Source organism: Oncorhynchus kisutch, linkage group LG18 (assembly GCF_002021735.2).
Source record: "Oncorhynchus kisutch isolate 150728-3 linkage group LG18, Okis_V2, whole genome shotgun sequence".
Lineage (NCBI taxonomy): Eukaryota > Metazoa > Chordata > Actinopteri > Salmoniformes > Salmonidae > Oncorhynchus > Oncorhynchus kisutch.
In genome coordinates this window covers 41,592,095-41,880,452 of record NC_034191.2, presented here as the reverse complement: position 1 = coordinate 41,880,452, position 288,358 = coordinate 41,592,095, and the positions used below count along the sequence as shown (strand labels likewise).

Here is a 288,358-nt window from a genome sequence, read left to right as displayed (position 1 = left end):
GCATCATGCTGTGCGGATGTTTTTCAGCGGCAGGGACTGGGAAACTAGTCTGGATCGAGGGAAAGATGAATTGAGCAAAGTACAGAGAGATCCTTGATGAAAACCTGCTCCAGAGCGCTCAGGAACTCAGACTGAGGCGAAGGTTCACCTTTCAACAGGACAACGACCCTAAGCCCACAGCCACATTCTTTCAAAACTTTATTGAGTGTAATGTTTACACATTTTTCCCTTGTTTATTTCCCTTTAGTTTATTGTCTATGCCATTTGCTTGGGAAATTTAAATATATGTTTCCCATGACAATAAAGCCCTTTGAATTGAATTGAGAGAGAGAGAGAGAGAGAGAGAGAGAGAGAGAGAAAGAGAGAATGCTGACAAGGGATATGTTTGCTCTTTGCAGTGCACATGTTTATTTAGTAAGGTGATGTACTATCATTTATATATTACAAACAATCACACCAATAATCAATGCAATAAAGTTGATTTATTTTAATATCCTGAAATCATCGCAGTATACCACCTCATGAATACACCCTTTGGTGAATGCAACCGCTTGTCTGTTCAGGATGTTTAATTGCTTATCTGCAACTCCCAAACGATCCTTTGTTCCCCTCCCATAATCTGTCTCGGGCCTACATGTCATCTTTCATCGCACCGCCTTTGTCACGTTCTTTTTTGTGTCTCTATTTTGGTTTGGTCAGGGCGTGAGTTGGGGTGGGCATTCTATGGTTTTCTTTCTATGTTTTGTTCTGAGTGTCGTATTTCTATGTGTTTGGCCTGGTGTGGTTCCCAATCAGAGGCAGCTGTTTATCGTTGTCTCTGATTGAGAACCATACTTAGGTAGCCTGTTCCCACCTGGGTTTGTGGGTAGTTGTTTTCTGTTTTCTGTTGCTGCACCTTACAGGACTGCTTTGGTTTCCGCTCGTTGTTATTTTGTTTAGTGTTTCTGTTCTAATAAAAATAACATGAACACTAACCATGCTGCACCTTGGTCCTCACCTTCTTCAACCCACGACGATGGTTACAGCCTTCCTTCTCCCTCTACTCTCCTTTCCTCCTCTCATCTCCTCTCAAGCTCTCTATGCAATTCTCTTTCTCGTCGAATCACTCACTCTCTCGCCCTTTGTGCTGTCAAAACCTTTCACTGTGCAAGTCATGCGTCTCACTCCATCCGTCTCCAACCCTCTCTCTCTCTCTCTCTACACCCTACCTCCCCTTCTCGCACTCTCTCCTCTGGTTCCATGTGCTATATTTCTGCTTAACTCCTCTAAACTGTCCCCCTCTGATTCACTCACTGCTCTCATCTTCTCTCTCTCTGTAAATCTCTCCCTTCCTTCCTCCTTGTCTTGCTCACTCTGACTGTACTTGTTCAGTGCCATCCATTCCCGTGGTGTCAGGCTCACCATCGTAAAGGCTAAATATTGTGCACGCACAGTACACAGGGGCTTATAGGATTGCTGAGAGGCACAGTCAAGGGATTATTTAGCATTTTATTGATACAATGAGTTCACCTCTACTCTGTGGTGGAGTACTTTTGGAAAGTGTCTGCATCGGATTATACTCCGATTTTTTTTCAGGTTTATTGGGAACATGAACTGCTTGCTGCTGTTGGCTTTCAGAGACTCACAGATTTATTTTAGAATATTGCAGCAATCTGCACTCTTGCAACGACTGTTAGTAACGACAGCTGCGCAAACGGTAACATCCCTTGCCCGTACACTATGGTAAACTATCTGTAAAACCTCCAAGTGAACCCTGGATTATGATAGGATTGTAAAAGAAAAGCCATTCATATACAGTGGGGAGAACAAGTATTTGATACACTGCCGATTTTGCAGGTTTTCTTAATTACAAAGCATCTACGGATCTGTCATTTTTATCATAGGTACACTTCAACTGTAAGAGACGGAATCTAAAACAAAAATCCAGAAAATCACATTGTATGATTTTTAAGTAATGAATTAGCATTTTATTGCATGACACAAGTATTTGATACATCAGAAAAGCAGAACTTGGTACAGAAACCTTTGTTTGCAATTACAGAGATCATACATTTCCTGTAGTTCTTGGCAAGGTTTCCACACACTGCAGCAGGGATTTTGGCCCACTCCTCCATACAGACCTTCTCCAGATCCTTCAGGTTTCGGGGCTATCGCTGGGCAATACTGATTTTCAGCTCCCTCCAAAGATTTTCGATTGGGTTCAGGTCTGGAGACTGGCTAGGCCACTCCAGTACCTTGAGATTTTTCTTACGGAGCCACTCCTTAGTTGCCCTGGCTGTGTGTTTTGGGTCGTTGTCATGCTGGAAGACCCAGCCACGACCCATCTTCAATGCTCTTACTGAGGGAAGGAGATTGTTGGCCAAGATCTCGCTATACATGTCCCCATCCGTCCTCCCCTCAATACGGTGCAGTCGTCCTGTCCCCTTTGCAGAAAAGCATCCCCAAAGAATGATGTTTCCACCTCCATGCATCATGGTTGGGATGGTGTTCTTGGGGTTTGCCTCATCCTTCTTCTTCCTCCAAACGTCTGGAGTTTAGACCAAAAAGCTCTATTTTTGTCTCATCAGACCACATGACCTTCTCCCATTCCTCCTCTGGATCATCCAGATGGTCATTGGCAAACTTCAGATGGGCCTGGACATGCGCTGGCTTGAGCAGGGGGACCTTGCGTGTGCTGCAGGATTTTCATCCATGATGGTGTAGTGTGTTACTAATGGTTTTCTTTGAGACTGTGGTCCAAGCTCTCTTCAGGTCATTGACGTGTAGTTCTGGGCTGATCCCTCACCTTCCTCATGATCATTGATGCCCCACGAGGTGATGTCTTTCATGGAGCCCCAGACCGAGGGTGATTGATCGTCATCTTGAACTTCTTCCATTTTCTAATAATTGCGCCAACAGTTGCTGCCTTCTCACCAAACTGCTTGCCTATTGTCCTGTAGCCCATCCCAGCCTTGTGCAGGTCTACAATTTTATCCCTGATGTCCTTACACAGCTCTGGTCTTGGCCATTGTGGAGAGGTTGGAGTCTGTTTGATTGAGTGTGTGGACATGTGTCTTTTATACAGGTAACGAGTTCAAACAGGTGCAGTTAATACAGGTAATGAGTAGAGAACAGGAGGGCTTCTTAAAGAAAAAAGGGTTGGCTTCCTGGTCTGTGAGAGCCCGAATTCTTACTGGTTGGTAGGTGATCAAATACTTATGTCATGCAATAAAAATGCAAATTATTTACTTAAAAATCATACAATGTGATTTTCTGGATTTTTGTTTTAGATTCCATCTCTCACAGTTGAAGTGTACCTATGATAAAAAATTACAGACCTCTACATGCTTTGTAAGTAGGAAAACCTGCAAAATCGGCAGTGTATCAAATACTTGTTCTCCCCACTGTACATGGTAAAATCACCACTGGTTGGGTTTCCAGGCGAAGACATGGTCGGCTATAAGATAGCTTGCCCATAGCGCCAAAGCTCTTTGAAAGTTTCATCCTCAGATTTGTCGCCTTAACAGGATTTCTAAAGTCTTACGGAGGACTTGAAGACAGACACCTTGCAAATTGCAAAGAAAAAATAACTGCAGTGCTTTGATCCAATCGGTTAAACTAGACAAGGAAGTGGAAGGAAATCCCACAATCCCTTGCTCTATCTCCCTCTGCGCTGAACACCCACAACCTGCTCTCATACATCAAACAGATACAGTATCAGTGGTCCTCCTCTGAGGCCTTTTCAAGGTGCAGTGGAGGTCTTACGCCATGTGCCAATCCATCCTGTCCCTCAGCACAGGGTCAACCAGTGCACCCACCCACCACAATGAGGTAGGAGGGTCCCTCTTCTCACCCTTTCAGTCGCTGCAAATACATGGCTGCCTCATTTTCAACCAATATAGCACATGGGACCTGAGATCTCAAGCTGTTAGGAATTTTATGAACAATGACTAAACAATGTGTACATTTAAATAGAACTATAACTAATTCAACTCTACCTTGTTTTACAATATCTGAAAGAGGTTATATAGCATGGACAAGGGGTAATTGGAAATTATAACCATTGTGGAAGAAGGAATGCATGTGTGTGTGTCTAAAGTAAGCAAAGAGGATCATTAACCTATGTTTGAACTGACCCGGCTATAACTCTGTGGACATAAAATAAGACAGCGAGAGACCCTCCAGGTTTTCCGTATCTGGGGGGGACTGGAACAGTCAGCTAAGTGGTAATAAACTGTGGTGAGACTTCGGGAGATAATCCAGATATATTGTGTGTCATGTATGTGCGCTAGTGAGTTGGAATTAACTTTTGAAGCTGAGTAGAACTTTGGACCGTCCTCTCGCACATACCCGGGCGCGAACCAGGGACCCTCTGCACACATCAACAGCAGTCACCCACGAAGCATCGTTACCCATCGCTCCACAAAAGCCCTTGCAGGGCAAGGGGAACCACTACTTCAAGGTCTCAGAACAAGTGACGTCACCGATTGAAACGCTATTTAACGCTAACTAACTAGCTAGCCATTTCACATCCGTTACACTTACCCCCCTTTTGACCTCCTCCTTTTCTGCAGCAACCAGTGATCCGGGTCAACAGCATCAATTAACTTTCAACAATGCACACCTATTCATTGAAATGCATTCCATCTCATGATGTTGGTTGAGAGAATGCCAAGAGTGTGCAAAGCTGTCATCAAGGCAAAGGGTGGCTACTTTGAAGAATCTCAAATATATAATATAACACTTTTTTGGTTACTACATGATTCTACGTGTGTTATTTAATTGTTTGGATGTTTTCACTATTGTTCTACAGTGTAGACAATAGTAAAAATAAAGAACAATCCTTAAATGAGCAGGTGTTCTAAAACGTTTGACCGGTATTGTGTGTATAAATATATATATATATATTTTGGATGTAGTAACTTCAGCTTGCCCCTTTAAGTCTATAAAAAGTGTACGGGTTTGAGCATGTGTCCACTAGGCCTATGGATTTATTTATTTTATCAGAATGATTTAGATTGAGCAATAAAAGCCTCACTTTTATTCCATAGGCTGGGATTCAAACTCTTGTCCCTGGCTGTCCACTGGTTTCAAAAACAGTTATTAATAGGCAGCTTAAGCTTCTTGAATTCAACCATTATAGAGTTCTAATACACATTTAGATTTGTGAACAACAACCACAATCTGTAAGGCGCAAATAGCTAAATGAGAGAGCAGCAATGTGATTCACTTCAACACGCTTTGTAGATGTTAACAATAAGTGATATCCGTATCGCTGTAGACTACACTAAATCTGACATCCTTACCTCCAAGCGTTTATTCATGTTAAATAATCTTTGGATGCCAACAGCAGTCACATCATTGGAAGACATAGCTTGGACTGTCATCTACGAAAGCCTATTCTTGCTCTTTTCCCAAGATTGATCATAGTGGTCTCTGACTTCTGGTCAGACTCGCTCAGGTGGAACAAACTCAAACTTGCTCCTTTTTTCAACGCTGATTTGAATGTCATTGAGAAAACAGAGAAGTGTCACAGATTTTCTTTTCCCCGCAAAAAGCCTTTCTGAATTAAAAAGTAATCCAAGAGGTAACCATCTAGTTATTCAAAAGTATCTGTAATCTGATATTTTTGTTGGTACCTTAACGGATAACAGTTACCGTTTTTTTGTAATCCCTTACATATAACGGATTACATGTAATCCGTTACTCCACAACCCTGAAATTAATTAATTACATTAACTGGTCAAAACTTACCAGGCAGTGACAGAAAAACAACAGGATCCAAAGGACTGGACACATCATAGAAACAACACTGTAAAGAAAAGGTAACTCTGAATCATGAGCCATCAATAAAAGCATAATGAGGAAGGGTATTGATAAGGTTGTCAAAGGGACTGTATCTGTCCATCACAGTATATTCATTCGCTTTGTGGAGGTGTAGGACTGATTTAATTCCACTAGATGTCAGTACGGTATTATATCAAATGCCTCTGCGAGGGATAAACTACCATAAGAGCTTGACCATATGTGTCGGCAATTTGTTAATAATTTATCAAGGATTAATACACCTTCCTCTAATCACGTCATGAATATTGAGACCACGCACAATCATAAAATCTGAGATTGGCCACAGTTGGGAGAACCTGTAAATCGGTCCCATCCCACTTTATAAATGTACCCATAATCCCTCTCCTGACTACATGTCTCTAAGTATAGCCTCAGGGTAAGGTTTGATCCTGGCTTGTCATGGGCACAATGTTGGCATCAAGGATACAGATCACACTGTCAGCTTTAAAAAAATAAATATTATCTCCTCCGACCTTCCATGGTACAGAGGGCAGAGAGAGCTGGTAGTCCCATCCACCACACTACCAGGTGTGAAACAGGGAAGGGACTCAGGGGCTATGCTAATTTGTTAAAGAGCAGACCTAACTCACTAGAAATTGAAAAAGGAAATGATCTCAAAAGAGAAAAATGTCCTCCTGTGTGCTACCTATATCCCCCCCACTAGAATCCCCATACTTTAATGAAGACAGCTTCTCCATCCTTAAGTGGGAAATCAATCATTTCCAGGCCCAGAGACACGTACTAGTCTGTGGCGACCTAAATGCCAGAACTGGACAAGAACCTGACACACTCAGCACACAGGGGAACAAAAACCTACCTGGGAGATGACAGCATTTCCTCCCCCACACTTAATACAACATAACCAAGAGAAACGGTTTACAACTCCTGCAGCTCTGTCGCACGGTATGTACATAGTCAATGTTAGGCTTCGAGGGGACTCCTATGGTAGTTACACGCATAGCTAATCTGGCAGTAGTACTGTAGATGACTTTGTTACTGACCTCAACCCAGAGTCTCTCAGAGCACTCACAGTGAACCCACTGACAACCCAATCAGATCACAGCAAAATCCCAGTCTATTTGAACTGAGCAATACTCAATCATGAGGCGTCAAATCCAAAGGACCTGAAAAATGTTAAGAAATGCTATAGATGGAAGGAAAGTCGTTTGGAAACCTACCAAAAAACAATTAGGCAACAACAAATTCAACCCCTTTTAGACAACTTCCTGTACAAAACATTGCAGTAGGAAACCTAAACAGTGTATTTGATCTCTCAGCTTCCCTATCAAATATAACAATATCAACAACAATACCAAATGGTTTGATGAAGAATGCTAAAAACCTTAGAAAGAAATTGAGAATCCTATCCAACCAAAAACATAGAGACCCACAAAACCTGAGCCTACGACTTCACTATGGTGAATCACTAAAACAATACAGAAATACACCACAGAAAAAGAAGGAACAGCACGTCAGCTCAATGTATTTGAAGAATCCATAGACTCTAACCACTTCTGGGAAAATTGAAAAACACTAAACAAACAACAAAACGAAGAGTTATCTATCCAAAACAGAGACGTATGGGTAAACCCCTTCTCCAATCTTTTTGGCCCTATACAGTGCCTTGCAAAATAATGACTCTCCTTTGGCGTTTTTCCTATTTTGTTGCATTACAACCTGTAATTTGAATCGATTTTTATTTGGATTTCATATGATGGACATACATAAAATAGTCCAAATTGGTGAAGTAAAATGAAAAAAAAAGTATTTGTTTAAAAAAATTATAATAAATAATAAACGGAAAAGTGGTGCATGTATATCAAATCAAATTTCAAATCAAATCAAATTTATTTATATAGCCCTTCGTACATCAGCAGATATCTCAAAGTGCTGTACAGAAACCCAGCCTAAAACTCCAAACAGTAAGCAATGCAGGTGTAGAAGCACGGTGGCTAGGAAAAACTCCCTAGAAAGGCCAAAACCTAGGAAGAAACCTAGAGAGGAACCAGGCTATGTGGGGTGGCCAGTCCTCTTCTGGCTGTGCCGGGTGGAGATTATAACAGAACATGGCCAAGATGTTCAAATGTTCATAAATGACCAGCATGGTCGTATAATAATAAAGCAGAACAGTTGAAACTGGAGCAGCAGCACGGTCAGATGGACTGGGGACAACAAGGAGTCATCATGTCAGGTAGTCCTGGGGCATGGTCCTAGGACTCAGGTCCTCCGAGAGAGAGAAAAAAGAGAGAATTAGAGAGAGCATATGTGGGGTGGCCAGTCCTCTTCTGGCTGTGCCGGGTGGAGATTATAACAGAACATGGCCAAGATGTTCAAATGTTCATAAATGATCAGCATGTTCGAATAATAAGAAGGCAGAACAGTTGAAACTGGAGCAGCAGCACGGCCAGGTGGACTGGGGACAGCAAGGAGTCATCATGTCAGGTAATCCTGGGGCAGGGTCCTAGGGCTCAGGTCCTCCGAGAGAGAGAAGGAGAGAATTAGAGAACGCACACTTAGATTCACACAGGACACCGAATAGGACAGGAGAAGTACTCCAGATATAACAAACTGACCCCAGCCCCCCGACACATAAACTACTGCAGCATAAATACTGGAGGCTGAGACAGGAGGGGTCAGGAGACACTGTGGACCCATCCGAGGACACCCCCGGACAGGGCCAAACAGGAAGGATATATATGTATTCACCCCCTTTGCTATGAAGCCCCTAAATAAGATCTGGTGCAACCAATTACCTTCAGAAGTCACATGATTAGTTAAAGAACATCCACCTGTGTGCAATCTAAGTGTCACATGATCTGTCACATAATCTCAGTGTCGGTTCTGAAAGGTCCCAGGGTCTGCAACTCCACCAAGCAAAATAAATATTCCAAACTATGAACATCCCACGGAGCACCGTTAAATCCACTATTTAAAAAAAGAAAGAATATGGCACCACAACAAACCTGCCAAGAGAATGCCGCCCACCAAAACTCACAGACCTGGCAAGGAGGGCATTAATCAGAGAGGCAACAAAGAGACCAAAAATAACCCTGAAGGAGCTGCAAAGCTCCACAGTGGAGATTGGAGCATCTGTCGATAGGACCACTTTAAGCTGTGCACTCCACAGAGCTGGGCTTTACAGAAGAGTGGCCAGAAAAATAGCCATTGCTCAAAGAAAGAAATAAGCATTTCTTCAAGACAAAAATAGGCAACCACATTTGGTGTTCACCAAAAGGCATATGGGAGACTCTCCAAACATATGGAAGAAGGTACTCTGGTCAGATGAGACTAAAATGTAGCTTTTTGGCCATCAAGGAAAACATTCTGTCTGGCGCAAACCCAACACCTCTCATCACCCCAAGAATATCATCCCCATAGTGAAGCATGGTGGTGGCAGCAACATGCTGTGGGGATGTTTTACATCGGCAGGGACTGGGAAACTGGTCAGAATTGAAGGAATGATGGATGGGGCTAAATACAGGGAAATTCTTGAGAGAAACCTGTTTCAGAGAAACAGAAACAGATGATCACTTTCCAGCAGGACAATGTTCCTAAGCATACTACTAAAGCAACACTTGAGTGGTTTAAGGGGAAACATTTAAATGTCTTGGAATGGCCTAGTCAAAGCCCAGACCTCAATCCAATTGAGAATCTGTGGTATGACTTAAAGAGTGCTGTACACCAACGGAACCCATCCACCTTGAAGGAGCTGGAGCAGTTTTGCCTTGAAGAATGGACAAAAATCCCAGTGCCTAGATGTGCCAAGCGTATAGAGACATACCCCAAGAGAGTTGCAGCTGTAATTGCTGCAAAAGGTGGCTCTACAGAGTATTGACTTTGGGGGGAGGGTGAATAGTTATGCACGCTCAAGTTCTGTTTATTAGTCTTATTTCTTGGTTGTTTCACAAGGAAAAATATTTTGCATGTTGTGTAAATCAAATGATACAAACCCCCCGAAAATCATTACAATCTTAAATCCAGCGGGGTGCATACCAATAGCGTGACAATCGGGGTGACGTCACTCGCTCTGAAACCTTGAAGTAGTTGTTCCCCTTGCTCTGCAAGCGCCATGGCTTTTGTGGAGCGATGGGTAACGATGCTTTGAGGTTGGCTGTTATCGATGTATGCAGAGGGTCCCTGGTTCTAACCCAGGTAGGGGTGAGGAGAGGGACGGAAGCTATACTGTTACAAAGGCAACGAAATAGGAAAAATGCCAAGGGGGCTGAATACTTTCGCAAGCCACTGTAACAAAGAGCAAACAGCAAAAACATATACATGATCAAATACAAATCTTAGAATCAACTATTAAAGATTACCAGAACCCACTGGATAGACCAATTACATTAAATGAACTACAGGACAAAATACAAACCCTCCAACCCAAAAAGGCTTGTGATGTTGATTGTATCCTCAGTGAAATGAGGATACACATCTTCTGCTCTCCTTCTCTCCTCTCATCTCCTCTCATGCTCTCTATGCAAATCTATTCCTCATCGAATCACTCACTCTCCCGCCCCCTGTGCAGAGAAAAATCATTCACTGTGCAAGTCATGCCTCTCACTCCATCCATCTCCAGCCCTCTCTCTCTACTCCCTACCTCCCATTCTCGCACTCTCTTCTTTTTCCATTGGTTCCATGTGCTATATTTCTGCTTAACTCCTCTAAACTGTCCTCCTCTGATTCACTCACTGCTCTCATCTTCTCTCTCTGCAAATCTCTCCCTTCCTTCCTCCTTATCTTGCTTACTCTGACTGTACTTGTTCAGTGCCATCCATTTCCGTAGTTTCAGGCTCATCATCGTTCTGTACATGCACAGAACACCGGGGCTTATAGGCTTGCGGAAAGGCCCAGGGATTATTTAGCAGTTTTTTGATACAATGAGTCCTTCTCTACTATGTAGTGGAATACTTTTGGACAGTTTCTGCACTAACGCTGATTGTCAGATCTGCATTGGATTATACTCCGACATTTCATGCTTATTGGCACCAGAGGATGCTGGTGGGAGGAGCTATAGGAGGAGAGGCCCAATGTAATGGCTGGAATGGAATGAATGGAATGGTATCAAACACATCAAACATATGGAAACCACGTTAACAACTGTAACCAAACACCTCATCTACAAAACGAGAATGTGATGGTCAAACGTGAGGGAGGAACATCCTTTATAAACAGCTTCCTGGATGGGCAGCAAACAGTTGTCACCTGGTCCGGCTGGATGCCGGTGTGAGCCGTCTCTCCCTGAGAAATGGGGGCCGAGTAGTTTTTCTGAGCAGGGAAAGGGAATGTTGTTGTTTGTGTCGTCTTGGTCTTTGACATCAACACTAGCATCCGCACCATTTCCTCTTTTCCATCAAAATAAATCAGAATCACCTTCATCATCGTCATTGTTACACTGTCATCATCCAGCAACATCATCCTCACCGTTATTTAAATCTGGTTGCCACTGCCTATTCGCAGGGAATTAATTTCAAATAATCTTCCACTCTCAGCATAACCTTACTCTACCCATACATCATGTGAAATGCTAAAGTTTTAGCACTAAGACAGAGTTTCAAACTAATTCTTTAACTACCGTCTATCCAGGGATTTAGTTATGGTGCCAATCAAGTCGTCCATAAATCTCTTATTCCCTTCATCTGTCTCTATGTGCATGTGACGCAATGGCACGTCTATTGTTCTGTTACAAGAGTATACTGTTACAAGAGTATACTGACGCCATTCATTTTTTCCCCCAAGTTCCAATGCCACGTTCACTTGGTATTCGGAACGAGGAAACTAGAAAATCTCAGACTTGTTAACTGGCTGTCGTTATACACGTGCCATGTTTAACCAGTTAGCAAGTCAAACATTTCATAGTTCCGACTACCAACGTGACGTGGCACAAGTTGTCTTGTAAGCACCATTAGAGGGTTCCTGACTAGGGTGACAGGATGTGACAAGTGACAGGCATAGACGTAGACAGACATTGCATTGTATCTTTCCCTTTTGGCATCTGTGAGAACATGGGCAGCACAATTGGGACCATCTCCATTTTGAAGTAGTTCATTTTCAGTTGGCAAAGTTGGCAAACAAACTGAAACTTGGAGTGTGTTGTTTGAACAGGTATAAAGCCAAGGTTGGTTATGGAATGTTTGCTCACAAGCATAATTTATTGACTGATCCCTCCTGATGACCTGGATGGAATCATGTGATCCTTCCTTAACCTATAGGAAGTCCCACCCAGTTGACTACTTCACAATGATGAATGTCCTCAATTGCTCTGCCCATGCTAAATTTAGCTTTTTGGCACTAGAGTCCTCTGTCTATACTGAACAAAAAATACAAACACACCAGCTTCTACAATTTTACTGTGTTACAGTTCATATAAGGAAATGAGTCAATTTAAAAACATTCATTAGACTCTAATCTCTGGATTTCACATGACAGGGCAGGGGCGCAGCCATGGGTGTAGGCCCATCCACTTGGGAGCCAGCACGCCCAGTGGGGAGCAAGACCAGGCCAATCAGAATGAGTTTTTCCCAACAAAATGGATTTATTACAGACCTAAATACTCCTCAGTCTCAGACGATCCTGCAGGTGAAGAAGCCAGATGTAGAGGTCCTGGGCTGGAGTGGTTACATGAGGTCTGAGGTTGTGAGGCCTGTTGGACGTACTGCCAAATTCTCTAAAACGACTTTGGAGGCAGCTTATGGTGGAGAAATTAACTTTAAATCATTGTGCAATATTCCTGCAGTCAGCATGTCAACTGCATGCTCCCTCAAAACTTAAGACATCTGTGGCATTGTGTTGTGTGACAAAACTGCACATTTTAGAGTGGCCTTTTATTGTCCCCAGTACAAGGTGCACCTGTGTAATGATCATGCTGTTTAATCAGATTCTTGATATGCCACACCTGTCAGGTGGATGGATTAACTTGGCCAAGGAGAAATGCTCACTAACAGGGATGTAAATACATTTGTGCACGCTTTTTGTGCGTACGGAACATGGGACCAACACTTTACATGTTGCGCTTATATTTTTGTTCAGTATATATTCGATGGTGACAGGTGACATTTATGGTCCTGACAGATGACCAGGGAGATGCCTGAACTCATGGTGGGGGTCAGAAAGGACATATGCTGTTCATAATGGGCGGGCACATTGAGTCACTCATTATTTAACGAATAAAACAGAGCATGTATGTGTTCAAGCAATTCAAAATTATAATGGCGTTGCTGGCAGTTGCGGTTTGTTTTGTAGATCAATTGCAAGCCTCAACATATTTTCATTACCTTTCTGCAGATTAGGATCTGATGGTAAAGGCAGAATACTTCCATTGATGAGTAGTAGCGGAAATTTGAAATCTACTAATGTAGGCAGTTATTGCCGGTTGTGATCTTGTTGAACACGGCGAAAAGCAATCTCAACGAGCCGACTATCTGACTCAACTCTTCAACACCCAGTGTCTCTCTCTGCACAGCGGACGAGAGGCTATCAGATGCAAATAACATTCACATTTAATCCTGACGACAGCACAACTTTTGTCCACATATTTAATCTTGGGAGTTTTCCCCCACTCTTTCCGGAGGCGAAAAGATGCTCTACTTATGAAGAAATATGACTAGCTTCTGACTTGTCTGACGGTGTTTGAACTGACTGAGAAGTTATGTTCATTTGCATATGAGAACGTCTTTGATGGAAGTGAGAGACAAGCTCCTGAGAGTTCCAAAGGCCATCTTAATTTTATGACAAAGAACCATTCTGTTTTTTTTTCTGCTCTTTCAATTATCTTCCTGTGTTATTTGAAGTTTATTGAATGTCTGTTGAACTTCATGTGCTGTATAATAATGATACTGGTAAGTATTACTGTTGCGATTAAACCAAAGACAGGACATTTTGTTTTATGATTCATCTAAAAACAGGTTTCTTCTACACATTGCTACAGATACCAGTACTTTGAATGTCAAGACTTGCTTCAAATATGTAACCTTAATGTGACCTATATGTCAATGCGGAGGCTCTCAATTTCTCTCGCCCCAGGATGGTCTGGAAAAGGGGGATGGATGTTCTAATGTAAAATCCGGCAATTGCAAGCCTGTGATATACTCCTCCACTGCAGCTAGCTAGCCTTCAAAGCACTAACTGCGAGCCACACCAGCCTACTACAGACTCCTCAGTTATCTATCTACATTGCTCCGTGATTAGGATGTGATGTAAGTACCAAAGTAGGTTTGGTTTCTTAAGCTTTGTAACCTGTCCAACTCAATCGCAAAGCATTCCAGTGGAAACTGGAGTTGAAAACATTGTTTCAATGTAACTGGCCCCAAATGATAACAGCAGCAATAGCGTAGTAATTAATGAGAGCCCAGAGAGCCCTCCAGACACTGTTGTCCTGTGGGACATGGACCTACTGTACCATCCCTGAACAACTCAGCTAGCTGTGACTCTAAGTCACTCTGGGCCGTGGCATTGTTCTGGTTTTGAATAATCAGTCCTGCGAGAACAACAGAAAAGCCTCAGGCACTTGCCTCTGACCAAGATTAGTAATTTATTGAATGGATACTAAATCATCCTTATCCTTAGTGATGAGCAAAGTGATACGATTGGTGGAGGCACCAGGACAAGAGAGCACTGTCGTGTTAACACCTAAAATCACTAAAGACTTCTTGTAAATGAACCCAAATCTCATCTGGAGGACACAAATCCGGTCTCAGAGGAAGAATAGATTTTCTTACTTTGACTGCTCAGCTTGCAAGAGTAACATCAACAGTTTTCTCCTAAGTAACTGGTCCTTTTCCTCAGGGTATTAGAGATAGGTCAAGATGCCCTCCAGTCAGGACAGTGCGCACACCGGCAATGGGCGCTGGGCGACGCCATGTAAACGGGCACTAACGAGGTGGCAATGGCAGCTCTCCGTTTCCAGACGTCCCAGTTCGTTAGGAATGCACAGGTTGGTGACCCGCATTTTGGAACACCGTCCGAGAGCGTTCAAATGTTAATGAGTCTTGGATAAGGTCGAGGAGAGGAATCAATTCATTTTGAGACAACCCAGAGAGAGGAGGGATGATAATGTGAAGGAAGTCTGTAGAGCGCTGGCGTGGATCTAATGACAACTGCCGTGGGTGTCTGGAAGACATTGCTTTTTAAATCAAAACAGGTAGTCTAATTATGCAGTGTTGTGTTTTGGAGTTCCTGTTATGTTGGATGGGTATATGTGGAGGAGCAGTATTTGAGGGAATTTCATCATACTTATTTTAAATGGAAAGTTTCTTTTGAACCCATTCACACCCACTGCGGTCTTTCTCAGATGTAATGTACACCTTCATGGTTCCACTTTGGAGTAGTTATCACAGTCTCTTCATCTGTCTCTATTTCATAGCTTTTCTTCAATAAATGGAGGTCTGAGGTGACAATATAAAATGTGCTATGAAATCCTGAAACGTTAAGAAATCTATCCTGAAGTTTTACGATTCATTTGTGATTACACGGCTCTGACTGAAAATGTTAGATTTATTAAATAAGTACAGGTAACTGCCAATATAAAGTAAACACCAACATAAAATGTCTTAATGGGGCTTTAGGCCACCGTGGGTCGCCAGAACAGCTTCAATGCGCCTTGGCATAGATTCTACAAGTGTCTGGAACTATATTAGAGTCTGGAAGTGGAACTCAATTATTAACTCATTCTTCCACCATTTGGTGTTTTGTTGATGGTGGCGCTCCAGAATCTTCCATAAGTCATCAATTAGGTTGAGATCTGGTGACTTGCACACACACGCACGCACGCACGCACGCACGCACGCACGCACGCACGCACGCACGCACGCACGCACGCACGCACGCACGCACGCACGCACGCACGCACGCACGCACGCACGCACGCACGCACGCACGCACGCACGCACACACACACACACACACACACACACACACACACACACACACACACACACACACACACACACACACACACACACACACACACACACACACACACACACACACACACACACACACACACACAGTAGCTTTAAACCCCCTATGCTCTTTTGAGACCCATCTTTCAAAGTCAATGAGATCTCTTCTTCTAACCATGGTAAACAAAATAGTGGGCAACTGGGCATTTTTATACATGACCCTAAGCATGACGACGGGATGTTAATTGCTTAATTAACTCAGGAACCCCACCTGTGTGGAAGCACCTCCTTTCAACATACTTTGTGTTGTTTATAAAATGCAAGTATTTTCTTTATTTTGGCAATGACCTGTAGTTCTAAATATGAACGTAATGCAACACAAATGACAAGGGACTAATGCCCTTGACTTAACCAGGTGAAATCCATGCAGGACTGCAGCTCCATTAAACATATGCACTGCCCTCTCACAGTCCATGTTAAACACATCTCACGCAGCCTGATAGGAAACAAGCCATCATTGTCCAATAAGATCTCAACTCAGGAACAGATATTTGCATTAGTGTTGTGGCGGGCCGGACGAGGCTTGGTGTTTGTGCCTGGCCCAGACGTGAGCCTGTGTAATGATTTCTGGCTTCTGCCACCGTGCCTCAGCCTCGCCGCCAGAAAGATAAGAGAGGCGATGATAGTGTCCTCTGAAGGGCCAGCCATCCATCATCACCCACGGTCCTCCTCTGCTCTCACGCTCGCGTGACTTACGGCAGAGCTGTGTACCGCCTTAAAGCTTGTAAGCTTTGTGTCAATTACAGCCCTGAGCGTAGATGGTTACGTGTAGATAAACCACACATAAGCTGATTAATTGAATAATGACCCTAGTGAAGAGACACTGTATGTTAAACACTAAGGATACTTGTGTGTGTGTGTGTATGTATATTTGTGTGCGCGTGTAATATGCGTGCCTGCACGCGCATTGCTAACCACTCAAACCCTTTTGTCGTGTGATAACTGTCAAGTGAGATTGAGAGGAGGAAAAAGAGAGACACCTCATTGATGGTTCATCAATAATTATCACGTGGTCTAAGATTCAAAGGTTAGCTTGAAATAAATGGGGTTAGTGAGGGTGATGAGAGATACTTGAAGATGTAAATAGGTTGGACATGGCTGATACAGATGTTTGGGGATGGAAGACGAGACAAATATGCACTGAATATTGACCCACCACTTCAAACAGAATAAGGTGAAATGCATCCGCGCTGTAACTGTCCGTCATCGGCACCAATCCTTTTAAAAGCCAATGGCTTTTCACTTGAGATGTTGAATCCATAGGTCCACGGGGTTAATGTAATGCATCTGTTCACCTAGCGTATGGTTCCCCTGCGTGGAGGCGTGTGTGGAGTCTGCAAGGCTGGCGGAAGGAAAAGGAAACCGGGGGATGTAAATAAAGGAGAGGGAATGAATCACACGGCATAATGGAAAATGTCAGGGCAGCCTTCTTCCCTTCTACTTTCCTATTGCTAAACACTGATTCTCATCCTATTTCCTCATGCTCTCTCTCTAGATATCTCCCCACCACATTATTCAGCAGAATATGCATGGGAAACAAACAAAAAAAGTGGATGTAAATCACATGAACACTTTGAGGTGGACGTGAATGAAAACGTTGCCCTTGTCTGAATTACCAGGCCGCGTTCAAATAGTATTAATTTTGACTAATTCAAAAGTCATAATAGGTTAACATTAAGCGGTTGTCTGGCAAATTATTGCACATTGTTCAGCGGATGTCTGGACAAATTTAAGAGCGTGTCTGTATCCATGAAGTATGGGTAGGGGATGGTAGAACACGGAGGGAAGGGTGTGTGTGTGTGTGTGTGTGTGTGTGTGTGTGTGTGTATGTGTGTGTGTGTGTGTGTGTGCGTGTGTGTGTGTATATCTGTATGAGAAGAGTGCTGCTGACTTTGTATGTCATTCCCAGACATAAGCCAAGGAAATGGAAAGAAATTAATATAGGAGAATGAAGGAGCGATTGGAAATAGCCATCAAGTAATATAATTTCATCAAAGCTGCTAGACTTTCAATCAAATCTCATGGCCTTCAAAGAAATGGTCAATTATTCAAACGCTTCACTGATAATGAATCAGGTGGGCGGTTACACAATAGATTAGTTTAGTTCTCCCCTACTGTACATGATGAAGTACTGTACTTTGAGCACTTTGAAGAACGAAGCAATAGTATAGTGTAGGTATAGCTGTAGTGTGGTTGTGTATAATTTTCTCATACTAGCCCCCCCCCCCCCCCCCCCCCGCTCTGACTCTACTGATAGCTATGTTACTGAGGAAAAAGGTGATTTCTATGCCTGTGATATGTGGTTGTCCCACCTAGCTATCTTTAACTTCTACGGGATCGGTGTCCCTATACCGGGCCAGTTGAGCTGACGTGCGCTAATGTGATTAGCATGACAGTTGTAAGTGCGGCAGGTATCCTAGTGGTTAGAGCGTTGGACTCGTAACTGAAAGGTTGCAAGATCGAATCCTCAAGCTGACAAGGTAAAAAAATCTGTCGTTCTGCCCCTGAACAAGGCAGTTAACCCACTGTTCCTAGGCGGTAATTGAAAATAAGAATTTGTTCTTAACCGACTTGCCTAGTAAAATATATAAAAGTAACGGCAAACTTTCCAGGACATAGACATGTCTTATATGGGCAGAAAGCCCAATCTAACCGCACTGTCCAATTTACAGTAGCTATTACAGTGAAAAAATACCATGTTATTGTTTGAGGAGAGTGCACAACTACAAAAAACTTTTACATTCACCTCTGAAGATAAATAATGTACTTACATTCAGTGACCTTGCTCTGATTTGTCATCCTGAGGGTCCAGAGATAAAATGTAGCATAGTTTTGTTTTAAAATGTAGGAACTGGGTTCTGCAGTTTGAACCCCTGCTGTCTCTGGCTCCACACCCACCCTGCCCAGTCATGTAGATGTGTGAAAGTTAGTGTATAAGCTAATGATCCATCATGTATGACATTCCTGGAAGTGTGTAAACTTGCATTTTGTATTACCATATCATTTTTGTATGTTCTCTATAGTTATGTACTTGAAAATGTATCAATTGACCAATTCGGCACATTTAGGCAGACTTGACACAAAATATTGTCCAGCATTGCAATGCTTCATTGGAACAATCTGAATAGTTGCACACACACTGCTGCCATCTAGTTGCCAAAACTAAATTGCGCCTAAACCACAATATTATACTATGGCCTTTCTCTTGCATTTAAAAAAAATTGAAAACTTGTGTTTTTTTGTTTGTATTATCTTTTACCAGATCTAAGGTGTTATATTCTCCAACATTAATTTCACAAATTCAAAGTGTTTCCTATCAAATGGTATTAAGAATATGCATACTCTTGCTTCAGGTCCTGTGCTACAGGCAGTTCAATTTGGTTATTTTATGGTGATAAATTGAAAAAAATTGTCAGGTCCTTAAGTTAAGATGAACGCACTAACTGTAAGTTGCTCTTGATAAGAGCGTCTGCTAAATTACTTAAATGTCAATGTAAATGTTAATCTGTTTGATGCCTTAACATATACAGGAAACAAGCAATGGAAGTATAGCTAAGGTTAATAGTATGAGGTGTCATGAGTATTCATCTGAAAAGGTTCAATTGTACCCCATGTGGTCAGCTAGACATATGAAACATTGATTCGTCATTTAAATTCCACTGTACCAAAAACGGACGAAATGAGATAAGATCAATGGCATAGATTTTTCTTCTATCTCTCTGTGAGAGACATATTGAAGCTGCTCGGAGGGAGGTGCTGAGGAAGGAGTTGGCTCAAGGTTGGGACTGTAAGCAATCAAGGAGTCAAACAGTGCAATGTCAATACTTTTAATCGGGCAAAAGGACTCTCAGTCACTCAGAGAGTCAAAACGTCACAGAGTGTCTAGCCAGCAGTAGGACACCCTCCAATATCGATCCATCCCCCTACTGGGTCTTAGTTTGGGCCCATTGACCATCCCTCACTTCTCTCGGGTAAAGCAGACTGCAGTACAAAAACAGAACTTTAGGTCAGCGACTTAAATGTACAAACTGAGTTACCCATGAAAATGTGTGAAATGAAACCCACATACTTTCAATTGTAGGAGGGTGGTTCCAACATGTCCATTGATAACACATCAAAGACGCATTTTTACATTCCCAACCCCTTACATTTGATGCAACATTCTAATTTCACCTCCATCTTCCTTCTCTATAATTCATGACTACATAATACTCAATATGGATGAAGCCTCTCACTGAGCATCCAACCAGATCAATAAATCGATCAATCAAATATATTAATAAAGCCCTATTTACATCAGCAGATGTCACAAATTGCTATACAGAAACACAGCCTAAAACCCCAAATTGCAAGCAATGCAGGTGTAGAAGCACGGTGGCTAGGAAAAACTCCCTAAAAAGGCAGGAAACTAGGAAGAAACCTAGAGATGAACCAGGCTCTGAGGGGTGGCCATTTAAGGCCAGATTGTTCTTCAAGATGTTTAAACGTTCATAGATTACCAGCAGGGTCAGTACCTCAGGGGTAAATGTCAGTTGGCTTTTCATCGTTGAGTAGTCAGAGGTCGAGACAGCAGGTGCAGTAAACAGAGAGAGAGAGTCGAACACAGCAGATCACAGCAGGTAGCACGTCTGGTGAACAGGTCAGGGTTCCCTAGCCGCAGGCAGAACAGTTGAAACTGGAGCAGCAGCACGACCAGGTGGACTGGGGACAGCCAGCAGTCATCAGGCCAGGTAGTCCTGAGGCATGATCCTAGGGCTCAGGTCCTCTGGGAGGGAGAGAGGGAGAGAGAGATCCTTAGTGGGAGCGTACTTAAATTCACACAGGACACCAGATAAGACAGGATAATTACACCAGACATAACAGACTGACCCTAGCCCCCTGCACATATACTATTGCAGCATAGATACTGGAGACTGAGACAGGGGTGGGTTGGGGGACACTGTGGCCCCGTCCAATGATACCCCCGGACAGGGCCAACCAGGCAGGATATAACCCCATCTACTTTGCCAAAGCACAGCCCCCACACCACTAGAGGGATATCAACAGACCACCAACTTAATACCCTGAGACAAGGTTGAGTATAGCCCACGAAGATCTCCTCCACCGCACAGGCATGAGGGGGCAAAACCGGACAGGAAGATCACGTCTGTGACTCAACCCGCTCAAGTGACGCACCCCTCCTAGGGATGCCATGGAAGAGCACTAGTAAGCCAGTGACTCAGCCCCTGTAATAAGGTCAGAGGCAGAGAATACCAGTGAAGAGAGTGGAGCCGGCCAGGCAGAGACAGCAAGGGAAGTTCGTCACTCCAGTGCCTTGCCCTTCACCTTCGCACCACTGGGCCAGACTACACTCAATCATAAGACCTACTGAAGAGATACGTCTATAGTAAAGACTTAAAGGTTGAGACCAAGTCTGCATCTCTGACATAGATAGGCAGATAATTCAATAAAAAATAGCTCTATAGGAGGAAGCCCTGCCTCCAGCTGTTTGCTTAGAAATTCTAGGGACAATAAGGAGGCCTTCGTCTTGTGACCGTAGTGTAGCAGGACGTATGTACGGCAGGACAAATCAGAGAGATAGATAGGAGCAAGCCCATGAAATGCTTTGTAGGTTAGCAGTAAAACCTTGAAATCGGCCCCAGGAAGCCAATGTAGAGAGGCTAGCACTGGAGTAAAATCATCACATTTTTTGGTTCTAGTCAAGATTCTAGAACCCCGAGTGGAGCATTAGTCTAATCTCGAAGTGACAAAAGCATGGATTAACTTTCCTGCATCATTTTAGGACAGATATTTTCTGATTTTTGCAATGTTACGAAGATGGAAAAAAGCTGTCCTTGAAATATTCTTGATATTTTCATCAAAAGAGAGATCAGGGTCCAGAGTAACGCCGAGGTGCTTCACAGTTTTATTTGAGACGACTGTACAACCATCAAGATGAATTGTCAGATCCAACAGAAGATCTGTTTGTTTTGCCGCCATCCACTTCCTTATGTCTGAAACACAGGCTTCCAGGGAGGGCAATGTTGGGGCTTCATCATGTTTCATTGAAATGTAAAGCTGCGTGTCATCCGCATAGCAGTGAAAGTTGACATTGTGTTTCCGAATAACATAACCAAGAGGTGGAATATTTAGTGAAAACAATAGTGGTCCTAAAACGGAACCTTGAGGAACCCTGAAACTTCAAATTGATTTGTCAGAGGACAAACCATCAACAGAGACGAACTGATATATTTCCAACAGATAAAATCTAAACCAGGCCAAGGCTTGTCTGTGTTGACCAATTATGGTTTGTAATATCTCCAAAAGAATGTGGAGATCGACGGTGTCATAAGCAGCACTTAGGTTTAGGAGCACGAGGGTAGATGCAGAGCCTTGGTCTGGCACAAATAAAAGGTCATTTACCACCATCACGAGTGCAGTCTCAGTGCTATGATGGGGTCTAAAACCAGACTGGGGCATTTGATATACAACATTATTCGTCTTCAGGAAGGCAGTGAACTGCGCAGCAGCTTTTTCAAAAAATGTTGAGAGGAATGGAAGATTCGATAGAGGCCGATAGTTTTTTATATTTTCCTTGTCAAGGCTTTTTTAAGAGAGGCTTTATTACTGCCACTTTTAGTGAGTTTATTACACATCCGGTGAATAGGAGCATTTTATTATGTTCAACATAGGAGGGCCAAGCACAGGAAGTAGCTCTTTCAGTTGTTTAGTTGGAATAGTGTCCAGAATGCAGCTTGACGGTTTAGAAGCCATGACTATTTTCATGAATGTGTCAAGAGATATAGGATTAAACAACTTGAGTGTCTCCATTGATCTCAGGTCCTGGCAGTTCTGTGCAGACTCAGGACAACTGAGCTTTGGAGAAATACGCAGATTCAAAATGGAGTCAGTAATTTTCTTTCTAATGATCATGATCTTTTTATTGAAGAAGTTCATGAACGTGTCACTGTTGAAGTGAAAGCTATCCTCTCTTGTTGAGTGCTGTTTTTTAGTTAGCTTTGCAAGACTATCAAAAATACATTTTGGATTGTTCTTATTCAACTCAATTAGGTTGGAAAAAGGGAATGATTGAGCAGCAGTGAGGGGCTATTCGATAGTACATGGTACTGTCTTTCCAAACTAGTTGGAAGACTTCCAGTTTGGTGGATGCTATTTCCGTTCCAATTTTCTAGACTTGCTTCAGGGCTCAGGTATTTTCTATAGAGCAGGAAGTACATTTCTTGTGACATATGTTTTTTGATTTTATGGGTGCGACTGCATTTATATTAAAGCAAACCAGACACTTTTCTTGTTTATTAAATTTATGGATAGCCAAGTGCGCGCTCCAACACTCAGACATGATTTAATAACTAAGCATTTTTTGTTAATCCGCCAGAGCAGGTAGTAGGGCTGACCAAGGTTGTTCTCTTGATAAGTGCGTAAATTGGAACATTATACTGTCCTGCTAAGCACTTTGAGGTGTCAGGAAAATGTAGGGGGTAAAAAGTACATTATTTTCTTTAGGAATGTATTGAAGTAAAAGTAAAAGTTGTCCAAATTAAAAAATAGTAACGTACATATAGCAAAAAAAACGACTTAAGTAGTACTTTAAAGTATTTTTAGTTAAGTACTTTACACCACAGACAATCTCTTTCAATAATGACAGTAATGGAGGAGGTCTTTATTCCAGTGAGATTTATAATGCGAACACTACCATGTTTTGTTTTTCTCAACCTAGGTTGAAGCACAGACACAGTCTCAATGGGGATAGCTGAGCTGACTACACTAACTGTGCTAGTGGCAGATTCCACTAAGCTGGCAGGCTGGCTAACAGCCTGCTGCCTGGCCTGCACCCTTCAGTTGAAGTCGAAAGTTTACATACACCTTAGCCAAGTACATTTAAACTCAGTTTTTCACAATTCCTGACATTTAATCCTAATAACAATTCCCTGTCTTAGGTCAGTTAGGATCAACACTTTATTTTAAGAATGTGAAATGTCAGAATAATAGTAGAGAAAATTGTTTATTTCATTTTTGATTTCTTTCATCACATTCCCAGTCAGTCAGAAGTTTACATACACTCAATTAGTATTTGGTAGCATTGCCTTTCTATAGTTTAGCTTGGGTCAAACGTTTCAGATAGCCTTCCACCAGCTTCCCACCATTAGTTGGGGGAATTTTGGTCCATTCCTCCTGACAGAGCTGGTGTAACTGAGTCAGGATTGTTGGCCTCCTTGCTCGCTCACACTTTTTCAGTTCTGCCCACACACTTTCTATAGGATTGAGGTCAGGGCTTTGTGATGGCCACTCCAATACCTTGACTTTGTTGTCCTTAAGCCATTTTGCCACAACTTTGGAAGCATGCTTGGGGTCATTGTCCATTTGGAAGACCCATTTGCGACCCAGCTTTAACTTCCTGACTGATATCTTGAGATGTTGCTTCAATATATCCACATCATTCCCCCCCTAATGATGCCATCTATTTTCTGAAGTGCACCAGTCCCTCCTGGAGCAAAGCACCCCCACAACATGATGCTGCCACCCCCGTGCTTCACGGTTGGGATGCTGTTCTTCGGCTTGCAAGCCTCCCCCTTTTTCCTCCAAACATAACAATGGTCATTATGGGCAAACAGTTCTATTTGTGTTTCATCAGACCAGAGGACATTTTTCCACAAAGTACGATCTTTATCCCCATGTGCAGTTGCAAACCGTAGTCTGGCTTTTTTATGGCGGTTTTGGAGCAGTGGCTTTTTCCTTGCTAAGCCTACTTTCAGGTTATATCAACATAGGACTTGTTTTACTGTGGATATAGATACTTTTGTACCTGTTGCCTCCAGCATCTCACAAGGTCCTTTGCTGCTGTTCTGGGATTGTTTTGCACTTTTCGCACCAAAGTATGTTCATCTCTTGGAGACAGAACGCGTCTCATTCCTGAGCGGTATGACGGCTGCGTGGTCCCATGGTGTTTATACCTGCGTACTATTGTTTGTACAGATTAACCTGGTACCTTCAGGCGTTGGAAATTGCTCTGAAGGATGAACCAGACTTGTGGAGGTCTACAATTTTTTTTCTGAGGTCGTTGCTGATTTCCTTTGATTTTCCCATGATGTCAAGCGAAGAGGCACTGAGTTTGAAGGTAGGCTTTGAAATACACCCACAGGTACACCTCCCATTGACTCAAATGATGTCAATTAGGCTATCAGAATCTTCTAAAGCCATGACATCATTTTATGGAATTTTCCAAGCTGTTTAAAGGCACAGTCAACTTAGTGTATGTTAATTTCTGACCCACTGGAATTGTGATACGGTGAATTATAAGTGAAATAATAAAGTAGATGTCCTAACCGACTTGCCAAATCTATAGTTTGTGAACAAGAAATTTGTGGTGTGGTAGATAAACAAGTTTTAATGACTCCAACCTAAGTGTATGCAAACTTCAGACTTCAGCTATATCTCATTGTGGAGCTAGAGGAGTTAGAGCCCTGTCTGTGTTCATAGATAAGATGAGAGCACCCCTCCAGCCAGGATGGAGTTCTTCACTCCTTAGCAGGCCAGGCTTGGTCCTGTTTGTGGGTGAGTCCCAGAAAGAGGGCCAATTATCTACAGATTCTATATTTTGGGAGGGGCAGAAAACAGTTTTCAATCAGCGATTGAGTTGTGAGACTCTGCTGTAGAGCAGAGACAATTATTCGATGCCAGTGGTACTTAAGTAAAAATACTTTAAAGTACTAGTTTTTTGTGGTATCTGTACATTACTATTTATATTTTTTACAACTTTTACATTCCTCAAGAAAATATTGTATTTTTTACTCCGTACCTAAAATTACTTGTTACATTTTGAATGCTTAGCAGGACAGGAAAATGGTATATTCACGCGCTTATCAAGAGAACATCCCTGGTCATCCATACTGTCTCTGATCTGACGGACTCACTAAACACACATGCTTCATTTGTGTTGGAGTGTGCCCCTTGCTATCCGTAAATAAAAAAAATAAGACAATGGTGCCTTCAGGTTTGCTTAATATAGGGAATGTGAAATGACTTCTACTTTTACTTCTACTTTTTAAACTTAAGTATGTTTAAAACCAAATATATTTTTTTACTTTTACTCTACTGAGATATCTTTACTTTTACTCAAGTATGACAATTGGGTACATTTTCCACCACTTCTCGATCCCGACACATCTTTCTGGCTGATTTACAAAATGAAGCTATGTTCAGGGATGCAAACTGTTGAGGGCCCAAAAAGGTGACACTTTTTTTTGGCACTGAAACATGCAAAAAATCCCTGCTAGGGGGGAAATGCAGGTTTTAACTAATTAAACAAAAAAATAGATCCACATGATCAGTCTCTGTGTGTAAAATAAAAAGTGGTTGATGTGATCCTAACTCACAGCAAAAAAAAAAAAAAGAAAGTAATCCAATGTTATCTGTTGCCTTGACTTCACTGCAAATAACACTCAAGTCTTGAGAAAAAACAATACACTAATATTGCAGTTAGCCATGACAGCCTTTATAATAGAACGCTTGTGACCACAAATACATCTAAATATTGCACTTGGGAAAAAAACATCTTCAAGTCGAAATTGAATGAAACAAACAGGCATTCTATTTGTGTTATTTTATAGTGGCCACTATAGTAGACATTGACCAAGTGCACAAGGCTAAATGTGTGCAAAAATAACGTTCACTGAGTCAAAAATGTAATAATCCCCCCTCCCTCACACACAAGTGTTACTGTCAAGTTCAACACAACAAAAGCAAATTTCACAACAAAATATCAAAAAACAACACAACAAAATATCAATATCAACATTATTACATTGTTAACTTTCTGCCTGTGGATATATGTTCTTCAATGTGCCAGCAGAGCATGAGACCCTTTGTTGGCATAATTGATCTCTATCAGGCAGAGTACACCTGGCATAGCCCATTTATCCACTGGATAAAGAGGGAAAGTGCGTGGTGTTCCTTCCACATCTATAGTGGCATCTAGCTTAAGCCAGGCCCAGCTCCAGCTACACTTGATCCCTGAATCCACTTGTCTAACAAGCAACACCTCATTGTCACCTAATTCTCTCATTCTGAAAATGAACCATAGTCTGTAGAGGGAAAACATTAGTTCACAGACAGTAGTTAGTTCGTTAGCTAGTCAACATTTCACACAGATTGCCAGGGTCCAGTAAGCAACTAGCGGCAAGGAGTCGTATACCGGTAAATATTACAGCGAATTGATTAGGTTACTAATGTTAGCTCATCTGATGTTGTAACATCAGCTAGCTACTGTTAGCTGCCTGTCTTTATTAGCCAGCTAAATTTAACACTATAAACTCAATTATTTGATCAGTTAAGTTGGCTAATGTTGCTCAACATTTCTCTTGCTAGCTAACGGAGAATTCGATCCAGCTAGCAAGATACTTAACAATGGTAATACTTCCACCATACTTTCTCCCTCACCTCAAACTTTCCAAATGCCCGTTGTTTTTCGGTTACAGCTCATGAAGTAAGCTTCATCACCTTCTCACCCATGTCTCTCTTCTCTCTTCAGTTGTGTGCTGCATTCTGTTATTATGTGAACGATTGGCTGAGCCTTGGATACAGCCAGTATTGCTCCAAACGCGCATCACTCGTTCGCTTACAGCCAGTAGTGTGATCTAAACAACCCCCCCCCCCCCCCCCCCCCAAACGTTTCTCTTCGGATCTACACGAATCACGTAGGTCACCTATTTTGGATTCAAAACACATGAATTTCGACGAAAGGTGACTAGTTTGAATCCCTGTATGTTGCGCTTGGTGACCTCTGACTGTTTCATCCTAACATCGTTGGTGCCGACGTGGATACCAATATCCCTATACTCTTTGCACTCGCCAGTTTTAGCCTTAGCCAGCACCATCTTCAGATTGGTGCTGGTAGCCCTGCCCCCTGGTAAACAGTGTATGATCACTGGATGATTCTTTTAAAGTCTAATATTGTGGATAATGGATTCGCCAATGACTAGAGTTTTCAATCGTTCTCACACTGGTGAGAGTGTTCGGCCTCAGACCCCGTAACAGGTGGAGGAGAGACCTGAGAAGGCTCGGCCTCTGACTCCAACTCGCTGCTTATTGGGGAGAACCGGTTGAAAGTTTCTGTCGGCTGAGTGAGCGACACAGGTTGAGCATGCCGACAGCATTTCTTTCCAGTAGCCTTGAGAAAATTGTCCTGCTGCGGGGACTGTGCGGGGGGATTTATACTACTATCTGTACTTACTGGAGGCACAGACACTGTTTCAATCTTTCCTACACTTAAATTACCCTTGCCTAACGATTGCCTCTGAAGTTGTCCTTGCAAAACGGCTGTTCTCAACATAAGGCGATAATTCTCCTGTATTTTACGAGTGCAGCGACTACAATTAGATGGCATAATGTTAATGTTACTACTTAGCTTTTTTGGCAGGAAGAGGTCCTGTAGATCCATGTCCAGATTAAACGTCCCGGGTGAAAAAAAATTAAGACGTTGGTAAATGTATTAAAAGTAAGAACTGAAAAGTTTAACAGATAGGCAAGTAGCAACAAAGAGCACAACAGCACGGAGACATGTTTGGAAGTTGAGGGCGGAGCGATTGATTGATTTGTTCTCCTCCTACGTAGTGATGTTGTACAGGTTCTGATGTCTAACCTACTGTTCTCCATACCTGCAGGAATGGCAGGTGGCAGCAGCCTATAGCACCTCTGGAAGAGAATACCTCTCTCTCTTTTCCTCAATGCACATCTCCTCTCCTCTTTTGCATAGAATAATTCAAATGTGTTTGTGGCCTATCTCTGATCCTTGCCCACTGGGCACAGATGTCAATTCAACATCTAATCCACGTTGGCTCAACATCATTTCATTGAAATGACGTGGAAACAACATTGTTTCAACCAGTGGGTGCCTAGTGGGCTCTGTCTAAAGCCATTCTATTTTGAGCACTGTCTCCTTGTGTTTTACGATCTAATCTTGGCCATCTTCGCCCTGATCATGCTCAACCATCGTGGAGTATTCTGGTTCTCCCTGCATATGTACTTTATACTTCAATTTATTTACCTACTTTTCTGCCACTGCACGGTCTCAGGAATCCTCCTTCTCCTCATCCAGAGTGCACAACATTCCTCCCAGCCAGCAAGTTGTACTTCTTGCAAGGCCAGCCTCTTTTTATGCCTTAATCTCTGAACACAAGTGTGTGTCATTGAAATATTTGTGTGGCTCAGTTTTAAAATCCGTGGATATACTGTGCTGTACTGTACATGCAAATCTACTCCAAAGGACCGGGTTGGAGGGAGACATAGTTTGAAGATAGAACTTGATGTCAAAACGATTTAATTAGTTAGCTGAAGTGGACGAATTGTTAAAGAATGTAGTCAAAGCAAAAAGTAATTGGATAGCTCTCAGGGATTTCTTTCTTAGCTTGGAAAAAGAGAATTAATGTTCTCCTATCTCTTTTCTCGATTCTTCTGCTCTTTTCCTGTGTGCATTATGCATACAGACATCTGCCTATTTGATTTGGAGAAAGGGAGAGTTGATGTAAGGGATATAGTGCAGCCAAGAGTGTCTTACAAGATTAAATGTGTTTGGCATTTCTCTGAGTCATTGCGTGACTAGAAAGAGGCCTATGCCACCCTTACTATGCAGGAGCGTTGAGGATGATCAGGCCGTCTAACCCTACCCCATCCCATATCCGTGCAACCCCTCTGCTGTTTGCTGGTTGGCTAGTTAGAGTTGGGCTTGGGATGCAGGGAAAACCAGCCATGCTCCTGATATGAGCTTTGCAAATCACAGAATGTTTCACTTTTTTGTTAGTGCAACAGAGAGGATCTCTGAGCTCTGGCGACATGCCCTGACCAGCCTGATTGCCTCTCATTATATCTGCCCCAAGACAAATCCCTGATGTCCCCCTATTGTGGGATTATAGCTCTGTCACAGCCTCCCAGTTCAATCTGATCAAATGTGAAAGTTTGTACACAGTCTGTGTCCTTCAGTGGAGATGGAGTTTATAACGGAGGAAATATACTTAAGCAAAGATTTGAGCTTTTTTTTGGAAATGAACATTTTAATTTATGGCGTTTAAAAGAAAAATGTATGCGGTCTGAGTGATTTGAATCAAAGCCATGACATTGAGAAATACATGTTTATCTTAATTTCACTCCCTTCACACTTACTGTACATGCAGTATTTCTATTTGATGTGACTAACACGAGGCTCTGCAATCTGAGAGTGACATGGGAAGGTGGGAACGCTGAGCTGACGAAAATACGTCACTCAAGACCCACCGACTGACATGCTGCCTGAGATTAGCTGTTTTTAGCTCTGACCATATTTTGTGTGTTTGTGTTTGTGTGTGTGTGTGTGTGTATGTGTATGTGGAGGGGGGGGGGGGGGAATCTGCGTGTGAGTGTCATACTCGTATGTTTACATAGTGCATGTTCTAGTTACACGCTCTAGATGTGTTGTGTGTTGTTCACGTCACATTTGCATTTCAAAGACCTGCACAGTTTTCTGTCCGCTCCGCTCGCTGACATGTCCTAGCATGAATGCTAACAGTGTAACCCTGAGCCTGCCCTGCCATGCTTCAGTGAACTAGCAGCAGAGACAGCCAGCAGAGAGAGGCTCAGGAGGGGTCCTGTTCTAGTGCTGGATTGGAGTGTGTGTCCTGTCTCGGACCGCTCTCCTACCTGCTCGCATGCTCGCTTGTGTGAAAGGATGCAGCCATCTTTGACGGTGTCTGTAATGGAAATGTATTACTGTGAGGGGTAGACTACTTCTGTATCTAGATAGCGTCACCAGTCCATTCACATGCACCTACACACCAGCCTACACACTTACACATGTACGCACACACACACACTCACACACACACCATCTGCCCAGGAGAGGGGGGGCACATCACATCACATCAGTGACGCTTTCCGTGAGGATGCCAGAACCCATCACTGGCCCTGACCATGCTAGTACATGGGCTGAGAGGCATGTCTCCAGGTATTACACTGCATGGGGGAGCCGGACCACCGTGAATATGCAGGGGTCAAAGAGAGGACAAGTACCACACAAGCAAAAATAAAACATGCTTTGTGATAAACACCTTAAACCCCAGATAAACACCTTAAACCCCAGATAAACACCTTAAACCCCAGATAAACACCTTAAACCCCAGATAAACACCTTAAACCCCAGATAAACACCTTAAACCCCAGATAAACACCTTAAACCCCAGATAAACACCTTAAACCCCAGATAAACACCTTAAACCCCAGAGTCGGTTGATGCACACACACACAAAGAAAAGTTTTTTTTTGCATTGGTGCGTCTCAATCTACTGCGTCCACCAATGTCGCACTTCCGCATTTGCGGTGAAAGGTGGCAGAGCTAGAGCGGTATTTGTCATGAGACATGGCGACAATTGGTCTTCTCACAAAGACGTCTGAACGGTTTGACCTACAAAAACTATTACCACTCTATGGAAAGTGGACAATCTCAAAAAACACGATTTGCTCTACGACCACCACCAGTGTCAGGAGACTCGTCTGAAGTCAGTATAATCGACGTGCCAACTTCTGTTTGATAGTGTCTGAACAGTTTGGGCTACAAAACAAATGATTCTCACGAACACGAAGGTGTTCTCTGTTTTGCACTACGACCCCCACAAGTGTCATGGGACTCGTCTGAATTTAACCTGTACTGTTTTTTTTAACTAGTGGAAGTAGAAAGGTAATTTTGAGCAAACCCCCCAAAATAGGTTAAAAAACATATTTACTGTACTGTACAAAATCTGCTTGTAAATGAGACAAAGATAATCCCATTCTCAGAAAGATTAACAACTAATTGTTGTATGTGATTCTCAACTCCTTTTTAAATGAGAATTGATTCATTCATTACTCAAATGATGATTAATTGGACATGAGTACGCAATATACATATACACCCCCAAAATTGCCTCCCGATGCATGACTTGTGAGCCTTCTTGTTTTATGAACAAATTGAAGGGCAATCTGCAGTTGCATCATTCATTTTTTGACTTCTGAATGAATTAAATGTACCCATTGATTCTTGAAGTATGAATATAACTTATAAATGCCTCGTGAGCTTAGTTCAACTGTTGTGCCCCGTCAGAACCCAATGTATAAGCTTGTTCCATTCCAGTGTTTGAAAAGAAAGCAAATAAAAACAGACCTTATATAGCATCAGAACATGGTTAAAAACTATAAGGTTGATATCCTGGATGGCCAATCCTTCCATCCGTAGCTTTGTCAATGAATATGAGAGTGTTTACATTTCTCCAGCCATATGCCTCAGCTAACCCTAACCCCCTGTTGGTGAGGGTAGGCAACAACACATCCAGTAGTGTGGTGCCTGGACAACCTCTCCGTGAACGTCAGCAAGACAAAGGAGCTGATCGTGGGCCACATTGATAGGGCTGGAAAGGGTCAAGAGCTTCAAGTTCCGCTGTGTCCACATCCCCACTGATCTATCATGGTCCACACACACAAACACAGTCGTGAAGAGGGCACGACAATAAGTCTTCCCTTTAAGGAAACTGAAAAAATGTGGCATGGGCCCTCAAGGTCCTCAAAAAGTTCTACAGCTACACCATCGTGAGCATCTTGAGTGGTATGGCAACTGCTGAGCATCCACCGCAAGGCGCTACAGAGGGTAGTGTGTACGGCCCAGTACAATCTGTCAGACTTCAAACCCACTTATTGATTGCCTCCCATTACATCTACACACACTTTCAACCACACACACACACACACAATTGATTGAACACTTGAATGCAGTGGTGTAAAAATACTTTAAAGTACTACTTAAGTCATTTTTTGGGGTATCTGTACTTTACTTTAGTCTTTCAATTTTTGGCAACTTTTACTTTTACTTCATTACATTCCTAAAGAAAATAATGTACTTTTTAATGAATACATTTTCCCTGACACCCAAAAGTACTTTTGACAGGAAAATGGTCCAAATCACACACTTGTCAAGAGCGTACTGTAGGTCAACCCTACTGCCTCTGATCTGGGGGACTCACTTAACGCAAATGCTTCATGTGTAAATTATGTCTGAGTGTTGGAGTGTGCCCTTGGCTATCTGTCAATAAAATATACAAATCAATTGGCCCGTCTGGTTTGCTTAATATTAGGAAGTTGATATGATTTATTCTTCTACTTTTACTTTTGTTACTTCAGTACATTTTAGCAATTCCATTTACCTTTGATACTTTAAGTATATTTAAAAACATGTACTTTTAGACTTTTACTCAAGTTATATTTCCTTGGGTGACTTTCACTTTTACTTGAGTCATTTTCTACTAAGGTATCTTTACTTTTACTCAAGTATGACAATTGACTACTTTTTCCACCTCTAACTCTCTCTCTCACACACACACACACACACACACACACACACACACACACACACACACACACACACACACACACACACACACACACACACACACACACACACACACACACACACAGATATCAGAGAGGCAGTAACTCACCAGCATTATGACCAGGAATTCGACTTTCCCGAATTGGATCCTTTGATCGTACCCCTCAGCGCAATTTAATTTATCCCAGAGGTTGCTCCAAGATGCCGTCGGCAGAGAAGAGGTATTCGGAGTGGACTTCTAGTCAGACTCAGGAGGCGCGCACACCATCCATCGCTTCTGAGTATATTACTCGCTAATGTTCAGTGTCTGGACAATAAAGTAGACGAGCTCAGGCTGAGGATCTCCTTCCAGAGAGACATCAGGGACTGTAACATACTCTCTTTCTTTCACGGAATCATGGCTCTCTCCGGATATACTGTCCCCGTCCATACAGCCAACTGGGTTCTCAGTAAGTTACGCAGACAGGAATAAAGAACTTTCCGGGAAGAAGAAAGTTGGTGGTGTATGTTTCATGATTAACTACTCATGGTGTGATTGTGGTAAGATACAGAAACTCAAGGCCTTTTTTTCATCTGACATAGAATACCTCACAATCAAATGCCGACCGTATTACCTTCCAACAGAATTATCTTCGATTGATAATCACAGCCATGTATATTCCCACATATCCTGAGGCCGCATTTATTGTAGCTGGGGATTTTAACAAGGTAAATTTGAAGAAAATGCTATCGAAGTTCTATCAACACACTGACTGCACTGCTAAAATGCTCGGCCACTGTTACTCCCTCATCCGGAATGCCTATAAGGCCATCACCCGCCCTCCCTTTGGCAAATCAGATCGCGTTCTGCATTTTGCTTCTCCCTTCCTATAGGCAGAAACTCAAACAGGAAGTAAGGTCTATTCGACGCAGGTCTATTCAATCCTGGTATATTCAACGCTGGTCTATTCAACCCTGGTATATTCAACGCTGGTCTATTCAATGCTGGTCTGACCAATCGGAATCCATGATTCAAGATAGTTTTGATCACGCAGACTGGGATATGTTCAGGGTAGCCTCTGAAAAGAACATTGACACATACACATGGTGGTGACTGAGTTCATCATGAAGTGTATAGGGGATAATGTTCCCAACTGTGGCTATAAATAACTACCCAAACCAGAAACTGTGAATAGATGGCAGCATTCGTGCAAAGCTGAAAGCGTGAATCATCGCATTTAACCTTGGCAAGGTGACTGGGAATATGGTTGAATACAAAACAGTGTAGTTATTCCCTCTGTAAGGTAATCAAACGGGCAAAATGTCAGTACAGAGACAAAATGGAGTCGCATTTCAACAGCTTAAACACGTGACGTATGTGGCAGGGTCTACAGACAATCACGGATGACAAAGAGAAAACCAGCAACATCGCAGACACCAACGTCTTGCTCCCGGACAAGCTAAACACCTTGACATACTGCTTTACTAATTTCATATGTATATACTATATTGTATTCTACTGTATTTTAGTCATTGCCACACATTGCTCAAACGAATATGTATTTCTTAATGTGTGTGACCAATAACTTATAAAAATAATTTGATTTGATGTACACACACACACACACACACACACACACACACACACACACACACACACACACACACACACACACACACACACACACACAAGGGCTTTATAAATACATTTGAATGCTAACATATTTCTGATTTAAACAGAACAAAAATATAAACACAAAGTTTTGGTCCCATTTTCTAAATATCCCAGCAATTTTCCATATGCACAAAAATCTTCTTTCTCTCATATTCTGTGCACAAATTTGATTACATACCTGTTAGTGAGCATTTCTCCTTTGCCAAGATAATCCATCCACCTGACAGTTGTGGCATATCAAGAAACTGATTAAACAGCATGATCATTACACAGGTGCTGGGGACAACGAAAAGGCCACTCTAAAAGGTGCAGTTTTGTCACATAACACAATGCCACAGATGCCTCAGGTTTTGAGGGAGTGTGCAATTGGCATGATGACTGCAGGAATGTCCACCATAGGATTGAATGTTACTTTCTCTACCAAACGCTCTACCAAGCGTTTTAGAAAATTTGGCAGTATGTCTAACCGGCCTCACAACCGCAGGTCACATGTAACCACGCCAGCCCAGGATCTCCACATACGGCTTCTTCATCTGCGGGATTGTCTGAGACCAGCCACCCGGGAAGCTGATGAAACTGTGGGTTTGCACAACCGAAGAATTTCTCCACAAACTGTCAGAAACCTGTCTCAGGGAAGCTCATCTGCTCCCTGCTGAGATGAAACAATACATTACTTGAAAGGTATATGCCTTCTATCTTTACAGTATCTTATAGCCACCCAAGATTTGTCTGGCTACTGTATGTCTCTTTCTCTCTCTTACTCTCTCTTATTCTCTCTCTCTCTTTTTTGCTCTCTTAATCTACTCTCATCCGTGTACTGGTGTATTCACACCTTCAGTAGTCACATGTTGAGTGGGCGTCTGTGTTTGACCTGGGGGGGTTGTTATACGTTGTTGTTGTCTATCTCTGAGCACACATATCTCTGGCTTCCTCCTGTTGCAATGAAAAAGAGATGAAAAGAAAAGATGAAGAATCCACAAAAGGGAGAAGCTGATGAAAAAAGGACAGTGTTAAGAGAAAATTGTGTGTTTTTAGAAGGGTCTCTCTATTCAGAGAATAAATTAATGTTTCTTAGTGGGAAGGCAGTATAAAAGCTGGTCAAGATGGGCTCCGGCGATAGAGAATGGATTGTGGCTGAATTGAGAAAAAAAGCTGCCATGATAAAAAAAAAAACAATGCTTCCTTCTGTTTTGCTCCTCTTCCTGCTCCCTAAGCTTCTTCTCCCTGGTTGATAGACTGGATTAGAGTTCCCTCTGCAGTCAGGGAAGCCTTGTACCTTTACAGGTGGCTGAAAGCTGCTAGCTCGTCAGAGAGCCAATACCAAAGAGCGCAGAGTGATCCAACCTTCTAGTGGTTCAAGCTTAAATGAAAAAAGGGCATTATGAACTGAAGGGCTCAATCAAAGGGGAAACCGGAGAATGAAAGGGTGAACCTGAGCTCTGCAGACCTCAAGGTTGAACTCTTTATTGAATGAAGAGAGAGAGAGTTTTCCCATAGGGTCTTTTCACCCTGTCAAGAGGTGTTTGCCATGTTAAAGCCACAGGGCACTGAAGGGGTTAATGATGTAATCATGCCATGGATTAATTGATATTCCGAGTCACAGGGACATCGCAAAGGTTATTGTCTATTTGCCCTTTTGTTCCAAACCTCTCAAAATGTATTTATTCAAACTTTTACAGCCAGGGTTTATTTTCCTGGAGTGGCTTCTAAAGAGTAGGCAGAGAGAAGAAGATTAAAACTAGTCACTAGTGTCATACATTTTCTCCTTTTTACCTCTCTGTTATATAATCAAAGCCCAACAGGCAGGCTATCTCCGGTCGGGACAACCTTAACACGACAATTTAATGAGAAGGCATCATATCCCATCATCCTATGACTCAGGAGACTAGCAGTCGGGGATCGGGGGACTGGTGCATGGGGCTGGTAGATGGGGCTGGTGAATGGGGCTGGTGGGGGAATGGAATATGGGGTTGGTGGGGGATACTGGTGGAGCTGCAGCGACATTGGAGGAGAGAAAGAGCAGATGGATGACCCCAGGGCTCACACTTTGGCAAAGCAATCGCACTTCTCATGTCTCAGCCCACACCTGGGTGCCTGCTGGCACATATTGGACGAGGTAAATGTGAGGATTGCAATAACCAGCTCTGTATGAGATAGGACTCACTTATCTCCCCTTGTAGTCCCTTTCACGCGTGCGTGCGTGCGTGTGTGTGTGAGTGTGTGTGTGTGTATGTGTGCGTGCTTGCGTGTGTGTGTGCGTGAACGTGTGAATGTGTGCGCGAACATGTGTGTGTGTGAGCGAGCGTGTGTGAACCCGCTTCTGTACCTATAATTCTTTATACAAGACAGAATCCCGAATCCCATTAGAGCAAACCTGAATACAGCACCTGTAATATATTGCAGAGTAGGGTGATGTGAGGATGTTTGAAAATCTTAAAAACAGTGGAAGTCTTATTGTGTACTTGGTTAGGTGTGTGTGTGGCTGGCATCAACTGTGCAGGTTAGACAGAGGTAGGATGATGTTCAGAACCACCTTTGCAGGAGGGAGATGATGGCGAAAGCCTCCTTTCCTCCAGCACTTTCTCCTAATGAGATGATCAGTGCTATTAATTACTCAGACTCAGTGGATGGAAATGGCCGTGATTGAATTCGACGAACGAGCTAAACGTGTTCATTCAATTACTTGACTTTCTTTAGATATTAGCAGATTTGAATTTGGTGTGGGTTATTCCCCACTTTAACCAACGGTCGGGATGTGAGATGAAAACCAAAACACACAATCTCCCTTCCATAGAGTGTCTTCTGTGTGCAGAATAAGCGGAATACTTTTTCATATAAAAACAAAGAATTATGTGAAATAGAATAGACTGTGGAGTCTTTCCAGGAAGGGTGATCGATGATAACCAGGCATAAATGTCAGTGAAAAGTGAAAGCAACATGCCACAGAATTTTTTGACGTTTTGCACTACGGTATACCACAAACACACCTTGGTCTGCTTGGTGAATCCACCTGAACTTTGTTCCAAGGTGAGTTGAGTAGAGCCTGCTCCGAGGCCATGACTATATTTCACATGCTAACGACGTTCGACAAGAGACCATCAGGAATGTCACTTCCACTACCGTTAGGAAAATCAGACATCAAGTAATTCAATTAGTGCCCTCGTCAAGTACACAGCACGGAGTGTGTGCCGGGATCACGTCGCTGTGCCGAGCCCTCTCATTAACGTCACCTTCTATTAGGCCCGCTCTTTACAGGAAGCTACGAACATAGAGTAGACTTGTTCAATGCGTGGGAAGGAGTTATTAGTTATTTGAATGGGATGGGATAGTGTGTGTGAGTGGGGGGGGGTTGATCACAGGGGAGCGTTGATCAGGTGAAGCAGAACTCTCAATAGCGGCACAGACAGGATAGTAGTCGGCGTTTCCATGACAACGCTGCCTTGAAACACCTGTACAAAGGAGTCCTCAGGCAAACAACATGGAGAGGTCGCTGGAAGGTTTTCATACAGTCACTGTCGGACAAGGTTCCTCCCTATGCAAAATATGGATGGCTGGAAGGAAGAGTTAAATGTAAGTAATTTGCCAGAAGATGACATAGACTTGTTGATATTAACATATGTGACTTGTTGTTGGACGCTCAGTTCTGTGCACACTACAGGACAAAAGCAAATATCTTGTGAATGTTGGTTGAGCGCAGAGCAACAGTATATCAGCCCACATGGCGTAAGTAGATTCAATACATTTAATTTGTAAATGTATAAAAGTGAAAATTCTTCTCTCTTTGTGCTCTCTAACCATGGTTGATGGCTTCTCTCTTTGGGCCCATTGTCTTCTTTTGCACACTACGTTCCCACTGCAGCTCAAGGACATTCATAGAGAGAGAGAGAGAGAGAGAGAGAGAGGGACAGCAGCCAACCCCCTTTACCTTCCTCTTTTCCTCTCCTCCGCCTTCCTCTTTCTCTCCTTGCATGGCTATGCCAAGGCCCCTCCATCTCTCAGCGATGTCTCTAATTGTCCAATGCGATCCAGTGACCTTGCAGAGTGAAAGAGGCTGGCTTGACAGAGATGGGGCTGTCACAGAGTGGCCTCCAGTGCATTCTCCTTTCGCCCCCGTCCTCACCTAAGTGCTAGGGCTTTCCTATTCATTGGTTGGAATATCTATTCACATTTTACCTTAACCGTATGTGTATGTAAGCCATTCATTTGATACATATTCATAATGTTGAGTATATTTGAACACATAGAGAATGTGGTGTTACAAGGCAAAAGCTGCTGTGTACAGTCTGATGCAGTGAATACGCGAACTCTGGGTGCTTCCTCAGTATGTTGTGCTTTCTTTCATGATTCTCTATTTGTTGTACATTTTACTGCATATTCCTACAGTCTGTTCTATGAATCATCTGTAATGAGTGTTTGACGCATAAAGTGAGATTAGTAACCGTGCACCAACTGGGAGTGAATGAATTATTCTCAATCAATAGACACATAAACTTCTCATTTCAAAAGGGAATGGATTTCCAAGTAAGCAGAAATCACCTGGTCGTAAAGGAGATCCATTCTGCCTGTAAATGTCACGCCGGTCTGATTGGTTCCTTTTCTTTGCATTCACTATTATTATTTATAAGGGATTTATGTTGATGGCAGGTTCACTTATTTCTGAGATGCAGGCAAAACTATTTTGGGCACACACTATATTTATTAAATACACACAAGCACAAATATGCACGCACGCACGCACATATGTACACACACACACACATTCTATTCTAGGAAAATACAGGTGGAGCTAGGTCTATCAATTCCTTCAACACAATATATGAGTTCTCGGGATTTGAATTGAGCGGTCTTACTCTTCCCCTGAATCCATCACTGTGCTGTTAATTTCTTCCCAAAGTGGTACTTAGAGTCGGGACTTATGGGATCTGGAGAGCAGCCGAAATGTTAATATGTAGCATCTGTTTAATCCTTGATTTCTTGGAAGCGGATTGTCTTGTTACTACATAACCTCTAGCAACAAAAAAAACATTGTCATAAAAAGTCAATATGCTTCGTATTCTTAAGCTTTGGGGGTGTCACGCCCTCACATTAGAGAGCCGTTTTATTTTATTTCGATATTTTTATATTTATATATATACATATGTTTCATATTTATTTATTTATAGTTATATATGTCTCTATTTGGTTAGGTCAGGGTGTGATGTGGGGTGGGCATTCTATGTTATGTTTCTTTATTTCTATGTTTTGGCCGGGTATGGTTCTCAATCAGGGAGAGCTGTCTATCGTTGTCTCTGATTGGGAGTCATACTTAGTTAGCCCTTTTGCCCTCCTTCAGTGTGGGTAGTTCCATGATCCGAAACCTCCAGTGATGATCCATGGCACGAAGCCTCCAGTGATGATCCATGGCAAGAAGCCTCCAGTGATGATCCATGGCACGAAGCCTCCAGTGAGGAGTCATGGCACGGAGCCTCTAGTGAAGGCCTCCAGTCCTGAGCCTCCAGTGACGGTCTCCAGTCCGGAGCCTCCAGCGACGGTCTCCAGTCCGTAGCCTCCAGCGAGGGTGCCCAGTCCGGGGCCCGCAACGAGTGTGCCCAGTCTGGGGCCCGCAGCAAGGGTCCCCAGTCCGGGGCCCGCACCGAGGGTCCCCAGTCCGGGGCCCGCACCGAGGGTCCCCAGTCCTGGGCCCGCAATGAGGGTCCCCAGTCCGGGGCCCGCAGAGAGGATCCCCACACCAGAGGCACTACTGAAGTGGGGTGAGCCAGAGGTGGAGCGGGGTCTACGTCCCGCACCAGAGCCTTCTGTTGTACTGTACACCTATGCCAGTTGTAAACACAATGACTGAATACACTCAAATCTACAGCCTCATGCTGGAAAATATGTGGATCCATTGAAACCAGTGATTACGGCAATCAATCGCAAATTGAGCAGCTGTTGATAATTCACTTTTTTTTACAAGCACTTACCGGGTACAAATATGGTAATGAGCTGGAATTGGCCGCTGTAGATTTAATTTAATTTCTATTGGAATGCATTCATTTCGTTTAACATCTTCTTTTTTTAAAGTTTGGGTTTTTAAGTTCTTACAATATAGTATATGTACCCAAGGGAACTCTCAATTATGTACTGATGCACTGTGATGATGCATCTATTGAAATTCACAGTATGGGTTCACAGCACATACTGCATGTGTTTTTTAAAAACAAGTATTTTCCCAATAAACAAAGCATATCATACATGTAAATTACACCTTTCAAATAACTATTTTATACATGCTTTGTGCATGTTTCTGCTCCCTGAGTATATGATTTTCAAGCTTTGGCTGAGAAAATTCACTTGTGCAGTGTTTTCGAGCTTTTATGTAATCAGACGATACATAAAAGCATTGCTCAAGAGAGTGGCTTTTACAGGCACAGAGGTGAGCTTCTTCAGTCACTGTTAATAAAGGCTCTGCTATTCCCTACAGCTGGCTTGTCCCTCGCCCCATCTGGACAGGATAGACACCTCAGAATCCACATTGCCTCAAACCATCGCCCCATCTGGACCAGCCCAGCCAGGTAGGGGGGCGACAGCACTTCCAGACGGGTCATCAATGTTGCATGGCATCAGCAGCCGGAACATTAACTCATTCCACATGGATGTACATAGTTTGTCCAGGAGGATGATCAAATGTGAATATTGAAAGCAGCAGGATTTGCTGAGGTAAAATGACTTGTGTATAAAATGTTTATTGATGGCGCCGGAAGAGATGGCTCTTAACTAATTGTTCTATTGTGTGTGTGTTTTTTTTGTGCTATTTGTAACCTATTTATTTCTGCCACCGTCTCTTATGACTGAAAAGAGCTTCTGGATATCAGGAGAGCGATCACTCATACCGGAAAAATATTTTTTCTTTAACGAGTCAGACACCTGACAAAGCCCAAATCCCTGTCATTCGCATGAAAAAGAAACGGAGATATCGGGGACGTAGGTCGGCGTCGAGACATGACCTTGACTAATGTAATGACTGTTATTTATCGAATCAACTAACTATGTTTATTTGTTACTCGATTAAATAAATCATGTAACAATTAACTCATTAGGAATTTGGGGCGCCACGGAAGAAGTTGTTTAACTTCTTTATGGCTGCCATCCTGTTAACGGGATAATTGTTAACGGGACATTCAAATAACATTACTAAAAATATTTATATTCATGAAATCACAAGTGCAATATAGCAAAACACAGCTTAGTCTTTTGTTAATCCACCTGTCATGTCAGATTTTGAAAATATGCTTTACAGCGAAAGCAATCCAAGCGTTTGTGTAAGTTTATTGATCAGCTGTATCACAATCCAGGCTGTATCACAACCAGCCATGATTGGGAGTCCCATAGGGAAGAGCACAATTGGCCCAGTGTCGTTAGTGTTTGGCTGGGATTTGGCCGCCATTGTAAGTAAGACTTTGTTCTTATCTGACTTGCCTAGTTAAATCAAATTTTAAAAAGGTGTACAGCTGTTGTTTTCGGCGCATGTGAAAAATAATATGATCCGAGTATGAGTAGTGAGTATTAAGTATGAGTAGTGAGTATTGTGGGCAACTAATTTAGGAATGTCAGCGATAGGCAACAGTTTGATTTTGCAAAACGTTTGATTTTGAAGTTCACAGTGTTCTACGTTGCAATAGGACTACTTTAATACAGTATATGCGTTTATTTAACTTGGGGACTCAAAACTCCAACTCAAAATGTTTTTTGGGGCTATTTGATTCATTAGTCAATTGTTGATATAGCTCCAGAATGTTTTGCATGTCAGCAATCAAGTTTCCAAGCGTATATAACTTTCAAAATATAGAAATGCAGCCGGTTTGATGCATTTTACATCATAGGATGCGGCGTTTTGTATCCTATGATGCAAAATGCTTCATAGCGGCTCTAAAGGCAATTCGTAATCCAATTCAAAACTTGCCTTGAGGCCACAGCTATGTGATGCCATAACGCACTTCCAGACAACAGTAGAGGGAATCCACAGCTCCAATAGTGTACACAAACGTTTATTTTACAAACAAAAGTACATTTTCCATCAAAGTCAAAGTGATAAGATTTAAACTGTAAACCAAAGAGATAGACTGGTAGCACCATTCTTAGTAGCGTAGCGTAGCGGTAAAAAAAAAACGGTAAGGTACCGACATACTTGAGGCCTAGTAAACCCATACTGCAACAAAGCCTAGATAGGTAAAGGGAAGGAGAACATGGGAAAAAAGGTGTGTGTCCAGGATAGGCTTTTAAATACTGCTTTTAAATACCCATGATAACTCCATAATTCATAATGCAATATTTATACATATATTCAATAATACCCTTTTTCTAAATTGACCAAAACAATAAATATAGCACAAATAAAGACAATGGGTGTAAGGGATTTCCTTCTCTTCTTCCGAAGAGGAGAGGCGAAACGGATCAGAGGACCAATATGCGGCGTGGTAAGTGTCCATGGTTCTTTTAATATGTAAATTTACTCATGAACAACTGATACAACAAAACAAGAAAACGTGTGAAAACCCTCAACAGCCCTATCTGGTGCAAAACACAAAGACAGGAACAATCACCCACAAACACACAGTGACACCCAGGCTACCTAAGTATGATTCTCAATCAGAGACAACTAATGACACCTGCCTCTGATTGAGAACCATACTAGGCCGAAACATAGAAAACCCCAAATCATAGAAAATCAAACATAGACTACCCACCCAACTCACGCCCTGACCATACTAACTAAATACAAAACACAGGAAATAAAGGTCAGAACGTGACAATGGGAATTTGGCTCCAACGCGGCTGTATTTCTGTACTTTGAAAGTTCTATATCTTGAAAACTTGATTGCTGAATTGCAAAATGTGTTGGGACTATGCCAACAATGGACTAATGAAACAAATGTACTCTCTCCAAGGATAAAAGTTAACCAGTTATATAACCTGTTATTTAAAAAAACATTTTATGTCCCAGTTTTCCTTTAAGACGCATTTGCATGTCCTCTTTTCCCACTCCCCTCTATGTTCTTTCATTTGAAACATGGGACATACTGTATACAGTTATGCCAGCAGCAGAGACGTCAGGGGCTTTGAATAGTTGATGCAGCAACAGTCTCCTTTTCTTGTACCGTTATAGAAATCTCCCCATTATGCATGTACAGACATGGGCATCCCCATGGCAATTCTCTAGCTTTAAAGGGGAGGTCACCATGTCTAGACTTCCCCTGTAGCCATCATTTGCTGCCAAAGGGAAAGATCCATCACACTGATGGTTGGGCTTCTGGCATATGTATTCTGCTTGATGAGATGAAGCAGAGACTTCCTGCCTCATTCTTGTTAGAGATAAATATTTTTTTTTCATCTTCAGTTAGGATGTATGTAGATAAGATAAAGCCAGTTCGACCTCGTTGCGAACCAAACCTTAGTTTAAAATCCACCATATCAGAAATAGTTCTGAAAATCAATGCCATTTATAGAGTAAAACGTCAAATAGAGTAATCAGTAAGAGCCAAGTGTACTGTATGTCTGTATCAAATGAAGGGCACAAAATTAACAGGAGGGAATGATGTGTCACGCAGCCACTAAGAGGCATAACATCAGCAGTTAAAGGCATCCCTTTGAAGCAAAGTGCATGTGACTGGGACTGGGAGTCAGTGTTGACATGTTCCACGAGCGTCTCCCTGTAGGGTTGGCAGGGTCATGGAAATGAACAACCTAATGGATCACTGCAGACTCTGACAAGTTGCGAGAAACAAGATACTCTGTATATGACAATAAGTTATAAACAGACCATTTTTTGGCAAGGAAATCCACGTGACTACATGTTAACCTGGTTAATGTAAACAGGTTAGGACTTGGTTTATAAACCTATATAATTAATTTTACTATAAGGCATTTCAATTTTAACTGCAGGCATGTTCCATCATCTATCCAAACATGGCCCTCATTGTGTCACTCATTTGTAGTCATTCAAAATGCCATAAATAGTTCATCACAAGTTAGCATCCCAATGAGTTAGGATCCAGGCTGAATAACTTAGCGTATTTTACAAATTCCACTCTGCTTTAGTTTCAGGTACAGTATTCGTGGAGTCCGTGCGTAATATACTGTACACACGGCAGATGTGGCAGCAGGCATCACACGTTCGAAGCAGAAATCTCCCAGGACTATTGCTTGGAACAATAGCAGATGTTTGTTTACCTGCTTCCAGGGGGCTTTTATTTTTCTGTCAAACCTGTTCCCCGACACTTGTGCATTGTAAAATAATGAACGACTCATTGAATACATATCCGTCCGCTTTGATTGGGCAGGTATTTCCACAGATGACAACAACACAAAAAACACAACACAAACACATGCATCAGTTCCAGAGGGGAAAAAAACTTTTAGCAGTCATAAAGCAGTCATAAAGCATCTCCCGGTCTGCCATTGGAAATCAGTTAGAGATTTTCTGATGCTTTATGCATGCTCTTGCATGACTAAGGAGTTCCCTAAAAACACCATGGCCATGTTGACTGTCGCATAAATGACTGCCGTTGACAGTTTCCCCCAGTGACCGCAGCTCTGCTCCTCTGCTATCTCACTGGCACAGCTTTACTGTCTATCATCACATGACGTGCGGCGGTGTCCCATCACTGCAGTCTTCAAAGGTAGGGTCCTTTTTTGTATATCAACAGACAAAGCTTGTGAATTATGTGCTAATCATTTCATTACAGCTATACGGGACATTATGCTGGGTTATTGTGAATTGCTACCATTAACTGGTTTATTAGGAAAATAATACTACTGTTTTAAAGGATGATTTATACCTATGATATTGCAAGAAACACTCAAGTGTAATGATCATCACCTTAGGTTAATAGGCTGGGATTCATTCAATTTGTTTGGGGCAGAAAGCATTGAGCCTCCATTTAGAAAACCATTTATTTAGATGGAGATGCTTTACTGTCTATGATTGCTTTTCCAAAAGCAAATACAAAGTAGAAACCGCAAAATAGTTGAACGTTTTTTAGCAACTGCATGTACAAACTTCACAACGTAGGAGCCAAACATGTTTTTGACAGACAAGGTGATGTGTCATGTGTGAGTTGTGGACCTGCCCAACCGTCTTTTCCCCCACAACCTTCACATCCACCACATCCAGATCAAGCAAAGCAACACAGTTCCATCCAAACGACTGAAGGTCAAAAACGGTTTAATTGAAAACCTCCACAGCTGAAATCCGACTGTGTGATAAAGCTTTTCGGGAACTCCAACTGTCCTCAGAACACCCCTTTGTCTTAATGAACACAGTTTGTTCTGTCATTATTGAACCAAGGACCTTGAGTGTACCATTCTCCCCTAACACTGAACAGCCCATAGACTACACACTGGGAATGAGCAAACATAGTCATTTTGCCTCTTGCCTGGTTGGCGCTGGCTCAGGCTCACTTAAATCATCCATTATGATCCAGTGGGGGCTTCTCATCCCGCCCTAGACTCCCACAGCCGACCTTTGGTGCAGCCTATCCCAGCTTAGGCACGTACACTGACCCACTGCCCGTGAAATGTGCATGAGGCCAAGACAATCCAATGGAACTAGGGTGGGATGGTGGGATGGTGGGAAGGAGGAGAGGGCTGTGGTTGCAGATGTGGGACTAAGTGTCCTGTCAGGGATTCATTATTCCACCAGTGATTATACTGGTGCACCCAATGCCCTTGCAATGCGTCAGGCTAGTGCTTTTTGTTTTGTAAAGTCACACAAGATGGAGAGCCAAAAGGTTGCCACATTGTTAGCTTTCGAATTTAACCAGAACAAACTGGCTAGACATCTTCTCAATGACTTGGCCCTTCCACACAAAACAAAAAAAAGGTCCTTGGTATTATTATTTTTTTTTACAGTAAATTTAAAAGGAAATAAAAATATATTCAGGCCTTCCGATTATAGTTCCATCTACAATTCTTTATGCTGGAGACGTGCAGCACATATGATTAAACTTCAGCGCACGGATAGTATAATCTTGGGCCGGTGCAGTCTGGCCAGGAGAGTGGATCCTGACACAGGTAAACACATGCAGATCAATTTCAAAGAGGCCTCCAATTGCTACTTCACACAAGACACTTGTGAGACACAGACCGATTTTTGTTTGATTCCGTATTCAATGAGACACATTTCAATTACGGTCACATGTTACAAATCCATTTACGTCAACTTTGACATTCACTCTACATCCAAGGGGCCTATGTTCAATTGCTCGAAGAGATCAAATGCCAAAAAAGTGCCTTGATATATTTAGCCATCACAAAGGAAATTTTTCAAAGCCCTTCCTGTGTTTTTTTTATGTCCTTGTGGAAACCACTGAAGCAGTAGATACAGATTAGATTTGACAAGGACAAGGCCTTGTGCCAATCTAACAACTCATGGTTCACACTACTATCATACAAAGGCATACACACAAGATTATCAGAAGCAACAGGTACTGTATCCACACGTCTGCAATAACTAGTCCCTGGGCTTCTCTCTTGCATTTTGACAGTTTTTTGCTGGTCATGGAAATAATGGAAGCATGCAATTTCCCTGTATGACGGATCAGGCTCGAAATCATAATCCCTTACATCACCCTAACAGGCTAATCAGCTCTCATTAATGGGGATATGTAGGAGTGATGTAACACTGCTCCTGTTTGGCTAAAGAGATCACGGAAACCATAGCAGCCATGGCTGCCCTTATATCCCTGCATGGTTTGGGATCAAAAAGGGATTTCTCAACTGTAGCGAATAGTATAAAAGGGAGAATATTCTGCCCACTTCCCTTGAGTATAAAAGCCTTCGGTTATAGGCCTTCACATCTTATCTCTCTCATTACTCTCATGTGAGGAAACATTCCTTTCTCCTCACGATCAGATTTTGTTCACTGATGACTTATCTGAATTGCTGTGAGCATGCGTGTGTGTGTGTGTGTGTGTGTGTGTGTGTGTGTGTGTGTGTGTGTGTGTGTGTGTATCACTGACCTCTTCAGTAGAGGTCTCCGAGATAGCAAACACACTGTACTTCAGTAATCTTGGCTTTGGAGTGAATGAAACACTGCTGGCACTGAGAGGTATATTGTGCACCTCGCCTGTCAAGTTTTTTTTGGTTCTTCCCTTCCCTTTTCCTCCATCTAAATATACCATAGGTCAATATTTGACCTTGCCAGCTCGGGGATTCAATCCACCAACCTTTCGGTTACTGGCCCAACACTCTAACCTGCCGCTGAGGCAGAGGAAGGGCCGAAATGGTTCATGATGATCGTCCACGAGGAGCATGGAGCGGAGAGGGATTAACACACTCCTTATCGGGGACCTGTAGCTACACATGCAGCACACACAAACAAATAAGTCAGCTGAGATGTGTAAACATGACCTGCTTGAAGTGTTCGCATCTTATGAGCTCTGTGAAAGTTCTGGCAACACTTAACTTAAATCCGGGCAGGTTATAATGCTTCGTAACTTATTACAGGCGTCTACAGTATGAACTTTCTAATGTCTTTTAAGACAGATGTTAATATGTTTTGCTCAGCGCATGTAACCCCACACATATTAGGCCACGATTGATAGTAAATCAATGTCTTACCTGTCAGTGTTGGACCAAAGAGCCCCGGGTCAAAAGGCAAGTATAGGCCTAAGCAGGATTGGGACTATGGTGTCCCAGCCTCCAGTATTTATGCTGCAGTAGTTTATGTGTCGGGGGGCTGGGGTCAGTTTGTTATATCTGGAGTACTTCTCCTGTCCTATTCGGTGTCCTGTGTGAATCTAAGTGTGCGTTCTCTAATTCTCTCCTTCTCTCTTTCTTTCTCTCTCTCGGAGGACCTGAGCCCTAGGACCATGCCCCAGGACTACCTGACATGATGACTCCTTGCTGTCCCCAGTCCACCTGGCCATGCTGCTGCTCCAGTTTCAACTTCCACCTGACTGTGCTGCTGCTCTAGTTTCAACTGTTCTGCCTTATTATTATTCGACCATGCTGGTCATTTATGAACATTTTAACATCTTGGCCATGTTCTGTTATAATCTCCACCCGGCACAGCCAGAAGAGGACTGGCCACCCCACATAGCCTGGTTCCTCTCTAGGTTTCTTCCTAGGTATTGGCCTTTCTAGGGAGTTTTTCCTAGCCACCGTGCTTCTACACCTGCATTGCTTGCTGTTTGGGGTTTTAGGCTGGGTTTCTGTACAGCACTTTGAGATATCAGCTGATGTACGAAGGGCTATATAAATAGATTTGATTTGATTTGATTTGTTAGCTTGACGTTCGATAATTTGAAAGTCAAACAAATAACGAGCTTCGAGCTAACCTCACAGTCACAAGTTGTGATTATCTGAAGAATGCTCCCTGAAATATTGCATTTCTGTTTGTCTAATAGTAATCATGTTTACCACCTATATTAAACATATCACTCAGGCATTCAAAGTGATCAAACTCATATATTATTAAACCAAATATGAGAGGAGTTCCAGTTTGTGATAAATATTTTGTTAATTCAGATTGGTAAATATTTTATGAATTCAGGTGGCAGATTTGTTTTGGATTTGAGTGTGTCAAGTGTACATGTTTGCTGAGGACTAAACACTAGCACACTCACCTTGGAGTATTTGGTTCCAATAACAGGCTTGCTTTTTTCTCTGTTTCTCACTCTCTCCTTCACTTCCCTTCCACCCTTTCTCTCTGTCTGGTTTTCTCTTTTTTTTGTTTTACCCTCAATATAACACCCCACTTCTCTCTATGTCACTCTCTCCCTACACTATCCATTATTACTCTCATATTCTTTCTTTTCCTGTCCTCCCATGTGTTTGTTGTCCACTAGCCTTCTTCTTCCACCCTCTCTCTTCTGTCTAGCCCGCTCTCCTTCTCTCCATCTCGTTTACACAGCACTCTGTAATTCATAGCTATTTGTGCTGCCTGCCAAAAGGTTGCCTGCCTCTCCAGCAATCAATCAAAGCTCATTTTCCTGTGCGTGAGAGGAATGAACAGCGGCCCTCTGCAGGAGAAGGAGAGAGACTCTGCTTCTGTCTCACAATCCCACAGCTCATACCAACACCTGTTTCTCTTTCTCGTTGATATTCCCTCTATATATGGTTACTTTTCATTCAACCTTCCCACAACTTTCTGGGATTGGTGCAGGATAGTGGCTTGGCTTTGGAACATTCTCAGCACCTTTAAGGAATTTAACCAAAAAAATCTACATTTTCTTGGTATTTCATTACTCTAACAGAACATTTCCTAAAAGTTCAAACATGGTTGCATTTCATTTAAATTAGGTAATGTTTTAGGAATGTTCTTCAACTGGTTGGACATTGGAAATGTTGTCAAATAGTTCAGAGAACCTTAAGAAACAACGTTCTTCTGTGGGAATATCAGTACTTCAGCATACAATTTCCTAGATGTTCCATTTAATGTCATGTTCTCAAATTTATGCAGAGGACAGTAAGAAAACATACCATAAAAAAACCCAAGACAACGTTAGTAACGTTCAGAGCAGGTTCTAAGAATGTTATTTAAAAACATACATTCCGTTCTCAGAACGTGAAGAACGTCAGAGATTTTCTGAGACGACGATGTGAAAAATCTGTCGATATGCCCTTGAGCAAGGCACTTTAAGTCTTGTTGCTCCTGTAAGTCGCTCTAGATAAGAATGTCTGCTAAATGACTAAAGTGCATTCCATGAAAAAATCAAGAAAACTTTAGTATCTTTCAGAGAACATTCTAAGAATGTTATTTAAAAACATATATTTCTGTTCTCTTCATCAACATAACACATCTCTTTCCTCTATCTTCTAGGTAAGTATGTTTCGGGAGTGTTGGCCACGCCCACTAACTGGCCACACCTGATCTTAATGAGTGCTTGTTTCCTTTGACATGGGGCCTGGTTACGTAGGCTAAAATGAACCGCTTGTATTTGTCCAAAAAAAAAAACATTGAAAGAGACAGATGATTATAGGCTTGAATCTCACTTATGCTTAAGCCTGTCAAAAAAAAAAGTAGGTGTTTGCATGATTATAAATGTTAATTCCTCCGTTTTGGGGACTTTGAGTGGTACTGGACCGATTCGGACTGACATTTAGGTGTCTAAAGCGCCCTGTGAATGCGGTAGTGTACTGTGCCTTATAGTGCCAAGCAGCCCCATCTGTCTGCTCTCTGTTTCCACTCTCTCAGCAGTGCTGACTTGAAATGTCAGGTTTCAGACCCCACATTTGCATTGGAAGGACGGGTCACATGTTCTGGTCTATCCAGACAAAAAAATCGATTCTCTCTTCCTCTGAACGGCTGAGGCCAGCCTGTGTTATGGCATATGAATGAGTCCGGCTATTGTGGTTTCATCTCACTGTGATGATATTCTTAGCCGGATTTAGAGCTCTCAACATGGCAAAATATGAAATAGAGCCAATATTGCATCGTCACTAAGTATGATCATATTTATTTGTTGGAATAAATATGAACTCTTATATAGTCAGTCGCTTATAATGTCATTTTCCAGAGTTTCATATTTTCAGAATAATTGTACTATGTGCTTGAGCTTGTGTCCTCAAAAGTGAATCTCTGCAACAGCACCAGTTATTGTTTGGCCGTCTCATGAAAAGAAAACATATATGGTGGAAATCAAAATTTTGCCCTATCGTTCAAGTGGTTTCAATTTAAAAACTTTCAAGTGTTAAATATTCTCAGAACCACGCAACCTGAAGGAAAAAAAAAACGTTCCCAGAACAGCCGAAAGGTTCACTTCTGTTCTCAGAACATTAAAAAAAATGTTTATTTTAACCGGTCAGGAAACATGTCTTTGTTCCTACAATCAATGTGAAACCAAAAAATATACATTCCCACAACTTCTAAGTGACCAAATGTGCTACCAGGGTATAGAGATGACTGCATTTTTCATGACTTCTGCCCACTTGGGAGTGCCCCCCAAAAAGGGTATGCTCCAGTGGAGGCTGGTAGGATGAGCTATAGGAGGACGGGCTCATTGTAATGGCTGGAATGGAATAAATGGAACGGCGTCTGACATTTGGTTTCCATATGCTAGAGGTGTTTGACACTGAGCCTTTTTCTAAAATGTTTGACGAGACTGGAGAACGTACGGTGCATTCTGAAAGTATTCAGACACCTTGACTTTTTTCCCACGTTTTATTACATTACAGCCTTATTCTAAAGTGTATTAAATACATTTGTTTCCTCATCAATCTACACACAATAACCCATAACGACAAAGCAAAAACAGGATTTGAGATTTTTTTGTAAATGTAAAAACAAAATACAGAAACACCTTATTTACATAAATATTCAGACCCTTTGCCAAGAGACTCGAAATGGAGCTGTTTCTACACCTTGATGGGAGTCAACCTGTGGTAAATTCAATTCATTAGTCATGATTTGGAAAGGCACACACCTGTCTATATAAGGTCTCACAGTTGACAGTGCATGTCAGAGCAGAAACCAAGCCACGATGTCGAAGGAGTTGTCCGCAGAGCTCCGAGACAGGATTGTGTCAAGGTACAGATCTGGGGAAGGGCACCAAAACATTTCTGCCACATTGAAGGTCCCCAAGAACACAGTGATCTCCAAATGGAAGAAGTTTGGAACCACCAAGACTCTTTCTGGAGCTGGCCGCTCAGCCAAACTGAGCAATTGGGGGAGAAGAGTTCCTCTGTGGAGATGGGAGAACCTTCCAGAAGGACAACCATCTCGGCAGCACTCCACCAATCAGACCTTTATGGTAGACTGGCCAGACGGAAGCCACTCCTCAGTAAAAGGCACATGACAGCCCACTTGGAGTTTGCCAAAAGGCATCTAAAGGACTCCCAGACCATGAGAAACCAGATTATCTGGTCTGATGAAACCAAGATTGAACTCTTTGGCCTGAATTCCAAGCGCCACGTCTGAAGGAAACCTGATACCATCCCTACGGTGAAGCATGGTGGTGGCAGCCTCATGCTGTGGGGATGTTTTTCAGCGGCAGGGAGTGGGAGACTACTCAGGATCGAGGGAAAGATGATCGGAGCAAAGTACAGAAAGATCCTTGATGAAAACCTGCTTCAGAGCGCTCAGGACCTCAGACTGGGGTGAAGGTTCAATTTTCAACAGGATACCGACCCTAAGCACACAGCCAAGACAACGCAGGACAAGTCTCTGAATGTCCTTGAGTGGTCCAGTAAGAGCCCAGACTTGAACCCGATCAAACATCTCTGGAGAGATCTAAAAATAGCTGTGCAGCAACGGCCCCCATCCAACCTGACAGAGCTTGAGAGGATCTGCAGAGAAGAATGGGAGAACCTACCCAAATGCAGGTATGCCAAACTTGTAGCGTCATACCCAAGAAGTCACGGCTGTACTCTCTGCCAAAGGTGCTTCAACAAAGTACTGAGTAAAGGGTCTGAATATTTATATAAATGTGATATTTCAGTTTTTATTTTTTATAAATTTGCTGACATTTCTTGCTTTAACTGGTGTAGAGAGTCAGGCGCAGGACAGCAGATATAAGTAATCAACGTACTTTACTCAGAGTTGCAAAAATACAATGCGACAGAGCGAGTTCACAAAATACGGACCGATGTACAAAGAACAATCACTCACAAAACAAACATGGGGAACCGAGGGTTAAATAATAAACAAGTAATTAGGTAAGTGAAGCCAGGTGTGTAAGACACAGACAGAACAAATGGAAAATTAAAGTGGATCGGCGGCGGCTAGAAGGCCGGTGATGTCGACCGCCGAACACCGCCCGAACAAGGAGAGGGACCGACTTCGGCGGAAGTCGTAACATATTGTGTGTAGCTTGATGAGGATATTTTTTTTTTAAATCAGTTTTAGAATAAGGCTGTAACGTAACAAAATGTGGAAAAAGTCAAGGAGTCAAGTCAATACTTTCCGAATGCACTGTAATGGGAGGAATCTTAGACCATTCCAGAATCTTTCCAGATCCTTGATATCCTTCGTCTGTGTTCATGGACTACCCTCTTCAATTCACACCGCAGGTTTTCAATGGGTTTCAAGTCCAGATATGGCCATTGCAAAACCTTGATTTTGTGGTCAATTAACCATTCCATCATTTATTTAAGAAATGTTATAACTCAGTATTTGGATAATTTATTTCATACAGTCTTTTTTGCTCGTCTTTATCAAGGGATCCAATAATTCCGGAACCCACTGTAAAGACAGAGTGATAGAGGTATTGGCAGAGTGTCCAGACTGACTGTCCCCCAGCCTGCTCTGGCTCAACCCCTGACAGAGTGATTTGCTCTCAACTCAACTCGGCTGGTCACTTAGGACTTATGAGAGGCAGTTCATTTCCAATGTGAAGACAGACACAGCTTTTTCTGTTAGTTTATTTACTGGCATAAGGCTTGTGTGATATAAAACAATATACTACTGGGGGGGGGGGGTTGTAGTGATCCACCAATATCTACCATTATCTACCAATATCCACCAAACCAACTGAAAGATTTATTTATCTACATAGCAGCCATTTTGTGCCAAAATGAACATCAGCACATATATATCTCACACTGGAGGGGAAATGATTGAGCTTGCTAAAGACTGAATAGATAGAAGCCTAGTGTGCTGGGATTAAATCTCTTTGTAATTATCTGGGTTTCATGAGATATTCAGTGACCACTTGGAGTCCAGGGAAGTAGCACATAAATCAAACTGATTTATCTGATAGCTATCTGACCATGTTAATCTTTTAGCAACTGCCAGTTACAAAAACCCATATTTACCAGACACTTTTATCCAGAGCAACTAGGGAAACTAGGGAAAAGTAGGGAAAAGAGTCAACACTCTTAACCGCTACGCTTACATGCCACGATATGAGGACGATTGGACATATTTGGAAATATCCTCATTTTCGTTTTGTGAAACCGGCAGAATAAACAAGGTGTTTCAGGGTTGTTCAAAGAAAAAAGGCTACATATGACAACTGTGAAAATTGTTCAAATGACAACATCAAATGCACACGATCCACTTTTAATTTTCCATTTGTTTTGTCTTCATCGTACAAACCTGGTTTCCATTCCCATAATTATGTTCCTTATTTAACCCTCTGGTTCCCCCCATTGTTTTGTGAGTGTTTGTTCTGTGTTAAGCGGTCGCTTATATTTGTGAGCTGGTATATTTTCCCTGCGTGGAATATTTTGTTGTTTTGTGGAGTAAAGTCCGTTCTTACTCATTCACTGTGTCCTGCGCCTGACTCCGTCCCACCTGCTGCACATTGACTCTTAACACAGTGTATATATTTTTTCCCCTTATATTGGGTCACATATAATGTAGGGAGAGTGGAGTATGTTGAGCCACTCTTGTTTCTATAAAACCATACACAAGATGAATAATTTGACCAAATATTTAGGAAGAGGTCATCGTTTCATGGAGTGTGTGAAGGGAGAAGCCACGTGGAAAAAGTGGTAAGTAAGTTAGGGCTGAAGGGCTGCCATTTAGAACTGAAGAGGCTCCAACCAATTTGCATCACATCACCTGCTCTTCAAAGACCCCCCTTCAAAATGCACCAGTGCACGCTTCACTTTGAACTTGTTGCCAGGTTAATACTTAACGAGCCTCCCATTTGATCTTTTGCTGTGTAAAGGGCACTGGCCTCAGTAGACTTGTTAGCAGAGATGCTCTCCACCAAAACCCCTCCACGTTTGTATGTGTTTGCGGGCAAATCAGCAGTCGCAACCCATTCAGGCTTTCATTTGCGTAATTGTGCGCCCTGTATTAAAAACCTATGTTTAGCCGTCGTCCCGTAAAAGCCAAATAAATATCTTGGAGCATTTGTAGATGTTTAATGTTGGGGACGGCGTGGTGTGGGCCTCATGCAATGTTTCCGTAGGATAAGCTTTGTGAATGAAATATTCAGTAGGGTGGAATAAACCCCTCTTTTAATGATTTGTTCATGTGCTCTGTTTGGGTTTGGGGGTTTGGCAATAATTGTATTCTTCAAGCTAAACGACATGTCAGGGAGAAAATAAACTGCATTAAAAAAGTGTCTCTCTCTCTCTCTCTTCCTTCGTCCCCCTTTTCTAGTTATGTATGATTGCATGTGCAGGTGCCTCTCACCCTGCGTATGTATGTTAACGCTTGTTGTTCTGTTAATTGAACTGGAGTTTGTGTGTGTACTTCTGAGCCCATCCTTGTCTGCTTCTGCCAGTCATTTTTTTATATGTGTGTGTGTGTGTGTGCGCCTTTTTGAGCATTTGTGTGTGTTATGCATGTGAAAAAACGAGGCATGTAGAATTTTATGAAGAATTGCCCACACACTTTGGTAAACAATGATGCTTTACTCTGGAATGGATGAGTGATTCCTGGAAATGTTTCTTCACAGTGACTTTGTAGCCTACTGTGCTCTACCACAGCAATTGGAATAGTACTATAGTACTGTAATATCTAAGCTTTGTCTATGATTCATTTATTACTAATTTATGACTGTTTCATTTGGACTGATTGTAATGTCGCAAACACTTTATTGAAATAATTTAAGCATTGAAGGGTTATTCCCCCTTTTGAAACAAACGTTGTCGTACGTCGTACACCACCGCCTTTATTCCATACATTCACGTGTCGTCTTATTTCCCAGAAGGAATGGGGAAACTAAACAAATGAAACAATGTGCTGCAATGTATCGGCACCCAACTTTTCAGATATGTGTATTTTCACAGTATGCAATGAGACGGTTCAGTCAGAAGTCAAGCAAAATGGTTCAGAGTAATGACCTGACCAGGAGGAGATAAAACATCCATTCCAATCAAACAGAGGAATCCATTCACTATTCAATTAGGCCTGTTGAGCTGTTGTGCAAGCCAAACGTGGACTGTCTCCAGCTATTCTTAAATGCACCAGACAACTTGACTTGGCTGCAAGGTAATCTGTTATTGGTGAGTAGCCTCGAGGATTTCTTAACGGGTATTCGCCTGAGTTAACAAGCTTTATAAACATTGATGAATCTAATAGTACATGATTAGAGAAGAGCCGCTTGTGATTTTCACTCTTCCATCAAACAGTACAATCTTATCAATGCACGCGTGGGTGTACACACACACACACACACACACACACACACACACACACACACACACTAGTCTGAATCAATCATGGATATTTAATCAAAGCTGTGACCGCGGGGCCACGCCTCTGCAGTACAGAAGATATATTATCGCAACGGAGTCATCAGGAAGTGTAGGCATCCAAATCTTGGAATGAGAATGTGGGGGTTTGGAATGAGATGCTCTCTTCTCTTCCCTCCACCATCACTCTCTTCTCTTTATAGCCCAAAAGTGGACACAGCAAACACAGACACATAGCTCATATGATAAAGTGCAGCCCGGTGGAAGTGATATACTGGGAGCTATATGGGGTCTAAGTAATTGAAATAGAGAGAGTGAAACAGTCCAAGACTAAAATAAGTGCATTTGAACATCCAGTAATGTCAAAGATAGAGAAACGTATCATTCAAAGAACTTAAACCATTTCCACTGTATGAAATCTCATTCCGGTAGCTATGTAACTATAATTATCACCGGACCTACACTCTTGGAAAAAAGGGTTACAAAAATGAGCATTCTTCTAAAAACACTTCTTATAATGAAATGGGATAGGGTTCAACCTAGATAGGGTTCAACCTAGATAGGGTTCAACCTAGATAGGGTTCAACCTAGAATATTTTTCATCCTAAGAACCGATATGTCCCAATATTGGCCAACATCAATTGTATATTTGAGTGATAAATAAAAGTGAACTATACCTGACAAGTACACGTGGTTTAGGTTAATTTACCATCTTTTGTTGGCTCTGCCTGTCAAGCAGCTGAAGGGCGCATTTGCGGTGGTACTGTTAGCTGACAATGTTTACTTTGCAAGCTACTGGTAGAAACTTTGCACAGTTGACTGTGTAAGGACCGACGCTGGACGACAAGCAGGTACGGGGAGTCAAACATTTAATGAGGAACAGACAAGGTGTCACGCCCTGACCTTAGAGATCCTTTTTATGTCTCTACTTGGTTTGGTCAGGGTGTGATTTGAAGTGGGTATTCTATGTTCTATTATTTGTGTTTCTATGTTTTGGCCGGGTAGGGTTCTGTCTATCGTTGTCTCTGATTGAGAACCATACTTAGGTAGCCCTTTTCCCACCTGTCTTTGTGGGAAGTTTATGGCACATAACAACCGTGAAGCTACAGGCTCTCTCGTTTGTTGTTTTGTCATTTTTTATAATAAAAAAAAATGTACGCTCACCACGCTGCGCCTTGGTCCACTTCCTTCAACAGTCTTCACACAAGGAACAAGACAGGAACAGCATCAGCACCCGGGTAACGTTAATACGAACGTTAATGCGGAAGCGGGGAACAGAGTAAGGGGACAGACAGATATAGGGAAGGAATTTCCTATAGGGAAGGAAATAATGCAGGTGCTTGAGTCCAGGTGAGTCCAAATGATCGCTGATGCGAGTGACGAGGGAATCAGGTGTGCTCCAGTGCCAGGGGGGTATGAGTGGGAGCAGGCATGACAGCAACCCCCCTATAGGGGCGCCACCCGGGGTCCCACCTGGGCGAGCTTGAGGGGCCAGTCGATGCACGGACGCTGGACAAGCCGGCTGGGCATAAAATCCCGACGAAACGGCAGAGGCGTGGGAGCCTGCTGATCCCGTCGGAACATGGGAGCCGATCCTTCTGAAGCATGGACACCTGGCTGAGGCGTAAAACCGTGGTGATCTGGCTGAGGCCTGACGTGGGATGGGTGCCTGCCGGGCCAACTGGTGCAAGGAAACCTCTCGAGATAGCTAGCGCGTAGAAGGCTTAGGCACCCCCGGTTCTATCGACGGCGGCACCCGGACCCAACATCACCACCAACCGAAACGCCAGCACTCCCCAATGTTTTGTTTGATGGCTTCCTGTTATGGGATTTTTATGAAATGACTAAATTATGTACACATTTAGCTTAGAATTATAGCTAAACAGAATACTACTCTGTTACTGTATGAATCTTATTATAATCATAATACTGAATATAAGGTGTGTAGTTTTAGTCAAGAATTTCTATCAGTATCCTACAAATCCTGATATAGCAGACTGAGTAATTTAATTTAATTGTTTAAAGAACACGAGACCTTAATTCTCCTAACACTTGGTCCTTCGAAGCCGGAACTCAATATCTGTCTCTGCCGGCCAAAGGTACCACGCCGTAATACCGTGCACGGGCGGGTCATTGACCCGTAAATGAAAGACCTGTCCTCTGACATTGGGGTTCCATAACAGGCCGGTATATACCTAAGGTCGACAGAGACGGTGACGGGATCCAACCTACATTGCTTTTCCCAGTCTACAAGACAGGTCAGTAAATCTTAATTTATGAATTTGGGGAGAATGATTTAAGATATCACCAAGCGTCACTTTTGTGTACGTCGATAGTCAACTAATTGTGCAGGTCCGCAATGACCTGAGGTACATGTGCACTACCATGAAATACCATGAAATAAAACTAGCTTAATAGATCTGGCCACCTTTTTGACGGCCTGCAAGGTTTGTCAAAAACCTGTTGTGAGATAGGACGGGGATTTTTGTACAAATAGGATAACTTAAGTAGTTAATTAACATGTAGTATTAGCCATAGATCAAATTCAAAAGAAATACCTAAATAAAGGCCTCATGAAAACTGGTTGATATACAGCGAGTAGATAAACTGGGTTTTGCCTTTGTGAAATAGACGGTAATTCTACGCGAACAGGATAACCAAACCAATTCAATATCCAATACTGAAATAGATTCTAGAAATTGAAGGGAAGCCTAATATAGCGGAGTATAAATGCACCTCTATAGATAAGGATTCCAGAAAGGAGAAACGCACATCGAGATAGCAAAATACCCATAGATTGTGAGCATAAGAGATTAACGAGACACACACATAGTCAGGCAGGAGAGCAACTATAGTATTTAGGTAACGGAAAAAGAGCACATACATAGATCATAGAAATATATACACCTAGATTGTGAGAATATACTGTTGAACATAACTATAGTAATTGGATAGCGGTAGAAAAGAACACACACATAGAAGGCAAAAAGCACATACACATAGAAGAAGATGAGACAGAAAAAGGATTGGGCGGCTGTAAAAGGAAAAGGGGAACCCCAGGACAGGGGGCAGCGGTGGTTTTACAGTGGGCTGTAGATAGAGAGCAAAGAGAGAGAGAAGACAGACAGGAATCAAATAATTATTGCTACTCTAGGGAAAGTCACGAAAGATTTAACCGAACTAGGACAGGATTTAGCAAACTTATTGAGAAAGGGAATAGAGGTAGAGAAAGAGAGAAAGTCGAGAGAAGTGTATAGAGACAGTCAAAAGAAAGGTGTAGATAGTCAAGGGAAACAGCAGGTCAAGGGTTATATACCGGGCTGAATCCCGGAAAAGAAGGTTACAAGATAAGGGGACATACAGAGAAAACGAGAGAGAGAGTAAGGAGAATCCTCACTGGGGAAAAGCTTGGACCTTTAAATTAGGGATATTTTCTGGGAATTGTCTCGGTGCCGGAGTTTTGCGACTACAGATAATTATAATAATAGGGTTGTTGGCGGGGAAGCTCTTTCCTTCCAATGGTGATGGTGGTTCAGTGGTTAAATAGCTGCCTTCCAAGCTTGAGTTCCTGGTAAATGCTCTGACTAAAATCTGAGTTTTTGATTGTAATTAAACGATTTGTATATTTTGCCTGGAAAGATGCAGTCGCTAATGTTTGTCTAAGATATAAACTGAAAGTTTTAATAGCTTGTTTGGTTCAAATTGATAGAAGGGATACATAGAACTTTCTTAATAGATTGTTTAGGTTAAATTGAGAGAATAATTCATTCAAAATAATAGCGAAGCGAAATTTGATGCAAGACGGTGTCTGTTGCCTAAATGATCTGCTGGAATAACGTATTGGGGATGGAGTCGTATTTAAAATGCCGACTCATAGAAGAGACCGTTACCTAAATCTAATGAATTCTAAATTATAATGAAGGGACAATTACGATAGCGTTGTGCCCATCGAAATGTTCTTATAAATTTAGTGAAGTACATGGTACGTTTACATTTTGGAGAAGAGAATGTTGGAGAGTTTGATTTTACTTTTACGATAGAATTCAAGCAGAACTCAATCTGAGTAGGGGGTATATCTTTGCCTAGAGGTAGGTTGAATTGTTGCGTGATAATGTAAAACTGTGTCGTTTACGTTGAATACACAATAACATTACTCAAATTGATTTGACCTTTGTTCAGCTACACTCCTTTCTGTACTTCTGGCAGTACAATTTTGATTGAGAGATGTTGATTGATGTTGTAAGTTCTATTCAAGATCCAACATTTGTGATTAATTGGGTTTGGCTTGTCGAAACCATACTACTGCTGCCACAGTCAGCCAACAATGATTTGTAATTCGCTGAAGTTGCTGCGGCCTGGGCCTGGGCTGAGCGCCTGCTGCTGATGTCACTCACAAGGCACTTTTGCAGCTAGGCAATGATGTTGTGACTGAGGGTGTGACAGAGAAAATTGTTTGTGTGATTTAGAGGGAAAATGTGTGCATTATAGCTTTGAGTCACTTTTCAAAAAAGTTGTTAAAAGTTCCACAAATTTTTTGAAATAGCTAAATTTGTCAGGGTAGTCTGAAAAGATGCTAAAACTAGCAACAAAATTGCTTGGTGGGCATCACTGGTTGGTGGCGCTCACTGGGCTATATTTGGCTATAAGAGAGGGAGGTCTGAATAGTTGAATCGTAAAAGTTTTGTGATAGCTCTTTATTGATTTTTTGTTAGATTTTTTTAGGTAATACCAGTGAAACTTAACAGGAAGTTAACGTATACTAACATTATAATCTGTTTCCATTATGTGGAACCATGACACGTCCACAAAGGGGATTGCAGGTTGAGTTGATTTTATTTTAAAGGGACAGTGCACGTTTATCACAGTTGTGTGTGTCTAATGGCAGGGTATTCCTATCAAGCATTTTGGGGAAACTATTTGAAGAGAGACTGAATGGGTTTTAGATATAACCATTGAGGAAATGTAAAATTAATTATCATTATTATTAGGTTTTGTTTGTAGTAAACGTTTGGGATTAGGGAGATTTCCATTTTCCTAGAGACACGATATCTTAAAGGGGTACACACATATAGAATATTAGATATTTTGGTTTTAATTAAACATGTGAATTCTTTAGATAAAGGGTTCTTTAATATGTCTAATATAGTATGGAACACAACTGTAAAAGGGTGGTATAACCTTTGACCTCTATCATGGCTTTCCCTTGTGGTCTGATCAGCCTCAGGGGAGGGCCATTTGGATAATGAATTTGTGGTCATTTGTGATACTGATTTCAAGGTAAATTAATTTTGATGGAGTTTATAGCTCTTGGACATAATTGTAGTTTGAACCACAGAGGAGAAAGTGGAATTGAGACAGGACAAATGATGGGGAGCGGGGGGAATAGACTCTAGTGAGGATAAGAAAGAGGTTCAGGATTCTGTTGTAAACATTGACTGCGAAGGTTTCGAATTGGATACTATTGATTTGGTATTACAACAGGAACAGAAATCCTACTTATCATCGATAATAAATAGGGGAAGATATGGTCCTTTGAGGTTTGGACAGGACATATTTTAAGCAAATAGGGCAGGAAAATACATTGAGATAGAAAAATTGTGATTTTATAAGCATTAAAATTATTTATGAAACTAAGTTTCAGTTCTTAGGGATGGCAAAATACTATAGATAAAGTATCCCACACTATGCAACATACAGTGCCTTGCGAAAGTATTCGGCCCCCTTGAACTTGCGACCTTTTGCCACATTTCAGGCTTCAAACATAAAGATATAAAACTGTATTTTTTTGTGAAGAATCAACAACAAGTGGGACACAATCATGAAGTGGAACAACATTTATTGGATATTTCAAACTTTTTTAACAAATCAAAAACGGAAAAATTGGGCGTGCAAAATTATTCAGCCCCTTTACTTTCAGTGCAGCAAACTCTCTCCAGAAGTTCAGTGAGAATCTCTGAATGATCCAATGTTGACCTAAATGACTAATGATGATAAATACAATCCACCTGTGTGTAATCAAGTCTCCGTATAAATGCACCTGCACTGTGATAGTCTCAGAGGTCCGTTAAAAGCGCAGAGAGCATCATGAAGAACAAGGAACACACCAGGCAGGTCCGAGATACTGTTGTGAAGAAGTTTAAAGCCAATCTTTTTGGATACAAAAAGATTTCCCAAGCTTTAAACATCCCAAGGAGCACTGTGCAAGCGATAATATTGAAATGGAAGGAGTATCAGACCACTGCAAATCTACCAAGACCTGGCCGTCCCTCTAAACTTTCAGCTCATACAAGGAGAAGACTGATCAGAGATGCAGCCAAGAGGCCCATGATCACTCTGGATGAACTGCAGAGATCTACAGCTGAGGTGGGAGACTCTGTCCATAGGACAACAATCAGTCATATATTGCACAAATCTGGCCTTTATGGAAGAGTGGCAAGAAGAAAGCCATTTCTTAAAGATATCCATAAAAAGTGTTGTTTAAAGTTTGCCACAAACCACCTGGGAGACACACCAAACATGTGGAAGAAGGTGCTCTGGTCAGATGAAACCAAAATTGAACTTTTTGGCAACAATGCAAAACGTTATGTTTGGCATAAAAGCAACACAGCTCATCACCCTGAACACACCATCCCCACTGTCAAACATGGTGGTGGCAGCATCATGGTTTGGGCCTGTTTTTCTTCAGCAGGGACAGGGAAGATGGTTAAAATTGATGGGAAGATGGATGGAGCCAAATACAGGACCATTCTGGAAGAAAACCTGATGGAGTCTGCAAAAGACCTGAGACTGGGACGGAGATTTGTCTTCCAACAAGACAATGATCCAAAACATAAAGCAAAATCTACAATGGAATGGTTCAAAAATAAACATATCCAGGTGTTAGAATGGCCAAGTCAAAGTCCAGACCTGAATCCAATCGAGAATCTGTGGAAAGAACTGAAAACTGCTGTTCACAAATGGTCTCCATCCAACCTCACTGAGCTCGAGAAGTTTTGCAAGGAGGAATGGGAAAAAATGTCAGTCTCTCGATGTGCAAAACTGAGAGACATACCCCAAGCGACTTACAGCTGTAATCGCAGCAAAAGGTGGCGCTACAAAGTATTAACTTAAGGGGGCTGAATAATTTTGCCCGCCCAATTTTTCAGTTTTTGATTTGTTAAAAAAGTTTGAAATATCCAATAAATGTCGTTCCACTTCATGATTGTGTCCCACTTGTTGTTGATTCTTCACAAAAAAATACAGTTTTATATCTTTATGTTTGAAGCCTGAAATGTGGCAAAAGGTCGCAAAGTTCAAGGGGGCCGAATACTTTCGCAAGGCACTGTATATTAAATAATTGATGAGACCGATTTTAAGGTTAACCCATGTTATTGTTAGATCAAATACAGTGGACTCCTGAAGGAGAGATTTCATTAGCACAGAAAGTGCTATATAAAGTGGACAGGGATATGACATCTGTGGTGATTCAGGATTATTGATAGGATCGAGAACCTTAATTAACCTATGTGAGGACTTTAGAAATTGCCATCATAGACATGTTTTTTAAATTTTTATCCATGAGTTCAGATAAAGCCAAACAGTGAGACACTTAGTTAATGTTTGGAAACAACACATAGTTGTTACGGACAGTTATGAGAAAGAGCTACAGACAGATAGGGGAAAGGACAGACAGAGGAGCCCTCTTTGCACTGCTGAGACCTTGAAGGTTTGAGAGCAGAGAGGAGAAGGTTTAGAAGGGGGGCCAGGACATGAGCAAGATAGGAGTGACACCGAAATAGTAGCATTGACTGTGTCTGTGAAATAAGAAAGGAGAGAAAGGCAGAGCCAGGTATCAAAGGGGGGATGGGTAAGTTGTGGTCTAGGATAGGACTGGGCCTAGGATAGCACACGGTGGCCTATTGGATAATAAACAAAAAATCTATAAAAAATTCTAGCTAACAAGTTGGCATAGAAGTTGAAGATGGAACAAATGAGAAACTGTTTGTTAACAGTACCTGTATGTCCAAGATTTTATGCACTACAGGTGAATTACAGGAGAAAGTGATTCACTCAATCCAGTCCCTGAGGAGAATAGACGGGAAGCAGCCCCGTTGGGAGGTGCCATACCAAGTACTCCTGGTGACAGCATTCGTGGTGAGAATAGCTGAAGGAGCTACCTGGGTTCATATCACATACTGCAAAAGGGTAAGACACCCTGACACTGTTGAACAATCACAGTGTTAGAGAGGAGAACCGAAACCAACAGGGTTCGGGGGTCATCTCTCTAATGAAGATTCCCTGATCCAGTCTTGTCATCCCTGTGGGCTTTCATAGAAGGCAAAGTGTGGGCTGGCCTCTAGCTGAGGATATGTACTCTGGGAAAGGGTGGAGCTTTACAGGAGTGCTGATTGGACTGAGCTGTCTTATTGTGGGAGCAATATTCCTAAATACACCAGAACCCATCCGAGAATTCAGAAGGTGGTAACTTGATCTATAGTTAGACGATGAGGATTGTGTATTAACCAAGCATAAAAGATCACTTGATCTGGATAAACAGGGAGTGCAGTGAAGGTAAAGGTTTCGGTTGACACCCTAGTGCCATTCCGGGTAGAAGAAGTTAGGGCAGATGATAGCTCTATAGTCAGCCAGAATACAAGCAGAGCCCCTGACAAAGCAGATACTGACCGCGGAGTCGTCCAGAGCCAAGGGCCGGTGAGGATAGTGCAGACAAAAGTAATTAAGGAAGTGATTGAGGTTGAAACGGGTTATGGGGATTCTAACCTATGGTTAGAATGGATTCAGTATAAAGCCAGATCAGTAGCGAAAGAAGAATGCTAGGCCTGCGCCACAGCAAAACCTCAGTTGACAACCATTCCCTTTCCATTTGATGGAATTGATGCACCCAGGGTAATGGCCTGTATGGTAAAGCTGTTCATGAGGGCAGGGAAGCCAGACATTGACAGTTGCATTGATCTGCATTATCTATATCCCCATGTGCCCATTACATCCAGACTTCCCCCTTTCACAGTTACAGAAGGACATTATTATTGTATGGCTCGATACATCACACACGGATGGGAGTTAGGGGAAGTAAGAACATGCAATAGGACAGAGAATGTTACAACCGACAAGACAATGAGGGACTTGACTGACAGATGAAAAGGCCTGGAGTTGATGTCTGGTGATTTGTGGGGGTGTGAGACTGTGGCCTAACCTGCCTACCAATTGGACCGGTAGTTGTGCACTAGTGCAGCTAGGCATGCTCTTTACCCTTACCCAGAGCCAGGTAGAAGAGAGAAAAGGAGGGCTCCGTCAGGATCTTTTGACAATAGAGTTTATATTGATAGCATTGGAGTTCCACGGGGGTTACCTGATGAGTTGTGGATTGGAATCAAGCATCTTATGGTGATGACGGCTGCAACTAGGTTGATGGGATGTCAGGATAGAATAGCCTTGGATATGTTACTGGCTAAAAAGGGTGGGGGGCATATGAGGTATCATCCCAGAATAACACAGCTCCAGATGGATCAGTGACCAAGGCCCTGGCAGAGAACTCTGGGGTAGATCATTCTCTAACAAATTGGTTTGATAGTGTGTTTGGGAAATGAATAAACGTCATGATCACTGTGTTTTGGACAACTTTCACCTGTGTGACTGTGTTAGTTTTGTGCGGATGATTCCGCTGTGAAAGGTTCTCATTTCCAGGACTCTGGAGAAATCAATGATGCAACAGATGGTGAGACACGGACCGATTCCGAGGCTCTGACTAGTGGAATGATGAATACATGACTCCAGATCTAGTAGATGGACCCGGCTACTTCAATCATGAGGAGCCTATGTTACATGAGACCATTTCCAATGTTTAGGATTTTTCTTGTTTTGATGTTTAGACTGTTTCTTTGATGAAGATTATAAAGAAAATCCTGATAAGCAGAGTTATGATTCTGATATAGGCTTAGAACAGTCAATGTAAATACATATATTGGTATTTGTTAGGTTGTATTTGGATAACCAGAAATAGTTTTAATAAAAATAGATGTGTGCTTTTTAACATTGTAATACAAATAGAGGTGTGATTGGATGTATAATATTTAGTCATAGGGTGGATATGTTATGGGATTTTTATGAATAATTACTAAATGATGTATACATTTAGCTTAGAATTATAGCTAAACAGAATACTACTCTGTTACTGTATGAATCTTATTATAATCATAATACTGAATATAAGGTGTGTCACGGCTTCTAGGAGTAGTGGGTGGAGGAGTCAGGTGCAGAGAACAGGGTAGTTCAGAATGTGGATCTTTATTCCAAGAACAGAGTAACGGTCACGCCACACACGTGCGCATCATTACCCAGTCTAACAAACAGGACGAAACTGTCTGGAAAAACGGTATCCACAATAATCCACACACCATGAACAGAAAAATAAACCCGCACAAAAGCCGGCAGGCCTACCGGGTTTAAATAGCCCAAAACAAAACCCAAACAAGAAACAGGTGAAACTAATCAGACAAAACTAACAAACAGAAAAGGGGATCGGTGGCAGCTAGTAGGCCGGCAACGACGACCGCCGAGTGCTGCCCGAGCAGGAAGAGGCACCATCTTAGGCGGGATTCATGACAAGTTGTGTAGTTTTAGTCAAGAATTAGAACAAGGACTTTCTGTTCCTTGTTAGAAACGAATGGAGCCATCGTCAGACCGGCTGGAATACTGTGTTCCTTACAGGACATTCTGTCCCCACCCAGGGAGGGGAGAGACCTTGGGTTTGTAGTAGATTGTTTAACAGGTGGCAGACAATGTGAGAAAGCTTGTGAACTATATTGCCATTTTATCTGAGAGGAGGAGGGACATTTATGATGAAATGTGAGGTATATAGAACAATGTACAGGAAATGATAGGTAGAACGTTCCCGTGAATAAACATTTGACTATTGTAGACTGGGTCTCTGTCTGTTTTTATTTCTATCAGTATCCTACAAATCGTGATATAACAGACTGAGTAATTTAATTGAATAGGTTGAAGAACATGAGAACTTAATTCTCCTAACACTTCCACATTTTGGGAGGATTCAACACTGGAGTCGCGAAGCAGGTACAGGGAGTCAAACATTTAATGAGCAACAAACAAGAAACAAGTCAGAAAAAGCTCCAGCACACAGGTAACAAAACAACATAATGTGGAAGCAAGGAACAGAGCTGGGGGACATACAGATATAGGGAAGGAAATAACACAGGTGATTGAGTCCAGGTCCAAATGATCGCAGATGCGCGTGACGAGGGAAGCAGGTGTGCGTTCGGGGGAGAATTGCTTTGGCCAGGGAGGTGACCAAGAACCCGTTGGTCACTCTGACAGAGCTCAAGAGTTCCACTGTGGAGATGGGACAACCATCTCTGCAGCACCCCACCAATCAGGCCTTTATGGTAGAGTGGCCAGACGGAAGCCAATCCTCAGTAAAAGGCACATGACAGCCACTTGGAGTTTGCCAAAATGCACCTGAAGGACTCTGAAGACCATGAGAAACAAGATTCTCTGGTCTGTTGAAACCAAGATTGAACTCTTTGGCCTGAATGTGTTCAGCGTCACATCTGAAATATCACAAGGATGATCAATGGAAATAGGATGTACCTGAGCTCAATTTCTCATAACAAAGGGCCTGAATACTTATTAAATGTGGTAATTATGTTTTTATTTCTAAAAACCTATTATTGCTTTTTCATTATGGGGTATTGTGTGTAGATTGATGAGGATTTCTTTTAGTTTAATCAGTTTCAGAATAAGGCTGTAACATAACAAAATGTGGGTCTGAATACTTTCCGAATGCACTGTACATTGGTAGTAGAATGGCATTACTGAAGAGCTCAGTGACATTCAGCATGGCACCATCATAGGATGCCAGCTTTCCAACAAGTCAGTTCTTCAAATTTCTACCATGTTAGACCTGCCCCGGTCCTCTGTAAGTGTTGTTATTGTGAAGTGTAAATGTCTAGGAGCAACAATGGCTCAGCCATTAATCAACCTTCCATACACAAGCTGACAGAACGGAACCACAGAGTAAAAATTGTTTGTCCTCAGTTGCAACACTCATTACCGAGTTCCAAACTGCCTCTGAAAGCAACATCAACACAATAACTGTTAGTCAGGAGCTTCATGAAATGGGTTTCCATGCGCGAGCAGCCGCACACAAGCCTAAGATCACCATGCGCAATGCTAAACATCGTCAGGAGTGGTGTAAAGCTTGCAACCTTTGGACTCTTGAGCAGTGGAAACACGTTCTGTCGATTGATGAATCACGCTTCCCCATCTGGCAGTCCAAGGGACGAATCTGGTTTTGGCGGATGCCTGGAGAATGCTGCCTGCCCCAATGATTAGTGCCAAATGTAAAGTTTGGTGGAGGAAAAACAATGTTCTGGGGCTGGTTTTCATGGTTCGGACTAGGCTCCTTCGTTTCAGTGAAGGGAAAACTTAATGCTACAGCAAACATTGACATTCTAGACAATTCTAGAACTTGACTGGCCAACACAGAGCCCTAACCTCAACCCCATCCAACACCTTTGGGGTGAATTGGAACGCCGACTGAGAGCCAGGCCTAATCCTCCTCATCAGTGCCCAACCTCACTAATGCTCGTGGCTAAATTGAAGCAAGTCTCCGCAGCAATGTTCCACTATCTAGTTGAAAGCCTTCCCAGAGAGTGGATGCTGTTATAGTAGCTAAGGGGGACCAACATCATATTAATTCCATGATTTTGGAATGAGATGTTCGACGAGCAGGTGTTCACAAACGTTTGGTCATGTAGTGTATTTTCTGTGTTTGTTTTTTTGCATTGAGTAGGAGAGTAGAAGAGAGTATTAACCAGCAGTGTATTATATACAGTAAACACCAAATTGGCCAGTTTTACCTAGTGTTGATTTTCCAGTGTTTCATTTGTAGTGTTGAATCAGGAATTAAATTAACTTAATTTGGTGGTGTAAAAGAACCTTAATGTTGTTGTTGTGTTGTTGTTAATAACCAGGGTTGCGTGTTTACTCTGTTTTGTGTAAAACACTCAAAACCATATCCATCATTATCATATTTCCCAGCATACTCTATTGCAGGTTGCTTTTCAGAATTGTTTCAAAATCTGTGTTTTTGGATGTATAGGCTGGTTTATTAATCTTATGCTACCCAAAGATAAATAACATATTATAGACAAATCCAATTTGTTATTAGTTAGACTTACTGCATCCATTACTGAAATAATTGTTCAAAGTTAGATGATTTAGGTCGTCCCATTAATCAACCTGCTCTACCCTGGCAGTCATTCTGCATTCAGATTGTGGGTGATTTAAAGGGCCAATTGCTGGATATCCACACTCTGGCTTGATTCCAATAGGAATTACACTTCACTTTGCAAGCCAGCATAATGCCATTTGCAGGCCTGTTGTGACCTGTAAACCAGGAGTTTCCTAACATCCCCATGTTAGGTTATAACTAGGCACTCACAGATAACCCTTAATATGTGTCTATTCTCAGAAAGAGTTACATTCTAAAGACTAATAAGGCTGGTGGAACTGTTCATAGAGGGTTCCAGGAAGAACCCTTCATAAAGGGTTTTAGGTATAACCATTTACAGGGGGTTCTATGAAAAACTCTAGATAGAGGGTTCTAGGTAGAACTCTCTACAAATGGTTCTAGATAGCAACAGAAAGGGTTCTCCTATAGGACAAAAATGAATAACCCTACATGATTCTACTATATGATTCTAAGTGTACTTTTGAATGTGTACATCTTAAATAGTTAAGACAAAACTGCTTGAAATTGAATTGGCAGAAAATGCTGCAGTTTGTAGTTATCATTCCATGGCCTTGGAGGATTAAAGTATGTGAGCACAGCTATTTCCCAGTTTGGATATTTTCATATTCATAACACGGCTGTCTTGGCCTTGTTCATTTGGGCTGCATCCTCATCCTGCTGCAGATCCTTTCCCAGGTTCCTCGGCAAGTGGCAGGGTCATTTTTTCCCCTCCCTTTTTACTGGTGTCCTGTGAATTCACTTTACACAAGAAAACTGCTGATAGGAGCCAAAATCTTGAGGCTGCCGGAAAATGGCAGCAGTAGAACTGCAAGTACCAGCAACTACCATCTTTAAAATGAGAAACTAATTGCTATTTTCTAATGGTTCCTTAAGGACTCCTAGGCCTCACCTTCACATAAATTCCAGAGGCTATGATATTTCCAAATGATAGCCCTAATTGAAGCACGCAGGTCTTTTGCTGACATGCAGATTCAAAGGATTTGACTGAGGTGAGGTACATATGCTAATACGCACTCATAATTCACACTTTGGAATTGTTGTGCACAGCATCGGCTAAGCTGTGCAATTATGCATGTCATTTGGACAAACAGGTTGTTTGTCTGGAGGCTTATTATCATAAAAAAAAATCAAGAGTACAGTGTGCTGACACGGGGCTATCATTACCCTATGCAGTGATCCTAAATGCCTAGCTTCCTGAGTATTAGCATTAGCTCCAAAATGCCAAATCCCCTTCTTTATTGAGCTACTTTTCCACTCCATCTCGCTCCTCTCCGGCGGTGGGATAATAGAGGCTTCATTAAGCAAGCAGCTTGCTGAGCTTCTTCTGTTTCCTGCATCACCACTGCTTATATGGGTCATGTTATATTTTTCCTAGGGGGGAGCAGGGTGTGATGCAGCCGTCCACGTGTGGGTCCTGTCGAGCAGCCGAGCGCACATTCTCATGCATTTTCTCCTTAAATGGGCAAATTATGAAAACTTTGAGATGGAAATGATCCATTTTGGACTTGGGAAGCAACGCTGGTGATGAATGATTTAATGAAATGAGAGGCACATGCAGTTTCTACAACTCTACCCAAGTAAGAGAAATATTATATTTTTCTCCCTCGACCCTGCAGTCAGTCTAAATCAGAGTGTACAACCGAAGCCCAGAGCGGCTGCACATGATTCTTAAAAAAAAATAAAAAATCTGTGCTCTCTTAAATGTCACAGTTTTTACCATCCACTCGGTGCTCAATACATACATGAATTTAACCTGATGACTGTCCAACCAAATGCACACAGTAAGTCAAAAGACACGGGCGTGTGTCCTCTCACGCTGCTTCATGTCAGCGGTATCACTTAAAGTCAGTGTCACAACGGTTGCAGTGTGATACCTTTTTTTTTGTGTGTGTGTCATTTTAGCCAATCACACTGAACAACATGGAACACCACAATGTGATACAAGTTAGATGACAAATGACGTCCGGTTCACAACCGCAAAATGTAAAGATATTATTTGACCTTTTTTTTTATGTCTTGTTGATGGTGAATGAAGTTTAGCTGAAGCCATGAAGTGGCCAGGATGATAGAGAGTATATCTGTGGTGTATACATTGTATGTGTACAGTGTGTGTCATCTTCACAGCATTTCTTAGAAAAGTGTTTGGAGCTCTGCCGAAACTTTTGCGTCTGACTGTTCCCTATAAAATGTGGTTTGATTTGATTTGATAAGAGAACACGGTTACATACAGTAGATCATAGTTCTCTCTCTCTCTCTCTCTCTCCCTCTTTCTCTGACGACCTAGATTTCACAAAGCCGCAATGAGTCCGCTGCAGTCCCGTCCTCCTCCCTGAGAGCAGTCGCAGGCACACGTTGTATACTCTAGTATGGTTTATTTATCACATACTTAATTGATGGACTGTATCACCATCAGGAGTTACAGTACACACAGGGAGTTTGGTCAAATGACTCTGTTCTCTCTGTCAGGTCTCTGCATTTTTTAAAATTCTCTTGTACAGCATCATTATCTGTTAGAATAGACCAAATAGAAGCAAATAGAACGAACCAAAATTTTATACCTAGTAGGCAATAGTCTTTATGTTTGTCGTGCCTTTTTTCTAATAGCTTATTTGGGGTGCAAAACAGTATTTGGGAAACTCTGGATAGGATAGCCAGCATCTACAGGATATCAAGTGGCGCAGCGGTCTAAGGCACTGTATCTCAGTGCTTGAGGTGTCACTACAGACACCCTGGTTAGAATCCAGGCTGTATCACATCCGCCTGTGATTGGAAGTACCAAAGGGCGGCACACAATTGGCCCAGCGTCGTCTGGGTTTGGCCTAGGTAAGCCGTCGTTGTAAATAAGAATTTGTTCTTCAATGACTTGCCTGGTAAAATAAATCAAAGTTTACATTTGGCAATATTTTACTTTGCCTCTATGTGTGACAAAGCGATGACAAAGGTGTCTGAAATGTCTCCAAGGCTCTGGTGAACTCAGCACCATTAAGTTTAATGCACCCATGGCTAGGTGCTCAAATTCAGACATAGTATTCATCTCCAAAGTTAATTAATCAGCATTTTGAACAATTAGGGTCAAAGTGTCCAGAGCTTTGGGTTTAACAGTTCAATCCAGCCTTGTCAGGGAATAATGTTGATTAATGCATGCTTTTGCTTGGCCACTCATACCATGCCTGAGGCCAATGCATATGACAGCACTTACAGATGAATGTGCCACATAGGGCTTGTGAAGAAGGAACAAATCAAAATATATTTTATATTTGAGATTCTTCAATGTAGCCTCCCTTTGCCTGACAGCTTTGCACACGATTGGCATTCTCTCAACCATGAAAATGAGGTAGTCACCTGGAATTTCAATTAACAGGTTTTGCCTTGTTAAAGGTTCATTTGTGGAATTTGTTATTGCTATCTTCTTAATTTTGTGACTAGGGGGCAATATTTTCATTTTTGGAAAAATAACGTCCCCGTAGTAAACGGGATATTTTGTCAGGACAAGATGCTATAATATGCATATACAGTGCCTTGCGAAAGTATTCGGCCCCCTTGAACTTTGAGACCTTTTGCCACATTTCTGGCTTCAAACATAAAGATATAAAACTGTATTTTTTTGTGAAGAATCAACAACAAGTGGGACACAATCATGAGTGTGTCAAGTCGGAGGGTCTGCTGTCCGGACCTCTGGCACTCTATGGGGGTGCCACAGGGTTCAATTCTTGGACCGACTCTCTTCTCTGTATACATCAATGAGGTCGCTCTTGCTGCTGGTGAGTCCCTGATCCACCTCTACGCAGACGACACCATTATGTATACTTCCGGCCCTTCTTTGGACACTGTGTTAACAACCCTCCAGGCAAGCTTCAATGCCATACAACTCTCCTTCCGTGGCCTCCAATTGCTCTTAAATACAAGTAAAACTAAATGCATGCTCTTCAACCGATCGCTACCTGCACCTACCCGCCTGTCCAACATCACTACTCTGGACGGCTCTGACTTAGAATACGTGGACAACTACAAATACTTAGGTGTCTGGTTAGACTGTAAACTCTCCTTCCAGACCCATATCAAACATCTCCAATCCAAAGTTAAATCTAGAATTGGCTTCCTATTTCGCAACAAAGCATCCTTCACTCATGCTGCCAAACATACCCTTGTAAAACTGACCATCCTACCAATCCTCGACTTTGGCGATGTCATTTACAAAATAGCCTCCAATACCCTACTCAACAAATTGGATGCAGTCTATCACAGTGCAATCCGTTTTATCACCAAAGCCCCATATACTACCCACCATTGCGACCTGTACGCTCTCGTTGGCTGGCCCTCGCTTCATACTCGTCGCCAAACCCACTGGCTCCATGTCATCTACAAGACCCTGCTAGGTAAAGTCCCCCCTTATCTCAGCTCGCTGGTCACCATAGCATCTCCCACCTGTAGCACACGCTCCAGCAGGTATATCTCTCTAGTCACCCCCAAGACCAATTCTTTCTTTGGCCGCCTCTCCTTCCAGTTCTCTGCTGCCAATGACTGGAACGAACTACAAAAATCTCTGAAACTGGAAACACTTATCTCCCTCACTAGCTTTAAGCACCAACTGTCAGAGCAGCTCACAGATTACTGCACCTGTACATAGCCCACCTATAATTTAGCCCAAACAACTACCTCTTTCCCAACTGTATTTAATTTTTATTTATTTATTTATTTTTGCTCCTTTGCACCCCATTATTTTTTTATTTCTACTTTGCACATTCTTCCATTGCAAAACTACCATTCCAGTATTTTACTTGCTATATTGTATTTACTTTGCCATCATGGCCTTTTTTTGCCTTTACCTCCCTTCTCACCTCATTTGCTCACATTGTATATAGACTTGTTTATACTGCATTATTGACTGTATGTTTGTTTTTACTCCATGTGTAACTCTGTGTCGTTTTATCTGTCGAACTGCTTTGCTTTATCTTGGCCAGGTCGCAATTGTAAATGAGAACTTGTTCTCAACTTGCCTACCTGGTTAAATAAAGGTAAAATAAAAATAAATAAAAAAATGAAGTGGAACGACATTTATTGGATATTTCAAACTTTTTTAACAAATCAAAAACTGAAATTGACAGCTTAGGATAGAAAACACTCTAAAGTTTCCAAAACTGTAAAAATATTGTCTGTGAGTATAACAGAACAGATATTGCAGGCGAAAGCCTGAGAAAATCCAATCCGGAAGTGCCTCATCTTTTGAAAGCGTCGCGTTCCAATGGGTCCCAATTGAGCAGTGAATGGGCTATCAACCAGATTACTTTTTCTCCGTATTCCCCAAGGTCTCTATAGCATTGTGACGTAGTTTTACGCATTTATGTTGAAGAATACCTGTAAGCGGCTACATTGCGCAACTGGTCACCTGATGGCTCCCAGAGTGATTCTCTCGTAAAATACAGAGGTAGCCATTATTCCAATCAGTCCTACTGAAAAACCAATTGTCCCGGTGGATATATTATTGAATAGATATTTGAAAAACACCTTGAGGATTGATTATAAACAACGTTTGCCATGTTTCTGTCGATATTATGGAGCTAATTTGGAATATTGTTCGGAGATTTCGTGACTGCAATTTCCGGGCGATTTCTCAGCCAAACGTGAAGAACAAACGGAGCTATTTCGCCAAAAAAAAGGAACATTGGCTATCTAACTGGAAGTCTCGTGAGTGAAAACATCCGAAGCTCATCAAAGGTAAACGTGCTTTTCTGATTTCCGTGACCAAGTTACCTGCTGCTAGCTGGACAAAATGCTATGCTAGGCTATCGATAAACTTACACAAATGCTTGTCTAGCTTTGGCTGTAAAGCATATTTTGAAAATCTGAGATGACTAGGTGATTTACAAAAGGATAAGCTGTGTCTCAATATATTTCACTTGTGATTTTCATGAATAGGAATATTTTCTAGGAATATTTATGTCCGTTGCGTTATGCTAATTAGTGTCAGTCGATGATTACGCTCCCTCATGCGGGATGGGGAGTCACTAGAGGTTAATGCATTTGAGCATTCTTAATGCAGTTGTTTTGTGACAAGGTAGGGGTGGCATACAGACGATAGCCATATTTGGTAAAATACCATGTCTATATTATGGCAAAAACAGCTCAAATAAGCAAAGAGAAATGACAGTCCATCATTATTTGAAGACATGAAGGTCAATGCGGAAAATTTCAAAAACGTTCAAGCGCTGATGAAGAAACTGGCTCTCATGAGGACCGCCACAGGAAAGGAAGACCCAGAGTTATATCTCACTATATTGTATCACTCCAATATATTGGCGGAGGGATACATCCGAGGTGCGGATTTACAGATTTACTCTCGTGTACACCTGTGTCACAGCTGGGGTCCGCCCCTATATATAGACCCCGTGGCCGCGACACACGTTCTCTTTCATTTTCTCACCAGAGGTCTGTATGTTTTGAGGTACAAACTTTCTGATGTTCACTTGGTAAGTCACTGGTAAGTGTAATATCTTCCATGGAAGTATACTCACTGGCTGTTTGCAGCATGGAGCAGCTGCCCACATGGCCAGCCCCTCCTCTTGAGTGCTCCACTCGCTGCGTGCGATTGATCTGTATCTTCCGCCTGTGGTTTGTCGTACTCGTGTTTTGTTAGCGTTACACTACGTTTGCGTTACACTACGACTCCGTGTGCATCCATTAGTATGGTGGCTCTTGCTGCCACAAACTGTTATTTACCTTACACAACTTGCCGACTGGCTTGTTCTGTGTGTGTGTTGTGAATAGCTTTAACATGCTGCTCCCCGTGCCGTAGACGGGTTCTCTGTTAAAACCTCTTAAGGTATAGGGGGCAGAATTTTCACTTTTGGATAAATAGCGTGCCCAATTTCAACTTCCTGCTACTCATGCCAGGAATATAAGATATGCATATTATTAGTAGGTGTGGATAGAAAACACAGTGAAGTTTCTAAAACTGTTTGAATCATGTCTGTGAGTATAACAGAACTTATGTAGCAGGCAAAACCCCGAGGACTAACTGTTCAGAATTATTATTATTTTTTGCCTCTGACTGTTCACTGAGATGTCTTTGCCAAGGGATATTTCATAGGAACCTGTTTTCAGTTCCTACCGCTTCCCCTGGATGTCACCAGTCTTTGGAATTTGGTTGAGGTTATTCATTTGTGCAACGAAGAAGAAGCACATCCTGGAACAACGTTACACTATTGAGAGTTGCACAAGACATAAAAAGGAGCATGGTTTGTTTACTTGCTGTAATTGAACACAGATAGCCCCATCTACAATTCGATTATTAACGTTTAAAAATACCTAAAGTTGTATTACAAAAGTAATTTGAAATATTTTGGCAAAGTTTATAGGCAACTTTTGAAATGTTTTGTAGTGACGTTGCGTTTATTGGCAGCTGTTTTTTTCTGTATCAAATGCGTCAACTAAATGGACATTTGGATATATATGGACAGAATTAATCGAACAAAGGACCACATCTTACATGTGTGATTTAATGAATGTTTGATTTTTATATCATTATTTGAATTTGCCGCGCTGCATTTTCCCAGTTTTTTTCCCAAGTGGGAAGCAAGCGTCCCCTATGCCATAAGAAGTTATTAATTACCCTGCAGGTTTTTTTTCTGGTTCTTTCCCCTGCAGAGTGTAAGTGTATCGGGGTGGCCTTTCCACTACGTTGAGACATTAACTTTGGAGTTCCTTGCCGGAGTTACTCCATCATATGGTGCTGTTTTTACTGCTTGGATATTAAACCAGTAGGTAATATTGCAGTTGGCGAAAAACAAAAAAACAAGTCAATCAAATCCATTACAGGGTTGCTGTTTTTTTTTGTCTGCCTGCTTTTCCCACACGTGTCTTCCCCATTTTTTGCAGAGGTAATTTATCCCTCTCCGGGTTCCTATTCCTCCAAGCGGGTCACGACATTAGCTCTCCTGTGGTGTCGGACCCCTGCTCCGTGGCCTTGTTGGCTGAGCTTATGGCTTCCCTTTGTAACAGGTGTGATGGTGACGACATCTTCATACCTCGTATGCACTGCCTGGGTCTGAGCCACGCGCAGAGGGTGGTGGAGCATCCTACTGGAAAGCTGCATGCCCTGCGTCAGGAGGTTGATAGCTTCGATGGTGACGACAGCTGTTCCCTGTTGACCAGTGATAGGCTGTTCCTGGGGGACGATGCTGGCACTGTTCACCAGCGTGAGCGAGGCTACCACTGCACTGGACATCAAACTGGTGGATAGTGATGACTCTCCATCTGTCCTCATCTCTGCTGAGTTCCTCGAGGTTCCGGGAGTACCCAACCATGGATACCATGATAGCTGCCATGGTCCTCCCGGACCCCCTAGAGTCCTTGATGTGGACTTGAAAGCCACATATGGGTCCTTCTGCTCTCTTGGCCTTATCAACGTGGCCATGCTGCTGCAGGCCTACCTGCACAGAGGAGCTCCTCCGGGATGCAATTGTGGTGTCTCGCCTGCTTACTCTGCTCCAGAGGGATGTGGCCCGAGCCAACGGACGGGCCATGGCACAGGTGGTTACCTCCCAGCTTCATCTCTGGCTGGCCCAATCCCATCTGCTCTCCAGAGCACATTTGCCACTCTCCTCATCACCCCAGGGTTGAAGTTCGGCCCAGGGTTTGATGGCGGTCGTAGGGACCGGGAGACACTGATAACACCTACTCAGGCCCCAGGTCAAAGGCAGATGGACCGTCACCTGCACCCGAACGACGGTGGGGTCCCTCTCCACCCCCATCGCCTCATGCTGAGGGACAACAGGGGGGGCACAGCGTGCAATGGAGCAGCAACCTGTCATCCATCACTGCCATAGGGACGGTGAGCACCTGGGAGACCCAGGCGCTCAGGGCGCCAGGGGAGAGGCGGGCCCCAACAGGACCGCTGACGCCATCTTCCCCGGGCTCGGCGGCTTCTCCCGGCCTCAAAGGGCAAGGTGGGAGGAGGGTGTGGAGTGCCCCTGGGTGTTCACAATGTTCTCGAGGGGTACCGACTCCAATTCCGGAAGAAAACCCTGCAGCTGGAGATCTCCTCACTAGATAGATGGCTAGATGGGTTCTACTCCACTTATTTTGTGGTACCTTTGCTAGGTACTATCGGGTAGATGTGGCACCTCCCTCTGCATTTGGTTCAGCGGTCCTGGGTATAACCTCCCTTCCCCCTTCCACTTTGATGGCCCCTTTTCTCCCATTTTCACCTGAAATGATTTACATCTAACTGCCTGTAGCTCAGGACCTGAAGCAAGGATATGCATACTAACTACCACGGCCTGACGGTGACGTCTACCTGAAAACGTACATAGTCAACCCCTCCGGATATTTCATCTACAGCCCTTGGCTTCATCTGGTCCATTCTCATTTCCCCAATGAATCCTCATTCTCACATTCACTCCATTTCCTCAATAAATATTCTAAACCCATTTGAATGTCCGGTCCTTAAACTTGTGAATAGAAATAGGGAATTAAAAGTGCATGAGTGCCAATATATTTTGCTGCAACTGTACATTGAAGTGCTTCCAGAGAGCCAGTCTGGCTGAAGTCTATATAGGCTTCTCAGCTCCGCCACAATGACTTCCTAGAGATACAGTGAAAATATGACATCCTTTGTGACTTATTCATTCTTCAAATAAACAATATGCCTGCTCTCTTATTCAGTGATGATATTGGAAAAACACTTTTTGGTGACGTTTAATTACAAATAGGTATGCTTTTTCTGGTATGGATATAGGCCTGTCAGATAAAGGACATAATCATCCATGGCATCCGTGAAGACCCGTCACTCAGGGCGGAGCCTGAGGCCCACCTGTTTCGCTGAAAAAATATGTATATACAGTACCAGTCAAACGTTTGGACACACCTACTCATTCCAGGGTTTTTCTTTATTTTTACTATTTTCTACATTGTAGAATAATAGTGAAGACATCAAAACTATGAAATAACACATCATGTAGTAACCAAAACAAGTATTAAACAGATCAAAATATATTTGAGATTTGAGATTCTTCTCAAATAGCCACCCTTTGCCTTCATGACAGCTTTGCACAAACTTGGCATTCTCTCAAGCAGTTTTACCTGGAATGCTTTTCCAACAGACTTGAAGGAGTTCCCACACTTGTTGGCTGCTTTTCTTTCACTCTGCAGTCCAACTCATCCCAAACCATCTCAATTGGGTTGAGGTCGGGTGATTGTGGAAGCCAGGTCATCTGAATTCCAAGTCGGGAACTCTGGCCGTCTTTCTAGAGCTCTAACCTGAAGATCACTGATGTCATGATTCAACCTTGTTTGTCTCCATGTTCCCAGATGTCGTGAAAGCACCATAAATCCAGAGAATGCCAGACTTAGATGACAAAGTTTGATGACAAAATTTCCCCAAAAGGACCACCGCGCAACTTCCTGTTCAAATGAGCACAGCACAACAAGTTGAGTCCAAAAATGTCTTGTATGCTGCTGCATACATTATGTCATATGCCAGGGAGATACTGTATGTATACTAGCTAAGAAAGTAATACAAAGTGTATGTTGTGTTGTAAGCTGTTAGTATCTCATGTTCCTCACTCTAAACATTTGGTCCCTTTCCCTTTCATAACTTAGCCTACTGTTCTGACTTGGTGGTGCACATGTAGCCTATAGCATGTTTTAGAGAAATTAAATTGTAAGAGCACTCTCTAATTATCTCAAGTTTCTGACTTGGTGTACAGGGAGAATACTGTAAGAACGGCCCATGTCCTGAATTCTATCGCTGTACATTTCAAAGTGCTGAACAAATAGTTAGATTGACTAGGTCCATCCTAGCTTGCGGACACTGATGTCTTGCTCCAAGACAAGCTAAGCACCTTCTTCGCAAGCTTTGGGGATAAGACAGTGCCACCATCGCGGCCCGCTCCCAAGGACTGTGGGCCCTTGTTCTCAGTGGCCGACGTAAGACATTTAAGCGTGTTAACCCTCACAAGGCTGCCGGCACTGACCTCAGGGCATGCACAGACCAGCTGGCTGGAGTGTTTACGGATATAATAAATCCCTCCTTATCCCAGTCTACTATCCCCGCTTGCTTCAAGATATCCACCATTGTTCCTGTACCCAAGAAGGCAAAGGTAACTGGACTAAATGACAATCGCCCTTAGCACTCACTCATGTCATCATGTGCTTTGAGATGCTATCATATCACCTCCAACTTACCTGACAACCTAGACCCACTTCAATTTGCTTACTGCCTCAATAGATCCACAGACGATGCAATCGCCATCGCACTGCACACTGCCCTATCCCATCTGGACAAGAGGAATACCTGAGTCAGAATGCTGTTCATTGGCTATAGCTCAGCATTCAACACCATAGTACCCTCCAAGCTCATCATTAAGCTCAGGGCCCTGGGTCTGAACCCCGCCCTGTGCAACTGGATCCTGGACCTCCTGACGGGACGTCCCCAGGTGGTGAAGGTAGGAAACAACACCTCCACTTTGCTGATCCTCAACACAGAGGCCACACAAGGGTGCGTGCTCAGCCCCCTCCTGTGCTCCCTGTTCACCCATGACTGCATGGCCACGCACTCCTTCAACTCAATCACCAAGATTGCAGTAGTAGGCCTGATTACCAATCAGTAGTACGCCTGATTACCAACAATGACAAGACAGCCTACAGGGAGGAGGTGAGGGCCCTGGCAGAGTGGGGTCAGGAAAATAACCTCTCTCAACGTCAACAAAACAAAGGAGCTGATCATGGACTTCAGGATACAGCAGAGGGTGCAGCCCCCTATCCACATTGACGGGACCACAGTGGAAGAGGTGGAAAGCTTCAAGTTCCTCGGCGTACATATTACTGACAATCTGAAATGGTCCACCCAGACAGTCAGTGTGGTGAAAGCGCAACGTCGCCTCTTAAACCTCAGGAGGCTGAAGAAATTTGGCTTGGCCTCTAAGACCCTCAGAAACATTTACAGATGCACAACTGACAGCATCCTGTTGGGCTGTATCATCGCCTGGCAACTGCACCGCCAGCAACCGCAGGTCTCTCCAGTGGGTGGTACGGTCTGCCCCACGCATAACCGGGGGCACACTGCCTGCCTGCCCTCTGTGACACACCCGATGCCACAGGAAGGCCAAAAAGATCATGAAGGACATCAACCACCCGAGCCACGTCCTGTTCACCTCGCTATCACCCAGAAGGCGAGGTCAGTACAGGTGCATCAAAGCTGGGACAGAGAGACTGGAAAACAGCTTCTATCTCAAGGCCATCAGACTGTTAAACAGCCGTCACTCGGCAGATACCACTCGGCTACTCTACCCTGCACCTTAGAGACTGCTGCCCTATATACATAGACATGGAATCATTGGCCACTTTGATAATGTGTACATACTGCTTTTCCCAACTCAAATGTATATACTGTATTCTATTCTACTGAATTTAGTCAATGCCACTCTGACATTGCTCATCCTAATATTTATATATTGCTTAATTCCATTATTTTACTTTTAGATTTGTGTATTGTTAGATACTACTGCACTGTTGGAGCTAGGAACACAAGCATTTCACCTCACCCCCAATTACATCTGCTAAATATGTGTATGTGACCAATACAATTTGATTTGATTCATGTCTTAATTGAAATTACGGATTGCCTCTTATCAGCTCGTCGTCACCTTATGCAATAGTTTGTACATCTCAATTGTCAGTAGAAGCTACATTTGCAGTGTCAGCCATGTCAGCAATGATTTATTTAAAGGCAGTAAATGAGGATGAATGAACTGTTTCACTGCCAGACAAGGCTCCGCTGATTTCCAGGTGTAGCGGTGGTAAGGATTCACTCCATGGTGCTGAAAAGAAAGCTCTGGTGTTGGGACAGCTTTATGTAGGCCCTAACAGTTTTATGGGCACCGTTTGTCACTGTTACAGTGCAATTAATGCATTGTTAAGTGTTGTGTTGTGTAGTGGCTTTGCTGGCATGCATCTACATGCTAAAATGCTGCTCATAATTATCAGAACACACCTTTACAGCTTTTCAAATGACTTCACAAGCTGTCACATAAAGGTTAATGACTCAGACTGTCAGAACATCTCTTTCCTGTAGTCTGAGGGAGGAATCTTGCTAGGGTACTGAAGGAAACAGGAAATGTGCAGTTGAGAAAACTGATCCACTAAAAGCCCCTGCCCCAGCAAACCCTAGGTGAAAAATTCCTCTCAGAAGTGCAAAATGAGTGAAGCATCAGCGGGGGAGAGCCTCTGTGGCTGAAAGCAGGGTGCCTGACCAACCATATCATACCAGCGGGATTACTCGGAGTGGGTTCCCTGGGGGGAACAGAAAGTATGTCTGCTGCCACAGAGGAGGCAATGCTATGCCTGCACAGGCACATGTGATACAGGTTTTTGTCGACATCTGATGTTTTCACACAAACACCGCTTGGGTAAATCCTGTCATGTGTCTGCAGTCACAGCCAAAGCCGTCATTACATGAGTCTGCAGGTGTCCTCTAAAGCCTCTGTCTTCTAGGCCACAGAAAAGATCAGCGGAGACAGGTGACCAACAGTGACCAAAGCTAACAAGCTAACAAAGAAAATAAAACCAGAAGGGACAAAAAAAGAGTGCACAGTTTTACTGTCAAAGGACACAACGGATACTGGGGATGTAGTGACAGTATATTTTAAAGCTGAATTGTGTAATTGCGATGTACATATCTGCAGTACAGTATGTGAAGTGAAGAAACAGAGGCATTTTAGAGCTCATTTTCAACTGAAGTTGGATTTCACTACTTTTCAATTAACATTTCAATAACTTAAACTTCTACATCCCCCTCCAGCATGAGACTTACACTGGAAATGTTAACAAAAACAATGATCTTATATCAGCCTTTCTGCATTAGACAAATGGGATTAAACTCAGTCATATACAGTATCAAGAGAAGATAATCTTACATTAAAAATCATTTCAAAACTAAGTTGAGGATTTGAACCCTTTTTATAAGTGATTACAAATTGCTGCCAACCGGAGTTGGGGGCAGATTGACACAGACCGTGTGCTCAATGTTATCTCTATATTCAATAAAACAGAAAATAATTTCAAATGGCAGAACATTGTTTGGTTGCAAATTGGAGATTCTATTTATGACCATTTGATATGGTTGCAGTGTTATGTTAGTTGGATGACAAGTCCCAGCTGGTTGGTATCTACTGTGACAAAAAGGGAACACTGGATAATATGCTAATCAGCCCTCATGGCTACAATACCCAATAACATAGCTGCCACTAATCAAATCAAATCAAATGTTATTAGTCACAAGCGCCGAATACAGTGAAATGCTTACTTAGGAGCCCCTAACAAACAATGCAGTTTAAAATAAAATATGGATAAGAATAAGAGATAAAAGTAACAAGTAATTAAAGAGCAGCAGTAAAATAACAATAGCGAGACCATATACAAGGGGGGGGTACCGATACATAGCAAATGTGGTGGGGCACCGGTTAGTGTGGTAGTATGTACATGTAGGTAGAGTTATTAAAGAGACTATGCATTATAACAGAGAGTAGTAGCAGTGTAAAGGGGGGGGGGGCAGTGCAAATAGTCTGGGTAGCCATTTGATTAGATGTTCAGGAGTCTTATGGCTTGGGGATAGAAGCTGTTTAGAAGCCTCTTGTGGACCTGACTTGGCGCTCTGGTACCGCTTGCCATTCGGTAGCAGAGAGCACAGTCTATGACTAGGGAGGCTGGAGTCCTTGACAATTTTTCAGGCCTTCCTCTGACACCGCCTGGTATAGAGGTACTGGATGGCAGAAATCTTGGCCCCAGTGATGAACTGGGCCATTCGCACTACCCTCTGTAGTGCCTTGAGGTCAGAGGCTGAGCAGTTGCCATACCAGGCTGTGATGCAACCAGATGCTCTCGATGGTTCAGCTGTAGAACCTTTTGAGGATGAGGACCCATGCCAAATCTTTTCAGTCTCCTGAGGGGGAATAGGTTTTGTCGTGCCCGATTCATGACTGTCTTGATGTGCTTGGACCATGTTAGTTTGTTGGTGATGTGGACACCAAGGAACTTGAAGCTCTCAACTTGCTCCACTGCAGCCCCTTCGAGGAGAATGGGGGCGTGCTCGGTCCTCTTTTTCTTGTAGTCCACAATCATCTCCTTTGTCTTGATCACGTTGAGGGAGAGGTTCTTGTCCTGGCACCACACGGCCAGGTCTCTGACCTCCTCCTTATAGGTTGTCTCGTTGTTGTTGGTGATCACTGTTGTGTCATCGGCAAACTTAATGACAGTGTTGGAGATGTGCCTGGCCATGCAGTCGTGACTGAACAGGGAGTACAGGGGGACTGAGCCCTGACCACTGAGGGGCCCCTGTGTTGAGGATCAGCGTGGCAGATATGTTGTTACCCTTACCACCTGGGGGCGGCCCGTCAGGAAGTCCAGCATCCAGTTGCAGAGGAAGGTGTTTAGTCCCAGGGTCCTTAGCTTATTGATGAGCTTTGAGGGCTCTATAGAAGTAGTTTAGCAGAATGGAGAGAATTGATGGTTTATTCGATCACCTACAAATTCTCAGAAGGTCAGCCCTCCCTTTTGCCCCTCTTTCTCCGCCTCCTCTTCGCACAGATCACGGGGATCGGGTACTGTTCCTGAGAATGCAGTATATCTTCAGAGTCGTGAAAGGAAAAAAAACGATTCTGCTAGTCAGTGGTGAGTAATCGAAGTCCGGATGTCTAGAAGAGACGGTAGAGGCAACATTATGTACAAAATACGTCAAAGAAATAAGTTACAAACAATGCAAATGAACAAACCAAAAAACACAATGAGTTGGGGGCGTGTAAAACGACTGCCTTCTTCTCCAGGGCCATTTTATATGTATGTATTATTATTCCCCTTGTCAGTATGACCACAAACTGCTGCCCCAGCACTCAATTTTAATTAGCTGACCTTATTGGGTTGCTGTGCATTCATGAAATGATTGAACTAAATACTATGAAAACTAAAAACCTGCATGGACTGTCGTTGAATAAAACACACAGAGAGCAGGTTAGAGTTATTTCCGGTGACACTATGCAAAGTCTGTGCATAATTGCTTCACACATGGCCCACTTCTGACACCTTTTCCGTATACAGTGTATTTAGAGGGTATTCAGACCCCTTGAATTTTTTCCACATTTTGTTAGTCTTATTCTAAAATTGATTCAATTGTTTTGTTTCCTCATCAGTTTACAAACGGAACCCCATAATGACATTGCAAAAATAGGTTTTTAGAAAAAAAACGGCAAGTATTCAGACCCTTTACGCAGTACTTTGGGCGGCCAGCTCTAGGGAGAGTCTTGGTGGTTCCAAACCTTTTCAATTTAAGAATGATGGAGGCCACTGTGTTCTTGGGGACATTCAATGATGCAAATATGTTTTCATAACCTTCCCCAGATCTGTACATCGACAAAATTCTCGGAGCTACAAGGACAGTTTCTTCGACCTCATGGCTTTGTTTTTGCTCTGACATGCACTGTCAACTGTGGGACCTAATATAGACAGGTGTGTGCCTTTCCAAATCATGTCCAGTCAATTGAATTTACCACTGGTGGACTCCAATCAAGTTGTAGAAATATGATCAAGTTGATCAGGATGCACATGAGCTCAATTTTGAGTATCATAGTAAAGGGTCTGAATACTTATGTAAAAAAGTTTTCAGTTTTTTTTTAAATATATATTTTTTTAAATGGGGGATATTGTGTGTAGATTGACGAGGGGAAAAATTATTTCATCCATTTCAGAATAAGCCTGTGATGTAACAAAATGTGGAACAAGTCAAGGTGTCTGAATACTGGTCTCAGACGATCCCACAGGTGAAGAAACCGGAGGTGGAGGTCCTGGGCTGGCGTGGTTACACGTGGTCCGTGGTTGTGAGGCCGGTTGGACGTACTGCCAAATTCACTAAAACGACATTGGAGGTGGCTTATGGTAGAGAATTGAACATTAAATTATCTTGTAACAGCACTTTTTGACATTTTTGCAATCAGCATGCCAAAGGCACGTTCTCTCAAAACTTGAGACATCTGTGGCATTGTGTTGTGTTACAAAACTGCACATTTTAGAGTGGCCTTTTAATTGTCCACAGCACAAAGTGCACTTGTTTATTTTTTATTTATTTAACCTTTATTTAACCAGGTAGGCTAGTTGAGAACACGTTCTCATTTGCAACTGCAACCTGCAAAGCAGTGCAACACAAACAACACAGAGTTACACATGGAGTAAATAAACAGTATATAATACAATAGAAAAAGTCTATATACAGTGTGTGCAAATGAGGTAGGATAACGGAGGTAAGGCAATAAATAGGCCATAGTTGCAAAATAATTACAATATAGCGATAGATGTGCAGAAGATGAATGTGCAAGTAGAGATACTGGGGTGCAAAGGAGTAAAATAAATAAAATAGATAACAGTATGGGGATGAGGTAGTTGGATGGGCTAATTACAGGTGGGCTATGTAAAGGTGCAGAGAATTGAACCCTGTGGAACCCCCATAGATACTGCCAGAGGTCCAGACAACAGGCCCTCCGATGTGACACACTGAACTCTGTCTGAGAAGGTGTTGGTGAAACAGCCGAGGCAGTCATTTGAGAAACCAAGGCTGTTGAGTCTGCCGAATTTGGTGATTGACAGAGTCGAAAGCCTTGGTCAGGTCGATGAATACAGCTGCACAGCATTGTCTCTTATCGATGACTTGTGTCATGATCATGCTGTTTAATCAGCTTCGTGATATGCCACACCTGTCAGGTGGATGGATTATCTTGGCAAAGGAGAAATGCTCACTAATAGGGGTGTAAACAAATTTGTGCACCAAATTTGCCAAAAAATACACTTTTTGTGCGCAAGGAACATTTCTGGAATCTTTTATTTCAGCTCATGAAACTTTGGGACCAACACTTTACATGTTGTGTTTATATTTTTGTTCAGCACAGGGAATGGTGCACATCCATGCTGCTCTGCACTCTATAGTATGAGACAGACTTCAGTTTGCCTTTTTCTTTCACCCAAAATCTCAGATAACACTTAGAACATCCAAATGAGTAAATCAACTGGATGAGATCCTGGTAGGGTGTAAGTACAGTGGATATTGCAGCTTGTACAATCACTCTGTCATAAATCATTTCCTTGATTACTCTGAAGGTGTTGCATGATAATGCTGCACAGAAGGTCTAACCAGTCAGTCATTTCTTTGAATTCTTTTGACAGTCAACTGACTTGTTGATTAGCCAGTCTGTTGTATTGCAGTATTGCTGCTACCGTTGTTGTTGTTGTGGAGGAGAATTAGGCCATGTTTTACAGTTTCCTAACGGCTCCCACTCACTCCCCCTGCCATGTTCATTATTAAGTCTTGGCTGACAAAGGCAACAATACCAGCATTAAACAAAGTTTAGCTTGCTAGAGGTGATGTGGAATGTACAGTCCCTCCAAAATGTAGCCTACTAGGCATAAACGCTGCACTATAGAGATGTCTTGATAGGCCACACGTGCTTTCGAAATGGGTTTGCATATGTTCTGTGATGGCTACCGCTCATGGGACTATCTCAGACAACCCTGAGGCTACGGCTGACGACAGGAACAAGTACAAGAAGTCCCGCTACGACCTCCGCAGAGTCATCAAACGAGCAAAAGGTGGAATCATATTAGACAGACCTCTGTCTATCACAGTAGACAGGCTTCGATGCCCGGATTTCAAAGGAAGACCCAGCCGTGATCTTCCCAACGGTGCCTCTCTTCAATACGAACTCTCTGCATTTTATGTATACTTCGACAATAACAACACAGTACTGTGCTTGTGGGCCCCCACCAACCCAGAGGACTGTGGGATCTCGCTCTCCGAGCCTGACGGGAGTAATTTCTTTAATCAGTTCAACACTCGCAAGGACGGACGATATTCTAGCGTGTGTACTCAGAGCATGCTCAGATCAGCTGGCAAGTATATTCACTGAAATTTTCAACCTATCCTTGTCCCAGTCTGTATGTTTAAAGATGACTACAATCATCCGTTTCCAAAAACTCTAAGGCTTCATGACACAATGACTACGGCCCTGTAGCACTCACGTCTGTAATCATGAATTGCTTTGAAAGCCTGGCTATGGCACTTATCAATTCAATCCTCCCAGACACCCTAAACCCACTCCAATTCCATACCGCCCCAACATATCCATAGAAGACTCCACACTGCCCTCGCCCACTTAGATAAGAGAAATACCTATGTGAGAATGCTGTTCATTGACTACAGCTCAGCGATCAGCACCATTGTTCCCTCCAAGCTCGTCGCCAAGCTTAAGACTGGATCCGGGACTTCCTGACGTACCAACCCCAGGTGGTGAGGGTAGGCAATATCACCTCTGCCATTCTGAATTTCTCACACAGGGGCCTCACAGGGTTGTGTGCTTTGTCACCTCATGCACTCCATGTTCACCCACAACTGCGTGGCCACACACACGACTCCAACACCATCAAGTTTGCTGACGACACAACGGTGATAGGCCTGGGCAGGCCGGCTACCCAAGCCATGGAATGTTCTCTCTGCTTCCAACCGGCAAGCAGTACCGGTGCATGAAGTCTGACACAACAGGTTCCTGAACAGCTTCTATCCCCAAGCCAAAAGACTGGTAAATAGCTAACAAAATGGCTACATGGACTATTTGAATTGATCCTTATATTTTATTACTATGTTGTACTGTCTCTATGCACACTCACAGGACTCTACACACACACACTGACACACCTGAACACATAACATGCACACACGTTTGTATTGACTCTACACACAAGCACATACACTCACATACAATCTTAATTTACGCCGCTGCTACTCTGTTTATCATACATCCTGATGCCTAGTCACTTTACGCCTATGCATACAGTATCTACCTCTCACTTCAGTGTCCCTGCCCATTGTAAATATGGTATTGGAACTGACCCTGTACATAACTTCTCACTTTCTCCTGTTCTTCTTATTTCCTGTGTGTTTTTGTTCAACCTTATGTTCTTTTTTAAATCCACATTGATATTGGTTACTGCATTGTTGGGTTTAGACCTCGCAGGAAAGGTATTTTACTGTACTTGAGGCACGTGACATGACAACTTGAAACTTGACGGGCAATGCAGACACTTTCGCCTTCAGAACGCTTTGCTCTCGGAATTTGACAGAACATCGGTTCTGCTCGCACATACACTGGGGTGTAAGTCAAGAGCAAGAGGCGAACTGTCAGGCTCAGTAAACTATCTCATGCAGAGATGCCGTAGCAGTTCATTCATCCTCTCCACCTCCGTTCTCTAATCCGCTCCATCTCCTGTCCACCCCACTGTTTTCTTTCATTCAGCGTGGAATGTAGATTCTGTTTTCACCTGAGTGCAAAGCAAATGGACGCTCCCTAAAATTGGGTTGGTTAATCATTCAAAGTTTATGCGAAGAAGAAGGAAACCTGAATGTTCATGTTCGCAAAGACAGTTTCAAGGTGGGCATGTGTACTGAATTGTTTTTGTATTTACAGGGTAGATTTGTAGGGTGAGCATTACGGTGTAATTAACTGCATTGGGACTGCTATGAACTCATGCCCTGAATTAGTTCACCGTATTCAACGAGAAGAAAATGAGACTGATGCAGACAAACAGTGGAGCAGCACAGTAAACTACCGTATTTTTACACATTCGGACAAATTGTACCCGGTTTCCCTAGTGGTACCAATCAAAAACTACACATTCTAGAAAACTCTAATCCTATATTCTGAATCAAAAGGGGTTAGAATCAGGTCAACAAATTGAGAGAGAAAAAATCTGACCGTTGTATATGTAGATGTTGTAAAACAGCCTCAGAGAAATCAATACCTTGTCAGCAACCTGGGTTCAAAGATCAAATTAAGCTGGGAAATGTCATATTTTCAGTCGGGAAGCAGGCGTTTTCGCTGTCGAACAAGGCTTTGGGGAAAGGGAAGAGCTGGAAATATCAGATCTGGAAATATCAGATCATAGCTATCGGTACTGTAGATGATCTTCCAAACCCCTGTTGCCATTGCTGGTAGCTTTAGGTATTAGATGCCTAGCTAGAAGAGGGTAGTGTCGGTTGTATCAGGGTCAACGTCATAGTTCGTTCACTCACTGCTGCCCTATGCTAAAAACAGCCACCATATACATAAAGACGGCTGGATCAACAGCCTCAGGATGAAGATGTATGCACTGCCTTTTCTGTCAAGACTTCAACTCAACAGACCTGCTATCTGTTATGCCTCATCCATCCCCTGACAGCAGCCATACTGTACCGCACAGGATCAAGCTTTTCATCAAACTTTGGGAAGACAAAACTAGCATTCATAAAACATTTGTCGACATGGCAGCAGGTGAGCAATTCTCCTTTTCCTCGTGCAACACAAAACATAAATGGAAAACGTCAAACGTGGCGCCAAAAAGAACATGCAGGAGACATTTCCACATATCCAGAACATTGGGCATCAATTCCTGGACAGGTTAAGGCGAGCTCTAACCACTGGAAGGAAGCACTGGTTGATGTACCTCTCAGGGGAGGGACAGTCACCTACTCTATCTATTTCCAGATCCCTTTAAATTGTAAATGCTTTACTGTACAATGCACTATCCATCCATTCTATACTGCTCCCTGTGTTTGCTCTGGTTCTGTGCAATAAAACAGTGGGTGTGGATGATGCTGGAATGGATTCAAAATGGATTCAATTGCACGAATCATGTCTCACTGTGTATGATTGTTACCCAAAGGGAATAGGAAATATAGGTGAGGTGGATAACCCGAGGTGTCTCCAGGGGATGCCTGGAAAATGTCCTGTTGTTATTCCCGCCTGAATTCAGGATACAGAAAACTCTGGGGTTTTTAAGAGATCCTTACTCACTCAAAGCCAAACCCCGCTTCTGCTTTAGAGTCTACAAAGCGAGGGGAGCAACAACAAAAAAATCAGTACATTGTACATTTCAAGACGGTACATTTCTAGATCTTGATTCCTCATCTGAGCGAGGCGGACCGTCTGGCAGCACCGCACCAGTTCTCCCTGATAAGTGGTCCGGCAGATACGATCAGTACATGAACAAGCCCTACAGCTTGAATTAATCATGAGCTGAAATGTAACCTCCTGTTGGCATCAGAGCTGTGAAAGGAGCACCACTCTCCCTAGTCAACGAGGTCCCTTGTCAACACCATAGAAAGGAGACCGAACATGGGGTGCGCTTCAAACTGCTCGCTTGCAACACAACTTTTTTTGGAGACCATTTTCACAATAATGGAAGAAGGAGTCGGTAATGGACGTGGGGGGGTTATTGACAAGGGCCCGGGATCCCAAAATAATCTTAAGGTTAAGATCATCGTTAGAACTTAGCCTTAAGATGCTTTTGAGGACCCGGCCCCAGTCAATATTAGCCTCCAGGTCATGCTACATGGACTTTAAGGCACATTCTGCTGACTACTTCCATCCACTAACCACCATCCCCACCCTCTACACTTTGCATTCAAGGCTCACCTTAGAATGCAATCACTTTACAAGATATTGGTCTTTACCCCATAGTCAATCCATGCTTCCTTAGTATATACAGAATCTCAGCATAAATCACATTCATTACCATACTAATGTTTTTCAGTTTGAAAATATATATATTTTTCATTCATTTGTATTTATGTGCATGAGGCAAGTCTGTACCCAATGCCAGTGGTTTGATTTGATTGTATACAGGGTGCAAGAGGACACGATCTAATTATTATTCAAGAAGAATGTTTCTGCCATGTATAGTATTTTTCAAGCTTTTCATTGTCAGATCCCTTATGAAAAGAGTTGGAGTGTACAATGGATATCGGTCACAAACACACGTCTGAGACACAGGCCGCTCTGGGACCATTCATGCTGGGAACATTCTGCAGCTAAGGCCTTGGCAAAACAAACACAGTCAGAAGAAGAAGAGTATTTGTACAGTTTGCAGTTGTATAATAACAGAACCCACCACATGATGTACAGCGTTATAAATACTCCCTGGCAGTAGCCTTGCATCATGGCCCAGTGTTTCCCTTCAACCCACTCAGCTTTGTTCAGCCCAAATATCTACCTCTTTCTCTGTGCCTCGGCACAGAAAGCCCTGGCAGGCTGGCAGCTCTCCCTGCTTTCTGTCCCCCCCCCCTTGTTTTTGGAATGTCGCCCAAGGGGCCTCTATGGACTGGAGGCTCCTAACCTTTTGTCTTCTGTGGATCTGCAACAAATGTCCCTCTCTGAGTTGATCTGTCAGGGCGAGAGTTCCTAAAAATTGTCAAACGACAACATATTAGTAATTGAATCATTCTTAAATTATGTTTTAGAGGTCAACAATCATTTTACCACGTCGTAATTTCCCATTTGATACACAATTAGTACAAACAATGTGTTGGTAAATGAGGTTTGGTTTTGCTCAAGCTCTCTTCCTGGTCTTCAACCATCTTTGAATGTGTGTTTTAAAAAAAATATGGGAGTCCGGTAATGAAAAACACATGATGATTTTACTACATGGCATTGGTTGAGGTGATAAAACATGCCAAACAAAATGTATGTTTAATTTCATTTAAAATTTGAAGTCAAAATTACCTCACCCCCAAGGTTGCATGTTAAATGGTTATAGTCCTGCTGTAACGGTTTTCCTCCTCTTCTGAGGAGGAGTAGGAAAGATCGGACCAATGCGCAGCGTGGTAAGTCTCCATATTTTAATGAAATAACCGAACACTGAAGAACAGGAGAAATAAATGAAAACCGAAACCATTCTGTATGGCAAAACACAGACACAGAAAACAACTACCCACACCCCATAGTGGGAAAACAGGCAGCCTAAGTATGGTTCTCAATCAGAGACAACGATCGACAGCTGCCTCTGATTGGGAACCATACCAGGCCAAACACAGAAACACAAAACCTAGAATACACAACATAGAATGCCCACCCCAACTCACACCCTGACCAAACTAAAACAGAGACATAAAAAAAGGAACTAAGGTCAGGAGGTGACACCTGCACTGAAAACATAATAATTGTCTCTGTTAAACTCATATTGATAAAGTCACTATATTGCGGTGCTTCAGTCCACCAAATGTTCTTCCTATATACCCATGTAAGGGGTATTGGAGAAAGGAAACTGTATCTTAAAGAGAGAATAATGATGCAAATGATGTGCATACATTACCTCAGTGAAAGGGCTTATCTAACATGTTAGATAATGCGAGTGAATGAGCACCATGTATCTAGCCTTCCGGTGAGTTCTGCCATGCATTTCCAAGACTGTAATGAAACAATATATCACCTCCTGCAGCCCACATATCGGGCTTCAGGAAGCGCTTGCTCACACTTCAACTTTCATCTTGAAAACACGGGTGAGAGTATATATAGAGTGCAAATGCTGCTCGTCGTCATATCTACTGTGAAACCAACCTGAGAGGCGGAGGAAAGCTAAAACCAGTCCGTAGAGGGTTCACACACACCAACCAAGAGCATACAGTTGCCTAGAGAAGTGATTGTCAAGCCAATACATTCCTCGGAGAGCAATTCTTTCAACTGTAATAATGAATCATGCTAAGAATATCTGTGGGCCCTCGTCTTTTTAACTTGGTGTTTCTCTGTCATTGCCTTGCTTGCAGATCAGGTGTTAGGTTCAGAGGGTGAGTGGGAATCTTGCAAAAAATAATAAAATAACTAAATGATAAGATATGCTGATAAGGCATGACAGGCAAGCCAAGGTGTTGGTTGACCCTGCAATCTCAAAGGATAAGTAGACCCATGAAGATATTTATCTTGACAGAAAACATATTTTATTAACGAGTTGGCAGCTTTTATTTATACCTTTGCCATTTGGTTATGGCCCAAAGGGAAAACGTCATGTCCTGTGACGATGAGTGCCAGTAATAACGGGTGCAGGGGGTGAGTCCTCAGTTTATAGCTTACAGTGCAGATCTAAAAAACAGCTGTCTTTAATTAAAGCTCAGTTCCTTGTGTTTGCTGGTCTTTTAAACCACAGCCAAGGAAAGCTAAGTGAAGACCTAGCTTAACAGGCTTTGGGGTACAGAGGCCAATGCAAGTCAGTTGATCTGGTGGTAAAAGCGTTGGGTCAGTGTTTCTATTCTTGTCTCACCTGTGAGCGCTCACCTGTAGACCATTTGTCATAGGTAGAGGGATGGATGATTGTGCCTCCAGCCATACTAGGCTACCACCCACATACATCATGTAAAAAGGTACATAAAAAACAATTTAAAAAAAAACATGAATACGCATGTATTTAAATATGACGATAAGATGCAGCGGCACACACAGACCCGCACGCACGCATGGCACACTCACAGCCCTGATTTGTCCAGCACTTTTAGACTTTACCCAAATTCCTAATTGCCATAGTTTTTTTTATTGTGGTGATTCAATGACTCTCTTTAAAAACCTTTTGTATCCAGAGGGTATGAACAGAAATAAGGTGTGTAGTATTATCTATTATGTTTAACGCTGTCTGTGCATAATTGGCTTTGACCGCAACACAAACAGCTTCATCACAATTAGCATATAAGCAATAGGAATGAAGGCCAGCTGGGGGGAAAACAAACAAGTAGACACTTTATTTGTCTCGTACGCCATATAACTTTTCAACTGGAGTTTGCTATGAAATAATGTAGTAAGAGGTTCGCAATCTGCCTGGAATCTTTCACTGTGTATTAATTGGCTCGAATCTGCATGGAAGTGAATGCAGATATTTTGCGACTGAGCTGATTCACCAATTGTTTTGCTGTATTTAAAAAAAGGTTTGAATTTCTTCTATCAGCCATGAATTGAGCCTCAGTCGCCGCTCAATTAGGGACTTGGATTAAAAAGACAGAGGTTAGTTTAGTCGCTCAAATCAGCAGAAGTTCTTCTCTATGGTACATTCTTTGTAGAATTAGAGGATTTGGGTTGCAATTATGCTCTAGATGACAGCGAGTGTTTGTTATTCGGGAGGAGCTCAAGTAATCTTATTTCGACTGAACTGCAGAGAAGCACTTGTGACCTTGACTGTGATGAGAGGTTGTAAACAGCTATCTCAGAGGTCATTGATGGGTTTCACTTTTAGCTGGGGGGGGGGGGGGGGGGGGGTTAATAACAAGAAAATAACTTGCATTGTATGTAACTGACAGATGAGTGGTTGAAAGAAGAGGCTGAGTTGCTAGGGCTCGGAGCTGTCCGCGCTTCTACGCCTGCACTGCTTGCTGTTTGGCGTTTTAGGCTGCGTTTCTGTACAGCACTTTGTGACATCAGCCAATGTAAGAAGGGCTTTATAAATAGATTTGATTGATTGATTGATGGTTGCTGCAATAAGGCATAGGGTCACAGGTGGTGCTGAGTGTGCAGCAACACTGTGTGGCTGTTCTGTGCGCTGCTGTCTGTGGACCTGAAATGTCCATTTAAAGGGTAAGTCTCAACCCCAATATCTGTCTTTGATCAACCCCTTAACATTTTCATAAAATGCATTCAGGAAAGAAGTTGTGGGTGGCAGGAATTACTCGTAAATATTCATTTTGGGGCTGGGAAAACAGTTGTACTTGATCCCAACACTTTCTCACCAAAGCATACTTATTAGAAGTCACACACTCTGGTAATAAAATGATGAGCATCGCAAACAAATGGCTCTGGACAGTTAGCTCTCAGTGGAAAGGCACCAAGTTCCTGACATCTGCTGGCACTTGCAGTCTAAGTTCAAGTCCCACATGGGGTGCAAATAAAATCTCACTTATTGTGTTGGAAGGAAAGTGCAATCATCACCTTGAAAAGTAAGATTTGGGGTTCAAGCCAACCCGCGTTGTAGTGTTTACGCAATAACTCTATAACCAATGGATAAAATATCTCAAAGATTGGTCTTGGGTACCGTATAAAAACATACTACCAGGTATGCTTTCACTTTCAGAATTAGAATTGTGTGGGCACAGGAGGAATATTGCAAATAAAAGATTTGTGAATGTTTTTTTTTTAAATAGATACCTGCTCCTCGTGGGATTATAACTCCAAATTATTAAAGTATGAGGCAACTGTCTTCGCCAAACAGTGACAGCAGTTAGTCAAAACTTCAACAACTTGACCTGACCACCATTGTCATCTATTGCTTGTTACAATGGATGTAGTTACAAGTATAAATGTATAATCCTCATAGCCTACATGTTGTGTTCTCCATTAAAGCACATACTTAGATGTGTATGAAACACTAAGCAAAAACGTTGAAATTGGTCATATGCGGAAATGTTGTGTTATTCCTTTTATGTTTGGACTCATCAGACCAAAGGACAGATTTCCACCGGCCTAACATCTATTGCTTGTGTTTCTTGGTCCAAGCAAGTCTCTTCTTATCAAATATAAATTACATTTTGATTTGTTTTACAATTTTTTTGGTTACTACATGATTCCACACAGTATGTGTTATTTCATAGTTTTGATGTCTTCACTAATATTCTACAATGTAGAAAATAGTCAAAAATACAGAAAAACCCTGGAATGAGTAGGTGTGTCCAAACTTTTGACTGGTACTGTACATTGTGCTGTCTGTATGCCACCTTGAGGTGGTACCGCACAGCACATCTAGAGGGGAATGTATTTCATACCGAACCCCTCTGTTGAGATGAGGGATCGGCACCTTCTCAAGCAGTTGGAGGCTGGTGGGCGGAGCTATAGAATGATGGGCTAATTGTAATGGCTGGAATGGAATGAATTGAACGGTATCAAACGCATCAAACATATGGAAGCCACATATTTGACGCTGTTCTACTGATGCCATTCCAGCCTCTCCTGCTATACTACCTCCACTGTTCTCAAGGTGCTTCTGCATCATGATTTCTATTGTAAAGTTGAAATGCTAGAGGCCCCCCAAAAAAGCTAGATTTACTCCTGAAAGACCAAAATAAACATAGAAAAAAAAGAAATATCCCTTTTTCAGGACCCTGTGTTTCAAAGATCATTTGTAAAAATCCAACTTCACAGATCTTCATTGTGAAGGGTTTAAACACCGTTTCCCATGCTTGTTCAATGACCCATAAACAATTAATGAACATGCACCTGTGGAACGGTCATAAAGACACTAACAGCTTACAGACGGTAGGCAATTAAGGTTACAGCTATGAAGGCTCAGGACACTACAGAGGCCTTTCTACTGACTCTGAAAAACACCAAAAGAAAGATGCCCAGGGTCCCTGCTCATCTACGTGAACATGCCTTAGGCATGCTGCAAGGAGGCATGAGTACTGCAGGTGTGGCCAGGGCAATAAATTGCAATGTCCGTACTGTGAGACGCCTAAGACAGCGCTACAGGGAGACAGGACGGACAGCTGACCGTCCTCGTAGTGGCAGACCACGTGTAACAACACCTGCACAGGATCGGTACATCCGAACATCACACCTGCGGGACAGGTACGGGACGGCAACAACAACAGCCCGAGTTACACCAGGAACGCACAATCCCTCCATCAGAGGCTTGTAGACCTCTTGTAGGGCAGGTCCTCACCAGACATCACCGGCAACAACGTCGCCTATGGGCACAAACCCACCTTCGCTGGACCAGACAGGACTGGCAAAAAGTGCTCTTTACTGACGAGTTGAGGTTTTGTCTCACCAGGGGTGATGGTCGGATTCGCGTTTATTGTCGAAGGAATGAGTGTTACACAGAGGCCTGTACTCTGGAGCGGGATCGCTTTGGAGGTGGAGGCATCATCGGACTGAGCTTGTCGTCATTGAAGGCAATCTCAACTCTGTACATTACAGGAAGACATCCTCATTCCTAATCTGGTACCCTTCCTGCAGGCTCATCCTGACATGATCCTCCAGCATGACAATGCCACCAGCCATACTGCTCAGTGTTTGGCCAGCGAAGAGCCCCGATCTCAAATCCCATTTTTTGATTTTGAAGTTTGCTGAAAATAAGCGCAGTTGACAGTGAGAGGACATTTCTTTTTTTTGCTGAGTTTATATCACTTTTTGCAATGAACTGTCAAAATGAAGACCGGAATTGACGTGTTTCTTTATAACTAAGCCTAAAACATCTGGTTTTCAATTATTTCATTTTATTTGTGTAATTTTTACTATTTAACACATTCTTCGTGATGCTGATTCTTTCTTCAGCACCATGTCAATGTATGTATTATTCACTTGAGACAACTAATTAACTGAAGAACAAACAAAAAAACACCCTATCCTTTAGACTTGGCCTTGAACAACATTAAAAGAGAGCTCATAAATATGCTGGCGGACGATTCAAGACCAGGCATGGTCTTCCATGCCAGAACAGAAATATGCAGCTGTTGGACCAATTCAGAAAAATGCTTTGTGGTGTTGTTCCCTTGTTTTTTTCACTGTGATCAGCACATTTTTAAGCCTGCGGCTGTCTTTATTGTACAAAGACAACAGTGACATGAAAAACTATGGGTTGGTTCCCAAAAACATCTGTTTTCTATTATTTTGCCCTGAACAGTTGCGCCGTGACGATCACTTCCAAAAATCCTGTTTGGTTCCGGCAGCTTCAGCCAACAAATAAGAGGATATTTCACTGAGACATGGACCATCAGAAATCCTTCTCACAACCACAAACCACCTTTGGGATACTTAAACAAGTGCTATTGGTTGGCACAAGTTCACTGAACACATAGCATGTATTCCAGCGTCCATATAGTACTATGGATGCAAGTGGACAGATGAATGTCCTACTTTATGTACTTCATGTCAGTTCAATGTCAACAGACAACATGGGAGCATCATTTGGTGTGACTGTTAAAGGCTTACCAAAGGACAAGGTGTTACAGATGAGGGCAAGGTGTATCAGGTAATAGGATTCTACCTTATCTAACTCTAATTTAGTGGCTCCTTCCTCTGGGACCATGGCTAACAGTCTCCAAGGCAGTCAGACAGCAATGTTGTCCCTGAAAACCACCCTCAAGCTCGTCGGTGGAGTGACTTCCCATTCGTCAGTCTGACAACAGCTATCGGAGACACACAGGGGCATAAAGCCAGCACACTGCCACTCTGCTGGCCTCATTGTAATTTAGTTTGTATTATGCTTGGGTGGTATATTGTATACTTTTAAGTAAATACCTGCAGTCAAGTTGTGCAATACATTAGGGGATTAAAAAAATTGCGTCACAAATTCACCTGTCACAATTTTTTATTATGAAGTTTTCTGGAAGTCCACGGTCACGTGGTGTTTGTTTACAAGCACACAATAATGAGAGACCGTAACCCTAACCCTAACCCTAGCCTTGTGAGTCACTCAGTGCTGTGCAGCCAAGTGATATAGGTGATCTAGTTAAACGTTTGTCAGCTCGATATCTCATAACGATTAAATACTGTAAACTGTCTAACATGTGCTAAATGCTCTGCAGTTTTGCATTTGGTTTGCTATCTAGCTACATGATTAGTGTCTTCCAAAACTAATTTTCGCTTGGTAACAACAGAGAATCCCCTCCTGGATCAAGAGCCTTGCTGTCTAATATTTGTTCTGTGTGTGCAGCAAACTATGATTAGCATTTTTGACTTACTTGTATAACTTTATGAGCTGGGAAGTCTGTCCTGCAAATACTTTAGGTCGGAGACCGTATATAATGTTTGCAATGCACTTATTAGCATTTAGTTAGCATTCTCTATGGGATTTGACATGTACTTGATAACATTGCTAACCTTAGGATTACAATAGCGCCCCCTGTGCTCTGTGTCGGTATTACCGAATATCCCGGTATGGCCCAAGGTGTGACAATCTGGATACCGCCCAAGCCTAGTCTGGACTAGTAATTAATGCAATTTCAGGTCACATTTCAAAACCCATTAAGGTAATGGTTTCCATTACCTTTGATGTTGAGTGCATCTAATGAATATAGTCTAAATAAAAAAGATAAGGAATGTTTTGCCTATTCAAACATATCGGTGATATGATGTGCTTGATGCATGATTTGTTACATTGTTACATTGTTTACATAAATACATCCTGTACTGTGCGTGCGCTATTATGTGCTCTTAAGTATCCCCAGAGAAGATGGCATACTTAGCATGTTAACATATATCTTTGTACTCTGGCTTTTTGTAGTAGTAATTTATTTAGAACGATGTATTCTCATGACTGTATCTGGGAGAGTCAGTGCAGAAGCCTGGCTTAATGTCAGCACTTAAACTCCAAGTGATGAAGCCACCATCCACTTGTGAGAAATTACAAATATGAACTTATCGTAACTGTACTGCACTGCAGTTATCTTGGAGACAGGGATATGATTTATAGTGTCTGAGCTTGTGTGTCAGGATCCAAAGCTTGAAACACGTCAGTACTTCCCCCTCAATACTTTAAAGTGACAGGGAATGTTTTACAAAATGGCTTTGAGGAGGGTGAAGTGGTCTGGGTAACACAGAACCCAGGAAAAAAAGAGAACATTCCATTATTCATGGGATGTCCCTGAAAGATGGAGTCTGTGGTTGAGCTATGATTGTTTGAGTATATTGTGGCAGGGTAGTGGCTTCTCCACACACCCCCTTATCAGGGAAGTTAAGACTTCAGCACAAGGCATGTCAGTCTGCCTGACAAAATGTTCCATCCCTTCTCCTTTGGGACTCGGCGAGATGTCACCCATCAATTATATACAGTATTTCAGCAAACCACTTTGTTTGTCATTTGGAATTCATATCAGCGGGCAATGAAGTTGTATATTGTGTGGGATGGGCATGTCACGAAGCTCTCCCTTACTCTTTCTTTTTTGAGAAAGCACAAATAGTCCTTGCCATATTTATTCAAATAAACTATCCCATGACATCATTAGAAGTTTAAATCCCATTACTATGTATTCATGTGGATTCTCATTGGTCAAACACACCAGATCCAGTGACACGTTAGTTTATCAAAGCCATCTAATGTGGTCGGTGAAGTTGAAGTTGGGTGAGAACCGTCCACAAAGTGAGTAACAGCATTTTCAATTATTTTATACCATTAATGGGTTTTCCGTTAGTGCCTGTGTCTCGTGGAGTGTGGGACAGAGTTAGAGAGAGAGAGAGAGAGAGAAAGAGGCTCCATAATTATGTCTGAAGTACCACGTTTCAAACTCCTTTCATTTGTCTGGTTGTCAAAAACAAGGTGCAGAGGTACACATTCCCAAAATGCTCATATCTTAATGACATTTACACACTTAATACACAAAGCAAGAGGTGGTCCTCTGTCTCTCCTTGGTGAATATCATTATCCTGCACTCAGACTGGTAGAATCTGAGTAACATTAGTGACCTCAGATTGGAAAATCTTTCTCTCTCTGATCACTGGTAGAAGGCCGCTCATCTCAGATCTGAGACATAAGACTAAATGGCAAAAGGAGATTTTAGCATTTTCTTAACTCCTCTTGTGTGTGTGTGTGTGCTAATGTGTCTGGCGTAACCTCAGTCCCTTGATGACACTTTGAAAATCACAGAAAAAAAATCCAGATAACATTTAAGTAAGAAAAAATGTATTCAATATTTTGTGTCCAGAAAATTGTGATTCATGTTTACTCCTGAACGAGTCTGCAGAGTGCTGTGTTAATCTACTCTAGCATGCTAAAACCGTGTGTCCCTGCCAGGTACTTGGGCTCCACTATCTACATCAGTTTTCTGGATCAGTGCATCTCAGCTAAGGTCCAGTGGCCTGGTACTGTATGGGCTTGGGCTCAGGGGCTTGTGCATGCATTGTTAACCATATAATGTCTGACCTATATCATTGTCACGCCCTGACCATAGAAAGCCTGTATTTTCTATAGTAGAGTAGGTCAGGCGGTAACTAGGGGTTTTAGACTAGTTTATTATTTCTATGTTGGTGTTTGTGTACAATTCCTCATTAGAGGCAGCTGGTTATCGTTGTCTCTAATTGGGGATCATACTTAAGTTGCATTCTTTCCACCTGTGGGTTATGGGATATTGATTACGTTTAGTTGCCTGTTAGCACTGTATTGTCGTCACAGTTAGTTGATTCCTTATGGTTTTGTCTTTGCTAAAGTTTCACTTCTTTAATAAATGATGTGGAACTCAAAGTACGCTGCGCCTTGGTCCGACATTCATTATAGAGAACGTAACAATCATGAAATACTCCAATCTTCAAATAAGTAGCTTGGTACAGAGGTAAGGTACACGACAGGATACACGTATATGTATAAAATAAATATATATTTTTTTTAATGTAAAAGCCTTTGCCCTCTGAAATACTGCTGAATATCACTACTAGACGGTTTACATATTTGTCTTTTTCCGCAATATTACTGTCGAGATGATCCACTTTAAAACTAGAGTCAGCTGAAATGTAAAAGCAATCTCTAAATTAGCCAAACATGAACCCCAATGGCTACTTTGCATCTGGCGTAGGCTGGAAGTCTGTTATTCTGTTCCAGTGAGTGTCCTCTCTCTTAATTGAGTTACAGTCATTTACATGTCATTTCATAAATGAGACGAGAGCAGAATAAAGGCACCCGCGGATAAGGCATTAATCATGCGTTTGACCATATGAAAGCTTCGCCGTCGCTTTCGACAAACACTCAGCTTATCGGCGGGCCCATCGCTTGTGTAGATAGCTGGTTAAATCACTCAATTTGAAGCTTGACTGCACTGTGAAATGAGTGTGGGTGAGGGTCAGCCACATCAGCCTATTTGGCTCCAATTAAGGGGGCCCTCACGGGAGTAGGGGTGTAAGGGGCGATGGCAGTATTGTCACAGCTGCAGCTGGGTCGTGGTATTTATAGGTAAAAAGCCTTGTACTGTATGTCCTAACATATTCATGACCAGAACATACCTCTCTGGATGGCTCTGGGGAGGAGTAAAAAAGGCAGTGAAAGAACAGCCGACCCTCCACCGACCTCATCCGTTGCTGTTGGCAACACATGTGCTATACATTCCCACAGTCACGTTAGTAGAGAGAGTGTCTGATAATGTTAAATGTTGAATGTTGACACATAGCTGTCACTGGGTTGTTTGACGTTGTGGAAGGTTGAGTTCCCCAGTCTTTTTGCACTGCCAGTGGGATTATGGGATATTGTTTATGTTTAGTTGCCTATTGTGTTTTTCTACCCGCAGTCGATGCCTCCGCAATACACGTGCCTGCTGCCATTGTCTGTGATACTGCAGTATTGTTGTGTGGTCTCCAGAGGTATCGTTGTTCCCACCTGTGGACTACAGGGAGATATATCCACTAATCACCTGGATTTGAGGGAGCTGCTCCAAAGATGCAGCTGATCCCGATCCAGGAAGGTCCCTGGAGACAAACATGATGATGACATGTACAGATGTAGGATCTCAATTTGAGCCAGTTTGCTACAGCAGGAAAATAATCCAGCAGCAACAGGAAATGTGAATTATTATGTGTATTATAATGAATGGACATTTTTTTGTAGTTCAAATCAAGTCTGACATTTTAAAGTGGAAATTACAAACTTTAGAAGCCTTTTTAAATCTTGAATGCACTGCAAGTTTGCATTTCCTGCCATGCAGGACAATTCTCAGCAACAAAAGAGTGGTCAAATTAAGATCCTACATCTGTAGTTGAAACTAGATAGAGGGCTCCACAACGGCAATCAATGATTTATTTTATTTTTTTCCTCAGATGTTTTTTCCCTCTTTCCCGTAGGAAGAATCATGCTGAAAATTCAAACCCTGTAAAGTGCACAAACTCATGCCTGGGTGCTGAAAAAAAGGGAGGAAAAATGTAATGAGTGTGAGCATTTCTTACCTCAAGGTGAAAGTATTCGAATAGCAGTATGTAGACTTTAGTATGTATTCACGCACTACCAAGGCTAAACTGTCACTAAAGGTAGCATATTTCAAGAAAAATGTAATTTTGCAAAAGACATTACAAGAACTGAGTCCTAAAAGATTTATTAAGCAATACTTTGTGTGGCTAATATATGGGCTAATTCCTATGATCAAGGTACCCTTCTTTTTAACGGTTTCCAATAACTAATTCTGCAAATGCATATTATTGTAGTATTTAATGTCATGTTCAAAGTATTGTTGCATAACTCAGAAAGATGAAGACATTTCCTACGACGATGATACATTATACAACTATGGGTTAAAGAGTGTGAAATGTAGAAATGTGTTTCTTTCTGAGAAGGGTGAAGGTCACAGGAAACATAGGATCCAACCAGGCAACGTGGCACAGAACAGTGATTTTCTGACCATGTCCTGTTCATATTGTTTTGCAGTACAGCAGACCTTTTTTTCATCATCAATCTGTCTAAGTCTTGCAAAAAATGTACTGTACTGTACACAACATTGACCGTGTCTACTCTTCAATTAGAGAGAGACAGAAGAGGGTGGGGTTATTGTGTGGTTGGCTCTGTGTACCCCATCCACTTCACCGCCCAATCTCCCTTACCCTACAGTAGACTGGATTCTCTATGCCACTTCTGCCCCATGTGTGCCTCTAGCCTCAATACTCACCACAAACTCACATCAGTTGATGCTCACCCTCAAAAACAGCTTCATTCAGCAGCTCTGACAACCTTGAAGATGCAATTGGCAACACATAATCTCAAAGAAAGGTTGCATTTGAAATGATTCACTTCACTTCAGGACCAAATGGAATAATCAAATGGTAGTCATTGACACAGTGTTAAACAGTCCTGCCTTGCTCTCCCCTCATTTCATGGCTATTGAGTTGATTATGATCATGATGTTATGTCTACTGTCTGGCATGTATGAGCGGTACTCTGGAACAGTTGAATGCAGCATGTGGTGAAGAACAGCGTGAGACTGCGATTCGTCACCTAAGCCACAACAGCTGGTATTATTACTATGAATCTATGCACCTTGTGGCAAGCTATCTTTACCTTCCTGTCAATGAGGTGCAACTTCATTTACAACTGTGGATGAAATCAATTTCAAGTGACAGGCGATAGATGTGCAACAGTGTGAGCAAACACACACATTGGGCAACAAACACGCAAGCTTGTCAACTTAGATTACTGTTTGCAAATTGCATCGTATTGCACAGAGTTGACAAGGACATTGTAGCATAAAATGCTATACCCACACACCTACAGTAATTGTCCCAAGATGATTCCCATGGAGTCCCATAGTAGCTAACCTCTCCATAAATACCTCCTCAAGTGCAGATTAGTGTTCTCTCCTTATTCATGTGTCTGTCATCAATTACACAGACAGAGGTTTTATGACATTGGGAGACAGTTAGGTACCGGGGGAAAAAGAAGGGGAGAAAGAAGAAGGAAGCCCAAAAATAAAATCCTAGATGATCCCATTTAAACGTTAATCTCAGCACAAAAACAGAGATGCAAGAAAATAACGTGATTAAGAGGCACTTTGATTCAAATTGGCAGCCGGCGAATTACTTTCAACTCGCTCTACACCTCTCAAGGAGGACTGTATTTGAAGCTAAATAGCATCCAATTACTAAACAAGTAGTCTGCAGACCATACGAAAAAGATCCACACACAATTAGTGAGGACACCGAATACGGTACGTAATACAACGACAAGACTTACAATTATCTGTGGTCTGGAAATATACGACAACTAGGCCAGTTAGTTGAACGGTAAGAATACTGGATATTTGAATAATTGTGAGTGATTGCTAATGCTGAACGCTCTGAGCTGTGTCCCACTACTACGCGCCTCAATCATCATCACCACACTCTGCTAGAAATGGCCAGCGAATCTAGGCCTATGGCATTACAGCAAAACAAATAGGAAAGGAGTATTAGGGCATAGCCGTCGTGACATTGACCTTCTGTCAGCTCCCGTGTTATTTGTAGCCATCCACAGTGGGTGTTCTTCCTCAGATAAAGGGGGCTGTTCTTAGAGCGTAAAGAACAGTGATTGCATTGTGGGGAATAATTGATATCTGATAGTTTGGGATTTACATTGTTGACTTAGGAATTCTGGTGTGTACCTAGTAACCAAAGGCTTGATTTGGACACCTGAAGGCTTTAAAGAGAGATAGTAATTTGGGGGTATGATCTGTGCTTGGATCAAAAGTGTAATTGGGCAACCTGCTTTGGAGGCTTCATCTTATATGTGCACGGCATGCAACTGGGTTGATGCGGCAGCGTTATATTGGAACAGAGTGAGCCGCTCGTAATGCGTTTGAATAAAACATACAGACCTTACATCAATGCTGTGAATGTGCTGACACCCGTGTTCCCCTCTAGGCGGTAGACAGATGGGTTAATACTAGTCATAATTGCCCACCCCTCCCCTAGTGTCAACATGGGCTTTTTTTTTGTTCGCCTGGCAGCCATTTCTAAAAAGCAGTCCCACACACACTATTTTTCCATCACAGCTTTTCCTCTTTCCTTCCCTTTCTAAAGCGACTGGCATGAAAATATCGGCCACCTTTCCATTACCTTAATAACCTGACTTTAACATCAGCAATTAACATGACGCATTTCTTTCCGTTGTCAGCTTGTGGAAAATGGCCCATTTGAAGGAATTTGTTCAGGGCTGCGGCGGAGCAGTGCTCTCAGCCCATGTCCACACATTTGAAAAGAGGGTGTGTGGCGTAACCGAATCAAACGAGGCAGAGGGTGAGGAAGATTGAATGTTCTCATATCAAACGCGGTGTAACTTCAAAGGGAGTTCACACCAGTCACTCAGTCTCTCAAACAATAATGTATGTGCAGAGCGCTCTATTTGACTCACCAAACCACTTCATTAATGAAGACGTAATATGAATATGAAGTCGAATAGTGTAAAGAAAAGGGTTCGTTACTTTCCATCCGTTAAGAATGTCTGAAAAAAAGGGGCATTTGGCAAAGATGAGCTTAAAAACATTACCGTGTCTATTTTGTGTTGTTTGACCCTCTGTTAACAACCAAACTCCTAGAGTAAATGTCTCTGTGGGGAGAAAAATACATTGATACCACTATCTCAGTGGAACACGAATACTCTCTCAATAGTCCGTCGTTGTTTGGGAGGAAGAGCCACACAAAATCAGCCTGCGAATGCACCAAACAGATAGTTGACAGCATGGTCATCCACCCACTCCACAGAAACCACGGGAGGTAGTCTTCCCCTGTCTGTCACTCCGCCAATTAGACTCCTACACCAGGCAAGCCGGCAACTCAGATACAATGGCAATTAATGGAACGGAAACACACCCTCTTTTCATGTAAAGAGCTGGCCAAGCTAAACAACAAGGAAACATCCCTCTCTAGGTACTCAGCCCCCTCCTTCAGGTAATATATTTATGCCGCAGCTCACCTGGGTCAAGGTGTTACATTAGAGGCGATCTCCTATGATGACATGCTGATGAGATAATGTACCACGTCGGCCATTTTATTTACTCAAAACAAGCTCAGCGTCTGTTACCGGGCTGCTGAATGCTTAAATCAATGGTTTTACAAGACGCTCTCCACAATTAAAACGCATTGTCCCTGAGCCAGGTTGCTCTTTCATTATTAATTGCTCTGGATATCAAAGGCAACGAAGCACCTCACAAATGTCCGTCTTTACTGAGCTTCATTGGTGTTTCACCAAACAGGTCAGAAGCTAATCTCTGGCAGTGGGAGTTTCGGTCCTCCTAACAACAAATGGAGCCAACTTTACAACATACTGTAGGCTACAGTAAATCACAGGCTCACAAGCGCATGGAGTGTGAAAAGATCTGCAGTGCATGACATTATAATTTGTCCCATTTTTCAATCTTCCTCCCACTACAAATTCTGCACTGTTGTGGCCCGAGACTAACATTTCCGATAACGGTCCTCAGACCAAGATTTGCCCTATTGTATCTTGTCAGGGTAATCTTGTTTTCCTACTTATTCCGTGTTGTTTCACAGGTTCGACACCACACACCTTTTCTCACGCCAATCTGTTTAATCTAAATCGCCCAAAGAATTCCCTAAAACGGCTTTGGCTAAAACAGAAGCAAAAAAAGATAAATGTTTTCTTGCTCTCTGAAAAATCACTGCCCACCAGCTAATCCAATCTGGGTGAGAAATACCCAGTCTGCGCCACAATGATTACAGTGAATAGCATTAGCCTAATCACGTGGGAGAATGGAGAGCTGCAAAGGCTAACGCCCGAGGCCATGTTTTTATTCACACAGGAGACAGCTGTGGCAGTGGAGGAGAATCCATGTCTCCTGGTTCCATGGTTGGAAGCCATGATAGAGATATGATGACCTTGCATCACAATGTCCATTCCACAAAGGTAGTAGTAGCTAGCCTGCAGCGGTGGACCAGTGCCAGGAATGGCCCTCCAAGGTAATTGAGGCCAATTTGCAGATATAGCAAATCATCCATTTTGGTTGCGTTTATTTTCTTAGCCATTTAGGCGAAATCAAACACGAATAAATATTACATTTTGTTTCTAAGTCTGTTTTTTTGGAGTCAAGTAAATGTAATGAAACGAGGTCAATGTAAATGTATTCCTATTGGACGATGATCTCCAGCAGATCAAGCTTCCACAGATCAAACATCACGTCTCCCTAAATCACCGATTGGAAAATGATTGCTCTTATATTCAAATTAAAGATTTGCAACGAAGCGATACAGAGAACTGAGAATGAGGGCAGGAGAGGAGGAGAGGCAAGGCTCCACCAGAGTTTAGCCGAAGTTAAACTCCATCTCAGGAGTTATGACTTTATGGAATCCGACCCTGGTTTATCACCCAGGAGATGCCTATCTATGGAGACAGATTATTTGAGGACGACCATGACAGTGTACTTTGATTGAGATGTGAGTGCCTGTGGCCAGAGCTGTCCCAGACACTTGTCTCTTATCAGTTATTGGATAGATGGCTGGATGTCTATATGTGCTGCTGTGCCAGCTCTATCCCTACACTTCACATCAATCACACTCTTCAATTCAATCTGAAAACACTATACTTTTTCACATTTCTAATTTTATCTTCATGGCTTTGTAAGTCTTTCTTGGATTAATCTAAAATGGAATCCATCTCATCAATAGATGGTTGGGGTAATACCTAAACAGTACTCAGGTTCATGATTCATGTAGAAGGGAATAGTTACACAAGTTATATCTGATCATAAAACCTACATCGATAAAATTCAAAGACGACCGTAGCCTGAGGTTCAATGTGAATTCGAAGCAGAACCTTCACTAAAGGTTTTTGGCTAAAACGGAATAATCACATTTGAAATCTTCATTTCACTTTATATACTCCAAACTGAGTTTAAGTGTTTCTATGGACGGTTTATTATTCACATCAGATTTCAGGAGTCTTGACTCCTGTCTGACTCAGTTTAGCATCACAATTGGCTCAGTTTGTGATTTGACAGACTGACACCAGCATTCATGGTCATGCTATCATTGATGCTTGTCTGATTTCAGAATGCATCATCTTAAAGTAGGTCCATGTGTGGTAGGAGCTACTGAGAATGCCAGTCTCAGGAAGTGCTCGTTATGCCATGGTGAAGAGCAACACGCAGACACCCCTCAAATCACTGTTTATAATGAAGCCAACAGCAAATTCAGCGATCAATTTACAATTGAATATATTAAAAGGTGCACTGTTCAGATAAGCCAGGCACCAACCCACATCCACTCTGTAGATACAAATAATATGAGGGGAACTATAACAACCCCCCCTGTCCAGATGTTATCCTATTGCACGCGTGCTATACCATTGTCCATACTGTCAATCATGTGCATGGAACTTAATATTATGAAAGAACTGCGTTCAAAACTACAATGGCTCTAGAAGACATCGCACGCGTCAATCACAATCATTTGAGGGTTAAAACGTTTTGGAGGTTGATGACAGATAAATTCCTTTGTGCCAAATTTGACGTGCAGTCTGATTAAAAACGCCCTCGCTTTCATTCACTTTAGAATAAGGGAAGGTTCCACCAAGCCTTTCAGAGAATCTCCCAGAGCATAGCGTACACAGTTATGGACAGAATGCCCAAAGGGAAATGAGACAATACACTATTGTTGTGAGTATCACACCTTCAAGAAGTGATCCAAACTCATACTCCTACTCCCACACAGAGCCTCAATAGAATTAGAAACTGGAAGTCACATACTGTTGCAGTCAGAGCACTCAATGAACTCTCTTAGAATCCTCGTTGATGATTGACTGATAACTTTGTCATATTATGTGAACAGAAAGGCCCGGGTAGATCCAGCATTGTCGTCTATAGTCTCCCTCTGCATATATCCTTATTAAGTGAGAAGGTATTTCATTGAGCTACACAAAAAGGGCAGCTTTCTCTTGATGCTTGGTTAAACTACATCCTTTCTCCTCTCTGCTTCGTGTCATCTGGTAAATAATTTTTTCCATCAGTCTTACCTAACAGACGTGCCCACTCCATAACTCCTTACTCCTCTCCGACTCCTTCACGGCAATTTTTTGTTCCTCAATTCAAAATAATCTGTCTAATTGTAACAAGGCACAGGGTACAACTGATATAAAGTCTCCTTATTGTTGCAAGGTTACCTTTCCTACCTTAATGATGCTGCAGAAACAGCGGGGTAACCATCTGTAGTGCCTTTCACGATTCAATGCATTTTCCTCCAAAAAATTATTATAACTTTCTCAGTTTTAAACATTCTGTAAAACTCAAGAAGAACCTTGAATTATGATGAAAGGAACATCGTTACATATTTAGCAGATTGTGTGCCATTTTTGCAGTGATACGTTAAGTGTACAAGAACTACTTGATAAACTTAAATTGTTTGTTTTTCTGCTTCTGTTTGTAATGAAGTTATGAAAATTACAGGCCTCTCATCTTTTTAAGTGGGAGAACTTGCACAATTGGTGGCTGACTAAATACTTTTTTGCCCCACTGTATCTACATCCCCATCACTTTGGTAAGCATAGCGTAGTCTTCAAATTGGCTACATGATGACATAAAACATCAACTTATTCTCTGGACAGAGATCCCCAGGGGACGTTTGGGGCTCTGAAATGGAGTCCTCAAGCCCGGATTGAAGTCCAGAGGAGTTGGGTGCTCACAATGAGGTGGCGGTAGATCTAGTGTTGCGACAGCGGTGTTGGCGTGTTCACCTCTAATCATAGGGATAAACCTGTCAGAAAATGATAGCCATGGTCCACAGGGACTCCTGTTCCAACCCAGCTCTCCTGTTTTTCTCTGAACCAATTGTTGGCATGGCAACCGATGTGCAGGTTTTGGGCTGACCTTTTTCCAGTATGCTTTTATTTTGTCCATGGTGTGTGTGTGTCTGTCCATGGATGTGCGTGTAGTGTATTATGCTTTTACGGGGAAAATATGTCTCTGCTCATTAGGCAACTTCCCTTTCAGATGTTTTAGTGTCTGACACATGCACCTCCTTATTATGATCATTATTGTCCTATTCATCTCCATTATCAGGTAAGGAGCTAATGCATGTGGCTAATGTACAGCATTTCAAATCATGAGCAGTTTCTTGTTTGAAACAAGACAGATACAAGCCAAACATGTGGCTGTTGATGTGTAGCATAATATGCTTATGCGTGAGAAACCTCTTTTTATGCACACCATTTTCCGGATCACGCAACATGAGAGATTTTTCGGAAATTTTAGAAATCTACTTAGCAACACATGAAAACACAGAGTGCAGTTCGCAAATCAGGCCGAGATGGTCTGATGGGATCCAGGGAAGTGATGGAAATCAGGTGCAGGGGGTTGAGAGGGATCGGAATACACAGATAAAGCTTTGTCAAAATGGAACCATCCCATCTTTTGTACTTCCGGAATTGTAAGCATTTATTTTATTATAGAGACTCTCTCTCTCTCTCTCTCTCTCTCTCTCTCTCTCTCTCTCTCTCTCTCTCTCTCTCTCTCTCTCTCTCTCTCTCTCTCTCTCTCTCTCTCTCTCTCTCTCTCTCTCTCTCTCTCTCTCTCTCTCTCTCTCTCTCTCTCTCTCTCTCTCTCTCTCTCTCTCTCTCTCTCTCTCTCTCTCTCTCTCTCTCTATATATATATATATATATATATATATAACAACCATGCGGTAACAGCCATATATGTATTCTAGCACTACTCATAGTAGATGCTGAAAGACTGGCAAGTGAGGCCATCTTTATAAGTGCTCTTTACAAGGTCCCATCTCATTGGTCTTACTGTAGATTTCAACCTGATTCTACAAGCCTCCTCTCAGCTGGAGGATGTTGGGGCATCCATCTGCCTGTGTTGTTTGTGCTTCGCCCTTGATGCCTCAGTAAGCCGCGCTGCCTGCCTCCACTTGGGGATGTTTACATAATCACAGACGCACAATGAACTCCCAGAACAATCTGCTCCTATCTCAGCACCCGGATTAGCTCCTCCGGCCCCGCCCTTATCTGAGACTCAAACCAGACTGAGAGATATAGTCTCCGGTGGTGGGTCTTTGTGATGCACCAATCATGAAGGTTACCATGTCTCTGTTAAGGGACATAATGACCTCCTTCCCCTCACTCGCAACAGATAATGCTGTAATTTGTCTGTCTACACAGGGGGCCTCATAACCCTTTCCTTCATGGTCATTTTTTTGTGTGTGTGTGTGTGTGTGTGTGTGGTGAGTGTGTGTGGAGTGAGTGAGTGAGTGTGTCCGGAAGACATATGGTCCCCTCTGACAGAACACCTCTGAAAAAAACAAAATAATATTTAAAGTTTGAGAACAGGTGGATTTGTCTTTAATAAAAGCACTGGAAGACATTGTGCTTGTATGATCTGAACCTCACACACTCCTACTGCATCGATTCATATCAAATTGATGCAGGACAGATTATGTACATAACTACAAAAATCTGCCAAGCATTAAACTGCTTTTAGTATCATAAATTACAGCTATTACATTCCATATGCACAAGAGCCTTCCATTATGTGCAATGAAAAAGACAATTCACAAAAAAGTGAGATGTGATGATATTATTGTGTCTGAGAGGTCACATTTACTGTAACTCGGAATGGGTCTGCTTTCATTCATTTGGCTCATCCATTAGAAGCTAATGAGATCCCATTCATCCAGTACGCTCCTTTTAACAGCCATCGAGTGAGCAGCTAGTATAGCCAAACCTCAGAGTAGACGCAATTAACTTGGCATAACCCTGTATGTGGGCTATCGATTTCGTAATGCAGGACCCAAGGTTGCGGTGCATTAGCCTGCCAGTCTATACCCGCAACCAACTCGATGGCAGCCTTCCCGCGTGTGTAATAAAGGAAGTGCTTCTTACATTAACAGCTTTGTTCAGGGATCCGTTCACGGATGATTCATATTCTATTGACGTACAGTGTGGTCCTGGGTTTGTTTGGTAATGGCACCAAGTGAAATGGAGCAGCATCTTTGATGGAGTGACTGTGGGGCACGTATCACAGTGAGGCTAACAGGACCTGTCTCTTGTCCTTTAAATGCAGTCCCCAAAGGCAGAGAGAGAGAGAGAGAAGGTCACCAGTCGGTGGGTTGGTAGACTGACGGGTGCCGATTTAACAGACATCAAGTGTGTTTCCGCATGCTGGCACGTTATCTCTCACACACACATGCACGCACGCACATGCATACAATCACTGTCAAGTACAGGCAAGTAAACACTCTCATCGTCGCACGCTACACACATGTCCAGGTCATTTTTTCATACCACTGTCATTTCGATCCCTTGAGTCACTGATGCATGAGACAGGTTCAGTTTCTCATGAGATGTCTTAACAGTGAGGAAAATGTTGCTTATAAAAGGTGCCTTTGTTTCAAATTCAAGACCATATTTGAAATCTAGCTTCTTTAATCTACAAACTGATGCTATTGGGCCATTGTTTTGAATGCTAGCTTCTATAGCTTTTATCCAGCTAAATTACTGTAATATATTACCACATTATTGTGCAGGGGAAAAGCACAAATGAATTCATCTTACTTTGAAGAGTCAGATGCTCTTTGAAGAGGGGAGCTCTACATCTCATTTAGGGGGCAGACGGCAATGAGGCCTAAGCCTGTTCAGAGCCTGGGCCCAAATTTACAGACATAAGAGGAGACCCATTTTTTACAATCTATAGGGACCATAGCATTTATGACTACATAAACTACTGAGTCTATAGACACTGAGAAACTATAGATACGCAAGACTATAGAGAGAAAAGATACTGTAGAGACTACAGCGACTGTTGAGACTGTAGAGGAACCGCGGCAGTGATACGTATGACAGAGAAGACTAGAGCGAGTGTAACTGCAGATCTGCTCTTCGTCTGAAGAGGAGTAAGGATCGGACCAAGATGCAGCGTGGTAAGTGTCCATAATGTTTTTAATACAGACAAATGAACACTCGAACAAAAACAATAAACGATACTGTGAAATCTACAACAACCGCAACAGTACCGTGTGGCGACAAACACACACATGGAAACAAACACCCACAAACCAACAGTGAAACCCAGGCTACCTAAGTATGATTCTCAATCAGAGACAACTAACGACACCTGCCTCTGATTGAGAACCATACTAGGCCGAAACGGAAACCAAACATAGAAAAACAAACAGACTGCCCACCCCAAACTAAATAAAGACAAAACAAAGGAAATAAAAGGTCAGAACGTGACAGCGAGGGCAAGTAACGGTACCATGCCCCACTGACAGCTGTCTGTAGTTATTTATAAAGAGAAGTGTCTACGTGGTCTGCAGCCACTGAGAATAGCACAAGGTGCTATTCTAAATGTATAGAAATATACATATGGTGCATAGGAAGTAACGACAGAGAATAATTGAAGATGCACATGGGGTAGTAAGGGAGATCAACGAGTGAGTTTGGGAATAGTACTAAGTGAATGTGGATGTCAAAGTTGTGTATGGCTGTGTGAGTGTGGAAAGGACGTGTTAAGTTGATTGAAATTTGGAAACTAAGGTGATTGATTGAAATGTGGGTGTAAAGCTGATCAGAATTTGGATAACAAGATTGAAATGTGGGTATTAAGCTGATTGAAATGTCGATAATAAGATGATTGATGGAAATTTGGATAATAGGTTGATTGAAATTTGGATAATAAGAGATTGAAATTTAGCTATATCGTACTGAGTGAATGAGAGCTGTCATGGGACTAGCTCCAGTGTGAATTTGAAGTGATTGTGTGCTGAGTTTTCCAGGTCTGTGTGAGAGATATTTTCAATCTATATCGTTATCTAGGAGTTCCCATCCACCACCGCCCATCATAGTGTGGGCTTACTAGCACAAGAGCTGTTGAGCACGGGGTGTTGTTTTATATGTATAGGAAGTAGAGGTCAATAGGCATTTCTGGGAATTGTCTATGTGGTCTGGGAACACTGTACCATAGGCTCTGGGAGAATAGAGAACCATTGAAGATACATATAGTGCATAGGATGCACATGGAGTGCTGTGGATGTGAATACCTAAGCATAGTTACAGTTGAAGTCGGAAGTTTACATACACTTAGGTTGGAGTCATTAAAAATCATTTTTCAATCATTCCACAAATTTTAACAAACCATAGTTTTGGCAAGTCGGTTAGGACATCTACTTTCTGCATGACACAAGTCATTTTTCCAACAATTGTTTACAGACAGATTATTTCACTTATAATTCCCTGTATCACAATTCTAGTGGGTCAGAAGTTTACATACACGAAGTTGACTGTGCCTTTAAACAGCTTGGAAAATTCCAGAAAAGTATGTCATGGCTTTAGGAGCTTCTGAAAGGCCAATTTACATAATTTGAGTCAATTGGAGGTGTACATGTGGATGTATTTCAAGGCCTACCTTCAAACTCAGTGTCTCTTTGTTTGACATCATGGAAAAATCAGAAGAAATCAGCCAAGACCTCAGAAAGAAAATGGTAGACCTACACAAGGTCTACAATTTCCAATGCCTGAAGGTACCACCTAAACCAACGCATGAAGGTACCACGTTTATCTGTACAAACAATAGTACGCAAGTATAAACACCATGGGACCACGCAGTCATCATACCACTCAGGATGGAGAAGTGTTCAGTCTCCTAGAGATGAACGTACTTTGGTGCAAAAAGTGCAAATCACTCCCAGAACAACAGCAAAGGACCCTGTGACGATGCTGGAGGAAACAGGTAGAAAAGTATCTATATCCACAGTAAAACGAGTCCTATATTGACATAACCTGTTAATATAGGTCGCTCAGCAAGGAAACTGCCATAAAAAAGCCTGACTACGGTTTGCAACTGTACATGGGGACACAGATCGTACTTTTTGGAGAAATGTCTTCTGGTCTGATTAAACAAAAATAGAAATGTTTGGCCATAACGACCATTGTTCTGTTTGGAGGAAAAAGGTGGAGGATTGCATGCCGAAGAACACCATCCCAACCGTGAAGCACGGGGTTGGTAGCATCATGTTGTAGGGGTGCTTTGCTGCAGGGGGGACTGGTGCACTTTACAAAGTAGATGGCATCATGAGGTTGGAAAATTATGTGGATATATTGAAGCCACATCTCAAGACATCAGTTAAAGCTTTGTCGCAAATCGGTCTTCCAAATGGACAATGACCCCAAGCATACTTCCAAAGTTGTGGCAAAATGGCTTAAGAACAACAAAGTCAATGTATTGGAGTGGCCATCACAAAGCCCTGACCTCAATCCCATAGAACATTTGTGGGCAGAACTGAAAAAGAGTGTGCAAGCAAGGAGGTCTACAAACCTGACTCGGTTACACCAGCTCTGTCAGGAGGAATAGGCGAAATGGGCCAATATTCACCCAATTTATTGTGGGAAGCTTGTGGAAGGCTACCCAAAATGTTTGACCCAAGTTAAACAATTTAAAGGCAATGCTACCAAATATTAATTGAGTGTATGTAAACTTCTGAGCCACTGGGAATGTGATGAAATAAATAATTCTCTCTGCTATTATTCTGACATTTCACATTCTTGAAATAAAGTGGTGATCCTAACTGACCTTACTTAAGACAGGGAATTTTTACTAGGATTAAATGTCAGGAATTGTGAAAAACTGAGTTTAAATGTGTTCGGCTAAGCTGTATGTAAACTTCCGACTTCAACTATTATTATGAAAATGAATGAAGACCCCAACCAGTTCTGTGTGAGCTGAGTTTTTAGATCTATGACGTTATCTAGGGGTTCTGTCCACCACCGCCCATTGATCTACAGGTAGTGAATGCTGAAAGGAGAAGCCAATGAAAAATTTGAGAGGGTAACAGCCCCCGGACACTAATTTCCTCGATAACATGATATGTGTACTCTACCTCTCGTGCTGCTGCGCTGTGATCGTTGCTGCTGGTGTGGGCGTGAATAACTAAAAATTGACAACTTTATACAGGGATTATGTATGGAGATATGAAAGAAGAGAGTATTATTTCCAAACATAATGTTAAATAGAAAACTAGAGTGAATATTTAAACCCCTGTATGAATAGAACACTGGTGCAGAGGGATTAGTGATGTAACACAAATGTATAATGGGATACTAGAGATTAAGTAACATAATATTGAGTATAATGGCTTACTAGAGTTCTGATGAAGTAACAATAGAACACAATTGGACACACCTTCTCATTCCAGGGTTTTTCTTTATTTTGACTATTTTCTATATTGTAGAATAATAGTGAAGACATCAAAACAATGAAATAACACAATGTAGTAACCAAAAAGGTGTTAAACAAATCAAAATATATTTTACATCTGAGATTGGTTTATCTAGCTAGCTTTGTTTGACCCCCGATCGGTGCTTATTTGACAAAGTTAGAGTCGATCAAGTGAAGACCTTCCATGTCATCGGCGTGCCATGAAGGCGTCGCTCTTTGACCAAATTTAGTGTCCTATAGGATATACTACACCCCTAATGATATGGTGAAGTCTGATTACAGTCTAGGATCTCTGAGGAATACATACGAATGTGATTTGACTGGTTGAAACAACGTTTAGGGTTACATTTTCAGATTCCTTTCTTTGCAAATTGAACGCATGGATATACAAAAATCGATCATGCATGCTATATGGACCTTTTAAGGACATGAACATGTATTTAATCTAACAAAACGACACTTCATGTTATCTCTGGGACCCCTTGGATGATAAATCCCCCCCCCCCCCCAAAAAAAAGTACACATTTCACCTTCAGAGGTGAATTGATCAAACCTATCTCGGTAAAAAAAGTGTTTTGTTGTTAGGAGCTCTCCTCAAACAATATTTTTTTTAAATATTTTTTTGCTGTAATAGCTACTGTAAATTGGACAGTGCTGTTATATTAACAAGAATTTAATCTTTCAGCCGGCACTTATATGTACCGACATTTATTGTTTCTCTAAAATCTGCGATCGTGACACAGGGCGCTGCCTAAGTTTTAACCATTTTCTTAATGAAGTGTGCTTTTCTAATACCAATTTCTGTGTTCATGCAGGTGACTGATTGAACAAACCCTCACTATCAGTATCTGCAATTTGGCTATACGCCCAGACCTTTGTTTTGAAAAGCAGACAGCAGAAAGAGAGGGGGAATTAGAACCTCTGACAAACTATTATTTTGCCTGGTCACCTGTCTGTGCACATCTCTTTCAAGGTCAGCATTTCTCAGTGGGGAAAGATGTCTTCTATTACATGAATGGGCCTCCACAGGGTGCCTATTGGAAAAGAAAGAGAGAATAAAAACCTATTTTCCCTGATTCACCATGGTGTAGCAGATCTCCTACCTCTCTGTTGTTTCTTCTCTCCTTCCTTCACACTCTCCCTTCCCCTTTTTGACTCTCTCTCATCTCAAATTTCTCCTCTGTAATTCTCCCTTTTCCTTTCGCATTCCTCTTCATCATTTCTTACTATGTCACCTCTCTCCTCATTTTCACTCTCTCTTCCCTCACTCTTTCATTTGGTGGTGAATATTCAGGAGGGAGTTGGCCTGATAAACATACCCTCCATTTGCTTTTCTCTGCTGGCTTGAGTGGAACAACAAGAGAAATCCAGCCAAAGGCTGATGAAGCGCTCTGCTCCTCCAGTTTTGTCTCCCAGGATGGTTCTCTAAATCCCCCCCATCCCTCTGCTGCTGCCTCCAGCACGGCTCTCCAATGGCATGCTCCTTGGCGTCAGCTCAGCCAATCAGCATGTGGGGTTTGTTGACTTTGATGGCTATTTTGCTTGGCCCTGTCCCACTGGCCCTTGGCACGGAGGAGAAGAGAGTGAGAGGCTCAGCCTCTCTCCCTCACTCTGTCCTTCCCTCCTCCCTGTCGTCCTCGGATGTCTACCAGGTTGCTTCACACAGGTGGGAGTCCATGGGGTGGAAGGTGGTGTAGGTCGGCTACATATACACTCTTTGTCTTTAGAAAGAGGTCAGACAGAGTGCTCACTGTGCAGTGAATTAAAAATCAATCAATTGAAACGGCTCGCATTAGGCCTGCTTTATCGCTACCCTGTGAATTCCTCCTCCTCCTTCATGAGCAGTATTTGTATTTGTATTTATTATAGATCCCCATAATAGTAGGGGTCCGGCAAAATGAAGGCAGTTATACAATTCTAAAAAGCAAGGTAACCAGCCTAAATGACTACCGACCCGTAGCACTCACGTCTGTAGCCATGAAGTGCTTTGAAAGACTGGTCATGGCTCACATCAACACCATCATTCCAGAAACAGTTGATCCACTCCAATTTGCGTACCACCCCAACAGATCCACGGATGGCGCAATCTCTAATGCATTTAACACGGCCCTTTCCCACCTCGACAAAAGGAACACCTATGTGAGAATGCTGTTAATTGACTACAGCTCAGCGTTCAACACCATAGCGCCCTCAAAGCTCATCACTAAGTTAAGGACTCTGGGACTTAAACACCTTCCCCTGCGTGAAGTCTAGAACCAAAAGGCTCTTTAACTTCTTGCGTCGAACCATCCCGGATCGGATTGTGAATACAGCCTCAAGCTCATTACCATAACGCAACGTTAACTATTCATGAAAATCGCAAATGAAATGAAATTAATATGCTAGCTCTCAAGCTTAGCCTTTTGTTAACAACACTGTCATCTCAGATTTTCAAAATATGCTTCTCAACCATAGCAAAACAAGCATTTGTGTAACAGCTAGCACAGCTAGCGTAGCATTTAGCGTTAGCAGGCAACATTTTCACAAAAACCAGAAAATCATTCAAATAAAATCATTACCTTTGAAGAACTTCAGATGGTTTCAATGAGGAGACTCTCAGTTAGATAGCAAATGCTCAGTTTTTCCTGAAAGATTATTTGTTTAGAAGAAATCGCTCCGTTTGGTGCGTCACGTTTAGCTACGAAAAAAACCTGTATCCAGGAGTGTAATTATCCCCGCAGCTCATTAGCATAACACAACGTTAACTATTCATGAAAATCGCAAATTAAATTAAATTAATATGCTAGCTCTCAAGCTTAGCCTTTTGTTAACAACACTGTCATCTCAGATTTTCAAATGAGGAGACTCTCAGTTAGATAGCAAATGCTCAGTTTTTCCTGAAAGATTATTTGTTTAGGAGAAATTGCTCCGTTTGGTGCGTCACGTTTGGCTACAAAAAAAAAACGAAAATTCAGGCTTCAAAATGCCGAACTTTTTTCCAAATTAACTTCATAATATCGACTGAAACATGGTAAACGTTGTTTAGAATCAATCCTCAAGGTGTTTTTCACATATCTCTTCATGATATATCGTTCGTTGAAAGCCTCCTCTCTCCTCTCAATCACTGGATGACTGCGTGCAGCTTGTAGATTACGCACCAATTTAGACAAAGGACACCGGGCGGACCCCTTGTAAATGTAGTCTCTTATGGCCAATCTTCCAATGATATGCCTACAAATACGTCACAATGCTGCAGACACCTTGGAGAAACGATAGAAAGGGCAGGCTCAATCCCGGCGCATTCACAGCCATATAAGGAGACAATGGAAAACAGAGCTTCAAAAATTCTGCCCATTTCCTGGTTGAAGTTTCATCTTGGTTTCGCCTGTAGCATGAGTTCTGTGGCACTCACAGATAATATCTTTGCAGTTTTGGAAACTTTAGAGTGTTTTCTTTCCAAAGCTGCCAATTATATGCATAGTCGAGCATCTTTTCGTGACAAAATATTGCGCTTAAAACGGGCACGTTTTTTATCCATAAATTAAAAGAGCGCCCCCTATATCCAAGAAGTTAAAGAAAGTTATTAAATATAGTCCAGTTTGTAACATTCTCTATGAAATGGGCTTTTAAGTTGTGTTAATTAATGTAGGGAACTTTGAAATTATTGATGTGTCCATTTTAAAGTGATTAAAAATAATTTAAATGTTCATGACGGTAGTATGATACACTAAAAATGAACCAAAATAAGAACAATTCTCAAAATTGATACAGTGCCTTCAGAAAGTATTCATACCCCTTAACTTATTTCAAACGTTGTTGTGTTACAGCCTGAATTAAAAACGGATTAAATTGTTTGTTTTCTATCCCATCTACACACAATATATGAACTTAGCTCTATTCTTTTTCATTTTATCCTAAAAAAACTCCTCTAGTCCTTGCCGATGACAAGCATACCCATAACATGATGCAGCCACCACCATGCTATGAAGACTGGTACTCAGTGATGTGTTGGATTTTCCCTCAACATAACCCTTTGTATTCAGGGCACAAAATTATTTGCCAAATTTCTTGCAGTGACGGACTCCATCCTAGCTCCACAATGAAATAGGGTGCAGGCCAGGCAGTTAGCCAGCCTGCCAGCTTAGTGGAGTCTGCTACTAGCACAGTCAGTGTAGTCAGTTTAGCTATCCCCATTGTGACTGTGTCTGTGTCTCGACCTAGGTTGGGCAAAACTAAACATGGTGGTGTTCGCCTTAGCAATCTCACTAGAATAAAGACCTCCTCTATTCCTGCCAATATTGAAAGAGATTGTGATACCTCACATCTCAAAATAGGGCAACTTAATGTTAGATCCCTCACTTCAAAGGCAGTTATAGTCAATTAACTGATCATAATCTTGATGTGATTGGCCTGACTGAAACATGGCTTAAGCCTGATGAATTTACTGCATTAAATGAGGCCTCACCTCCTGATTACACTAGTGACCATATCCCCCGTGCATCCCGCAAAGGCGGAGGTGTTGCTAACATTTACGATAGCAAATTTCAATTTACAAAAAAAAAAACAAGTTTGTCTTTTTTGTAGTCATAGCAAATAATATTACAATTTTTGGTGATTTTAATATTCACATGGAAAAGGCCACAGACCCACTCCAAAAGACTTTCGGAGCCATCCTCGACTCAGTGGGTTTTGTCCAACATGTCTCTGGACCTACTCACTGTCACAGTCATACTCTGGACCTAGTTTTGTCCCATGGGATAAATGTTGGACCACCATTTTATTACGTTTGCAATCGCAACAAATAATCTGCTCAAACCCCAACCAAGGAGCATCAAAAGTCATATTATAAATTCTCAGACAATCCAAAGATTTCTTGATGCCCTTCCAGACTCCCTCTGCCTACCCAAGAACGTCAGAAGACAAAAATCAGTTCACCACCTAGCTCAGGAATTCAATTTAACCTTGCACATTACCCTAGATGCAGTTGCACCCCTAAAAACTAAAAACATTTTTCATAAGAAAAAAGCTCCCTGGTATACAGAAAATACCCGAGCTCTGAAGCAAGCTTCCAGAAAATTGGAACGGAAATCGCGCCACACCAAACTGGAAGTCTTCCGACTAGCTTGGAAAGACAGTACCGTGCAGTATCGATGAGCCCTCGCTGCTGCTCGATCATCATATTTTTCCAACTTAATTGAGGAAAATAAGAACAATCCAAAATGTATTTTTGATACTGTCTCAAAGCTAACTAAAAAGCAGCATTCCCCAAGAGAGGAAGTCTTTCACTTCAGCAGAAATAAATCAAATGAAATCAAATCGTATTTGTCACATACACATGGTTAGCAGATGTTAATGCGAGTGTAGCGAAATGCTTGTGCTTCTAGTTCCGACAATGCAGTAATAACCAACAAGTGATCTAACTAACAATTCCAAAACTACTGTCTTATACACAAGTGTAAGGGGATAAAGAATATGTACATAAAGATATATGAATGAGTGATGGTACAGAGCGGCATAGGCAAGATACAGTAGATGGTATCGAGTACAGTATACACATATGAGATGAGTATGTAAACAAAGTGGCATAGTTAAAGTGGCTAGTGATACATGTATTACATAAAGATGCAGTAGATGTAGAGTACAGTATACACGTATACATATGAGATGAATAATGTAGGGTATGTAAACATTATATTAGGTAGCATTGTTTAAAGTGGCTAGTGATATATTTTACATAATTTCCCATCAATTCCCATTATTAAAGTGGCTGGAGTTGAGTCAGTGTGTTGGCAGCAGCCACTCAATGTTAGTGGTGGCTGTTTAACAGTCTGATGGCCTTGAGATAGAAGCTGTTTTTCAGTCTCTCGGTCCCAGCTTCGATGCACCTGTACTGACCTCGCCTTCTGGATGATAGCGGGGTGAACAGGCAGTGGCTCGGGTGGTTGTTGTCCTTGATGATCTTTATGGCCTTCCTGTAACATCGGGTGGTGTAGGTTTCCTGGAGGGCAGGTAGTTTGCACCCGGTGATGCGTTGTGCAGACCTCACTACCCTCTGGAGAGCCTTACGGTTGTGGGCGGAGCAGTTGCCGTACCAGGCGGTGATACAGCCCGCCAGGATGCTCTCGATTGTGCATCTGTAGAAGTTTGTGAGTGCTTTTGGTGACAAGCCGAATTTCTTCAGCCTCCTGAGGTTGAAGAGGCGCTGCTGCGCCTTCTTCACGATGCTGTCTGTGTGGGTGGACCAATTCAGTTTTTCTGTGATGTGTATGCCGAGGAACTTAAAACTTGCTACCCTCTCCACTACTGTTCCATCGATGTGGATAGGGGGGTGTTCCCTCTGCTGTTTCCTGAAGTCCACAATCATCTCCTTAATTTTCCTGACACAACACTCCGAGGGCCCTCACCTCCTCCCTGTAGGCCGTCTCATCGTTGTTGGTAATCAAGCCTACCACTGTTGTGTCGTCCGCAAACTTGATGATTGAGTTAGAGGCGTGCGTGGCCACGCAGTCGTGGGTGAACAGGGAGTACAGGAGAGGGCTCAGAACGCACCCTTGTAGCGCCCCAGTGTTGAGGATCAGCGGGGTGGAGATGCTGTTGCCTACCCTCACCACCTGGGGGCGGCCCGTCAGGAAGTCCAGTACCCAGTTGCACAGGTCAGGGTCGAGAACCCAGGGTCTCGAGCTTGATGACGAGCTTGGAGGGTACTATGGGGATAAATGCCGAGCTGTAGTCGATGAACAGCATTCTCACATAGGTATTCCTCTTGTCCAGATGAGTTAGGGCAGTGTGCAGTGTGGTTGAGATTGCATCGTCTGTGGACCTATTTGGGAGGTAAGCAAATTGGAGTGAGTCTAGGGTGTCAGGTAGGGTGGAGGTGATATGGTCCTCAAAGCACTTCATGATGACGGAAGTGAGTGCTACGGGGCGGTAGTCGTTTAGCTCAGTTACCTTAGCTTTCTTGGGAACAGGAACAATGGTGGCCCTCTTGAAGCATGTGGGAACTGCAGACTGGGATAGGGATTGATTGAATATGTCCGTAAACACACCAGCCAGCTGGTCTGCGCATGCTCTGAGGGCGCGGCTGGGGATGCCGTCTGGGCCTGCAGCCTTGCGAGGGTTAACACGTTTAAATGTTTTACTCACCTCGGCTGCAATGAAGGAGAGGCCACATGTTTTGGTTGCAGGCCGTGTCAGTGGCACTGTATTGTCCTCAAAGCGGGCAAAAAAGTTATTTAGTCTGCCTGGGAGCAAGACATCCTGGTCCGTGACGGGGCTGGTTTTCTTTTTGTAATCCGTGATTGACTGTAGACCCTGCCACATACCTCTTGTGTCTGAGCCGTTGAATTGAGATTCTACTTTGTCTCTATACTGACGCTTAGCTTGTTTGATTGCCTTGCGGAGGGAATAGGTACACTGTTTGTATTCGGGCATGTTACCGGTCACCTTTCCCTGATTAAAAGCAGTGGTTAGCGCTTTCAGTTTCACGCGAATGCTGCCATCAATCCACGGTTTCTGGTTTGGGAATGTGTTAATTGTTGCTATGGGAACTACATCTTCAACGCACGTTCTAATGAACTCGCACACCGAATCAGCGTATTCGTCAATGTTGTTTTCTGACACAATACGAAACATATCCCAGTCCACGTGATGGAAGCAGTCTTGGTGTGTGGAATCAGATTGGTCGGACCAGCGTTGAACAGACCTCAGCGTGGGAGCTTCTTGTTTTAGTTTCTGTCTGTAGGCAGGGATCAACTAAATGGAGTCGTGGTCAGCTTTTCCAAAAGGAGGGCGGGGCAGGACCTTATATGCGTCGCGGAAGTTGGAATAGCAATGATCCAAGGTTTTTCCAGCCCTGGTTGCGCAATCGATATGCTGATACAATTTAGGGAGTCTTGTTTTCAGATTAGCCTTGTTAAAATCCCCAGCTACAATGAATGCAGCCTCAGGATGTATGGATTCCAGTTTGCAAAGAGTCAAATAAAGTTTGTTCAGAGCCATCGATGTGTCTGCTTGGGGGGGAATATACAGTATACAGCTGTGATTATAATCGAAGAGAATTCCCTTGGTAGATAATGCGGTCGACATTTGATTGTGAGGAATTCTAGATCAGGTGAACAGTAGGACTTGAGTTCCTGTATGCTTTTGTGACCACACCACGTCTCGTTAGCCATAAGGCATACGCCCCGCCCCTCTTCTTACCAGAAAGATGTTTGTTTCTGTCGGCGCGATGCGTGGAGAAACCAGCTGGCTGCACCGGCTCCGATAGTGTCTCTCCAGTGAGCCATGTTTCCGTGAAGCAAAGAACGTTACAGTCTCTGATGTCCCTCTGGAATGCTACCCTTGCTCGGATTTCATCAACCTTGTTGTCAAGAGACTGGACATTGGCGAGAAGTATACTGGGGAGTGGTGCACGATGTGCCCGTCTCTGGAGTCTGACCAGAAGTCCGCTACGTTTCCCTCTTTTACGAAGTCGTTTTTTGGGTCGCCGGCTGGGATCCTTTCCATGGTGCTGGGTGAAAGGCAGAACACAGGATCCACTTCGCGAAAGTCATATTCTTGGTCGTACAGATGGTGAGTTGACGCTGCTCTTATATTCAGTAGTTCTTCTCGACTGTATGTAATGAAACCTAAGATGACCTGGGGTACTAATGTAAGAAATAACACGTAAAAAAACAAAAAACTGCATAGTTTCCTAGGAACGCGAAGCGAGGCGGCCATCTCTGTCGGTGCCGGAAATTCATGAACTTCTTCGAGGAAAAGATCATGATCATTAGAAAGCCAATTAGGTACTCCTCTTTAAATCTGCACAACCCTGCCAGGACCTAGGATCAAGACAGACACTCAAGTGTTTTAGTACTATATCTCTTGACACAATGATGAAAAAAGTCATGGCCTCTAAACCTTCAAGCTGCATACTGGACCCTATTCCAACTAAACTACTGAAAGAGCTGCTTTCTGTGCTTGGCCCTCCTATGTTGAATATAATAAATGGCTCTCTATCCACCGGATGTGTACCAAACTCACTAAAAGTGGCAGTAATAAAGCCTCTCTTGAGAAAGCCAATCCTTGACCCAGAAAATATTTAAAACTATAGGCCTATATCGAATCTTCCATTCCTCTCAATTTTTTTGGGGAAAAAGCTGTTTGTCAAGACAAACAATGTATACGAAAGGATGTCTGGTCATAGCACTGATAATGCACTTGTGAAGGTGGTAAATGACCTTTTAATGGCATCAGACCGAGGCTCTGCATCTGTACTCGTGCTCCTAGACCTTAGTGCTGCTTTGGATACCATCGCTCAACACATTTTTTGGGAGAGATTGGAAACCCAAATTGGTCTACACGGACATGTTCTGGCCTGCTTTAGATCTTACCTGTCGGAAAGATATCAGTTTGTCTCTGTGAATGGTTTGTCCTCTGACAAATCAACTCTAAATTGAGATTCTGTTTTTAGGACCAATATTGTTTTCACTTCTTGGGGATGCATTCGAAAACATAAATGTTAACTTTCACTGCTATGCGGATGACACACATTTCAATGAAACATGATGAAGCTGTCACGCCCTGACCATAGAGAGCTTTTATTCTCTATGTTGGTTAGGTCGGGTATGATTTAAGGGTGGGTTATCTATATTTCTATGTTGGCCTAGTATAGTTCCCAATCAGAGGCAGCTTTTTATCGTTGTCACTGATTGGGGATCATATTTAGGTAGCCATTTTCCCATTGTGCTATGCGGGATCTTGTCTATGTATAGTTGCCTGTGAGCATTATATTGGCTTCACGTTTCGTCTGTTAATTTTGTTGTTTAAAGTTCTCTATTCCAAAATAAAGGATGGATACATATTACATTGCATCTTGGTCCACTCCTTATAATGATCGTGACAGAAGATCCCACCACAAACGAACCAAGCTGCGTGGCCAGAAGGAGAAGACATCCTGGACCTGGGAGGAGATTATGGCAGGAGAAGAAAGCCTTCCATGGAAGCAGACGCAGGAGGATCAACGGCGACTCCGTTGAAATTCACAACCACGACAGAAGCCCGAGAGGCAGCCCCAAAACATTTTTTGGGGGGAGCACACGGGTTGGTCGGCTAAGCCAGGGGAGAGTCTGAGAGTGAAGAGCAATATTGGGATAGACTGTGCGAGGAGTAGTTGAGGGGAGTGATGAGGTAGAGTGGATGGTTTGGTGTCTGGAGCAAGAGAGTCGCCGTGAGGAGCGTGGCACCATGTTTTGTGGAGATACGCTATGTGTCTCAAGTGCGCATCCACAGCCCGGTGCGTTCTGTGCCAGCTCCTCGCACTTGCCGTGCGAAAGTGAGTATCCAGCCAGGACGGGTTGTGCCGGCTCAGCGCTCCTGGTCTCCAGTATGCCTCCTCAGTCCAGGATATCCTGCGCCAGCTCTACGCACTCTGTCGCCAGTGCGCTTCCACAGCCCAGTGGGTCCTGTGCCAGCCCCCGCACTTGCCGGGCTAAAGTGAGCATCCAGCCAGGACGCATTGTGCCAGCTCTATGCTCCAGATCTCCAGTGCACCTCCACGGCCCAGTATATCCTGTGCTTCCTCCCCACACTCGCCCTGAGGTGCGTGTCATCAGCCCGGTGCCACCTGTACCGGTCCCACGCATCAGGCCTCCAGTGCGCCTCCACAGTCCAGTACGTCCTCTGCCTCCTCCCCGCACTCACCCTGAGGTGTGTGTCATCAGCCCGGTGCCACCTGTACCAGTCCCATGCATCAGGCCTCAAGTGCGCCTCCACAGTCCAGTATATCCTGTGCCTCCCCCCGCACTCGCCCTGAGGTACGTGTCATCAGCCCGGTGCCACCTGTACCGGTCCCACGCATCAGGCCTCCAGTGCAACAGTTCCCAGTCCAGAGCTTCTGGCGACAGTTCCCAGTCCAGAGCTTCCGGCGACAGTTCCCAGTCCAGAGCTTCCGGCGACAGTTCCCAGTCCAGAGCTTCCGGCGACAGGTCCCAGTCCAGAGCTTCCGGCGACAGGTCCCAGTCCAGAGCTTCCGGCGATAGTTCCTAGTCCAGAGCTTCCGGCGACAGTTCCTAGTCCAGAGCTTCCGGCGACAGGTCCCAGGCCAGAGATTCCGGCGACAGGTCCCAGTCCAGAGCTTCCAGTGACATTTCACAGACCTGTCACGTCCTGATCATAGAGAGCTTTTATTCTCTGTTGGTTAGGCCGGGTGTGATTTAAGGGTGGGTTATCAAGGTGAATTATATTTCTATGTTGGCCTAGTATGGTTCCCAATCAGAGGCAGCTGTTTATCGTTGTCTCTGATTGTGGATCATATTTAGGTAGCCATTTTCCCATTGTGCTTTGTGGGATCTTGTCTATGTATATTTGCCTGTGAATATTATATTGGCTTCACGTTTCGTTTGTTTGTTTTGTTGTTTTCTTTTCCAAAATAACGGATGGAAACATACCATGCTGTGTCTTGGCCCACTCCTTATAACGATCATGACAGAAGCCCCAAAATTGCCCTCGCTAGAAGCCTGTGTCTCAGACATAAGGAAGTGGATGGCTGCAAACTTTCTAGTTTTAAACTCGGACAAAACAGAGATGCTTGTTCTAAGTCCCAAGAAACAAAGAGATCTTCTGTTGAATCTGACAATTAATCTTGATGGTTGTACAGTCGATGTTACTCTGGACCCTGATCTCTCTTTTGACGAACATATCAAGTCTCTTTCAAGGACAGCTTTTTTCCATCTACGTAACATTGCAAAAATCAGAAACTTTCTGTCCAAAAATGATCCAGAGAAATGTATCAATACTTTTGTTACTTCTAGGTTCGACTACTGCAATGCTCTACTTTCCGGCTACCCGGATAAAGCACTAAATAAACTTCAGTTAGTGCTAAATACGGCTGCTAGAATCCTGACTAGAACCAAAATATTTGATCATATTACTCCAGTGCTAGCCTCCCTACACTGACTTCCTGTTAAGGCAAGGGCTGATTTCAAGGTTTTACTGCTAACCTACCTAAAGCATTACATGGGCTTGCTCCTACCTATCTTTCCGATTTAGTCCTGCCGTACATACCTACACGTACGCTACGGTCACAAGACGCAGGCCTCCTAATTGTCCATAGAATTTCTAAGCAAACAGCTGGAGGCAAGGCTTTCTCCTATAGAGCTCCATTTTTATGGAATGGTCTGCCGACCCATGTGAGAGACGCAGACTCGGTCTCAATCTTTAAGTCTTTACTGAAGAGCCATCTCTTCAGTAGGTCATATGATTAAATGTAGTCTGGCCCAGGAGTGTGAAGGTGAATGGAAAGGCTCTGGAGCAACGAACCGCCCTTGCTGTCTCTGCCTGGCCAATTCCCCTCTTTCCACTGGGATTCTCTGCCTCTAAGCCTATTACAGGGGCTGAGTCACTGGCTTACTACTGGTGCTCTTCCATGCCGTCACTAGGAGGGGTGCGTGAGTTACTGACGTGATCTTCCTGTCTGGGTTGGCGACCCTCTTGGGTTGTGCTGTGGCAGAGATCTTTGTGGGCTATACTCGGCCTTGTCTCAGGATGGTAAGTTGTCGGTTGAAGATATCCCTCTAGTGGTGTAGGGGCTGTGCTTTGGCAAAGTGGGTGGGGTTATATCCTGCCTGTTTGGCCTTGTCCGGGGGTATCATTGGATGGGGCCACAGTGTCTCCTGACCCCTCCTGTCTAGGCCTCCAGTATTTATGCTGCAGTAGTTTATGTGTCGGGGGGCTAGGGTCAGTCTGTTGTATCTGGAGTACTTCTCCTGTCTTATCCAGTCTCCTGTGTGAATTTAAGTATGCTCTCTCAAATTCTCTCTTTCTTTCTTTCTCTCTCTCGGAGGACCTGAGCCCTAGGACCATGCCTCAGGACTAACTGGCATGATGACTCCTTGCTGTCCCTGTTCTGCCAGCGGCTATGGAACCCTGAACTGTTCACTGGACGTGCTACCTGTCTCAGACCTGCTGTTTTCAACTCTCTAGAGACAGCAGAGCGGTAGAGATACTCTCAATGATCGGCTATGAAAAGCCAACTGACATTTACTCCTGAGGTGCTGACTTATTGCACCCTCGACAACTACTGTGATTATTATTATTATTTGACCATGCTGGTCATTTATGAACATTTGAACATCTTGGCCATGTTCTGTTATAATCTCCACCCGGCACAGCCAGAAGAGGACTGGCCACCCCTCATAGCCTGGTTCCTCTTTAGGTTTCTTCCTAGGTTTTGGCCTTTCTAGGGAGTTTTTCCTAGCCACCGTGCTTCTACACCTGCGTTGCTTGCTGTTTGGGGTTTTAGGCTGGGTTTCTGTACAGCACTTTGAGATATCAGCTGATGTAAGAAGGGCTATACGGTATAAATACATTTGATTTGATACATGTTTTGGAATACTTTAATTCTGTACAGGATTCCTTCTTTTCACTCTGTCATTGAGGTTAGTATTGTATAGTAACTACAATGTTGTTGATCCATCTTCAGTTTTCTCTCCAATCACAGCCATTAAACTCTGTAAACTGTCTCCTTCCTCTCCTGCAAACAGTATCTTTGTAGTGACTGGCTGTATTGATACCTCATCCAAAGTGTAATGAATAACTTCACCACACTCAAAGGGATATTCAATGTCTGTATTTATTTTATTTTTGCCCATCTACCAACTTCTTTGTGGTTGAATCTGTGTTTGAAGTTCAATGCTCGACTGAGGAACCTTACAGATAATTGTATGTGTGGGGTACAGAGATGAGGTAGTCATTAAAGAATCATGTTAAACACTATTATTACACATAGTGAGTCCATGCAACTTATTTTTTCTAAACTTATTTAGCCGTGTCATAACAAAGGGGTTGACTACTTATTGACTCAAAACATTTTGGCTTTTCATTTTTTATTAATTTGTAAAAATGTCTAAAAGCATAATTCCACTTTGACATTTTTTGTTATTGCGTGTCAGCCAGTGACACAACATCTCAATTGAATCCATTTGATATTCAGGTTGTAAGATAACCAAATGTGGAAAACATCAAGGGGTGTGAATACTTTCTGAAGGCACTATATGTAGATGCAACTTTTTTATTTCAGCCAGTGGTGCCTGACTTTAACAGGCCTATTCTTCATTTCGCTCTTCAGAATAATGTGGTGGTCACTGCTTTTTCAATACAATACATTAAGCATTCCCTTCTCACCATTGACAACATCTCAACAATCTGTTAGTGTCACAAAGAACCTCATTCTTCAACTCTGGAGTTACAGCAACTGTTAAAGTGGGACAAGAGAGAGAAGGGTAGTGTTTGAGAGGTTTGCCAAGGTCCTTAACAAAGAGGTTTACAGTTTATTTTTTACCTTTATTTAACTAGGCAAGTCAGTTAAGAACAAATTCTCATTTTCAATGATGGCCTAGGAACAGTCGGTTAACTGCCTTGTCCAGAGGCAGAACTACAGATTTTTACCTTGTCAGCTCGGGGATTCGATCTTGCAACCATCCGGTTACGCTCTAACCACTAGGCTACCTGCCGCCCCAAAACTGTGTGAAATTACATGACCCAGTATATGGTCTGTTTTATGCCAACCAATCTACACTGTGCTGAAAATATGCATTCAAGGCCCAGTTTTGTTGAGAAAGAATCCAGGAAATAACTCACCAGCGCAATATTGGACTCACCTGGACTTTCCCCTTCTACATCTGTCTGTTCCTCAGTTTGTTCCCGGTGTCAGCATTATTGTCGTGATGTTTCCCCATTTCAGACGCTATCCTTATTTGTTTCATGTCAGTTATTTATTAAATGTTCACTCCCTTTACTTGCTTCTCGTCTCCTAGCTTCTGTCCTTAAAGAATGTCCTTACACACATGGCTTTTAACCATCACCTCTGTCCCACATTCCATCAACTGGAAACAAGTACTGTCTGTGGTGGGGAAAAAAGGAAAAGGGAAAATCTAGGGTGAATGTGGACTGTATGTGGGTGTATGTGTGAGAGAGAGTCCAAAAGACAGTTTCCTAAATCAAAATGTCCCCCCAATATGTACAGTACCAGTCAAAAGTTTGCAACTCTCTTCAAGGGTTTTTCTTTATTTGGACTATTTCCTACATTGTGGAATAATAGTGAAGACATCAAAACTATGAAATAACACATGTATTAACCAAAAAAAAGTGTTAAACAAATCAAAATATATTTTATATTTGAGAATCTTCTAAGTAGTCAGTTGATGACAGCTTTGCACACTCTTGGCATTCTCTCAACCAGTTCCATGAGGTAGTTACCTAGAATGCATTTCAGTGGGCCTTGTTAAAAGTTAATTTGTGGAATTTGTTTGCTTCTTAATTAATGTGTTTGAGCCAATCAGTTGTGTTGTGACAAGGTGGGGGGGGGGGGGTATACAGAAAATAGCCATATTGGGTAAAAGACCAAGTCCATATTATGGCAAGAACTACAATATGAATTAACTAATAGAAATGACGATTTATAATTAATCACATCACGGGGGAGCTTACCATTGATCAAAATAATTGAGTAAAACACTCTCTGGAAATCGAAAGTAATCCGACAATGGGTCGTTTCTGCACGCTGCCATTTTTTCTCTCTCACAGAAACCAAAAATAAAAAGACAAGATGAGTTTGGTCTGTTTATAGTATGCATGTTGAAGGGGTTGTCGTCTACCATCGTTCACAACCCACCATGCATTTCCGGAAGTTCTCAAAAAATGTGTGAACCCTTACTCACCTAATTTTGTTATAACATATTTGGTTCGACAGACGATTACATGAAACCCAGAATGCATTGTATGTCAACAAACATGGCTCCACACACAGCTGGAATTAGCTTAGCTCATCATAATCAGTACAACCTTCAAAAAAGTATTTTACACACATTTGTGCCCATTACAATCTATGCAAGAATCAGAATGCCTGATTTGTCAATAGAACTTAAAACAGTAAATATATAAACAATTACCACATAAAACATTTTCTGATAGTCATTTACTGATACAATTGGTGCGTGCCGGCAGTCAATCACGTAACCTCTCACTCCCACTCTGAGCCGTTCAGTGTTGTTGTTTCTATATGTAGCTAGTGAGATAAGCTGTAGCATTAGCAACGTCTTTCAAAAGGAGACAACTCACAAATGTGTACATTTTGAAGATTTTTTACAATTCTGACAATGAGTCTGAGTGTGAAAGTCAGGAATCAGATTCTGACAGTGAGGAGCTGCCCCCCCACCAACCTCGTAGCCATTGAAAACCCTGAATCTGAGGACTCATTGTCCACTGACGAAGTCCCAGGTCCCTTTGAAGATGCTGGTGGTGATGAAGGCAGACCGACAGTGGATGAAGTACAGGAGTTCTGTGGTAGCTGGAAGGCCGCCAGCCATTTCACCCCTCCTGGCCCTGCGGTTTGCTTTGATGAGTCCCAGTCTGGAGTGCAATGCCCCTTGCCATTTCCATCTGAGGCAGAGTGCTTCAAGTTGTTTCTGAAAGGGGAGCTGGTGGGAGACATAGTAGAGGAGACCAATCGCTGTGACTTGGAGCTACAGGAGAAGAGAGTGCCAGGAGTGGGAAACTCTCTAAATGGGTGACAACCACAATTAGTGAAATGTATACCTTCCTGGTGACAGTCCTTCTCATGGGAATAGTAAAGAAGAACTCCCTAAGAGAATACTGGAGCACAGATCCTATGTTTGCAACTCTCCCTCTTTTCCTAGTTCTATTTCAACAACAATGCTACTGCCATCCTAAATGACCCGTTATACAAAATAAGAAATGACATCAGCATTTGGTCGAGTCTTTGTGCCATACAAGGACCTATGCACTGATGAGTCTCTGACGTTCCGTCAATATATTCCCTCCAAAAGGCACAGGTTTGGTGTCAAGTTCTTTGTCATGTGTGACGTGAAGACAGGATTTGTCCATAAAATTATAGTTTACACAGGGTCCACCAACATTATGAGGGGCTTGGGGTGTCCGGGTCCATGGTGATGACCATGCTGGCTCTTCATCTCAGCAAGGGACACACTTTGTATGTGGACAATTGTTACAGCAGTCCCACATTCTTCCAGCATGGGCTCTCCAACAGCACAGGGGCTTGTGGCACAGTCAGGTCAAACAGGAAGAGGATGCCGGTATTCGGATGCAGGAAGATGCGGAGAGAGGAGGTGGAGTTCAAGGAGAACGGTCAACAGCTGGCAGTAAAGTGGCATGACAAACGAGACGTCCATGTCCTCTCCACTGCCTATACAGCAACCATGTCGGCCACAGGGAAGGTGGACCACCTGACGGGAGAGAGAGAAATCAAACCAGACTGCGTGCTTGACTATCACCTCAAAATGGAGGCAGTGGAAAAGGCAGACATGATAAACAGCTTTGTGGAATGCACTCGGAAAAACGACCAAGTGGTATAAGAAGATATTTTTTCCATCTGACCGACACTGCCCTCAATGACCACATAGTTCACCGCCAAGTAACAGGTGAGATGATTACTGAACAAGGTATTTTTTGTAATTGGACATAGTTACAAATCACATATAGAAACTATTAACGTAATAAGGCACTTACATTGATAGAAACGCAGCCTGGATTTGAGATGCTGTGCCCTAGACCGCTGCGCCACTTGGGAGTCATAAGGCCAGGGTAGCTTCAAAATACAACACAAGCTAAAACTTCTCTGATGCAATTAGCATTGTTTTCCAGAGCTAATAGAAGATTGTAGCTAGCACGATAAGCACCATTGAATATAACACCATAAAGGTTATGAAATGAGTAACGTTACCTCGCGTGTCCGCAGTTATAAGGAATATACACAAATATATTATGCTCCATACATACAGTGAGCTGCAGTAGAAACACCATAACACGACATGCAGAAACTATTATAACGTAATAAGGCACTTACTTTGATAGAAACGCACACATTTTCAAAGTTATTATTGGGAACGAAAACAACAATGACTGCGATGCGGGCAAAGACGGAAAATGTGAACACGTGTGTGCAGATCCTGCTCTGACGAGAGATGCGCAAGTGTCTGCAGACTAGAACTGCACAAATAATTTGGAAGTGCTTGGGGAATTTTGTCCGGGTCAGAAATGTCTAAAGAATTACTTGTCCGCAAAAGTAAAAAGGACTAGTTTTATGTACAGTATATGAATGAGGAGGCGGAACACACCTCAATTGAAACTGAAAACTTGTTTGAAAATCATTTGAAATTGACAAGTTGAAAACAAGCCTATAAATAATGGCTTGAGGGCAGCGCGGATTAAATCTACTGCTGCGTAACAATCACATTCTGGAAAGGAGAGAACATTCTAACATCACGTGCATAAAAAAACTCACGCTGGGGCGACCATGAGAGACATTTGGAACTCACACATGAAAGGGTTAACACTATTTTTGGTTACTACATGATTCCATATATGTCATTTAATAGTTCTGACGTCTTCACTATTATTCTACAATGTAGAAAACAGCAAAAACAAACTGTGTCCAAACTTTTGATTCCAAACTTTTGACTGGTACTGCATATCGAACGCACTTTGACTCTCAAAGTGACTGAGGTTAGCATTCATTTTCTGCTTGGCAATCACCTATTCTGCACCTCGATGTTGATGACAGTCAGATCGTTCGATCTCCTGTCAAGAGGAAATACTGATGATTTCTCAATTTTATGATGTATGTAATAACAGCATTACGATGATTTAGCACAATGGCAGACAGTCATTACTCTCATGGCACACATCTCTCAGCAAGCCTTTAGGAGGGCTTTAAGGATAGCTGTAAACAGCCATAAACACCAGGGTCTAGCACTTTAAATAAGATATCCCATTCACACGAAGCATTCTGTTGGTTCAATGCCTGACTTGGATCAGATTCACAGGCAACAGACGGTGAAAAACACCACCAGAGAATCTGTGCAAATTGCAGTGTTTGTATTCATGTCGGCTTTGAGGGTCAGGGGGGAAAACACATAAAGAAGTCAGTGGAACTTAGTTTTCAGAAGTAAAGCCTACGAGGTAGGAAAGTGAGGCTAACCCCGATACTAATGATGAATAACTCCATTAGGAGAAGGTTGTAGGACTGGTGGGGTAATATATATAGAGAGCTGGACTTTTCAAACCTCATTTATTTTTTACCTCTGGGATCCCTTTTTCCCTCTAAAGTAACTTGGATTGGCTGCCATTGTGATACAACCATCGGGTAACACAGGTTATTGGCTACATGGTGCCATGAGGCAGAAATAGGCGAGGTGGGGATAGGGTGTGGGTGTAATAGGTTTGTATAGGGATAATAAATGAGGAGGGGATGGAGAGAATAAAACAGGAGAGTAGAAGGTGTAACGAGAAGGTAAATCAGCCACAAACAGGCCTGTTAGTCTCTAGGGAATTAATCCACTTTTTTTTTTTTTTATTAGAAAAATTTCACACACCAGAAAAATGACATGTACAAAACTATAAGATTTGGAATTGCGTTATGTACAGATACAAAAGATAAAGACAAATAAAAAGTGACGGAGAACACAGAAGGTGAGTCCCCAGCAGTGAGCGTTTATTCCCCTTTAAGTCTGTCTGTTCGATTCAGTTCTCCCTGGGTTCAGCTCAAAGGTGAGAAAATAAATAAACGCAACACACAGGAGGAGAGGGTGATGAAGACCATTGTGACGAAGAGGTGGTGGTGATGCACAGACATGCGGTTCAGTTTGCTTAGTCCCTTCTGGTTGGAGTTCTTCCTCCTATATGTCCTTGGGTCCTCGGAGTCTGGATGGACGAAACACAGCACATACCTGCAGAGAGAGGGGAGAGAGACAGGGAAATCAGTGAGGAATATGTTCTATTCTGGCCTAACGTCGGTTACGGTTGACCACACATACAACCCCACTTAATCCAGGTTGATAATTGAAAAGGCTTCATAAAGATCAGCCAACAATTTAGCCCCTGAAGTATAGTGATGATACTGGTTCCCCTTGACCAGTGTTAGATTCATCGAATCCCTGCCATACTAAGGCTTTATATATATATATATATATATATATATATATATATATATATATATACATAATGAAACAGAGAACATTCATAACATGTCCATAAAGACAATAGACCCAAGTACATCAGTTTAATACAGACACAGGAAGCTTTCACAAACACTGGCAGCCATACGGCCACCGTGCTTGGACAATGCATTCGGATGGATCCACGCAGTGTTGTGTTCTTACTGCTGTTTGATACAAATGTAAAATGACTGGTTGCCATGACTTGCAGCCTCCCTCACAGCACTGGCCAAACCGTGGTGGGCATGCCTGCTGTGGCTATGAAACAAAACCGGATGACAAAACAACAACCCAGTGCCATTAAACAGCCATTGAAGTGACCGGATGCTTTTCTCAGTATAACGCAAGATTACATTTAGGACTCCTCGGCCTTAGACTCATCCTCACTGTCTCACGCACTGTCCACAGAACAGTGATAGGAGTTAAGCTGGTCAGCTCAGACAGCCGAGCCTGACTAAGCCTCGCATCGGGCTGGACATATCATGGCCATGGATACCTGGCTGGTGGTGAGCTGAAAACGAGCCTGGCAGACATTTTAAATGAACACTTTTGCTTAGGTCTACACATGGAACTAGAAAAATGCTGCTGTATAAATCAATTCTAATTGTATTTGTCACATGCGCCGAATACAACGGGTGTGGACCTTACAGTGAAACGCTTACTTACGAGCAGTTAACCAACAATGCAGTTTTAAGAAAATACCTAAAAATAAAATTTAAAAAAAGGTTAAAAAAAATAAGTTGAGCTGTTCAGGAGTCTTATGGCTTGGGGGTAGAACCTGTTTAGAAGCCTCATGGAACTAGACTTGGTGCTCTGGCACCGCTTGCCGTGCGGTAGCAGAGAGAACAGTCTATGACTAGGGAGGCTGGAGTCTTTGACAATTGTTAGGGCCTGACACCGCCTGGTATAGAGATCCTGGATGGCAGGAAGCTTGACCCCGGTGATGTACCGGGCCATACGCACTACCCTCTATATATAGGCTCTCTGGTGGCGTATCACTGTGTATGCCACCTGGAAGTAGCTGACTAGCTGGCACTGCAGGTGGTTTGAATTGGAGAGAAGAGGCTGAACAGGTGTGAGAGCAAGAGCTACAATTATGGAGGCCATTTTGGAAATGCTGTTCCCTTGTATATCAGGCTAGCATGTTTGATGCTGAAAGCACTGAGTGGACTGAGGCCTATAAAGTGGAGGGAGTTCAGAGGGTACTTATTTGAGCTTCTCAGTTGGCTATATGTACTAGTATGTCAAAAAACCATAACTGCATGAAAGTGTTTTCAGTCAATTATTGCTGACTTCACGAGGCAGAAGTAGATTGTCCATTCGAAGCATAGGGGGCCATTACATCTTCACCCCCAACGCATTCAAACAAACAATTTGCTTTTCAATAACAAAGTGTACTGTAACAAGTGACTTGAATTGTTATTTTTTATTAAACATTCCTTTCTCCTGTGAAAAAATGTATGGCTTTAAGTGTGACATATTCCGCTTCAGGACCTTAGTGACCATGGGTGTTCTCTGCCACTCCCTCCCAGCGTGGGAGCGTTGATAAAGTCAGCTAGCATCTACCCAAAGTAGAACCTGCCTTCTCTACTACTCTCTCATTGACACAGCAGGAGAGTCTCTCTTGAAGCACAACCAGATATTACGAAGCGCTTGGATTCTGCAAAAGTGCAGAAATATATTTCTGTATTTCCTTACCCACTTTAAACGTGTAAGTATAAAACTGAGTAAGGGAGACCTATTTGTACACTAGATTATAGCATCATACCGTAGCTTGCTTTCCATTAGACCTGGCACTTGTTCTAAACCATTCATGGTGTTGCATGACACACTATTTCTAGTGAGTGTATACGAAATAGCTTAGTTTACATCTATTTACAAACAAACGCCTGTTTCCTTGCACTGAGCGTGCACCATTGAGCTATTTCTATGATCTTCTACCACCATCCGGGAGAAAGGATATTGGACCTCCATGAGGACCGGGCCAACATTGCATCCGCCACTCTAGAAATGTTCCAAGGAGGGGTCAGTCCGATACACATAGTCAAACTCTTTTACTGTTACGCTTTCACCTGTTCCTGTGATTGTCTCCCCAGTGTATTTATCCCTGTGTTTCCTGTCTCTCTGTGCCAGTTCGTCTTGTATGTTAGTCAAGTCAACCAGCGTGTTTTTCCCGCACTCCTTTTGCTCTTCTCTTTTTGATAGTCTTCCCAGATTGACTCTGGACTACTTTCCAGCCTGCCTGATCATCCTGCCTGCCCTGACCTTGATTCTGCCTGCCTTTCGGTACCTTTTGGACTCTGAACTGGTTTTGATCCTTTTGCCTGTCCACAACCATTCTCTTGACTAACCCTATTGGATTAATAAATATTGTAAGACTCCAACCATCTGCCTCTTGTGTCTGCATCTGGGTCTCGCCTTGTGTCATGATATTTACACTACCCTAATTATGATTCCCATCATCACACCTTGCTTCTCATCAGTACCTATTGATTATGCAATTAATTGTGGCCTGAACAGGAGATATAAATTGGGACCGGCTGTATTATGGATTGCAATCCGCCCACTGGGGCAATCATCCAGTGATCATCTGAAATGAATCACCTCAGTGTGTCTGCCACACAAATCTCTCTCTCCGAATGCCATCCAATGCCTGCCGACCCAGACACTGTTCAGGGGGCAGACAGTAATTTATTCTCCACACCACCTTTCATCATCTCACCATTTTACATGGGATGTTGATGTTGTTGCTGTTTCACATTGTCTGGCTAGAGGGCGAGTGATAACAACAGTATTTTGCCCTTGGTTTTAGGTGTCTTTTAGTCACCAAAACGGGCAAATTCTCTTTAATAAAACCATCACTGTGGTATTGTGAAGCTCCGTAGCCTCCTCTGCATTTGCCCTGATCAGAAGAACATGATAAAGTGACAAAATGAAAACAAATAGAGCCTACAACCTAATGTCCCCTGCCGCCTCGCTTCTGCCCCATGATATCTGAGTCGAACATCATTCTGTCTCCCAAATAATAACAGAGCTTGTTTGCATAATGTTTGCATAGTGACGCCATAGCTGAGACTTCAGACAGTTCAGCACAGACCATTTAGCCTGCTGTTCTTGACTTTTATTAGTGGGGAGACCTCTGTGATCTCACTCTAAACAACCTGATTATTGATGCCAGGGACCTGTGATCATCAGGCGCTATGCTGCTGCTGATACATTGGGTAACAGGCTTTTCACTGCGTCATCAAGTTTGAAGCAACGATTAGCCACATCACGATACTTTAATTGCCAGAGAAATGAGGCAGGAGACTTGACACAACTTAATGCTAAGTGTGGGAGGATGGAAAGATGGTTGCCATCAAGCCATACAACACGTCATAATTGATTTCTCCCAGGCCTATTTTAACAAAGTGGTGATAGCAATCTAAAGTCTGCTGCAAATCTCAATTGGGTTTGTTGTTATTTGTGCAGATTTCTTTTATTGGGGGGGGGGGGGGGGGGCTCCAGAGCAGGATCATAGCACATACAGCCAAAAACTGTCAGCCCCCAACTTAATTCTATTCTTGCTCAATACAAACGCGAAGAGACAAGAATGTATAAATATATTTTTCTGGGCGCAGACCGGCTGTGTGACAAAAAGAAACAGAATCCATGTCTTTGCAACTCTTTGGAAATAGGGCCAAGTTTAAATTGAACTGCAGCACGCCTCCGAGGCCCAATGCTTCATACACACAGAGAGCAGAAACTACGTCCCTGATTAAAGCAGCCATGACAATAAAGAAAGCTGCAAAATTTGCTAAATAAATTCCTCTCTGACATTTGCCGGCCTCTTGGTAGAGTAGTAATTAATTACATTTGGCAGTGGTTGTGATATATAAAGCATCATCTGATTTTGGTTTGTGTGGTCTATGTATTGTAGGAGCAGCATAATTGTCCTGAGGGTGGAATCTTGTGTAAATATGAGAGGCATGGTGTTCTGTTCTCACAACAAACACACACACACACAGGCATGCACACACACACACGTATGTATGAAAACACATACGCCCTGCACACGTATCCTACAGATTGCTAATCAAAGCAAGGGCGATGAAAAGACAAAAACACTAATTAGGAAATTACATCAGCAGCAGAATTACGATCATCTTAAAGTGGTTCTTTTTTTCCAATCCTCATGTTATTTTGTGAGACAGAATGCTGACGATACCAGGCTGTTTGAACTTGGTTTTAGATGAATGAAATAGACACACACATCTATCTTGGCCTCATCTCTTTCAAGTCTAACCTTAAACCCGTCTCATTTCTCAAACTCATGCTTGATGGTGAGATATGTCTTATCAATAGTGATTTCATGGCCCGGGCCTAGGTACTGACAGCCGGCTGAGCCTTTCCATTTGTCCCCGTCCTCTCTGGGAACGGTGAGAGCTTTTAGAACAATGGAGTCCCCTGATTTCACACATCACAACACCTCAGCCCTCTCCACATTACGATCCAACTAAAAATACAAACAAAAGCACCTGTCCACCCGCCACTCGACATTTTATTAATCAGACAGGCACACAATTAGTTTGCTGATAAAATATATTGATGGTCAGTTTACTCTCAACTATCAAAGGCTAAAGCCATCAGAGTCGGGAGTAGGGTGAACCTATTTGTTAAGACATAAAGTGATGCTCCAGTGCATGTTCACATTGCACTCTTCTCTTCATTTCCCCTCCCTTCTCGACACGCTTCTGTGCTCTCAGATGTTAGCAGGTAAAAGAAAAGAGTTCGCAGGGGAATTGAAGGCAAGGTTTACATCTGAGGCGAGAAATAGCTGCAATGATCAATTATGCATACCTCCCTTGCTTTGTTTCAGAAAAGCCGATATTTAATAGCAGAGGCCCTTTCACTGTAACATCCCTCCTCTCTACCACACGATAGGGCCAGATCACCTTGTAATCACCTTGTCGTACAAATTGTAGAATGGCCGTCACCCAAGCCCTGTCTGAACACAAGCTGGGCGAGGGTGAGAAATAACCTGCAATGAGTTGTGGGATCAAATGTTCACGGGATTGATTTGTGTTTGGCTGTACTACGGTATACCATGACCACTGCAGTGATCTAAGATAACATAGACCTAAGCCATGACAAGGTCATTGGATAAATCTCTAGAAAGCACACACCTTTCATTGATGTGAGAATAATTAAGTATGATCTCATAGGCCTCCTGGGAAATGACCACCCAATTGCATGCCCTCCAAGAAACGTATTAATTGACTTAAATAAACAAAACATTTCATGTTAGCACGTAAAATGGGGCTGCAGGTAGCGGCAGGTACCCTAGTGGTTAAGGGTCTTGGGCCAGTAACCAAAAGGTTGCTGGATCAAATCCTAGGTGAACTAGGTGAAAAATCTGTCTATGTGCTAGCTAGCTAACTTCATGAAATCGGTAAGTTAGCTATTTTTCCCTACCTGACCTTTTATATAGCTTAGCTAGCTGTTTATAATATATGTTCCTTATGAAAATGCAATTGGACTGTGAAAATGTAGTGTAGGCAAGGTAACCTGGCAAGTAGGCTGTCAACGGAAATTATTTGGTGCCCGCTTATTTGACTAACATTTGTGAGCTAACTGTTTAGTGCTGGTATCATATAATCACATAACCATGACAAATTAAAGCTAAATAATTGTATTCTTCAATATTAATGTCAATACATACTGCACTGTTTATGATTTTAATTTTTAATACTTATATCTTGAGCTACCTTTTAAATATTGTCGTGCCTCCTCACAGCGATTGAAGTGTCCCCAGTGTTGCTTGTTGTTTTGGCCTTGGTTGGAGGTGTTTTTTTTATCTGTAAGGTTTAGCGACATTGTTGGTCTCTTTTTTGCATTTATGTCTCCTGACCTAGTCAGCCATTATAATTATGCCTTAAAGGTTTGTAGAGTTATTAGCAGAAGACAACCAATGTCCAGATCTGTATGGCGCATTAGTTATCCAAAACTAAGATAGTGTTTGTGTTTTTGATATTGTAAAAAAAAAACTAGTTACTAGTTTTTCAGCAAGCCAATAGGCTATTAAAATGAAGTGAATTGCTTAATATTGACATACAATATACATATCTTATGGTCCCTTTTCTGTTGTCTGTGTGGTTACAGATTGACTATTTGAGATTGAAAGGTGGCTGTGATGTGAAAGAGAGTGCGTGGAGGATCATGGCACACATAATCTTCCATGATCTTTCAAAGACCATGAACTGGAGGGGAATCAATGGAACTGTGCCCTTCTGCCAACTGCAGCTCAAATGGAGAGTTCACTGTAATTTAATGTTCTACTGTTGCCAAAGTCCTTCATGAATACTAGAAAGCATAGAAAGAAACATCGAAATAAACCAACGATTCCCCAATTTTAATTTGAAAGCTCCGGTGCGGAGAATAATCAATTCCATTTTCAGGAATCTTCCAAGCTGATTAAAGGCACAGTCAACTTAGTGCATGTAAACTTCTGACCCACTGGAATTGTGATACAGTGAATTATAAGTGAAATAATCTGTCTGTGTGTCATGCACAAAGTAGATGTCCTAACCGACTTGCCAAAACTATTGTTTGTTAATTAACAAGAAATTGTGGAGTCGTTGAAAAACGAGTTTTAATGACTCCAACCTAAGTGTAACTTCAAACTAAGTGTAACATCATACAAAAACAAGTAATGAAAGAAAAGCATTGTAGTTAGAATTTTGTAAAGTTAGTGTGGGAGAGGTGCCTCCTGGCATTGACAACTTGACAAGCTACTGAGGATGGTAGCTGACTCTATAGCCACTCCTATCTGTCATATATTTAATCTCAGCCTAGTGGAAAGTCTTTGTCTGCAGGCCTAGAAAGAAGCCACCCTCATTCCGCTACCCAAGAGTGGTAAAGTGGTTTTTACTGGTTCTAACAGCAGACCTATCAGCTTGCTGCCAGCTCTTAGCAAACTGCTGGAAAAAATAGTGTTTGACCAAATACAATGCTATCTCTCTGTAAACTCATTAACAAATTACTTTCAGCATGCTTATAGAGAAGGGCACTCAACATGTACTGCACAGACACAAATGAATGATGATTGGTAGAAAGAAATTGTTAAGAAGATTGAGGGAGCTGTACTGTTAGATTTCAGTGCAGCCTTTGAAATTATTAACCATAACTGGTTGTTGATAAAATGCATGTCTTATGGCTTTTCAACCTCTGCCAAATCGTGCATTCCGAGCTATCTAGGAAGTAGAACTCATAGGGTTTTCTTTAATGGCAGCTTTTCCAATGTCAAACATGTAAAGTGTGGTGTACCGCAAGGCAGCTCTCTAGGCACTCTACTCTTTTCTATTTTTCCAATGACCTGCCACTGGCATTAAACAAAGCATGTGTGTCCATGTATGCTGATGATTGAACCATATATGCATCAGCAACCACATCTAATGAAGTCACTTCATTGAAGTGAACCCTTTAACAAAGAGTTGAAGTCTGTTTTGGAATGGGTGGCCAGTAATAAACTGGTCCTGAACATCTCTAAAACGAGGAGCATTGTATTTGGTACAATTCATTCCCTAAATTCTAGACCTCAGCTGAATCTGGTAATGAATGGTGTGGCTATTGAACAAGTCGAGGAGACTAAATTACTTGGTGTTACCTTAGATTGTAAACCGTCATGGTCAAAACAGATTCAATGGTTGTAAAGATGGGGAGAGGTCTGTCCGTAATAAAGAGATGCTCTGCTTTCTTGACACCACACAAAGCAAGTCCTGAAGCCTCTAGTTTTAGCTTATCTTGATTGTTGTCATATGGTCAAGTGCTGCAAAGAAAGTCCTAGTTAAGCTGCAGCTGGCCCAGAACAGTGTGGCACGCCTTGCTCGTCATTGTAATCAGAGGGCTAATATTAATACTATGCACGCCAGTCTCTCTTGGCTAAGGGTTGAGGAAAGATTGACTGCGTCACTTCTTGTTTTTTTAAGAAACAATGTGTTGGAAATTCCAAATTGTTTGCATAGTCAACTTTCACACAGCACTGACACACACACTTACCCCACCAGACATGCCACCAGGGGTCTTTTCACAGTCCCCAGGTCCAGAAATTCAAGGAAACATGCAGTATTATACAGAGCCATGAGTGCATGAACCTCCCTTCCATCTTATAAAGCGCAAGTGAACAGCAAACCTGGTTTCAAAAAACAAATAAAGCAACACCTCTCGGCACACCGCCTCTCCCCCATGTGACCTATTTGTTGTGTGTATGTACTGACATGTATCTGTAACTGATAGATGGACACACACACACTACATGTTACTGTTTTTAAATGTATGTCAATTGTAAAGTCTTATGTCTGTAGTGTCATTTTCGTTATGTGTCGGACCCCAGAAAGACTAGCTGTCATTGTCATTGGCTAATGGGGCTCCTAACAAATTAATAAAAAAAAACATCTAATTGGGGACAACAGTCAATGGAGTGCGTGGAATAGTAGAGAGTTAAGAGAGAAAGTAGCCTAATCCAGACAGATCTAGTAATGCCCACCCCTGAGTTGCGGCTGGGGTCCTCTCCCGCTGTGCTCCTCCATCAATGTTTTCACGGCCTAATTGAGCTGATCACTTACCAAATTTGACTCCTCAATTGCCTGTCTGCCCATAATTATCTCCCATCCGTTTAGCCATGTTATTAGTTAAGCCAGAGGAACCAGTAGAGTGGACAAGGAGGAGATGGGAGGCAGACATGAGATGTCTTTGGGAGAAAGATTGGGTCCGCCTCCAGAGTACCCCAAGTTTACCCTCCACCACCCTCCCTCTCCTGTTTGTAGTCACAAACTAATCAGAAGGGGCCTGTCTGGGGCCTCTAATATGGTTGGTTAAAAGCAACACAGAACACACTCTCACACACAGCCCCTAAATTAGAGATATCTGTGGCATGCATCCTTGAAATATATGGTCAACTTGGTTAAATAATGAGGAAGGCCCTGGGCGGTTTTCTGACCTTGTGACCCAACCAGGGAGTGTTTCCTGGTCAACCCACATAGAGTAATCCTGTGTACACTCACCTTTGGCTGGGTCCCCATCCTGAGTCTGAAGACAGTCAGGTAAAGTAAGGTACATTATGAGCAGGTCCAGGAACAGGTCCAGGTATTGGCAAGTCCTGGTCCCAAGTACAGGGCCAGGAACAGCGGACACACAGACAGTCTGAGCCACAGAGGGATTACAAGGCAATACGTTTCAAAAGCCACTGGCGAGGCCGTTGGCTCGTCTAGCTCCAATCCATTAGATTATGATGGTGAATTGAGTCCTTATTAAATCCATCTTGGGGTGTTTTCATGGGGGGTCTGTAAATACAGTGTGAACTATGGAGGACGCAAGGAGGATGTCTGGCAGGAGTCCTAAAAATGTTCCTGATTTATAATCCAATCTCCTTGATTCCTGGAATCCTGGGAATATTCTGAAAAACAAAAACATGACCAATGGTTACTGATTGAGTGGAATGCATGATACTGTATGTACAATCTAATCAGTGACTGAGTTGAATGCATGACATCAATCACAACTGTTCTCGAGCTATGTGCAATAGTTTGAATGGTAATTGGATTTATAATGATGATATTTACTGGAAGGTGGATCAGATGATGTGTTTGTTTGTAATTGCTACTGTGCTATGATCTGTTTTGTGTTGCTACTATAGTGTATTGGTATAGGAGGAAAATGTAAGTAATTGTAAGTCATGCTCCTGCATTATGTTGTTTGGATGTCTGCTGCTTTCAAAGGGGCAACACTGAGTGTTAAGGGGGTGGGCTCTGCAATTAGTCTCGCTGAATATGCCATATGTATAGGAACCAAATCCCGAGGGAGGTCTCTGGCAGTAATGTGGCTAGCAATATGTTAGCTCTGACTAAGGGACATTTTCTCTCCGACACGGCCATCTCTCCATCTCTTACACTAAAGCCCCACCCCCCCTCTCATATTCTTCTCTTAAGTAGATGAATGGAGAGGAACAGGGAAAGAAGGGAACCATTACTCTTGGAGGTTGATGGCTGCTTCTCGCCCGAAGAAGCAGAAGGAGTCATCAAATTTTAAAATCACTCCAGTCTCGGTGAGCCCTCTTGTCGTCGTCGGCGGCCACGGGCGCTGGCGTGTCTGGTGGGAGAGACAAATAGAGGTGAGGGATGAGGCGGCTAGAGTTAGTGACAGCCAGGCTGGACGCGGTGCGGTGCGTTCATCACCCCTCGTCTCAGGGACACAGCAGGGAGCCTGCGGACATGGCTGCGGGAATGTGATTCATGGCCCGGTGTCAACTGTACCAAATGGGCACCATTTTGTTTCACACAGGGCAGCTCCACAGGTTTTTGGCACAGATCTGATATGGAATCCGGGCAAAGTGACTCAGATCACAAGGTAGCTTTGCACTTACTGGTTGTGTGTCCGATAGGATTCTACTGGTGGAAGTAAATTGTGATTTTACCGAATGATTACAGAATGTAAGTGTATAGAGTGATTGTTCACTGCAGCACCTTTTCAGAATGAATATATGTGCGTTGCAGTGCAAAGTGTGCATTTACACAGCAATGACTTTGAGAATGTGGTTGCCCACTGCAAAGGTTTTGGTCAGGTTCAAGGGCAACCAAATTCAATCGTTTTCATTGACAAAATTATCCTCAGCCTAAATGGATCATTTTGGTTCATTATGCTCCTTACTTTCCACTAAAATCAATGTTGTAGCTGACATGGGTGATTGACGGAATTGAAAGAGAGGGCCTTGTCTCTCCCTGACCCTGATTTAATTCACCATATTGATTTAGTGATTTACAAGGCCATGGCTCTGGAAATCCATGGCCATTCATTCAGAAAGTGCAATTATCCAATTGGAACAATGTATCCAAGTTTCTCACTCTGGCGAGGTTCTTTAAAATATATCTGGCTTTGGCCCATTGAATCAGTTGAATGGCCCTGTTCTTAGCAATTACATGTCTCTAAACTGGCATTTATGTGATGCAATGAGGTGTGCTGGGTTGGGCTATGCTATGGGTTCGTGTTCAGTGGCAGGGCTCTAGCTGCCGATACCTACTGTAGGTCACAGAAGGAACACAAATGAATTACATGCCAGTTGTTTCAGACATGCCATAGAGATACCACATTGAAAATGATGAAAAATTGGGTCACTCTCTCGTTCACCCCAATCACAACCACTTTTATCTGCCTCTCTATCTGTATCTGTCTCACTCTCTCAAGTACTTACTTCCCCCCACATCAACGATGGTGGCCTCTCTGGGTGTGAGGGAGGCTCTCCTCTTCATCTCAAAGGCAGTCCTGGAGTGACGCCTCTTACTTGGCGACAGCAGGTCCTCAGCAGTCATGTCTGAGATCTGCACCGCCTTCTCACAGTCAACCACCAGCGCCATGGTGTTAGAGTTCTTTAGGGTGGCATTAGGCGATGCCACTCCACTCACACACCCCCCTAACCCTGTCCCTGGTCCCACTCCCACCCCAGCAAAGGCATGATCCTGCTGCTCCTCCTGACTCTCTGTAACTTTAGACCCAGAGTGGGACACCTGTCCCCCAGCCTGTCCTCCGTTGGTCTGGGCACGGATGTTGGCCAGGGTGCCCACCTTGCCTGTGTCCATACCCTGGTGGCTGTACACCTTGTAGCGGATCATGAGGATGATGATGAAGACGAGCACGGAGGCCACGATGATGCCACCGATAATGATGATCATGGTGCCACCCAGGAACTGGCTGTGGAGGGCCTGGCACTGGCTGTACTCGGTCTCCGTGATGAACTGGACGCAGCCCACCTGCCGCGTGGCCGTCAACGAGGTGATGCCGTCGTCGTAGACCGCCAGGACACACAGGTCGTACTCGCGCCCTGACACCAGGTCACGCACCAGGAAGTCCTGACTGGTGGACGGGATCATTCTATTGATTAAGAGAGAGAAACATGTCTTAGGATTGATGATGAACATGGTATATACAAGGAACTAATGATCTGTAGATGGGGAATATTTTGAAATAGATGATTCATTCTGGGTAAAGAAAGGTTGTGTTAAAAAGTAGACTTGTCTATAGGGCTATGAGAATGGATATGGAAGGTTCAAATAGACCGCTAAGACATACTTTAAAAAAAATCAATCAAGACATTTTTCCACAGTATTATAATAGCGTTATGGTACACCCCTTGTTTTGAGGTGCGACCGAACTGTTACAGCCTATTGGGCTTCCTAGTTGGGACCGTCAAAAATGACTAACCTAAAAATCAATCTTAAAAGGTCCATAACAATGGATTTACCAGAAATGTAGAACATGGAATGTATTGTGGGTGAAAGTAATCAGTGTAAAGGTCACTTGTGGATTCTCTGAAGCTTTGCCTCTGCAGAGAGCTTGTGAGCTACATCCACAGTCAACCATCTAACCCTGGTCCAATGAGTTTGTAGAGAAAGACCATATTGGGATCAATGTCCATCCAAGGAGTAAAGCACGTGTCCAATAGGTGCCAATACTACCAGATCATATGGTGCATGTAGGCTTCAGAAGCACTGTATAACCTATCAGCATCAGGAGATACTGTATGATCCTCCAACACGAGCAATTTCCTCTTTTCCTTTTGGTACCGTATCTTTTCATTCTTAAAATCACCCCTTTCAGCACGAAACTGAAAGGATTTGATATGATTGGACTCAATTTTTCAGGAACGCTCCACTTTTCCAGATCATGTCCATTTCCGTGTCCCATTCACACAGCTGTACAGCAGGGTCAGAAAAACTATGAAGAGGAAATACAACTACGCAGTCATTGGCCCGACACCGTTCCCTGTCATAATAGTCTGGCGAATCAGACCTTTGCAATGACAACAATATGCAGACAGTTGTGACAGAATCTACAAACTTGGCAACACTGTACAGTAGTGTCGACCCTTGAAAGGCACTGTGACAGTGTGTGGTCATGTGTGTGAGTTCTGACAGTGTAAGTGAGCAGTGGATCTTCTGTACACAAAGGGATGCCAGCGACATCTTGAGCTGTGATTTAATGTCAGTCCCCATTTTGCATAACTCCCAAAAGCTTCCAAATCTTCCATTTTCATTGTGTGTGTATCATTAACTGGCTGACAAGTCTTGACATTTAAATTCACATCAACAGTTGAAAAAGCTGAGTTTGTAAACAACGCCCAGTGTCATCTCATTAAGCCGCCTTGCTTGAGGTAGAACACAGTAGAACCCTTAATATAAATTTAAAAAACTCTCCTGGACATGGCAAAAGAAATGACAATATTTGAATGTTCACCATTATTTTGAAGACATATATTGTTGACATATATGATTTAGGCTAGGACCTCACCCTCAATTGACTCAAGTGACTACAGTACTGAGCTGTCCGTCCCGGAAAGTCCTCCCCCGGGACACGGTGACTGAGAATGTGCATGGCTCAGTACATTGTTAAATCACAAGGTGCTTGGGATCATTAGTACCTCTTTTCATTATAAACCAAGAAATATTCAAACTTTTCTGGTTGGAAAGTTTAACAATAAATTGTAAATATAATAATGGAAATGTCATTTTCATTGGTCAAATACATTTTCTATTTAGCGGAGGAATCTGTTATGCAAACCAGACATATTGACACAGTAATTAAATAGGAAGTATTCTCGGGAGTATTCTAGTTTGCGCCGACTTCCGAATAATCTAGTGCAGACAAGAAAATGAATGAATTGATGTGAATTGACAAAATGAATTACACGGGGGAAAATAACGATAATCGTAACCCCGGCATACGACCGGAAATGTTATTACTGCCACTGCAACCCCTTCCTAATCTTTATTTATTATTTATTATCTTTTTCTAGAGTCTTTTCCAATCCAGCACCAGCTAGAGAAGTGACATGTCAATCGGCAAGGTTATGAAAGGTTCACCTCAGCCTTGGTCTTGACCCCCTCTTTTTTTTTCTCCCAAGAGTCATTGTAGCTAATGCTCTTACAGATGCTCTTGGCTACAATGAAATCTGAGTCGTCTGAGTCCAAGGGATTTCCTCGTTCACATGTAGTACAAAGGCCTTATGGGTTTTCATGACAATACAACACATCACCTCAATGGGGATTGAACAATAGAAGAACATAAATGGGGTTCAGCTCCCTTAGCATGCTTCCATTTATCTTGGTCAACGTTGTCAATATCGCACTTACGTTGGCAGGGAATTGGTTGAGTGTATTCCTGTTGAAAGGTGAAAGATGGTGGTTATTAATTGCGGGTCCCCTGAGGTGTCCGTTTGGCTTGGGTAACTCCTTCAACCTCTTGACTACTAAAAAGAGAGCACCTGTTAAGAGGAAGCATTATCCTAATCCAACTAGGTTCATGGAAAATTGGCCCACGAGTCTGCACTCTTTTTTTCCTCTCTCTCTCCATCTCGGTCTCTGTATCCCACTCTCTCCCTCGCTCTCTGTGTCTCTCTTTCTCTTCCTCTCTCTCCTTTAATAGTTCATTTTATGGTCTGCAGGGAAAAAAAAGAAGATGACCGTGCAGAAGAGAGTAGCTGGCGGGATCTCAATTCTGGATCCTATTAAAAGCGTGGCAGGGGAGAGGGAGGTTCTCCCCGTCTAACCACTTTAAAGGTGCTTTGAAGTCCTCTCATTTGCCTCACCTTTGCCTGTTAATTTGACTGGAAGCCTAGAGTCTCTCTCTCTCTCTGTGAATAGGGATGACATCCAGACTGCCTTTACGGAGATTCATTATAGCACAATGCCGAACAAAGTCGCCTTGATCTGGGCTGTGCAGAGGACCTTTATCTGGTGTTTCTGTGCTTTGGTTTATTACAGGACTTATCATGGACGTGGTGGCTCTGGAATAGGCTATCGGACATGAGACACTTTATGTGTTGGGGGCAAGGACAACATAACAAAACAGTTACAAAAATCAATTGAAAAAGGAGGTATTGGAGCGATGCAGGGAGACTGATTCCTGATTCCTGAAACACCCTTGCGGCAGATACCCACAAAATGAAATGACTCCGCAATGAAAGCCGGGTGCCAATTGTGAATAGGGGAGGAAATTATTCTCTCTGTGGGGAATTTTAGGGCAGAGAAATGAAACTGCTAGTTGTTTTTGCTTTTTCCATTTGTCACGAGACTGATTGACACCTCTAAATGAAGAGCCTGATGAGATGAGTGGAGCTTGAAATGGAACGCTGCTTTTTTTGGTAAATAACTACGACAATCCGCTTGTTGATCTCAAAACGCACACGCGGATCACTAATATTATTTCATCTGTTTATTTAGTAGGCGTTCAAACACAATTTCCTAATACGCTGATTTCAAATGCACCACACATGCATCCTCTCAACAACATATGGTATCAAACATCGACCCGTAGTAAGAGAAGTCTTGATTGCATAGACAGGAGGTAATGAAATTATATCTATATACTGTACTTTGTCTGGACTCTTTAGAAGGGTGATAGTTTATGTGTGCTACAGGTGCCTTCTTTCTATCAGTAACATACACTATTGTTCAAAATGTCATAATATTGGAAGTAGCTCTTACTAAAATCTCTGTTTCCTCAAGAGGAACAAGTAGGAACACAAAATGTCCTTCCCACATAATCCCATCTGTACGGATGCACTGTATCATTTCCTGAATGATTGGCGTGCAGTCTGGCGGAGAAAACACTGACCTAAAAATTTGTAATGCAGTGGGGGATTTTGCTATGTGGATGATGGTGTATCGGGGATGTAGCGGAGATTTAAGGCGTATCACTAGTGAGGTGTGTATGCCTAACTTATTTATTTATACAATTATCAGAGCTAGCTCTAGTCTCAGGCACACCTGACGACTAGGTTACTAATGAACCCCCATTGACTGAGGGGGAAGGGGGTGGGGGGTGGTGGTGAGTGGAGCATGCAACCTTGAATCATTGCGCACACACAGATCACTGCGTGTGCGCACACACTCTCTCTCTCACTCTCTCCCCCAAATCTGTGCAACCAGTTTTTTTTAAATAATTCCCCAAATGGGCTTTTCCAAAAGCAAGGTTGAGGATAAGTGACAGTCAATTTCATTTCTCTGACTCTCTTGTGCTGTCCCATTCATATCAGGTACGTCAGGCGGCCCCAGAATGAAATTCAGATGGGAAATATTTAATGCTCTTTGTTAAATAAATGAGCTTGACAGGATTACTCATACCAGGTTGGGATAATAGACAAGCCAGAGGTGAATTCAATTAAAGAGTGACAATAAAAAATACACTTCTCAAGTATTGTTGAGTTAAGCAAAGTTTCAGTTTGAGGATAAAAATTTGGGATTCATGGGGCTGAACTTATTTTTCCCTGGTATTTTCTTAGCCAGCCTGGGGTCACCGAGAAGCACTGTTTGGGGACAGATTAGGAACACTAACACATAAACACAAATGTATTCTTAAATCTCAACGCATCAGGCTGCATTTCCACTGAGTTACAAACATCCATTTGATACAGTTGAGTCAATGATTTAAATAGAAGTTGTTTGATAAAAGAGGGAAGCATGAAATACTGTTGGTGCCGCTGCTCTCAAGGGTACATACATACCCCCGGCGCATACATAAAAACGCACAGGTGCACGCACGCATCCATGAACACACGCACGCTCACACACATAGTTAGACACAGCTGCCTGCCAGCTTCTCTAACAGCATGAAAGGGGACTGTATTGTGCCGACAGGCCTGGTTTTCACAGAGACTCTGTGCCACGCCCCATTATTCATTCCACTCACAGCATCAGTGAAACACTGCCCCTGGGCCCTAGGACGAAGAGCACAGCCAGGTACAATCAGTCTGTGGGTGGTAGAGCCTCTATCCATTTCACTGATGAACTAGGCCTCTCCCTTCCTGATCCTTAGCACAGATCGAATCCTGCCCACAATGTGGTGTGTAGGACAAAAAGGTCCTGTTTGGTGAGGAAGCAGGTCATAGATAAAACATCTGCAGAGAAGGCAGTGCCCACCACTGCCTGCCAAGTTCCCCATTCACCTGTAAGCAGGGGTCTGATGCATTATCGATGTTGAATGGCCTCCACTGTGGTGAGGATCAGGCAGGGGAAAGTTGTCACTTCCCGTTTAATCAGGATCGGTGGGTCCCCCACGGGACCGTTGAGCTAATGTAGGCTTATGCGATTAGCATGAGGTTGTAAGTAACAAGAACATTTCCCAGGAAGTATTGATATACTGACATATATCTGATATTGGCAGAAAGCTTAAATTATTGTTAATCTAACTGCACTGTCCAATTTGCAGGAGCTATTACAGTGAAATAATACCATGCTATTGTTTGAGGAGAGTGCACAGGGATGAACTTGAAAAGGCACATTTGGGCAGTCTTGATACAACATTTTGAAATGCAATGGTTCGTTGGATCAGTCCAAAATGTTGCACATACACTGCTGCCATCTAGTTGGCAAAATCTAAATTGTGCCTGGGCTAGAATAATACATATGGTCTTTCTCTTGCATTTCAAAGACGATGGTATACATTTTTTTTTACAGTTTTTTTCTTCTTTGTATTCTCTTTTACCAAGATTGAATGTGTTATATTCTCCTACATTTCACATTTCCAGACACTTCAAAGTGTTTCCTTTCAAATGGTATCAAGAATATGCATATCCTTGCTTCAATGCCGAAGTTAGATTTGGGAATATAATTTTAGGCGAAAATTGAAAAAAAGGGGCGGATCCTTAAGAGTTCTGGGAGGAATGTGTTGTGAAATTGTGATTTCTGTTGTGTGAAGGAAGAAAGGGAAGTCTCCTCCCTCGCAAAAGTAAACTCTCGGGCCAACCCCCTCTCTTGTGCTAATTTCAACCGTGTTTATGATCCGGGTGGACACACGCGAAGCAGTAAACATGGAAGAAGTGAGTGAGGATGTTTCAACCCAGCTATTTCAATTTCAGCAGTGTCCATTCTATCCCGTCGTTTAAGCCACAGCAACAGTTATGCTTAAAATGTTTGACTAGCAAAGGGGACGATTTCGCATGCTTGCCAACTGGAAACACACACCAAGCGATGTTTGGAGAACATTTCTACAAGCAAGCATGTTCAGCAAGCGGTTGATAGGACTGGCAGTGGACAAAGTGCGTACCGTTGAGTATACATTTCAGATGAACTCGCGGCTTGCCAGCTGTATCATTCATCCTACATTACTATCAACTGGCCAGCTGTATCAGGCAGCCAAAACATTTGCTAACTATCCATTTGATTGATGAAGTTGAGAAAATGGCATTAACTAGTTTGCTAGATTGAAACTGCTGGATGGAAAGCTGGCTAACAGTTTTTTTTTAGGGGGTAGTTCAGCTTTAATATTGTAGATAGATTGTGACCTCAATGTAATTGTCTGCATCACTTCCAATCCCCCATACATACATATATATATATATATATATATATATATATATATATATATATATAAATATATATATATACAGTGGGGCAAAAAAGTATTTAGTCAGCCACCAATTGTGCAAGTTCTCCCACTTAAAAAGATGAGAGGCCTGTAATTTTCATCATATATACACTTCAGCTATGACAAAGCAACAGACAAAATGAGAAAAAAAATCCAGAAAATCACATTGTAGGATTTTTTATGAATTTATTTGCAAATTATGGTGGAAAATAAGTATTTGGTCAATAACAAAAGTTTATCGCAATACTTTGTTATATACCCTTTGTTGGCAATGACAGAGGTCAAACGTTTGTAAGTCTTCACAAGGTTTTCACACACTGTTGCTGGTATTTTGGCCCATTCCTCCATGCAGATCTCCTCTAGAGCAGTGATGTTTTGGGGCTGTTGCTGGGCAACATGGACTTTCAACTCCCTCCAAAGGTTTACTATGGGGTTGAGATCTGGAGACTGGCTAGGCCACTCCAGGACCTTGAAATGCTTCTTACGAAGCCACTCCTTCATTGCCCGGGCGGTGTGTTTGGGATCATTGTCATGCTGAAAGACCCAGCCACGTTTCATCTTCAATGCCCTTGCTGATGGAAGGAGGTTTTCACTCAAAATCTCACGATACATGGCCCCATTCATTCTTTCCTTTACACGGATCAGTCGTCCTGGTCCCTTTGCAGAAAAACAGCCCCAAAGCATGATGTTTCCACCCCCATGCTTCACAGTAGGTATGGTGTTCTTTGGATGCAACTCAGCATTGTTTGTCTTCCAAACACGACCAGTTGTGTTTTTACCAAAAAGTTATATTTTGGTTTCATCTGACCATATGACATTCTCCCAATCTTCTTCTGGATCATCCAAATGCTCTCTAGCAAACTTCAGACGGAACTGGACATGTACTGGCTTAAGCAGGGGGACACGTCTGGCACTGCAGGATTTGAGTCCCTGGCGGCGTAGTGTGTTACTGATGGTAGGCTTTGTGACTTTGGTCCCAGCTCTCTGCAGGTCATTCACTAGGTCCCCCCGTGTGGTTCTGGGATTTTTACTCACCGTTCTTGTGATCATTTTGACCGCACGGGTGAGATCTTGCGTGGAGCCCCAGATCGAGGGAGATTATCAGTGGTCTTGTATGTCTTCCATTTCCTAATAATTGCTCCCACAGTTGACTTCTTCAAACCAAGCTGCTTACCTATTGCAGATTCAGTCTTCCCAGCCTGGTGCAGGTCTATAATTTTGTTTCTGGTGTCCTTTGACAGCTCTTTGGTCTTAGCCATAGTGGAGTTTGGAGTGTGACTGTTTGAGGTTGTGGACAGGTGTATTTTATACTGATAACAAGTTCAAACAGGTGCCATTAATACAGGTAACGAGTGGAGGACAGAGGAGCCTCTTAAATAAGAAGTTACAGGTCTGTGAGAGCCAGAAATCTTGCTTGTTTGAAGGTGACCAAATACTTATTTTCCACCATAATTTGCAAATAAATTCATTAAAAATCCTACAATGTGATTTTCTGATTTTTTTCCCCCTCATTTTGTCTGTCATAGGTGAAGTGTACCTATGATGAAAATTACAGGCCTCATCTTTTTAAGTGGGAGAACTTGCACAATTGGTGGCTGACTAAATACTTTTTTGCCCCACTGTATGTATATACTGTATTCTGGTAGGGTAGGGGTGGTATACAGAAGACAGCCCGGTTTGGTCAAAGACCATGTCCATATTATGGTAAGAACAGCTCAAATAAGCAAAGAGAAATGACAGTCCGACATGAAGGTCAGTCAACCCGGAAAATTTCAAGAACTTTAAAAGTTTCAAGTGCAGTCGCAAAAACCATCAAGCGCTATGATGAAACTGGCTCTCATGAGGACCACCACAGGAAAGGAAGACCCAGAGTTACCTCAGTTGCAAACCATAGTCTGGCTTTTTTTATGGTGGTTTTGGAGCAGCGGCTTCGTCGTTGCTGAGCGGCCTTTCAGGTTATGTCGATATAGGATTAGTTTTACTGTGGATATAGAACCATGGGACCATGACGGCTGTATGGTCCCATGGTGTGTTCCTTGCGGTATTTTTTTTTTTTACAGATGAACGTGGTACCTTCAGGCATTTGTAAATTGCTACCAATGATGAACCAGACTTGTGGAGGTCTACAAGTTTTTTCCAAGGTCTTGGCTGATTTTTTTGCCCCCCATCATGTCAAGCAAAGAGGCACTGAGTTTGAAGGTAGGCCTTGAAATACATCCACAGGTACACCACCAATTGATTCAAATGATGTCAATTAGCCTATCAGAAGCTTCTAAAGCCATGGCATCATTGTATGGATTTTTCCAAGCTGTTTAAAGGCACAGTCAACTTTGTGTATGTAAACTTCTGACCCACTGCAATTGTGATACAGGGAATTATAAGTGAAACAATCTGTCTGTAAACAATTGTTGGAAAAATTACTTGTGTCATGCACCAAGTAGATGTCCTAAACGACTAACAAGACATTTGTGGAGTGGTTGAAAAACAACTTTTAATGACTCCAACCTAAGTCTTCAACTGTATAACATATGTTAATTCCCATCATCATTTGAGTTTGAGTTCACCTTAGCCTAGCTAAGTGGACTGGAGCTAGGCTTCTAGAAAATAAGCTGTGTGCACAGCAACAGTCTCTCTCACAGCTATTCCATCACCATGTATTGTATGTAACCACTCAAATTTATGGGAAGAACTATGGGCAATAGCACTGAGTTAGTTGATTTGACCTTGACTGGGATATAAAGTATATTTTAGTTGACATGCCTGTGTGATGTGTCTGAAATACATAAATAAACATGTATTCTCTCTTTTGAATCATAAGCTCTTTGCTCTTACCACAGAAGTAAAACAATTTAATAAAGACCATATATGCCAAACATGCTCTGAAAAAGTTTGCAATCTATCAATTGAAAAATGAAAATGAGTTGTTTATACAAAACTTTATTGCATTTTGGTCACCCCCAAAATTAGGCCATTAAAGGGTTAGTTACTTAGTTGAATCCTTCCTCAGGGAACTGTTTGTGGATAGCTGACAACAGGGTGGCAGGTGTCTAGATGTGCTGCTCTAGAGTTCCATAGCCCAGAAGACTCGCCTGGGGACAGAGGGATGGACACATGTTAGTTTTTAAAAATAAAAGTCTGGGAAACTTTTACAGGGAGGATTGAGCATGCGTTTGAGTGAGTACATTAAATCCAATCCCAACCAGTGGTCCAGGACAATATGCTATACTGCCACAGTGAAGGAGATTTACAGAGTGAATCAAGTGTACTGCTACGAGTGGAGCTTACTTCTATGTGCTTTGGAGAGATCTCAGGTAGTTGGTCAGTGGGCTCTGGAGGTCCTTGAACCGTTCTGTCGCTATGGTAACTGGAGAGAGACGGAGGTAGTGAGTGTGCTTGAAATACAGTCCTCACCCCTGACCTCCCACTGGCCCAGGGCGTTCTTCCTAAACCCTGGAATCACAGTCTCTCTGACAGGGAGTTACTCCAGGATTATACAGGTGTATGGTGTACAGGGCTTCTCCACTTATATGAGTTGGGTATTAGTACTCTTGATACTCATAAACAGCATCATGCAATTTCAAGAAAAACAATATCATGACTTACTGACAGAGTGTTTGTTCTATGTTCCTGCTGGTAGCAAACCTCAACCTGGATGCAGATAAAAATGTCCTGCCTTGTAGAATGGTGGCATCTATCTCCACCAGGCTCAAAGAAAATCAGACGACAAACCTGAAGAGATTAACAAAAGAAAATGGTGCCTGCATTTAGGGTTCATGTATTAGTTTGCCTATTTCATGATTCATGTCTGTAAATGACAACAATAGAGCTGATTAAAAAAAAAATATGGCAAATATGGCATCCAATCAAATTATATTATGGCACAAGGTCCAGCTCACGAACAATTGCTACCTCAACTTATTCCAATCACAACATCATGCTCCTCCTTATTTTACTGTAGTTAGTTAACTTAGATGCCTGTGATTGTTGAGACCCAATTTGGCAGCCAAACTGCCTCAAAGATGGTGATGTTGGAAGAAATTAGCTTGTCAACATGCATTGCTTTTGACACATGCCACGATTCTTGCTTTACGTCTTACCGTCGGTAGCTAGACAATAATAGATAATAATCGTTTATGATAATGGCAGTTTAGTTTATCATCTACTGCAACCAGCTATGTGTAAAACTGAAAGACTCTGGCTGTAAAACGCAACAAGTTAGCTAGCTAACTAGATAACCAACAAGCTAGCTAGCTACTGTAGCTGGCTTGACACTCACTCCTTAACGTTAGCTTACCATGCGTTTCAGGACAACTCAACATTCTTCTTGCCAATCCCTTCGACTCCTTCTTTCCTACTCCTGTCTCTCAGTCTTCTTCTAGGTTCAAAACGTTATGGATGTAGACAGTCCGGTGTCTTATTGTCAAAAAGCAACCCACGCATTATACAGCCGCCTGGTGCAGTCAATGGCTCAGTGTTCCAGAGCTGGTCACTGGCTCAGCGGCATCGATGTTATCTCCGATTTCCCAACGTGCAATAAAAAAGTGACAGATCACATTGATACATATCTGCACTACATATTATTCTTTGGGGGGGAGGGGGGGGTGCTAATGTGAAACATGACATTTCACATGACATGAGTCTTGATGGATTCTCGCTGTTAACGTGTGAATCTGTCCACGTAAGGTTAGCCAATACAGAACACACCTAAGGCCTGCCTGCCTGTGCCAGCGCGCAGGACAGGCATGACCAGACTCTCAAAACAGACAGCAATTATTTCATCATTTATTCATGGTCTAACCTCGGTGCCCTCTACCTGGTGGAGAGGAAGCACTGTAAACCATGCTAGGTTTCCCCACCATGCTAATCAGAGTGAGCGCTTCAGCTCTGCATCATATGATGAGCAATGCTCAACAGGGGTCAACAACAGGGCTCTTCAAGCTCTACATCATGCACTTCAGGTAAATAGGAATAAATATGAATGGTTAGAAAATGTACTTGTCTGAATAATTAATTTCCCTAAGCACTCAGCACAAAATGGCTGTATGTTGACCTTTGCCCTGCAACCTGGTTCTGAAAGCCTGGCTCAGATTGGGGTGTCAGAGTCCCCTGGCCATGCAGATGGTAGGTGTGCGAATGCTATGTTATTGTATATGAGCCTAAAAAGTTATTTTGTCATTCTCTCTACCGGCTTTTCAGCATGCTAACATTTCTATCCACACATGCTATAATTTCTAACGAGATCTCATCCATGACCCTCCAGGAGACTATCTATGACTCTCCAGCATTCACCTAATCTGTAAAACACACAGATACCGCGTACGTCTTAAACACACACTCTCAAATCGGCAAACTGCAGTAAATAGCTATCCAAGGTATTACCGAATTTTAATGTGGCATCTGTACTACCCTCATAATCGTCATGTGTCCTTTTCCCAGTGCAGATTAAGCATCTATTATAAATTCATTTAGTGTGTACCAGAAGATAAAATCACCAGAGATACTGATCCAATGGAATGCCCATTCCCCATGTAGCCTTCGATGAATCCGTGGCGGAGTTCGTTTTGCATGGCTCGGTGCTTCGGGTGGGTGAAGATTTCAATTAAGGACCAATGGAATGGTCTATAATGAGCAAACTCTCCCTACCCGGGGCACACAATACGAACTCAACCATTGTCACGACGCTGCAATGCAACCAACCAACCAGCCAGCCAGCCAGCCAATGATAAACATCAGAGACCCGTGAAACCACTGCAACAGCCTTGAGATCCCACAATCTACCCAAATTAACAGCGAGACGATTCCATTCAGCATTTATCCCCAGATGAGAGACTGTCAGTCGCCATCATCCACAAAAAAAACGTCAGTCTATAGAGCCGACAACAGTCAGTCTCGCTAAAATGAACTGGGTGAGAATCACAGGCAGGATGAATAGACTTTTGATGGCGTATTAGTGCCCCAACATTAGGAGTTATTCATATTCCCAGCGCAACACCGCCTTAAACCGCCGCGGTGTAGGGATGGGATAATTCATTGTCTTTATGGAAGAGGAAGAGATAACAAATCCCCATGTGGAGGATGTGAGATCATTTTAGCTTCAGGTAAACAGTGTGGCCTCGTATCTTCACAGGGGCAGCCAGACTAATTTGAGGGAATTAAAGAAACCCCCTCAGTGACAAACACATGGAACCCATGGCCATAGAGCAGACTGGCACAGTAGACCATGAGAAAGGGCTACGTGGATTGGATTGCGATGACAATGGCACACAAAGTGAAAGACAAAAGCGTACATTGGTTTCAGTAAGAGACTTTGGCAGAGGCAAGGGTGGTGCTTGTGCCAATTTTAAGATTGGGGGATCTGGGTGAGATGTGTGGTTGGATGTGTGTTGCTGCCCATCTGCCAGTGTCACTCCTCCCCTCCCTCCATGTGAATCATCTCTGGCCTGAGATTGCTGTGGTCCTGCGGGCTCAGCCCACGCTGATAAGAGTTAACTCTGCCCCCCCCCCCCCGCTAATGTGGAATGGTGCAGAGGACGGAGAGTCGTCACCTGCCACGGACAGACATGTTACCGATACGGAGGGGAGAATCGCAGGATAGTTTGCCAGACTCTGAGCAAGTCAGAGCGAGTCAGAGCTGGCTGGTGTTGCTTTGGGATAGGTTCCTGTAATTGTCATGGCCATCATCCTAATTATAGAAGCCAACAATGTCATCACTGACGTCAGTCATTACTTTCAAGCCCGTCATCCATTTCATGCTTCTGGTTGTCACCATCAACGGGAAAACCATCACCTGCACATCACCTTACCACCATATGAAAACTCCCTGAATAAAGTTGATCAGATCCATTGTCATCTACGGGGGCGGCAGCGTAGCCTAGTGGTTAGAGCGTTGGACTAGTAACCGGAAGGTTGCAAGTTCAAACCCCCGAGCTGACAAGGTACAAATCTGTCGTTCTGCCCCTGAACAGGCAGTTAACCCACTGTTCCCAGGCCGTCATTGAAAATAAGAATGTGTTCTTAACTGACTTGCCTGGTTAAATAAAGGAAAAAAATATATATAAAAATAATCTGTGCGCCGTCGATATCGTATAATATATATATGCTCCCGGCAGGTAGAGTAAAAGAAAAACACTTATCTCTGGCTTTTATTCCACTGGAAGAGGAGGACATCTGTGTTAGTGCTAAGTGTGCGGTAGCTGATAAAATGGAGAATACAGTACATACCGGCGGGATGAGAGATTAAGAACAACAGAGGGAATAAAAGTAATGTACTTTCCTCTCTGCAATCGCTGTAGGCGGTCATGCTAAGAGGGCACATTTATGCAATTAAAGTCTGTGTGTGCCGTACCGCATGCAAGAGACCCTGCTGACAATGCATTTGGCTATCCTCGCTTCGCGAGTGAGTGAGGAAGCTTTATGTACATGCCATTAGGCTGGGTAAACACATCAGACCTTGAATTATGTGATGAAACAATCTCTTTAATATGTAACTAACATACATGACTAATGTGTTTGTTCTTTTTGTGATTTAATTTTTTTCCCCATTGTTTCTAGTAAGGTACACAAGACAGGAACACAGACAAAGAAGCAAGTGACAAGATCGGAGAAAGCATACAGTTCCCATCCCACAGGACCACCCCCCCCCCAACCCAAAGTTACATTAGCGGTTCACGATAGCAGCCTTTTTTTACAGTCATATGCTGATGCAAGAGCAGATCTGTTTCTCTCACCCGGCCAATGTATTCGTGCTACAGATATTTCCATGTTTATAATGTAAATGAATGATAGCACCCACTGTTGTCTGTTTAACGAATGCGGAGCCTGCCAACGTGAGGCTGTCGTCTTCTTGACTGCTGTTAATCCAGCCAGACAAATACGTCGCTGTCTGGCAGATGGGTCTAAAGTAGTGTCATCATTTAACAATAAAACAAATGGTGAACATGTTACACTTCTACACATTATATCAGAGAGACAGGATGAAACAGCCCCAGAAACATAAAACCTCTGGACATTACCAAACCGTACGAAAGAAAATCGATTCTCAATTTTGATACGGTTCTAGAAACTTAAAATCATTTCACAAATATATACACTTACTGTACACTGTTTTAAAATCAGCTTTATCACGGTTGCAGCCGACAGTATTTTTCAGTGAAAACACGCTTCTGATGGCCTTCAGTTGCACACAGGTGTTCGGCACATGCGAGATAGAAAATTAGCACAGCTGGTCCCTCTGTCTCCCGTCTCTCCTCCGTAAACTCACGCTGCAACATGGGAGATATTGTCGTGTGGGAACATTAACCATATAAAAAGGTGTGTGTTCATTTAACCTTTAGTTTAAAAAAAACATTATTTCTGGCTGATATGAAAGAGAAGGTCTATCTCCAAAACCGTACAGCAAGCGATGCATGTTAATGTTCTGACCCAGCGCCAGGGGTCTTCACAAAAATGACTTGCAGTTGGTTAGGACGTCTACTTGGTGCGTGACACAAGTCATTTTCCCAACAATTGTTTACAGGCAGATTATTTCACTTATAATTCAATGTATCACAATTCCAGTGGGTCAGAAGTTTACATACACGAAGTTGACTGTGCCTTTAAACAGCTTGGAAAATTCCAGAAAATTATGTCATGCCTTCATGTCTCCACCTCCTATTGGAGTCAATATTTCAAGCCCTACCTTCAAACTCAGTGCCTCTTTGCTTGACATCATGGGAAAATCAAAAGAATCAGTCAAGAACTCAAGAACTTTACAAACGCCTGAAGGTACCACGTTCATCTGTACAAACAATAGTACGCAAGTATAAACACCATGGGACCACGCAGCCGTCGTACCGCTCAGGAAGGAGACGCGTTCTGTCTCCTAGAGATGACCACATGACCTTCTCCCATTCCTCCTCTGGATCATCCAGATGGTCATTGGCAAACTTCAGATGGACCTGGACATGCGCTGGCTTGAGCAGGGGGACCTTGCGTGCGCTGCAGGATTTTAATCCATGACGGCGTAGTGTTACACTAATGGTTTTCTTTGAGACTGTAGTCCCAGCTCTCTTCAGGTCATTGACCAGGTCCTGCCGTGTAGTTCTGGGCTGATGTTGGGGAATACTCAGAATTGGTTGGTAACATCGGTAAGATGTTTTATATTCATCATATGTTTGTAAGTTACTTCTCATCAGAATGTTATTTTTGTATAATACTGTGGCGGGGTAGCAGTTATCTGTTCTATGTCAAGACTAAGTTGCATGGGCCGCAGAGAGAGGAGAGGTCAAGGTGTCATCATGTGTAAACATATCTTTTGCTCCACTGTGTCTGTGTGCCAGTCACTCCCTACTTTTCCCATCGGGGAGAGGAGGATGGCAGTGTCTGGAATCATTCTATGCTCCCCGTGAGCTTGTCCAGGATTGGTTGTATTTAGAATTGGTTGTATCTAAATGACAATTTGATATATGCCTGTTAATATGGAGGGTTGGTTTATGGTTCTGGGGTTTGAGTAAGGAGACAAAGCTGAACGATTTATTATGTCTATGCTGTCTGACTATGTGTGTTCTTTGCTATTAAAAGGATCTCAGTTGCAATGTGTAAGGGGGCTCTCAGAGAATTCATGGATAGACACCGAATTGATTTCTCTGAGAGTCACAGGGTTGTGATAGAGCTCATATAATTAAAGATGGACTTTGATAACTAACTCTGACTTGTGTGTGGTTCGCGCTCATGATTTGGTAAATAGAGGAAATTTCCACGACACTGATCCCTCACCTTCCTCATGATCATTGATGCCCCACGAGGTGAGATCTTGCATGGAGCCCCAAACCGAGGGTGTATGATCGTCATCTTGAACTTCTTCCATTTTCTAATAATTGCACCAACAGTTGTTGTCTTCTCACCAAGCTGCTTGCCTATTGTCCTGTAGCCCATCCCAGCCTTGTGCAGGTCTACAATTTTATCCCTGATGTCCTTACACAGCTCTCTGGTCTTGGCCATTGTGGAGAGGTTGGAGTCTGTTTGATTGAGTGTGTGGACAGGTGTCTTTTATACAGGTAACGAGTTCAAACAGGTGCAGTTAATACAGGTAATGAGTGGAGAACAGGAGGGCTTCTTAAAGAAAAACTAACAGGTCTGTGAGAGCCGGAATTCTTACTGCTTGGTAGGTGATCAAATACTTATGTCATGCAATAAAATGCATATTAATTACTTAATCATACAATGTGATTTTCTGGATTTTTGTTTTAGATTCTGTCTCTCACAGTTGAAGTGTACCTATGATAAAAATTACAGATATGCTTTGTAAGTAGGAAAACCTGAAAAATAAGCAGTGTATCAAATACTTGTTCTCCCCACTGTAGCTACCATAGAATTTCACAAAATGTAACAACATAACACATCTGGTTATGAAACAACAAAATGTTAACATGGATGCAACTGGAAGAACCTCTTAAGTAACAATTTCTTACAGACAATGCAACTGTAGGATAAACCATAAAGGGTGTCAGTAGATATTGGAGGGAGGAGTTTAATGTGCATCTTCTTGCGCCATCTTGTACTTGAATGACCTCTAACCTGTGATCTTCTTCTTGTGGCTTTCTGGCAGACTAAATGCTGTGTTGCACAATTTGGGGAAAACTTAAATTGCACCACCGTCTAACCCTGCACCCTATCCCCCAAAACCCACCACTCCTTCCTGCTACTGTGTCCCTTAACAATCATACACCAGACCGTCGACATGGGAAGAACTTCCTGTAGAATATTCTGCATGACAAGAAACTTCCTGTAGAATCTTCTGCACTAAATCCAACCATACTAAAACTCATCCTCTCTGCATCCTCTCTGGATCTCTCTTCAGGCCTACTCACTGGGAGGCTCCCAGTCCACTCACTCACCCTTGGGACATTCTCTACTCTCTTCATTGCCTCAGCATAGGACATTTTCTGCCCCACTCGAACTCGGGCAATCTCAACCTGTCTCTCTCTCTCTCACAGGGTACTTTGGGTCCCCAGCTGCATGGGCACCCACACAGTAGATTCTCCATCCCGACTGTACACTCCCTCTGACTATGCCCTCCTGCACATTTCTCACATCTTGGGATCAGTCTACGCACTGCTGCAACATGTCAGAATCCTTGGCACCTAAAGCACCGTAGGGGGTTCGGAACATAGGCCCTCACAGAATAGCAAATATAACCCAACCTGACCTTATCAAGGTAGACACTCTGTGTCAAAGCTCAACAAGACAGACAGGGTATCCTCAGTCACACCATTGCCGTCGGGTCTACGTCTCACCAAATGGCGGGCGTTACAAACACTAGGAATATTCTATTTAATTTGATCCGCCTCTACACTCTATGCTGCCCCACTGATCATTCCTTTGAGAGGCCCCCTGCTCCGGAGAACATCACACTCCCTCCAAAAGGACTCTAACCTTGTCACATGACATGAGTCATGGCAAATAAAAGGCAAATATTTGACCAGTAGTTGGCAAGAAGCAACAGAAACATGACAGTGGCCATGTGACCACCCTTGGTTGAAGTCAGGACATGGTCTTTGCAGCAGTTACTACATTTCTACTCTTCCCCAATGTTTTGTGTGTGTGTGTGTGTGTGTGTCTGTGTGTGTGTGTGTGTGTGTGAATGTGAGAGAGAGTCAGAGAAGGTATTTTTTGTATGTGCCACACACACACGCACATCCACTCACACACCGACGCACACACACAATCGTCCGGAGCATCTGCTTCCCTCTGTTGGGTCCTCAGGTGGCACACAGGGCTAGTTCAGCCCACTTACACTGATGGCCATCTGGCTTGGGCTATATAAGTGGCCCATCAGTTTACACATGGCAGAGAGACTCCCTGCTAGGCTGCCCTCAACCCATGGTACACACTCCTGCCACCACTCAAGAGTCTTATGATGTGCGTGTTCACCAGACAAAACCTAGTGTCCCAAAACCAAATCCTTCCAGCCATCTCAAACTGCCCATACATTTTAGCAGAGCCCCAAGATGGAGACTATATATCTCTCGTTGTTTCCAGACAATGACACATAACTGTACAACAGCAGAGCTACAGTATGAGCTGCACAGACACATGAAACACAACGACAGTACACATCTCTCTATGGACGAGTTGCGAATCGATAGATTTGATGAATTGGGGGATAAATATGGCACTGCAAGTGGCTTCCTCAAATCTGCCCGATTACATGAAGTGGCTTTGAGCTGAAAGAGGGTGTAGGGAGTGTGGGGCTCAGAACACCTTAATGCCTTGCAGAGAAATCCCAGTCATCCACAATCACTAAGGGGCTTAGCCACAGACTTTGAGAAGAAACACCCCAAGAGCATATAATGGATTTACTATCAGCGGTCCTCTCACAAGCGTGATTGTACACTGGCTTAGTTAAATTGAGTATTTCACGAATGAAATCTGCTTGGAGAACTCCCTGAAAATCATTGTGGGACACTTTCTGGGAGAGGACAAGTGGACAAAGTCAGCTTAAAAAGTTCATTTGTTTTTGTATGACTTCACAGTGCAGGCGGCCTGTGTGCTTCCTACGTATTTGCATCAAACTGTTTCTGCGCTGGATTGTAACTTAAAAGAGCAGGTGCGTACTTCGTATAACAATCCCGCTAACCAAATTAGTGTAATGCTTTGTTTGGTCGAAGTCGTCAAATGAGTCCTGCAGAGTTTTCCCCCAAAACAAATTAGATTGTCTATTCGATTCACCAGCATCCAAAGCGTAATAGCATTGACCTACGATACAATGCAAATAGTTTTAAAATCCCATGGAGGATAATTGGATGGCTTGTGTTTGTGTGTGCGCTTGTGAGAGAGCGCGCATGTGACTGTGTGTGCTCATGAGAAAGAGAGAGCATGCGACTGTGTGTGTGTGTGTGTGTGTGCGTGCGTGCGTGCATTCACACACACACGTGTGGACATTCATGAAGACGCCGAAACAGGGTGAGTGTTCATATTACTAAAGGGTAATGAAAAAGGCATGGCCTATCGCCCATCATTTCCGGTGCATCAATACACCCCGACCCATCCTCCTCATTCAATGGCGTAGACCTCCGTTATGACATCCACCAATAGGTAACTCGACCAGCGTCTCTCTCACATTCCCGCTGCATTAACTCCTTTACAACAGGAGTGGCCCGTCGGCGGCGGGCCGCTAAAAAAATAACTAACTGGGGCCAGCGCCTCCCTCCCTCGTTATCGCTACGGCTGTCGCATGTCTGTCTGCTTAATTAATCGACACACTCTCAGGGATGGAGGAGGTGGCGTGTCAACGCCCATGATTAAAAATTGATCTGGGGCATGGGGAGGATGATGATAACTCTGAGCAAGACGCCGGGGATTAGCACATGATTATGGGCCTGGGGAGGTGACAGGGCCTTTCGCTGAGCTCGGCTGGATTCGGACCAGAGGAGGACAAAGGGAAAAGTGCTGCGGTGACTGTGCAGTACAAAAAAGGGCCTCACTCAAGCCCATGTAACTAGCTAGAGCCAAGTGGCGTCTTTGAACTGTCGCCCTTGAATTCATTCATTATTTTTCATGGCTTGAGTACAATTGGCAGTCATTGAAGCAGGTTTTTGGTACTTGTGTGAATGCCCAGTTGATGCTAGGGGCTGTTATCCAATTAGTTAATACTAAGTGAATCATTTAATTAAGAGACAATAGCCTAATGGTTAAGTAAGTGCGTAATGCCATGTGTGTGTGTGTGTGTGTGTGTACACACATACTAGTAGAGAATTACAAACAAATGAAATAAGGAAGGCATGAGTCGTAGGTGACCTAACTACAGGCAAGACTCAGGCTTAGTAGAATAATTAGGGAGAAACACACTGCTCACACATTCTCCCATTGATTGATAAAAACATACCATGACTGGGGTTACAAAGCTACCCGTAATTTACCAAAGTTACCAGAATCTTGAGTGATTTTGGTAATTAACAGAAAATCTATGGGAATCTATTGTAAGTTCGGTAATGTATACTTGCAAATAGCCTAATTAATGAAGAAAGGATCAAGAATGGCATTATTTTCAATTCCTTCTGTAAACTCACCCAACTATTGAATTCTTTTCACAGCTGTTACCAGTTTGACGCCAAAACATTGACAACAAATACATATTGGCATAGTAAAAAAAATATCATATGAAGGCTATTTAATGCTGCAGCCCTCATATTAAACCCCAACGGGTATTAATTAAGTTGATGGTTTGTATTTAGGATAATGTTTTACAGCTTTGTCCTATTTTTTCTTTGAAAATCATCTTATTAAATCATCTCATGTGATACGGCCGCACAGAGAGCCAGGGATAATTACACACAGTTCTGATATTCTGAAGTACATAGATATTTTGTGATAGATTACATAGAATCCATGAAAGATACCAAAATGCTAGTAGTTTACTGGTAAAACCTCGAAGGTTTCCAGTAATATGCCCTGCCTTTGTAACCGGAACCATGACACAACATTCCTTTTTTATTTTTTTAACTTAAGTTCAGGATATAATTGGATCCTTCCAGAGTTGAAACAGGGATACCAGTGTGTGGTTTTTAGGGTTATGGGTCATCTTACCACATAGTACACTCCCTGCAGCCTTCCGGCAAGGAGAGTCATGCTAATCATCCCATCAATCATTTACGATGGGGGAGTTACTGGCTTGGAGGGGAAGACTATATATCTAGGCTATTTTCTGCTACACGTTAGGGTTTTGGAGGGGAGAGTCTCTTCTCCACTCTATCTCCCAGTTCGCACATTAACCGTCTGCCAATCACCTCTGAGAAAGTGTAGCTTCCAGAACTATTACTTGGAGCCTAATGACATGCTGCATTTCCTCATCTCCATGCGTGGCCTTGGTTAAGCTCATAGTATCACGTGAGATAAAAGGTCTGGCTTCAAATTGAAAATATCCTCTATCGCCCACATGAGAAGTCAAAGGAAACGGTCCACATTTCCAGCTCATTTCGTGTTGTGCTAAAACACTTGATCCCTCTGCAGTCTCGTCATAAACCTCGTTACAATCTCTTTTCAGAGAGTCATCTATTATTTATTCCCCAGCAACGTGATCGTCGCGTAATTGATATGCAGCCATGGTAGCATGCAGAGAACCAGGCCTGTGTACATTTAGGGAGTTGAGTTTTTTTGGGGGGGCGGAGATGAGACACCCAGATTGGTTCATGTCTGGGTCTTCTGGTAGGGGATAAAGCCAATCGTCCCCTTGCTGCCCTTTCCAACAGAGACATACGTGAGGAGAATACACTAAGATGTATAAACCTGGAAAAATGAAAATGTGAGCAACACAGAGGAAGAAGGAACACTTCTAAGGCTAAGCTTATAGATTTAGAGTCAGACGTGGTATGGTACTTTGAAGAGCAGTGTGTGTGTGTGTGTGTGTGTGTGTGTGTGTGTGTGTGTGTGTGTGTGTGTGTGTGTGTGTGTGTGTGTGTGTGTGTGTGTGTGTGTGTGTGTGTGTGTGTGTGTGTGAGAGAGATAGAATATGCACACGTGTATGTGTGCGTCTCTGAATTGGCTTGCACAACGAGCATAAGTGTAGTGCACATGGTTACGTGCAGATGAGCATATTATGTGTGATCTCACAAACACTAGCTGAAAGCTTCAGCACGGTGGACACATCCAAATGAGATATCGCACGTGACGGCAGCCTATCAGAATCCCCAACATCTTTCCCAGGCTGTAAATAACTTAAAAATGCCACCATGGGGTGTAACCTTGAATAAAGCATTTCCGGTTGGTAGGCGGACGAGGAAGAACAGGTTGGGATAACCATCTGTCCCACCTCAACATGCTCAACACAGCACCTGGTTTCATTTGGATTGGCAGGCCTTACAACCGACAGCTATTGTCTAATAGAGACTTCATAGCCTTTTTGTTCATTTCATTTTATCAGTTCAATCGACTGATGCGGACATATGGTCCCTTTTGTTTTTAAACACATTTGTGTGTTTTGACTCAAATCTTCGAGAGTCGATTTATACAAAGGCGTGTTTTCCCATCGACATCTTACACAACGGTTCATGTTACAGTTATTGGCATCTGATGACAGAAAAAACAATGTGTGTTATGTTGCCATTCTTTGTTGAAATATGCTATTGAAAGGCAGGCCACAACATTCTCTTTCATGGATCTCTATTCGAGGTCTCCATGCGAGAGCCAATACTATGTGAACCTGATGAGTCATCCTTTAAGCTTTGCAGCCCATGCCAGTTTGGAGGTTAGTTCCAATGAAGCATAACACCGAGCACTGTAATGTACAGAGTCGTTGACAAAAGAACAAGGTAGGCCGGCTCGTTCCCTCAGCCAAAACCGAGGGAACTAGTTAACCTTTATCTATCATTCTCTGTACAGGTGTTATGCTGCACCATCGTGCACAGTGAGACAGCCACGTTGATGGTATAACCCGTTGCTCGGGAGAAGCCGTGTACAGCAGCGTAATGCTCTTCGGTTTGATTCTATTTTGATTTCTCACGAGGCAATGCCGTGAACATGTCATGTACAACACCAAAAGGAAATTACATGTCACGTTTGAAAATCGGGTGTTGGCAACAGAGTCTTATCAAAACCATAATTCGGGGAATTCACTTATGCCACGCTCTGTTCCGCGCCACGCATCCTACTTTGCCAAGCCTTTGTTTAGAAGAATCCCTATGATTTTGTGTTTTTATTTGTTTCGACTATATATAGTCCTTATGAGGACTGTCTGAGAGACATCGCAGGTACACTTCAAGTAGACACGTGTTTGCATAACAAATGATCCCACTGGGCCCAAACGTCCATTCAGCGTCGGTTCAATGTCGTTTCATTGAAATGACGTGGAAACAACGTTGATTCAACCAGCGTGTGCCCAGTGGGATTGGCTTTGTCGCAACCCAGAAATGTCAGCTCAGAGGGGCCAATGAAAAGGCCCCAAATAAACAGGCGATGCATGTTGCATGTACAGTGCCTTGCGAAAGTATTCGGCCCCCTTGAACTTTGCGACCTTTTGCCACATTTCAGGCTTCAAACATAAATATATAAAACTGTCTTTTTTTGTGAAGAATCAACAACAAGTGGGACACAATCATGAAGTGGAACGACATTTATTGGATATTTCAAACTTTTTTAACAAATCAAAAACTGAAAAATTGGGCGTGCAAAATTATTCAGCCCCTTTACTTTCAGTGCAGCAAACTCTCTCCAGAAGTTCAGTGAGGATCTCTGAATGATCCAATGTTGACCTAAATGACTAATGATGATAAATACAATCAACCTGTGTGTAATCAAGTCTCCGTATAAATGCACCTGCACTGTGATAGTTTCAGAGGTCCGTTAAAAACGCAGAGAGCATCATGAAGAATAAGGAACACACCAGGCAGGTCCGAGATACTGTTGTGAAGAAGTTTAAAGCCGGATTTGGATACAAAAAGATTTCCCAAGCTTTAAACATCCCAAGGAGCACTGTGCAAGCGATAATATTGAAATGGAAGGAGTATCAGACCACTGCAAATCTACCAAGACCTGGCCGTCCCTCTAAACTTTCAGCTCATACAAGGAGAAGACTGATCAGAGATGCAGCCAAGAGGCCCATGATCACTCTGGATGAACTGCAGAGATCTACAGCTGAGGTGAGAGACTCTGTCCATAGGACAACAATCAGTCGTATATTGCACAAATCTGGCCTTTATGGAAGAGTGGCAAGAAGAAAGCCATTTCTTAAAGATATCCATAAAAAGTGTTGTTTAAAGTTTGCCACAAACCACCTGGGAGACACACCAAACATGTGGAAGAAGGTGCTCTGGTCAGATGAAACCAAAATGGAACTTTTTGGCAACAATGCAAAACGTTATGTTTGGCGTAAAAGCAACACAGCTCATCACACCATCCCCACTGTCAAACATGGTGGTGGCAGCATCATGGTTTGGGCCTGCTTTTCTTCAGCAGGGACAGGGAAGATGGTTAAAATTGATGGGAAGATGGATGGAGCCAAATACAGGACCATTCTGGAAGAAAACCTGATGGAGTCTGCAAAAGACCTGAGACTGGGACGGAGATTTGTCTTCCAACAAGACAATGATCCAAAACATAAAGCAAAATCTACAATGGAATGGTTCAAAAATAAACATATCCAGGTGTTAGAATGGCCAAGTCAAAGTCCAGACCTGAATCCAATCGAGAATCTGTGGAAAGAACTGAAAACTGCTGTTCACAAATGCTCTCCATCCAACCTCACTGAGCTCGAGCTGTTTTGCAAGGAGGAATGGGAAAAGATTTCAGTCTCTCGATGTGCAAAACTGATAGAGACATACCCCAAGCGACTTACAGCTGTAATCGCAGCAAAAGGTGGCGCTACAAAGTATTAACTTAAGGGGGCTGAATAATTTTGCACGCCCAATTTTTCAGTTTTTGATTTGTTAAAAAAGTTTGAAATATCCAATAAATGTCGTTCCACTTGTTGTTGATTCTTCACAAAAAATACAGTTTTATATCTTTATGTTTGAAGCCTGAAATGTGGCAAAAGGTCGCAAAGTTCAAGGGGGCCGAATACTTTTGCAAGGCACTGTATACTGATGAACCACTCAGGTATAAAACGGAACCAAGTCCGTCAAGTGAGTGGATTGGCGAGCTCATTACAGCGAGCTCAATCTCAGCGACAAAATGTCTGCTCCCTCAAATCGTTCTCTTCGCTTCTTCCCTTCTTTCACCGTCTCCGCCTACAGTGCTCTTCCACCCATCCCTAATAGAACCTCAAGCAGAGGGGACTTAAAAAGTAGAGCATGAATGTGCATGTGCAACGGTGCCATTCTATTGCGATGGGGCCTTTACTCACCGGGGGGGGGGGGGCGCACCACAGAGCGGGACTGAGAGGAGCTCGGAGGAGTCGGCGCGTCCCACAGTCCTGTAAAGTAGAGGCGTTAAGGGGAATTGAGGAGGAGTGACTATTGCCAATGTCCAGCTGGGTCCAATTGATTCCTGGTGACACCCCGCATGGAGACGCCATCAATGGTATCGATGGGCATCGCCCGAGTGACTGTGCCAGCAAATATACAGCGGGCCCTTGACGGACCTCGCAGCCGGTCCCGTGTGCTTCAAGCCTCATCCGTCAGATATAAACTGTCAATCACTCTCCGACATCAGAGGAATGGCGGGGGCCGTGTCCCAATACTGTCAAGCGCCTTCCTTTCATAGTCTCCTTTTATTTTTTGGCCATTGACATGTGAGAGGAGGGCATTAATCAAATGGCCACCGGATTATTTACAATGACACCCCCCAACTGTTTTTTACACTGCTGCTACTCACTGTTTCTTATCTATGCATAGTCACTTCACCCCTACCTACATGTACAAATGACCTTAACTAACCTGTACCCCCGCACATTGACTCGGTACCGGTAACCCCTGTATTTAGCATCGTTATTTTTATTTGACACTTTTTTACTTTAGTTTATTTGGTGAATATTTTTCTTAACTCTTCCTTGAACTGCACTGTCGGTTAAGGGCTTGTAAGTAAGCCTTTCGTGGTAAGGTTGTATTTGGGACAAATAAAGTTTGATTTGACTTACACTGTATCAAATCTGTCAAGTCATTTTAGATCGGTGGTCTGGAAGGAAAGGACTATCAGGCCCTAATTGGGCCAAAATGAACATTTGCTAGAAACATTTGGATGGAACCTGTTTTTTAAATGTATTTTACTGTTGTACAGAAATGCCTAAAATGATCAAGAACACATTTTGAGTAGGAGCTGGACCAAACCAAAGCGAACATAGAAGCTCATTTGCAACGGGCCAAATCAGCAGAAGGGTACCGACAGACATTTCAATAGCCCTAATGCGTATTGTGCTGGCAGAACAGACCGTTCGTTCGGTCGACCCACTTCCTGTGGGCATGATACTGATTCGCTCTTAATAATCTTTGGGCTGCAGCGTGTCGCGTACTGGGACCTGGCAGTGGCTGTTACGCCATTCCTCTGCACAGCATTCGAAAAGGTGTTTGTTGTTCTCTTGAGCTCTTCGTCTCCGAAACGTGTCCTTTATGCACATTCCTCTCTTCTTCCAAATCAATATGGAAGACAAGAGGCAGAGTTTAAGCAAGCGTTGCTGCCCAAGAGTCGAAACAAAACCTCTGATTCGTCCAAAACAAAGAAAGATGTTTTTTTTAATGATGAGCTGTTTGAGAAATGTACTGTACTTGCGTTTTTTTTGTGTGGGTGTGTGTTTGTATTAGTGTATTGAAAATCTTTGAGTGTACTATGTGCTCATAACCCTTCAGTGGGTGTGTAGAGAAGTGCAAGATACATAATATGCTATGTTTACATAACATAGGTGTATGTGTGCGAGCGTGCATATGTTCGTGTGTCTGCGAGCATCCGTGCGTGCTCACGGCTTTCCCGGACCAAGTAAATAAAATCAGACAACTAGTCAATGAGGAAGTGGGAGCAATGTTTAAGTACTTAGTCCTAGATAAATTCACCTATAGGAATTCACCTCTTCTGTCCCAGTCAGTTAATTGGCTTCCGTGTTCATTAGTTTAGGCTCCCCACAATATCTGCTGAGAGAGAGTGTTTATCAGAGCACAGACACATCAGTCTATACAGACTGTGTACCTGCTCTGAAACCAGCCACAATCCAAACTGTGTCTCCCTCCGTGCACAATGTTCCTCTACGTGTTCGGCATTCAAAATCATCCCTCCAACTCCCCGTGGTAACAGGAACCGCTTGGGGAATAGGTTTCCCCTGAAAACAGCAAAGAGAGTGAAGTTCCCTCTCACTCTGCTTTTTCCCACTGTGGGACAGAACCGCCTATCTTCAGTCACTAGGATTTGCCTCCAGGATCTTGACCCTTCTGCTGATTTGGCCCGTTGCAAATGAGCTTCTATGTTCACTTTGTTAGGTTAGATTACTCATTGGTTATTACTGCATTGTCGGAACTAGAAGCACAAGCATTTCGCTACACTCGCATTAACATCTGCTAACCATGTGTATGTGACAAATAACATTTGATTTTGGATACCCTAAATGAGATCCCAAATCAATATGCCCCCTTAGTGACAGCTGCCATTGATCAGAGCAGAAAAACTAAACAAGCCGCCTGCATACAGGCTTGGGCCAGGCCCTGTAAGACGACGTGAGAAGCCCTGGGCCAGGCCCTGTAAGACGACGTGAGGATCCCTAGGCCAGGCCAAGTAAGACGATGTGAGAAGCCCTGGGCCAGGCCCTGTAAGAAGACGCGAGGAGCCCTGGGGCAGGCCCTGTAAGACGACGTGAGAAGCCCTGGGGCAGGCCCTGTAAGAAGACGCGAGGAGCCCTGGGGCAGGCCCTGTAAGGAGACGCGAGGAGCCCTGGGGCAGGCCCTGTAAGACGACGCGAGGAGCCCTGGGCCAGGCCCTGTAAGATGACGTGAGAAGCCCTGGGCCAGGCCCTGTAAGACAACGTGAGGAGCCCTGGGCCAGGCCCTGTAAGACGACGTGAGACTTGGATTGGAAAGAAACACTTTTTGATGACCAAAATAATTCACAAATTACAGAACGGTCCATCAGCATCTATCAGAGTGCTACAAACTCAAAATAATTGATATAAATTGATGTTGGACCTGGAATATGCAATGAGGGAGGCATCAAAACAGAAAATAAATCAGAATAAACCTTGGAACAAGGCCGGAGGAGCAAAATAATAAACAAGGAGAGAAGAGAAGAAACATGTCTTCTCAAAGCAAATGAAAAATGTTCCTTTTTATATCTCTTGCAAATAACGATTAGTAACTACCAACCTCATTTATTAACTCATTATAATTACATACATGTATACAACATGAAATGTTTCTGGTGTTCTTATGATTGCTACTGTTTAGCTGATAGACATCTTGTAATTGTATGTCTGTGAGTCAAAATGTAATTTCATCATAAAACCTTGAGTAACTCATTAACGCACAAAAAAACTAAACATTTTGAAAGTTTTTAAACTCATTCTAACCAAGAGACCCCATCAGCCCTGTTCAGGTCCCTATCCCTCCTCACCTGTAGATGAGCGTGTCATCCAGGGAACTGTTGTACTGGACCTGGTACATCCTGATCCCAGGGACGTGGTTCTGATATGGCCATTTGATCAGCACTGAGCTAGCTGTCAGCTCCGCCATCAGCACCCTTCCCTCCTGGTTCCTCCGTGTGTCGTTGCCCGTGGCCGTGGTGGACTTGGCCGAAGTGAGGATGTCTGAAGGGCCAGGGTCGGGCTCCCGTAGCCGGTTGGTGCTGTTGGCCAGGTGGGGGAGGAGGTTGACCACCAGCTCCACCTGGCCCGTGGACTCCCCCGCCGCGTTGGAGGCAATGCAGGTGAATGTTCCAGAGTCCTTCATGGAGGTGATGTTGATGTCCAGGCTGCCATTGCTGAAGGTGACAGTCCTTGATGTGTTGGAGATCAGACGGCCCTCGGGGGAAATCCAGTGAATCTCTGGATCCGGGTCTCCGTTGGCCTTGCACTTCAGACTGGTCGGCTGGCCCTCCATGGTGAAGGTCTTGGCAGACTTCCTGGTCATGACCGGAGGGTCACAGATGAACTCCTCCTCGGGGATGGTCCAGAAGTACTTGGCTGTGAGGTCTGGAGGAGAGGCACAAGTCTCCAGGTCATCTTCCCTGGTCAGCCTCCTCAGCCACAGCAGCTCACAGTTACAGTGGAGCGGGTTTCCACCAAAACTCATCACCAATGACGACTGAGGGGATCCTTTGGCTTTCGCGTAGACGGGGATGCGCAGAAAAAGTGGATCCGGAGGGATCTTCTTCAGCTTGTTGGAAGTCATGTCTAGACGCGCCAGCTTGTGCAGGTTGGTGAAGATCCCTTGGGGCACGTGCTCTATAAGGTTATGGTCCATGTTAAGGGTGTTGACGTTGGTTAGACGACCTATCGTCTCCCAGGGGATGTCAACCAGGTTGTTGTAGGACAGGTCCAGGTCTTCCAGGGTTCCTGTGAAGTCGTCAAAGGCGTGGGGAGAGATATCGTGCAGCTGGTTGTTGGCCAAGATCAGGTGCCTAAGGTTGGTGAGCCCCCGAAAGTGGTCATCCCTGATCACACTCAGCCGGTTGCTGTCCAGGTGCAGCGCTCGCAGCCGCTTGAGGTCCTCGAAGGTGTAAGGCATGATCTGGCTTATGGTGTTGCGGGACAACGTCAGATGGATCAAACTAGTCATGTTGGCAAAGTCCCGCCTCCTTATGGCTGTGATAAAGTTCTCAGTGAGACGCAGCTCCACGGTGCGCCTGTCGATGACGGTGGGCACGAAGAGTAGGCCCGTCTTGGCACAGAGGATGGCCAGCGAGGGGGACAGGTTCTGGCACATGCAGCGCTTGGGGCACAACTGCCCCCTGGTGGAGACGGCCAGCACCAACAGGGAGAAGATCAGCCGGTCCATCCTCCCTCGGGCGTTCTGGGGAAACTGCAAGGCAAAGGAGAGAGGCACTGGTCAGGACATGTCAGGATGTGGTACTCCAAGCGGGGAATTGACTAGGTGAATCAAGATTTTATATCTACGTTGAGCTATTACAGTGGTCAAACTGAGATTAAACATCTCTATCAGCCATGATCGGAATGTAAAACAGCAGTGTTCGCCCTGCATTCAGATGATCAAAGCCAGTAAACGTATGCGAATACATTTCAACGAATGGGCAATGCCCTCAATGAAATGTTTAGCACACACTGAAGCATAAGGCAGAGGTGACGTTACAAGCGAGCCAATTTTATTCACGGCTTGTTTCTTATTTTCCTCCTCATAGATACTTCTTGAAGATTTGCGGGAATCATACACATGTCATGCCAATATGTCCAATGAAGAGATAAGGACAAAGAATAGGTGCGTGTAATTATAGCTTAGCAAATCATTTAACTCAACATGCAATCCCTGGACAACGTTAGCTGGCTGCCATATCACAGTTTAAGGATTTACCACAGCGGGTCTAACTTCTGTGTATTATCTAAAAGCCACTTTTCTTTTTTCCTTACATAGCTCCCTCCATCTCCAACATGAGTGAAAACACGAATATATCTGTATACAAGACAACTGCTACAGTTGTAGCAAAAGCATGCAGTCATCCACCCACACACTTACAAACTCATTTTATACGAATTCACACGCAAATACACAAAACAGCAATGCACACACAACACACAGCACGAGTGCATGCGTAACCCACACACACATACACACACACACTCTGAAAAAAAAAATTGCGAATTGCCGATGGCCGAGATGTTCCCATCTCTCTCGTCGTAAAATGGCACTTGAATGTATTTATCGTGGTAATTCCTTGCTCATGGCAAAGTACCCTAAACACACACACACACACATCTGTATTTACGACAGCCTTTCTGCAGCTACAGTTCTCAGCATTACAACTCAATGCATCAGGACATGCAATGGGATTTTGTCATCGGCCATTAAAAAGGCCTTATGTTCTTCTCTGTGAATTGAATGAAACCATTGAATGGTATTGGAATGGAGATGTAGGATGCCATTGAATAGCTTCTCGCGTGTGACCAAGTGGCCATCCGCCATACAGCATCAGCAGAAACATAGCAGCTGCCCATATGCATCTCATTTCACCCACCCATTTCACAGCTGCACCTTGGATTACGGGGCTGATGCTATGGTGAATACCAAACAGACCTAACGCCATGGAAACCACGTTGAAATCTTTATTTATTTTTTTCACTTTTTTTTTGTACATACATTCAATTTGATCTAGTGAATAGAGGTGCAGTAGACACTGATGCAGTTAGTCTCAAGGTCAAATCACTGTGTGAGACATTTAAGCTGCCATACATACTGTAATAGCCCACATAGCGTAAGTAGATCAAATGGGGAAGGATGCTCTGACAAACCTTTACCTCCTGGTCCTTCATAATTAAAAAGGAATTAACTGTACTGCCAGCCAACACAAAATCCAACTTAGCTTCCGTCAAGTGCTTATCCTGTAGCAATCCCGTCCTTTTAAAAATGACATGTCAACCGCTATTAGCAACTGTAAATTGCGGTTTTGCAGTGAATACAAATCAAGATTAACAATAAACACACAGATGTGTAGCTCCGTTGTTGAATACATGGCGGGTCAGGTTGCGTTCAATTCGATAAGGGGAGATGCGGGTAAATGGCAAAACAACATGGCCGCTGTTAAATTTCCCTCTGTTAATTAATCATCTCTCTCAGACTAAGCTGTTGTAAGACAACACCATCATCTAAAAGGTCAACAATCTGCTCTAAGAATGAGGGCCTGATTTCCAACTCCTCTCATATCACATATACTGAAGCCACAGCCCCGTCAGCTGGGGAAACATCATTATGTGGGCAGAAATCTCCCAAGGTACAGGGCTTAAAATGACAAGCAGCTAACCGTCAGCTCTCTGGTGAATCCTGGTGTGGAGACTGGAGACAGTTGACACCCCAGAGCTTATTTACGGGATGAGCCTCCACTCTGCTCTGCTCTGACAGAATTCTCTGACCCCCGTGCCACCCCACAATGGAGATGGATTAGGCTGTCGGGCTGTGGAGTGGAACGGTCTGCAGTGCCCCAGGAAGGGCCCAGTCGATGAGAAGGGAGAAGAGAATAGGAGCAAGACCCAGAGCGGTTCACTACGCATGGAGTAAACACAGCCAGGGCGACACTTGATGGCTGCCGTTTCCTCCACTCTTGAGACAAACAGAACAAGGGATCGCTTGTCCCTCTGTTATTCAAGGAGTCGAGCTTCTGCTTACTGTCAGTATGTTTTAATGCTGAAGAGTTGTACAGGAGCACTAATGTATTCTGGTCTTGATCGTACAAGACAGGCTACAAGCATGTGCAAATACTAAGTCGTTAAAACATGAGCATCGTTCGTTTTTTAATCATATAAATGACCAAGTTCCTGCAGTATACATTGAAACATGAGGCAAGATGAAAAGAGCCTGGTAGAACGTGATGTCAGTAGTACACCAATGACCTCACATAGAGGACGACTACGGGAATATATTTCAAGGGAGATGAATTAGTCTTCTCAGAAGGGCCTACCCACATAAACGGACAGAGGGGATCTGGCACACGCAGACGTTTTGTTGTCTTAGCTTACCCATCTGCCTTTAGAGCAAGAACTTCATTGCGAGGACAATCGCATCGGTGCGCGATATTTAGTCACGTCGCATGAAGTGTTCGTTTATCACAGCAACGTGGCACCACATCCTGTGTGTCTGGCTGACATGTTTTGACAGATATGCGCACCGTCAGATATGCATGTCATTGTTTTCTGTGGTACGTAATGAGCTACAAATATCACAGTGGTGTTTTTTTCCCCCTACTTGATGGTATGAAGCCGATATTCAAACAGAAGTTCCACAAATATTTTTTGGGGGGATAAGTAGACGATTCTGGTTCGTGTGTTTGTTCAGAACGCTGCTCTGGTCTGGAGCTCATCCATTAGCCCACGGACCAAAGGCCTATCTCTCTCACATCCCATTACACACCACCGCCACTCTCCTCCTCAGATGAAGGGATGGACTGGAAAGAGAGAAAACAAAGTGCTTCAGCAAGACGCTGTGCCTTGCAGCTCTGCTATTGGTCGGGGTGACCCTCAGAGTGTGCTCCGAGGTGTTCGGTCTCATAGCAACCGCAGACGAACAGGCAGACTAGGGGTCTAGGAGAAGGAGATTGGGTTTCAAAACCCCCGTAAATTGTATATTTGGAAACTTGTGTTTGTTTGTGCTTGGGCCTGTGTAGGATTGAGATGGACTGCGGCTGTGCTCAGAAGGAGGGAGACCGCAAGAGAGTCAATCATTTGACACACTGTCTCAGCCACCAAGTTATTTCAAGAGACACATAAACACTGAGGGGCAACATACCAGCATATCCTATATAGTACATTTACGGTATTGCTAGTAGATACCCACAGAGTTCCAGTAATTGCGCTAACGCTAGTTAGCATTGGCTCGCAAAACTACCTCTAGCTTCCTTCATACTGGCTACAGACACAGAAATGGTACCCAATGAGTTCATCTGACTCTGGAGAAGTAGACGAAGGGCCTCAGTGCTAAAATCCCGAAGTATCCTTTGAATCATTAACTCCGCTGAATGACATCAACTATGCAGTATTAATGGGGAAACAGGGCAAAAAGAGCTCCTCGCCGTCTGTGCTCTTCAAATAAAATGGATAACGCACCCACCGCACATTACAGTAACTGGGTTCTGTTTGATGCTCGACACCGAGAAGACTTTCCTCGAGGGTATTTTGGAGCCATATTCAATGTGCTCCTGTTACAGTACAACATTGTGTGATTATTGCAAGGCAAATAACCTCAGGGTTTAGTATAACCCACCGTACCATAAACCCAGTGAGCCTTAAAAAAGAAACCCTGCTATGACTGGAGCCTTTAGAGATCAACCATTTTGCTGTGAAACCCTACGATCGGCGTTTATACCTCAAAGTCGACGGACCCCTCGCCACACATCCCCCACATTGGCCGCGACAAGCTACTGAGATCTAAGCCGCGCAGGGAATACAGCGCACGTTATGGGGATACCACCGCTAACACATAGCACTGCGATTGAATGATCCGCCCGCAATAGCCCCACAGCATACCGCGACCGTGAAGCATACCGCAACACTAATCGAACGCGACTGGTCAGAATGTATGGGGTGCGTACATTTCCCGCAGAGCACGGCAGGCCTCAAATGAGCGTGGAAATCAAAGTGCCAAGAAAATACTCGGTCGGCGGTGGACTTTACGTGGTGACACTGGCAAGCCAGGTTCCCTTAGAAAGCCCCTTTTTAGCTGAAAGAGGCTAGGCGGGGGCCCTACTTGGTAGTCAGCCGTGCTAACTGAGCTCCATTCAGGAGCTGTTCCTCTAGGGGCTCGTCCGTTCGAAGAGATGAGACAAACTGTTTTAAAGGTGTACACTGCTTGTGGTGTCGGAAGTGGGGCTACCATGCTCTTTTTATTTCCTTTGAATATTCCGTTTCTTTACCCCCTCTTGGCATCTTACTTTGCGGTGAAAGAAATTGAGGAAAATATTGACAAATTAGAGGAAAATAGTGCAATTGTAGAATGTGAAGCATATAGAATATTATTTTTGTTTTACATTGAATCAGACACGGTTAGATTTGCGCATCACAATCTGCCCGATTTTGCACGACTGGCATACTTTTCAGACTGCTGAGTAGGTTCCTATTTAAATCCGTGTGCAGTTTCTTCTGCTACACCCCGGCTGCTATTACTTTGGATGAAAGGCAGTGAGACATATTCAATGGTTTTAGAATTGTCAGATCGTTCCTCAAGCCTCACAGTTCCTTCATAGACAAGTCTGTGAAGCCTTTGTCTGACTGTCACATCACTGCATTACTGTGTGGTTCGCCCAGATAAAATAACGTAGCTTCCCATAAAGTCAAGTATTTTTTTTAAATAACAATGAATAAAGGTGGTATATGATGCTGTGCTATCCCCAAAATATGGTCATTTAACAGACTTTTATCCAAAGCTGTCAACAGTAAGACATACGCAATACACAGTATGTGGCCCATGTGGGAATGAAACACACAACCCCGCTGCTGCCTGAACCATGCTCTAAACCATCGATGGTATTATAACTACCATACACGGAAATCAAGTGAATTTATCCAGGTGTGATGCTGGGATAAAAAAAAAAGTTGAATTTCTGTCCGTTTGCCTACTTCTTATTCCTCCATCATGTGAAAAAGAGCCGGTCCTTCAGCCTCAGAGCATTATAAAATCCACTCGAGTATGCTTCATCAACCTTTCCTATGCAAAACTAGCTGAAATTAAGTATTCCATGGCCATACCGTAATGTGAATCTACACTGTTTGCCTAGTATTACTAAAACTACAAAATGCATAGAGAATATATGAATTCTCCCCTGTCCCGCAGTAGAAAATGTCCTTCGGTTTTTGCCTATGTTTCATGTGATTATAGTTGTGCCGCAAGGGTACCCAAGGGGAAAGGAACTCTGCAGTCTGTGATGGGACCCAGTACAGTTTGATTGAGTCCGATTTCAGAGCCACTCTCTTCTGTCACATCTCCCCGGAAAAGGGTTTGAATAATCTCTAGCAGCTTCAGCAGACTTGCTCCATTTCACAGCGACTCCCAGTGAATTACCCTGGGAGAAGCCACACTCCCTCCCTGGATATATCTGCCTCGACTCATCCCTGTCTCCCACTGCCCCCCACCGAACCCATCCATACATGTCCTGCATCTACATCCCTTCATCTCTCTCTCTCTCTCTCTCTCTCTCTCTCTCTCTCTCTCTCTCTCTCTCTCCTCTTTCACCTTTGCCTCAACTCCCATATCCATCCATCGTAATCTCCAGCATATGGAAAAGAATCATGAGAATGAAATAATCTGATATGGCAGAAGAGGATTATTTGTACAACAATCTAATAAGAATCTGGTAAGATTTTGTATGTGTTGCCTTATATGACAGTGGTGTATTTGTATATGTGTTGCCTTATATGCCTTTATATGTCATACACAATTGAATAAATGAAATGATGCCAACGAAGATATGGTATGACATATTTAAGACAAAATACCGTATACGAATTATATGAGTCACCTATAAATATTTTATGAAAAGTATCTTCTGAGAATGTAACCTCTACAAAAATAAAGGATTTCCTTAATAGGTTTCACAGTTTTTTTGAAAGTAAAAAAAAAAAAAAAAAACATGACAATTTCTATAACAAAAATACAATATTTGTATATACATTTTCATGTATGAGTTTCCATGGTGAAGGTTGGGCAGCACTGGACTGTTGCTTTATCTACCGCTATGCCTTTGGTCTCCCATCCAGGGTTTTAATCAAGCCCATCCCTGCTTAGGTTTGATATCTATCACCGACTACTACCAATGTGCTACCGTGAGAATGGCTGTTGAGAGATCTCCACTCAATAACCAAATAGATTCACTGCTGCTATCAAAGTCATTCCTCCTCATCTCCTCGCTCCTTCTCTTCCTCCTCTCCTCTCCTCCTCTTCTTCTTCTGCTCATCCTCCTGTCCTCCTCCAACTCTCCTCCTCCTGCTCTTCCTCCTCCTGCTCGCTGCAGACTGCTTCTTTTTTCCAAAAAGTGTCACATTGCATGCCGTCACTGATGTCAGACAGGGGTATGCAAGTGCTTTGAAATGGGTATGTATGTGACGTGTACGTGAGACTTCAGACGGTATGCGTTTTATATAACGCATGCAACATTTCTGTTATGTCTAAATGTTAACCACCCGTATAAGTCAGATATTACGAGAATCTTCGAAGTGTATTTGCTGCCATATGTATTACTGACAAGTTCCAGGTAAAAAAATACAGGAATCTTGTTCAATTCTTCTATAGCATTTCCATATGGGATCCTGCTATCCTACCCTCTCTGATCTGCTCTTCATCCCTACCCTATAGACTATCCATCAACCAATCCAACATTCTACCAATCCACCTATGCATCCACCCATGTATCCATCCACCCTCAAACCCAAAATGTACATATCATTCCGAGGGAATTCTTCTCTGTTTTTCTCCATTAACTCAAAAATGTAGAAATATCAATTTATGCACATTTAACACCACCACCTGCCCCAAAATGACCTGTTGGCATTTCTAGCGCAGTGTTTTCCTTAAATAAAAAATCTTAACAACATGCAAATAGAAAAAGGGCACTTTAGGGTCCGTTACGTGTTTCTACGGAAATGTCAAGGTCTCAGAATAGCTGAGAAATACTGCAATACCTATCCAGGCAAATGACAAAATGACTCACTCAGACTGCACGCTGTGTTATCTTCAAGCATTATCCCCATTTCTCTTTTCTGTTACACCTCGTTCAGTGATCAATTCACCGCTAAATGTAGGATGCACATCAATGTTACTGGCTTTTAAAGCAACATCGAAAGTGCCTGAATAAATTAAGACTGGCACACAAGACAACCCTGGGTGCACATAGGCACAGCTACAGTATTCTTTTCAACTTCACAAGTCGTAGTTGAGTTTGTGCTAATGTACAAGTAGATTTGACTTATGTATAATGTTGTGGTAGGTTCTGCCCCATTAAGGGGCCAGTCACTTTGTGTTCAGGTACAGTTTACTTGTGACCCCAGGCCAGACAGGGGCCGCTGCCTCAGGGGGCAGGCTACAGCAGGTCCCTGTACTTGATAGAGGCTGTGACACTGACCTTTGACCTTAAACCTCCACACACTAAGGGGAGCTCTCCCAGAGGGACGTTGTAGCAGGTGCCGCCATGGCAACCGGTTGTGAAAAGTTCAACCGGCCCTTAAACCTCAGCCAAGACGAATAGGAATGGGAAAGGCTTCCTTCAAATTCTGTCAATACAGTTCTTGGAAATGAGATCCCACAAACCCAACTGGTGGTTTAGAGTTGGGATTTGGACTCATCAAAATCACCATTATTGATGGGCCAGATGGCCAGCAGATTGGAAATTGTGCGGGAGCTGTCTCTCGTCTTGGATGTGTCAACGTTCCCGCTCCGTGCCTCTGAAATCAAGACCAAGTCCAAGACAGCTGTCTGCCATCAAGCCACTGCTGCCTCATTACAATATTCAATGGAAAGTCTGTCCATTATGCACACAGTGCTGTTCAAGACGAGACGTATCGAGGCACGCCGCACTGACATACATACCTCTATCTGGTGTGGTCTGGCAGGGTCGTGATCCTCATGAAGACTGTGTGGGCTGTGTTGGCCTAGCAGAGGAGGGCAGACATGGGCAGCTATGTGGTCAGGGTGCCGGTGAGCAGGCGGTAAGGTTGACTACCCAAGCAGCATCTGGGTGTCGGTACTGGGAACTAAAGGAAACAACTGGGTCCCTTGTGGAGGATGTACATTGACCTGTGGGTGAGAGAGAGAGAGACACACAACATGATATACACTGACTGTACAAAACATTAAGAACACCTTCCCAATATTGAGTTGAAATTCGTCAGGGCATGGCAGCGCTCCACAATGCCACTTAATATAATGTTTACATACCCTACATTACTCATCTCATATCTATATACTGTACTCTATACCACCTACTGCATCTTGCCATCTTTATGTAATACATGTATCACTAGCCACTGTAAACTATGCCACTTAATATAATGTTTACAGACCCTACATTACTCATCTCATATGTATATACTGTACTCGATACCATCTACTGCATCATCACTCATTCATATATCTTTATGTACATATTCTTCATCCCTTTACACTTGTCTGTATAAAGGTAGCTGTTGTGAAATTGTTAGGTTAGACTACTCGTTGGTTATATCTGCATTGTCGGAACTAGAAGCACAAGCATTTCGCTACACTCGCATTAACATCTGCTAACCATGTGTATGAGACAAATAAAATTGGATTTGATTTGATGTTGACTCCACAGTCCCCACAGTTGTGTCAAGTTGGCTGGATGTCCTTTGGGTGGTGGACCATTCTTGATACACAAGGGAAACTGTTGAGTGTGAAAAACCCAGCAGCATTGCAGTTCAGGACACAAACCGGTGCGCCGGGCACCTACTACCAAATCAAATCAAAATCAAATCAAATTTATTTATATAGCCCTTCATACATCAGCTGATATCTCAAAGTGCTGTACAGAAACCCAGCCTAAAACCCCAAACAGCAAGCGATGCAGGTGTAAAAACTAACCAATACACATTTTAGTACTATTTTATTTCTTCATTCTGTGCTGCGACTCTTGCTGTATTTTTTTAAATTGTATTTTTTTTTTATGTTTGAGTTACCATACCCCGTTCAAGGGCACTTCAGACTTTTGCCTTGCCCATTCACCCTCTGAATGGCACACATACATACAATCCATGTCTCCATTGTCTCAAAGCTTAAAAATCCTTCTTTAACCTGTATCCCCCCCTTCATCCACACTTGATTGAAGTTGATTTAACAAGTGACATCCATAAGGTATCATAGCTTTCACATGGATTCACCCGGTCAGTCTTTGTCACGGAAAGAGCAGGCGTAACGTTTTGTACACTCAGTGTGTACATGCTTGATATGTTTGAAGAAGAAAAAATTGTGGGATGCACTAACATCGGGTAGGTTGTAGAACAATCTACCAACAACGAAATCAAAATCAGAGAGCAGTTATGTGGTACGACGAAACACATTCCACAATTGATTCTACCCCATTCCAGACTGGATTCGGTCCAAGATTTATTCTATCAACTGATATATAATATAATAATCCTCATCATGATTCTATTCTATGTATTCTAATCTGAAAGTTCGTGACAGATCTATTCCCCTCTAAAAACGGTCCCTTCTCCGGCTGACCTCTCAGGGGGAGAGCCGAGTTAAACTCTGCAGCGACTCCAAATCAGCCCAACTCGCCGGCCTCACACTCCGGCTTAGAACTTTGTGCACATGCTGTCGGGAAATATGCCCCCAGAGTAGCAGAGCATATTTGCATTTTGCAGAGAGGAAAAACAGTGCATGATAACAACACACTGATGCACTTGTCAAGTCCTTCCTAACAAAGGGAGAGGAAAACAACAGACTCGCTCACACACAACCCAAACAAAGAGACTGATGGTTAACTCTGGGGTTATGTACATTGTTGACCTGCTTTCAAACTAGACGGGAAGGAATTGGGTTTTTATTTCATCCGGGTATTTACCTACAAACACATTCCCGTCTTCCACTCCTTCGCTCTTTCCCACCTTCCCATCCATATTTCTTCTCTCCTCTCTCCCTCGCTCAGCAGTATGATCGTAATTGGACAACCCCTCATTAGCGCCTGCATAACGAAACCCCATATGCTCCCATTGGTTTCATGATCTAGCGAGAGGCTTGGTGGTGGCATAGTGTTGCCACGAAAAAGCATTGCCATCATTTACAGAAATAGATTCAAATTAGGAGAGGAAGGGAGAAGACACTACCTATGGTATTATTGATAACAATTCAGTGTAGCCATGTGTAAAGGGGTAGCTCACGTTTCCCTGATCTACCATTTCCTGCATTTTTGATCCTCCATGTACTGAGCTGAAAGTTGGAGTTGAAAACAGCTCGATGTGTCACCTGAACTGAAATGCACAGGCTGGCCCTTTGTCTGTGGCGTGTGCCCTCAGTACCCACATGTTCTGTGTGTTTGAACAGACCTGAACCCAACTCTGGGACGCGTCACACACAGGAATCTGTGACCGTTCACCTGACCCAGATGAGCACAGCGTCATGTCTTGCCTAGTCAAATAAAGGTTAAATAAATACAACAACAAACAAAAAAAATATGGGGGAGCTGAGTGATCAGATGTAACCGTCAGCTCAACAGCCCTGTCAACCAGCAGAAAAACAACACCAGTGGGTTACTTTGATCAGACGGAAAAGACGTTCATTTTCCAAACCACAACACAAACATCAGACAGGAAACACTGGCAGCTGCTGTATGTGGATGAGGGGCGTGTGTGGATAGTGTCGGGTAAACGCGCCTGTTGTGTCTGCGAGACAGTCTGAAATATCCACTTAGGCACAAGAACCCTGAATAAATAGAGAATGCATGAAGATGTTTTTTTTTTTTTTTAAGTGTGTGTTTGTGTGTGAAAACTGATGTGTGAGTGCATGTGTGTGTGAGTGCATGACTGGGGAATGTGTACAAAGTACACATACGTGTGCGCATCTCACTGACACGTCTCCTAGCCGTGAATAACCAATCTGTCCATAGGGGACATGCAGCGCTGTCTGACCTCGCACAGCTGTTCACGAGGAGAGGATTATACACATCTTAACATTGGTCAGCCACATAAATACTACTGGAAAGTCATTCCGGTGTCCATGCATAGTACACACTTAAATACATCAAAGATAAACCACGTCGGTACTCATATTGGCAGTCAGTGAGACGCTTGTGATTCTGAGTGCGTCACTGTGTCTGGAGATTGGAGAGGGCTCTAGCCAGTCCAGTGGCTTATTCCAGAACAGTGGGCGAAGCACTGTGAAGCACTGTGGGTGGATAGATGCCGAGATGTCACTTTGCATTGAGCAGAGCGAACGCTTTATAATTGGAGCCCACTCTCGCGATCTGCAGGGTGGAGAGCGACGGCCTCGGCGTGGTTTGAATCCAGTCATTCGTATTACAGCAGCAGTCACACACCCCTGTCGCCTCTACTGCAATACCAACCGAAGGAGTGCGGCACCTCGTGTGAAACTGATGGGTTAGCGCTCACCACGATACATTACAATAAATCACGCTTAAAAAGTCTCTGAACGCATGCGATGCAAATGGTCCAATCTTATCTTCTTCTCTCCAGCTTTGGTACCACGGCGACAGATGCAAGACTACTGATAACTGACCGGCAGATGTGAGCCTAGCGAAATCCCAAGGGAACATTTCTCTGCATTACTGCCAACAGATACTAATCTGCTTTGCAAGCAGGGGGACAATTCAACTAGGTTTTTAGCAAAGGCATCACATTTGCTCCTCATTACGAGTATGCAAACGAATCTCGACACACCCTCACTCCCCAGAATCCAAGCGTCCAGTGGACCTAGTGTTAGGCTTATTGGCGTCTATAATTGGTCTGATTATCTCCCAAGCTAATGTCCTCCCTCCTTGTGGCTGTCATTTGCCAAATGCTGGTGTGGATGTGATTCTGACACATGATTGTGATTCGTAACCTCTGGGTTACGGGCCTGTTTGCAGACGATGCAGTCGAGCGTCTCTCTCCTCAGCCTATCCTCTGTCTGTCTCGACAGCGGCTGTAGCAAGGCCCAGCTCGCCTCCCCTCTCTCTCTGACTGCACCGCTAACGATTTAGTCTATATATAACCCCCCCGTCTGTTTGCGTTTCCCTCCTTTTCTCATCTCATGCTCTAGCCCTGCACCAGACCCATGCATCTAAACCCCATTTCCATTAAAACTCCACAGCGGGTACCACAATAAGACACGTTGGTGTGGATAAAGAAAGGCACAGTTTGAGTGAAAGGCTCAATATTTGCTGGTTGCTAGTTTCTGACGGTTGTGGCAAAGATGAAAGAAGAAAACGGCAAATGTGAGCACATGAGGTGCGGTGAACGAGGGGGGGGGGGGGTTGGAGAGACGTGCCTGTTCTTCTGCCAGATAGCGCCGAGGGCTCTGTGTCTTACTGCAGTCAATCCAGAATGTCTGGCGGAGACGGATGTAATCTTCTGAACACCAGCGTGTTCATGTCAACGCCGTTCCCATCTCGGCTTGTAGACAGTCCTCGGCGCAGTGACATCGTGAACATTCGATTGCCTTCCAACATCAAACGTGTCATTGCCGTTATGTAAAAGTATAAAGACAAAATGACATCAACGGCATGGTGACCCAAATAACACAACTGCTGTATTTTAACACCGATAAACACATCTGTTTAAATATGTCATTTGGTATACGTCAGTGTAGCAAGCCAGGCAACTAAAAGCAACTTTCTTTTTTTGGTCCGTTTCTAGCTAGGTAGCACTCCCTAAAAAACTGCCACTTCCATGCAGCTACGACCGGAAGTGGTTTTTCGTAGCAGGTTAGGGTAGCAGGTTAGGAAAGCGTTTTTGCTAACCCTAACCCCAACCCTTTTCCTAAACTTAACCTAAGTTCTCCTAACCTGCTAAAAATAATCCCTTCCATTCGTAGCTGTTTCGAAGTGGCGTGTTTTTAGGGAATCTCCTAATGTTAGCCAGTTCAAATAATGACCAAAGCATAGCTGACGACATCTTAACTTTAGCCAATTTGTGTTCATTATTACAGGAAGATAAATCAGAACAAGGTCATTATTTACAAGGTACTGATAGATAATCAAATAAAATCAAATGTTACTGATTGCAAACACATATTTAGCAGAATGATAATGATAGATAATGACCTGAAATGGTCTCTTCACACAGACAGTGTGGTGAAGACGTCGCAACAGCACATATTGAACCTCAGGAGGCTGAAGAAATTCGGCTTGGCCCCTAAGACCCTCACAAAAATCTCAGATGCACCATTGAGAGCATCCTGCCGGGCGGTTTCACTGCCTGGTACGGTAATTGCACTGTTAGCAACCGCAGGGCTTTCCAGAGGGTGGTGCGGTCAGCCCAACGCAATACTGGTGGCGCCCTGCCTGCCCTCCAGGACATCTACAGCACCCGGTGTCACAGGAAGGTCAAGAAGATCATCAAGTACCTCAACCACCCGAGCCACGGCCTGTTCACCGCGCTACCATCTACCAAGACGAAGACGGTGGAGGTACATCAAAGCTAGGAGCGAAAGACTATCAATCAAACAGTCACCACTAGCCAGTCTCCACCCAGTACCTTGCCATGAACCTTAGTCAATGTTCTAGCCCACTACCATTCGGTACTCTGCCCTGCTGCCCTATGTGCATAGATTCATTGAACACTGGTCACTTTATAGGTACAGTATATACTGTATTTTGGTCATGGCTCATCCTTAATAACTTATTATTATTGGTAGGTATTACTGCACTGTTGGAGCTAAAAATACAAGCATTTAGGCTACAATCCTTAGGAATCTTCACCCAGTTGACTAATTTGACTACTTTAAAATGGCGGAAGCCCTCAATGGCGCTGTCAATGCTAAAACAGCCTTCTGGTAACTAGAGGCCTCTATCATTCTCTATGGGTGTGCACTGTCTCGTTGCTGGTAACCATGACAACGGACGCTGCTACAGGGTCAGACTTTTCCATTTGAGACATGGAAAACCAACAGCGGTCTACAGACATTCCACCGTGGAATTAAATTAAATGTTGTTTTGACCAGCGACACTTGTCGTATTCTAATTGCCTACGGACATGTTGTTAGACCAAGTATAAACCAGCCTTAAAGAACCACTGAAAACGCACACGTTTTTTTCTGTTCCTCATTATCAAAACAAGATTTCAGTCTTTGAGGTGTGTTTCCTGACCGATTCTGGATTTGTCCCCCATGAGACACTGTGGATGGGGAAAGCCTCTTTCATTTCCTCAAAATCCCCAGAATGATAAGATAACTCAAGAAATCTGTAATAAACGCTGACGTGTTGGTCGATGATGTTTCAGTTGCTAAATTTGACATCTAACTAAGGTGTTTAGTGCAGTGTTTCTCAAGTCAAAAAATGTGTGAGGTGTCGTTCTATGTAAACAGTTGGCGCTGCTGGGCAGGTCTGTCTCACTGGGGACAAATTACCTGCCCTCCTGGACACCTACAGCTCCCGATGTCACAGGAAGGCCAAAAAGATCATCAAGGACAACAACCATCCGAGCCACTGCCTGTTCACCCCGCTATTATCCAGAAGGCGACAAAGCTGGGACCCGAGAGACTGAAAAACAGCTTCTATCTCAAGGCCATCAGACTGTTAAACAGCCATCACTGCCAACATACAGACTCAAATCTCTGGCCACTTGAATAAATGGACTTAATAAAGGGATCATCAGTCACCTTAAATAATGCCACTTTAATAATGTTTACATATCCTACATTACGCATCTCATATGTATGTACTGTATTCTATATCATCTACTGCATCTTGCCTAAGCCGCACGGCCATCGCTCATCCATATATTCACATGTACATATTCTATTCATCCCTTTACATTTGGGTGTATAAGGTAGTTGTTGTGAATTTCTTATATTACTTGTTAGATATTACTGAATAGTCGGAACTAGAAGCACAAGCATTTCGCTACACTCGCATTAACCTCTCTGCGCACGGAACCCGCTAGCGGGCTGAAATTCCACAACATACGGTGATCGCTACATAAACAGTCATATTAACATCTGCTAACCATGTGTATGTGACCAATACAATTTGATTTGATTTGACTGTCTATGCAATTGGATCGAGAGCAATCACTGCAGCTGTTCACCCCATGTTAGTGGGCAAAAGGACATTGTCAAATCAAAACTCAACCTTAATTTACCCTTACCCTTAATGTGACACAGGGATTTTCCAAACTCTGTTTTAGACGAGACTGACTTTATGGCCTAAATGATCCTTTCACACTTTGCAGTCAATTGTGCCACTCAATGAACTTTTTCTGAGTAATATCGATGCCACATCGGCCGTTTTGTAAGGGAGGTGTTGCTTTGTAAAGGCAGTCCCTCTTTAACTCCAGATTTTTTTTAAGGCTGCCATGGTAAATAGACGGTCTCCGTTCCCGTCGTTTTCTTTCAACCTACTGTTGAGACTAGCCTAGGTCGTAATCAGTGGAGGCTGCTGAATGGAAGGGCATCAAACCATGTGTATATGATGTGTTTGATACCATTCCACTCAATCCACTCCAGCCATTGCCACGAGCCCGTCCTCCCCAATTAAGGTGCCACCAACCTCCAGTGGTTGCAATAGTAGAATGAACCAGGTCCCAATTTCAAAATCAACTAGCCCATGTCAGCTAAATAGATTTAGCTAAGTAGTTAAGTGAGGCTATCCAGCTATCTAAACCTTGTAGTTATGATGGCAAGATTACGTGTCAAGCGGCCTAGACTTCCGAGGGGTCCCCCCATTTGATTTTGTTGTAATGTTTGAGTCGTGCAGACATCATTAGAACGCACAAAAGACATGGCAAAAAAATGTAGAATTGCAGGAAATAAGCATTAAGACTGCAACACTGCCTCTCTGCCAACAAGAGGTGTGTGAACAGTTGAACAGTTGTGTCATGGACAGGTTTTTGAGTGTGTGTGTGTGTGTGTGTGTGTGTGTGTGTGTGTGTGTGTGTGTGTGTGTGTGTGTGTGTGTGTGTGTGTGTGTGTGTGTGTGTGTGTGTGTATTAACACCCCTGTTAATATACTGATAAATGACTATATCCATCAGGGTCGTCTCAAATTAAGGTTCTACTTTGACCAGGCACATGGACCTCAGTCGATCTGTACAATACAGCCCAGAGATTGTAAACAATTCTAGCTTCCTTTTACTTCTTGAAACCCTTTATCTGATGTATTGTTCGGGCACTTGAAAGTAGGACTATTTTTCTTCATTGACTTCCTCTGCCCTGAAATTGTGGAGGTGCTTTGCCATCGTGTTGTGATATTTTTCCACTAAATTGACTTAATTCGATCAGGCTCGGCACAAGGTCCTCCAGCGTGAGCTATATTTAAGAGCAAATCCTCATGACCTTTTGGGAGCTCTGTGTCCGCTGGATGCCAGCCACTTAGCCTCACTCTCTCCCTCCAAGACTGAGTGCACCAGGGTGGAAGAGTTAAGCTAGCCCGGATCCTCAGGCTGATTGGGACTGAAACCCCTTCATCTCAATGTTGGCACAACACAACGATGTTGTTCCTGCTTTTACCATGTCCCCCATCTCTCTATATCTATTTGTCTGTCTCACTCTCCTCCTGGGCCCCAGTCCCTCACTTCAGCAAACAGCTTGACCTTGAGATGTCCTGGCCCTCCCTCCCCCTGCTCCATCCCTCGCCTCAGCCTCCCCTCCCCTCCGGCTGCATCTTGTACTCATTAATTTATCCATTTCTTTATTTTGTGACAACCGGCTATCCTCTCCGCCTGAACGGCCATCGTGATGTAACGTGAGTGGTTGCTTGACGAACACCCCTACGCCTCTAACTCCTGGCGCTGTGTCCTCTGCCTCACGTACGTCAGAATCAGCTCCACTAATAGGGACTTTGACGGGCAGAGGAGAGGGAACCCTGGTGAGGCCCCCCTATCATTACTGACCGGCAACGTGAGCAGACACGCTAATGGGCTGCGGTGTTGGAACAGACATAAAAACAGGCATTAGAGCACATGCTATTTACATTCTCTGAAACCTCCATTACAGGACAAGCCGTTCAACATTGCACAGTCTTCCAAAGCCCTCCAACCATGTCACATCTTAAAAGCCCTTTATCAACATGCCAACCGCTAAAGTGTCTACATCCAGTATCGCTGCAAGATGGCCAATTACCTTATACACACACAGCTATACTCCACCTCCTTGGGGATGACATTTCAGGCGAATTCAGGGGACCTAGTTGACACGAGCACCACCACCTAACAGAATGTCTGTAAGGGATCACACACAATGTAGGCTGTTTTTTATGCCCACAAGCTATGTCAATAACACCCATGAAAACTATGACATCTCATCCAACAGTAGAGTATTGGGAAACAGTTACAGGAGGGTCTTTTTTTATAACCCCACCTACCTGCAATTAACCATATATAAAGATCTGCTTAAGACCCCCACATACAACCACTATTTGAACAGATCACAACAATACGCCCAATGGCACTGTTGGCCCAGCAAAATCTAGCAGACTGCCCAAGAATACTTTTAAGAGGTGGAAAATATAGACATTTTTAAAGACGCAAAAATGTGTATAGGTGCATGAGGTCTGCGCTGGTTGTCTGTTCTTGTTGCCCACAAGTGACAGTGGCAATTTTACACTGATGTCTAGAAAACGACAAGCTTTGCTCAATGTAATAAATTATTTTTTTAAAAGAATGCGAACTGGATTTAATATGGGGAAAAATTTATTTTATATTCAATGCTACCAAAAAATAATTTACTGAAACTTGTAACAAATGAATGAGTCACCCATGATTCAGCAAACAATATGTTGAAGGAGGAAGCAAAGTACTTTAAGCATATGTTTTCGTATCAGTCTCCTCCATCTCCACTAACAAAAGTTAATTGTAAGGATTTTTTCCCTTATTTAATAAAGTCAAATTAACAGCTGTGTAGAAAGTCTCATGTGAAGGCCAAATTACAGAGGAGGAACTTCTTGATGCAATTACAGCTTTACGTCTGGGAAAACTCCAGGGCTGAATGGCATACCAGTGGAAGTAAACCAAAACGTTATTGATGTACTCAGAGGACCGTTACTGGCATGTTATAACCACTCCGATAAAAATGGTAGATTAACAGATACTCAACAAGAAGGTCCGATTTAAGTATCAGGAACCAAGTGGTAAATATAAAGTCCACAAAAAAAATGGAGGCCCCTTACACTTCAGTGTTGTGATGCAAAACATTTTGCAAAGTGCATACCACTTAGAATTAAAATCATCTTTTATACAATGGGTTAAGTTGTATACAATTACCATAGGTGTAAAATAGTAAATAATGGCCACTTCTCAGAAAGCCTTAAACCGTCAAGAGGAGCAAACTATCCAACAATAAGATCAAGTGCCAAGAAATCCAGAGCTTAAAAACAGACAAACAGATGTGTCATTGTACACTGATGATTCATGTTTTCTTTTAAATCCACAATTTGTATCCCTTCACAGTCTCATAGAGGATCAAGAAATATTTTTCTAACCTCTCTGGATTAAAAGCAAACTATGATAACTATATTACGCATTGGATCACAAAAAAAAAACTTTTACATTACTGTGTAGTTTACCAATAAAATGATCTGACGGTGAACTGGACATACTCTGTATTCATATACCGAAAGAAAGAAATTATCTCATTACAATACATTTGAATAGAAAGTTAGCAAAAATAGATAAGATCTTGCTACCATGGAATGGTACCTGCCTATTTGTGGAAAAATCTGATTAACAATTTAGTCATATCGCAGTTGATCTATTTGCTTATGGCCTTGCCTATATCTAGCGACTTGTTTTTAAATTATATGAGCAAAAAAGATTAAATTTTATTTGAAAGGGCAAGCCACACAAAATTAAATGGGCCTATTTATATAATTCATATAAATTCAGAGGACAAAAAATACTAAAGCATTAGACCTCTCACTAAAGACTTCAGTCATACAAAAGTTATACTTAAATCCAAACTGGTTCTCTAGTAAATTAGTAAGAATGCTCACCCCATGTTCAAGAATGGCCTTTTCCCCTTTATTCAGATTACAACCTCTCACTTTTGGTTATTTGAAAATGAAATAATCTCCAAAATATCACTATTTTCAAAACAAGCCAAAGAAAGTTGGTTTGAATTTCAGTTTAATCCACCAACAAATATTATGGTTAAACTCAAATACACTAATTGATTTTTAAAAATTGGGGGGAAATAAATTAAGTCATAAACAGGACTGGTGGAGTTATGTCACACATGCAACTAAAAACAATATGGAAATGTCTGCTCTCTTCAAAATTACAACCAATTAATTGCAGCATTACCAAAAATGGATTAGGTAAGTGGAAGGGGGAGAAAATAAGGAACTTATCTGTCGGCCCTGCATTAAAGACCAAAATAGGACTAAGAAAATTGGGACAAATAAAAAAGTATACCAGCTTCATTTGTGGACCCCCAAAAAATGACCATATAAACTATAAACTAAGCAAAAAAAGAAATGTCCCGTTTTCAGAACCCTGTCTTTCAAAGATCATTTGTAAAAGTCCAAATAACTTCACAGATCTTCACTGTAAAGGGTTTAAACACTGTTTCCCATGCTTGTTCAAAGAACCATAAACAAGTAATGAACATGCACCTGTGGAACGGTTACAGCTTACAGACGGTGGGTAATTAAGGTCACAGTTATGAAAACTCAGGACACTAAAGAGGCCTTTCTACTGACTCTGAAAAACACTAAAAGAAAGATGCCCAGGGTCCCTGATCATCTGCGTGAACGTGCCTTTGTCCTCATGCCTCCTTGCAGCATGTCTAACAACACCTGCACAGGATCGATGCATCCGAACATCACACCTGCGAGACAGGTACAGGATTGCAACAAAAACTGCCCGAGTTACACCAGGAACGCACAATCCCTCCATCAGTGCTCAGACTGTCCGCAATAGGCTGAGAGAGGCTGGACTGAGGGCTTGTAGGCCTGTTGTCAAGGCAGGTCCTCACCAGACATCTCCGGCAACAACGTCGCCTATGGGCACAAACCCACCGTCGTGGACCAGAAAAGACTGGCAAAAAGTGGCCAAATATGAGAGAGGCCTGTCATTTTCATCATAGGTACACTTCAACTATGACAGACAAAATGAGAAAAAAAATCCAGAAAATCACATTGTAGGATTTTTTATGAATTTATTTGCAAATTATGGTGGAAAATAAGTATTTGGTCAATAACAAAAGTTTATCTCAATACATTATTATATACCCTTTGTTGGCAATGACAGAGGTCAAACGTTTTCTGTAAGTCTTCACAAGGTTTTCACACACTGTTGTTGGTATTTTGGCCCATTCCTCCATGCAGATCTCCTCTAGAGCAGTGATGTTTTGAGGCTGTTGCTGGGCAACACGGACTTTCAACTCCCTCCAAAGATTTTTTATGGGGTTGAGATCTGGAGACTGGCTAGGCCACTCCAGGACCTTGAAATGCTTCTTACGAAGCCACTCCTTCATTGCCCGGGCGGTGTGTTTGGGATCATTGTCATGCTGAAAGACCCAGCCACGTTTCATCTTCAATGCCCTTGCTGATGGAAGGAGGTTTTCACTCAAAATCTCACGATACATGGCCCCATTCATTCTTTCCTTTACATGGATCAGTCATCCTGGTCCTTTTGCAGAAAAACAGCCCCAAAGCATGATGTTTCCACCCCCATGCTTCACAGTAGGTATGGTGTTCTTTAGATGCAACTCAGCATTCTTTGTCCTCCAAACACGACGAGTTGAGTTTTTACCAAAAAGTTGAATTTTGGTTTCATCTGACCATATGACATTCTCCCAATCTTCTTCTGGATCATCCAAATGCTCTCTAGCAAACTTCAGACGGGCCTGGACATGTACTGGCTTAAGCAGGGGGACACGTCTGGCACTGCAGGATTTGAGTCCCTGGCGGCGTAGTGTGTTACTGATGGTAGGCTTTGTTACTTTGGTCCCAGCTCTCTACAGGTCATTCACTAGGTCCCCCCGTGTGGTTCTGGGATTTTTGCTCACCGTTCTTGTGATCATTTTGTCCCCCCGGGGTGAGATCTTGCGTGGAGCCCCAGATTGAGGGAGATTATCAGTGGTCTTGTATGTCTTCCATTTCCTAATAATTGCTCCCACAGTTGATTTCTTCAAACCAAGATGCTTACCTATTGCAGATTCAGTCTTCCCAGCCTGGTGCAGGTCTACAATTTTGTTTCTGGTGTCCTTTGACAGCTCTTTGGTCTTGGCCATAGTGGAGTTTGGAGTGTGACTGTTTGAGGTTGTGGACAGGTGTCTTTTATACTGATAACAAGTTCAAACAGGTGCCATTAATACAGATAACGAGTGGAGGACAGAGGAGCCTCTTAAAGAAGTCTGTGAGAGCCAGAGTCTGTGAGAGCCAGAAATCTTGCTTGTTTGTAGGTGACCAAATACTTAATACTATACTTCAAATGTGATTTTCTGGAATGTTTTCTCTCATTTTGTCTGTCATAGTTGAAGTGTACCTATGATGAAAATTACAGGCCTCTCTCATCTTTTTAAGTGGGAGAACTTGCACAATTGGTGGCTGACTAAATACTTTTTTGCCCCACTGTATATATATATATATATATATATATATATCACAGAATTGTCTGCTGTCGGGGACAAAGGAAATGCTCCAATGACAAAAAAGTCAATATTGTGTGTGAAAATGACTGGGGTGACAGACTATTCCTCTCCGTGGGATTGGTGAAGCAGACAGAGATAGAACCACCTGTTTCTCCAAGGGACCCCGACGGAGATTGAAACAATCCACAACCAGAACCCCCCCCCCCCCCCCTGGACTTTGATTATGACTGCAGGCTTGCACATCACAGACAGACTAGGCTGCAAGTTCACATTGAACGGACTGAAGCGTTCTACCATTCTGGAGGGACGTATTCGCATATCAGCTGGGATGGCTTGGGGGGGGGGGGGGGGGGTCGAGGCTGTGTGAGTCTTGTGCTAGATCGTAGCTGGTGTGTTCAACCTTTAACTCGTGGTCAGGCTTACTCGGAAGACAGACATTACACAGTACATGCAACTGCATCAGATGGGGCAAAACTAAAACCTCTGAGCATCGACGTTATCCACCTGTGGTGTTTCAAACCTTTCACTGTGAAGAAATAGTTATTCCCTTGCAACTTTTATAATTTCATATACAGCTCGGTCAAAAGCTTAAATATTGATCCCCCCCCCCCCCCCCCCCCCCCAAAAAAGAAAAAAAGTGCTGGTCCCCATCGCTAACAGTAGGTGCTCTGAGGCCCATGCCGAGCATCTGAAGGGCCAAGTTAAGGTTTCATCTGTCAGCAGCCAGGCTCTCTCTTTCTCTCTCCATCTCTCTCAGCAGCCAGCTAGTTTAAAATGTCATTAGTCTGACTGCAGCCCTGGCCGTCTCGCCTTGTTATGCTCTCTGGCAAACTCCAGGCTTGCTGCATTATGTATTCTTCCCGTTAGCTTCCTGCCACGGAACTAATAACGTTTTTTTTTTTTTTACTCCTCTTTTTCTTCTGGGGAGGTGAAGAAGTACAAGGAGAGGTTGGGAGGGGAGGGTGGAGGGTGAATATAGAGATAAATCAGATGTAGTGGGAACGTGTTCCACTCGAGTGATCGCTCCCAATGGAGACTACCCATCCCCGTGACAGTCTGCAACTCTGCTACTCACTTCCAAACGAGCTACAGTGAGAGCGGAGGGGGGAGGAGGGAGGGAATACTTCGGCAAAGGAACGCATGCTTCCAGGATGAGTGGCGCCTCTATGGGACCGGCTTCTGGCTGATATGATATGTATCCGCCTTTTACCACTTCATTTGCATGACAGTGGAACTTTTCAGGGAGAGGAAATATGTGTTTGCATGGCTTTCCTCTAACTGACATTTGGAGATGACACCCGCATGCTTCTACATTTTCTTTTGTAGATGTTGCCCCATAGCATAAAAATAGCCCCGTAATATCAACGGTTCACCACCATATATTATAGTAGGAAAGGGGTTATTTTCTGCTCATGCATTCTCCCACTGGTGTGCCTGGCCAAAGAGCTCTATTTTCATGTTATCCAAGAAATGTAAACACCTAGATTTTGCGGAAAGGCATCGGGGACTTGGATTGGGAACCGGTGCTTTGATCCGATGACATAGAAACAGAGTTGTTTCAACCACACACACCAATGAGAGGAAGATAACCCCACACCTACTGTAGTATGGTGGTGGATCTTTGATGTTACGGGGGCTTTTGCTTTTTCCTGATCACTTCCTGAGGCCCTTGTTTAAGGTCAACGGCATTATGAACTTCACCCAGTACCAGGATTTAGTCAAAAACCTGGTTGCTTCCAGCATGACAATAACCCCAAGCACACATCAATAATCCACAAAGAAATGGTTCATTGGCATTTAAAAACAAAAAATCTCCATCTCTCCAATTCTGTATTGAAGTAATGGCTAAGATACCTCCCAATGGGTTCCTCAACTCATAAAACACTTTAGAAAAAGGCTCAGTGCCGTAATCCTCGCAGTGTGAAGTATTGATGGGTATTGTAAACAGGGGTGTCAATCATTTTGACCCCTATCTTTTTTGAGAAAAAAATATATACATTTTTTGAGAAGAAAATCTTTCTCTGAGCAAATGTATTAGTGTAAAATCATATAATTTCCCCATTTTCTTTTTAGGAGCATACAATATAGCTCAGTATTTGAATGATTTATTTCATACAGTAATTTCTGCTCATCTTTATCAAGGGTGTCAATAATTTCGGACCCCACAGTATACAGTCACATCGTATTAAGTAAACATTGGTCTACTGTGATAGATGATTAGCACAATTCATTTACGTAATTAACAAGATAATTACAGTCATGTCTTGTGCACTCAGGCTCGCAACCCTTCCGCATGTTGAAGACGACATCATCCTTCACTAATGATCGGATTTCCACCGGATTATTGTAGAAGAAAAAAAACAAACATGGAAAGACAGACAAGTTACTGTAAAACGACTCCATTTTCTTTTATTCATGCCTGAAACCAGAACAGCAGCACTCCAGCCTCCAATGGACTGTTTCATACATCAACAAAAATATATAAAATAAACAAACAAATCTGCCTCCTTTCCCTTCACACCAGCTTCCTCAATGCAGTCCTTGGGGCATTGCTGCACTACAGATATAAACCCTGCTGGGAGTCGACACCACACGAATCAATAGACATCGATGACAGAGCAATTCCGCAGGGAATACAGGAGTTCATATGGCACGCTGCATCCCTCATTGCTCATTGGCCGCCGTTTATCTTTTGAGTCATCTGACTCACCACCCTATTCCCATACCATCCATCCCTATGTCAATTTACTGTACATGATTGGTTTCTGACTGCAGCTTCACCCTGTGAGCCATTTTTAAAAAGAGTTGCAGTGTAATCCCCATGAGCTAATTGGTTAACCATTTTCCCTTTAAAGATACAGATGGCTGCAGGCACAGATGTTTTAATTTAGGCCATTGATTAGCAGTTATCCCCTGCCTGACTCACTAGCTAGCATTAGGTACCTGCTATGATCCAGCAACTCCTTCACTGCAATGTGATCAATAACGACATGTGCACAATGGGTTTTCCTGGGCCAATCCATCCATGACATGTAATGAAGCAATCAATCACTCAGGCACGTGTATCTGGCACATAGCCTGTGGGAACTTACACAGTGACACCTGCGGTCATGACTATGACTTGTGGATCTATGACATGACTCACACCTGGGTGCATTATGTGTATACTTCCAAGGCCCAACTGTGTGTTGTAAAGAAGAGCATTTAGTTTGAGTATTTTGACTGTCAGGAAGTAAAACATCTCCGTGGTCAATTGATGCAATAGGCTACTTCCAGACAGGTTGTCTTCCCCCTGAGAGGAGGACAAAATGGATCAAAAGAAGAAAAAACACACTTTGGGTTTGTTTCCGTTTTCTCCTCTAAATGATTTGCTGCTCCGGGACTTCAGCTCGCTGAGCTAATCCTTGGACCACTTGTCAACAGTTTGGCAGACATGAAATTTGTGGCAGGCGAGGCAGATTTCGGTCTGTCTACTGACTGAAGTCCAAATAGAACTTTCAATATGCTTACCTAATCCGCTGCTCCGCATGTCTTCCAAGCACTTCAATTTCCTGCCTCACAATGTCTTCCAAACACTTAATTTGTACATCGTAATTTGGCCCCTGCAATACCATCAGGTCTGTACAGTAAATGACTGATCCGTAATCTATTAGTGGATATGTCAGTAGTTAATCAGTCTGATCTTATCCTCTTTTACTCTGGTCCCGTCTATTGATACCAAGCAATGTCAATGTCAATGTCACTGATATGTGATTATGGTAATCACCAATGGATCAATTATTCAAAATCACTAAAGTGGCAATCTCTTTTGGGAGATGTCATAAATGCTCATCTAGACCAGTTTGCACAGCATGCCTCTATGGCACAATGATAGAGGATCAGAGCGTGAGTGAGAGAGAGAGAGAGAGAGACCATATTAGAGACACATATTTCCATCAGATTACACAGACCCACAATGAATTCGAAAACAAACCCACTTTATATAAACTCCCATATCTACTGGGTGAAATACCACAGTGTGCCATCACAGCAGCAAGTTGTGTGAGCTGTTCCCACAAGAAAAGGGCAACCAGTGAAGAACAAACACCATTGTAAATACAGGCCATATTTATTTTCCCTTTTGTACTTTAACTATTTGCACATATGACATTTGAAATGTCTTTATTATTTTGGAACATTTGTGAGTGTAATGTTTACTGCACATTTTTAGAGTTTATTTCACTTTTGCTTATTATCTACTTCACTGGCTTTGGCAATGTTAACATAATGTTTCCCATGCCAACAAAGCCCTTAAATATACATTTTATTGAATTGAGAGAGAGAGGGATGGGGGAAGGGGAGAGGAGCTCCTTGCAAACAGGCTGGATTCACATGTGATTTGAGAATCATTAGTCAGAGAGTGAGCCTCTCCTCTGCCTATGTGTGTGTGTGTGTGTGTTTGTCTTCCTTCATTCGTGTCCTCACTGCAATGCAGCACATATCCTTGCCCAAGCTCCTCTCCCTCACCTCACACATGCAATGCAACCCCCCCCCCCACTCCTCTCCATACATGTCACCCCTGCCCTATAGCTTCACAGTATTTCTCAGACTCCTCTCCCTCACCCAATCCACCCTCCTCCTGGCTTATAGCAGCCCTCACATTATGCATTCCAAGTTAAGTCACCAGTTCGGTCTCACCTTCACACTCCATACACTGACGAGCACTCTCCCCTTCACACCACAAAAATCCTCCTCTCTCTCACCGTTGCACACTACACCAACCGCACCTACCGAGCATCACCTTCATAACAGTACAATCCACACCTTGATCCTCTAGCCCGAAGACCCGACATTCAATTGCACAGAATTCTACGTCGGGCAAAAAATAAGCATTTGGATCAGGAAAGTTTGCTCTCACAACCTCAACCAGGCAGAATGCTGAATAAAATGATACTTTGCCAGTTGTCCATGTGGTCGGTCCTTTGCAGGTAGGAATGTGAGACAAAATATCCACAGAGTTGTCTTATCAGCTCAACCTTCAGTGGGCCGGTCTGTATATCGTTTTGTATTTCCGTTTTTTCTTTCCCAATACTGATGCAATTCGCACGTGACAAACACTTGCACAATATGGCCGAGCCTAACCGAAAGGCAAACAGCTCCAGCTGACTGCGAGGAAATGGGATTCGGTCGACTACATTTGGTTAAATTCGGTTAGTGTTGACATATTGTGCACCACGTGCAATGCTTCAACAGATTGAACATACAGTGGGGCAAAAAAGTATTTAGTCAGCCACCAATTGTGCAAGTTCTCCCACTTAAAAAGATGAGAGAGGCCTGTAATTTTCATCATAGGTACACTTCAACTATGACAAACAAAATTATTTTAAAAAATCCTGAAAATCACATTGTAGGATTTTTAATGAATTTCTTTGCAAAATATGGTGGAAAATAAGTATTTGGTCAATAACAAAAGTTTATCTCAATACTTTGTTATATACCCTTTGTTGGCAATGACAGAGGTCAAATGTTTTCTGTAAGTCTTCAAAAGGTTTTCACCCACTGTTGCTGGTATTTTGGCCCATTCTTCCATACAGATCTCCTCTAGAGCAGTGATGTTTTGGGGCGGTTACTGGGCAACACGGACTTTCAACTCCCTCCAAAGATTTTATATGGGGTTGAGATCTGAAGACTGGCTAGGCCACTCCAGGACCTTGAAATGCTTCTTACGAAGCCACTCCTCCATTGCCCGGGCGGTGTGTTTGGGATCATTGTCATGCTGAAAGACCCAGCCACGTTTCATCTTCAATGCCCTTGCTGATGGAAGGAGGTTTTCACTCAAAATCTCACGATACATGGCCCCATTCATTCTTTCCTTTACACGGATCAGTCATCCTGGTCCCTTTGCAGAAAAACAGCCTGAAAGCATGATGTTTCCACCCCCATGCTTCACAGTAGATATGGTGTTCTTTGGATGCAACTCAGCATTCTTTGTCCTCCAAACACGACGAGTTGAGTTTTTACCAAAAAGTTGAATTTTGGTTTCATCTGACCATATGACATTCTCCCAATCTTCTTCTGGATCCAAATGCTCTCTAGCAAACCTCAGACGGGCCTGGACATGTACTGGCTTAAGCAGGGGGACACGTCTGGCACTGCAGGATTTGAGTCCCTGGCGGCGTAGTGTGTTACTGATGGTAGGATTTGTTACTTTGGTCCCAGCTCTCTGCAGGTCATTCACTAGGTCCCCCCATGTGGTTCTGGGATTTTTGCTCACCGTTCTTGTGATCATTTTGACCCCACGGGGTGAGATCTTACGTGGAGCCCCAGATCGAGGGAGATTATCAGTGGTCTTGTATGTCTTCCATTTCCTAATAACTTCTCCCACAGTTGATTGCTTCAAACCAAGCTGCTTACCTATTGCAGCTTCAGTCTTCCCAGCCTGGTGCAGGTCTACAATTTTGTTTCTGGTGTCCTTTGACAGCTCTTTGGTCTTGACCATAATGGAGTTTGGAGTGTGACTGTTTGAGGTTGTGGACAGGTGTCTTTTATACTGATAACAAGTTCAAACTGGTGCCATTAATATAGGTAACGAGTGGAGGACAGAGGAGCCTCTTAAAGTTACAGGTCTGTGAGAGCCAGAAATCTTGCTTGTTTGTAGGTGACCAAATACTTATTTTCCACCATAATTTGCAAATAAATTCCTAAAAGATCCTACAATGTGATTTTCTGGATGTTTTCCCCCTCATTTTGTCTGTCATAGTTGAAGTGTACCTATGATGAAAATTACAGGCCTCTCTCATATTTTTAAGTGGGAGAACTTGCACAACTGGTGGCTGACTAAATACTTTTTTGCCCCACTGTACATATTGACAGAACCTACCGGACCCACAAAAAGTTGGGTAAACAACACTTTCCTGTGGATACCCTATTACCAACAGCATGTACAGCCGGTAAAGTAAGTATAAATATTTTATTCAACATTCAGCCCTTGTAGAGGCTATTACACATTTTTTTGATATCCATGGGGTAACCGTGGTAACAGTCTGATGTTTAGGCAACCCTACCCCCATTCCTTTCCTCAGTTTCCCCTGGTTCACCTCACTCCTGATGCACCTCACCTGCCCCCTACCCCCTCCCCCCGTCCCCTGCCAAAGGCTAATAGATGGTTGCTTTGATGTGACCTCTGAAGAGAAATAACACTTCACACTCGATATCGGCCGGGCCGCTTCAAACTCTCCTTGAGCACCACTTCTTGACATGTAAAATGCAAAACTGAGCGCGTACGTCGATGCGCGTCGTACAGAATCTTGATCAGTCGTCCATCGTCTGCCTTTCGTAGGAACTGAGCTGGTAGTTTGATATGATTCAGAGCAAGCTTACTGTTTAAGGGATACCCTCCTGTGAAGGATGTTTGCCATAGGAGATATTAAGAGGCTGTCTCTCCCATCTCTGAAGCAGTGGACTCCTGTTGTTAACACCTACACTGTGTTTGCGAGCTCTTACCTACTCCCCCCCCGCCCCCCTCCCCCCATCCGTCAGCCACAGGCGCCTCGTGGAAATGAGAGTTCTCACCTGCTCTTCTTCCAGCCAATCGGATCGCTGGGACTGATCAGTGAGGTGACAGGTAATCTAGGAGGAACTGCAGTGTTATTACTGCCACCATCTTTTACACCTCTGGAAGATGGAAGGTCTTCTTCTATGAAGCTAGATACTGCACTCCAAACCGTAGAGCGTTTACATTTTTTTAAAACATATTAAATGTACCTTTTAAGTATTAAAAAGCGACCATGGTGAAATACTACTCTAACATTTTCCCTATGTGTATATAATAGGCTGATAATTACCATTATTTGGGAGTTGAAAAACTGAGTGCAGGGTTAAGCCGGAATAAATATCTCCCTTCGGTTTTCATTTTCTAACGTTTACTTTCGAATAGAAAGACCTCTTCATTGTCCCCAAATAAGTGTTGCATGTTTAACCACCTTTGTTTTTGCTCTAAATTCACACAAGATACTTCAAAAACCACATGTCCAACAGATGCCCTTGAACAAAGAAAGGAGGAGACCATGTGGTGTGAAGCAGAGAGCTCCTTCTCTTTGATATTTCCGGCTCCAGCTCTGGGCTTGTGGGAGAAGGTGTGATCAATCACATTTGAAGTGTTTGATTGCTACCAAAGGTGTGGTGATGCAGAGAGCAACTGCGGCAAGACCACGGCAAAACAACAATACTAGCAATCTCTTGTCCTCTATGATTGATTAATTGGACCCCTGGCTTTTGTTTCTTTGTGTCTGACTCAGAAGAAAGGGGAAAGGTGAGGCACTCCAACTCCTACAAAAGGGATGCAATCCAGAGGTCTCTGTGTCTAGCTGTCATGAAAACCATCCGTGGTGCTATCTAAACTGCAGGCAAAATGTAAGATTCGAATCAAACCCTTGATATAATGTGTTTATCTTTCTCATAGAAAAATAAATATCTCATCAGAAACATGTTGGGGATACTAAAGCCTGTCGAGGTGATGTATTGCTCTTTTCTGCCAGCTTCATGCAAATTCCCTGCTCATTAGATATTGCATGCATTCTGATTTCAAAGATTATCATCTCACTCCTTGCACACACACACTCGCACACGCACGCACGCACACACGCACGCACATACACACACACACACGTAGTGTGCATGTGCAACATGAGCAACATAAGCCCTGAAAATAAGACTTCAACGCTCCGTTTCCACACACGTGCATGTTCCACTCGCTAAATTTGCCATGGCGTGCTCTCCCACAGGAGAAGCGGCGTGCTACAGTGTTTTAGCGAGGTCCCAAGGTTCACTCCACCGCCTGACAACAGAGTGCTGTGGAAATGTGCTTCAGACACAAGAACTGTGGATTGACCATGGGTTCCAGGTTCTGGAGGAGCACTATTAGTGAAAGGTTAATGGTATTCTGGCTCTGAGACAGTGGGGAGAAGGGGGGACAGAGAGGGGAGGGATGGGGAGAGGAGGAGACGCAAGGATTAAAGGGACGCATGACAGATCGACGTACACAAACTGCCGGTAGGTGACAAGGGCCTTGGACATTATACAATGTTTTCGAGACAACAGCAGTGTTCCTGCTCCATCTATGTCCCTCCTCGATCCCCTTTGCCTCCGACCAGCCATGCTCTGCTACAGAGGTGTGAATGGTTGGGAAGAGAGAGAAACGGGTCATAGAAAAATAGAGTAGATAGTGAAAATCTGACCGTACTAGGCTATGTGTTCTACCATTCTACCTGTTAGGTTGATGCTGTGTCCAACAGGAACGCTTTGACATAGTTTGAGTCTTCGACAGCAAGTTATAGCCTCTAGCTAGCTATTTATTTAAGCTTTTGTTGCTTGTCTCTGTGGTACTGAGGGAGTAACAACCACCTTGATACGACTGGGGTGTTAGCATGAGCAGATGACAATTCACTTGTGTTGTGTTGATGGCAGGTCTTCTCTGCAAGTCTGCTTCCGTAAATACACTGAGTGTACAAAACATTAGGAAAACCTTCCTACTAACCCCATTTCCCCTCAAAACAGCCACAATTCGTCAAGGGTATAGACTCTACAAGCAATCCACAGCGATGCTGGTCCTTGTTGACTAATGCTGGCCCATGTTGACTCCAATCCCACTGTTTTGTCAAGCTAGCTGGGTGTTCCTTGAGTGGTGGACAATTCTTGATATCCACAAGAAACTGTTGAGCATGAAAAACCCAGGAGCGTTGCAGTTCTTGACACACTCAAACCGCAGCGCCTGGCACCTAGTAAAATACTCCGTTCAAAGGCACTTAAATATTTTGTCTTGCCCATTTAACCTTTGAATGGCACACATACAAAATCCACTGCCAAAAATAACCTTGATTGACAAGAATAGTAAAATAAGTATAAAATAGAACCATATTATGTGAAACTGACTAATTGCTTCAAAAGTATAATCCCAAAGTACACAGTGAATTAAACAATGTCTTATGAATGTTTGCATATTTCATATTTGCATAGACACTGAGTGTTTGCATATTTCATATTTGCATAGACACTGAGTGTAAAAAACATTAAGACCACTTTCCTAATATTGAGTTGCACCCATATAGTATAATCCATGTCTCAATTGTCTCGAGGCTTAAAAATCCTTCTTTAACCTGTTTCCTCCCCTTCATCTACACTGATTGAAAGTGGATTTAACAGGTGACAGCAATATGGATTCACCTTGTCAATCTATGTCATAGAAAGAATGCTCCTAATGTTTTGTACACGCAGTGTCAGTGTGTATGTGTGCATACACTGTGCCTGCATGTGTGTACGTGTGTATATAATAGCATGGGAATGTGTGTGCAGGCTTGTGTGTGTGGTGATGGAAGGATGTACATAGATGATGTTGACATGGATTAACTCATTGCCACGAAGGGACAGCTATAGGCTGGTGAGGCAGCATGGAAGACATGTTGTCTCGGCAAACAACATAATGCTTTGACAAATGAGGCTAATAGTAGCTACACATTGCAAACATACAAAACCCCACTGAGCTGATTGCCATCAGTACAGGTGGATTTAGTTCACACTACAGTATTAGAAAAAAAGGTGCTATCTTAAACCGAAGAGGGTTCTTCGGCCTGTCCCCATAAGATAACCCCTTGGTTGACCTTTTTGGTTCCAGGTAGAACCCCGTTTAGTTTCATGTAGAGCCCTTTACACAGAGGGTTCTACATTGATCCCAAAATAGTTCTAAATGGAACCAAAAAAGACTTCTCCTACGGGGACAGCCGAACAACTCCCCCCCCCCTTTTTTTCTATGTGAAAATGAATTCCTGTCCCGTTTTCTCCTGTGAAATGTTTTCCCGTAGTGTCCTGATCACCAACACTGATATAACCCTGGAACTTTCCTGTCCCTATAAAAATCACTCCAGTCATTTTGCATTTTAGTAATTTAGCAGACATTCTTATCCAGAATGACTTACACTGAACAAAAATATAAATGCAACTAGTAAAGTGTTGGTCCCATGTTTCATGAGCTGAAATAAAAGATCCCAGAAATGTTCCATGAAAAAAAAAGCTCATTTCGCTCATATTTTGGCAATACATTTGATTACATCCCTGTTAGTGAGCATTTCTCCTTTGCCAAGATAATGCATCCACCCTACAGGTGTGGCATATCAAGAAGCAGATTAAACAGCATGATCATTACACAGGTGCACCTTGTGCTGGGTGTAATAAATGGCCTCTCTAAAATGTGCAGTTTTGTCACACAACACAACACCATAGATGTCTCAAGTTTTGAGGGAGCGTGCAATTGGCATGCTGACTGCAGGAAAGTCCACCATTTATGGTAATTTCTCTACCATATGCCACTTCCAACGTCATTTTAGAAAATTTAGCAGTATGTCCAACCAGCCTCACAACCGTAGATCACGTGTAACCACGCCAGCCCAGGACCTCCACTTCCAGCTACTTTACATGAAACTGAGGAGTATTTATGTCTGTAATGAAGCCCTCTTGTGGGGGAAAACTCATTCTGATTGGCTCCCCAGTGGGTGGGCCTATGCCCTCCCAGGCCCACCCATAGCTGAGCCCCTGCCCAGTCATGTGAAATCCATAAATTAGGGCCTAATGAATGGATTTCAATTGACTGATTTTCCTTATATTAACTGTAACTCAGTAAAATAGTTGAAATTGTTGCATGTTGCATTTATATTTTTGTTCATTATACATAAGCAATTAGGGTTAAGTGCCTTGCTCAATGGCACATCGACAGATTACTTTTCACCTAATTGGCTTGGGGATTCGAACCAGCAACCTTTCGGTCACTGACCCAATGCTAAGCTATCTGCAGTCCCATCCTGTACTCATTTTTACACGCAGATACCAGAAATAACTTCCTCAGTAAGACACTCATCTGCCTGTCATCTGCTTTGCGTGTGAGTAGCCATAGCAACTGCTCCGTTTGCCTGCTGCTCAGAGCTCATGAGACAAATTGCCTGCACACACATTAGGAGATTTTGTCAATGACCTACTACCTACTTACCCAAAGTCGGATAAACTCATAGATATGGAGATGTGTAATTGTGTATGTCTCCGTGTACATTTTGGAGGGAAATTTAGCGTAGTTTCGTGAGTGATTGCTAACTAGCGTTAGCTCAATGACTGGAGACCTTCGAGATGAGCTAGCACGCTAGCTGATCCTATAGGCTTCTAGTCATTGCGCTGACGCTAGTTAGCAGCTTCCTCCAAACTGAGAAATAAAAATGGTATATGTGAGTTCATCTGACTCTGGATAAGGGCATCATTGAAAGGGCATCATTGACAAAATCCTGCACTATCCCTAATGACCTAACATATGCCAAATATGTCCAATCGATGCATATAGTTATTATTCAACAACATGGAGGACATGTTTAGCATAAAAACTAAACAAACACACTGGGATAGGCTAAAAACAAACATTCATACCATTCCTCCACAGTATTTTAAACATGTAAATAAAGTATTTGGCATTCATACAGTGCATTCATACAGTGCATTCATACAGTGCATTCATACAGTGCATTCGGAAAGTATTCAGACCCCTTGAATTTTTCCACTTTTGTTACATTACCGCCTTATTCTGTAATGGATTTAATTGTTTTTCCCCCCCATCATCAATCTACATACAATACCACATGATGACAAAGCAAAAACAGGTTTTTAGAAATGTTGGCAAATGTATAAAAATAAATAATCAAATATCACGTTTATATAAGTATTCAGACCCTTTACTCAGTACTTTGTTGAAGCACCTTTGGCAGCGATTACAGCCTCGAGTCTTCTTGGGTATGACACTACAAGCTTGGCACACCTGTATTTAGAGAATATAACCCATCCTTCTCTGTATGTCCTATCAAGCTCTGTCACATTGGATGGTGAGATTCACTGCACAGCTATTTTCAGGTCTCTCCAGAGATGTTCGATCGGGCTCAAGTCCGGGCTCTGGCTGGACCGCTCAAGGAAATTCAGAGACTTGTCACGAAGCCACTCCTCATTTTTCTTGACTGTGTGCTGAGGATCATTTCCCTGTTGTAAGGTGAATCTTCTCCCCAATTGAGGTCCTGCGAGCACTGGAGCAGGTTTTCATTGAAGGTCTCTCTGTACTTTGCTCCGTTCATCTTTCCCTCGATCCTGACAAGTCTCCCAGTCCCTGCCGCTGAAAAACATCCCCACAGCATGATGCTGCCACCACCATGCTTCACCGTATGGACGGTGCCAGGTTTCCTCCAGATGGCCAAAGAGTTCAATCTTGGTTTCATCAGACCAGATAATCTTGTTTCACATGGTCTGAGAGTCTTTAAGTGTCTTTTGGCAAACTCCAAGCGGGCTGTCATGTGCCTTTTACTGAGGATTGGTTTCCATCTGTCCACTCTACTATAAAGGCCTGATTGGTGGAGTGATGCAGATATGTTTGTCCTTCTGGAAGGTTCCCCCATCTCCACAGAGGAATTCTAGAGCTCTGTCAGCATGACCATCGGTTTCTTGGTCACCTCCCTGACCAAGGCCCTTCTCCCCCGATTGCTCAGTTTGGTACCCTTCCCCAGATCTGTGCCTCGACACAATCCTGTCTCGGAGCTCTACGGACAATTCCTTTGACCTCATGGCTTTTGAATTTGATCTTATATGCATTGTCAACTGTGGGACCTTATATAAACAGGTGTGTGCCTTTCCAAATCATGTCCAATGAATTTAATATACCACAGGTGGACTCCAATCAAGTTGTTGAAACATCTCAAGGATGATCAATGTAAACAGAATGCACCTGAGCTCAATTTCACGTCTCATAGCATCGAATGGTCGGAATGCTTATAAATAAGGTATTGTTTCTTTTTATCAATTTGAAAAAAAATCGAAGAAATCTTATTTCACTTTGTCATTATGGGGTATTGTGTGTAGATTGATGAGGAAAACAATTAATTTAATAGAATGAGGCTGTAACGTAACACAATGTGGAAAAAGTCAAGGGGTCTGAATACTTTCCAAATGCACTGTATCTGCCACACTGCTCTTCACCTCAGATGGCAGTTATATACGCAAATTGGTCTTGACTGGTATTGTTGTTGGTAATAGAGCAGCTATGCTGCTTCAGGCCGCTTGTCCTGCTCTCCGGTTGGTATTTGATTAAACTGCTGCACTTTAAAAGACAACTATTTCTGTCCTTTTAATGGCTCTAATGTTAGTGATGGGTCCTCGGCTGCAATGAGACGTCACAATTCTTATGTTGAATGTTTTATAATTCACTGACCGCACGTTGGCATCTGAGGTAAAGTAGGCACCGGCAGTGTCTAACAACTCGAGTGAGCTGACGGAAAGGGAAGGGAAGAATGCCCATTTATTTTTGTTTAGATTTTTATTAACTATATTAGGCCCCCCCCCCCAAAAAAACTATTCCTGTACTGTCCGTTTCTGTGGACTGTCGATCCTGTCTAGTCCTATCCCAAACTTGACTCCCTTTCCTGATGGAATCACAAGGGACCGGCAAGAACCTGCGAGAGTCCTGTTCCCATACCGACCTCTAGTCCTCCACACACCACACAAGATTGCGTATGCACAGGCTCCATCGGACAACACAGACATAAGCATGACAGTCCAAAGAGTCAGAAATGTTAGATGCAGCCTTTGAGTTTGTTTGAATTGGAGAATGTGCTTGCCATACCATCTCGGCCACTCTGAGCAATCTGCTGAGCAATCTGCTACCCTGTCAGTGGTTCATGAAAAAAAAAAAAAACATTGGTTTCTCATTGCCTTTGTGTTCAAGCTCTTCTAGGTTCTCCTGATGGCAATAATGATACAGGAAGACACCAGAAGGCCCTTCTTCCATGTTCTGCCTCATAGGCCCACTAGGGGATGAAGTCATGTCATTTCCTTCTCCTTAGCATTTCGTATCACACACTGCATTCGTACTGTATTGCAACCTCTCTCTGCCATGCCTCAAAGGGCTGCCGGGGGTAATGAGTGAGTTAAGGCACGCAACACATCCCAGTATCTCTCCTTTCAAAAGGGATGTGGGCCTTTCCTTCCCAGCTGTCCCTAAAGACTCAGTCATCAGACTGTCAAGTCAGAGAGACATCGGTCCTCAGAACACACTTTTTCATTTCTTACATCAACAACCGCTCCTCTACTTATTGGCTTCATTGTGACATGCCCAACAGAGGATTCGGTACGTTTGCGCCATGATGCTCGGGTCACACATTTCCAAGGCCACAAATGTTTTTCTTTTCGGTGTAATTGTGTATTGGTGAAAAATCGAACCGGGCATCTCGTCTCGACATCTCCTCGGCTCAGCACTGCCCGTCATTTTGACACAGCCTTTCTTCGTACAAGCTTTAGCAATAAAGCCAAAGCCTCATAATGGTAATATTACCAGAGAATAGCTTCCATATCTACTGCTATTGTAGGCTCTCCTCTCCTCCAACCGTACTACTCTAAAAGGGGCCAATGGTAGATAACCGTGAGTGGTTTAGGCTGGAAGTAGTAAGGAGAAGAACTAGACAGAGGAAAAGCATCTGAATCGTCAATCAAATTTCACTCGGCTGGAGACGGGGAGATGGAAGGAACGAGGACAGTCCACAGTTTTTCATTTTTCTAGATAAAATGAGAAGATAGGCTAAATGTAAAGCCACATACAATATTAACACACAACACTGTTTTTAACACGTTATCTGGACCAAGGCACGTGCGTCCCTGATGCTTTGCAAAGCAGCACGAAAGCGAGTGATAGTTATCCACTTTCCCAGGCTGCTTCTCGGAGTAGTAAACCACTAAAATGCAGAGATTGTCAGGCTGCGGAGGGGGTATGAGAAAAAACACGGACCCCCTTCCCTGGGAGCCTCAAGTCAGCCGCTGCTGTCACGGCAATGTAAGCCGCTAGCCCCCATCACACGTGTGGCTCCTGGGGAGACAGAGCCCGTTCCTAGCCCTATGATCCAGGAACAGATCAGGTTCCTAACAGACGCCCCGTCACGACACACCTCCCCTTTGATCAGCCTGTGGAAGCATTCTCTACCCACCCATCCCCCACCCAACCACCAACGCCCGGGACCCTTTGAAATCACATGAAATCAATGACTAAGGCTGTGACAGCGAGAAAACGTAAGAACTCTGCAAAGTTTGCCGTGTGAAAATAACCTAGAAAACAAACACGTCAAAGACTTTGTTTGCAGTGTGTAGACTTTGTAGATGAACGATTTTCATTTGATGCTTTTCTTAGACTCTTTCACCTGTCACTGGGTGATGCCCATTAATTCGAGAGGAAAAAACTCAGAAAAGAGAGTAGTTTCGAGACCAGTTTTACTCTGTTTTAGTACAGTACAGAAGTGTGATGAAGTCACCAGAGAAGTCGTGTCAATGTGCAGAGCTAGGTTCCTGTCACTAATAGAAAGAGACTGCTTGGCTCTGCTCGGCCTCAGGCTGAATGTTAGTCCACATTGCAGAACCAACTGTAGGGCAATACAGGCTAGGACTTAAATATATACAGTCCCAGTCAAAGGTTTGGACACACCTACTCCATTCAAGGCTTTTTCTTAATTTTTTACTATTTTCTACATTGTAGAATAATAGCAAAGACATCAAAACTATGAAATAACGTAATAACCAAAAAAGTGTTTCTTTATATATTTTATATTTGAGATTCTTCAAAGTAGCCACCCTTTGCCTTGATGACAGCTTTGTCCACTCTTGGCATTCTCTCAACCAGCTTCATGAGGTAGTCACCTGGAATGCATTTCAATTAACAGGTGGGCCTTGTTAAAAGTTAATTTGTGGAATTTATTTCCTGAATGTGTTTGAGCCAATCAGTTGTGTTGTGACAAGGTAGGGGTGGTAAACAGAAGATAGCCCTATTTGGTAAAAGACCAAGTCCATATCATGCCAAGAACAGCTCAAATAAGCAAAGGGAAACGACTGTCCGTCATTACATCAAGACATGAAGGTCCAAAGGGAAATGACTGTCCATCATTACATCAAGACATGAAGGTCAGTCAATCCGGACAATTTCAAGAACTTTGAACGTTTCTTCAAGTGCAGTCACAAAAACCATCAAGTGCTTCCTGTTCTCTCCTTTTTTTTTACTGAGGTAAACACTCAATAACTCAATATTTAATTACCATTCCAAATAACTGATTCCATATTATTCTTAACAAACCAACAGTGAAACAGAAAATAACTCTCATAAAACAATCCTACAGGTGTCTCGTGTGCCATACATTTTTGTTATATATTTGCCGCTGCTCAAAAAATATATATATTTTGAAAAAAAATCTCTTTCGACCAAACAATCGACTTGTCAACAAAATGGGGTCAGCCCTAGCAAAATAAAACATCGAAACACTGCCACAGGCTTCGGACCTGTCTGTCAACCTCAGCATCTAGATGATACCAGAGTTGTCCTTTTCATGTGAATTTTCTCATACCATCACAGAACTAGAGATAGCCAGAGCTTATTCTGTTTCTCAGAATCATAAGTACAGCCTAAACCCTAAATACACATCAAGTGCATCAGTATTTGTTGTATTTTTTAAAAAGGCCACGTAGATTGGCACATCAAACTTTCGTGTCAGCGTCCATTACTAGACATGCATCTGGAGTAAATTAGTAGAGGTTACAGAAGTGACAAAACTCCCCTTTTACAGAGTCCCCCTTTAAATGTCCACATAAAAAGGTTGAATCAGACAGATGAAGCTTTATATGTGAGTGATTCATCACGAAACCAGGACAAAAAAAGTGCATGATTTTCACGAAATATAATCCATAGAATAGTCCTTCGGAGGAAGGATTGTTGACATACGTTTGGCATCTAAAAGTAGCATTGAGAAATAATGAATTAAAGTGTGCTTATTTATGACATCTTGGCCTTACTCAGGCTGTAGGTGCTACAAAGCAAACATTTGTTTCGTGTGAAGCTTAGCCGCTTGCTCTGTAATATGAGTAGTATTTTGTGAAAATAAGTAAAAATACAAAAAGAGTACACCCTTTGACGTGTACAATCACATATTTGTGATCATTGTTGAATGGTCCCTGCAGCTTGCCATCGCAAATATGTGATTGGAACAGTAGAAACAGAACGTATGATACAACAAACGCATCTAAACAGCATTGTTGTCTGAGAAAGCCTCGAAACAATGTTTTGTACTGATGGGAAATAAAGGACTTCACAACACTCTTCCTCAATTCCACCTTTTATTTTAAAAGATACATGCAAATTTCATCATCCATGCATCACACGAAACACATCCACAGCCCAAAAAAAACTAAAAACAAAACATAAGTTAGAGACCTAACAGCTAGACTTGTTTACAATGTACCACATCTCTGGTGAGCACATGGGAAAAATGTAATATTGTTTAGAAAAGAGATGCGTGTCGGCTAAGCTAACAGCAGCTAAATTGCTTATGATGGCAGCCATGTTTGTTTATGTTTGACAAGCGAAAACTCACCAATCCCAGAATGCCATTCATTATAAGATGCAAATAAAAAAGTCAAAGATGACTGCCGCCCATTGCCTGAAAAATATGAACTTAGTTTGGCCACTTTTCAGCATATTACAAATGTTCCAAGAACTTGTTAGAGTATATACAAGAACCGGAGCACATCACTTGACAAGTCGTTTACAGTTTTGACAAATCATAAATCAAATAAAATGTTATCACATCACCCAAAATACAAGCCTACTGCCTAGCCCAACCGTAGGTTGAAAGTTAAACAGGGTTGCCAGATAGGGATGAAACAATTTTAGGGGGGGTGGGTCATGTAATTTGTGGTGAGTTCTCAAGTCCATGGGGGGTAGAAATGGGAGAAGATAACATGGGGGGATATGACGCAGGAAATATTAGCATGATGGGGAATTTAACAACAAATAAGGCAAACACAGGAGAAGTTTAAAAGCTAAATGAAAATAAACCCGCAGGAAAGGTGGTCTGAGCTGGCAACCCTGAGGTACCATACTTACAATCTGATACCGCGTTCAAGACAACTGGGACCTCGTTAAAAAAAAAATAGCCCCGACCGGGAAAAATAGTTTTGAACGGTCATCCAACTGATTTCCAACTCGGGAACTCGGGCCTCTTTCTAGCGCTACGACTTTCCGACCGGAAGATAACTGACGTCATGATTTGACCTCATATTCCTCCGAGTTCCCAGTTGTCTTGAAAGTACCATAAGTCAGTCGAGGGGACTATCCCTTCACCTTGTTTTGTTATAACATCTTTGGTCTGACAGAAGCTTACATGACAACCAGAATGCATTGTTTAATGTCAACAAACATGCCGCCACACGCCGCTGGCAAATAGCTGAGCATTAGCTCATCAAAATCGGTACAACCATCAAAAAAACATTGTATGTGTCCATTACAATCTATGCAAGAATTGCAATACATGATGATTTGTCACCAGTACTTGAAAACATATGAATAAAACAGTACATACATTAAGCTTCATACATACAGTGCCTTGCGAAAGTATTCGGCCCCCTTGAACTTTGCGACCTTTTGCCACATTTCAGGCTTCAAACATAAAGATATAAAACTGTATTTTTTTGTGAAGAATCAACAGCAAGTGGGACACAATCATGAAGTGGAACGACATTTATTGGATATTTCAAACTTTATTAACAAATCAAAAACTGAAAAATTGGGCGGGCAAAATTATTCAGCCCCTTTACTTTCAGTGCAGCAAACTCTCTCCAGAAGTTCAGTGAGGATCTCTGAATGATCCAATGTTGACCTAAATGACTAATGATGATAAATACAATCCACCTGTGTGTAATCAAGTCTACGTATAAATGCACCTGCACTGTGATAGTCTCAGAGGTTCGTTAAAAGCGCAGAGAGCATCATGAAGAACAAGGAAAACACCAGGCAGGTCTGAGATACTGTTGTGAAGAAGTTTAAAGCTGGATTTGGATACAAAAAGATTTCCCAAGCTTTAAACATCCCAAGGAGCACTGTGCAAGCGATACTATTGAAATGGAAGGAGTATCAGACCACTGCAAATCTACCAAGACCTGGCCGTCCCTCTAAACTTTCAGCTCATACAAGGAGAAGACTGATCAGAGATGCAGCCAAGAGGCCCATGATCACTCTGGATGAACTGCAGAGATCTACAGCTGAGGTGGGAGACTCTGTCCATAGGACAACAATCAGTCGTATATTGCACAAATCTGGCCTTTATGGAAGAGTGGCAAGAAGAAAGCCATTTCTTAAAGATATCCATAAAAAGTGTCGTTTAAAGTTTGCCACAAGCCACCTGGGAGACACACCAAACATGTGGAAGAAGGTGCTCTGGTCAGATGAAACCAAAATGGAATTTTTTGGCAACAATGCAAAACGTTATGTTTGGCGTAAAAGCAACACAGCTCATCACCCTGAACACACCATCCCCACTGTCAAACATGGTGGTGGCAGCATCATGGTTTGGGCCTGCTTTTCTTCAGCAGGGACAGGGAAGATGGTTAAAATTGATGGGAAGATGGATGGAGCCAAATACAGGACCATTCTGGAAGAAAACCTGATGGAGTCTGCAAAAGACCTGAGACTGGGACGGAGATTTGTCTTCCAACAAGACAATGATCCTAAACATAAAGCAACATCTACAATGGAATGGTTCAAAAATAAACATATCCAGGTGTTAGAATGGCCAAGTCAAAGTCCAGACCTGAATCCAATCGAGAATCTGTGGAAAGAACTGAAAACTGCTGTTCACAAATGCTCTCCATCCAACCTCACTGAGCTCGAGCTGTTTTGCAAGGAGGAATGGGAAAAAATGTCAGTCTCTCGATGTGCAAAACTGATAGAGACATACCCCAAGTGACTTACAGCTGTAATCGCAGCAAAAGGTGGCGCTACAAAGTATTAACTTAAGGGGGCTGAATAATTTTGCACGCCCAATTTTTCAGTTTTTGATTTGTTAAAAAAGTTTGAAATATCCAATAAATGTCGTTCCACTTCATGATTGTGTCCCACTTGTTGTTGATTCTTCACAAAAAAATACAGTTTTATATCTTTATGTTTGAAACCTGAAATGTGGCAAAAGGTCGCAAAGTTCAAGGGGGCCGAATACTTTCGCAAGGCACTGTATATATATATATATATATATATATATATATACATACAGTTGGAGTCGGAAGTTTACATACACTTAGGTTGGAGGCATTAAACTCGTTTTTAAACCACTCCACACATTTCTTGTTAACAAACTATAGTAATTTTTCCAACAATTGTTTACAGACAGATTATTTCACTTATAATTCACTGTATCACAATTCCAGTGGGTCAGAAGTTTACATACACTAAGTTGACTGTGCCTTTAAACAGCTTGGAAAATACCATAAATTATGTCATGGCTTTAGAACTTCTGATAGTCTAATTGACATCATTTGAGTCAATTGGAGGTGTACCTGTGAATGTATTCCAAGGCCTACCTACAAAAATAGAAATGTTTGATCATAATGACCATTGTTATGTTTGGAGGAAAAAGGGGGACGCTTGCAAGCCGACGAACACCATCCCAAAAGTGAAGCACGGGGGTGGCAGCATCATGTTGTGGGGGTGCTTTGCTGCAGTAGGGACTGGTGAAACTTCAGAAAATAGATGGCATCATGAGGGAGGAAAATTATGTGGATATATTAAAGCAAAATCTCAAGACATCAGTCAGGAAGTTAACGCTTGGTCATGAATGGGTCTTCCAAATGGACATTGACCCCAAGCATACTTCCAAAGTTGTGGCAAAATGGCTTAAGGACTACAAAGTCAAGGTATTGGAGTGGCAATCACAAAGCACTGACCTCAATCCTATGGAAAACTTGTGGGCAGAACTGAAAAACTGTGTGAGAGCAAGGAGGCCTGACTCAGTTACACCAGGTCTGTCAGGAGGATTGGGACAAAATTCACCCAACTTATTGTCAGAAGCTTGTGGAAGGCTACCCAAAACATTTGACCCAAGTGAAACAATTTAAAGGCAATGCTACCAAATACTATTTGAGTGTATGTAAACTTCTGACCCACTGAGAATGTGATGAAATAAATAAAAGCTGAAATAAATAATTATCTCTGCTATTATTCTGACATTTCACATTCTTAAAATAAAGTGGTGATCCTAACTGACCTAAGACAGGGAATTTTTACCAGGATTAAATGTCAGGAATTGTGAAAAAATGATTTTAAATGTATTTGGGTAAGGTGTATGTAAACTTCAGACTTCAACTGAATATATATATATATATATATATATATATATATATATATATATACACACACATACATATTATACCAGTCAAAAAAGTGTTCCTCAAATCAGCCACCCTTTGCCTTGATGACAGCTTTGTACACTGTTTACTGTACACATTCTCTCAACCAGCTTAATGCTTTTGAGCTAATCAGTTGTGTTGTGACAAGATAGGGCTATCTTCTGTATACCACCCCTATTTGGTAAAATACCAAGTCCATATTATGGCAAGAACAGATCAAATAAGCAAAGAGAAATGACAGTCAATGTGGAAAATGTCAATAATTTTGAAAGTTTCTTCAAGTGCCAGGTCGCAATTGTAAATGAGAACTTGTTCTCAACTTGCCTACCTGGTTAAATAAAGGTAAAATAAAAAAAATTAAAAAGTGCAGTCGCAAAAACCATCAAGCGCTATGATGAAACTGGCTCTCATGAGGACCGCCACAGGAAAGGAAGACCCAGAGTTACCTCTGCTGCAGAGGATAAGTTCATTAGAATTACCAGCCTCAGAAATTGCAGCCCAAATAAATGCTTCACAGAGTTCAAGTAACAGACATATCTCAACATCAACTGTTCAGAGGAGACTGAGTGAATCAGGCCTTCATGGTCGAATTGCTGCAAAGAAACCACTACTAAAGGACACCAATAATAATAAGAGACTAGCTTAGGCCAAGAAACACAAGAAATTGACATTAGACCGGTGGAAATCTGTCCTTTGGTCAGATGAGTCCATATTTAGGATTTTTTGTTCCAACCGCCGTGTCTTTGTGAGATGCAAAGTAGGTGAAGGGGAAATCTCTGCATGTGTGGTTCCCACCGTGAAGCATAGAGGATGAGGTGTGATGGTGTGGGGGTGCTTTGCTGGTGACACTGCCAGTGATTAGTTTAGAATTCAAGGCATACTCAACCAGCATGGCTACCATAGTATTCTGCAGCGATACTGTTATGAGAATTTTGTTCTCAAGGTTCTAAAACTGAACTTCAATTAAACTACTCAGTCTGCAACCCAGAGGTTGTAAGATTCTGGTTGAATTTAACAGACAATAGCCAAAAAGTACACATTCCTTATCATATCTTGCAATATGTTACACAATCTACTGCAAATCTAACAGTTTCCCCCCTCCCTGGGTGGGGAGACCTCCTTCCTGTTATCAGTTTCACAGTAGTCACAAGTTGTCTGTCACAAGCTGTCTGTTGACAGTTCCTCTTTTGCTATGCACATACTGTCTCGCCTATATTGCTAAATAGTAAAGCCTTATCGTGTCCTATGATTCAAATACATTTCACTCCATTATACAGTAACAGGGTGGAATGTGCTTAGTCATTACCTTAAACATATACATCATATAGATTTCTATATCAGATACGTCATGCCATCTGGTTTGTGCTTAGTTTCATTTGTTTAACAACAGAAAAATGACCCAACACACCTCCAGGCTGTGCAAGGTGTATTTGACCAAGAAGGAGAGGGATGGACTGCTGCATCAGATGACTGAATTGAGATGGTTTGGGATGAGTTGGACCGCAGAGTGAAGGAAAAGCAGCCAACAAGTGCTCAGCATATGTGGGAACTCCTTCAACACTGTTGGAAAAGCATTCCAAGTGACTACCTCATGAAGCTGGTTGACAGAATGCCAAGCGTGTGCAAAACTGACATCAAAGCAAATAGTGGCTACTTTGAAGAATATAGAATATATTTTGTCTATGTCTTATTTCATAGTTGTGATGTCTTCACTCTTATTCTGCAATGCGGAAAATAGTAAAACGTTAAGAAAAACCCTTGAATGAGTAGGTGTGTTCAAACTTTTGACGAGTACTGTATATTTGGCATTTTTTTAATATATTGTTAAATATAATATACTCTACAGGCCTCTCAAAGTTCCAGAGTGCAATCTCTGCTAGTTTTAAAATGATATCACATTTTGTACAGAGAAATTGGCATAGGTGGCAATGTAACCAATCCTGCATATCACCAGCAGAGGGAGACCATTGTGAATCCATTTTCACATTCACTCTTGTTGGTGATGCTTACAAATTCAATCATAACCCTAAAAGTATGAGAAAGTATACTCTGGAAAGTATACAAGGCCATATTATGTTCAACAATATATTGACATTTTAAAAATAGATATTTTCATATTTACAATGTTAAATATTCATAAGTTGATATAATTTTAAAAAACAATCTAAATACCAGTCATATATATTACAGAGCAAGCAGTAGAGATTTATATATTTCAAATAAACATTTTGTTTGTAGCATCTACAGATGAACCGTTATTGAGTCTTAAAGGAGGCCTGGGGAAATATGCCAACTTCAATCAATTATTGATCAAGATGCTTTCAGATACACATTTCAAATATACAGTATGTGAACTATCCCCCCCCCCCCCAAAAAAATAGATGACTTACATGTCAGACGAAATGGATCTTACAAAGTCAATATAATTGAGGGATATAATTGAGGGATATCCAAAATCCAAATGTGGCCTTCCTTCTAATAGAAATACTGTACTAAGAGGTGTATTTCAATGTGACAATGAATTATGTAGTGTTCGCTAGTCCTTCAATAAACCCATTGATGTGGATACGAACCTTTCTCAACCCACCAGTTAGTTTCAAAGACAAACACTTATTCTATTAAAGGAAAATAGCTCACGATACAAGATACGTTGTTTTATGTCTATTGTTTAGGAGCAATTTCAGATGCGACAGATGCAATTTCAGATGCAACAGCAATAACCTCCTCTGAATATCATATCACACGATGAGCCCATTTGTGTATTCTTCAGATTTTACAGGGATAACAACATTGTGCTGTCTCTGCCTTAGAGCCGTCTCCCAGTCCCTCAACGGTGACATTGAGCCCGCTAATGAATGTCTGACCAAACCATAATGGCGTCTGAAAACAAAACAAGTGAGAAGGCTCCACCATTTAATAATGGACCTCGCGTTGATGTCATTCACTAATATCATGGGTTAGTGAGCAGATAACGTGAAAATATCCACTGCAAAAAAAAAGAACCTTGATTTATAATACGAATAGTAAAATAAGTATAAAAATAGAGCCATATGCGAAACTGACTAATCGTTTCAAAAGTATAATCCACAAAGCACACACGGAATTAAACCACTTCTGATGCACGTTTGCATATTTCATATTTGCAAATCCACTGAGTGTACAAAACATTAAGAACACCTTCCTAATATTCAGTTGCACCCATATAGTACAATCCATGTCTCAATTGTCTCTGATTGAATATAGCACGTGAGATCAATAAGTGATTATAGCTTTCACCTAGATTCACCTGGTCAGTCTATGTTATGGAAAGAGCATGTTTTCATAACGTTTGGTACACTCAATGTATCTACATGCATTGGTAATTATTGTATTTTCGGTATGGGAATTGCTACCACTAATCATAACCTTTGTTATGCTCAAACTCCTTCAATTATACATTTGACGGTAGTAAAGCATTTCTAGGCCACTGCATTGGAGACAATGATCAAACAGTCATCTGACAACTCAGTGGAGGGTCTCAACACCGCCTATTCATCTCCTCATGAACACATACGTTCCAACAACCCTTTCTCAAGCTTCACTTCTGTGAAAATAAGGGCAGGGCATTAAACAGAATAATACAACCTGTGCGATATCCCCAAACAGAAATAAATCACAGTGTAAATTTCTCATCTCTTCTCATCGCTCACCACGACCTCTCCCTCTCTCCCACTGGGGAGCAAAGCAGACAGATGTCCCCCTCTGAACGAATCACATCTCTGCTAGTCTAGCAGCACAACTAGACCTGTCATGTGACCGCTACACACAGACTCAGGTCAGTTGAGTTAGTGCCAAGCCCATCGGAAAGTAGGACTGGGAGCCAGGCAACAGAATACATCAAGGTACGAGCCTGTCATGTACACACACACACACACACACACTCTTACATAACAGCCGTTAGGACCCATTGGATCACACTCACAAACGCATTTTATAGACCTTACGTTGCCATGCACTTAGGGTAGAGTTCAAAAGGTGAAAAGGCTCAGACAGATCCAGTGACAGCCCAACCACTTATGGCCATGAAACAGTAGACATCAGATGAAATGAAGAGTAAAACAAGTATGTGGTTTGGACGTGACATGAGGAGTGATGCAATGTGATCTACAGGTCACATGTAATGGGAGTGCAGTACAGGAAATGGCTTTGGTCTTTGGCTGCATTGGCTATATGATCAGGTGACACTATTTATGACGTATTTAGGTTTACCATTTCAGTTTGTTTGTGAGAGCTATTTCTGAAGGGAAGTGAGGCCAACATAGGGGATCCTTGATATCCATGGTGTTAACAGCATTAGACCTGTGTCTAAGCCGAGTTAAGCCAGCGAGAGTGGAGCGGATGTTGTTGGTTAAACTACTTTAGGTCCTAGCAAACAAACTATACACTCTAAGAAAAAAAGGGTTCCAAAGGGGTTCTTCAGCTTTCCCCCAAAGGAGAACCCTTTTAGGTTCCAGGTGAACCCCTTTTTGGGTTCCACTTGGTAATTATTTTCTTCTTCTTTGAACTGCACAGTCGGTTAAAGGGCTTGTACGTAAGCATTTCAGGGTAAAGTCTACACTTGTTGTATTCGGGGCAGGTGACAAATGACATTTGATTTTGATGTAGACCTGTCCGTGGAAAGGTTATACTTAGAAACATTAAGGGTTATTCAAATGGTTATGGGGACAGCTGAAGAACCCGTTCAGGTCCTAGATAGCACCTACTATTTAAAGTTTTTATAATTTTTTAGTTAGACAAGACAAGCGAAAAAAAAACTGATTATTTCTAAGGGTGTACGTATGGGTTAGGAAGAACAAGTGGGGAGGTGAACTCCTATCGCTCAGGAACCATGCATATCTAAGGGCCCTATAAATAAAACACGGCCCTTGTTAAATATGCAACACGTTCCCATGAACATACATTACCCTCGGCAGACAACCACCCAGAGTTAGCGGGAACCTTTTACAGTGGAGATGTGAAGGTGTTGAGTGTCAAATGGTATGACTCCGCAGGAGGTCGGTGGCACCTTAATTGGGGGGGAAAGCGGGCTCGTGGTAACGGCTGGAGCGGAATCAGTGGAATGGTATCAAACGTGGCTTCCGTGTGTCTGACGCCATTCCAGCCTCCACTCTATGAGACCTGATAGGGTGCACTTGGCGAACCGGTTTAAACGAAGCATCAACATTATCATAGCGAACTTGAGCCGAGGGAACCGTAATAAAAACTGAACGTGTGAAATACGGTCCCAGTGTAATAGGACCATTCCATTTTGCCTTACAAAAATAGGGCTTATAAGACTAAAGTGTAAAAAAAGATTTATTTGCTTTCAGTCTGTTAAATGCTAATGTTATTTTAAACACATCTCACACTGCGACAAGAACACGAGCATCCGTGGGCACATGAATAAGAGAACTGGTATGAAATGTGACATCCTGTCACACATCAAGAGGAGAAGGAATGTGGCTTCTCCATTCAGGCTGGCCATGAAAGCCGTATGAAAATCAGCCTGTTTAACCATGCGCCCCCATTACCCATATCGATGTGCGGAGCGATATCTGCCAACAGATCTTTGTCACTTTGACAGTACACTAACTCAATGGGAGCTGTAAATGCCAATGCCACTATAGAGAAGTGATGTGTCCTGGAGCTGGTATCTCCAGTAGTGTAAAGTACTTAAGTAAAAAATACTTGAAGTCGTTTTTTTGGGGTCTCTGTACTTGACTATTTATATATTTTTGACTACTTTTACTTTTACTTCACTACATTCCTAAAGAAAATTGACTCCATACATTTTCCCTGGCACCCAAAAGTACTCGTTACATTTTCAATGCTTAACAGGACAGGAAATGGTTCAATTCGCACACTTTTCAAGAGAACATCACTGGTCATCCCTACTGCCCCTGATCAGGGGGACTCACTAAACACAAATTCTTTGTTTTTAAATTGTGTCTGTTGGAGTGTGACCCTGGCTATCTGAAAAAAATAAATAATAATAATAATTTGTGCCGTCTAGTTTGCTTAATATAAGGAATGTTTAATAATTTGTACTTTTACTTTGATACTTAAGTATATTTTGGCAACTACATTTACTTTGATACTTAAGCATATTTAAAACCAAATACTTTTAGACTTTTACTCAGGTCGTATTTTACTGGGTGACTTTCACTTTTACTTTTACTCAAGTATGAGAAATGAGTACTTTTTCCACAACTGGGTGTCTCCAAACTTCACACCTTTGCTTGCAGGGGGAAACCTAGAATTATGCTTGGCTAGCAGACACTATCTGTGATTGACTGTAATGTACTCTGAATGTCTAATGGTACAATTATGGATAGAAATGCTCTATATATTCAGTACTATATATAGTACAACTTAGTTATGCTCATACTCTGGATCAGCATGACCTCACGACTCTCCGTGAAAGCCATCAAGAACACTACTAACCTCCTTACCTCTGTTGCCCTGGCCTAACCTATACTATCCTAACTCAACTCAGGGCTCTGGATCTTTTCTCTAATTACCAAATTGTAGGAAAAAAAAGAGAATGCTATTGATTTCAACTGACTTGAATTACGAAAAGATGCTGACAAAGAATTTCTCCAACTAGCTAGACATAGTGGCCCCAAGCAAGTAATCTCCTCTGCTGCCTGATAGTCAAGGCCCATAAGGGACCTAATTACAGACATGCAATTTACAGCACCCAGTAGAATCACCACACTCCACGTCAGCTACTGTATAATGGATCAGCACGGAATAACTCACAGCAGTTGTCCTCAATATGTGCAGCACTCAGGTTGACCTCTGGCTAGCGTCTACCCACCCTCTGCCCACACACACACACACACACACACACACACACACACACACACACACACACACACACACACACACGCCGAGCCACACAGCTGTTGCAGGGATCATATGCAGGACGCTTGGGCAATGTGATGATGGAGCAGAGACACTATGGAGAACATTGAACCGCTGACTCAGGGAAATGTGCCAGCGCAGCATCCACCTCCTCACATAGATCTGCATAAACAGACAGAAAACGGGCAACAAAGACAATGCCGCTCCACCGCACTCCGCTGCTGCTTGAGGAGCGGGTTGTGTAATTGTTAAACCTGTTGTAAGAGTGTGCAAGCTTGTGTGCTAACACAGCATGCGTAATTTCTCACTGGGGCCAGGGTTAAAAGACTGTCATGATAAGAGCCTCTCAGCAAGCAGCATCTTGTTCCATAAATACTCTGTCAATCAGGAGGCGCTTTGTTTATGTAGCAGCTGTTTGGATGTAAAGCCGGGGGTAGAACAAAGAGAGAGTGGCACGTCCTGGAGCGTTGCACTGTGGGGGGAGGGGTTAAGCGGGATACAGAGAGTACCACGTGCACAACTTTCACTGGGGCCGGGGGTCAGCTGAGTTTGTCCCCCCCCCCAGTTTTATCATTGGAATGTGATACAAAACGAGGCGTTGTGTGCTTTAGGACCATGCCCGAGGCTTCCGAGTGGTCGGGTAGATTGTTTGCTGCTCATTGAATGATGCTCGTTGACGATAGCTCAGCATTCAACACCATAGTACCCTCCAAGCTCATCATGAAGCTTGAGGACCTGGGTCCGCCCTGTGGAGTCCTAGACTTCCTGACGCGCCGCCCCCAGGTGGTGAAGGCAGGAAACAACACCTCACTTTGCTGATCCTCAAGACTGGGGCCCCACAAAGGTGAGTGCTCAGCCCCCTCCTGTACTGCCTGCATGGCAATGCACGCCTCCAACTCAATCACCAAGTTTACAGATGACACAACAGTTGTAGGCTTGATTAACAACAACGACGAGACAGCCTACAGGAAGGACGTGAGGGCTCTCGGAGTGTGGTGTCAGGGAAATAGCCTCTCACTCAACGTCAACAAAACAGGGAGATGATCGTGGACTCCAGGAAACAGCAGAGGGCACACCCCCCTATCCACAACGACGGGACCACAGTGGAGAAGGTTGGAACGTTTTAAGTTCCTCGGCGTACACATCACTGACAAACTGAAATGGTCCACCCACACAGACAGTGTGGTGAAGAAGGCGCAAAAGTGCCTCTTCAACCTCAGGAGGCTGAAGAAATGTTGCTTGTCACCTAAAACCCTCAAAACCACCCACAACCGCAGTGTTCTCCAGAGAGTGGTGCGGTCTGCACAATGCATTACCGGGGGCAAACTACCTGCCCTCCAGGAAACCTATAGCACCGGATGTCACAGGAAGGCCGACAACAACCACCCGAGGCATGGCCTGTTCACCCCGCTACCATCCAGAAGGCGAGGTCAGTACAGGTGCATCAAAGCTGGGACCGAGAGACTGAAAAACAGCTTCTATCTCAAGGACATCCGACTGTTAAACAGCCGTCACTAACACAGAGAGGCTGCTGCCTACATACAGACTTGAAATCATTGGTCACCTTAATAAATAGATCACCAGTCAGTTTAATAATGTCACTTTAATAATGTTTACATATCTTGCATTACTCATCTCATATGTATATACTGTATTCTATACTATCTATAATATCTTAGCCTATGCCACTCTGTCATTGCTCATCCCTATATTATACAATGGAAAGAAAAAGTATGTGAAGCCTTTGGAATTACCTGGATTTCTGCATAAATTTGTCATCAAATTTGATCTTATCTTCATCTAAGTCACAACAAAAAACAAACATAGTTTGCTTAAACTAAAAACACACAAATTATTATATTTTTCTTGTCCATGTTGAATAGATAATTTAAACATTCATATTGTAGGTTGGGAAAAGTATGTGAACCCCTAGGCTAATGACTTCTCCAAAAGCTAATTGGAGTCAGGAGTCAGCTAGCCTGGAGTCCAATCATTGAGACGAGATTGGAGATGTCAGTTAGCGCTGCCTTGCCCAATAAAAAACACTCACAAAATTTGAGTTTGCTATTCACAAGAAGCATTGCCTGATTTGAACCATGCCTCGAACAAAAGAGATCTCAGAAGACCTAACATTAAGAATTGTTGACTTGCATGAAGCTGGAAAAGGTTACAAAGGTATCTCTAAAAGCCTTGATGTTCATCAGTCCACGATAAGACAAATTGTCTATAAATGGAGAAAGTTCAGCACTGTTGCTACTCTCCCTAGGAGAGGCCCAAGAGCACAGTGCAGAATGCTCAATGAGGTTCAGAAGAATTGAAGCTCATCAGAAGTTGGGTGATGCAACAGGACAACGACCCAAAACACAGAAGTAAATCAACAATAGAATGTCTTCAACAGAAGAAAATACACCTTCTGGAGTGGCCCAGTCAGAGTCCTGACCTCAACCCGATTGAGATGCTGTGGCATGACCTCAAGAGAACAGTTCACACCAGACATCCCAAGAAAATTGCTTAACTGAAACAGTTTTATAAAGAGGAATGGTCCAAAATTCCTCCTGACTGTTGTGCAGGTCTGATACGCAACTACAGAAAAAGTTGAGTTGAGGTTATTGCTGCCAAAGGAGGGTCAACCAGTTACTAAATCTAAGGGTTCACATACTTTTCCCACCCTGCACTGTGAATGTTTTTGCATGGTGTGTTAAATAAAGACATGAAAATGTATAATTGTCTGTGTTATTAGTTTAAGCACACTGTGTTTGTCTATTGTTGTGAGTTAGACGAAGATCAGATGAAATTCTACTACCAATTTATGCAGAAATCCAGGTATTTCCAAAGGGTTCACATACTTTTTCTTGCCACTGTATGTATTTATTCTTATTCCATTACTTTACTTAGATTTGTGCTTGTTAGGTATTTGTTGTGGAATTGTTAGATATTACTTAGCTATTGGATGTTAGATGTTGCTGCATTGTCAGAACTAGAAGCACAAGCATTTCGCTACACTCGCAATACCAACTGCTAACCATGTGTATGTGACCAATACAATTTGATTTGAGGGGAAGTTTCCACAGCAGCAGCTCTCGAGCACTAAATAATTGAACAAGTTATCAAGTGACAAGGCCAGAAAGGATATGATAGAGGAGCAGCTGGCAACAGTCCCCTCCCCTACCCAATCTCTCTCTCTCTGGCCTCCTATAACGCTCTCTATCTGACCTCTATAACTCTCTCTCTCTCTGGCCTCCTATAACGCTCTCTATATGACCTCTATAACTCTCTCTCTCTCTGGCTTCCTATAACGCTCTCTATCTGACCTCTATAACTCTCTCTCTCTCTGGCCTCCTATAACGCTCTCTCTCTGGCCTCTATAACTCTCTCTCTCTGGCCTCCTATAACGCTCTCTCTCTCTCTGGCCTCCTATAACGCTCTCTCTCTGGTCACTATAACTCTCTCTCTCTCTGGCCTCTATAACTCTCTCTCTCTCTGGCCTCTATAACTCTCTCTCTCTCTCTCTGGCCTCCTATAACGCTCTCTCTCTGGTCACTATAACTCTCTCTCTCTCTGGCCTCTAACTCTCTCTCTCTCTGGACTCTATAACTCTCTCTCTCTCTCTGGCCTCTATAACTCTCTCTCTCTGTCCTCTATAAATCTCTCTCTCTGTCCTCTATAACTCTCTCTCTCTCTGTGTCCTCTATAACTCGCTCTCTCTCTCTGGCCTCTATAACTCTCTCTCTCTCTCTCTCTGGCCTCTATAACTCTCTCTCTCTCTGGCCTCCTATAACGCTCTCTCTCTGGTCACTATAACTCTCTCTCTCTCTGGCCTCTATAACTCTCTCTCTCTGTCCTCTATAACTCTCTCTCTCTGTCCTCTATAACTCTCTCTCTCTGTCCTCTATAACTCTCTCTCTCTCTGGCCTCTATAACTCTCTCTCTCTCTGTGTCCTCTATAACTCGCTCTCTCTCTCTGTTCTCTATAAATCTCTCTCTCTGTCCTCTATAACTCTCTCTCTCTCTGGCCTCTATAACTCTCTCTCTCTGTACTCTATAACTCTCTCTCTCTGTCTATAACTCTCTCTCTCTGTCCTCTATAACTCTCTCTCTCTCCCTGGTCTCTATAACTCTCTCTCTCTGTCCTCTATAACTCTCTCTCTCTCTGTCCTCTATAACTCTCTCTGTCCTCTATAACTCTCTCTCTCTGTCCTCTATAACTCTCTCTCTCTGTCTATAACTCTCTCTCTCTGTCCTCTATAACTCTCTCTCTCTCCCTGGTCTCTATAACTCTCTCTCTCTGTCCTCTATAACTCTCTCTCTCTCTGTCCTCTATAACTCTCTCTGTCCTCTATAACTCTCTCTCTGTCCTCTATAACTCTCTCTCTCTCTCTGTCCTCTATAACTCTCTCTCTCTCTCTCTCTCTCTCTCTCTCTCTGTCCTCTATAACTCTCTCTCTCTGTGTCCTCTAAGTCTCTCTCTCCGGCCTCTCTCTCTCTCGCTCTGTCCTCTATAACTCTCTCTCTCTCTGTCCTCTATAACTCTCTCTCTCTGTCCTCTATAACTCTCTCTCTGTCCTCTATAACTCTCTCTCTGTCCTCTATAACTCTCTCTCTGTCCTCTATAACTCTCTCTCTGTCCTCTATAACTCTCTCTCTGTCCTCTATAACTCTCTCTCTGTCCTCTATAACTCTCTCTGTCCTCTAACTCTCTCTCGCTCTGTCCTCTATAACTCTCTCTCTGTCCTCTATAACTCTCTCTCTGTCCTCTATAACTCTCTCTGTCCTCTAACTCTCTCTCTCTCTGTCCTCTATAACTCTCTCTCTCTGTCCTCTATAACTCTCTCTCTCTGTCCTCTATAACTCTCTCTCTCTCTGTCCTCTATAACTCTCTCTCTCTGTCCTCTATAACTCTCTCTCTCAGTCCTCTATAACTCTCTCTCTCTGTCCTCTATAACTCTCTCTCTCTGTCCTCTATAACTCTCTCTCTCTGTCCTCTATAACTATCTCTCTCTGTCCTCTATAACTCTCTCTCTCTCTGTCCTCTATAACTCTCTCTCTCTCTCTGTCCTCTATAACTCTCTCTCTTTCTCTGTCCTCTATAACTCTCTCTCTGTCCTCTATAACTCTCTCTCTGTCCTCTATAACTCTCTCTCTCTGGCCTCTATACTCTCTCTCTGTACACACTCTCTCTCTCTCTCTCTCTCTCTCTGTCCTCTATAACTCTCTCTGTCCTCTAACTCTCTCTCTCTCTCTGTCCTCTATAACTCTCTCTCTCTGTCCTCTATAACTCTCTCTCTGTCCTCTATAACTCTCTCTCTCTCTGTCCTCTATAAACTCTCTCTCTCTGTCCTCTATAACTCTCTCTCTGTCCTCTATAACTCTCTCTCTGTCCTCTATAACTCTCTCTCTCTGGCCTCTATAACTCTCTCTCTGTACTCTCTCTCTCTCTCTGTCCTCTATAACTCTCTCTCTCTCTCTGGCCTCTATAAATCTCTCTATCTGTCCTCTATAAGTCTCTCTCTCTCTGTCCTCTATAACTCTCTCTCTGTCCTCTATAACTCTCTCTCTCTGGCCTCTATAACTCTCTCTCTGTACTCTCTCTCTCTCTCTGGCCTCTATAACTCTCTCTCTCTGGCCTCTATAACTCTCTCTCTGTCCTCTATAACTCTCTCTCTCTCTCTATGTCCTCTATAACTCTCTCTCTCGCTCCGTTCTCTATAACTCTCTCTCTCTCTGTCCTCTAACTCTCTCTCTCTCTGTCCTCTATAACTCTCTCTGTCCTCTAACTCTCTCTCGCTCTGTCCTCTATAACTCTCTCTCTGTCCTCTATAACTCTCTCTCTGTCCTCTATAACTCTCTCTGTCCTCTAACTCTCTCTCTCTCTGTCCTCTATAACTCTCTCTCTCTGTCCTCTATAACTCTCTCTCTCTGTCCTCTATAACTCTCTCTCTCTCTGTCCTCTATAACTCTCTCTCTCTCTCTGTCCTCTATAACTCTCTCTCTTTCTCTGTCCTCTATAACTCTCTCTCTGTCCTCTATAACTCTCTCTCTGTCCTCTATAACTCTCTCTCTCTGGCCTCTATAACTCTCTCTCTGTACACACTCTCTCTCTCTCTCTCTCTCTCTCTGTCCTCTAACTCTCTCTCTCTCTCTGTCCTCTATAACTCTCTCTCTCTGTCCTCTATAACTTCTCTCTCTGTCCTCTATAACTCTCTCTCTCTCTGTCCTCTATACTCTCTCTCTCTTCCTCTATAACTCTCTCTCTGTCCTCTATAACTCTCTCTCTGTCCTCTATAACTCTCTCTCTGTCCTCTATAACTCTCTCTCTCTGGCCTCTATAACTCTCTCTCTGTACTCTCTCTCTCTCTCTGTCCTCTATAACTCTCTCTCTCTCTCTGGCCTCTATAAATCTCTCTATCTGTCCTCTATAAGTCTCTCTCTCTCTGTCCTCTATAACTCTCTCTCTGTCCTCTATAACTCTCTCTCTCTGGCCTCTATAACTCTCTCTCTGTACTCTCTCTCTCTCTCTGGCCTCTATAACTCTCTCTCTCTGGCCTCTATAACTCTCTCTCTGTCCTCTATAACTCTCTCTCTCTCTCTCTGTCCTCTATAACTCTCTCTCTCGCTCCGTTCTCTATAACTCTCTCTCTCTCTGTCCTCTAAACTCTCTCTCTCTCTGTCCTCTATAACTCTCTCTGTCCTCTAACTCTCTCTCGCTCTGTCCTCTATAACTCTCTCTCTGTCCTCTATAACTCTCTCTCTGTCCTCTATAACTCTCTCTGTCCTCTAACTCTCTCTCTCTCTGTCCTCTATAACTCTCTCTCTCTGTCCTCTATAACTCTCTCTCTCTGTCCTCTATAACTCTCTCTCTCTCTGTCCTCTATAACTCTCTCTCTCTGTCTCTATAACTCTCTCTCTCTGTCCTCTATAACTCTCTCTCTCTGTCCTCTATAACTCTCTCTCTCAGTCCTCTATAACTCTCTCTCTCTGTCCTCTATAACTCTCTCTCTCTGTCCTCTATAACTCTCTCTCTCTGTCCTCTATAACTATCTCTCTCTGTCCTCTATAACTCTCTCTCTCTCTCTGTCCTCTATAACTCTCTCTCTTTCTCTGTCCTCTATAACTCTCTCTCTGTCCTCTATAACTCTCTCTCTGTCCTCTATAACTCTCTCTCTCTGGCCTCTATAACTCTCTCTCTGTACACACTCTCTCTCTCTCTCTCTCTCTCTGTCCTCTATAACTCTCTCTGTCCTCTAACTCTCTCTCTCTCTGTCCTCTATAACTCTCTCTCTCTGTCCTCTATAACTCTCTCTCTGTCCTCTATAACTCTCTCTCTCTCTGTCCTCTATAACTCTCTCTCTCTGTCCTCTATAACTCTCTCTGTCCTCTATAACTCTCTCTCTGTCCTCTATAACTCTCTCTCTCTGGCCTCTATAACTCTCTCTCTGTACTCTCTCTCTCTCTCTGTCCTCTATAACTCTCTCTCTCTGTGTCCTCTAAGTCTCTCTCTCCGGCCTCTCTCTCTCTCGCTCTCTCGCTCTGTCCTCTATAACTCTCTCTCTCTCTGTCTCTAACTCTCTCTCTGTCCTCTATAACTCTCTCTCTGTCCTCTATAACTCTCTCTCTGTCCTCTATAACTCTCTCTCTGTCCTCTATAACTCTCTCTCTGTCCTCTAAACTCTCTCTCTGTCCTCTATAACTCTCTCTCTGTCCTCTATAACTCTCTCTGTCCTCTAACTCTCGTCTGTCCTCTAACTCTCTCGCTCTGTCCTCTATAACTCTCTCTCTGTCCTCTATAACTCTCTCTGTCCTCTATAACTCTCTCTCTGTCCTCTAACTCTCTCTCTCTGTCCTCTATAACTCTCTCTCTCTGTCCTCTATAACTCTCTCTCTCTGTCCTCTATAACTCTCTCTCTCTCTGTCCTCTATAACTCTCTCTCTCTGTCCTCTATAACTCTCTCTCTCAGTCCTCTATAACTCTCTCTCTCTGTCCTCTATAACTCTCTCTCTCTGTCCTCTATAACTCTCTCTCTCTGTCCTCTATAACTATCTCTTCTCTGTCCTCTATAACTCTCTCTCTCTCTGTCCCTCTATAACTCTCTCTCTCTCTCTGTCCTCTATAACTCCTCCTTCTCTGTCCTCTATAACTCTCTCTCTGTCCTCTCCTCGTATAACTCTCTCTCTCTGGCCTCTATAACTCTCTCTCCTTTACACACTCTCTCTCTCTCTCTCTCTCTCTCTGTCCTCTATAACTCTCTCTGTCCTCTAACTCTCTCTCTCTCTCTGTCCTCTATAACTCTCTCTCTCTGTCCTCTATAACTCTCTCTCTGTCCTCTATAACTCTCTCGGTCCTCTATAACTCTCTCTCTCTGTCCTCTATAACTCTCTCTCTGTCCTCTATAACTCTCTCTCTGTCCTCTATAACTCTCTCTCTCTGGCCTCTATAACTCTCTCTCTTACTCTCTCTCTCTCTCTGTCCTCTATAACTCTCTCTCTCTCTCTGGCCTCTATAAATCTCTCTATCTGTCCTCTATAAGTCTCTCTCTCTCTGTCCTCTATAACTCTCTCTCTGTCCTCTATAACTCTCTCTCTCTGGCCTCTATAACTCTCTCTCTGTACTCTCTCTCTTCTGCCTCTATAACTCTCTCTCTCTCTGGCCTCTATAACTCTCTCTCTGTCCTCTATAACTCTCTCTCTCATCTCTATGTCCTCTATAACTCTCTCTCTCGCTCCGTTCTCTATAACTCTCTCTCTCTCTGTCCTCTAACTCTCTCTCTCTCTGTCCTCTATAACTCTCTCTGTCCTCTAACTCTCTCTCGCTCTGTCCTCTATAACTCTCTCTCTGTCCTCTATAACTCTCTCTCTGTCCTCTATAACTCTCTCTGTCCTCTAACTCTCTCTCTCTCTGTCCTCTATAACTCTCTCTCTCTGTCCTCTATAACTCTCTCTCTCTGTCCTCTATAACTCTCTCTCTCTCTGTCCTCTATAACTCTCTCTCTCTCTCTGTCCTCTATAACTCTCTCTCTTTCTCTGTCCTCTATAACTCTCTCTCTGTCCTCTATAACTCTCTCTCTGTCCTCTATAACTCTCTCTCTCTGGCCTCTATAACTCTCTCTCTGTACACACTCTCTCTCTCTCTCTCTCTCTCTCTGTCCTCTAACTCTCTCTCTCTCTGTCCTCTATAACTCTCTCTCTCTGTCCTCTATAACTCTCTCTCTGTCCTCTATAACTCTCTCTCTCTCTGTCCTCTATAACTCTCTCTCTGTCCTCTATAACTCTCTCTCTGTCCTCTATAACTCTCTCTCTGTCCTCTATAACTCTCTCTCTGTCCTCTATAACTCTCTCTCTCTGGCCTCTATAACTCTCTCTCTGTACTCTCTCTCTCTCTCTGTCCTCTATAACTCTCTCTCTCTCTCTGGCCTCTATAAATCTCTCTATCTGTCCTCTATAAGTCTCTCTCTCTCTGTCCTCTATAACTCTCTCTCTGTCCTCTATAACTCTCTCTCTGGCCTCTATAACTCTCTCTCTGTACTCTCTCTCTCTCTCTGGCCTCTATAACTCTCTCTCTCTGGCCTCTATAACTCTCTCTCTGTCCTCTATAACTCTCTCTCTCTCTCTCTGTCCTCTATAACTCTCTCTCTCGCTCCGTTCTCTATAACTCTCTCTCTCTCTGTCCTCTAACTCTCTCTCTCTCTGTCCTCTATAACTCTCTCTGTCCTCTAACTCTCTCTCGCTCTGTCCTCTATAACTCTCTCTCTGTCCTCTATAACTCTCTCTCTGTCCTCTATAACTCTCTCTGTCTCTAACTCTCTCTCTCTCTGTCCTCTATAACTCTCTCTCTCTGTCCTCTATAACTCTCTCTCTCTGTCCTCTATAACTCTCTCTCTCTGTCCTCTATAACTCTCTCTCTCTGTCCTCTATAACTCTCTCTCTCTGTCCTCTATAACTCTCTCTCTCTGTCCTCTATAACTCTCTCTCTCTGTCCTCTCTATCTCTCTCTCTCTGTCCTCTATAACTCTCTCTCTCTGTCCTCTATAACTCTCTCTCTCTGTCCTCTATAACTCTCTCTCTCTGTCCTCTATAACTATCTCTCTCTGTCCTCTATAACTCTCTCTCTCTCTGTCCTCTATAACTCTCTCTCTTTCTCTGTCCTCTATAACTCTCTCTCTGTCCTCTATAACTCTCTCTCTGTCCTCTATAACTCTCTCTCTCTGGCCTCTATAACTCTCTCTCTGTACACACTCTCTCTCTCTCTCTCTCTCTCTGTCCTCTATAACTCTCTCTGTCCTCTAACTCTCTCTCTCTCTGTCCTCTATAACTCTCTCTCTCTGTCCTCTATAACTCTCTCTCTGTCCTCTATAACTCTCTCTCTCTCTGTCCTCTATAACTCTCTCTCTCTGTCCTCTATAACTCTCTCTCTGTCCTCTATAACTCTCTCTCTGTCCTCTATAACTCTCTCTCTCTGGCCTCTATAACTCTCTCTCTGTACTCTCTCTCTCTCTCTGTCCTCTATAACTCTCTCTCTCTCTGGCCTCTATAAATCTCTCTATCTGTCCTCTATAAGTCTCTCTCTCTCTGTCCTCTATAACTCTCTCTCTGTCCTCTATAACTCTCTCTCTCTGGCCTCTATAACTCTCTCTCTGTACTCTCTCTCTCTCTCTGGCCTCTATAACTCTCTCTCTCTCTCTGGCCTCTATAACTCTCTCTCTGTCCTCTATAACTCTCTCTCTCTCTCTCTGTCCTCTATAACTCTCTCTCTCTGTCCTCTAACTCTCTCTCTCTCTGTCCTCTATAACTCTCTCTCTCTCTGTCCTCTATAACTCTCTCTCTCTGTCCTCTATAACTCTCTCTCTCTCTGTCCTCTATAACTCTCTCTCTCTGTCCTCTATAACTCTCTCTCTCTCTCTGTCCTCTATAACTCTCTCTCTGTCCTCTATAACTCTCTATCTCTCTGTCCTCTATAACTCTCTCCCTTTCTCTGTCCTCTATAACTCTCTCTCAGTCCTCTATAACTCTCTCTCTCTGGCCTCTATAACTCTCTCTCTGTACACTCTCTCTCTCTCTGTCCTCTAACTCTCTCTCTCTCTGTTCTCTATAACTCTCTCTCTCTGTCCTCTATAACTCTCTCTCTGTCCTCTATAACTCTCTCTCTCTCTGTCCTCTATAACTCTCTCTCTCTCTGTCCTCTATAACTCTCTCTCTGTCCTCTATAACTCTCTCTCTCTGTCCTCTATAACTCTCTCTCTCTGGCCTCTATAACTCTCTCTCTGTACTCTCTCTCTCTGTCCTCTATAACTCTCTCTCTCTCTCTGGCCTCTATAACTCTCTCTCTCTGTCCTCTATAAGTCTCTCTCTCTCTGGCCTCTATAACTCTATCTCTCTGGCCTCTATAACTCTCTCTCTCTGTACTCTCTCTCTCTGTCCTCTATAACTCTCTCTCTCTCTGGCCTCTATAACTCTCTCTCTCTGTCCTCTATAAGTCTCTCTCTCTCTGGCCTCTATAACTCTCTCTCTCTCTGTCCTCTATCTCTCTCTCTGGCCTCTATAACTCTCTCTCTGGCCTCTATAACTCTCTCTCTCTCTGTCCTCTATAACTCTCTCTCTCGCTCTGTTCTCTATAACTCTCTCTCTCGCTCTGTCCTCTATAACTCTCTCGCTCTGTCCTCTATAACTCTCTCTCTCTGTCCTCTATAACTCTCTCTCTCTCTGTCCTCTATAACTCTCTCTCTGTACTCTCTCTCTCTCTCTGGCCTCTATAACTCTCTCTCTCTGTCCTCTATAACTCTCTCTCTGTCCTCTATAACTCTCTCTCTCTCTGTCCTCTATAACTCTCTCTCTCTCTCTGTCCTCTATAACTCTCTCTCTCTGTCCTCGATAACTCTCTCTCTCTCTCTGTCCTCTATAACTCTCTCTCTTTCTCTGTCCTCTATAACTCTCTCTCTGTCCTCTATAACTCTCTCTCTGTCCTCTATAACTCTCTCTCTCTGGCCTCTATAACTCTCTCTCTGTACTCTCTCTCTCTCTCTGTCCTCTATAACTCTCTCTCTCTCTCTGGCCTCTATAACTCTCTCTCTCTGTCCTCTATAAGTCTCTCTCTCTGGCCTCTATAACTCTCTCTCTCTGTCCTCTATAACTCTCTCTCTCTGTCCTCTATAACTCTCTCTCTCTGGCCTCTATAACTCTCTCTCTGTACTCTCACTCTCTCTCTGGCCTCTATAACTCTCTCTCTCTGTCCTCTATCTCTCTCTCTCTGGGCTCTATAACTCTCTCTCTGTCCTCTATAACTCTCTCTCTCTCTCTGTCCTCTATAACTCTCTCTCTCTCTGTCCTCTATAACTCTCTCTCTGTCCTCTATAACTCTCTATCTCTCTGTCCTCTATAACGCTCTCTCTTTCTCTGTCCTCTATAACTCTCTCTCTCTGTCCTCTATAACTCTCTCTCTCTGTCCTCTATAACTCTCTCTCTCTGTCCTCTATAACTCTCTCTCTCTGTCCTCTATAACTCTCTCTCTCTGTCCTCTATAACTCTCTCTCTCTGTCCTCTATAACTCTCTCTCTCAGTCCTCTATAACTCTCTCTCTCTGTCCTCTATAACTCTCTCTCTCTGTCCTCTATAACTCTCTCTCTCTGTCCTCTATAAACTATCTCTCTGTCCTCTATAACTCTCTCTCTCTCTCTGTCCTCTATAACTCTCTCTCTTTCTCTGTCCTCTATAACTCTCTCTCTGTCCTCTATAACTCTCTCTCTGTCCTCTATAACTCTCTCTCTCTGGCCTCTATAACTCTCTCTCTGTACACACTCTCTCTCTCTCTCTCTCTCTCTCTCTCTCTGTCCTCTATAACTCTCTCTGTCCTCTAACTCTCTCTCTCTCTCTGTCCTCTATAAATCTCTCTCTCTGTCCTCTATAACTCTCTCTCTGTCCTCTATAACTCTCTCTCTCTCTGTCCTCTATAACTCTCTCTCTCTGTCCTCTATAACTCTCTCTCTGTCCTCTATAACTCTCTCTCTGTCCTCTATAACTCTCTCTCTCTGGCCTCTATAACTCTCTCTCTGTACTCTCTCTCTCTCTCTGTCCTCTATAACTCTCTCTCTCTCTCTGGCCTCTATAAATCTCTCTATCTGTCCTCTATAAGTCTCTCTCTCTCTGTCCTCTATAACTCTCTCTCTGTCCTCTATAACTCTCTCTCTCTGGCCTCTATAACTCTCTCTCTGTACTCTCTCTCTCTCTCTGGCCTCTATAACTCTCTCTCTCTCTCTGGCCTCTATAACTCTCTCTCTGTCCTCTATAACTCTCTCTCTCTCTCTCTGTCCTCTATAACTCTCTCTCTCGCTCCGTTCTCTATAACTCTCTCTCTCTCTGTCCTCTAACTCTCACCCTCTCTGTCCTCTATAACTCTCTCTCTCTCTGTCCTCTATAACTCTCTCTCTCTGTCCTCTATAACTCTCTCTCTCTCTGTCCTCTATAACTCTCTCTCTCTGTCCTCTATAACTCTCTCTCTCTCTGTCCTCTATAACTCTCTCTCTGTCCTCTATAACTCTCTATCTCTCTGTCCTCTATAACTCTCTCCCTTTCTCTGTCCTCTATAACTCTCTCTCAGTCCTCTATAACTCTCTCTCTCTGGCCTCTATAACTCTCTCTCTACACTCTCTCTCTCTCTGTCCTCTAACTCTCTCTCTCTCTGTTCTCTATAACTCTCTCTCTCTCTGTCCTCTATAACTCTCTCTCTGTCCTCTATAACTCTCTCTCTCTCTGTCCTCTATAACTCTCTCTCTCTCTGTCCTCTAAACTCTCTCTCTGTCCTCTATAACTCTCTCTTCTCTGTCCTCTATAACTCTCTCTCTCTGGCCTCTATAACTCTCTCTCTGTACTCTCTCTCTCTGTCCTCTATAACTCTCTCTCTCTCTCTTGGCTCTATACTCTCTCTCTCTGTCCTCTATAAGTCTCTCTCTCTCTGGCCTCTATAAACTCTCTCTCTCTGGCCTCTATAACTCTCTCTCTCTGTACTCTCTCTATCTGTCCTCTATAACTCTCTCTCTATGGCCTCTATAACTCTTCTCTCTGTCCTCTATAAGTCTCTCTCTCTCTGGCCTCTATAACTCTCTCTCTGTCTCTGTCCTCTATCTCTCTCTGGCCTCTATAACTCTCTCTCTGGCCTCTATAACTCTCTCTCTCTCTGTCCTCTATAACTCTCTCTCTCGCTCTGTTCTCTATAACTCTCTCTCTCGCTCTGTCCTCTATAACTCTCTCGCTCTGTTCTCTATAACTCTCTCTCTCTGTCCTCTATAACTCTCTCTCTCTCTGTCCTCTATAACTCTCTCTCTGTACTCTCTCTCTCTCTCTGGCCTCTATAACTCTCTCTCTCTGTCCTCTATAACTCTCTCTCTGTCCTCTATAACTCTCTCTCTCTCTGTCCTCTATAACTCTCTCTCTCTCTCTGTCCTCTATAACTCTCTCTCTCTGTCCTCGATAACTCTCTCTCTCTCTCTGTCCTCTATAACTCTCTCTCTTTCTCTGTCCTCTATAACTCTCTCTCTGTCCTCTATAACTCTCTCTCTGTCCTCTATAACTCTCTCTCTCTGGCCTCTATAACTCTCTCTCTGTACTCTCTCTCTCTCTCTGTCCTCTATAACTCTCTCTCTCTCTCTGGCCTCTATAACTCTCTCTCTCTGTCCTCTATAAGTCTCTCTCTCTCTGGCCTCTATAACTCTCTCTCTCTGTCCTCTATAACTCTCTCTCTCTGTCCTCTATAACTCTCTCTCTCTGGCCTCTATAACTCTCTCTCTGTACTCTCACTCTCTTCTGGCCTTATAACTCTCTCTCTCTGTCCTCTATCTCTCTCTCTCTGGCCTCTATAACTCTCTCTCTGTCCTCTATAACTCTCTCTCTCTCTCTGTCCTCTATAACTCTCTCTCTCTCTCTGTCCTCTATAACTCTCTCTCTGTCCTCTATAACTCTCTATCTCTCTGTCCTCTATAACGCTCTCTCTTTCTCTGTCCTCTATAACTCTCTCTCTGTCCTCTATAACTCTCTCTCTCTGGCCTCTATAACTCTCTCTCTGTACTCTATCTCTCTCTCTCTGTCTCTAACTCTCTCTCTGTTCTCTATAACTCTCTCTCTCTCTGTCCTCTATAATCTCTCTCCTGTCCTCTATACTCTCTCTCTCTCTGTCCTCTATAACTCTCTCTTCTCTGTCCTCTATAACTCTCTCTCTGTCCTCTATAACTCTCTCCTCTGTCTCTATAACTCTCTCTCTCTCTGTCCTCTATAACTCTCTCTCTCTGCCTCTATAACTCTCTCTCTCTGGCCTCTATAACTCTCTCTCTGTACTCTCTCTCTCTCTCTGGCCTCTATAACTCTCTCTCTGTACTCTCTCTCTCTGTCCTCTATAACTCTCTCTCTCTCTGGCCTCTATAACTCTCTCTCTCTGTCCTCTATAAGTCTCTCTCTCTCTGGCCTCTATAACTCTCTCTCTCTCTGTCCTCTATCTCTCTCTCTGGCCTCTATAACTCTCTCTCTGGCCTCTATAACTCTATCTCTCTCTCTGTCCTCTATAAAACTCTCTCTCTCTCTCTGTCCTCTATAACTCTCTCTCTCGCTCTGTTCTCTATAACTCTCTCTCTCGCTCTGTCCTCTATAACTCTCTCGCTCTGTCCTCTATAACTCTCTCTCTGTCCTCTATAACTCTCTATCTCTCTGTCCTCTATAACTCTCTCTCTTTCTCTGTTCTCTATAACTCTCTCTCTGTCCTCTATAACTCTCTCTCTGTCCTCTATAACTCTCTCTCTCTGGCCTCTATAACTCTCTCTCTGTACACTCTCTCTCTCTCTGTCCTCTAACTCTCTCTCTCTGTCCTCTATAACTCTCTCTCTCTCTGTCTTCTATACCTCTCTCTCTGTCTCTATAACTCTCTCTCTCTCTGTCCTCTATAACTCTCTCTCTCTCTGTCCTCTATAACTCTCTCTCTCTTGTCCTCTATAACTCTCTCTCTGGCCTCTATAACTCTCTCTCTCTGGCCTCTATAACTCTCTCTCTCTGGCCTCTATAACTCTCTCTCTCTGGCCTCTCTCTCTCTGTCCTCTATAACGCTCTCTCTCTCTCTGGCCTCTATAACTCTCTCTCTCTGTCCTCTATAAGTCTCTCTCTCTCTGGCCTCTATAACTCTCTCTCTCTGTCCTCTATAAGTCACTCTCTCTCTGGCCTCTATAACTCTCTCTCTGTACTCTCTCTCTCTCTCTGTCCTCTATAACTCTCTCTCTCTCTGGCCTCTATAACTCTCTCTCTCTGTCCTCTATAAGTCTCTCTCTCTGGCCTCTATAACTCTCTCTCTCTCTGTCCTCTATCTCTCTCTCTGGCCTCTATAACTCTCTCTCTGGCCTCTATAACTCTCTCTCTCTCTCTGTCCTCTATAACTCTCTCTCTCGCTCTGTTCTCTATAACTCTCTCTCTCGCTCTGTCCTCTATAACTCTCTCGCTCTGTCCTCTATAACTCTCTCTCTCTGTCCTCTATAACTCTCTCTCTCTCTGTCCTCTATAACTCTCTCTCTTGTACTCTCTCTCGCTCTCTCTGGCCTCTATAACTCTCTCTCCTGTCCTCTATAACTCTCTCTCTCTGTCCTCTATAACTCTCTCTCTCTCTCTGTCCTCTATAACTCTCTCTCTCTGTCCTCGATAACTCTCTCTCTCTCTCTGTCCTCTATAACTCTCTCTCTTTCTCTGTCCTCTATAACTCTCTCTCTGTCCTCTATAACTCTCTCTCTGTCCTCTATAACTCTCTCTCTCTGGCCTCTATAACTCTCTCTCTCTGTACACTCTCTCTCTCTCTCTCTGTCCTCTATAACTCTCTCTGTCCTCTAACTCTCTCTCTCTCTGTCCTCTATAACTCTCTCTCTCTGTCCTCTATAACTCTCTCTCTGTCCTCTATAACTCTCTCTCTCTCTGTCCTCTATAACTCTCTCTCTCTGTCCTCTATAACTCTCTCTCTGTCCTCTATAACTCTCTCTCTCTGGCCTCTATAACTCTCTCTCTCTGGCCTCTATAACTCTCTCTCTGTACTCTCTCTCTCTCTGTCCTCTATAAACTCTCTCTCTCTCTGTCTATATAACTCTCTCTCTCTGTCCTCTATAACTCTCTCTCTCTGGCCTCTATAACTCTCTCTCTGTACTCTCTCTCTCTCTCTGGCCTCTATAACTCTCTCTCTCTGTCCTCTATCTCTCTCTCTCTGGCCTCTATAACTCTCTCTCTGTCCTCTATAACTCTCTCTCTCTCTCTGTCCTCTATAACTCTCTCTCTCGCTCCGTTCTCTATAACTCTCTCTCTCGCTCTGTCCTCTATAACTCTCTCTCTCTCTGTCCTCTAACTCTCTCTCTCTGTCCTCTATAACTCTCTCTCGCTTCTGTCCTCTATAACTCTCTCTCTTGTCTTATAACTCTCTCTCTCTGTCCTCTATAACTCTCTCTCTGTCCTCTATAACTCTCTCTCTCTCTCGTCCTCTATAACTCTCTCTCTGTCATCTATAACTCTCTATCTCTCGTCCTCTATACTCTCTCTCTTCTCTGTTCTCTAATAACTCTCTCTCTCTGTCCTCTATAACTCTCTCTCTGTCCTCTATAAACTCTCGCTCTCTGGCCTCTATAACTCCCTCTCTGTACACTCTCTCTCTCTCTGTCCTCTAACTCTCTCTCTCTCTGTTCTCTATAACTATCTCTCTCTCTGTCCTCTATAACTCTCTCTCTGTCCTCTATAACTCTCTCTCTCTGTCCTCTATAAGTCTCTCTCTCTCTGTCCTCTATAACTCTCTCTCTCTGGCCTGGCTCTATCTCTCTCCTCTGTACTCTCTCTGTCCTCTATAACTCTCTCTCTCTCTGGCCTCTATAACTCTCTCTCTGTCCTCTATAACTCTCTCTCTCTGTCCTCTATAACTCTCTCTCTCTGGCCTCTATAACTCTCTCTCGTACTCTCTCTCTCTGTCCTCTATAACTCTCTCTCTCGCTCTGTCCCTCTATAACTCTTCTGTGACTCTCTCTCTCTCTGGCCTCTATAACTCTCTCTCTCTGTCCTCTATAACTCTCTCTCTCTGTCCTCTATAACTCTCTCTCTCTCTCTGTCCTCTATAACTCTCTCTCTCTGTCCTCGATAACTCTCTCTCTCTCTCTGTCCTCTATAACTCTCTCTCTTTCTCTGTCCTCTATAACTCTCTCTCTGTCCTCTATAACTCTCTCTCTGTCCTCTATAACTCTCTCTCTCTGGCCTCTATAACTCTCTCTCTGTACACTCTCTCTCTCTCTCTCTGTCCTCTATAACTCTCTCTGTCCTCTAACTCTCTCTCTCTTGTCCTCTATAACTCTCTCTCCTGTCCTCTATAACTCTCTCTCTGTCCTCTATAACTCTCTCTCTCTCTTCCTCTATAACTCTCTCTCTCTGTCCTCTATAACTCTCTCTCTGTCTCTATAACTCTCTCTCTGTCCTCTATAACTCTCTCTCTCTGGCCTCTATAACTCTCTCTGTACTCTCTCTCTCTCTCGTCTCTATAAATCTCTCTCTCTCTCTGGCCTCTATAATCTCTCTCTCTGTCCTCTATAAGTCTCTCTCTCTCTGCCTCTATAACTCTCTCTCTCTGTCCTCTATAACTTCTCTCTCTGTCCTCTATAACTCTCTCTCTCTGGCCTCTATAACTCTCTCTCTGTAATCTCTCTCTCTCTCTGGCCTCTATAACTCTCTCTCTGTCCTCTATAACTCTCTCTCTCTCTCTGTCCTCTATAACTCTCTCTCTCGCTCCGTTCTCTATAACTCTCTCTCTCGCTCTGTCCTCTATAACTCTCTCTCTCTGTCCTCTATAACTCTCTCTCTCTGTCCTCTAACTCTCTCTCTCTCTGTCCTCTATAACTCTCTCTCTCTCTGTCCTCTATAACTCTCTCTCTCTCTGTCCTCTATAAACTCTCTCTCTCTGTTCTATAACTCTCTCTCTCTGTCCTCTATAACTCTCTCTCTCTGTCCTCTATAACTCTCTCTCTCTGTCTCTATAACTCTCTCTCTCTCTGTCCTCTATAACTCTCTCTCTGTCATCTATAACTCTCTATCTCTCTGTCCTCTATAACTCTCTCTCTTTCTCTGTTCTCTATAACTCTCTCTCTGTCCTCTATAACTCTCTCTCTGTCCTCTATAACTCTCGCTCTCTGGCCTCTATAACTCCCTCTCTGTACACTCTCTCTCTCTGTCCTCTAACTCTCTCTCTCTCTGTTCTCTATAACTCTCTCTTCTCTGTCCTCTATAACTCTCTCTCTGTCCTCTATAACTCTCTCTCTCTGTCCTCTATAACTCTCTCTCTCTGGCCTCTATAACTCTCTCTCTGTACTCTCTCTCTCTGTCCTCTATAACTCTCTCTCTCACTCTGGCCTCTATAACTCTCTCTCTCTGTCCTCTATAAGTCTCTCTCTCTCTGGCCTCTATAACTCTCTCTCTCTGTCCTCTATAAGTCTCTCTCTCTCTGTCCTCTATAACTCTCTCTCTCTGGCCTCTATAACTCTCTCTCTCTCTCTCTCTGTCCTCTATAACTCTCTCTCTCTCTGGCCTCTATAACTCTCTCTCTGTCCTCTATAACTCTCTCTCTGTCCTCTATAACTCTCTCTCTGGCCTCTATAAATCTCTCTCTGTACTCTCTCTCTCTGTCCTATAAACTCTCTCTCTCGCTCTGTCCTCTATAACTCTCTCTCTCTGTCCTCTATAACTCTCTCTCTCTCTGTCCTCTAACTCTCTCTCTCTCTGTCCTCTATAACTCTCTCTCTCTCTGTCCTCTATAACTCTCTCTCTGTCCTCTATAATCTCTCTCTGTCTCTATAACTCTCTCTCTCATTCCTCTATAACTCTATCTCTCTCTCTCTGTCCTCTATAACTCTCTCTCTGTCCTCTATAACTCTCTCTCTCTCTCTGTCCTCTATAACTCTCTCTCTGTCCTCTATAACTCTCTATTCTCTGTCCTCTATAACTCTCTCTCTTTCTCTGTTCTCTATAACTCTCTCTCTGTCCTCTATAACTCTCTCTCTGTCCTCTATAACTCTCTCTCTCTGGCCTCTATAACTCTCTCTCTGTACACTCTCTCTCTCTCTCTCTGTTCTCTATAACTCTCTCTCTCTCTGTCCTCTATAACTCTCTCTCTGTCCTCTATAACTCTCTCTCTCTCTGTCCTCTATAACTCTCTCTCTCTGTCCTCTATAACTCTCTCTCTCTCTGTCCTCTATAACTCTCTCTCTGTCCTCTATAACTCTCTATCTCTCTGTCCTTATAACTCTCTCTCTTTCTCTGTTCTCTATAACTCTCTCTCTGTCCTCTATAACTCTCTCTCTGTCCTCTATAACTCTCTCTCTCTGGCCTCTATAACTCTCTCTCTGTACACTCTCTCTCTCTCTGTCCTCTAACTCTCTCTCTCTGTTCTCTATAACTCTCTCTCTCTCTGTCCTCTATAACTCTCTCTCTGTCCTCTATAACTCTCTCTCTCTCTGTCCTCTATAACTCTCTCTCTGTCCTCTATAACTCTCTCTCTGTCCTCTATAACTCTCTCTCTCTGTCCTCTATAACTCTCTCTCTCTGTCCTCTATAACTCTCTCTCTCTGGCCTCTATAACTCTCTCCTCTGTACTCTCTCTCTCTGTCCTCTATAACTCTCTCTCTCTCTGGCCTCTATAAAACTCTCTCTCTCTGTCCTCTATAAGTCTCTCTCTCTCTGGCTTATAAACTCTCTCTCTCTGTCCTCTATAAGTCTCTCTCTCTCTGTCCTCTATAACTCTCTCTCTCTGGCCTCTATAACTCTCTCTCTCTGTCCTCTATAACTCTCTCTCTCTGGCCTCTATAACTCTCTCTCTGTACTCTCTCTCTGTCCTCTATAACTCTCTCTCTCGCTCTGTCCTCTATAACTCTCTCTCTCTGTCCTCTATAACTCTCTCTCTCTCTGTCCTCTAACTCTCTCTCTCTCTGTCCTCTATAACTCTCTCTCTCTCTGTCCTCTATAACTCTCTCTCTCTGTCCTCTATAACTCTCTCTCTCTGTCCTCTATAACTCTCTCTCTGTCCTCTATAACTCTCTCTCTCTCTCTCTGTCCTCTATAACTCTCTCTCTGTCCTCTATAACTCTCTATCTCTCTGTCCTCTATAACTCTCTCTCTTTCTCTGTTCTCTATAACTCTCTCTCTGTCCTCTATAACTCTCTCTCTGTCCTATAACTCTCTCTCTCTGGCCTCTATAACTCTCTCTTGTACACTCTCTCTCTCTCTCTGTTTCTATAACTCTCTCTCTCTCTGTCCTCTATAACTCTCTCTGTCCTCTATAACTCTCTCTCTCTGTCCTCTATAACTCTCTCTCTCTGTCCTCTATAACTCTCTCTCTCTCTCTGTCCTCTATAACTCTCTCTCTGTCCTCTATAACTCTCTATCTCTCTCTCCTCATAACTTCTTCTCTCTTGTTTCTATAACTCTCTCTCTGTCCTCTATAACTCTCTCTCTGTCCTCTATAACTCTCTCTCTCTGGCCTCTATAACTCTCTCTCTGTACACTATCTCTCTCTGTCCTCTAACTCTCTTCTTCTCTGTTCTCTATAACTCTCTCTCTCTCTGTCCTCTATAACTCTCTCTCTGTCCTCTATAACTCTCTCTCTCTCTGTCCTCTATAACTCTCTCTCTCTGTCCTCTATAACTCTCTCTCTGTCCTCTATAACTCTCTCTCTGTCCTCTATAACTCTCTCTCTCTGTCCTCTATAACTCTCTCTCTCTGGCCTCTATAACTCTCTCTCTGTACTCTCTCTCTCTGTCCTCTATAACTCTCTCTCTCTCTCTCTGGCCTCTATAACTCTCTCTCTCTGTCCTCTATAAGTCTCTCTCTCTCTGGCCTCTATAACTCTCTCTCTATGTCCTCTATAAGTTCTCTTCTCTCTGTCCTCTATAAACTCTCTCTCTCTGGCCTCTATAACTCTCTCTCTGTACTCTCTCTCTCTCTCTGTCCTCTATAACTCTCTCTCTCTCTGGCCTCTATAACTCTCTCTCTCTCTGTCCTCTATAACTCTCTCTCTCTCTGTCCTCTATAACTCTCTCTCTGTCCTCTATAACTCTCTCTCTCTGTCCTCTATAACTCTCTCTCTATGGCCTCTAAACTCTCTCTCTGTACTCTCTCTCTCTGTCCTCTATAACTCTCTCTCTCTCTCTGTCCTCTATAACTCTCTCTCTCTCTCTGTCCTCTATAACTCTCTCTCTCTCTGTCCTCTATAACTCTCTCTCTCTCTGTCCTCTAAACTCTCTCTCTCTGTCCTCTATAACTCTCTCTCTCTGTCCTATATAACTCTCTCTCTCTCTGTCCTCTATACTCTCTCTCTCTCTCTGTCCTCTATAACTCTCTCTCTGTCCTTATAACTCTAATCTCTCTGTCCTCTATAACTCTCTCTCTTTCTCTGTTCTCTATAACTCTCTCTCTGTCCTCTATAACTCTCTCTCTGTCCTCTATAACTCTCTCTCTCTGGCCTCTATAACTCTCTCTCTGTACACTCTCTCTCTCTGTCCTCTAACTCTCTCTCTCTCTGTTCTCTATAACTCTCTCTCTCTCTGTCCTCTATAACTCTCTCTCTGTCCTCTATAACTCTTCTCTCTCTGTCCTCTATAACTCTCTCTCTGTCCTCTATAACTCTCTCTCTTGTCCTCTATAAACTCTCTCTCTCTGGCCTCTATAACTCTCTCTCTGTACTCTCTCTCTCTGTCCTCTATAACTCTCTCTCTCTCTGGCCTCTATAAATCTCTCTCTCTGTCCTCTATAAGTCTCTCTCTCTCTGGCCTCTATAACTCTCTCTCTCGTCCTATAAGTCTCTCTCTCTCGTCCTCTATAATCTCTCTCTCTGGCCTCTATAACTCTCTCTCTGTACTCTATCTCTCTCTCTGTCCTCTATAACTCTCTCTCTCTCTGGCCTCTATAACTCTCTCTCTCTCTGTCCTCTATAACTCTCTCTCTCTCTGTCCTCTATAACTCTCTCTCTGTACTCTATAACTCTCTCTCTCTGTCCTCTATAACTCTCTCTCTCTCTGGCCTCTATAACTCTCTCTCTCTCTGTCCTCTATAACTCTCTCTCTCTCTGTCCTCTATAAAAACTCTCTCTGTCCTCTATAAATCTCTCTCTCTGTCCTCTATAACTCTCTCTCTCTGGCTCTATAACTCTCTCTCTGTACTCTCTCTCTCTGTCCTCTATAACTCTCTCTCTCGCTCTGTCCCTATAACTCTCTCTCTCTGTCCTCTATAACTCTCTCTCCCTCTGTCCTCTAACTCTCTCTCTCTCTGTCCTCTATAACTCTCTCCTCTCTGTCCTCTATAACTCTCTCTCTCTGTCCTCTATAACCTCTCTCTCTCTGTCCTCTATAACTCTCTCTCTCTGTCCTCTATAACTCTCCTCTCTCTCTCTGTCCTCTATAACTCTCTCTGCTGTCCTCTATAACTCTCTATCTCTCTGTCCTCTATAACTCTCTCTCTTTCTCTGTTCTCTATAACTCTCTCTGTCCTCTATAACTCTCTCTCTGTCCTCTATAACTCTCTCTCTCGGGCCTCTATAACTCTCTCTCTGTACACTCTCCTCTCTCTCTGTCCTCTAACTCTCTCTCTCTCTGTTCTCTATAAACTCTCTCTCTCTCTGTCCTCTATAAACTCTCTCTCTGTCCTCTATAACTCTCTCTCTCTGTCCTCTATAACTCTCTCTCTCTCTGTCCTCTATAAACTCTCTCTCTGTCCTCTATAAACTCTCTCTCTCTGTCCTCTATAACTCTCTCTCTCTGCCTCTATAACTCTCTCTCTCTGGCCTCTATCTCTCTCTCTGTACTCTCTCTCTGTCCTCTATAAACTCTCTCTCTATGTCCTCTATCTCGTCTCTTGGCCTCTATACCTCTCTCTGGCCTCTATAACTCTCTCTCCTCTCTCTGCCCTCTATAACCCTCTCTCTTCGCTCTGTTCTCTATAACTCTCTCTCTCGCTCTGTTCCTCTATAACTCTCTCGCTCTGTCTCTATAACTCTCTCTCTCTGTCCTCTATAACTCTTCTCTCTGTCCTCTATACTCTCTCTCTCTCTGTCCTCTATAACTCTCTCTCTCTGTCCTCTATAACTCTCTATCTCTGTCCTCTATAACTCTCTCTCTCTCTCTGTCCTCTATAGGTCTCTCTCTCTGGCCTCTATAGCTCTCTCCCTCTCTGTCCCTCTAACTCTCTCCCTCTCTGTCCTCTATAACTCTCTCCCTCTCTGTCCTCTATAACTCTCTCTGTCCTCTAACTCTCTCTCTCTCTGTCCTCTAACTCTCTCCCTCTCTGTCCTCTATAACTCTCTCTCTGTCCTCTATAACTCTCTCTCTCTCTCTCTCTCTCTGTCCTCTATAACTCTCTCTCTCTCTGTCCTCTATAGGTCTCTCTCTCTGGCCTCTATAACTCTCTCCCTCTCTGTCCTCTATAACCTCTCTCTGTCCTCTATAACTCTCTCTCTCTCTCTGTCCTCTATAACTCTCTCTCTCTGTCCTCTATAACTCTCTCTCTCTGTCCTCTATAACTCTCTCTCTCTGTCCTCTATAACTCTCTCTCTTCTCTGTCCTCTATAACTCTCTCTCTGGCCTCTATACTCTCTCTCTCTGGCCTCTATAACTCTCTCTCTCTGGCCTCTATAACTCTCTCTCTCTGGCCTCTATAACTCTCTCCCTCTCTGTCCTCTATAACTCTCTCTGTCCTCTATAACTCTCTCTCTCTCTGTCCTCTATAACTCTCTCTCTCTGGCCTCTATAACTCTCTCTCTCTGTCCTCTATAACTCCTCTCTCTTTCTCTGTCCTCTATAACTCTCTCTCTGTCCTCTATAACTCTCGCTCTGGCCTCTATAACTCTCTCTCTGTCCTCTATAACTCTCTCTCTCTGTCCTCTATAACTCTCTCTCTCTGTCCTCTATAACTCTCTCTCTCTCTCTGTCCTCTATAACTCTCTCTCTCTCTCTGTCCTCTATAACTCTCTCTCTCTCTCTGTCCTCTATAACTCTCTCTCTGTCCTCTATAACTCTCTATCTCTCTGTCCTCTATAACTCTCTCTCTTTCTCTGTTCTCTATAACTCTCTCTCTGTCCTCTATAACTCTCTCTCTGTCCTCTATAACTCTCTCTCTCTGGCCTCTATAACTCTCTCTCTGTACACTCTCTCTCTCTCTGTCCTCTAACTCTCTCTCTCTCTGTTCTCTATAACTCTCTCTCTCTCTGTCCTCTATAACTCTCTCTCTGTCCTCTATAACTCTCTCTCTCTCTGTCCTCTATAACTCTCTCTCTGTCCTCTATAACTCTCTCTCTCTGTCCTCTATAACTCTCTCTCTCTGGCCTCTATAACTCTCTCTCTGTACTCTCTCTCTCTGTCCTCTATAACTCTCTCTCTCTCTGGCCTCTATAAATCTCTCTCTCTGTCCTCTATAAGTCTCTCTCTCTCTGGCCTCTATAACTCTCTCTCTCTGTCCTCTATAAGTCTCTCTCTCTCTGTCCTCTATAACTCTCTCTCTCTGGCCTCTATAACTCTCTCTCTGTACTCTCTCTCTCTCTCTGTCCTCTATAACTCTCTCTCTCTCTGGCCTCTATAACTCTCTCTCTCTCTGTCCTCTATAACTCTCTCTCTCTCTGTCCTCTATAACTCTCTCTCTGTACTCTATAACTCTCTCTCTCTGTCCTCTATAACTCTCTCTCTCTGGCCTCTATAACTCTCTCTCTGTACTCTCTCTCTCTGTCCTCTATAACTCTCTCTCTCGCTCTGTCCTCTATAACTCTCTCTCTCTGTCCTCTATAACTCTCTCTCCCTCTGTCCTCTAACTCTCTCTCTCTCTGTCCTCTATAACTCTCTCTCTCTCTGTCCTCTATAACTCTCTCTCTCTGTCCTCTATAACTCTCTCTCTCTGTCCTCTATAACTCTCTCTCTCTGTCCTCTATAACTCTCTCTCTCTCTCTGTCCTCTATAACTCTCTCTCTGTCCTCTATAACTCTCTATCTCTCTGTCCTCTATAACTCTCTCTCTTTCTCTGTTCTCTATAACTCTCTCTGTCCTCTATAACTCTCTCTCTGTCCTCTATAACTCTCTCTCTCTGGCCTCTATAACTCTCTCTCTGTACACTCTCTCTCTCTCTGTCCTCTAACTCTCTCTCTCTCTGTTCTCTATACTCTCTCTCTCTCTGTCCTCTATAACTCTCTCTCTGTCCTCTATAACTCTCTCTCTCTCTGTCCTCTATAACTCTCTCTCTCTCTGTCCTCTATAACTCTCTCTCTGTCCTCTATAACTCTCTCTCTCTGTCCTCTATAACTCTCTCTCTCTGGCCTCTATAACTCTCTCTCTCTGGCCTCTATAACTCTCTCTCTGTACTCTCTCTCTCTGTCCTCTATAACTCTCTCTCTCTCTCTCTGGCCTCTATAAGTCTCTCTCTCTCTGGCCTCTATAACTCTCTCTCTCTGTCCTCTATAAGTCTCTCTCTCTCTGTCCTCTATAACTCTCTCTGTCCTCTATAACTCTCTCTCTCTGGCCTCTATAACTCTCTCTCTCTATGTCCTCTATCTCTCTCTCTCTGGCCTCTATAACTCTCTCTGGCCTCTATAACTCTCTCTCTCTCTCTGTCCTCTATAACTCTCTCTCTCGCTCTGTCCTCTATAACTCTCTCGCTCTGTCCTCTATAACTCTCTCTCTCTGTCCTCTATAACTCTCTCTCTCTGTCCTCTATAACTCTCTCTCTCTCTCTCTGTCCTCTATAACTCTCTCTCTCTGTCCTCTATAACTCTCTATCTCTGTCCTCTATAACTCTCTCTCTCTCTCTGTCCTCTATAGGTCTCTCTCTCTGGCCTCTATAGCTCTCTCCCTCTCTGTCCTCTAACTCTCTCCCTCTCTGTCCTCTATAACTCTCTCCCTCTCTGTCCTCTATAACTCTCTCTGTCCTCTAACTCTCTCTCTCTCTGTCCTCTAACTCTCTCCCTCTCTGTCCTCTATAACTCTCTCTCTGTCCTCTATAACTCTCTCTCTCTCTCTCTCTCTCTCTCTCTGTCCTCTATAACTCTCTCTCTCTCTGTCCTCTATAGGTCTCTCTCTCTGGCCTCTATAACTCTCTCCCTCTCTGTCCTCTATAACTCTCTCTGTCCTCTATAACTCTCTCTCTCTCTCTGTCCTCTATAACTCTCTCTCTCTGTCCTCTATAACTCTCTCTCTCTGTCCTCTATAACTCTCTCTCTCTGTCCTCTATAACTCTCTCTCTTTCTCTGTCCTCTACAACTCTCTCTCTGGCCTCTATAACTCTCTCTCTCTGGCCTCTATAACTCTCTCTCTCTGGCCTCTATAACTCTCTCTCTCTGGCCTCTATAACTCTCTCCCTCTCTGTCCTCTATAACTCTCTCTGTCCTCTATAACTCTCTCTCTCTGTCCTCTATAACTCTCTCTCTCTCTGTCCTCTATAACTCTCTCTCTCTGTCCTCTATAACTCTCTCTCTTTCTCTGTCCTCTATAACTCTCTCTCTGTCCTCTATAACTCTCGCTCTGGCCTCTATAACTCTCTCTCTGGCCTCTATAACTCTCTCTCTCTGTCCTCTATAACTCTCTCTCTCTCTCTGGCCTCTAACTCTCTCTCTCTGTCCTCTATAAGTCTCTCTCTCTCTGGCCTCTATAACTCTCTCTCTCTGTCCTCTATAAGTCTCTCTCTCTCTGTCCTCTATAACTCTCTCTCTCTCTGGCCTCTATAACTCTCTCTCTCTCTGTCCTCTATCTCTCTCTCTGGCCTCTATAACTCTCTCTGGCCTCTATAACTCTCTCTCTCTCTCTGTCCTCTATAACCCTCTCTCTCGCTCTGTTCTCTATAACTCTCTCTCTCGCTCTGTCCTCTATAACTCTCTCGCTCTGTCCTCTATAACTCTCTCTCTCTGTCCTCTATAACTCTCTCTCTCTGTCCTCTATAACTCTCTCTCTCTCTGTCCTCTATAACTCTCTCTCTCTGTCCTCTATAACTCTCTCTCTTTGTCCTCTATAACTCTCTCTCTGTCCTCTATAACTCTCTCTCTCTGTCCTCTATAACTCTCTCTCTCTGTCCTCTATAACTCTCTCTCTCTCTGTCCTCTATAGGTCTCTCTCTCTGGCCTCTATAGCTCTCTCCCTCTCTGTCCTCTAACTCTCTCCCTCTCTGTCCTCTATAACTCTCTCCCTCTCTGTCCTCTATAACTCTCTCTGTCCTCTAACTCTCTCCCTCTCTGTCCTCTATAACTCTCTCTCTGTCCTCTATAACTCTCTCTCTCTCTCTGTCCTCTATAACTCTCTCTCTCTCTGTCCTCTATAGGTCTCTCTCTCTGGCCTCTATAACTCTCTCCCTCTCTGTCCTCTATAACTCTCTCTGTCCTCTATAACTCTCTCTCTCTCTCTGTCCTCTATAACTCTCTCTCTCTGTCCTCTATAACTCTCTCTCTCTGTCCTCTATAACTCTCTCTCTTTCTCTGTCCTCTATAACTCTCTCTCTGTCCTCTATAACTCTCTCTCTGGCCTCTATAACTCTCTCTCTCTGGCCTCTATAACTCTCTCTCTCTCTGGCCTCTATAACTCTCTCTCTCTCTGTCCTCTAAGTCTCTCTCTCTCTTGCCTCTATAACTCTCTCTCTCTCTGTCCTCTATAACTCTCTCTCTCTTGCCTCTATAACTCTCTCTCTCTCTGTCCTCTAACTCTCTCTCTCTCTGTCCTCTATAGGTCTCTCTCTCTGTCCTCTATAGGTCTCTCTCTCTGGCCTCTATAGGTCTCTCTCTCTGTCCTCTATAACTCTCTCTCTCTCTGTCCTCTATAGGTCTCTCTCTCTGTCCTCTATAACTCTCTCTCAATCTCTGTCTCACATGTTTACTATATTCCTCCCTCTCTCCCTGTTTCTGCCCATCCCTCATCTCATGAACAGATCCTCTGCTTTTTGGGTTATTTATATGTTTCATATTTAGATCTGGACCAATCTACTGGAGGATCTTTGAGGTGAATGAGTTCGGGAATGTGATTCTCCCTGCATAATTCTGATCATAAACCCCCCCCCCCCCCCCCCCCCGTCTGCTTTTTCCGCCCCTTATCCCAACCTGATGTGTGTCAGTAAAGTCTTAGCTCAGGAATCCTCTCGACCGGCACACTAACGCTAATGTGGATGGATGGATGCATGTACGCAGGCCCAGATGTGGCGTCATGGCCTGGTGACACTGAGCGGGATAGGTCTGCATAGATCCCACCGTCTGATAGGAGAGGATGCAGATGGTGACAGAGAACATTGTTATTTATATCATCCGCCCGGCAGGCTGCACTAGGCTGGGAGGGGGACTGGGAGAACACTGATATTCACAGGGCATTGCTGTGTGTCATAATTGAGTTGCTGGCCAAGTGCTGCGCCCACTAGGGCTAATATAAAAAGTCCAGACAGAAATATGTGACTTTGGACGTGTACGGCACAGGAGCTGACCTGGCAGTGAGGCCTGTCCCAGCCCGGGCACAGAGCAGTAGCTATCCATTAATACCCCCCCCCCCATCTAATCAGGCAGTGAGTGGCACCAATCCAGCTGCTTGGCAGCAGAGGTCAGAAGCAGGCTGATTGAGATTCTGGCCGCTCACTAGGCAGGATGCAGCGGGATTGAGTCACCTCGAAATGCGGCAGCCGGGGAGGAGGAGGAACAGCCCCACAGAGCCAGATCTGTTCCCCGGAGGGGATTCGGAGAGGGATTAGTTCAGTCTGTGGCAGTGGTTACAGCAGAGAGAGAGAGAGAGAGAGAGAGAGAGACACACAGGTGGTGGGGAGAGAATATAGAGCACAGAATACAGGCCAGCATATGAAGTCAAAGGAAGGCCAACTGTTGAGATAAAATAAATGAGGCGTAGGAATTTAAGGTTGACTTGTGTAATAACAGGCCGTGGGACTTTTTGAACCCCCATAATCCATCAGCGGATGACGTGGAATCTTCTGTAGCCAACCTAGTCAGATAAGATCGGGTTAGGGTAACCCTAACCCCTCACCCATTATCCCATACTTAACCTCTACCTTAGTGTAAAATGGCAAACACAAAGGAACTGAAAGACCCTCGTTTGCCGACCTAGTCATTCGGAATTCAAATGAGATCCTTCCTAAACGTTGCAAGCAAATTATTGCAATTATAATCGTACAGTTAACAGTGAGGTGCCATCGATGTGTCATCCTCTCGCTTTGATGTCACCCAAACGAATAAGAAAGGTCAAATAGACAACTGGCGTAATTAGCGAGTTAATAATAGTTGTACAATAGATGGAATACGAATTTGCTAATAGAAAAGTTTTGGGGAAATTTGAAAATGAACAGTAACAACAGGAACAACCAACATGAGATGCAGAAGGCTACAGTCCCCAGGTCCAACAATAGCCATAGAGCCCAAGGTTCCATCTTGAAGAATGGCTTCTGGCGTGAGATGGGGGAGCGATGGACCCCCACTTTAGTCATAAGCCTGGTATACAAATCTGTTCCATCACAGTGGGTGGTAACAGGGGGCTGATGGGTAATAATGACTAATAATAATAATATGACTTGTGATTTGATAAGGATCAATTAGTAAATGGCATGCTGGGCTAATTGTGGACCCATAGCTAAAAAGGACCATTGTGATGCAATAGAGCTACACTTAGTGGTGTTAAGTACTGGATTGAGTGGATGGGGTGGGGTGGGGTGGGGGGGGTTGAGGGGTTAAGGGGTGGCACTAGTGATGGGAGTGGGGTTATGAGCACTGTGGAGCTGACATACATGATGAGCAGGGAAAGCGGTGTCATTAAGTAAGGGATCTGGTAGCTGGCTGTGATGTTAGTCTTTGTAGAACATAATTATACATGCATAAAACACACTTCCTGTAAACCCTATGCTCGCCGGGGATTAGGACTTCCTGTCGTCATCATGCAGCACCGCGCTCACGACAAGGCCTACTCCGGTGCAGAAATATCTGCCTCAATCCCAGGGAGAAATTGTCACGTTCTGACCTTTATTTCCTTTGTTTTGTATTTATTTAGTATGGTCAGGGCGTGAGTTGGGTGGGCAGTCTATGTTTGTTTTTCTAGGTTTTGAGTATTTCTATGTTTCAGCCTAGTATGGTTCTCAATCAGAGGCAGGTGTCATTAGTTGTCTCTGGTTGAGAATCATATTTAGGTAGCCTGGGTTTCACTGTGTGTTTGTGGGTGATTGTTCCTGTCTCTGTTTGCACCAGATAGGACTGTTTAGGTTTTCGCACATTTATTGTTTTGTTAGTTATTTCATGTCTAGTTCCTTTATTAAAGAACATGAATAACCACCACGCTGCATTTTGGTCCACTTCTCCTTCACCACAGGAAAACCTTACAGAAATGCATCAAAAAATGTCATCAAAGAAACACATTTGGTGCTGTGCCCTCTTCTTTTGGAGAAGGCCCAACCCTAACACACATTTGGTGCTGTGCCCTCTTCTTTTGGAGAAGGCCCAACCCTAACACACATTTGGTGCTGTGCCCTCTTCTTTTGGAGAAGGCCCAACCCTAACACACATTTGGTGCTGTGCCCTCTTCTTTTGGAGAAGGCCCAACCCTAACACACATTTGGTGCTGTGCCCTCTTCTTTTGGAGAAGGCCCAACCCTAACACACATTTGGTGCTGTGCCCTCTTCTTTTGGAGAAGGACCAACCCTAACACACATTTGGTGCTGTGCCCTCTTCTTTTGGAGAAGGCCCAACCCTAACACACATTTGGTGCTGTGCCCTCTTCTTTTGGAGAAGGCCCAACCCTAACACACATTTGGTGCTGTGCCCTCTCCTTTTGGAGAAGGCCCAACCCTAACACACATTTGGTGCTGTGCCCTCTTCTTTTGGAGAAGGCCCAACCCTAACACACATTTGGTGCTGTGCCCTCTTCTTTTGGAGAAGGCCCAACCCTAACACACATTTGGTGCTGTGCCCTCTTCTTTTGGAGAAGGCCCAACCCTAACACACATTTGGTGCTGTGCCCTCTCCTTTTGGAGAAGGCCCAACCCTAACACACATTTGGTGCTGTGCCCTCTTCTTTTGGAGAAGGCCCAACCCTAACACACATTTGGTGCTGTGCCCTCTCCTTTTGGAGAAGGCCCAACCCTAACACACATTTGGTGCTGTGCCCTCTTCTTTTGGAGAAGGCCCAACCCTAACACACATTTGGTGCTGTGCCCTCTCCTTTTGGAGAAGGCCCAACCCTAACACACATTTGGTGCTGTGCCCTCTTCTTTTGGAGAAGGCCCAACCCTAACACACATTTGGTGCTGTGCCCTCTCCTTTTGGAGAAGGCCCAACCCTAACACACATTTGGAAAAGCCTTGTCCAAAAGACTCATTTAACCGATGCAGGGACAGAATCAGCAACACATTATTGACTGTCGACGCAAGTAAGCGCGTAGCCATTGTGAAACGATCAACATGAGAGCGGCTAATGGAGGCCAGGCTTCCTGGCGTAGCTGGCAGGAACCCTTGTCAAAGACGCCAGCTACATCAAGGTACAAAAACAGGAACCCAGGAAAAGGGTATCAATACATGTCTGACACATCCATCTCAGCACGCTTTCAAGTGTGATGAAAACACCTCGCACATTTCACTTCACCAAGTTTTCACATCGGCATACAGCTATTTCTGAAGTTCTGTCTTCCCCCCCCCCCTTCTCTATCTTGGAGCATTGTTGGGTTTTTCCTGACACCAGGATCCTTGGGGGTGAAGAGACTTAATTACCCCGCTGAAGTGTTCGGCTAACACGCCATCCTGGTTGATAAGCCCAGGCCTATGAGCTAGACTTGAAAAGATTTGTGGCCTGAAGGACTGGATGGAAGAACACCCGTTTAATAAGTGCTTACTAAGCGGGAACCGACACTTGCATTATCAACAGATCAGGTGATTGGTCCAAAACTGCTGAAATCTAGCACCTCGGTAGACGTGGTTACTGTAGCCTACAGGCACTGCTCAACCGAGAACAACTCTGACCATTATTTCCCCAAAACCGTTAACGAGACCCTCCGACAGGCAATTACTAATGGCGACGGAGCTCATTTTCAACACAACATGCCAGAAGCGATATCGCGCTTTACCATTCATTTCAAAATGCACCATGGAATACGCATGTACCTCTCGTCGTTAAGTTGATCTGCGATCATAGTGAAATGTTGTTCCAACTGTGTTCATTTTAGACACATTCATTCTGGGAGGAACTCCTCCATTTTGGGAGGAACATTTCAGGAACTAAATCCAACAGTTCCTTTTCGACTTGCCATGATTTGCGCTACATGTTTTACGGTCTCCAATTAGAAAATACAGTTTTAGCTGTAAATCATATTTCTGGAAGATCCAACTGATTTCGGGAAAATCCTTACAAACCCTTCCGAGTCCAGGATGCTCCACCAGGCCTATTCTCACATTTAAATGGTGAACCCAGGAGCAGATGGGGCAGCCATGTGCCGTATTATAGAGTCATGCTGGCACTGACAGCCACAGGCTGGCGGTATGATGTCCTCACCAGCAACATGGAAACTACATGGGCGGAGGGCACTGTCATTTCATGTGTCGCCTGTCATTGAGACAGAAGGGTAGAGGGTGGGAGAAGGGATGGAGGGGGGGAGGGGAGAATCTGGCATTCATCATCGCGGGACAAAGGATGCCAGACAGCACTAATAGATCTCGAGATACAATACCTCGGGAGCGCATGCGCTCTTTGTCAATTTGAGGACAGCGTATCTCAAGATTTCAAGTGTTTTTTTGTCACCTCCGGGCACACAGCAGAATGATAAAAGGAGGGAGATAACAGTCCAGACATGCACACAGATCTTTGGCAGCTGTTGAACAACAGAGCCAACGTCAGCCTACCCATTAACACACACAGGGAGTGGATCAATGCAAGAATGCAGAGGGCAACAGGTTACTGCCAAAATAAAGAACACACCAACATAAAGTGTCGTAAAAGGGCGTCGAGCCACCGTGAGCCAGAACAGCTTCAATGCACGTTGGCATAGATTGTACAAGTGTCTGGAGGAATGTTGGAGGAATGTGACAACCTTCTCCCACAAGAAATTCCATCGTTTGGTGTTTTGTTGATAGTGGTGTAAAACACAGTCTCAGGCGCCGCTCCAGAACTACCACTGGGACCGTTCTCCCACCCATCAAGGACATCTACTCGAAACAGTGCCTGAGGAAGGCCTGCAGCATCCTCATCAAGGACCCCACACACAGCAGGCATGAGCTGCTCATTCCCTCACCGTCAGGCAGACGATAATCGGAGCACGAGGTCTGATAACAACAGGATCAGAGACCGTCTCAATCTACAAGCCATCAGACTGCTGAACATTTGAACTGGAGTGACCACCTTCACTGACTCTCTGCACCCTAGCACACACACACACACACACATATATATATATATTTATACAGTTGAAGTCGGACGTTTACATACACTTAGGTTGGAGACATTAAAACTTGTTTTTCAAACACTCAACAAATGTCTTGTTAACAAACTATGATTTTGGCAAGTCGGTTAGGACATCTACTCTGTGCATGACACCATTAATTTTTCCAACAATTGTTTGCAGACAGATTATTTCACTGCATCACAATTCCAGTGGGTTAGAAGTTCACATACACTAAGTTGACTGTGCCTTTAAACAGCTTGGAGAATTCCATAAAATGATGTCATGGCTTTAAAAGCTTCTGATTGGCTAATTGACATCATTTGAGTCAATTGGAGGTGTGACTGTGGATGTATTTCAAGGCCCACATTCAAACTCAGTGCCTCTTTGCTTGACATCATGGGGAAATCAAAAGAAATCAGCCAATACCTCAGAAAATAACTTGTAGACCACAAGTCTGGTTGATCCTTGGGAGCAATTTCCACGCCCGAAGGTACCACGTTTATCTGTACAAACAATAGCATGGAAGTATAAACGCCATGGGACCACGCAGCCGTCATTCCGCTCAGGAAGGAGACACGTTCTGTCTCCTAGAGATTAACATACTTTGGTGTGAAAAGTGACAATCAATCCCAGAACAGCAAAGGACCTTGTGAAGTTGCTGGAGGAAACAGGTTCAAAAGTATCTATATCCACAGTGAAACGAGTTCTAAATCAACATAACCTGAAAGGCCGCTCAGCAAGGAAGAAGCCACTGCTCCAAAACCACCATAAAAAAACAGACTACGGTTTGCAACTGCACATGGGGACAAAGATCGTACTTTTTGGAGAAATGTCCTCTGGTCTGATGAAACGAAAATAGAAGTGTTTGGGCATAATGACCATCGTTATGTTTGGAAGGTGGAGGGGGAGGCTTAAAAGCTGAAGAACACCATCCCAACCGTGAAGCATGGGGGTGACAGCATCATGTTGTGAGGGTGCTTTGCTGCAGGAGGGACTGGTGCACTTCACAAAATAGATGGCATCATGAGAAGGATTGTGAAAAACGGAGGGAAAATGTATTTGGCTAAGGTGTCTGTAAACTTCTGACTTCAACTGTGTGTATATATATACAGACACATACACAGACAAACACACACAGACAAACACACACACACACACACACACAGTGCAATCGGAAATGATTCAGAACCCTTGATTTTTACCAACTTTTGTTACGCTACAGCGTTATTCTGAATTGAATAAATCCTTTTGTTCATCATCAATCTACACACAATACCCTATAATGGCAAACCAAAAACTGTTTATTAGAAATTTTTGCAAATGTATTACATTTAAAAAACTTAAGTATTACATTCAGACCATTTACTTATAACTTTTTTAAAGCACCTTTGGCAGCGATTACAGCCTTGTCTTCTTGGGTATGACACTACAAGCTTGGCACATGTGTATTTGGGGAGTTTCATTCATTCTTCTCTGCAGATCCTCTCAAGCTCTCTCAGGTTGGATGGGGAGCTTCGCTGCACAGCTATTTTCAGGTCTCTCCAGAGATGTTCAATCGGGTTCAAGTCCGGGCTCTGGCTGGGACACTCAAGGATATTCAGAGACTTGCACCGAAGCCAGTCCGGCGTTGTTTTGGCTTAGGGTCAAGGTCCTGAGTGCTCTGGAGCAGGTGTTCATCAAGGATCTCTCTGCTCCATTCATCTTTCCCTTGATCATAACTAGTCTTCCAGTCCTTACCGCTGATAAACATCTCAACAGCATTATGCTGCCACCACCATGCTTTTGGGGCGGCAGGGTAGCCTAGTGGTTAGAGAGTTGGACTAGTAACCATAAGGTTGAAAGTTCAAATCCCCAAGCTGACAAGGTACAAATCTGTCGTTCTGCCCCTGAACAGCCAGTTAACCCACTGTTCCTAGACCAGTTAACCCACTGTTCCTAGACCAGTTAACCCACTAGGCTGTCATTGAAACTAAGAATTTCTTCTTAACTGACTTGCCTAGTTAAATAAAGGTAAATAAAAATGCTTCACCATAGGGATGATGCCAGGTTACCTCCAGATGTGATGCTTGGCTTCATCAGACCAGAAAATCTTGTTTCTCATGGTCTGAGAGTCTTTACGTGCCTTTTGGCAAACTCCAAGTGGGCTTTTACTGAGGAGTGGCTTCCGTCTGACCACTCAACCAGAAAGGCCTGATTGGTGGAGTGCTGCAGAGATGGTTCCCCCATCTCCACAGAGGAACTCTGGAGCTCTGTCAGAGTGACCATCAAGTTCTTGGTCACCTCCCTGACCAGGGCCCTTTTCCTCTGATTTCTTAGTTTGGCCGGGTGGCCAGCTCTAGGAAGAATATTGGTGGTTCCAAACTTCTTCAATTTAAGAGTGATGGAGGCCGATGTGTTCTTGGGGACCTTCAATGCTGCAGAAATGTTTTGGTACCCTTCCCCAGAGCTGTGCCTCTACACAATCATGTCTCGGAGCTCTACGGACAATTCCTTCAACATCATGGCTTGGTTTTTGCTCTGATATGCACTGTCAACTGTGGGACCTTATAAAGACAGGTGTGTGCCTTTCCAAATCATGTCCAATCAATTGAATATACCGCAGTCAAGTTGTAGAAACATCTCAAGGGTGCACCTGAGCTAAATTTCGAGTCTCATTGCAAAGGGTCTGAATACTTAAGTTTTTTTTTCACTTTGTCATTATGGGGTATTGTGTGTAGATTGATGAGGAAAAATTAAATGTAATCGATTTTAGAATGAGGCTGTAACGTAACAAAATGTGGAAAAAGTCAAGGGGTCTGAATACTTTCTGAATGCACTGTATATATGCTACCGTTCAAAAGGTTGGGGTCACTTATAAACAGACACCTCACAAGGCCTCAACTGGCAGCTTCATTAAATAGTACCCACAAAACACCAGTCTCAACGTCAACAATGAAGAGGCAACCCTCAGGATGCTGGCCTTCTAGGCAGAGTTGCAAAGAAAAAGCCATATCTCAGACTGGCCAATAAAAAGAAAAGATGAAGATGGGTAAAAGAACACAGACACTGGACAGAGGAACTCTGCCTAGAAGGCCAGCATCCCGGAGTCGCCTCTTCACTGTTGACGTTGAGATTGGTGTTTTGCTGGTACTATTTAATGAAGCTGCCGCTTGAAGACTTGTGAGGCGTCTCTGTGTTGTTTCTCAAATTAGACACTCTAATGTACTTGTCCTCTTGCTCAGTTGTGCACTGGGGCCTCCCACTCCTCTTTCTATTCTGGTTAGAGTCAGTTTGGCTGTTCTGTGAAGGGAGTAGTACACAGCGTTGTACGAGATCTTCAGTTCAAGTTTCTCGCATGGAATAGCCTTCATTTCTCAGAACAAGAATAGACTGACGAATTTCAGAAGAAAGTTATTTGTTTCTGGCCATTTTGAGCCTGTAATCGAAAGCACAAATGCTGATGCTCCAGATACTCAACTCGTCTAAAGAAGGCAAGTTTTATTGCTTCTTTAAATCAGCAACACGTTTCAGTTGTACTAACATAATTGCAAAATGGTTTCTAATGATCATTTAGCCTTTTAAAATGATAAACTTGGATTAGCTAACACAACGTGCCATTGGAACACAAGAGTGATGGTTGCTGTTAATGTGCCTCTGTAGATATTCCATAAAAAATCTGCCGATTCTAGCTACAATAGTCATTAACATTAACAATGTCTACACTGTATTTCTGGTCAAGGCGTTACATGTCCAGGCCCGTCTGAAGTTTGCTAGAGAGCATTTGGATGATCCAGAAGAAGATTTGGAGAATGTCATATGGTCAGATGAAACCAAAATATAACTTTTTGGTAAAAACACCACTCGTCGTGTTTGGAGGACAAAGAATGCTGAGTTGCATCCAAAGAACACCATACCTACTGTGAAGCATGGGGGTGGAAACATCATGCTTTGGGGCTGTTTTTCTGCAAAGGGACCAGGACGACTGATCCGTGTAAAGGAAATAATGAATGGGGCCATGTATCGTGAGATTTTGAGTGAAAACCTCCTTCCATCAGCAAGGGCATTGAAGATTAAACGTGGCTGGGTCTTTCAGCATGACAATGATCCCAAACACACCGCCCGAGCTGGGAATTGCCGGGGACCTTACAATACGATTATCACAACACTTAGTTGTCGATACAATATGTATTACTATTTGATACTGTAATTTTATTGGGATTCCATGTTAAAAACATATTTCTCACCATATTGTCTGCCGCAGAGGGACAAGAGAGAGCCACGACATAACGAGTCTTGATCAGTCCTGGAAATAAAAGTGCTGAAAAGATACTAGCTCCTTATTTTAAAAGAAGATGGAGAACAATCTGTGGTTCAGTGAAGGTACAGGCAACTAGCGGAGCAATGATATTGCGATATAGTCAAAACAATACGATATTCGTCCAAAATAATATCCTGATATTTAACTGAATCAATAGTACACATACAACTGCAGCTACCAGACTTATAATGATTGCCTAAATACTGCATCATTTAAACACTTGCTCCCCAATCCCCCCTTCCCTGAAACACATGTACATTTTGGACTATAAATGGTGGCTTCCTGTATTATACTTATGCTAATATGTTTTCTTATTGTTGTTGCATTGAGAAGTAACCTGCAAGTTAGCATTTCATTGGACAGGATATACCACGCAGCACATATGACTCGTAAAACTTGAAACTTGAGAAACTCAATAAGTGTTCAACTGGGTTGAAGATCTGGCGACTCCGATGACCATGGTATATGGTTTACATTGTTTTCATGCTCATCAAACCATTCAGTGACCACATGTAACCCTGTGCATGGGGGCCTAGCCATGGTCGCTAAAATAATGGCCTGCCCTGCTTGTTTATGCATGACCCTAACACCTCAGCTCCACTATACGCATTGCGTTACCTTGCCATCAGCGTCAGGACCATGTAACGTTCTGCCTGCTACACCGGAATGCATTGTTTTGAGAGAGAAGAGGAGCAGAAACAAAGAGCGACTATATTCTATTTCCCCTATTGTACTGTTCCGTTATGTATAAGTGCAATAGCTTTTGTCCAGTTATTCGCAAGTATTAATTCAGTTGTTGCTAATGGTTGTACTAAATTATCTTCCAATTACACAAGTTGATTTTGTTTACATTGTGAACATAGTCAAGGTGGCTTGACTTCATAAATCTTAGCAAAAACAACCAGTGCTGTCTACTCGAGGCCATGCAATAATCAACTTTATTTCTCCTTATTTCTTTAAGGAATGACAGGATGAGCTGTCGCGTCAGCCATCGAGAATTGAACCTTGGCCATTCTTGAGCTTGGACGCTGCAACGCGAGCGCAACATGGGCAGTACAGCAGCTTCGATTGACTTCAAAGGAAGGCATTCCCTCAATTGCGGACGGCTGATGGCAACGCCGGATGCCCGGTGGCAACGCCGGGTGCCCGGCGGTGGCTGTAGTGTAGCAGGGCCTTACACCCCTGCTTCTCAACACACTTTGCATCCTTCATTTGTTCCATTATTGTTTCCATTATTTTTGACAGTTACCTGTATCTAACCAGACAAACATGCACGTGCTATCTGACCTGGATGGTTTAGTAGCATATTCACTTTGTTTCCACAGACATAAGGACATTGCCATGTGAAGCATAACTGACTTTAGCTCATGTGAGGAGGGAGCTGCAAAGCGCTGGTGCTCCGTGGCCCCCTACCTGCAGTATAAAATAAGACATTATCAGGCACTGCAGCTTGACATTCAGAACACTCCTCGCTGGATTTACGGTAGAAAGGATATACAGCTAGCTGTAGAAAGGATATACAGCTAGGTGCTTCATCAGTGGGAGAAAAAAAAATGCACAGCCATGAGTGGGCAATGAAGAGGAGACCACCTCGGGCGGCGGCCAAAAGCCGAATTGCACAAGCTCAACGACGTGCATTAGGCTAACAGCCAAGTAGCTCAGGTGGAACATATTCATTAAAAGTGGTCCTGTGTTATGTAATGCCAAGGGAGGCGAATGATTAAAAGTCATTTTGAATTATTGAAGAAACATAGATCCACCACGGGGCAATACAACAACAACAAAAAAAAGGGTAGACCAGAAGTTGTGAGTAGACGAGACGAAATTGTGTTACTGCTCATCACATTAGTCATCACATTACTCATACGCAGAGGCATTTCTTAAACGTCCTCCTTGACGTCGTGGGGAACATCAGTGTCCCAACATAAATGCTGTGTAGCCTTGTGGAATTGCAAGGTGATTGGAGATCGATTTCACAGACACGGTCTCGCCCTTTTTCTGTCTTTTTGAAATGGATCAACACAAATAAACACGTTGGCTAGGTTCCGTTCAGTCAACGTTGTTTAAAATAACTTCCAATGCATTCGTCATTATTAACACTTTCTTCACATTCTAGGCTACCATCTCCATTGGCCACAGTGGACTTGACACACAATCGAATCGATTTAGAAAATGCAATGGCTATAACGAATCGTAAGAAGCTTATTTCACAAAGTCGCCAAGCAGTTTGGTGTGCTGTACCAGTGCATGTCGTATTTGTCACAAATCAAGACAGAGAAGGATGATGATTGGATGAAAGAATGTAAGTGGTAAATATCTGGATGGGGGAACAAACTTGATAATGACCATAACTACATTTCTTGTGGTTGTTTGTGTCGTGAGACAGTCAAAGAAGACTAGAGTAGTCACCTTTCTCCCAACGAATGGTGCAATTGCCTATCCATAGACCATTACGCCGCATTCTGTTTTAGACTCCCACCAAGTCAAACAAACCACACCTGATCCACACCTCGTAATAGCCTACCATGAAAAAGGAAATTACACAGGGAACTCTACTATAACGTAACAGCTCAATGTGACAATATGTAGAAACAATTCTCACTTTTTTTCTTACTATGTTTTGTCCGGATTGAAAATCATGCATATGAGAAAACAATGAAATCATGATGATAGATGGTTACCTCTATTCCCGATATTCCTGATGTTGCCTCTCCGTCATATGTCAATCTCCAGGAGGCTATGCCACGAGGTAAATAGCCCGAGTAGATTTTAACAATAAATGCATCGATTTGCCGCCGGTCTGCTTCCCCAGTAACAGAGTGAAGAAGCAACACAACCAGCCAAGATTTCTGGACTTGGTGCGCAAAGAACACTCACTTGCACCGAGGAGGGCAGTTGCGTTGCAATTAGTTCCCACATATATTATCACCCAAATGAGTAGCATCTGTGCGTGCGATTTCCATGTCTGACATTTCTTACTTTTTTAGCTTCAAATAAGCCGACCCAGACGGAATAGCCCTGTTTCCCAATGTTTTCTGCAGAACACAACGGACATTCTAAATAGTGGCAGTGATTGTAAATTAATCTGCTGAGTCCATCATATCCGAGCCCCGACCTCGATCATTAGTAGCCTTGTTGAGGCAGGAATATCCGTATCAGGTATACATCCTTTGAGCGAAGACCTGGAAGTTCAGTCGGTAGTGCCTGGTGCTAACCGGACGACTCACACTACATTCCGCTGCTCTGTAGTTCGCGGAGAAGAAACTAACGTCCGTGGGCGTGGCGTACCTTTTGACCGGAGCTAAGAGTCTGGATAGCCAGGAAAATTCTCTCCACAGCTACATGCCGCAGCCGGCCAACAAACTCTGTACACCTCCGACTTCTATTGTCAAAATGGTACTGCGTTTATGGGACTACAAATCGGTAATTCAAATCATGCCATCGAGCGTGGTGTTTTGCTTTAAGAGACAGTGTATTGCCTGCTGTCAAAGATCACGTTGTATTGACAGTGAAGCCTTGATCACGAAAGAGAGGACTCCTCAAATACAAAAAAAAGAGCACAACATTTATGATGATGATGATGATGCGTGCGCTTTGACGAAGCGTCTACTTTAACCAACCCACAGCAGGGAGTGGATTACTCTGCTCAATTTACATGTTTTATAGGATTAATCTGAGGAAATGTTCTACATGCAAACCGCTATATTTTCAAAGAGCCATATGATGGCGATGTTTCAGAAATGAGCTAAAACATGTGGTCGGAATGTGTATCCTTTCTGACACATGTAGATTATAAATGTAATATAGCCTAATATATTTATCTCCCCCCCCTGTTGTGTTTGTTTCATGTTAATTAATTCTGTGTTCCTGGTCCAAAATGACCACCCCATTATAGCCGATTATTAATCCACAATAATACATATATTATCACCTAATGTTGTGTTAGATCTTTTTATCAACTTAAGTTCTTGTGAACATTACATGTTTTTAACTTCTATTTGTTATTTATGGCCTGTAGGTCTCATTGTCCTGAGCTCATACAACTCGTTTTTTAAGTAAACAAAAGCGTAATGTATGGCTTATTTTGACTATAACAATAATCAGAGGAAACATATTGTGCTATTTATCACAGACTACTTTGAGTCAAAGTTTAACAAGGACTTTCTCCTCCTCATCAATGTCATGATCACAGTTATGATCATGAGCCTCACATACAGTATGTTGTTTGGTCATTGTTCTGCCACAGAATGGATTGTGAGCAAGTCCTCAAAAAAGCTTTATATACCAGAGCTCAGAGAAAAGTTCTATATATTATTGAAACAATGTTGCGGTTTTTTTTGTGAGAATGACAACAGGTGTGGTTAATTTGGGGGAAAGATTCTATTGGGGAATGGTTCCTGAGGGGGTTGCTATGGAAGCCAAATAGGGGAGTAAGGTTTGTGTGTGTGTGCTCAAACACACATGCATGTGGGAGGTTTGGGAGAGGAAGTGTGTCCATCTGATGAATGGGCATGACCCTGAACTCAATTTTATACACTAATTGTAGTCTCACCCACTAATTTCTAACGATCTTTTTGACCGGGAACACGACAGGTGTACAAAAGTTAAATAAAACACCCAAATGTTATGAAAATCATCAAAATGTGTTTTGTGTGTTCAGATGCCCTGTGTGGACAAAATCATGGAATCTCATGACAATTAAGATTAAACTAACAACATTTTTCAAAGAAAACTTGTATTTCGGTCCAATTTGACCGGAACACAGCAGGAGGGTTAAGTTAGTATTGATTAAGAAAGTATACCACACCGGTAAAAAAACATGATTTCAGGGTCCAGAAGCACTGTATCACTAGTCAGTTCAGCACCATGGACAGCGCTGAGCATGCATAGAAATTCAGCACCGTTTTCTCACAAAGTAGCATGGACAGCAGCACGATTTAGGTCTGAAAATCTTTTCTGATCAGGTCACGTCTCTCACTCACTCAGACACGTTTCTCCTCTGCTACCTCTGTGACAGAGCGGCTCTTCTCCATTTTGATCTCATTTTAGGGAAGACTGCTTTTAGGTACTCGGCGCCAGACACTGATACAATGATGATTCAGAAATTGAACCACCGTCAGTGGGAGGTAAGCCGATAACTTCACCCACTGAGTCAGAGCAAGGACCAAAGTTCATAAGGACCGTATAATTAATCAGATTGTTTTGTTTAGGAAATTTGACTAAATTGTTGGTCACAAGACATAAATATGTTCACGTGTAGTGTAGTTGAAGCGTGGCTATAGCTAAAGCATACAATCACTCCGTTATTGGTGTGCTCCAATATCCTCAAATGGAATTCACTTTCTTCAGCTTATGATTAGTGTCCTTGACTGGGCTTGAGTCCCTATCTGGTTTTCCCTGGATTTTGACTGGTGTCAAAAGTGGCATGAGGCTATCAGGACATGTGACTTGTGGGAACATGAGTGAGTAACAGAAAGAGGGATTAATAATATAGACATCCTCTATAAGTGCATTACCAGCTTCCCCAAGGGAGTCCACTCTTGTGGAGAACATGTCTGCTTGGGAAAAACCAGAGGGGCATGGGTTCGAGTCCCAGTTGGACTTATGGGAAAAACCAGAGGGACATGGGTTCGAGTCCCAGTTGGACTTATGGGGAAAACAATACTTAACTCTAAACTATCTGTCTCTAGTAGCAGGCATATTGTCTCTGGCATACTCCATCAGGTTCTATGCCAATCAATTGAGCCATAAATCAATAAATCCCTTCTCAAGCCCTCAATTTAGAATTAGCTTTGTTTAGTTTTAACCACATTGATTTCCACAGGAGTCTGCATGAGTTTCAGAGAGTTTCTGCCTAGTCGGTGGATGGTATGGAGTGAAAGCAACATACCCAAATAGATTCCAACAAAATACTGTAGCGTCAACACAGTTGTTGAGGCCGACATCCTTCCGAATGGATGCCAATTTCCTGAATTACTAGCTGATTTGTTCATACAAACACATTTTAAGGAATTGTCTGTGGTGAGTAAAATACCTTGACCATAATGTTCAACTTTGTTCTTCGGAAATGTTGAGAATATTAGACAACTTTGGAAAGCCAATAGCTGTTTTAAAGGTGTCCTTCAGTGACACATAGATTGAACTGAGCAGACCTTTCGATATCTCACCAGGTAGGTCATTCATTCTACCCCTGGGAAACTGGGAATGAGTCCGATGGAGAGGAACAGAGACAGAGTGAAAAATCGAGATCCGAAAATGGAAGACGAAGAGATGGAAGAGATATTCTGCCAGCGGATGTCTATCTCAGAGAGGGCAATGAAAGAGTGATTGATTGAAGATAAGGAGGTGAGGAAAAGTCAATACTGGATTTGAGATCAGGAAGTTGGAACAAGGTTTTAAGGTTTCCCCTGACAGAGTCAGGACAAGGGCAAAAATAAACTGCACTATTGTTTCTGTACCAGAGTAAGATAAAGGGAAGAGTAGACTAACTGAAGTATGTACTGTCCCAGGAGAACATGGAAGATACGGTGAAACCTGGAATTACATAGATAACGGTGAAACATTCCCAAGAACCAGACAAGGTTGTGTGTAGTAGAGTACTGTACCTGATAAGGTAAAGCACATCAAAAGTCACAAAATATTTGTTTCAAGTGCAGATATTGAGGAGTGAGAACAGTTCTCTAAAGGTTACCTGAGTTTATCAAATTGAAGCTACCAAATCAGCATGGCGAAAGTCTCCTTCAGATATACCCGTTGTCATATATTTGTGTTAGTAGTTAGATTGTGAAGGTAAACTAACACTAACTCACACAACAGAACAGGCTGTGGAACATTTTCCAACCTGGTCTCGAAACATTTTCTCAACCTAGTCCTCAACTCCAAAAGACGCAAAGGGCTTTTCACTCCGGTGAACGTCACAGACAGAAGGAAGGAACAGACTTTAAATGATTGATAATGCATTTTGTATGAGGGGAAAAAGAAGATCAACTATAATTTTTCAATACGAAAGAAAACATTGGCATAATTATAGAATTCATTGTATACACTGTATATATTTTCGTTATATGTTTGCATGTCTAATGTGATACTTACACAAATGTGCTGTATCATACAGTCTTGTAGGTGCAGCTGCTGTTTGATCAAGTCAAGGGAAGGTTATAATTGTAAATGTTGTTCAATGTAATGGGTGTGCCATGTCTAAAAACTGAAAATATCATTGTGTCAATCAGTTGTGCCAGACGTGATAGCTAATCCATAGTGTAATAGATGATTGATGGCTACCTCCTGGCAAAATGATCATTGAAACACTCACAGGGTTTGTTAGGAGAATGTGGTCATTCCATGGATCAGGTGCCTTTCATAGGTGCTTTTTCATATATCCATTTATTCTTTTCAATTCATGCCAGTTAATGGTGGATTTTGTCCCCGTTTGACGCATAATCCATTGCGATGCCCTGCATGCTCTGAGCTCTAGGGTGTGTGCCAGCCAGGAAAGCCTAAGCCAAGCCAATAGCCTAATTACACTTCAGTGATGAATGGCTACTGTATAGTACAGTGCTGTTTTTCAAATATTACTCGCAGCAAAATTAATATTACTATGTTTATGTTGATCATGCAACAGATTCTGGGGAGCGGAAATTGATTTAGATTCATGAACGTATGCATGCAGAGTGCAAGACAAGGTGCGTTAACAACTACCTCGATGTATACCCGGCCGTGAGGTACCAGGTGAACTCCCCTTACATGCAGTGTAGGCTGAGTGATGGACATGGATGCAGCCCGTACATAATTACATAGACACACACACACACACACACACACACACACACACACACACACACACACACACACACACACACACACACACACACACACACACACACACACATCTAGATGCATCTCTTCTGTGAGAGCTACGGCCTGCGTTTCCATGCTGGAGAGGAACTGAGGAATGGATCATAGTTAATGATGAACTCGCTGCAGTGAAATACTAATCATCCACAGCACGCTGAAATTGGCTTTCCAGAATGGCAACGTGCTGAAGTTTGCACCAGTGGTAATCAAACCAGCTTCACGGCCTACAGTCCATCAATAACTACGCAGAGCATATAAACTCTATGAGCAAGACAAACAGTGGTGCTAATGTTGCACAGGAATTGTGCCTTTACAGAGCTCAGGTGATTTTGTTAAAGGGTAACAGTCAAACCTAACTTCATTATATGCATAGTACAAATGTGAAGCTTGTAAGTTGCAGCGATTTCTGTGCTTACTACATTACAGTGCACAACAGCAATACAATGCTGCGCTTGGTAAACGTTTGTTTTTTTGTCCAGAAAGAGTTTTTCATAAAGAACATTATGCTAATATCTTCCGAGCGTCTTGGGAGCTTCATTCCGAGAATTTGCCACGTTTACCTTGCATAAAATTCAGACAATGTCTAGGAGACCAGCAATAGTTTTTTTCTCCTGGGTTGATTCCTTGATTAAAATCAAGACAGGGACCCGGAATGGTCACTGAGAAAGAGTCTGTTATATGACGATCATCGGTCATGAGAGGAGCCTTAGGGCAGAGACAGACTAGATTACTATTGAGTCAGCAGCCAGGCAGGGAGGGGCAGGTGTGTTGGAGAGGCTCATTGCAGTGTTATTCATCAGTTGTAACACCATCAACCCTTGGGTCTGTTTTCTGTTTCTTTTGGTTTCCTCATGAGACCAACAGACAACACTCTTCAAATCATCAGCTGCTTTTAATTGAATGCCTGGAAGGATCTGCGTTCAGATATTGTTAGAGGACTGGCTGAATCTCTGGTTAGGGGCTAGATTACATATATTTAGGGACCTGTTCCAAGGCAGATTACCCACATTAATAAATGGCAAGCAAGTTCTAGCTATTGTGAATGGGGCGTTTCACCAACTGCAATTACTGCTTTCATTACCAAAATATGGCGTGCTCTATATTAAACAACCCTAATGCAACAGTAAAGCTCCGTTATACTCCTGTGTTGATGGTCTATGGTTTTTACTTGATTACTTGTAGTTTTTCATGTTGTCTCTCTGTAATTGTGTAATGACTAGGTGCTGCCTATCCTGGCCAGGGTGCTCTTGAAAAATGTATTTCAAATCTGAATTATCCCATCCTGGTTAAATAAAAAGGTTCAAACAAAAAATCCAAAAATTTGACATTGACCTAACGTTATAATAAGATTAGCCTTCCATCGCCGTTGATATGGCCTGTTAGTGACTTTGCCACGTGAAAGGTAAACAAACGAATAGGCAAATAGCCTAGGGTACAAGTTGATTCAGTACCAAGGACAGAGATTGGAATTACTGCAATTCGACAGTTAGGTCCCACAAATTAAAGCCGAAAGATGCAATTTTTTTTTACAAAACGAGAAAGGAAAAACAATAAGTAGTATGTTGTAATAACTTGATCTTCCTAAATAGACTTCCTAAAGTCACATTTTGTTAAGTTACAGCCTCATTCTAAAATAGTTTTTCCCCCTCATGAATCTACAAACAAAACCCCATAATGACAAAGACATTTTTGCAAATGTATTAAAAATAGAAAACGTCAATATTACATTTACATAACATTCAGACCCTTTACTCAGTACTTTGTTGACTCACTTTTGGCAGCGATTACAGCCCTGAGTCTTCTTGGGTAAGATGCTACACGCTTGGCATACCTGTATTTGGTGAGTTTCTCCCATTCTTCTCTGCAGATCATTTCGAGCTCTGTCAGGTTGGATGGGGAGTGTTGCTGCATAGCTATTTTCAGATCTCTCCAGAGATGTTTGATTGGGTTCAAGTCTGTGCTCTGGCTGGGTCACGCAAGGACATTCACTCCTGCGTTGTCTTGGCTGTGTGCTTAGGGTCGTTGTCCTGTTGGAAGGTGAACCTTTGCCCTAGTCTGAGGTTCTGAGCGTTTTGGAGCGGGGTTTCATCAATGATCTCTGTGTACTTTGCTCTGTTCATCTTTCCCTCGATCCCGACTAGTCTCCCAGTCCTGATGCTGAAAAACATGCTACGACCACCACCATGCTTCATCGTAGGGATGGTGCCAGGTTTCCTCCAGACATGATGCTTGGCATTCAGGTCAAAGAGTTCAATCTTGGTTTCATCAGACCAGAGAATCTTAGTCCTGCACTCTCAAGTTCTTTTTTTTGGTCTTACTTCTTGTTTGTTTCACAAAAATATATATTTTGCATCGTCAAAGTGGAAGGCATGTTGTGTAAATCAAATGATACAAACTCCCCAAAGAATCAATTTTAATTCCAGGTTGTGAGGCAACAAAATAGGAAAAATGCCAAGGGGGTGAATACTTTTGCAAGCCACTGTACATATGTGTATGCCTTTCCAAATCATGTCCAATCAATTGAATTTACCACATTTGGACTCCAGTGAAGTTTTAGAAACATCTGAAGGATTATAAATGGGAACAGGATATACCTGAGCTCAATTTCCAGTGTCATAGCAAAGGGTCTGAATACTTATGTAAATAAGGTATCTGTTTTTTTATTTTTTTAAATAAAAGGTGCAAACATTTCTCTTTTCACTTTTTAATTATGGGGTATTGTGTGTAGATTGATGAGGAAAAACATTAATTTAATCCATTGTAGAATAAGGCTGGAACATAACTAAATGTGGTAAAAAGGAAGGGGTCTGTATACTTTCTGAATGCACAGTGGGCATAATGAGTCCAAGCTTTTCCCAGAAGCTGCATCGACAAAAATCGAATCAAATCAAATGCATTTATATAGCCCTTCTTAAATCAACTGATATCTCAAAGTGCTGTACAGAAGCCCAGCCTAAAACCCCAAACAGCAAGCAATGCAGGTGTAGAAGCACCGTGGCTAGGAAAAACTCCCTAGAAAGGCCAAAACCTATGAAGAAACCTAAAGAGGAACCAGGTTTATGAGGGGTGGCCAGTCCTCTTCTGGCTGTGCCGGGTGGAGATTATAAAAGAACATGGCCAAGATGTTCAAATGTTCATAAATGACCAGCATGGTCAAGTAATAATAATCACAGTAGTTGTCGAGGGTGCAACAGGTCAGCACCTCAGGAGTAAATGTCAGTTGGCTTTTCATAGCCGATCATTGAGAGAATCTCTACCGCTCCTGCTGTCTCTAGAGTGGAAAACAGCAGGTCTGGGAAAGGTAGCATGTCCGGTGAACAGGTCAGGGTTCCATAGCTGCAGGCAGGACAGTTGAAATTGGAGCAGCAGCACGGCCAGGTGGACTGGGGACAGCAAGGAGTCATCATGCCAGGTAGTGCTGGGGCATGGTCCTAGGGCTCAGGTCCTCCGAAAGAGAGAAAGAAAGAAAGAGAGAAAGAGAGAATTAGAGAGAGCATCCTTAAAGTCACACAGGACACCAGATAAGACAAGAGAAATACTCCAGGTATAACAGACTGACCCTAGACCCCCGACACAAACTACTGCAGCATAAATACTGGAGGCTGAGACAGGAGGGGTCAGGAGACACTGTGGCCCCATCCGATGATACCCCCGGACAGGGCCAAACAGGCAGGATATAACCCCACCCACTTCACCAAAGCACAGCCCCCACACCACTAGAGGGATACCTTCAACCACCAACTTACCAACCTGAGACAAGGCCGAGTATAGCCCACAAATATCTCCGCCACAGCACAAACCATGGGGGGGGGCGCCAACCCAGACAGGAAGACCACGTCAGTGACTCAACCCACTCAAGTGACGCACCCCTCCTAGGGACGGCATGGAAGAGCACCAGTAAGCCAGTGACACAGCCCCTGTAACAGGGTTAGAGGCAGAGAATCCCAGTGGAGAGAGGGGAACCGGCCAGACAGAGACAGCAAGGGTGGTTCGTTGCTCCAGTGCCTTTCCGTTCACCTTCACACTCCTATCAAATGCTGCTCTTGATATATTCATAAAACATTGGTTATACGCTACTGTGCCCCTCTGCTGGGAAAATCGATGCCAAAACCATTTGCGCTACTGCTAAGACCAGCTTTTGGTGAGTCACCAGTAGCGCTGCATGAAATTGGCACATTGGCACGCGTTTTTAAGGACACACCTCAAATATTTCCACTCCTCCCACCTCAGCACAAGCGAGCTGATATAAGACAGGTAAAGCACCAACCCTGGCGCCAGTTAGTTGATATCTGGTTAACCAAATGTAATTGTACACAAGTGTAATGTCTTCACAGCATTGGCCTTTCAGTCTCATCCGGTGTTAGACTTCAGCTTCAAAGTAGATTTTCGTCGTTGTTTTTCAGCTCAAGGCTCTTGATTTTTCAACTGAGCGATTTAAAGGCAAGCGGCATTGTTGATCTTATCTCCCAGCTTTGGCAATTTACTCAATTTATAGAGAGGCACTTTCGCAGCTATCGAGGCATCCAGAGAAGATTTCCTGAGGGCAGAACTTTGCAAAAAGGGTGCATAGGCTCCAAACAATTGTTTAGAGACACGGGGGATGAGTGTTTGATTTGAGCCAGTAAGGCAGAAGGACAAATGCATTAAACGGGACAAGTTTGTGGAGGCTTGTTGCCTTGCTTTCTCTCGATGCCAACGTTCTCAAGTCATATCGCAGTTGCCCAAGTCCAACAGGATCTGCGTCAATAATTAGCGTGCTTGCCTTTTTGTATCCTGCACAAGGTTTGCCGCCTGATTACAGCAATGTCCATAACACTTGTCAGGCATGCTAAGAAAGTGCCACAATCCCTGTCAAGTACCATCTGTGTTGTTTTTCCTGAAAATACGGTTCATATTCTCTGGGTAGCTGCAAGTGCTGCAGTGCTTCTGGTCATGTACAATGATAGTTGTACATTTGTATAATTGAACAAACTATGATCCCAAAGTAAAAGGCCACATTGACTGAGGTACAGTAAGACAATCCAGGAATTACTATAGAATAACACTAGTATAATGTATTGGTTTGCCAACAAGTATACTCTTATGAAACAATAAACTGGCAACAGGCAAGCACCATATGCTCTGCTCAAGAGCTAAGCTAAAACAATTCTGAAACAATTAAATATACATGTTAAGTGAGAATGTCCTAAAGCCTTTAAAAGAGAGTGTTTGTATACTTGGTGATGTTTAAAGCTCACAATAAGGGGACATAGCCTGTGTGAAACGTTTCCCTTTCCCAAGCTTGTGTCACAGCAACAGGGTGAGGAGGAAAAAACGTAAGTACAAAGTACAGAGAAGAAATACCTTTTATGGTTCAGCACCAGAAAGCTAACTAGTGAGCCTAAAGGTTTGAAAGCCAAATTGCAATCTATAAGTCAAATCATTCACCATGTACACGTGGAAAACTACAATGTACTGTATTGTCGCCAAACATCTGCTTGAGCATGATGGGTGTATGTATGGGCGATTCCATACCAGCGTGGCCTTGAAATATTTTTGGTATCTCAGATGGTTCTGGCAATTCTCACATAGTAAACTTCATTGTGATGAAAGATGTTTGACATGCTTTTTACATTTGTATCACAATTTCTTTTTAGACCTATACATGCATCATTTAAGAACCTATTACCCGTAAAACCGTACTTCATACAGACAACATCTGTAAATACGTACATTTATCCAACATTAAACATATTAATATGCGTATCTCAAAATGATCCTGTTTTTAGACATTAGTGTTTGGAACAATATACTCGTCAAATACATCACATTTCCAGAGCTGGTACTTTTTAAAATATGATACATTTTATACAGAGAAATTTACATTATAGGTCATTAACCAATCACATCCCTCCTTTAGGATTGCACATTCTGCAAATCCATTTTACCATTCACTGTGTTGGTGGTGCTCATATCATTGATATTTACTTCAAAAGTAGCACAGTACTCCCTCTGGAAATGTGATATACTTGTAGAGTATTTTGTTTAAAACAATATGTGCAATATCGAAAATGGTACTTTTGAGATAATTGTAATATTTGTAATGTTGAATAAATTAATGTCAGAATGTGTATTTCAGAATCTAGACATCGCTGTGATGACCCTCCCACTCTGTCTGCTGTATTCTTTCTCTTTGCTCTTGCTTTCCTTATTAGGATGTCGGCGGGCGGAGCCGGGAGGGTCGTCAGCGACTTGGGACATACTCTTCCCCATTCATTGAGGAGACTCTCTCCATGCAGACACACTGATAGGTTTTGGTTGTGGCAATTTTTTTGTGTCTGTTTTGTTAATTTGCGTTGGCACCTTTCAACACCCCTCATTATCCCATTTCTGCACGCAACCGCTCACTTACACTACTGATTACTGACTACACACACCATTGTTAATTGTATTTAGTTTACTTTAGTTAATTAATATATTATGTTATTCGTTGTCTCCCTTTTTGTTACAAACTTTGAGCCGGTTCGTGACAAGTGGGGGCTCATCCGGGATCTTGAATGTATTGTGTTTGGGAGAAAACGTGGAGTTAATGTTTGAAAACTCTGTAGGTGTGCTTTGTTTTGAGTTGTAATGTTTGGTGCCCAGTTTTGGTTGCCTTTGTTTGGTAAACTTTCCACTGTGGTGGATAGTTGGTTGTGTGCTGCGTTGGAGAGAGTATATGGTTATGGTTATATGGTTAGTTTCCAGGCCCCTGCCCAGGCTGGAGACTCTTGCTCTACTTGCTGTTGGGACATTGGTCTGAGGTGAGTACAATTGGCTGTGTACCTCAGTGGGAGATTTGGGTAGGGTAGTGATACTTACTACCCGGAGCTATAGCCTTTTTCCCATGTTAGGCTTAGTGACGTGTTTCAATTTGGAATACGTTGTGCATGATTATTTTGTTTGTTATTTTTGTGTGGTGTCTGTGGACTGAGCAGTTGTCTTGGGGGCACATCCATGGCTTGGGGGAATCTGCCAGCGTGATGGATGGTTTATTTCCTTGCCAGCGGGCTACAGTGCGTAATTAACCACCGTGAATCTGCACGAAGACTATCATTGAGGTATTGTAGGTTTCGGGGAAGCTCCATATATATCTCTCTGTGGTGCCCAGTGTGAATGTCATTTATCTTGTTGTGGTCTGGTGTGCTCATTAGAGGGGAAGAGCGAGATTCTTTTTTTAGTATCTACTTCTGAGTATGGTGTCTTACGTCGACCAGTTAATTTGTTTACCATCCGAGGAACTGTTAGAATTATGTACTAAAGAACAGCTGTTGAAGATTGCTTAACTTTAAGTTTGAAATTAGTGATAAATGTTTTTAAAAACATTATCACATGTATGCGCGCAACCACTGACTACACACCATTGTTAGTCGTATTTGTACTTTTAGTTAAGGAAAAACCAAATATATTTATCTCCACGTAGTCTCTCTTTTTGTTACAAACTTCAAGCTGGTTCGTGACGTTACTTACTTCAGAATCTACTCCATATTTTAGAGCAGACTATGGAGTATAATGATACCATAATTGTGTATGTACTATTTCATCCAGGCACTTGTCTTCTCTTATCTGGACATCTGCAACTCTCTGTTGGCTGTGCTCCCCACTTGTGCCATAAAACCCCTGCAAATGATCCAGAATGCAGCAGCCCACCTGGTTTTCCACCTTCCCAAGTTCTCTCATGTCACCCCGCTCCTCCCCACACTCCACTGGCTTCCAGTTGAAGCTCGCAGCCACTACATGACCATGGTGCCTACATTACGGAGCGGCAAGAGGTACTGCCCCTACCTACCTTAAGGCTATGCTCAAACCTGAGCACTCCATTCTGCCACCTAAGGTCTCATGGCCCTCATACCCCTATGGGAGTGCAGCTCAGCTCAGCCCAGTCCACGCTCTTCTCTGTCCTGGCACCCCAATGGTGGAACCAGCTTCCCCCTGTCCCTGCTCATCTTCCGAAAACATCTGGAACCAGTATCAAACAGTATCTTAAATAATCCGCCTCTCCCCCTCCAAAAATAATACAAATGAATTAAGCACCAGTTGACCCCCCCCCCCCTTCTAGCTCTGACTCTGATAGCTACGTTATTGAGGAAAAAATGAGCTTATTTCTTTTCTTCACAAATGGTTTGTGATACCTTACAAATGTAAAAAATAAATAAAATAAAAAACATATCAAACATCCTCCTGAAGTTTCTATTGTGGAAATGCCAGAACATTCTGATACCAAAAATATCTGCTGGCCACACTGGCATCCATATGGTTCAATGTGGGAATCTCAAAGGTTCAGACTAAAAGTTGAAACAAGAGATAAAGGGGTAGCACTGGATAAATGTGCTTTTTCTTCCAGTAGTTATCATTATTGGAGGTTGCATCACCACAATCAATGATTATGGGTATCAGCTAGTATGGAAAAACAAATCCAGTGATCATATCCACTCCCAGACATAGCATCATAGCAATTTTGTTCACAGACGGCGCACAGCTGACAAGATCTCAGGAAATGTAAGCAGGAACATTGTACCAGATCAATCCCTTGGGGCTTCACAGTAATATGGTCTTGGGAATTATTATTTAAGGGTCGTCTACCTCCCTGGTGATTTATTGTGTGTGAGCACAAGATGCAAAAGCCCAAAAAAAATATATATATATATATATATATATATATATATATGACTGTTGTACTTCATGGGCCACGTTGAGGAATAACCATAAGTTAATGTTAATGTAGGTTAAAAAACCTAAACCTTAAGTTAAAGTTAATGTAGGTAAATAGGGGTTGGGTATATTAGGCTAAATCATTTCTCTAAGAGGAAGACCCGAGGGAGTTCTGTCACGGGGAGGGTTCAATGTATACCCAAAGGTTTACCTTAAATCCTCCCCGTATGTGTTGTGTTAACGTGAAAATGTGTCTGTGTTATGGCTTTAACCATGCTAATTAGTCAACGTGCCATCGTCAACAGCATGCTACGTAATCGCAAACTAGGATCACATTTGAAACATCTTCTTTGATAACAGCTCACACATTTCCATATGAATGCAGTTCATTTACCAAATGAGGAAGCTTTGTTGAGTGCCCCTTTGAGTGCTTTGGGAGCCTGTTCAGTTATGCATACTGCTCCGGTCGGACTTCTGAAGGCCTTTGTCTTGTTTACTCTGCTGTGAGAGGACAACACACACACACACATCACTTTATTTACAGTTCAGTAGGTTCTGAAAATTGTGACGTTGGACTTCATACAGTAGCCTATTCTCTTTTTACTCCAGTGCAATCTTTAGGCCATGTCAGTTCTAAAACGTTCTGTTACCTGTAGGAGTATTCCCATCCAGTCATTGGTATGTGGGGCACCTCGGGGCGGCAGTGTAGCCTAGTGGTTAGAGCATTGGACTAGTAACCGAAAGGTTGCAAGTTCAAATCCCCGAGCTGACAAGGTACAAAATCTGTCGTTCTGCCCTTGAACAGGCAGTTAACCCACTGTTCCTAGGCCGTCATTGAAAATAAGAATTTGTTCTTAACTGACTTGCCTAGTTAAATAAAGGTAAAAAAAATATATAAAAAAATGTGACGCCGTGGTTCACATTTGAAATGAGTTGAACTTGAAGAATCCTGGGTGGAAGTTAGGAGACTGAGGCAAATGTGGGATGCACACAGCCATAGCGGATTACACTTTGTCTTAGCTTCTTCTACACCTCTACGCCAGCTAATTGAGAATGCACTGCTCAAACACCTAATCCCATAACAAATGGAGGAATTTGTAATTACGATTTAGTGTCTGTTGGGGTAAGTCAGTGCTATCACCTAAAACAAAAGACTGGCTCCCAAATAGGAGGTAAGAGCAGAGAAAATGAACAAAGGCCTAGCAATGCAACTTTGACTGCACATCTGAAATGATCTCTTGTCCCAAATAATATTTAGAATAATGCCACAGATGGTAAAAACCAGTCATGCAGGGAAGGTTCATGAGGAACATTTTAATCTGTCACAGGGGTTAACTGAATCAGGACCCGAGTTGTTTTTATTTACATTCATAATGGGATTCCCTGAGTCGTCTCCTTCGGGGCCTGCAGGGCAATGTCGTGATGCTGTCAGCAGCCTAGGTGGCAGAGAAAGGCAGTCTTAGTGTAACTCCCAGGCTTCCTGGGTTATTGTTGGCAGTGTTTTGCATTCCAAGGAAAGTCAGCGGGCACTTACTGCTGTGCCCAGGGAGATTCCCTATGCTGACCTTTTTGGTGATTTATCAGCTCTGACAGAGTCTGGGTTAGTGCTGGGGACATGCAAATTCAGCCAAGGCAGAGAAGGGTGAGAAACGGCATCGGCATCCCGCAAGCAGCATAGGAGGAGGGTCATTCTATTTCTATGTGTCGAACATTATTCAATGTTTACTAAATAAAAAATGTCTTCCATTATGCATATGACAAAACAATTA

At 43.0% G+C, this 288,358-nt stretch overlaps 1 protein-coding gene across 2 annotated transcripts; it reads right to left on the bottom strand.

Annotated features, from left to right (window-relative positions):
- Window positions 1-137,882: 137,882 nt before the first annotated feature.
- LOC109909300 (leucine-rich repeat and fibronectin type III domain-containing protein 1-like protein) lies at window positions 137,883-273,594 on the bottom strand. 2 transcript variants are annotated; one of them, XM_020508382.2, is made up of 7 exons: window positions 272,747-273,594; window positions 188,574-188,780; window positions 178,951-180,356; window positions 149,786-150,462; window positions 148,568-148,686; window positions 147,603-147,994; window positions 137,883-138,294 (listed from the first exon to the last, which is right to left on the bottom strand). In XM_020508382.2, the coding sequence occupies exons 3-5, from the start codon at window positions 180,330-180,332 to the stop codon at window positions 148,616-148,618; spliced, it is 2,130 nt and encodes a 709-aa protein (XP_020363971.2). In that variant the 5' UTR covers window positions 180,333-180,356; window positions 188,574-188,780; window positions 272,747-273,594; the 3' UTR covers window positions 137,883-138,294; window positions 147,603-147,994; window positions 148,568-148,615. The 2 variants fall into 2 exon arrangements, with proteins under 2 accessions (XP_020363971.2, XP_031652381.1); XM_031796521.1 differs by lacking the exons at window positions 137,883-138,294; window positions 147,603-147,994; window positions 148,568-148,686; window positions 149,786-150,462 and adding exons at window positions 159,876-160,043; window positions 160,240-160,318; window positions 160,558-160,683 and having other exon boundaries at window positions 272,747-273,593.
- Window positions 273,595-288,358: the final 14,764 nt, after the last annotated feature.

What these genes read in the sequence shown, in the direction of transcription:
- LOC109909300 (XM_020508382.2), bottom strand. Translation starts at nt 180,332, where the DNA reads ATGGACCGGCTGATCTTCTCCCTGTTGGTGCTGGCCGTCTCCACCAGG. An exon ending in GATGACACGCTCATCTACAG is followed by an intron (nt 150,463 to 178,950) that starts GTGAGGAGGGAT and finishes CTTAATCAATAG; the next exon opens with AATGATCCCGTCCACCAGTC. An exon ending in CATCGTTGATGTGGGGGGAA is followed by an intron (nt 148,687 to 149,785) that starts GTAAGTACTTGA and finishes CTCTCCCACCAG; the next exon opens with ACACGCCAGCGCCCGTGGCC.